Source organism: Toxotes jaculatrix, chromosome 1 (assembly GCF_017976425.1).
Source record: "Toxotes jaculatrix isolate fToxJac2 chromosome 1, fToxJac2.pri, whole genome shotgun sequence".
NCBI lineage: Eukaryota > Metazoa > Chordata > Actinopteri > Toxotidae > Toxotes > Toxotes jaculatrix.
In genome coordinates, this window is record NC_054394.1 from 16688623 (window position 1) to 16936489 (window position 247867).

The 247867-nt window shown below is 38.8% G+C and overlaps 11 protein-coding genes across 17 annotated transcripts; 1 reads left to right on the plus strand and 10 right to left on the minus strand.

The window, feature by feature from the left end:
- Nucleotides 1-45531: 45531 nt before the first annotated feature.
- On the minus strand, nt 45532-51172 carry LOC121195383 (ammonium transporter Rh type C 2). The gene is made up of 11 exons (XM_041058843.1): nt 50877-51172; nt 50100-50292; nt 49359-49509; nt 49091-49238; nt 48777-48943; nt 48542-48679; nt 47599-47735; nt 47246-47370; nt 46962-47035; nt 46731-46804; nt 45532-46641 (listed from the first exon to the last, which is right to left on the minus strand). The coding sequence occupies exons 1-11, from the start codon at nt 51097-51099 to the stop codon at nt 46608-46610; spliced, it is 1464 nt and encodes a 487-aa protein (XP_040914777.1). The 5' UTR covers nt 51100-51172; the 3' UTR covers nt 45532-46607.
- An 8300-nt stretch (nt 51173-59472) lies between these two features.
- fes (FES proto-oncogene, tyrosine kinase) lies at nt 59473-73961 on the minus strand. Its single transcript, XM_041039277.1, has 18 exons — nt 73281-73961; nt 72777-72950; nt 71437-71533; nt 70997-71180; nt 70381-70518; nt 70168-70287; nt 69870-69992; nt 67674-67869; nt 67002-67082; nt 65939-66148; nt 65453-65575; nt 65227-65280; nt 64219-64337; nt 64023-64117; nt 63754-63877; nt 60983-61140; nt 60722-60844; nt 59473-60527 (listed from the first exon to the last, which is right to left on the minus strand). Exons 1-18 carry the CDS (start codon nt 73503-73505, stop codon nt 60385-60387), a joined length of 2487 nt encoding a protein of 828 aa, XP_040895211.1. The 5' UTR covers nt 73506-73961; the 3' UTR covers nt 59473-60384.
- Nucleotides 73962-76583: 2622 nt separating this feature from the next.
- On the minus strand, nt 76584-155713 carry furina (furin (paired basic amino acid cleaving enzyme) a). Of its 3 annotated transcripts, none has more exons than XM_041038317.1 (16): nt 155540-155713; nt 148937-149254; nt 117196-117294; nt 111199-111294; nt 108110-108238; nt 107793-107869; nt 100348-100436; nt 95618-95790; nt 94221-94433; nt 89777-89877; nt 88538-88641; nt 88153-88270; nt 84658-84837; nt 84450-84574; nt 82839-82961; nt 76584-81688 (listed from the first exon to the last, which is right to left on the minus strand). In XM_041038317.1, the coding sequence occupies exons 2-16, from the start codon at nt 149144-149146 to the stop codon at nt 81081-81083; spliced, it is 2445 nt and encodes an 814-aa protein (XP_040894251.1). In that variant the 5' UTR covers nt 149147-149254; nt 155540-155713; the 3' UTR covers nt 76584-81080. The 3 variants fall into 3 exon arrangements, with proteins under 3 accessions (XP_040894251.1, XP_040894241.1, XP_040894260.1); XM_041038307.1 differs by having other exon boundaries at nt 154939-155713; XM_041038326.1 differs by lacking the exon at nt 155540-155713 and adding an exon at nt 152766-152804.
- A 1115-nt stretch (nt 155714-156828) lies between these two features.
- On the minus strand, nt 156829-171096 carry LOC121183185 (stereocilin-like). The gene is made up of 29 exons (XM_041040112.1): nt 170997-171096; nt 169765-170898; nt 169020-169044; nt 168334-168919; nt 167309-168196; nt 167172-167234; nt 166953-167078; nt 166540-166706; nt 166278-166464; nt 165742-165857; nt 165174-165306; nt 164836-165018; nt 164485-164523; nt 164228-164404; nt 163733-163882; nt 162754-162812; nt 162465-162588; nt 162208-162290; nt 161969-162104; nt 161265-161467; nt 160755-160845; nt 160479-160650; nt 160106-160275; nt 159639-159794; nt 159397-159539; nt 158797-158945; nt 158451-158548; nt 157244-157391; nt 156829-157051 (listed from the first exon to the last, which is right to left on the minus strand). Exons 1-29 carry the CDS (start codon nt 171094-171096, stop codon nt 156963-156965), a joined length of 5895 nt encoding a protein of 1964 aa, XP_040896046.1. The 3' UTR covers nt 156829-156962.
- A 2846-nt stretch (nt 171097-173942) lies between these two features.
- On the minus strand, nt 173943-178072 carry LOC121183270 (dynein regulatory complex subunit 4-like). The gene is made up of 10 exons (XM_041040278.1): nt 177982-178072; nt 177428-177625; nt 176107-176307; nt 175917-175971; nt 175625-175827; nt 174957-175115; nt 174740-174820; nt 174372-174581; nt 174185-174250; nt 173943-174089 (listed from the first exon to the last, which is right to left on the minus strand). The coding sequence occupies exons 1-10, from the start codon at nt 177994-177996 to the stop codon at nt 173943-173945; spliced, it is 1335 nt and encodes a 444-aa protein (XP_040896212.1). The 5' UTR covers nt 177997-178072.
- Nucleotides 178073-179351: 1279 nt separating this feature from the next.
- Nucleotides 179352-183590, minus strand: LOC121180207 (transcription factor E2F4-like). Of its 3 annotated transcripts, none has more exons than XM_041035441.1 (10): nt 183395-183590; nt 182785-182944; nt 181838-181947; nt 181583-181738; nt 181414-181457; nt 180667-180731; nt 180255-180570; nt 179828-179875; nt 179670-179714; nt 179352-179577 (listed from the first exon to the last, which is right to left on the minus strand). In XM_041035441.1, the coding sequence occupies exons 2-10, from the start codon at nt 182941-182943 to the stop codon at nt 179462-179464; spliced, it is 1059 nt and encodes a 352-aa protein (XP_040891375.1). In that variant the 5' UTR covers nt 182944; nt 183395-183590; the 3' UTR covers nt 179352-179461. The 3 variants fall into 3 exon arrangements, with proteins under 3 accessions (XP_040891375.1, XP_040891367.1, XP_040891359.1); XM_041035433.1 differs by having other exon boundaries at nt 182785-182947; XM_041035425.1 differs by having other exon boundaries at nt 182785-183076.
- Nucleotides 183591-184787: 1197 nt separating this feature from the next.
- Nucleotides 184788-190299, plus strand: si:ch211-122f10.4 (cathepsin A-like). Its single transcript, XM_041034058.1, has 11 exons — nt 184788-185069; nt 185948-186059; nt 186145-186282; nt 186390-186548; nt 186698-186789; nt 187390-187474; nt 187556-187708; nt 187808-187953; nt 188835-188997; nt 189117-189206; nt 189314-190299. Exons 1-11 carry the CDS (start codon nt 184900-184902, stop codon nt 189395-189397), a joined length of 1392 nt encoding a protein of 463 aa, XP_040889992.1. The 5' UTR covers nt 184788-184899; the 3' UTR covers nt 189398-190299.
- Nucleotides 190300-190997: 698 nt separating this feature from the next.
- On the minus strand, nt 190998-199256 carry slc38a7 (solute carrier family 38 member 7). Of its 2 annotated transcripts, none has more exons than XM_041034079.1 (13): nt 199185-199256; nt 198030-198139; nt 197645-197931; nt 196853-196906; nt 195780-195924; nt 195041-195182; nt 194838-194936; nt 194608-194665; nt 194385-194499; nt 193933-194080; nt 193002-193201; nt 192848-192899; nt 190998-192454 (listed from the first exon to the last, which is right to left on the minus strand). In XM_041034079.1, exons 3-13 carry the CDS (start codon nt 197897-197899, stop codon nt 192352-192354), a joined length of 1371 nt encoding a protein of 456 aa, XP_040890013.1. In that variant the 5' UTR covers nt 197900-197931; nt 198030-198139; nt 199185-199256; the 3' UTR covers nt 190998-192351. The 2 variants fall into 2 exon arrangements, with proteins under 2 accessions (XP_040890013.1, XP_040890004.1); XM_041034070.1 differs by having other exon boundaries at nt 197645-197928; nt 198027-198139.
- Nucleotides 199257-200558: 1302 nt separating this feature from the next.
- On the minus strand, nt 200559-208769 carry got2b (glutamic-oxaloacetic transaminase 2b, mitochondrial). Its single transcript, XM_041037543.1, has 10 exons — nt 208603-208769; nt 205117-205273; nt 204387-204515; nt 204241-204300; nt 203998-204159; nt 203602-203706; nt 203217-203367; nt 202618-202783; nt 202293-202443; nt 200559-201876 (listed from the first exon to the last, which is right to left on the minus strand). Exons 1-10 carry the CDS (start codon nt 208683-208685, stop codon nt 201754-201756), a joined length of 1287 nt encoding a protein of 428 aa, XP_040893477.1. The 5' UTR covers nt 208686-208769; the 3' UTR covers nt 200559-201753.
- A 4373-nt stretch (nt 208770-213142) lies between these two features.
- On the minus strand, nt 213143-225317 carry LOC121180568 (calretinin-like). The gene is made up of 11 exons (XM_041036091.1): nt 225157-225317; nt 219049-219125; nt 218350-218439; nt 218035-218115; nt 217006-217062; nt 216470-216547; nt 215459-215514; nt 215314-215353; nt 214443-214496; nt 213906-213977; nt 213143-213721 (listed from the first exon to the last, which is right to left on the minus strand). The coding sequence occupies exons 1-11, from the start codon at nt 225248-225250 to the stop codon at nt 213605-213607; spliced, it is 816 nt and encodes a 271-aa protein (XP_040892025.1). The 5' UTR covers nt 225251-225317; the 3' UTR covers nt 213143-213604.
- A 13207-nt stretch (nt 225318-238524) lies between these two features.
- cmtr2 (cap methyltransferase 2) lies at nt 238525-245046 on the minus strand. Of its 2 annotated transcripts, none has more exons than XM_041043333.1 (3): nt 244997-245046; nt 241957-243216; nt 238525-241242 (listed from the first exon to the last, which is right to left on the minus strand). In XM_041043333.1, exons 2-3 carry the CDS (start codon nt 243205-243207, stop codon nt 240193-240195), a joined length of 2301 nt encoding a protein of 766 aa, XP_040899267.1. In that variant the 5' UTR covers nt 243208-243216; nt 244997-245046; the 3' UTR covers nt 238525-240192. The 2 variants fall into 2 exon arrangements, with proteins under 2 accessions (XP_040899267.1, XP_040899258.1); XM_041043324.1 differs by lacking the exon at nt 244997-245046 and adding an exon at nt 244767-244901.
- Nucleotides 245047-247867: the final 2821 nt, after the last annotated feature.

Consider the following 247867-nt stretch of genomic DNA (forward strand, 5'->3'; position numbering starts at 1 on the left):
TTTTTTTGACGTCAAAATGTCATAAAATACGTCATAGTATAGTAAGGCGTCAAAATCGGACAAAAAAAGTCAAAAAAATTTTTGACCTCAAAATGTCATAAAAATGGTCATACTATAGTAAGGCGTCAAAATCGGACAAAAAAAGTCATTTTTTGCAAGACCTCAAAATGTCATAAAAATGGTCATAGTATAGTAAGGCGTCAAAATCGGACAAAAAAAATCGAAATTTTTTTTGACCTCAAAATGTCATAAAAATGGTCATAGTATAGTAAGGCGTCAAAATCGGACAAAAAATGTCAAAATGTTTTTTGACCTCAAAATGTCATAAAAATGGTCATAGTATAGTAAGGCGTCAAAATCGGACAAAAAAAGTCAAAATTTTTTTTGACCTCAAAATGTCATAAAAATGGTCATAGTATAGTAAGGCGTCAAAATCGGACAAAAAAAGTCAAAAAATTTTTTGACCTCAAAATGTCATAAAAATGGTCATAGTATAGTAAGGCGTCAAAATCGGACAAAAAAAGTCAAATTTTTTTTTGACCTCAAAATGTCATAAAAATGGTCATAGTATAGTAAGGCGTCAAAATCGGACAAAAAAAGTCAAAAAATTTTTTGACCTCAAAATGTCATAAAAATGGTCATAGTATAGTAAGGCGTCAAAATTTGACAGAAAAAGTCAAAAAAAATTTTGACCTCAAAATGTCATAAAAAACGTCATAGTATAGTAAGGCGTCAAAATCGGACAAAAAAAAGTCAAAATTTTTTTTGACCTCAAAATGTCATAAAAATGGTCATAGTATAGTAAGGCGTAAAAATCGGACAAAAAAAGTCGATATTTTTTTTGACGTCAAAATGTCATAAAAAACGTCATAGTATAGTAAGGCGTCAAAATCGGACAAAAAAGTCAAAAAAATTTTTGACCTCAAAATGTCATAAAAAACATCATAGTATAGTAAGGCGTCAAAATCGGACAAAAAAAGTCGAAATTTTTTTTGACCTCAAAATGTCATAAAAATGGTCATAGTATAGTAAGGCGTCAAAATCGGACAAAAAAAGTCATTTTTTTGTAAGACCTCAAAATGTCATAAAAATGGTCATAGTATAGTAAGGCGTCAAAATCGGACAAAAAAAGTCAAAAAATTTTTTTACCTCAAAATGTCATAAAAAACGTCATAGTATAGTAAGGCGTCAAAATCGGACAAAAAATGTCAATTTTTTTTTTACCTCAAAATGTCATAAAAAACGTCATAGTATAGTAAGGCGTCAAAATTGGACAAAAAAAGTCAAAAAAATTTTTGACCTCAAAATGTCATAAAAAACGTCATAGTATAGTAAGGCGTCAAAATCGGACAAAAAAAGTCATTTTTTTGTAAGACCTCAAAATGTCATAAAAATGGTCATAGTATAGTAAGGCGTCAAAATCTGACAAAAAAAGTCAAAAAAATTTTTGACCTCAAAATGTCATAAAAATGGTCATAGTATAGTAAGGCGTCAAAATCGGACAAAAAAAGTCAAAAAAATTTTTGACCTCAAATTGTCATAAAATACGTCATAGTATAGTAAGGCGTCAAAATCGGACAAAAAAAGTCAAAAAAATTTTTGACCTCAAAATGTCATAAAAATGGTCATAGTATAGTAAGGCGTCAAAATCGGACAAAAAAAGTCAAATTTTTTTTTGACCTCAAAATGTCATAAAAATGGTCATAGTATAGTAAGGCGTCAAAATCCGACAAAAAAAGTCAAATTTTTTTTTGACCTCAAAATGTAATAAAAATGGTCATAGTATAGTAAGGCGTCAAAATCGGACAAAAAAAGTCAAAAAAATTTTTGACCTCAAAATGTCATAAAAATGGTCATAGTATAGTAAGGCGTCAAAATCGGACAAAAAAAGTCAAAAAATTTTTTGACGTCAAAATGTCATAAAAATGGTCATAGTATAGTAAGGCGTCAAAATCGGACAAAAAAAATCGAAATTTTTTTTGACCTCAAAATGTCATAAAAATGGTCATAGTATAGTAAGGCGTCAAAATCTGACAAAAAATGTCAAAATGTTTTTTGACCTCAAAATGTCATAAAAATGGTCATAGTATAGTAAGGCGTCAAAATCGGACAAAAAAAGTCAAAAAGTTTTGACCTCAAAATGTCATAAAAAACGTCATAGTATAGTAAGGCGTCAAAATCGGACAAAAAAAGTCAAAAAACATTTTGACCTCAAAATGTCATAAAAAACGTCATAGTATAGTAAGGCGTCAAAATCGGACAAAAAAAATCAAAAAAATATTTGACCTCAAAATGTCATAAAAGACGTCATAGTATAGTAAGGTGTCAAAATCGGACAAAAAAAGTCAAAAAAATTTTTGACCTCAAAATGTCATAAAAATGGTCATAGTATAGTAAGGCGTCAAAATCGGACAAAAAAAGTCATTTTTTGTAAGACCTCAAAATGTCATAAAAATGGTCATAGTATAGTAAGGCGTCAAAATCAGACAAAAAAGTCAAAAAAATTTTTGACCTCAAAATGTCATAAAAAACGTCATAGTATAGTAAGGCGTCAAAATCGGACAAAAAAAGTTGAAATTTTTTTTGACCTCAAAATGTCATAAAAATGGTCATAGTATAGTAAGGCGTCAAAATCGGACAAAAAAAGTCATTTTTTTGTAAGACCTCAAAATGTCATAAAAATGGTCATAGTATAGTAAGGCGTCAAAATCGGACAAAAAAAGTCAAAAAAAATTTTGACCTCAAAATGTCATAAAAAACGTCATAGTGTAGTAAGGCGTCAAAATCGGACAAAAAAGTCAAAAAAATGTTTGACCTCAAAATGTCATAAAAAACATTATAGTATAGTAAGGCGTCAAAATCGGACAAAAAAAGTCAAATTTTTTTTTGACCTCAAAATGTCATAAAAATGGTCATAGTATAGTAAGGCGTCAAAATCGGACAAAAAAAGTCAAAAAAATTTTTGACCTCAAAATGTCATAAAAATGGTCATAGTATAGTAAGGCGTCAAAATCGGACAAAAAAAGTCAAATTTTTTTTTGACCTCAAAATGTCATAAAAAACGTCATAGTATAGTAAGGCATCAAAATCGGACAAAAAATGTCGAAATTTTTTTTGACCTCAAAATGTCATAAAAAACGTCATAGTATAGTAAGGCGTCAAAATCGGACAAAAAAAGTCAAATTTTTTTTTGACCTCAAAATGTCATAAAAATGGTCATAGTATAGTAAGGCGTCAAAATCGGACAAAAAAAGTCAAAAGAATTTTTGACCTCAAAATGTCATAAAAATGGTCATAGTATAGTAAGGCGTCAAAATTTGACAGAAAAAGTCAAAAAAAATTTTGACCTCAAAATGTCATAAAAAACGTCATAGTATAGTAAGGCGTCAAAATCTGACAAAAAAAAATCAAAATTTTTTTTGACCTCAAAATGTCATAAAAATGGTCATAGTATAGTAAGCCGTAAAAATCGGACAAAAAAAGTCGATATTTTTTTTGACGTCAAAATGTCATAAAATACGTCATAGTATAGTAAGGCGTCAAAATCGGACAAAAAAAGTCAAAAAAATTTTTGACCTCAAAATGTCATAAAAATGGTCATACTATAGTAAGGCGTCAAAATCGGACAAAAAAAGTCATTTTTTGCAAGACCTCAAAATGTCATAAAAATGGTCATAGTATAGTAAGGCGTCAAAATCGGACAAAAAAAATCGAAATTTTTTTTGACCTCAAAATGTCATAAAAATGGTCATAGTATAGTAAGGCGTCAAAATCTGACAAAAAATGTCAAAATGTTTTTTGACCTCAAAATGTCATAAAAATGGTCATAGTATAGTAAGGCGTCAAAATCGGACAAAAAAAGTCAATTTTTTTTTTTTACCTCAAAATGTGATAAAAATGGTCATAGTATAGTAAGGCGTCAAAATCGGACAAAAAAAGTCAAAAAAATTTTTGACCTCAAAATGTCATAAAAATGGTCATAGTATAGTAAGGCGTCAAAATTTGACAGAAAAAGTCAAAAAAAATTTTGACCTCAAAATGTCATAAAAAACGTCATAGTATAGTAAGGCGTCAAAATCGGACAAAAAAAAGTCAAAATATTTTTTTGACCTCAAAATGTCATAAAAATGGTCATAGTATAGTAAGGCGTAAAAATCGGACAAAAAAAGTCGATATTTTTTTTGACGTCAAAATGTCATAAAAAACGTCATAGTATAGTAAGGCGTCAAAATCGGACAAAAAAGTCAAAAAAATTTTTGACCTCAAAATGTCATAAAAAACATCATAGTATAGTAAGGCGTCAAAATCGGACAAAAAATGTCGAAATTTTTTTTGACCTCAAAATGTCATAAAAATGGTCATAGTATAGTAAGGCGTCAAAATCGGACAAAAAAAGTCATTTTTTTGTAAGACCTCAAAATGTCATAAAAATGGTCATAGTATAGTAAGGCGTCAAAATCGGACAAAAAAAGTCAAAAAATTTTTTTACCTCAAAATGTCATAAAAAACGTCATAGTATAGTAAGGCGTCAAAATCGGACAAAAAATGTCAAATTTTTTTTTTACCTCAAAATGTCATAAAAAACGTCATAGTATAGTAAGGCGTCAAAATCGGACAAAAAAAGTCAAAAAAATTTTTGACCTCAAAATGTCATAAAAAACGTCATAGTATAGTAAGGCGTCAAAATCGGACAAAAAATGTCGAAATTTTTTTTGACCTCAAAATGTCATAAAAAACGTCATAGTATAGTAAGGCGTCAAAATCGAACAAAAAATGTCAAATTTTTTTTTTACCTCAAAATGTCATAAAAAACGTCATAGTATAGTAAGGCGTCAAAATCGGACAAAAAAAGTCAAAAAAATTTTTGACCTCAAAATGTCATAAAAATGGTCATAGTATAGTAAGGCGTCAAAATCGGACAAAAAAAGTCAAAAAATTTTTTGACCTCAAAATGTCATAAAAAACGTCATAGTATAGTAAGGCGTCAAAATCTGACAAAAAAAAGTCAAAATTTTTTTTGACCTCAAAATGTCATAAAAATGGTCATAGTATAGTAAGGCGTAAAAATCGGACAAAAAAAGTCGATATTTTTTTTGACCTCAAAATGTCATAAAAAACGTCATAGTATAGTAAGGCGTCAAAATTGGACAAAAAAAGTCAAAAAAATTTTTGACCTCAAAATGTCATAAAAATGGTCATAGTATAGTAAGGCGTCAAAATCGGACAAAAAAAGTCATTTTTTTGTAAGACCTCAAAATGTCATAAAAATGGTCATAGTATAGTAAGGCGTCAAAATCGGACAAAAAAAGTCAAAAAATTTTTTGACGTCAAAATGTCATAAAAATGGTCATAGTATAGTAAGGCGTCAAAATCGGACAAAAAAAATCGAAATTTTTTTTGACCTCAAAATGTCATAAAAATGGTCATAGTATAGTAAGGCGTCAAAATCTGACAAAAAATGTCAAAATGTTTTTTGACCTCAAAATGTCATAAAAATGGTCATAGTATAGTAAGGCGTCAAAATCGGACAAAAAAAGTCAAAAAAATTTTTGACCTCAAAATGTCATAAAAAACGTCATAGTATAGTAAGGCGTCAAAATCGGACAAAAAAAGTCAAAAAAAATTTTGACCTCAAAATGTCATAAAAGACGTCATAGTATAGTAAGGCGTCAAAATCGGACAAAAAAAGTCAAAAAAATTTTTGACCTCAAAATGTCATAAAAGACGTTATAGTATAGTAAGGCGTTAAAATCGGACAAAAAATGTCAAAAAAATTTTTGACCTCAAAATGTCATAAAAAACGTCATAGTATAGTAAGCCGTCAAAATCGGACAAAAAATGTCGAAATTTTTTTTGACCTCAAAATGTCATAAAAAACGTCATAGTATAGTAAGGCGTCAAAATCGGACAAAAAAAGTCAAAAAATTTTTTGACCTCAAAATGTCATAAAAATGTTCATAGTATAGTAAGGCGTCAAAATCGGACAAAAAAAGTCAAAAAAATTTTTTACCTCAAAATGTCATAAAAAACGTCATAGTATAGTAAGGCGTCAAAATCGGACAAAAAAAGTCAAATTTTTTTTTGACCTCAAAATGTCATAAAAATGGTCATAGTATAGTAAGGCGTCAAAATCGGACAAAAAAAGTCAAAAAAATTTTTGACCTCAAAATGTCATAAAAATGGTCATAGTATAGTAAGGCGTCAAAATCGGACAAAAAAAGTCAAATTTTTTTTTGACCTCAAAATGTCATAAAAAACGTCATAGTATAGTAAGGCGTCAAAATCGGACAAAAAATGTCGAAATTTTTTTTGACCTCAAAATGTCATAAAAAACGTCATAGTATAGTAAGACGTCAAAATCGGACAAAAAAAGTCAAAAAATTTTTTGACCTCAAAATGTCATAAAAATGGTCATAGTATAGTAAGGCGTCAAAATCGGACAAAAAAAGTCAAAAAAAATTTTGACCTCAAAATGTCATAAAAAACGTCATAGTATAGTAAGGCGTCAAAATCGGACAAAAAAAATCGAAATTTTTTTTGACCTCAAAATGTCATAAAAATGGTCATAGTATAGTAAGGCGTCAAAATCTGACAAAAAATGTCAAAATGTTTTTTGACCTCAAAATGTCATAAAAATGGTCATAGTATAGTAAGGCGTCAAAATCGGACAAAAAAAGTCAAATTTTTTTTTGACCTCAAAATGTCATAAAAATGGTCATAGTATAGTAAGGCGTCAAAATCGGACAACAAAAGTCAAAACATTTTTTGACCTCAAAATGTCATAAAAAACGTCATAGTATAGTAAGGCGTCAAAATCGGACAAAAAAAGTCAAATTTTTTTTTGACCTCAAAATGTCATAAAAATGGTCATAGTATAGTAAGGCGTCAAAATCGGACAAAAAAAGTCAAAAAAATTTTTGACCTCAAAATGTCATAAAAATGGTCATAGTATAGTAAGGCGTCAAAATCGGACAAAAAAAGTCAAAAAATTTTTTGACCTCAAAATGTCATAAAAATGGTCATAGTATAGTAAGGCGTCAAAATCGGACAAAAAAAATCGAAATTTTTTTTGACCTCAAAATGTCATAAAAATGGTCATAGTATAGTAAGGCGTCAAAATCTGACAAAAAATGTCAAAACGTTTTTTGACCTCAAAATGTCATAAAAATGGTCATAGTATAGTAAGGCGTCAAAATCGGACAAAAAAAGTCAAATTTTTTTTTGACCTCAAAATGTCATAAAAATGGTCATAGTATAGTAAGGCGTCAAAATCGGACAAAAAAAGTCAAAAAATTTTTTGACCTCAAAATGTCATAAAAATGGTCATAGTATAGTAAGGCGTCAAAATCGGACAAAAAAAGTCAAAAAAAATTTTGACCTCAAAATGTCATAAAAAACGTCATAGTATAGTAAGGCGTCAAAATCGGACAAAAAAAGTCAAAAAATTTTTTGACCTCAAAATGTCATAAAAATGGTCATAGTATAGTAAGGCGTCAAAATCGGACAAAAAAAGTCAAAATTTTTTTTGACCTCAAAATGTCATAAAAATGGTCATAGTATAGTAAGGCGTCAAAATCGGACAAAAAAAGTCACATTTTTTTTTGACCTCAAAATGTCATAAAAAAACGTTATAGTATAGTAAGGCGTCAAAATCGGACAAAAAAAGTCAAAACATTTTTTGACCTCAAAATGTCATAAAAAACGTCATAGTATAGTAAGGCGTCAAAATCGGACAAAAAAAGTCAAATTTTTTTTGACCTCAAAATGTCATAAAAATGGTCATAGTATAGTAAGGCGTCAAAATCGGACAAAAAAAGTCAAAAAAATTTTTGACCTCAAAATGTCATAAAAAACGTCATAGTATAGTAAGGCGTCAAAATCGGACAAAAAAATGTCAAAAATTTTTTTGACCTCAAAATGTCATAAAAATGGTCATAGTATAGTAAGGCGTCAAAATCGGACAAAAAAAGTCAAAAAAATTTTTGACCTCAAAATGTCATAAAAGACGTCATAGTATAGTAAGGCGTTAAAATCGGACAAAAAAAGTCAAATTTTTGTTTGACCTCAAAATGTCATAAAAAACGTCATAGTATAGTAAGGCGTCAAAATCGGACAAAAAAAGTCAAATTTTTTTTTGACCTCAAAATGTCATAAAAATGGTCATAGTATAGTAAGGCGTCAAAATCGGACAAAAAAAGTCAAAAAAATTTTTGACCTCAAAATGTCATAAAAATGGTCATAGTATAGTAAGGCGTCAAAATCGGACAAAAAAAGTCAATTTTTTTTTACCTCAAAATGTCATAAAAAACGTCATAGTATAGTAAGGCATCAAAATCGGACAAAAAATGTCGAAATTTTTTTTGACCTCAAAATGTCATAAAAAACGTCATAGTATAGTAAGGCGTCAAAATTGGACAAAAAAAGTCAAAAAATTTTTTGACCTCAAAATGTCATAAAAATGGTCATAGTATAGTAAGGCGTCAAAATCGGACAAAAAAAGTCAAATTTTTGTTTGACCTCAAAATGTCATAAAAAACGTCATAGTATAGTAAGGCGTCAAAATCGGACAAAAAAATGTCAAAAAATTTTTTGACCTCAAAATGTCATAAAAATGGTCATAGTATAGTAAGGCGTCAAAATTTGACAGAAAAAGTCAAAAAAAATTTTGACCTCAAAATGTCATAAAAAACATCATAGTATAGTAAGGCGTCAAAATCTGAAAAAAAAAAGTCAAAATTTTTTTTGACCTCAAAATGTCATAAAAATGGTCAAAGTATAGTAAGGCGTAAAAATCGGACAAAAGAAGTCGAAATTTTTTTTGACCTCAAAATGTCATAAAAAACGTCATAGTATACTAAGGTGTCAAAATCAGACAAAAAATGTCAAAAAAAAATTTGACCTCAAAATGTCATAAAAAACGTCATAGTATAGTAAGGCGTCAAAATCCGACAAAAAAAGTCAAAAAAATTTTTGACCTCAAAATGTCATAAAAATGGTCATAGTATAGTAAGGCGTCAAAATCGGACAAAAAAAGTCAAAAAATTTTTTGACGTCAAAATGTCATAAAAATGGTCATAGTATAGTAAGGCGTAAAAATCGGACAAAAAAAGTCGATATTTTTTTTGACGTCAAAATGTCATAAAAAACGTCATAGTATAGTAAGGCGTCAAAATCGGACAAAAAAGTCAAAAAAATTTTTGACCTCAAAATGTCATAAAAAACATCATAGTATAGTAAGGCGTCAAAATCGGACAAAAAAATGTCGAAATTTTTTTTGACCTCAAAATGTCATAAAAATGGTCATAGTATAGTAAGGCGTCAAAATCGGACAAAAAAAGTCATTTTTTTGTAAGACCTCAAAATGTCATAAAAATGGTCATAGTATAGTAAGGCGTCAAAATCGGACAAAAAAAGTCAAAAAAAATTTTTACCTCAAAATGTCATAAAAAACGTCAGTATAGTAAGGCGTCAAAATCGGACAAAAAAAGTCAAATTTTTTTTTGACCTCAAAATGTCATAAAAATGGTCATAGTATAGTAAGGCGTCAAAATCGGACAAAAAAAGTCAAAAAAATTTTTGACCTCAAAATGTCATAAAAATGGTCATAGTATAGTAAGGCGTCAAAATCGGACAAAAAAAGTCAAATTTTTTTTGACCTCAAAATGTCATAAAAAACGTCATAGTATAGTAAGGCATCAAAATCGGACAAAAAATGTCGAAATTTTTTTTGACCTCAAAATGTCATAAAAAACGTCATAGTATAGTAAGGCGTCAAAATTGGACAAAAAAAGTCAAAAAATTTTTTGACCTCAAAATGTCATAAAAATGGTCATAGTATAGTAAGGCGTCAAAATCGGACAAAAAAAGTCAAATTTTTTTTTGACCTCAAAATGTCATAAAAATGGTCATAGTATAGTAAGGCGTCAAAATCGGACAAAAAAAGTCAAAAAAATTTTTGACCTCAAAATGTCATAAAAAACGTCATAGTATAGTAAGGCGTCAAAATCGGACAAAAAAATGTCAAAAATTTTTTTGACCTCAAAATGTCATAAAAATGGTCATAGTATAGTAAGGCGTCAAAATCGGACAAAAAAAGTCAAAAAAATTTTTGACCTCAAAATGTCATAAAAGACGTCATAGTATAGTAAGGCGTTAAAATCGGACAAAAAAAGTCAAATTTTTGTTTGACCTCAAAATGTCATAAAAAACGTCATAGTATAGTAAGGCGTCAAAATCGGACAAAAAAAGTCAAAAAAAATTTTGACCTCAAAATGTCATAAAAAACGTCATAGTATAGTAAGGCGTCAAAATCCGACAAAAAAAGTCAAAAAAATTTTTGACCTCAAAATGTCATAAAAATGGTCATAGTATAGTAAGGCGTCAAAATCGGACAAAAAAAGTCAAAAAAATTTTTGACGTCAAAATGTCATAAAAATGGTCATAGTATAGTAAGGCGTCAAAATCGGACAAAAAAAATCGAAATTTTTTTTGACCTCAAAATGTCATAAAAATGGTCATAGTATAGTAAGGCGTCAAAATCGGACAAAAAAAGTCAAAAAAATTTTTGACCTCAAAATGTCATAAAAATGGTCATAGTATAGTAAGGCGTCAAAATTTGACAGAAAAAGTCAAAAAAAATTTTGACCTCAAAATGTCATAAAAAACGTCATAGTATAGTAAGGCGTCAAAATCTGACAAAAAAAAATCAAAATTTTTTTTGACCTCAAAATGTCATAAAAATGGTCATAGTATAGTAAGCCGTAAAAATCGGACAAAAAAAGTCGATATTTTTTTTGACCTCAAAATGTCATAAAATACGTCATAGTATAGTAAGGCGTCAAAATCGGACAAAAAAAGTCAAAAAAATTTTTGACCTCAAAATGTCATAAAAATGGTCATACTATAGTAAGGCGTCAAAATCGGACAAAAAAAGTCATTTTTTGCAAGACCTCAAAATGTCATAAAAATGGTCATAGTATAGTAAGGCGTCAAAATCGGACAAAAAAAATCGAAATTTTTTTTGACCTCAAAATGTCATAAAAATGGTCATAGTATAGTAAGGCGTCAAAATCTGACAAAAAATGTCAAAATGTTTTTTGACCTCAAAATGTCATAAAAATGGTCATAGTATAGTAAGGCGTCAAAATCGGACAAAAAAAGTCAAAAAAAATTTTGACCTCAAAATGTCATAAAAAACGTCATAGTATAGTAAGGCGTCAAAATCCGACAAAAAAAGTCAAAAAAATTTTTGACCTCAAAATGTCATAAAAATGGTCATAGTATAGTAAGGCGTCAAAATCGGACAAAAAAAGTCAAAAAATTTTTTGACGTCAAAATGTCATAAAAATGGTCATAGTATAGTAAGGCGTCAAAATCGGACAAAAAAAATCGAAATTTTTTTTGACCTCAAAATGTCATAAAAATGGTCATAGTATAGTAAGGCGTCAAAATCGGACAAAAAAAGTCATTTTTTGTAAGACCTCAAAATGTCATAAAAATGGTCATAGTATAGTAAGGCGTCAACATCGGACAAAAAAAGTCAAATTTTTTTTTGACCTCAAAATGTCATAAAAATGGTCATAGTATAGTAAGGCGTCAAAATCGGACAAAAAAAGTCATTTTTTGTAAGACCTCAAAATGTCATAAAAATGGTCATAGTATAGTAAGGCGTCAACATCGGACAAAAAAAGTCCAAAAAATTTTTGACCTCAAAATGTCATAAAAAACGTCATAGTATAGTAAGGCGTCAAAATCGGACAAAAAATGTCGAAATTTTTTTTGACCTCAAAATGTCATAAAAAACGTCATAGTATAGTAAGGCGTCAAAATCGGACAAAAAATGTCAAATTTTTTTTTTACCTCAAAATGTCATAAAAAACGTCATAGTATAGTAAGGCGTCAAAATCGGACAAAAAAAGTCAAAAAAATTTTTGACCTCAAAATGTCATAAAAATGGTCATAGTATAGTAAGGCGTCAAAATCGGACAAAAAAAGTCATTTTTTGTAAGACCTCAAAATGTCATAAAAATGGTCATAGTATAGTAAGGCGTCAAAATCGGACAAAAAAAGTCAAATTTTTTTTTGACCTCAAAATGTCATAAAAATGGTCATAGTATAGTAAGGCGTCAAAATCGGACAAAAAAAGTCAAAAAATTTTTTGACCTCAAAATGTCATAAAAATGGTCATAGTATAGTAAGGCGTCAAAATTTGACAGAAAAAGTCAAAAAAAATTTTGACCTCAAAATGTCATAAAAAACGTCATAGTATAGTAAGGCGTCAAAATCTGACAAAAAAAAGTCAAAATTTTTTTTGACCTCAAAATGTCATAAAAATGGTCATAGTATAGTAAGGCGTAAAAATCGGACAAAAAAAGTCGATATTTTTTTTGACGTCAAAATGTCATAAAAAACGTCATAGTATAGTAAGGCGTCAAAATCGGACAAAAAAGTCAAAAAAATTTTTGACCTCAAAATGTCATAAAAAACATTATAGTATAGTAAGGCGTCAAAATCGGACAAAAAATGTCGAAATTTTTTTTGACCTCAAAATGTCATAAAAATGGTCATAGTATAGTAAGGCGTCAAAATCGGACAAAAAAAGTCATTTTTTTGTAAGACCTCAAAATGTCATAAAAATGGTCATAGTATAGTAAGGCGTCAAAATCGGACAAAAAAAGTCATTTTTTTGTAAGACCTCAAAATGTCATAAAAATGGTCATAGTATAGTAAGGCGTCAAAATCGGACAAAAAAAGTCAAAAAATTTTTTGACGTCAAAATGTCATAAAAATGGTCATAGTATAGTAAGGCGTCAAAATCGGACAAAAAAAATCGAAATTTTTTTTGACCTCAAAATGTCATAAAAATGGTCATAGTATAGTAAGGCGTCAAAATCTGACAAAAAATGTCAAAATGTTTTTTGACCTCAAAATGTCATAAAAATGGTCATAGTATAGTAAGGCGTCAAAATCGGACAAAAAAAGTCAAAAAAATTTTTGACCTCAAAATGTCATAAAAAACGTCATAGTATAGTAAGGCGTCAAAATCGGACAAAAAAAGTCAAAAAAAATTTTGACCTCAAAATGTCATAAAAGACGTCATAGTATAGTAAGGCGTCAAAATCGGACAAAAAAAGTCAAAAAAATTTTTGACCTCAAAATGTCATAAAAGACGTTATAGTATAGTAAGGCGTTAAAATCGGACAAAAAATGTCAAAAAAATTTTTGACCTCAAAATGTCATAAAAAACGTCATAGTATAGTAAGCCGTCAAAATCGGACAAAAAATGTCGAAATTTTTTTTGACCTCAAAATGTCATAAAAAACGTCATAGTATAGTAAGGCGTCAAAATCGGACAAAAAAAGTCAAAAAATTTTTTGACCTCAAAATGTCATAAAAATGTTCATAGTATAGTAAGGCGTCAAAATCGGACAAAAAAAGTCAAAAAAATTTTTTACCTCAAAATGTCATTAAAAACGTCATAGTATAGTAAGGCGTCAAAATCGGACAAAAAAAGTCAAATTTTTTTTTGACCTCAAAATGTCATAAAAATGGTCATAGTATAGTAAGGCGTCAAAATCGGACAAAAAAAGTCAAAAAAATTTTTGACCTCAAAATGTCATAAAAAACGTCATAGTATAGTAAGGCGTCAAAATCGGACAAAAAAAGTCAAATTTTTTTTTGACCTCAAAATGTCATAAAAAACGTCATAGTATAGTAAGGCCTCAAAATCGGACAAAAAATGTCGAAATTTTTTTTGACCTCAAAATGTCATAAAAAACGTCATAGTATAGTAAGGCGTCAAAATCGGACAAAAAAAGTCAAAAAATTTTTTGACCTCAAAATGTCATAAAAATGGTCATAGTATAGTAAGGCGTCAAAATCGGACAAAAAAAGTCAAAAAAAATTTTGACCTCAAAATGTCATAAAAAACGTCATAGTATAGTAAGGCGTCAAAATCGGACAAAAAAAGTCAAAAAAATTTTTGACCTCAAAATGTCATAAAAATGGTCATAGTATAGTAAGGCGTCAAAATCGGACAAAAAAAGTCAAAAAATTTTTTGACCTCAAAATGTCATAAAAATGGTCATAGTATAGTAAGGCGTCAAAATCGGACAAAAAAAATCGAAATTTTTTTTGACCTCAAAATGTCATAAAAATGGTCATAGTATAGTAAGGCGTCAAAATCGGACAAAAAATGTCAAAATGTTTTTTGACCTCAAAATGTCATAAAAATGGTCATAGTATAGTAAGGCGTCAAAATCGGACAAAAAAAGTCAAATTTTTTTTTGACCTCAAAATGTCATAAAAATGGTCATAGTATAGTAAGGCGTCAAAATCGGACAAAAAAAGTCACTTTTTTTTTGACCTCAAAATGTCATAAAAATGGTCATAGTATAGTAAGGCGTCAAAATTTGACAGAAAAAGTCAAAAAAAATTTTGACCTCAAAATGTCATAAAAAACGTCATAGTATAGTAAGGCGTCAAAATCGGACAAAAAAAAGTCAAAATTTTTTTTGACCTCAAAATGTCATAAAAATGGTCATAGTATAGTAAGGCGTCAAAATCGGACAAAAAAAGTCATTTTTTGTAAGACCTCAAAATGTCATAAAAATGGTCATAGTATAGTAAGGCGTCAAAATCGGACAAAAAAAGTCAAAATTTTTTTTGACCTCAAAATGTCATAAAAATGGTCATAGTATAGTAAGGCGTCAAAATCGGACAAAAAAAGTCAAATTTTTTTTTGACCTCAAAATGTCATAAAAATGGTCATAGTATAGTAAGGCGTCAAAATCGGACAAAAAAAGTCAAAAAATTTTTTTACCTCAAAATGTCATAAAAAACGTCATAGTATAGTAAGGCGTCAAAATCGGACAAAAAAAGTCAAATTTTTTTTTGACCTCAAAATGTCATAAAAATGGTCATAGTATAGTAAGGCGTCAAAATCGGACAAAAAAAGTCAAAAAAATTTTTGACCTCAAAATGTCATAAAAATGGTCATAGTATAGTAAGGCGTCAAAATCGGACAAAAAAAGTCAAATTTTTTTTTGACCTCAAAATGTCATAAAAAACGTCATAGTATAGTAAGGCCTCAAAATCGGACAAAAAATGTCGAAATTTTTTTTGACCTCAAAATGTCATAAAAAACGTCATAGTATAGTAAGGCGTCAAAATCGGACAAAAAAAGTCAAAAAATTTTTTGACCTCAAAATGTCATAAAAATGGTCATAGTATAGTAAGGCGTCAAAATCGGACAAAAAAAGTCAAAAAAAATTTTGACCTCAAAATGTCATAAAAAACGTCATAGTATAGTAAGGCGTCAAAATCGGACAAAAAAAGTCAAAAAAATTTTTGACCTCAAAATGTCATAAAAATGGTCATAGTATAGTAAGGCGTCAAAATCGGACAAAAAAAGTCAAAAAATTTTTTGACCTCAAAATGTCATAAAAATGGTCATAGTATAGTAAGGCGTCAAAATCGGACAAAAAAAGTCAAATTTTTTTTTGACCTCAAAATGTCATAAAAATGGTCATAGTATAGTAAGGCGTCAAAATCGGACAAAAAAAGTCAAAAAATTTTTTTACCTCAAAATGTCATAAAAAACGTCATAGTATAGTAAGGCGTCAAAATCGGACAAAAAAAGTCAAATTTTTTTTTGACCTCAAAATGTCATAAAAATGGTCATAGTATAGTAAGGCGTCAAAATCGGACAAAAAAAGTCAAAAAAATTTTTGACCTCAAAATGTCATAAAAATGGTCATAGTATAGTAAGGCGTCAAAATCGGACAAAAAAAGTCAAATTTTTTTTTGACCTCAAAATGTCATAAAAAACGTCATAGTATAGTAAGGCCTCAAAATCGGACAAAAAATGTCGAAATTTTTTTTGACCTCCAAATGTCATAAAAAACGTCATAGTATAGCAAGGCGTCAAAATCGGACAAAAAAAGTCAAAAAATTTTTTGACCTCAAAATGTCATAAAAATGGTCATAGTATAGTAAGGCGTCAAAATCGGACAAAAAAAGTCAAAAAAAATTTTGACCTCAAAATGTCATAAAAAACGTCATAGTATAGTAAGGCGTCAAAATCGGACAAAAAAAGTCAAAAAAATTTTTGACCTCAAAATGTCATAAAAATGGTCATAGTATAGTAAGGCGTCAAAATCGGACAAAAAAAGTCAAAAAATTTTTTGACCTCAAAATGTCATAAAAATGGTCATAGTATAGTAAGGCGTCAAAATCGGACAAAAAAAATCGAAATTTTTTTTGACCTCAAAATGTCATAAAAATGGTCATAGTATAGTAAGGCGTCAAAATCGGACAAAAAATGTCAAAATGTTTTTTGACCTCAAAATGTCATAAAAATGGTCATAGTATAGTAAGGCGTCAAAATCGGACAAAAAAAGTCAAATTTTTTTTTGACCTCAAAATGTCATAAAAATGGTCATAGTATAGTAAGGCGTCAAAATCGGACAAAAAAAGTCAAAAAAATTTTTGACCTCAAAATGTCATAAAAATGGTCATAGTATAGTAAGGCGTCAAAATTTGACAGAAAAAGTCAAAAAAAATTTTGACCTCAAAATGTCATAAAAAACGTCATAGTATAGTAAGGCGTCAAAATCGGACAAAAAAAAGTCAAAATTTTTTTTGACCTCAAAATGTCATAAAAATGGTCATAGTATAGTAAGGCGTCAAAATCGGACAAAAAAAGTCATTTTTTGTAAGACCTCAAAATGTCATAAAAATGGTCATAGTATAGTAAGGCGTCAAAATCGGACAAAAAAAGTCAAAATTTTTTTTGACCTCAAAATGTCATAAAAATGGTCATAGTATAGTAAGGCGTCAAAATCGGACAAAAAAAGTCACATTTTTTTTTGACCTCAAAATGTCATAAAAAAACGTTATAGTATAGTAAGGCGTCAAAATCGGACAAAAAAAGTCAAAACATTTTTTGACCTCAAAATGTCATAAAAAACGTCATAGTATAGTAAGGCGTCAAAATCGGACAAAAAAAGTCAAAAAATTTTTTGACCTCAAAATGTCATAAAAATGGTCATAGTATAGTAAGGCGTCAAAATTTGACAGAAAAAGTCAAAAAAAATTTTGACCTCAAAATGTCATAAAAAACGTCATAGTATAGTAAGGCGTCAAAATCGGACAAAAAAAAGTCAAAATTTTTTTTGACCTCAAAATGTCATAAAAATGGTCATAGTATAGTAAGGCGTCAAAATCGGACAAAAAAAGTCATTTTTTGTAAGACCTCAAAATGTCATAAAAATGGTCATAGTATAGTAAGGCGTCAAAATCGGACAAAAAAAGTCGAAATTTTTTTTGACCTCAAAATGTCATAAAAATGGTCATAGTATAGTAAGGCGTCAAAATCGGACAAAAAAAGTCAAATTTTTTTTTGACCTCAAAATGTCATAAAAATGGTCATAGTATAGTAAGGCGTCAAAATCGGACAAAAAAAGTCAAAAAATTTTTTTACCTCAAAATGTCATAAAAAACGTCATAGTATGGTAAGGCGTCAAAATCGGACAAAAAAAGTCAAATTTTTTTTTGACCTCAAAATGTCATAAAAATGGTCATAGTATAGTAAGGCGTCAAAATCGGACAAAAAAAGTCAAAAAAATTTTTGACCTCAAAATGTCATAAAAATGGTCATAGTATAGTAAGGCGTCAAAATCGGACAAAAAAAGTCAAATTTTTTTTTGACCTCAAAATGTCATAAAAAACGTCATAGTATAGTAAGGCCTCAAAATCGGACAAAAAATGTCGAAATTTTTTTTGACCTCAAAATGTCATAAAAAACGTCATAGTATAGTAAGGCGTCAAAATCGGACAAAAAAAGTCAAAAAATTTTTTGACCTCAAAATGTCATAAAAATGGTCATAGTATAGTAAGGCGTCAAAATCGGACAAAAAAAGTCAAAAAAAATTTTGACCTCAAAATGTCATAAAAAACGTCATAGTATAGTAAGGCGTCAAAATCGGACAAAAAAAGTCAAAAAAATTTTTGACCTCAAAATGTCATAAAAATGGTCATAGTATAGTAAGGCGTCAAAATCGGACAAAAAAAGTCAAAAAATTTTTTGACCTCAAAATGTCATAAAAATGGTCATAGTATAGTAAGGCGTCAAAATCGGACAAAAAAAGTCAAATTTTTTTTTGACCTCAAAATGTCATAAAAATGGTCATAGTATAGTAAGGCGTCAAAATCGGACAAAAAAAGTCAAAAAATTTTTTTACCTCAAAATGTCATAAAAAACGTCATAGTATAGTAAGGCGTCAAAATCGGACAAAAAAAGTCAAATTTTTTTTTGACCTCAAAATGTCATAAAAATGGTCATAGTATAGTAAGGCGTCAAAATCGGACAAAAAAAGTCAAAAAAATTTTTGACCTCAAAATGTCATAAAAATGGTCATAGTATAGTAAGGCGTCAAAATCGGACAAAAAAAGTCAAATTTTTTTTTGACCTCAAAATGTCATAAAAAACGTCATAGTATAGTAAGGCCTCAAAATCGGACAAAAAATGTCGAAATTTTTTTTGACCTCAAAATGTCATAAAAAACGTCATAGTATAGTAAGGCGTCAAAATCGGACAAAAAAAGTCAAAAAATTTTTTGACCTCAAAATGTCATAAAAATGGTCATAGTATAGTAAGGCGTCAAAATCGGACAAAAAAAGTCAAAAAAAATTTTGACCTCAAAATGTCATAAAAAACGTCATAGTATAGTAAGGCGTCAAAATCGGACAAAAAAAGTCAAAAAAATTTTTGACCTCAAAATGTCATAAAAATGGTCATAGTATAGTAAGGCGTCAAAATCGGACAAAAAAAGTCAAAAAATTTTTTGACCTCAAAATGTCATAAAAATGGTCATAGTATAGTAAGGCGTCAAAATCGGACAAAAAAAATCGAAATTTTTTTTGACCTCAAAATGTCATAAAAATGGTCATAGTATAGTAAGGCGTCAAAATCGGACAAAAAATGTCAAAATGTTTTTTGACCTCAAAATGTCATAAAAATGGTCATAGTATAGTAAGGCGTCAAAATCGGACAAAAAAAGTCAAATTTTTTTTTGACCTCAAAATGTCATAAAAATGGTCATAGTATAGTAAGGCGTCAAAATCGGACAAAAAAAGTCACTTTTTTTTTGACCTCAAAATGTCATAAAAATGGTCATAGTATAGTAAGGCGTCAAAATTTGACAGAAAAAGTCAAAAAAAATTTTGACCTCAAAATGTCATAAAAAACGTCATAGTATAGTAAGGCGTCAAAATCGGACAAAAAAAAGTCAAAATTTTTTTTGACCTCAAAATGTCATAAAAATGGTCATAGTATAGTAAGGCGTCAAAATCGGACAAAAAAAGTCATTTTTTGTAAGACCTCAAAATGTCATAAAAATGGTCATAGTATAGTAAGGCGTCAAAATCGGACAAAAAAAGTCAAAATTTTTTTTGACCTCAAAATGTCATAAAAATGGTCATAGTATAGTAAGGCGTCAAAATCGGACAAAAAAAGTCAAATTTTTTTTTGACCTCAAAATGTCATAAAAATGGTCATAGTATAGTAAGGCGTCAAAATCGGACAAAAAAAGTCAAAAAATTTTTTTACCTCAAAATGTCATAAAAAACGTCATAGTATAGTAAGGCGTCAAAATCGGACAAAAAAAGTCAAATTTTTTTTTGACCTCAAAATGTCATAAAAATGGTCATAGTATAGTAAGGCGTCAAAATCGGACAAAAAAAGTCAAAAAAATTTTTGACCTCAAAATGTCATAAAAATGGTCATAGTATAGTAAGGCGTCAAAATCGGACAAAAAAAGTCAAATCTTTTTTTGACCTCAAAATGTCATAAAAAACGTCATAGTATAGTAAGGCCTCAAAATCGGACAAAAAATGTCGAAATTTTTTTTGACCTCAAAATGTCATAAAAAACGTCATAGTATAGTAAGGCGTCAAAATCGGACAAAAAAAGTCAAAAAATTTTTTGACCTCAAAATGTCATAAAAATGGTCATAGTATAGTAAGGCGTCAAAATCGGACAAAAAAAGTCAAAAAAAATTTTGACCTCAAAATGTCATAAAAAACGTCATAGTATAGTAAGGCGTCAAAATCGGACAAAAAAAGTCAAAAAAATTTTTGACCTCAAAATGTCATAAAAATGGTCATAGTATAGTAAGGCGTCAAAATCGGACAAAAAAAGTCAAAAAATTTTTTGACCTCAAAATGTCATAAAAATGGTCATAGTATAGTAAGGCGTCAAAATCGGACAAAAAAAGTCAAATTTTTTTTTGACCTCAAAATGTCATAAAAATGGTCATAGTATAGTAAGGCGTCAAAATCGGACAAAAAAAGTCAAAAAATTTTTTTACCTCAAAATGTCATAAAAAACGTCATAGTATAGTAAGGCGTCAAAATCGGACAAAAAAAGTCAAATTTTTTTTTGACCTCAAAATGTCATAAAAATGGTCATAGTATAGTAAGGCGTCAAAATCGGACAAAAAAAGTCAAAAAAATTTTTGACCTCAAAATGTCATAAAAATGGTCATAGTATAGTAAGGCGTCAAAATCGGACAAAAAAAGTCAAATTTTTTTTTGACCTCAAAATGTCATAAAAAACGTCATAGTATAGTAAGGCCTCAAAATCGGACAAAAAATGTCGAAATTTTTTTTGACCTCAAAATGTCATAAAAAACGTCATAGTATAGTAAGGCGTCAAAATCGGACAAAAAAAGTCAAAAAATTTTTTGACCTCAAAATGTCATAAAAATGGTCATAGTATAGTAAGGCGTCAAAATCGGACAAAAAAAGTCAAAAAAAATTTTGACCTCAAAATGTCATAAAAAACGTCATAGTATAGTAAGGCGTCAAAATCGGACAAAAAAAGTCAAAAAAATTTTTGACCTCAAAATGTCATAAAAATGGTCATAGTATAGTAAGGCGTCAAAATCGGACAAAAAAAGTCAAAAAATTTTTTGACCTCAAAATGTCATAAAAATGGTCATAGTATAGTAAGGCGTCAAAATCGGACAAAAAAAATCGAAATTTTTTTTGACCTCAAAATGTCATAAAAATGGTCATAGTATAGTAAGGCGTCAAAATCGGACAAAAAATGTCAAAATGTTTTTTGACCTCAAAATGTCATAAAAATGGTCATAGTATAGTAAGGCGTCAAAATCGGACAAAAAAAGTCAAATTTTTTTTTGACCTCAAAATGTCATAAAAATGGTCATAGTATAGTAAGGCGTCAAAATCGGACAAAAAAAGTCAAAAAAATTTTTGACCTCAAAATGTCATAAAAATGGTCATAGTATAGTAAGGCGTCAAAATTTGACAGAAAAAGTCAAAAAAAATTTTGACCTCAAAATGTCATAAAAAACGTCATAGTATAGTAAGGCGTCAAAATCTGACAAAAAATGTCAAAATGTTTTTTGACCTCAAAATGTCATAAAAATGGTCATAGTATAGTAAGGCGTCAAAATCGGACAAAAAAAGTCACATTTTTTTTTGACCTCAAAATGTCATAAAAATGGTCATAGTATAGTAAGGCGTCAAAATCGGACAACAAAAGTCAAAACATTTTTTGACCTCAAAATGTCATAAAAAACGTCATAGTATAGTAAGGCGTCAAAATCGGACAAAAAAAAGTCAAAATTTTTTTTGACCTCAAAATGTCATAAAAATGGTCATAGTATAGTAAGGCGTAAAAATCGGACAAAAAAAGTCGATATTTTTTTTGACGTCAAAATGTCATAAAAAACGTCATAGTATAGTAAGGCGTCAAAATCGGACAAAAAAGTCAAAAAAATTTTTGACCTCAAAATGTCATAAAAAACATCATAGTATAGTAAGGCGTCAAAATCGGACAAAAAAATGTCGAAATTTTTTTTGACCTCAAAATGTCATAAAAATGGTCATAGTATAGTAAGGCGTCAAAATCGGACAAAAAAAGTCATTTTTTTGTAAGACCTCAAAATGTCATAAAAATGGTCATAGTATAGTAAGGCGTCAAAATCGGACAAAAAAAGTCAAAAAATTTTTTTACCTCAAAATGTCATAAAAAACGTCATAGTATAGTAAGGCGTCAAAATCGGACAAAAAAAGTCAAATTTTTTTTTGACCTCAAAATGTCATAAAAATGGTCATAGTATAGTAAGGCGTCAAAATCGGACAAAAAAAGTCAAAAAAATTTTTGACCTCAAAATGTCATAAAAATGGTCATAGTATAGTAAGGCGTCAAAATCGGACAAAAAAAGTCAAATTTTTTTTGACCTCAAAATGTCATAAAAAACGTCATAGTATAGTAAGGCATCAAAATCGGACAAAAAATGTCGAAATTTTTTTTGACCTCAAAATGTCATAAAAAACGTCATAGTATAGTAAGGCGTCAAAATTGGACAAAAAAAGTCAAAAAATTTTTTGACCTCAAAATGTCATAAAAATGGTCATAGTATAGTAAGGCGTCAAAATCGGACAAAAAAAGTCAAATTTTTTTTTGACCTCAAAATGTCATAAAAATGGTCATAGTATAGTAAGGCGTCAAAATCGGACAAAAAAAGTCAAAAAAATTTTTGACCTCAAAATGTCATAAAAAACGTCATAGTATAGTAAGGCGTCAAAATCGGACAAAAAAATGTCAAAAATTTTTTTGACCTCAAAATGTCATAAAAATGGTCATAGTATAGTAAGGCGTCAAAATCGGACAAAAAAAGTCAAAAAAATTTTTGACCTCAAAATGTCATAAAAGACGTCATAGTATAGTAAGGCGTTAAAATCGGACAAAAAAAGTCAAATTTTTGTTTGACCTCAAAATGTCATAAAAAACGTCATAGTATAGTAAGGCGTCAAAATCGGACAAAAAAATGTCAAAAAATTTTTTGACCTCAAAATGTCATAAAAATGGTCATAGTATAGTAAGGCGTCAAAATTTGACAGAAAAAGTCAAAAAAAATTTTGACCTCAAAATTTCATAAAAAACATCATAGTATAGTAAGGCGTCAAAATCGGACAAAAAAATGTCGAAATTTTTTTTGACCTCAAAATGTCATAAAAATGGTCATAGTATAGTAAGGCGTCAAAATCGGACAAAAAAAGTCATTTTTTTGTAAGACCTCAAAATGTCATAAAAATGGTCATAGTATAGTAAGGCGTCAAAATCGGACAAAAAAAGTCAAAAAATTTTTTTACCTCAAAATGTCATAAAAAACGTCAGTATAGTAAGGCGTCAAAATCGGACAAAAAAAGTCAAATTTTTTTTTGACCTCAAAATGTCATAAAAATGGTCATAGTATAGTAAGGCGTCAAAATCGGACAAAAAAAGTCAAAAAAATTTTTGACCTCAAAATGTCATAAAAATGGTCATAGTATAGTAAGGCGTCAAAATCGGACAAAAAAAGTCAAATTTTTTTTGACCTCAAAATGTCATAAAAAACGTCATAGTATAGTAAGGCATCAAAATCGGACAAAAAATGTCGAAATTTTTTTTGACCTCAAAATGTCATAAAAAACGTCATAGTATAGTAAGGCGTCAAAATTGGACAAAAAAAGTCAAAAAATTTTTTGACCTCAAAATGTCATAAAAATGGTCATAGTATAGTAAGGCGTCAAAATCGGACAAAAAAAGTCGAATTTTTTTTTGACCTCAAAATGTCATAAAAATGGTCATAGTATAGTAAGGCGTCAAAATCGGACAAAAAAAGTCAAAAAAATTTTTGACCTCAAAATGTCATAAAAAACGTCATAGTATAGTAAGGCGTCAAAATCGGACAAAAAAATGTCAAAAATTTTTTTGACCTCAAAATGTCATAAAAATGGTCATAGTATAGTAAGGCGTCAAAATCGGACAAAAAAAGTCAAAAAAATTTTTGACCTCAAAATGTCATAAAAGACGTCATAGTATAGTAAGGCGTTAAAATCGGACAAAAAAAGTCAAATTTTTGTTTGACCTCAAAATGTCATAAAAAACGTCATAGTATAGTAAGGCGTCAAAATCGGACAAAAAAATGTCAAAAAATTTTTTGACCTCAAAATGTCATAAAAATGGTCATAGTATAGTAAGGCGTCAAAATTTGACAGAAAAAGTCAAAAAAAATTTTGACCTCAAAATTTCATAAAAAACATCATAGTATAGTAAGGCGTCAAAATCTGAAAAAAAAAAGTCAAAATTTTTTTTGACCTCAAAATGTCATAAAAATGGTCATAGTATAGTAAGGCGTAAAAATCGGACAAAAGAAGTCGAAATTTTTTTTGACCTCAAAATGTCATAAAAAACGTCATAGTATACTAAGGTGTCAAAATCAGACAAAAAATGTCAAAAAAAAATTTGACCTCAAAATGTCATAAAAATGGTCATAGTATATGAAGGCGTCAAAATCGGACAAAAAAAGTCAAAATTTTTTTTGACCTCAAAATGTCATAAAAATGGTCATAGTATAGTAAGGCGTCAAAATCGGACAAAAAAAGTCAAAAAAAATTTTGACCTCAAAATGTCATAAAAATGGACATAGTATAGTAAGGCGTCAAAATCGGACAAAAAAAGTCAAAAAAATTTTTGACCTCAAAATGTCATAAAAATGGTCATAGTATAGTAAGGCGTCAAAATCGGACAAAAAAAGTCGAAATTTTTTTTGACCTCAAAATGTCATAAAAATGGTCATAGTATAGTAAGGCGTCAAAATCGGACAAAAAAAGTCAAAAAAATTTTTGACCTCAAAATGTCATAAAAAACGTCATAGTATAGTAAGGCGTCAAAATCGGACAAAAAAAGTCATTTTTTGTAAGACCTCAAAATGTCATAAAAAACGTCATAGTATAGTAAGGCGTCAAAATCGGACAAAAAAAGTCATTTTTTGTAAGACCTCAAAATGTCATAAAAATGGTCATAGTATAGTAAGGCGTCAAAATCGGACAAAAAAAGTCAAAAAAAATTTTGACCTCAAAATGTCATAAAAAACGTCATAGTATAGTAAGGCGTCAAAATTGGACAAAAAAAGTCAAAAAATTTTTCGACCTCAAAATGTCATAAAAATGGTCATAGTATAGTAAGGCGTCAAAATCGGACAAAAAAAGTCAAAAAAAATTTCGACCTCAAAATGTCATAAAAAACGTCATAGTATAGTAAGGCGTCAAAATCGGACAAAAAAAGTCAAAAAAATTTTTGACCTCAAAATGTCATAAAAGACGTCATAGTATAGTAAGGCGTTAAAATCGGACAAAAAAAGTCAAATTTTTGTTTGACCTCAAAATGTCATAAAAAACGTCATAGTATAGTAAGGCGTCAAAATCGGACAAAAAAATGTCAAAAAATTTTTTGACCTCAAAATGTCATAAAAATGGTCATAGTATAGTAAGGCGTCAAAATTTGACAGAAAAAGTCAAAAAAAAATTTGACCTCAAAATGTCATAAAAAACATCATAGTATAGTAAGGCGTCAAAATCGGACAAAAAAAGTCAAAAAATTTTTTGACCTCAAAATGTCATAAAAATGGTCATAGTATAGTAAGGCGTCAAAATCGGACAAAAAAAGTCGAATTTTTTTTTGACCTCAAAATGTCATAAAAATGGTCATAGTATAGTAAGGCGTCAAAATCGGACAAAAAAAGTCAAAAAAATTTTTGACCTCAAAATGTCATAAAAAACGTCATAGTATAGTAAGGCGTCAAAATCGGACAAAAAAAGTCAAAAATTTTTTTTACCTCAAAATGTCATAAAAAACGTCATAGTATAGTAAGGCGTCAAAATCGGACAAAAAAAGTCAAAAAAATTTTTGACCTCAAAATGTCATAAAAAACGTCATAGTATAGTAAGGCGTCAAAATCGGACAAAAAAAGTCAAAAAAAATTTTGACCTCAAAATGTCATAAAAAACGTCATAGTATAGTAAGGCGTCAAAATCGGACAAAAAAAGTAATTTTTTGTAAGACCTCAAAATGTCATAAAAATGGTCATAGTATACTAAGGCGTCAAAATCGGACAAAAAAAGTCAAATTTTTTTTTGACCTCAAAATGTCATAAAAATGGTCATAGTATAGTAAGGTGTCAAAATCGGACAAAAAAAGTCAAAAAAAATTTTGACCTCAAAATGTCATAAAAATGGTCATAGTATAGTAAGGCGTCAAAATCGGACAAAAAAAGTCATTTTTTGTAAGACCTCAAAATGTCATAAAAATGGTCATAGTATAGTAAGGCATCAAAATCAGACAAAAAAGTCAAAAAAATTTTTGACCTCAAAATGTCATAAAAAACGTCATAGTATAGTAAGGCGTCAAAATCGGACAAAAAAAGTCAAATTTTTTTTTGACCTCAAAATGTCATAAAAAACGTCATAGTATAGTAAGGCGTCAAAATCGGACAAAAAAAGTCAAAAAAATTTTTGACCTCAAAATGTCAGAAAAATGGTCATAGTATAGTAAGGCGTCAAAATCGGACAAAAAATGTCAAAAAAATTTTTGACCTCAAAATGTCATAAAAATGGTCATAGTATAGTAAGGCGTCAAAATCGGACAAAAAATGTCAAAAAAAATTTTGACCTCAAAATGTCATAAAAAACGTCATAGTATAGTAAGGCGTCAAAATCGGACAAATAAAGTCATTTTTTGTAAGACCTCAAAATGTCATAAAAAACGTCATAGTATAGTAAGGCGTCAAAATCGGACAAAAAAAGTCAAAAAATTTTTTTACCTCAAAATGTCATAAAAAACGTCATAGTATAGTAAGGCGTCAAAATCGGACAAAAAAAAGTCAATTTTTTTTTTACCTCAAAATGTCATAAAAATGGTCATAGTATAGTAAGGCGTCAAAATCGGACAAAAAAAGTCAAAAAATTTTTTGACCTCAAAATGTCATAAAAATGGTCATAGTATAGTAAGGCGTCAAAATCGGACAAAAAAAGTCAAAAAAATTTTTGACCTCAAAATGTCATAAAAAACGTCATAGTATAGTAAGGCGTCAAAATCGGACAAAAAAAGTCAAAAAAATTTTTGACCTCAAAATGTCATAAAAGACGTCATAGTATAGTAAGGCGTCAAAATCGGACAAAAAAAGTCATTTTTTTGTAGGACCTCAAAATGTCATAAAAATGGTCATAGTATAGTAAGGCGTCAAAATCGGACAAAAAAAGTCAAAAAAAATTTTGACCTCAAAATGTCATAAAAAACGTCATAGTATAGTAAGGCGTCAAAATCGGACAAAAAAAGTCAAAAAATTTTTTGACCTCAAAATGTCATAAAAAACGTCATAGTATAGTAAGGTGTCAAAATCTGACAAAAAAAGTCAAAAAAAATTTTGACCTCAAAATGTCATAAAAATGGTTATAGTATAGTAAGGCGTCAAAATCTGACATAAAAAGTCTAATTTTTTTTTGACCTCAAAATGTCATAAAAATGGTCATAGTATAGTAAGGCGTCAAAATCGGACAAAAAAAGTCAACATTTTTTTTGACCTCAAAATGTCATAAAAATGGTCATAGTATAGTAAGGCGTGAAAATCGGACAAAAAATGTCGAAATTTTTTTTGACCTCAAAATGTCATAAAAAACGTCATAGTATAGTAGGCCGTCAAAATCGGACAAAAAAAAGTCAAAAATTTTTTTGACCTCAAAATGTCATAAAAAACGTCATAGTATAGTAAGGCGTCAAAATCGGACAAAAAATGTCAAAAAAATTTTTGACCTCAAAATGTCATAAAAATGGTCATAGTATAGTAAGGCGTCAAAATCGGACAAAAAATGTCAAAAAAAATTTTGACCTCAAAATGTCATAAAAAACGTCATAGTATAGTAAGGCGTCAAAATCGGACAAATAAAGTCATTTTTTGTAAGACCTCAAAATGTCATAAAAAACGTCATAGTATAGTAAGGCGTCAAAATCGGACAAAAAAAGTCAAAAAATTTTTTGACCTCAAAATGTCATAAAAAACGTCATAGTATAGTAAGGCGTCAAAATCGGACAAAAAAAAGTCAAATTTTTTTTTTACCTCAAAATGTAATAAAAATGGTCATAGTATAGTAAGGCGTCAAAATCGGACAAAAAAAGTCCAAAAATTTTTTGACCTCAAAATGTCATAAAAATGGTCATAGTATAGTAAGGCGTCAAAATCGGACAAAAAAAGTCAAAAAAATTTTTGACCTCAAAATGTCATAAAAAACGTCATAGTATAGTAAGGCGTCAAAATCGGACAAAAAAAGTCAAAAAAATTTTTGACCTCAAAATGTCATAAAAGACGTCATAGTATAGTAAGGCGTCAAAATCGGACAAAAAAAGTCATTTTTTTGTAGGACCTCAAAATGTCATAAAAATGGTCATAGTATAGTAAGGCGTCAAAATCGGACAAAAAAAGTCAAAAAAAATTTTGACCTCAAAATGTCATAAAAAACGTCATAGTATAGTAAGGCGTCAAAATCGGACAAAAAAAGTCAAAAAATTTTTTGACCTCAAAATGTCATAAAAAACGTCATAGTATAGTAAGGTGTCAAAATCTGACAAAAAAAGTCAAAAAAAATTTTGACCTCAAAATGTCATAAAAATGGTTATAGTATAGTAAGGCGTCAAAATCTGACATAAAAAGTCTAAATTTTTTTTGACCTCAAAATGTCATAAAAATGGTCATAGTATAGTAAGGCGTCAAAATCGGACAAAAAAAGTCAACATTTTTTTTGACCTCAAAATGTCATAAAAATGGTCATAGTATAGTAAGGCGTGAAAATCGGACAAAAAATGTCGAAATTTTTTTTGACCTCAAAATGTCATAAAAAACGTCATAGTATAGTAGGCCGTCAAAATCGGACAAAAAAAAGTCAAAAATTTTTTTGACCTCAAAATGTCATAAAAAACGTCATAGTATAGTAAGGCGTCAAAATCGGACAAAAAAAGTCAAAAAATTTTTTGACCTCAAAATGTCATAAAAATGTTCATAGTATAGTAAGGCGTCAAAAGCTGACAAAAAAAAGTCATTTTTTTTTAAGTCCTCAAAATGTCATAAAAATGGTCATAGTATAGTAAGGCGTCAAAATTGGACAAAAAAAGCCAAAATTTTTTTTGACCTCAAAATGTCATAAAAATGGTCATAGTATAGTAAGGCGTCAAAATCGGACAAAAAAAGTCAAAAAAATTTTTGACCTCAAAATGTCATAAAAAACATACGACCGTAAGGTGTCAAAAAATGCCAAAAAATGTCAAATTTTTTTAAGACCTCAAAATGTCATAAAACACGTCATACTATAGTAAGGCGTCAAAATATGCCCATAAAAAGTCATACTTTGGTAAGACCTCAAAATGTCATAAAAAACGTCATACGGCCGTAAGGCGTCAAAAAATGCCAAAAAAAGTCACATTTTTGTAAGACCTCAAAATGTCATAAAACACGTCATACAGGGATAAGGCGTCAAAATATGCCAAAAAAGTCATGTTTTCGTAAGACCTCAAAAGGTCATGAAAAGCTCCATACGGCCGTAAGGCGTCAAAAAATTCCCAAAAAGTCATATTTTAGTAAGACCTCAAAGCCTACATAACACTAAAATGGTTGTGGTACAAAAAATTTGCTTAAAATTCTTACATAAATTAGGGCATGGTTACCTTAAGCAACAGCTTCATAGACAGGCACTGTCAGTTAGCTCTTTACTAAAGCATCGACTGGGCTAGGCGGCTACATCCAAAGGCCACCGGCTACCTGCTGCTGTGTTTTAAACATGACTTTATCAGACAGAGAGGTTAGGGCGAGCTGCAGGGTTTGGTGGAGTTGTGGGGGGAAATTTATTTATTTAACTGTGAAACAATCATTATTATTTCATATTGATAAAATATATTAAAACATTAAAAACATTATTATTATCACCATTATTAATAACAATAATAAAAAATAATGATAATATATTAAAATGTTTAATATTTAACATTTACCGGCTTTCACCGCTGCCTCCACCCACTATTCACGTACAGTTACAGCAGTACACAAAAAACAGCAGCCGCTTACTGACATAGCTGCTCTGTCCATGCAATGTTGGACTTTTTAAACAGAAAAATGAGAAATAAAATTTTAGCCTAGTATTCCTGCAATAAACGGACTCTGAGAGCACGGAACACACCGCAGCAGCGTTACTAACATTAGCTTCTCCGGACCTCTATCTCTATCAGCAGCAACCAGAAATCGGCAGTCATAAGCCAGCGGCAAAATATGCTTATACGTGCAAATTAGTGCAAACACCCAGGTAACATAGTGAGAAATTTACCTAACGAAAAAACTGCAACACAGACACAGATTCCATGGTTGGTTAGTACAGTCTGCACTACAACAAGGAGGTAGCCGGAGGCCTTTGGATGTAGCCGCCTAGCCCAGCCGATGCTTTAGCAAAGAGCTAACTGCCAGTGCCTGTCTATGGGGCTGTCACTCAATGTAACCACGCCCTAATTTATGTAAGAATTTTAAGCCTAAATAACACTAAAACGGTTGTGGTACAAAAAAAATTCACCCCCCTCACAGTGTTCACGGAGGTGGAAACTATCAATAGAGACCAAAAACAAAAAACACACACATACACTTAATTGCTTTTATTTGAGCAAAACCACATGCAAGCAACACACAAAGCATCTTCTTTTCCATGTTTTCATGCTACCAAATAAAGCAGAAATTGATCAGAATTTTATCTTTTGCCTCTGTACTCCACGCGCACACACAGTAGTTTTAATTTTTAAATAAACATAGTGTTTGAGTATGCATGATATGTGTAAGCATATGTAGCTTACTTTAGTACACTCTACTGACTGTATATCATGTATATCATTAGATTGTTTTTATATTACAAATAAAGTATTCATGTTAAAATCACAGTTCCACTTGCGTCCATCATGCAATCGGGTAAAAGGCCTCTCCAAACCAACCTCCCGGGCTGAATTTCAGCCCCAGCCCGCCCCTGCACCTGACCCAGCCTTATCAAATAAAATCCTGCCACCATGACCCTCTGTCTTATTTCAGTCTCTCATAGAAATAAAGAATCACATTGTGAGACAAGTGATGTATTCAGAATATCCCCAATGCCTTTTTAGAAGAGTCAAAGGTCAGGCTCAGTTTTTCTCGCTCTTTTACCATCACTGATCATAAAACACACTAATGCATGTATTCACGATCAGAATGCCTTAAAACATGAGTTTGAAGGAACATTTCTTGCTGACAGTTGTGTAGAAAGTTTAAATTTTGATCCCGGCCCTGTCTTAATGCAACATGCAACTGTTAATGTATGCTCCTTTATATCCAAACACAAGACATCAGAAACAATTTTCAGTTACTACTGTCTTCTGTCTTCTGTCTGTTTGTTTTGATTAAAATACACTAAACTGCTTCTAACTTTGAGGCAATACAAAAAAAAGTGGTGTGGAAAAACGTGACTCATCTGCATAGAGCCTTGACCTCAACAGCCCTATCAAACATAAACTGGAGAGCCGACTGCAAGCCAGGCCTTCTCATCAGCTCGGCCTAGCTAATGCTCTTGTGGCTGAATGGGTGTAAATCACTGCAGCCAGGTTCCAAAATCTGTTTTGAAAACCTGCTGTTATAGCAGCAGATTGCTGCCCATAGTTTCTAGGTGACCTCATACTTTTGTCCATTTAACACATACTGCCCTTGGTTTTTCTTAATTGTATCACATTTGAGCATCAACATTGCAATGCAACATAAGCATTTTAAGTATGACTGTATCTTACAGCGGCTATAATTTCATGTCAAAGGAGCACCACACCCAGTCAGTGAATTGTTTCTTTTCATTTCATACAAGCGAAATGTTAAAAAATATTCTGTAAGAACACTTGTTGGGAAAATAATGACACTTCTCCGCCCCCCAGCTCAGTAAGTGTGCGTGATGCATGTGACACTGTCAGACAGAGATGACCACAGGAACTCATGAGCTGCTGGCTGCAGGTGCTCTCTCTCACGGCACTCACTGTGCATTCATTCATTAATTCTGTCAGATTTTCTACTTGTCATCAGATAGAGATAGATGTTGTCTATTGTATTAGGAGTCACTGGAGGTCACATTACTCACCAAAGCTGAGAAATTCATTTTCAGGCTGTGCTGCAGAGAACAAAGCACATTTGTATTGTGCTGTTATTATACATAAATAAACTAGTACTTATCACGGCATCTCATTCTTTGCACTGCTGCCCTCCAAAATCTGGAACATGGACATTATTTTACACAAGGCAGGACTGAATTAAACATTTATCAGAGCTGTCATCTGAAAGTGCTAAAATATGGCATCAGTATCAGTGATATCGTCATGTATACTTCTCTTCTGAAATGTGAGACGTTCAGAGTGAACTCGGATGTCGTTGTTCTACCTCATGAATGACTAGTAGGCAGCTGTAGACCAGGGTTCTGCCTGTGGAGGGCTACAGATGATTGTCCAGTCATTTATATCTTCCAACTCAGTGAGCTTTAGGTCTTGTACTCTGCGTTTGCATAAGAATAGAATCAGGTCCTGTGAACTTCCCCAACCTATTGACCCAGCTCCCCAGACATGAATAGCACTGCTTTGAGGCACCCCAGCCTCTCAAACAGGCTTTAACCATGCCTTAAGTCCCAATCATGGTAATTTAATATATCTTAAGCCCCTGGCTGTTTTGCTGGAGCCCCTCTACAGTTTGTTTTTGGCATTCTGTGCTTCTCACCTCATCAGTGCTACTCCTTATTTGGCAAATTTAAGGGGCTGCTGTGGCACTACAAGTTCCTTTTCAGCAGCTAAATAAGCCTCGATTCCATATAATTAGAAAAAGTTTTTTTCCTATTATTGTTCAGTCCTTTGATTTAGTAGAAAGGAAAAAAAAAACTCACCAGCAATTGATCGCTGAAGAACAACATGGTGGAACAGACCGAGGATGTCTTAAATGCATCAGTGGCTCACAAGTGGCATCTTTAGGCCCAGTAATGTCAAGTCTGTCTATTCATCAGGGAAGACAGAAAGTTTATTTCTAGAAACATAACTTCATTTATGTGCCATTTAGAGACAAGCTGAGAAAACCTGTAGAGAGTGCTGATGTGGGGCTTTCATACAATAACTCATTTATGTCTGTAGAACATTTTTGTTTGTTTTGAAAGATTAAAAAAAAAAAGTCTGAATTGTAAATATTTTTTTGTGATTTGCTGTATAGATATATTTTGAATGAGAACCAAAATGAGATGGAATTAAAATCACTTAAGTAAACGTGCTGTATTGTAGTTGTATCTCTTATTTTTTTTATGCTGTATTTGTGTGTATAAATAGTGAAATGTTTTTTACAGTCTTGAACTGTTCAACATTTTGAGTAATTGTCACTAAAAATATATACATTTTCATAGCCACCTGTGCCATTTTTCTCGCATTTTGAATTTCTGGCAGCTTTGTAAATTGTGTTAAATTGATGACATAAAAAGACAGGTATGCATGTGGGGGTAAGGATAGTTTAAAAGGTGCTAAACTAAGATAAAAGTGAATGCTAAGAAAGATGGCAAAAATTAGCCAAAATTAAATTTTGCATTTTGAGGAAGTGCATCATGTCAGACAAACTTCCAGTGAAAGCTTTCCTCCTCTCATAATGGCACGTACAGAAGCACCAGTGCTGCTCAGACAGTGTTATGATTGAATGATTAAAGCAGATGCCCCAGGCATGACAAATGCACAAGAGCTGCAGTGACCTCTTCAGGAGAGAAGACACAATAAAACTGAGACTTTAACAGTGATAGTAAACAGTTACATAGGTCTTAAAATGTCTAAAATGTAAACATTCTGAATTTGACAATTACATATGAAGAATTTAGAAAAAAGGTAATTTAGACAGTTACATTTTTAACTCATACAGTAGCATCAGTATGGTACACAGATTGTTGGAAGGCCTGCACCTTTTTCATTAAAACCATAACACAATACCATTGCAACAAATTTTCTTATGCTCCTCAATCAAGATGTGATTAACAGTTATTATGACACTATGTGCTTGGATCTCTGTGCCAATGACCATGATACAAACAGTTTCCTAACTAGAGCTAGAAGATGTTCAAAGCAGCCACAGAACCAAATGCATGTCTGAGCTTACAACATGTCAGTGTGTGAGCTACATTCACCCTAACTGGTTTGCAAATTAAAATGCAATTTAACTGGCTCATCTTGGTTCATTGTATTATTCATTTTATTTTATTACAATATGAACATTTTATATTTTACTTAAAACATGTACATAGAATCATTCAAATGAAAATACTAGTAAGCATATTAGTCTACTTATTACCAAAATGTGGCCAGTTCATACTTTATAGTAAACTGTGTAGACAGCAAGTAACAAGAAAGACATTAAAGGCAGTAAATTGTATAAGTCTGCTCATCCTGTGTCATTGTCACTGTGGCACCACCTGCTGGAAATAAAGCACATTGTGTTCCCCAACATTAAGTTTTTCTTAATGTGTATTCTTACCTTTTAGTTCTTCACACAGACACAAACATACACACAAAGCATGTGAAGCATGCTGAATATGTGCACACAAATGAAGACCCGACCCATGATTCAGCTTATTTGCTTAAAGTTGTTTGCAGCTGCATGTTTAGCATGTTTTTTTTTTAATTTTTTTTTTTCATTTAGCTGATATTACTGGTTTCATAAGAGTGCACTAATTTATGTATTTATTTTTATCAGAGATGCCTATTAGAAGGTATTCTAATACAAAGTGTTCAACTTAAGTTCATCCCTGACTATCACTCAGCACAGGATTTACCTCTGTGAACCCAGAAACTGGTCCACTACTAATCCACTAACTAATCAAAATGAGTTACTGTGAAAGTAAGTTAGTTTATACTTCTGCTAAAGTAGGCTTACATTTTTACATTTAGCTTCCCGCAGCCCCAGGTTGTGCCTCTCATATACATTCAAGTCACAGATCCAAGCATACAACCCAACCTAAATGGCTGTTTCATCAAAGCCTCTTTTGTATATCTTTGCTGCACAAGAAAAAATACCTTGAACACAAGTTGTGAATCTAGTTCCTAATCCAAATAAGATACATGTATAAATATATGTTGCTAAAAGTACAATCTTCGTTATTTTGCATTTGAGAATGTGAAAAATATGAACATGTTATTATGACTGAATAAATTAGATTTCTGAAAAGTAACATTAATATAGACATAAGTGATAAATCTGATGATAAAATGTAGGTTTTCAACTTTTTTCCTTTTTTATGGAGGAGAACAGTGACTGTTTCTGGGTTTCTGAAACATCACCAGGATTAATCCTTCAGAAAAAACTGATGCTTAGCTCTGTGACTGAAGTGTGATAATAATACATAAAAGGCACAAACCTGGGAAAGGTTTTTGTCATGTTTTTAATGTTTATTCTCGTGTCAAAAACCCTTTCAAAAACAAGACAACACATCTCAAGGAGCTTACCATGTAAACAATGGATAATATGTAAATTAATGCTCAGACTAAAGGACTTTCAACCGTCCATTTCACATCTTCAATGCACTGCATTGTTTCATTTCCCTGGGATAGCTGATGAGCTTGGAGGATGGGGTGCACATGGTGCTGAAACAAGGACCTCATCAAAGTTTAGGACACCAAAAACCTTCCCTCCCTGCAGATACACAAACCCCCTGAGAGGAGAGATTTGTACAAGACAACAAAGCACACGTTTGTTTCTCTTCTCTTCACATCCCAATCAAAGCTCTAATGAACATGGTTTCTTCTCAGATACTGGAGCTCAAATAGTAGCAATTATCTGTGCAAACTTTGATGAGGTGGAATCCCATGCATTCATGGCTGCACATTCAACAATAATCTCAGTCCCCAGACTGGTTCACTGCACAACAGCTTAGTGAGGCCCACTCTGCAAAAAAACCTAATGATCTCTAATGAAGGTCCATACAATGATCCATGCTGTGCCAAAAAATTTCAGGACGCAGAGCAGACGCACACAGCACACACTTTCACTCACACACACACACACAAACATTTACATACACACTGAGACACATACATCTATGGTTTCTTTCTAATAATTGAAAACTCGTTGGATTTAGAAATCTTATCTTTGTGTTCACCCCACTTAAATTTTTGTAAATTCTGTTAGAGAAAATAACAGACGTACACAGAAACCTGGACTCTCTAGCTGTACAGCGGGATGTTTAGAGGCAGGCTGGGAGTTTGGATAGTTGTGTTTTACACCTGAAATGCCTAATTGTCCCTTTCTCTGCTCTCCCGTCTTAATAACCAAGCCACGTCTCGGCTGTGTTTCAGCCAGACTGGAGAAAAAGCCAACCAGGAGGTCAATGCTGTTCTTTAGACTGGAAGTATTCATGTCTTGAACATGAACTATTTGATGGATTGTCATGAAATTTTATACAGACATTCATAGTCTCCAGAAAATGCATCCTACTGACTTTGGTGATTCTCTGACTTTGCCTCTAGTGCCACCAGCAGTTTTGCATTTCTTTTTTAGAGTGAAATGTCAATATAGTCATTGGTTGGACTGAAATTTGGTGCAGACATTTATGTCTCCCTCAGGGTGAATTGTTATCTTTTTGGTGATCCCTTAACTTTTTGTCTAGGTCCATAATCAGGTCAAAATTTCACTTTGTCCAATGCTTGGTTTATAATATCTGCCAAAGTAATGGTAATGCTAAAGTAATTAGCTACACTTCATGCTTCATACTAAATAGAAAATGCTAGCAAGATAAGACGCTAAACTAAGATGTGACTATGGTGAACATTATATCTGCTAATCATCAGTATGTTAGTGTGCTTATATTAGTTTTTAGTTCAAAGCGCTGCCATGCCTTAGCTTCACAAAGTTACTAGCAGAGAACTTATAAAAACATAAATCAAAACAAAACCATCATCTAAAGGCAATAAAAGATTTGAGTAAGTCCAGTGCACGTAGCAGGATAATAATTTGAAGTATACAGTCCAAGTGGTGCTAGCAAGAACAGGTGAATTTGCTCACATTTGCAGCCAAAGCTGTCAAACTTATCAGATATCACAACATAGAAAAAAAGAGCTTACTGACAGTTACCACTACAAGACTCATGCTAGCACCTTTTCCTAACAGGCACTTACAATAAATCCAAAATGATCTAAATGTGACATTACACAGTAAAATTTTATTTTAATCCAATGTTTCTACTGTTACATCAAAGCCTAAATACTACAGTAAGGAAGGCCTGCTGGGAATGAAGACCTGAATTTTAAATTTTAAATTTTTAAATTTTTAAGACCATTTTAAATTTGTTATTGACCAAAAAAAAAATGCATGGACACACAAGATGTCACACATATACATGTACAGACACGTACACAAACACACAGAGTGTTCATTAAAAAAAACAGGATCCCTGTCTGCCTCTGAGGAGGGGAGGGAAAAGGCTTGAATTTCATCAGGAGAGCACACAATCACAGGGCCACAGTGTGTCTCTGTAGCCAGGCAGGCCAATGTGTGCACATCAGGTTTTGTGAGGCTCTGACGAGATGTGACAGCCCAGCTCTCACTCAAAGATCCCAGACTTTGGTCCATTTTTCTGCCTTTTCCATTTACAATGCTTCAGTGGAGATTTCTTTATTTCAGAATGGACAATGGTCTCTTTCTTTCTCATTCCCTGCATCTCCCTCTCTCTCCCTCACACACACACGCACACACACACAAAACCTTGCTGGCATACGCACGCACACTTGCTTGCTGTCATGCTCATTTTGATGGTAATTAATGACATCACCACTGCGTGCGGGTGCATGGTGGTGTGTGGTGCGGTGCGTGTGTGTGGGTGAGGGGGGTGCGTTTGTTTGTTGAGCAAACCGTGGGAACAGGGAGCTCTCCAGGGTGGCGAGTCAGGGCCTCCAACAATACATATGCTGTTGCTTTTCACCCAAACACCCTCCCTTCCCAAGAGAATCATTCCTCTCCCCTCCTTTCCTGTCTCCCTCTTTCCCTCCTTTTTTTCCATGACTTTCCCTCCTTCCTTTGTATTTGTCGCAATGTGGAGTGTGAGATTACTGCCCCCTCTCTGTCAGAGTGTCTCATCAGCATCAACTCAGCTGGAGATGGTGGTTTCTGTGAAGATAAGTCACTTGCGAGAGTTACGATGTGCTCTCATAGTGTGGCATAAAGCTGGCATGCAGGAATCAATAATTTAGGTCTCCCCATCGGAAGCACTGATGATTTTGGTACAGAGATTTTGTACAAATAGTACAGTCTCTGAAACATAGTCACTGTAAAAGTAAGACTTTTCTGTACTTCCACTTTTGTATACCTTCAAAAATCAGTACTACTGCTTTCACAAATGTACATTTTCCTGTTTTAAATGCCTCTTCTTTCCTAAAACTATCTTTGATAGGCTCTCCTTTGCAAAAATGATAGATACTGCAGACCATCACTCAGGAGAAGAGAGCGACGTGTTGGTCGGATGTATTCATATGCAAATAGTTACTGTCAAGATGCCACATTGGCTCTTTTTATACTAACTACTTACAGCAGTCTGGCATACTCAGATTTAAGACAGGTAATATTATTCTGTAAAGAGGAATGAAGAGGCCAAGTGCTCAGGCCACGTCAGCCACATACAGTAATTTAAAAAAAAAAAAAGGCACAGTTTTGACCGCATGGGGTCCTCATCAGGCCAGGAATTGTGAACACACTGATGACATGTGTTACTGACAATGCACAGGAAAGAAATATTATTTCACCACATAATGAGATGAGTACTCCTTTTTGTGACCAATATTATTTTGTCCAAGAGATTCCAGTTAGATAAGAGTGGTCATACTTGTAGAATCTTTTGCTCTGTCTGCTCCTGGTCATGTTACTCCAGATGCTCTCTACATGATGGTGTGAGTAACATCTCTCACTGAACTCATTTCATAGGCCATTTTATTAAACAGTAACTGTCTGTAGTATTTGCCATGTCCCTCAGTACCTCTACAGTTATTGCTGATGACAACGTCACATCAATTTTCATCTTTATTTGTAGTATGAATATTTAATATTTGTAGTATGAAAGTTCATGTCTTCTTAAGGTGGGTTTAGATAAGTAAAGGACTCATGGTATAGGAACTTATTGGAGAACAGGTTTTGGGGAGCAGAGGTTCAGCACAATCTCTCACACTGCCTGCTTTCAGTGTCAGTCTGTGTCATGATGTTCTGTTTGCAGTTCTACCTCATACATTTTAATGATGTGTACATACACTTTATGTGCAATAAAACAAGCATCTTGGGTCCATCTCTTAGGTTCCAGTTACAGAACACAATAATTCTTTTTTCATGCTGCTGTGTAAAAAAAAAACAGACCATTGTCATACTGATTCTGTTGTTTTCATTGCCTTGCTTCAGTATGTGCTCATGCACTTGGCGTTTTGTAGCGCATTTAATTGTGCATGTATTCTGTGTATGTGTGCTTTTTTTCTGCCTATGTTGGCAAAAAAAGCACTAAAGAACACACTGTAAAAGCAATCTCAAACACCCACTGCTGAGAATCCACAGGCAGGGCCCTGTCAATCACAAACTCAGAAGGGATTTAGGTGCAACAGCAGCATAATGGCCCACAGGTCGGTTAAGGTCTTTCTGTGTCCATATGACAATATGCTTCTGAGAAATGAATCCTCAAATGTCTGTCTCTGATCAAATTAAATCTAAAAGAGATCGATACAAAGGGGTGCTCCACATTTCTGAAGCATGTTTTAATGGTTCTGCTGAGCAGCCAATTTCTTTCTGTTGAAAAGTATAGTTTAGGTGCTGATTTGGGGATTGTTATTGTGTGATAGAAGTGAACAGTGAAGGGAACCTTGCTTCATTCAGTGGAATGACAACCGAACAGAATTTTAGACAGAAACTATTAGTGGACAGTATGGAGCTATAGTTAAAGCCTATTTGTTCCAAGAGCACAACACAGATCAAAACAAGTCTGTCAATAAGCAGTTTTGTATAAATAACTCACTTATTGTACTGCCCCCCCTCCAACAACCAAGTCTTAATATTATACTTTCTTTGATTTCCATTACTATGCCACATATTGCTTCATTTTATTATCAGTTATCATAAGGGTTTGATTTTATTAGTCCGTGGGTAATTGAAGTATTCCTGGTTTGTAAGGTGAATGATGATTGAATGGGAATGTAATCAATTATCTGCAATGGGACAATCTTCTGCAGGTACAAAAATAAGTGAATATTCTCCTATTCTATATGTGAGCCATCATGCAAATAAAATGTGAGATGTGATAGTTATACCTTCATATTTAATTGTGTGCCACTGTTGGTAAAAAAAAAAAAAAAAAAAAAAAAAGCAGGAAAAATATTTTGCTTTTTAGCAGTACTTATAGTTAACACTAATTATAGTAAAATACTGTCTATAGCTCAAATTATCTATATCTCTCATAATAGAATAGAATAGAATATACTTTATTGATCCCTTTGGGAGGTCCCTTGGGGAAATTTGGGGAAATATACCTCTTATGCACTAATTAGGACTTAGGGGCAGGTGGAGCACTGAATTAGCTAAACTATTCAGTTTGAATCCGTCGTACATGTTTTAAAGCAGCTCTGATTTCTACTTCTTTCAGTCTAGGCAGGGAACTACTGGCCTTTGTGCCTGAATCAAAGCGCTCCCCTGCTATGAATAGTGATTTCTCTGGTTCTCCTCCACACCAGTGCTGGCTGAGAGGTCTTCTCCCCTGAGATTTTCCCCTTTGACCCCAACAAATGGACTCTTGTCAACTGAATAAAAAAGAAATGATTGGCCTTTAGTGATGCCTGGTGTTCAGCCAATGGATGTTTGATGAGTAATCACAATGACAGAAAGGATCCTACAGAGAGACTGACGGAGCTCAGCACTCAGTGGGATATCTTGTCTTGTGATAAGACATCAGCATTACAAGCCCTGGAGTTTCATTTTACTGGTTAAATTACAGGGTTGTTGCTCAGCACAATTCATAGCATTAATAACAAACTTGAGTTTTTTGCTTATTTGTCTCAAGAACTAGAAGACAAAAAAGAACAATAAACATCTTCAGCCTTGTGTGTTTCATTTTCGGATGGGTTAACACTGAAAGAGTCTGAGAGAAAGGATGGAGACGTGAGTAATGATTGATGATTGTCACTATCATGTGGCACTTAAGTACTGCGGATCTCTAGAAGGATAGGAGCTCTTCAGGAGTGCACTGACAAATGTTATTTAGACCATAAGAGCCCCTGATATCTCTCTCGGTGGCCTAGTGAGACCACTTGGTAAGGACAGTGAGAAAATGTAGGTTGTTGCATCCATCTATATGCCCAGATGGACCCTGCAGCCTGCTCCAATCAGCTCACAGAGGTGATATAATTGCCAGGGCAGGATGGGACAAGGCCACCGCCTTTGGAGTTCTTCAGTCTCCTCCTTTTCCCATTGCACCTATTCTCTCCCACTCTATACTCACTGATTATACTCCCCTCCCTCATTGTCCCATTATCCCCCTTCAACAACAGGCCAATTTGTCCCTCCAGCTTGGCTCCCGCCTCCCCTCCTGCTGCGTTATTTAGCCCCTCTTCTGCACTTCAATGGCAGGTACTGATTAGAGAACTTCCACGACCTCTTCGCTATTCCTCAAAAATCCCTCCTCCCCTTCCCAGCAACCTTTAATCTGATTACAGGCTTTCTGCAGCTTTTCAGAGGAGGCCAGTCCTGGGAGGACAATAGCAGACCAAGTGGTTTCACAAACACTCTCCCCAGGGTCATATGATTCACAAGAGGAGCTGCGTCCACTCTCCTCCGGCATCAGGTCCCAGCAAGGCCTGTCTCCACAGCGATTTAAGAGAAACATCTCTGTTATTTTGATACTGTCTCTCACCTTTAGTATCCTTTCTTCTTCAAAAAAAAAATCTCAGAGGACTTTTACAGTTTCTGAAAAGACCAGATTTGAGTCAAGATCCCTAACATCTGCTCGTCTTTGTCTATTTCATAGAGGAAATGAACAGCTCTGCAGACTATTGAGGGTTGTAGTGGGATTTATAATTTGAGCTGTTTTGCCAGCATTTCGTTGTCTTATTTCAGTTTAGTTGATAAGTATAATGAATTCCATTTGCATTCACACTAACGTTCTCAAAGTCATAAACTCCAAAAACCAAAACATGCCAAAGCATATGCACTTCTATTGTATGTATATTTCTGAGAAAGAAACAGAGTGCTGCGCTATACAGACCTATAATATGAATATGGATCTAACACCTAACAATAGATAGATAGATAGATAGATAGATAGATAGATAGATAGATAGATAGATAGATAGATAGATAGATAGATAGATAGATAGATAGATAGATAGATAGATAGATAGATAGATAGAGATACTTTATTAATCCCCGTGGGGAAATTTGTTACGTAAACAATGCATTACTGTGTGCAAACTAACTTTTTATGACTGAGGCCTTGGAGCTGGTACACACTTGATTTCATTAATAAGAAAGCAGTGCATCATACAAAAGTAGGGAGCACTTAAATAAGTCTGACAGCATTTAAATGATCTTGTTCCATTGAACTAATAACACAAACTCTGAGGTATTTGACCCCAGCAGTGTTTTAACAGATAACCCCACAGTTAACTTGTTTAACATCCCTCTTTAGAGACCTCTTCACTCAATAAAGCTGCTGCCAGCCAACCTGACAAGACAAGCACAAAGCATATGTCCACCCAGTGTATTCAGAGTTCATTAATGTCACAGTGATTGGTCAGGAAATGGCCCTATTGACTGCCCTGTCCAGGCCTCATTACCATCAGAATAAAGGGAGCAGAGAGGCCAGAGCCCTGGAGGCAACAAGCAAGCCCATGAAGGCTTCAAGGAGCCAGATTCCCACTGGATGTCCGCTGGTCCCTGTTTAACTCCTTGACTCTCCAGTCTTTCACCTTGAGTCAAGTCAAATTGAAGCTGTAGAGTGTTTTTGTAGTGATGAAGGCATTTCTCCACTCTTTCAAAGCCCTTAATCCATTTTATGAGTCACAGACATTCAAACCTGATGCCACATGAGAATCCCTCAGTTCACGTACCAGCAAGAATCAGTTAGAGACATGAAACTGCACTGAGAGCTGTCAGAAAAAATAATGTAAATCCAGATTTAATTCCCAATCTAACTTTATCTAAATTCTAACTTTGTTGATCATCAGCGGGACTTTTACCAGAATAAATGTCTTCCTCATTAAAAGCAAATGAGAGGTTTTTTTTTCTCCTTCTGCCCTTCACTTCAAAAATTGTTTGTTGCACTCATGCATGTCAGCTGGTGATTGGAGATTAGAGTGAGTTGTGTGTCACTAATTCACACAAACACTAATGTTGGGATCATCTTTATGAAAATTACTGCAAAATATTTGTCAGTGTGGTTGTAATGTCCAGTAGGTGTCCTCATGAGATCAAAAAACAGAAAATACAAATTTTCCTCTACCGAAGCTGTTCCCAGTTGAAGAGAGAAGTCAGCCTCCATGCAAAGCAAATTTGTATATTACACTTTGAAAAAATATATGTTACTGTCATTACCCTGGAGTAAATACAGTGTGCATACAAATTTACTTCTTGTTTGTTCTACCAATATCAAAATTCATGTTTTAATGGTAAGTGTGTGGAAAAAGGCTAAATTGAGGAATGCGTGTCATTTACATGATTTGATGAGGTTCCATTTCATCGTTGGGTTGAGACATGGTGAGATTAGGATGTTATTGAGCATATATGTTATGTACATTATAACATGAAAATATCTTGTTCTATAACAAAAAACATCTTGTTATAGCTATCCACTTTTCATGTTATAACATTATACTTTAGTATTCACAGACACAATAATTTGTCATTGTCACAGAATTATTATGTCATAAGGACACAACTAACAGTCAGAAATAACCAGCCGCTGACTTCAACAAATATCATCGGTTACTAAATCAAGATTGTGAAGAGTTTAAAAAAGAGTTACCATGTCACGAAAGACTGAACCCAAAAGCACGGCTCTAAGAAGCAGAATCAAAAATAAAGTTTTTATCAACAAAGTAGCAAATAATAATCACCCAAACGGGGGAAAAAATACAAAAGATGAACATAAAATTAAAAAATGAGGAGATAAGATTTCAAAATAAAAGAGAAAATCACAAGACAACAGACACAAGACAAAAATATAACTTGACATTATTTATGGAATATGACATACCAGAAAGATTTGAAAGACTCCATCTTCACCTTCATCGAGAGGATCATCATGGCGCAAAAAGAGAACTTTGTTCTTTTTCGCCTCTTGGAGCAGACACTACAGCTGTCATCATCCAGGAGTTTCCCGAGCTCCATCCCTACAAAAGCAAACTGTTAGCAGCCATGGAGGAACCTGACAAGCAGCAGAGGCCAACAAAATATCACCCAGGAGATCCCTTCAAACAAGAACAGAGGCTGCTTTGTACAAGAGATGGGCTCTACTTTATACAGTTTACATGCTAAAAAGGGTCAGCAATGCTATAGCTCTTTTATTGATAAAAGCAGCTTTTGCCATCACAATAGTACATAGTTTCTCAATGGCAGCAAGAATAGGTACTATGGCAAGAGGAGGCACTTGAAATGTGTTTGCTCTGACAGAAGCAGGGATCTTCAATGTTTTTGTCATTGTGCTGGCAGCAGTTTGGACTGTTTTCCAAATGGCAGAAGCTATAATTTTGATTTTTCTTGCCATGGTGGGAGCAGGAATCTTGAATGTTCTTGCCACAGGGTGAGCAGTGTTTTTCACTGTCTCTGCCCAAGCAGGACATGCCACAGTGGTGAGATACATGCCAATTGTGGCCAGATATATGAGTCGCATACTTTTTATGTTTTTCACCAGGCCCTTGTTTTCCTTCTGAGTCAGATTCTTGCCACCATGATACTTAATTATATCACTAAAATAGTTGTTTGATTTTTTTTGACAAACTGCCAGGAAATGCTACCCTGGTAGGACTGCTCTGACTGCTTACTGTTCCTGCTCTGTTCTATTACTCACCTTGTATTCCTCAGTCAATAAATGTTCACACTCACTTGATTAAAATGTATCACAGTGTCTTCACTAACAAGGCGTATTTTACAATTCACCTCACTCCTCATTAAAAGGTGGTTCCAAAGAGGGACATAACACAAGGTCCTTGTGATGTTCCTGCATCAGAGCTAAATACACACAGGCGGCCCAGTGATTAGCACTTGCCACATAGCATGAATGTTGATGGAGTTTGTTGTGGGGTTGGCTGAAGCCAATTCCAGCTGACTGTGGGCAAGAGGCGGCGGAGTACACCCTCAATAGCTCGCCAGTATAACCTAATGTGTACACAAGCACGGGGAGGACAGAAAAGCCCTGGCCAGTGGATTCAAACCCAGAACCTTCTGGAACCTTCTTGCTGTGAGGTGCCAGTGCTAACCAGTGCACCACCATGTTATACAAAGTTGTCACAATTGCAAATGAACCTAATGCTTTTCTGCACATTTGTTCATTTTTTTGTATACACAGAGGAAAATTCTTGCATCATGATTATGATTCATTCTTGTTATTCAAGGCACATGATCGCACTTATTCACATTTTACCACTCTTTATTGTGATAGTTGTATTATGACATTATTTTGTTCTCATCATAGGTTCCTTCAAATGTCTTCTAAATGTGTGAGCAAAAACTGTTTAAAGACCTTCATTGTTTATTTTTAGCTACATTTGATCTCTGAATTTGTAGACTATTTTAAACTGAAACTATAATGTGTCAATATTACAACAAGCAGACTGTTGCATACAATCACACTTAGTGCACTGGAGGCAACATTCAACACTACAGCAACCAAACTGCTGACAACTGTATCATAGTTACTTTAGTTCCCCAAAACATCCATCTTAAGAACAAGAAACTGGTGCAACAAACAAATAAAAAGTGGAATCATTTGTATATACAACTTAAAAAGACCTGTACATAATTTGAAAGAAATTACTAAGTAATATATAGAATTCAAAAACTGCCTAATTTGGCAGCACAAATACCTTTGATTCCTAAATACCTTCTTTTATGTACAACACAATATGCTGTGTTTCAGTAGACTCTTTAAAAGAAATAAAATGGTAATAATTATGGTAATATTCAACTATTAAAAAGTATCACATCAAAGAATTCAAAGCTTTTTACAGTCCTTTAAAAAGAGGACTTTAGTCCAACTGATGAGAATGAAAATAGCTCTCAGTTCTTCTGTGCATTATAATTTATAACATAAACAGATTGTCTTTGACTTCCCATCACACTGCTTGGACTCACTACCTGACATTTTCAAGTCATTAAGTGTCTGCAAATTATATAAATTTTCTTCCAAAATGAACTATTACGTTTCTATTCAGAATTATTTTTCGACAAATAAGATGTCTGGTCACCATTTTTGTGCAGCAGCATCATAAACTTAAGCTTCCAATCATAGAAAAAAATGCCAGACAAATGTATCAGGTTTAAATGGTGTGAGATAAGAGAGGCGGAAGACATGCATGTCAAAAATATTGTTCTTCTCTTTTAGAGCTGCCCGTTCTTTCAGGGCAGCTCCATCGTTCATTTAGTGTTGTTTCACAGATATATCAAGTTCAAAGTGATATCACTGGGTTGATCTCCCACTGTGCGGCTCTAACTTTGCTCCACAGAGAAGTTTGACTCAGAGCTGTTGAACAAAAACAGGAAAAGTATAGTTAGTGAAAAATGAATGGGAATGAGGAGCAGATGAGGATGTGTAAGTGTGAGTGAGCTCACATGTCTTGGTGCTTGTGTATCATGTGGTTGTTGTACTCCAAAACAGGAGGGATGGTTTCCTCATCCTCAGGAACCTGAAACGGATACATGGGATCAGATCATGAGCCAGAAACTCACTGGCTTCTGGGTGATTTCAGAGTGCACTATTTTTCACTTGTGACACTGAGAACAAAATGTCCTCTCCAGTTATAGGGCCAAGAACACCATCTAGTGGTAGAAAAGCACTCTCACCTCCCAGTAAACTTCATCATCATAGCAGTTGTCATCAGCAGGATCGCCCCAGATGGGGAACCTCAGGATGAACCCTTTGAGAGGAGAATAAACAGGCATTAAGCAATACTTCTCACAGACATCAGGTCAGAAGACTCACAGAAATGCCAGAAAAACTAGGAAGAGACAGTGACAGTGACAGTGATATCTCTGGATAACCTTACAATAATCACTGGAACTGATCACTTGACAGGGAAAGGTTGCTGTTTTGCTGAGTCTCATAATAATACATGGCATAAACTCACCAACAATTGCGCCTCCAACAAGTCCAAATGCAATTGCCACACATGTGCCAGCAGCCTGGAAGCCTCCCTGTGTTCCTGGAGATCTGTCTGCAAACTTGCCTTCAAAGTCAAATGTGTTGATCAACCTAAACAGAAAAAAACAACAAATTTAAGCTACATTCATAAAATGCCTCGCAGGGTCAACATGCTGTATTTGTCAAAAATAAAAATCACAGTGTTTAATCTGAGTAACTAGACAAAGCTCTGATATCAAAGTGGGCGAGTGCTTCAATTTACTATTCTGGAGTCAGTAAACTGGCAAGGGTGGGTTTTCTTAATTTCAAGCTGTATGTATGTTTGTGTCAGTCACGTACCCCTCTTTACTATAGACAGATTCAGTGGCTGCTGCAGCAACAATGGCACCTATGAAGCCACCAAGCATCCCTGGCACAGCATGCAGGTTGTGGATACCACATGTGTCCTGAATCTTGAAATATTTCTCCAAGAAGGGCTGAGAATGAGAGAAACAGTCACGTGTTAATTACTGATCTGTACCCAGAACCATAGCCATGATTTTAAACACACTGAGGTCACAAGTCTAAATTCCATTTGGTTCAAGCCCAGTGTAGTTTTAATTTTCTCTTAACTATTAAAATAAATATCTGATAATCATATTAATAATTTTACTAATAAAATAATTCTGTTCTTGAAATAGGAAATCCCTTTATTTTTGTTCTTTCTTCTTGTTGCCTAAAACACTGACTCAAAAGAGTATCAGAACCAGCCTATAAAAACTCACCAAGTTTAATGTGTGTATAATCATAGAATGACAAAGCCTTCAGAGGTAGTTAAAACCCCAAATTCCCACAACCAGTACTGTTAACCACAGAGTTAAGGGCCTTCAATATCTATCTAGCTACTTATTTAGCCCTTTTTTAAACTTTAAGTGTTGCATTGCAAATCCACCTTTTAAAAACAGAGACATGCCTCCACTAAAAAAATAATGATTGGTATCAAGTTCAGCCACTGCAGCACCTTCATTAACACCTCGCTTCACTTCATTGAACTGTTTCCATTACATTTTATTTTAAAGGAAATGAGCCACCAGTTCTTGTAACCCTTTTACTTTCCTGGAATACAACCTCCAACTTGTTTCAATTTGACTCTTGTCTCCATTCTGCCTCCCTCGTTTATATTTCTGCCTCTTCTTCCTCTTTTACTTTCCATCTGCTGCGGTAGTGCTGCGGTAGTGCTGCAGCACGGACATCGAGAGTACTCTAAGATCACAAGATTGGAGGTGAAAGACCTCAGGCTCACCGTGACAAACAGGTAGCCAAAGGTGGAGATGATGCCACAGCAGAAACCCACAATGAGCGACCCATAAGGAGTGATCATGAACTCTGCTGCTGTTCCCATGGCAACACCACCAGCCAGCGTGGCATTCTGGATATGCACCTGTCAGGTTAAAACAGCATGTTAGTCATAAGAAAATGAGAGATAGATGAATGTTACTTGGCTGGTTCTTGAGTCAGGAGATTGTGTGCAGCATTACCATATCTAGCTTTCCTTTCTTCTGAGACATGCTGGAGATGGCCACAGTGGTGAGCACAGAGGAAGCGAGGGCAATGTAAGTGTTAATGGCTGCTCTGTGCTGTCCGTCACCGTGGTCCGTGATGGCTGAGTTGAAACTGGGCCAGAACATCCACAGGAACAGTGTACCTGAGAGAGGAAGAGGAATTTTTAACATATCACACAGACCTGAATCTGAAATATTAGATGTGCCAAGCAAACTGTGCCCTAAAGAAAATACTGACATGTGAGGTTAAAAGGTGTTGAAGTGTAAAATACAACGTGACAGACACTCACCAATCATGGCAAACACATCAGAGTGGTAGACAGATCCACTGAGACGTTTGCTTTGGTGTAGGTTTGGTCGGTAGAGGACCCAGGAGATGGCCAAACCATAGTACCCTCCAAAAGCGTGAATGACCATGGAGCCACCAGCGTCTCTGCACTGTGGAAACATTAAGATTTCATAGTTGTAGATGGAGACACAGCAGCAGCAGCACAAAATACAGTGCAAATTCACAGTCCTTTGACAAATAAGACTTAAGTTCCCAGCGGACAGACTCACGTGAAGGAGGCTGAGGATGATGTATTCCTCCACAGCAAACAGCGTGATGCCAAATAAGGTGACAACCATCAGCTGGACAGGGCTTACTTTTCCCAGGAGGGCACCATAGGCAATCAGAGAGCCCGCACAACAGAAGTCTGCGTTGATCAGACTGTTGGGGATGAGGACAAGAACAAGGTTCAAATGAGTGGGAACCAATGGCAACAAGCAACACTGAAATCACTGTGAGGAGTAAGGTTGAACCAGGCAAAGCTGGCAACTGCCCCAAGACCCCAGAAAACTCAGAGGTTCACTGCATGTCACTTTGATTTGATTTGCTAATTTGTTTTGCTGTGTTTACTGTGCTTAAAAGACTACTCCACCTATTCAGCACAGACACACAATAGACAGATTATGGAGAAAAAAGGGATCAAAATTAATACAGAAGAACCACAGATATCATCTTATTTATTCCCTACACTCTTCGCCCTTATGAAAACCTGGCACCTACAATACCCACAACAGCTCAGTCACAGGTAACAGATCTGTTATAACCTGTTATAGCCTCAAGCAGAGATGAGGAGCAGGCTACAAAGCGCCTTGACTGGTTCACTTCTTTCTTTTTCCACACCCAGCCCTCGACTGGTTAAAGAATGTGGTTTCATTTCAGAGTTACATAACACACCTACATTCCCGACCTGCACTTCTACCGTTTATGAAATGATTGATGATAATGATTTTGCTTGCAGTGAAGAGACTCACCTCTCAACTCCGATGTAGATTTTTCCAGTGGTGTGGTCGAGGGAGTGGAACCAGCCTTGCATGAGAAGAGCCCACTGCAGACCAAAGGAGGCGATCAAGAAGTTGAAGCCCACACCGCCAAAGCTGTAGCGTTTCAGGAAGGTCATGAGGAAACCAAATCCAACAAAGATCATGACGTGGACATCCTGGAAACCTGGAAAAAGGGCAATAAAGCATAAGAATGACTAGGGTCAAGGTGTAATGGTATGCAGTGAGTTACATCTGTGGAATAATTAAATACAAAAACACAACAGCTGAAAACGTAAGGCTTTGACAAAAAATCTCCTTCATTTTCTACTCTCATTAATTAACTTGAGAAAGAGTAATTTAAATGTTAAAAGGTGGAAAAATCTTATCAATTAGATTTCCCATTTATGCTTTTTTTTAGGTTGCATGTTAAAACTATGAATTTATTGCAAATTACAATCAAATAATTGCTAAATAAGTATTTGCAGGTAACAGCGACCAAAGATCAAGCCCATAATTCACAGTTATGACTACTCACATTTTCAGTGCAATATCATTTTGTGATGTGGCAATGTCTAGCCAAGACTCATAATCCATTTGCCATAAGTGGAAAATATTAAACGTCCACAAAGGATGTACACAGCCAACAGCCCTGACTAGTCATCAACTTTTTTTTGTAGCACACATGATCAGCAAAATAACATCTGCATTTAACTGGACACTTCTTCTGTGAGGTGAATTTCTTCACAGATTGTCCATTGTTGTACTTACTGGGATATCTGAAGTAGAAGTCGTTTTCAATGTCAGTGACATTGTGCTCCCTTTTGTATTCCACCCAGTGTGCGTCTGACTCCTCATCATACCGGATGAAAACTCCAAACAGCACAATCATCGCAATCTGCCAGACAAAGCAGACAGCCGGCAGACTAACACGCACATTGGTGTTCTTTGGCCGGCCGAAAAAATTCACCACGCAGTCACAACAGTTCCCCATGGCGATGACTCTCTGCTGATGATGCTCCGATCACTCTTCAGATGGGCTCCCTCTCTGCTGTCATTTCCAGCAGCATCTCAGCAGGTATTTATGGAGTTTTGGAGAGGTGTGCACCTGTTCACCACTCACACACAAGGGGTGGGGACACCTGACCTGTTATCTGGTAAAACCACTCCTCATCTGCAGGCGTCTGCAACTGCAATTATAACCAAGCCAGATTATATTTGGCAAAATTCCTCCTCCAACAGCAGGAAATTAAAAAAAATCACTGCAAGAGAATGAGATAGAAATGGTTCAGTGAGGACAAACTTGACATGGCAGGCAGTCAGCAAAGTCAGAAAACATGGGAGACATCAGGCCTCGGTGTAACAGTAAAGATATTCAGCTACAGAATCCAGCATCTACACCTGCTCTTTAGATAATCAATTGCCACAACTTGGTCCTGTGTTGGATATGATTAGTGTCAGCTATGTAGTCTGTGAGAGCATTAAACTGGTCTTGGGTGAATGCATCTGTCAGTCAGGCTTAGTGTGTAAATCATCAGGAGAGTTGCATACTGAATTTATGAGTGTGTAACTTTGGTTTAAAGACATGCCAGTATTTTTCCAGTAATCAGAAAATTACAAGTGGAATCTGTCTCTGGTGTTTCAACAGCAACTTATTCTTTATGGTGCTGTGCTTTAACAAAGGCTCTGTTCACTGAGCATGAATGTACATTTCCAGTTGTAAACTGGACCCAAAGTTTTATACCATTAAACCTGCTCCCCTTTGTTGGGGCAGCTGGGGATGAAGTGCCTTGCTTGAAGGCAATTTAACAGTGGGTACCAGGGCATGATAAGTGAGTAAAAACCTCTCCATAATACTACAAAGTCCCTGGTTCAATTCCAGGTAGGGACATTATTTGCTATACCTTTATAACTCTCTCTTTGTTTCCTGTCCATCTTTGCCTGAAGACAAGAGAATGTGTGTCAGTGCCAGAAAATAAATGACAATATGGCCCAAAATGACTGATGGCTCAATATGAACAAATCTGTACGAAGTTGCCTCTAAAGCACCGTTTATTGTTTTTGTCATTTCAATTTATATTAAGCACACCAAACACTGTCTTTCCATAATATTAAATGAGCAAACACATGATTGTCCACTCGGTGCATCACATGCTCGCTCCTCATTTGTGTCTTCCACCCACAAATCATGTGCACTCTGTGTTCTGGTTGTGTTTTTCAATCTTGATGATTATCTAACAGAACAGATTCCTGTTTAAGGATTCATCATATATCGGATTTGGTGTTCTCTTGTGTCTCTTGTGACACAAAGAACATTCCAGATGATATCTGCTTTCCTTCTTCAACGCACTCACCTTCTTCAAGTTACGTAACTCACTGTGTATCACTGATTTTTCTCTTTGATAATATCACAAGGTGTGCTCAAGAGTCAGACAATGATCTATAGTATTTATTCCAGCTCTGCTTACATAATGTGACATTGTAATGTTTATTGTACACATTTCCTAATATCTCATGCAATGTATCACTGGGCTTTGAAGCTTGTACATGTCCACAGGCAGCAATGTGTCTGCAAAGACTTTCACACCAATACAAAACAGAATTAAGATCCCTGTGAGATACAATATGCATGATTTTAGTGAGGACAGTGAATTTTCATTCATTCATTCATCATCTAGAGAATGACACTGCATTTATCTGATTTTTTTTTTTTAATCTAGAAAATCTTTGGCATGTATTTGTGATTTTAGGACAGCCTAAGTTGTTGCCTTCAGGATATTTCCACTGTGTCAGGTTGCACTGACTCTTGTTGGGGGATTTAACTGCACAGTAAGTGCTTGAATAATACGACTACCTAACCTCAAACAAATTGATCAAATTAAATCAAAGCACTGAACCTACAGATTCACTAAGGTTTACTTGTTTGTTTGTTTGTTTGTTTGTTTATTATTTGTTTGCTATTTATTTGTTTTGTTTGTCTTTGTAATCCTTTATTTAAACATATATATGGTTTAACTACGGGCATACACAGAAAATTCACACACAAATGCTACACTAGCTTCACTTCAAGAAAAGCAATTACTGGTCATACTGCAAATACGTACTATTATACTGTACTATTGAAATCCTCATGTGAAATTACAGATGTTAGTTCCAGTTGTTTTGCAGCTTGTTTCATTTGTTGGGAGCATAGAGAACAGTTCTCCCAAGATTAGTTAAAATATGCAGTATATCTAATGTTAATATATCTTGTGACATGAAATTTTGAGTACTGTATTTATGTGACATAAGAGAGCAGAGGTAATGAGGCTTTTTTGCCTTTTCTTTCTTTCTTTCTTTTTTTTTTTTTTGCAGTAGCCTTATAGAAAAATAACATCCATTTGGATTGGTTAAGGAGGACCATCCCACCTGTTTGTGTATGGCGCAACAGTGAGAGAGGACCTGTGTGTGTGTGTGTGTGTGTGTGTGTGGGGGGGGGGGGGGTCAGTCACAAGGTTGTATTTAAAGCATTGTCACAGGAAGGGTACAAGTTCTGCCTTTGGGGGAAACGCTGGAATGAATAGACGAGCATAAAATAGCGCTGCAGAAAACACTGCAGGGAATAATCGTATTCTTTACAGAATATATACATCACATAGAAATTATGTTTATGAAAGAAATAAACTGCACAATAGTTGGCATGAATAGCTGCCAGTGAAAAGCTGATATCTCAACTTAATCGATGCAGAAATGATACAGTGTTGTCTTGACAAATTTATGTGCTGGAGCGGTTGTACATGTGACAGAGGGACAGTATGGAGGTTTCTGATCTTATCTGTTGAAGGCATTTCAGCGATGTTCTCTGTCACATGGTGTGGTATGCTCTTACTTGGCCACACGGAGCCCTGGAGCGATTATGCTGGAGATATTACGAGCTACTGTCAATCTACAGTTAAGTGAGAAACAGATCAGTGCACCCCAGCTATTTAAACAACAAAGCTTTTTGTTTTTCTTCCTTTTCCTCTGCTCAGGCATTGTCTTGAACAAAATTCTGTAACTGTGGCATCCCGCCCGGCCGAAAAGGAGTGAAAAGACAGAGGAATGCACAGTGTTATACATCTTTCGGTTGAACTGCACACACAGCTGTACATACTGTTCACATGTTATGTGCTCAATTCTAGTCATTTTTTCCCAAACATCTACTCAAACAAGCGATTCATCCCTTCTGTCAGTGTAATGTGACACCACCAACTTCTATCGCTTGAAAAATTAAAAGGCATCAAATAATAGTCTCCTGCTTAGATAACTGAAAGACTTTTTTTAAAATCCATTTTCATCATTCATCTCAGTTACAACATAATTTTCTTCTGTGCAATTAATGACAGATGTATGAAAGGCGAGTGCATTGTGTGAAACTGATCTTTACAGCAGAGCTTGTGAAATAATTGCTCTCAAGTTATCTTGTGTTAGTTAAGAGAAATAAAATGTCAGTCAAACGCTGTGCACCTTGATTTGATCTGCTTGGAGCAGCCTGAGGAGTGTGACTAACCAGAGAAGTATTTCCTAGAACTCTGCAGGTACAGTACATAACAGCGCACAGAGTCAGATGTCGCAGAGATACGAGAGCGTCAGGCAGTCGGCTGTTTCTTGGTGACAGAAAAATACTGCGCGCTCCTGAGGATGATCTGACCCTCAGATAACCCTCAGCCACAGTGTTAAAATCTACAGATGGGACAGAAATTTTACTTTGTCACCACTCACCTTTGTCTCTCACATGGTTCATCATGTGAATTCACGCTCATGCAAATTGGTCTTGAGGTACAGAGGTATTACGCAGCCTCATGCACCTCAGTCGGGCACACAGGTGACTCAGAACAGTGAACACGTTTTACTACATTACTGGTGTAAAAGCCATTTTTGTCCTTCTTTTACTTTTTAATTATGTTATATAATTTAGTGGATTGCATTTTTTTGTAAAAATTTCTGTAGTTTTTTTTGGGGGGGGGGGGGGGGGGGGGTTGTTGTAGTGAAGTCAAATAAATGGTCCAATGAATTCATTTGTCTGGTACCATATGTTTTTTGCCAGGTTTTCCTTGATTAAGTTGCAACTTTCATTGCAATGTGGACAAAATACAGCAACTAGGATTATTTAATTCAGTAATACGAAATCATGATTTGTTGGATGCTATGACTTACTGAAATTTTAACGCTTTAATTGGTCTGTGACTTGGTAAGAATATACATATTTGAAAGTCTACATAAAAAAAATCAAGTTATGCTGTACACATTCTTACTATCACATTAAGTCATCAACAACTCAGACATTTAAGAACCTCTAAGATTAAAAAAACAAAAAAAAAAAAACAAACGTGGGTTGAATAAAAAAAAAATAGAGTTGCATTTGTCAAGGAAAGTGATTCTAAACCTGTAAGGAAACCAACCAAAATTAGACCTAAAATTAATATTAAATAGAGTTTTATTACTTGTATAATTAATCAGTGAAATCAGTCAAATTGTCTCAGATTAGAGCAAGAAGCAGACAAATCAAAGTAGCCCAGTTTCTTTGAGACGAAGAGAAGTATGTATTCTTTACACAATGTCCCATATTCATGTTTTGTTACCTTGGAGCCAAATACAGACAAATGGAGTCCTCAACATCATGAGACACTCATGAGACAACTAAAAGCTACAGAACGTGCTCGACCGGTGAGGTGGTTTCAACTACAAAATGCTCAACACTGAGTCTGAAGCACTAAAACAAATTAATCACACAGTCATTCCTTAAGTTGGAAGGGTAATGAGTGACAGGTGCCACACCCTCCTCACTACAGGTGCCATCTCATCTTAGAAAAAAAACTGAAACCCACATTAAAGTCTTACTGGGTGTGTGTTTGACATACCCATGGCATTACCATGCCAATGTGAGCAGCTGATCAGGCTCTCCAAACCCACTCTTCTCAGACTGAGGCCCCAAATTCATTATGGGAAATGTGAGTTCCCTAGTGAATAAAATGGATGAACTTGGTGTGCTGACAAAGACCCAGCGGGAACATGATAATGTATAGGCCTAATAATTCAGTATTGCATGCTTTACTGAGACATGGCTCCATGAACATATTCCACACTCGAACTCCACCCTCACCAGCGTTCAGACTGTGTGAGCCGATAGAGACTGCCGGCAGGAGGCAGAATTGTAGTGCTTGTGAACAACAGATGATGTAATCCTGGACACTGAACTGTTAACTGTGAGTCTGTGTCCAAGCCTCCATGGCAGACTGCATGATGGAATGCATTAACTTCAGTGTGGACAATATCTACACCACCAGGACAGTGTGATGTTTCCCTGATAACAAAGCCTGGATCACCAGCGACCTGAAGGAGCTGCTGAACGCGATGAAGAGAGCCTTCAAGAACAGAGATAGAGACTTGCTGAAGAAGGTGCAGAGGGTGGCTGAGGGAGAGCAAAGATGTTTACAGAAAGAAGCTGGAAGACAAGCCAGCAAAACAACGTGAGGGACGTGGTCAGGTATGAAGAAATTTACAGGTTTCAAGGCGAAGCGGGAAATCATGCTGAGGTAAACCTGAACAGAGTCAACAAGTCGAGCAACATGGAGGCTCCCTCCACCCCCCTCTACTGTCTGTCTGTTTCCAGCAGCCAGATGAAGAAGCATCTGGAGAGACTGCACCAGAACAAGGCTACAGGTCCTGGTTTTATCAGGACCAGAGTCCTGAAGGCCTGTGCCGACCAGTTGTGGGGGATTCTACACCCTCTCTTTAATGTTAGCCTGGGTCAGGAGAAGGTTCCAATGCTGTGTAAAACTTCCAGCCTTGTTCCAGTCCTAAAGAAGTCATCTCCATTCACCATCAACAATTACATACCGGTTGCCATCGCATCACACATAATGAAAGTCCTGGAGAGACTGTTGTTGGCCCCATCTCAGACAGCAGGTGAGCACCTCTCTAGACCCTCTGCAGTTTGCACATTGCCCTCAGGTTGGACGGGACAACGCCATCACCTACTTGCCTCAACAAGCACTTTCTAACCTGGACAAAGCAAACAGCACTGTGAGAATCATGTTCTTTGAATTCTTTGGTGCCTTTAACACAATCTAGCCCAATCCTGCTGAGAGAGAAGCTCCAGAATATGTAGGCCACTCCTGTTCTTTATTTTAATTTCAGTCTATTTAATTATTGTAAAGAATTTAGCCTTTAACTGTGCTGCATGTTATTTACCTACCTCATCCCACTTTGTGGGATTAATCTCAAATTAGGCATGAAATCTTGCAGCAAGTAAAAGGATTGTCCATGCTAATGGAATCCATGCCATATTGCATAAGGATTTAAGCACAGAAAATACACATCATTTCAAGAACAATTACAGTAATCCCCCAGTACGACAGTCAGACAGCAACGTCTGGAGCAATGTTTGCAGAGAGCTGTGTAACAAGTCAGTGTAACCTCTCCATGACATTACACACCCACACTACTGTCATGAGGTGGAATGTCAGTGTCACTCAACAATGTCACTTGCCTTGTCTCGACAAAAGTCTGGTGAAGTGAAGTGCATCCAATTTGATGGTTTTCTTTTCTCTCCTTGCAATCACTGAAAACAAGAAAGTACAATGTCCTATTAATTGCAGTCCCTTGTCAATTTGTTGATATTTCTACAGTAGAAGAGCTGTTGTAATTAGGGTTGTTTGCCCACCATACAGCAGGAAAAAAACATAGAAAAGCACTTTGACTGTTCTGGTAACTATTCTGCCAAGACTACTTGACATTTTCAAGTTTTGGTAAAGATCTTTGTCCACACTAAAATGTCTTAGCATTTCGGCAAACAGTTAAATGTCTTCTTCTTGTTCTTTCAGACAACAAACAACTGAACTGTGTTAACTAAAGCTATATCTGTTGACAAGCTAAAACAGTCATTTGACCACAGATTATAAAAGCTACCTATTAACAAGACAAACAGGAATTCCTGGACTAAAATACATATAAAACCACTACTGTAAAAGCATCCGACAAAATAAACATCAATACAAGTTAAAACGTGCTGTGTGACTGGCAATACTGACATTTAAAGCAGGTCAGGTCCCAGGAAACAATCAATCCAGTACATAACCCCCTGTAAAACAACAACTTGTCACTTAACACGTCTTTTTATGGATTAAAGAAATTAGATATAACCGATATAACCATCAGTGAGCTTTAGAGCTGCTGACAGCTGGATTTTGTTACCATCAGACAGAGCCAGGCAGGCATTCTCTGCCTGTTTCTAGTCTTTAGGCTAAGATAAGTTAACCATCTGATCATGGTAGCTCCATATTTAGCACAGTCATGAGAGTGGTATCAGTCTTCTCAGATATCTGTGATATTTTCTGTCATCCATTTAACTTGTCCGTGGAGCAGCTGAGCCCACGGAATATGGGAAGGGTCAGCTATTGTACCAGTGGTAAACAAAATGTCTCAGTGCCTTCAGTGTCATTAATTTCACTGGTACTGAAGATATTTTCAGAGACTGGTCAGGACCCAGCTGCACAGCCTCCTTGACCTTTTGCAGTTTGCCACCATTTAACTCAACTATCTCCTTAAGCACTTTGATGGAAAACTCATGCAACACTTTTATTATTTTTTTCTTCTGCTTTAAATACAATTAAACCTTACATTTTGGCTGACAAATGTTTTAGATCTTGATTTTAATACTGACAAATGTATTCCTTACTGTGAAACAGGCTTGGTGTGAATGAAGGGCAGATGGAGAAAGCTTAGTGTGAATCTACCCTCAGATTAACTTGTCAGGCTCTTACCTGTCAGATCTGACTCATATTTCATAAATTGAAAATATCCAGCTGTACTTCGAACTGTATGTTAACATCTATTGAATGTTAGCACGCCAGTGCTTAGCATGAAGACTAACCGTAGCATTTCAATTTGATATTCTGTTTAGGTAGCATGTGAAAATGTCAACCGTTAATATTCACTGCATTTAGCTTGTTAGTTTACAGTAAGGATGATGAAACCTGAGGCTGAGTTTGGTCCATTCAGAAATTCATCCAGTAGCTGTTGAGCTATACCACACAGTTGCTGCTTTCCCCAGAGCTACACTGCTCTTAGCTCAAAATACAAAGGACATATGTGTACAGCCAAATGTGTTTTCGACTCAGGCCCCAAATTATTACAAGTGTGGGATTACATAAATACATCCTCACCACCTTTTCAGACATCAGTATAATTTAAACACATAACTGTCAACAGCCTCCGCCAGCCTGTGTGCTGTGAGCTGAGTCAACTGTGCAAGCAATATGTTGTAGAAATCAAAACAAGACCTCTGTTTGTTTAACAGAGGTCTGCTCTCACACTGAGTGCACACACTCCACTGCTGGAGATTACATGTTCATAGGATGTACTTTAATCATGCATCAAAAAATATATTTTTTTATTTAAATTACACAACTGTATTGTTTCCCTGTATAGAAACAATAAGTTCAACCTTAATGCACAAGAACTGAAACAGATACTCCATCATGAAATTACAGTTTTAATTTTGTTATCTACAGTCCTCTGTACAAACTATACTAAAATTCTGAGTATGATCGACATTAATTATAATTATAATTTTAACTTTAATTTGTTACTGTTTATACTGTTTTTAATGAGATTCTGACTTCATGGTCAAAAAAGTAAACATTTACGTCAGTCTAACTTGTTAAATAAAATTGGTTATCTTGCCTTTCCATAGCAAAGGTAGGCAAAGACATATATTATTGCTGGATAGGGTTAACAGGAGGGACGTCATTTGCTTTAATTCTACAAAAGCAGTTTTAAAAAGTGCTTCTGACTCCTGACTCCTTTTCACACAGGATGTTGACTTGAATAGTGCTGTGCCTTGGCCACTAAAATAAACTTGTTTCTGCCATTAAATCTGTATAACAGGCGACCTCAAACATATAACTCCAGTATGTTCACCAGCTACCTGCTCAGTTTGTCTGTCTGGTGTGTGGTGCTGGGCAGGTGGTGTGCAAAAAAAATAAAAGAACGGGTGTTTACCACTTATGCTAACAACATGCCATACAGTAGTTCAAATCTGTGTAGTCTCAAAGAGAATAGAAGCGTTCAGGAGAACCTTCTGTTCCCAGGAGGAGGAATGAAAAATAGACAAACAGTGTAAGAGGTGAAGAAACAAGAATGCTGCCACCAACTGGTCTATATACTGGATTTCAACACCTGTTCTGAAGGGAAAGCATTCAAACTACCAAACAACCAATCTAACTGATAGAAAAAAAACTACATGTCCAGGCTTGTATTATGTAATTTTGTTGTATACAGCACTGAGCTCAGCCCGAAGTTTCTTGAAAGACGGCCTGTTTCTGGGATCGTACTGCCAGCAGCTATTCATAATCCTGGAGATTTCCATGGGGCAGCCATGAGGAGCAGGCATACGGTATCCTGAAACACATCACAGACAATCAAAACAGGTACTGAGATAATCTTAGCACACTGCAGATATTTTCCAAAACACAGAATTCAGAAAAGGCCCCAGTGTCAGAATCAAGCCCAATGAAGGAGGAGGAATTTTCCTCAGTGGCATCTGAACACAAACACTGACAACTTCTCTCTGAGTGCTTGATGTGAGCCTTTACCTTTCTCCACTTCATCTCGTGTCTGCTGGTTGGTCATGCTAGTGTAGGGTGTCATTCCCAGGGAGAAGGTCTCCCACAGTAAGACACCAAAGCTCCAGACATCACTCTCTGTGGTATAACGACCTGAAAACACCAGCAGGGGGCAGCATTGGCAAAGGCACAATCACAGCTCTTTGTCAGTTTTTAATTGACTGTTTGGCAGACGGAAACAGCAGAAGTGTGTCTGGCTGTGACTGCAAGGCAGAGGGAGTTGTGGCATACCGTAGTTCAAGGCTTCAGGAGCCGTCCATTTGACAGGGATCTGTCTGAGGCCGCCCTCTGCAGAGTAGACACCGTCATCTTGTTGACGGGACATCCCAAAGTCACTTATCTTTACCACGTTGTGCTCTGCAACGAGACAGTTTCTTGCTGCCAGGTCCCTAAAGAAAAAAAAAAGAGGGAGCGAGATGTAAGAGGGATTTATACAGAGGCTGATGAAAAATGGAGAAAGAGACACAGAAACACCATGCCCTGTATGAAATAAAATGAGAAACAGTGATGGAACAGACAGCACTACTGAGAGAACAGGCGTTCTTGTCATGTCTCTGGTGTTGCATGTGAGGCAGTTTGGCATGCAGCGTTACAGGCTGAGCAGCTACCAGCAGCCTGCTCTGATCTGTCCCCGCTGGGCAAATCGTACAGCGCTCCTGTAATGAGCCGGATGTCACAACCTCATGTCTTCTCCTCTAGAGCACCGACAGCCTTCTCTGATGCCTCACCCTACGCTTCCCAGTCGCTCCGACTCAACAACACATGCCAAAAAAAAAAAAAATTGCATGCATACAATTCCATTTTAGGTTGCATTTAACAGTATCACACATTTTTACAGTATTTTTGGATTCCAGCCTTTTCTGATTTTTCTTTGGATGCACACTTTGTTTGTGGGCTACTAACACCCCCACGTTTGATCTTTGTAACTATGAGATCCACAGTCTTTTGAGTCTGTGTCTGTGTAGCTACAGCCAGGGTTGGCTTGTGCAACATGATCGAAAAGAACACATTTCAGCATCCTTGCGTTGGCTCTCTGTCTCTTTTACAGCAGATTTTAAAATCTTATTACCAGTGTACAAGAGTGTACAAGGTTTTGAATGGTTTGGCATCTCCATATTAAGCTGACTGTCCCTCCTTGTAAACCGCCTCAAGTCTTCAAGTACTACAGTGTTCTACCATTTTCCAACAGTTAGGACAAAGAAATATAGAGGCTGCCTTGTCTTGTTAAAGACCACGGCTGTGACATAGCCTATTATCTGAGAATCAATTTTTGTAAGGTTCATTTCAATAGTCTGTTTTGTGTTTATCATTTTTACTTTCCACTCTGTTTTACTGTATTTCACTTTCTCTGTATTGATGTTTTTCAACGTGTCTCTTTTTAATTCCTTCTTTTATTTGTCTGAATATTTGAAATGGGTTTTTGGCACAATATTTTTAGTGATGGAACCGACAGCACTACTGATATTTTTGTCAAGCTTTTTTTTTAATGCGTCAGTTGCTGTAGAAATAAAACAGTTTATTATAAAGAGAAATTAGCAATTAATGAACAGATAATCGTGACGTGAACATGTATATTCCTAAGGTTATGGTTGTATCTAAACACTTTAACCTGAGTCATACTACCAGAACAGTCAAAGTGCTTTTCTGTGAAATGAGCTCCAGATGAAGACAGGATAGTGATCGCCACCCATCTTTTACCACAGGCTGCAAACCTACTTTTTTAGACAACACCTCAAAACCACGTGCAAGCGATAATGTGTCACTTGCTCACTTATGTGTCACTTCAACATGAGAAAAAAAGCCGTGAGCACTTGCATCCCAGGTCCCTGAAAATGCTGTTACATGTTTCAGTTTTTGTTGACATTTATGCATTCATGCTCTTGTTGATTTTGAGTTTGAATGCACTTTTTATAAGTTGCTTAGGAACAATATGTTTGTGAAATGAATGTGATGCAATTTTCTCTTAAAGTCATAGTTGTTTTGCCTTTTTCATTTAAGTGAAAAAACACTGTAGGTTTCTAGTTTCAGTTTCAAGGACACCACAGCTATCAGTTGTTTAAGGAAACTCTTTATCCCTCATTTTCGATTGAATGTTTTATTAATACAACAGCATATGTGGAAGTGCTGCTGGGAAAGTTCTGTTTGGTTAACTGTTAGGTGAAGTGAATATTGCAGAAGTGAATGAGGTGTTTTATTATAAAGGCTTTGAGATCAATCTGCCTGCAGCTTGTACCACACTTGTTCTTGTGGAAACTACATTGTACTGTATGTGAAATGAATATGTTCTAATATGCAACCAATTCAGTTTTACTGGAACAATCATTTGTCTAACACACTCCACTGCACTGTTTCATGTGTTTCCTGTGTGATAAATTCATGGTGGTTTTAGCGCCACTACACAATTTTGAGAAATCTAGACTTAAAAAACGCTGTCATCCAATCTAAGGATGCCTTTTTATACATATAAAATATATATATTTTGTAATGTCTTACATAGTGTATTTGTATACTGTATTAAGCATATGGCATATTCTAATGTTGCAGGACAATGAAAATTTTCCTTGTTGTAACACCCTGTGTAAAAATACAGTTATAGAGAAGCTGAAAATGCATCAGCTGAGGGGCATATAAGCTTTTTTATATTTTGAATTAATAATTTGAATCTGAAAAATAACTGGAAACTAAAGCATTCAAGCATAGGATTTGCCTACAAAATGTTTAAAGTCATAAATTATTATAATTGCAAATGAAAATTACTCAATAAAAGTACAAGCACCTCACAACTGCACTCAAGTACAGTATTTGGGTAAATGTTCGTAGTTACCTTCTACCACTGGCCAACTCTAATTTCAAAACCATTTTGTGTAAACTCCTTGACGCAAGTGTCTCTGATATAAATTATATAAAGTCATAGTCTTACCAGATTTTGTGATTACACAGAGCACTGTGAATTGTATTGTCCCCACAAATGGGGCTCCACAAACTCTGGCTGACTGACCAACCTGTGGATACACTTCTTGCTCTCCAGGTACTCCATGCCAGCTGCAACATTTCCTGTCATTTTGACCAACATCTTAGGCTTCAGGCTGTGACCCTCATGCCGCAAGAAGGATAGAAAGTCCCCACCTTATGAAATGTGTAAACACACAAACACACACACACGCACACATATAGAGTGATGATGGAGGAACAAAGTGGGGAAGCAATAGTGGAACAATAAATCTTGAAGCTGTAGAGATATAAAGGTGGTGACTAACAGGATGGCGTTTACCTTGAACAAGCTCCATGATGATGTAGATGGGCTGTTTCTGTGTGCACACACCTATCAGCTTCACAATGTTAGGATGGTCGTACTGCTTCAAGATCCTGGACAGCACAGGAAAGGAGAACAGAGTATGTGTGCATATGTGTGTGTGTGCGCGCACGCGCATGTATGCGTGTGCATGTGTGTGTGTGTGTGTACTAACCTGGCCTCCATCAGGAACTTACTCTTGTGCTCTGGGGCCAGGTTCTCTTTACAGGATTTCACAGCTACAGGAGTGTTATCAGAGCGTAAACGACCACTGTACACTTCTCCAAAGTTGCCCTGTGTAGTACCAACACCAGCATGATCAGTCACAGTTTTTTTAAACTCTCCTCGCTCTTCAGATGTGACAGTTAAACACATGGTTTTCTCAAAAAGTCAACCATTTCCTGTGAAATGTCACCATATGTGTAATTTTATGAAATGAAATGAGAGATAAATGAATTCTAATGGTTTCTGTAGCTGTTCCTCCTGTGCACAGTGGCAACAAAGATATCCCCTCCCAAAGCAATATCAGTGTACACCAGCTGTAGTTAATATGAGATCTCAGTTGTCTGAATTACACAAACCAAGTGGGTACCTTCCACAGTTACAGCCTTTTTCATACAAACTTCCCTCTTTTTATTTCTGAGGGCAGCGTTTTCTTTCTGAGCCACAACAGAATGATAGTAACAAAAAGGGGAAATTTTGCTCTAAAAACACTGTAACTTTCTAAATTACTCACTTTATTTGAATATAATCAAATTGCTGAAGCCTCATAATAGCTTTGGGCCCAATAAATAGAACAGTTTTTCTTAAAACAAGAACTTTGCATTTTGTCCCCCATCACTTAAACTGAAATCATTTTAGGACAAGATCTTTCTGTAGCCAGCATGGAGAGGAGAAAGTATCACAACGAACAGTAACACTTCAATAAGTATTAATTTAAGACAGACAATTAAACTGGCAGCAAGGTCTCCAGAGCACTCGTATTGTAGAGTTGGCCTTTGTTATGTGTACTTACCTTTTATGTTTTGCTTTATTTTTTGTTTTTGCTTATTTTAAGTGAATTAGTGTGGTTTTGAGATTACAAACGCACAGACACATTAATCATAGCTAACTCTAAACAGGTATCATAAAAAGCAATTAATAAAAACAAAACTTTATGTCAACAGATACCAGGCTTACCCACCCGTCCAATGAGCTGTCCCAAAATAATATCATCATGTTCCAGGACCCACTTGTCCTAGTGGGGTTAAAAGAGAATTTGAAAGAAAGATCCTTAGAGAGCAAGTTCAGGCTTACACATGGAAGTACATTAATCAGCTGTTAGTGTGTTTAAGTTGTGCGTTGAGGAGCTCTGGAAAAACGTGTTGAAAATCATCATCCACAGAGTTCACATGCATGCATGTGTGTACCTTCAGTACAGGTTTCTTCAGCACGATTTCAGCCCTCTTGGTGATGTATTGTCTTGAGGTTAGTAAATGGTGAATCAACAGTGGGATACTGTGGAAGCCTTGACCATCCAGACGGTACAGATTCTACTGACACACAGAGAAAAGCACTTACAGAGGTGAACTGATGTGTAAACATACAGGCAAGAGGAAAACTTAACATAATGAAAACAATTGTTAGATTTTTTTAAATTAACTTGTCCCCTATCAGTTTTGTTTACTCAAAACATCTGAAATTCATTCAGCTTCAGATGCAGACATCCTCATCATGTAGAAAATGGTCTCTTCCTTTTTATAAACAAAAAATAGGGAAAGAAACAACATACATTTTTTTTAGCAATGTGATTAGCCTTAATTACTCAAAACTTGCAAACATATTCAAACTATCTGATATGAAGTGCACACAGAAACACAGAGGAACAACATTTATAAAGTAAAAGATTTACTTACATCCGTGTCCTGAATAAGGAAATGTTTGCAGGATCCATCCCATTGCACAGAGAGCACGTAACCTTGTTTCTCTTGACTCTTCCTCACCAAGAAGTCACCATCACTCTTTAGCAGCTGCTGGACCTCCAGTCTGGGAATGGCTCCGTGGTACCAGTCCTGTTGCCCCAGAGGACGATCAACGTCCCGCACAGGGGCGAGGGCAGGAAGCACCTGAAGGCAGGAACAGAAAAAAGCAGATTCTTTAAAGTTGACTTGAATAATGAAACAACAAGAAGTGATAGAGGATGGGTTTTAGAATGATTCTGCAGAGATTATGTGGAGATACTTCAAAGAAGAGTCTGTAATACTTTAAAGTCTAACTGCAAAACCCTTCATGCCTCCAGGGTACCACAGAGTTGGGAGCTGGAGAGGGAGAAGTAGTTCACACTTCAAATAATTTAGACTTGAAGTCCAACACATCGTAGACATTAAAACATTATTTGCTCTTTCACAGCATGCAGCAGTCGTTTTTATCGCTCTGAGAGATTAAAAACTTAGAGAATGACTTGCACAAGGCCTTTTCCGGTTGAGAGTTTTTTGTACAGGATGGCTGGGTCGTGTCTTCCTGTGCGCTATCATCTGTCACCAATGATAAAATGATAAAATACAAACTGGCGGCCTGAGAAGTAAACTTAGTTTTAGGTCAGGCAGAACTTCAAAAGTAGTAACTTGACCGACAAAGCTGACCTCAATGAGTCCCATGATGCCTTCAGGAGCAGGAGACCCCAAAGAAAGATCATGTGCCTGAGTGAGCTCAGAGGATACACTTTGAAATGATGAATTGTTTGTTGTATGGCAAGAGCTCTGAGTGTAGAAAAACAGCCACTGCAGTTAAAGCTAAGAGCAGGAAGGTGTTAGATTGAAGAGGGGAAGTGTCCTTCAACTGGAGCAACTGTCCTTCCTGTTAAAGTGTTCTTCAGCAACTCACAACAGATACTGTGTGTACAGCGTGATGTCATACAGATACATATAACCCCTTATCTATCATTGTTTGGTGTGCAATTATTGTAACTGTTTAACGTACTTCAGATTTGGGTTTAAACAGGCCACTCAGATTGTTTATGATCCCGTCCCTGAGGAATTTGGAAGGAGTTTGGCTGTGGTCCTGAAAAAAAAAAAAAAAAAAATCAAGCACATCATGCAAAACCTGAGTGTCCTCACTTCTCTCATTCTTTTCAGCTACTGTTACTATCAAAATGAAAGCAAAAAAAAAGCCAAAATAGTTGGAAGGTTGTCATAAAATACTACTATTCTATATTTATTTTCATGAAAAAAACAGCCATGGGATAGCCATATGAAATCTCATCTATAAAACAGTTGTTGGTATATTTCAGGACAAAGGTAGGAACAGGCTTTACTCCATGCCTTTCAGTCTAATCTTTTGAAGTGAAGCAATGGCATAAGCTATGGTTAGCTAGAAGCTGGTGTTAGGTACCATACACCCTGTGTGGTAACAAAATCTTTAGCCTAAATATCATCTGTAAAAAGCAATTTAAAAAAGGGTGGTAAGATCTAACATTAGGCTTCTGTTGTTGTTGGTTGTCAGTAAAATTAGATGTGGCAAATTAGTTCTGTCAGTCAGCCAGATCTAAAAAAAAACAGGTTATTATTTTTTCTGGCTGACCAACAGAACTAATTTGATCAGGAGCTTAAAAAAAGAACAAAGAAACTACAGCCTCTGGTAGAGAGAACATACATTGCTTGAGGTGGATGAAAGTGAAACTGTGTCGGGGTCCAGTTTCAAAGCAGAAGGAGGTTCTTTGGAACCCAGCAGGTCCAATTTCTCCTTCAGAATAAATCTCTGAGCCTCCAGCTTGGCTCTCATGCCCTGAGACAGAGCAACCTGCTGCCGGCACCCCTCCAGTGCATGTCTCTTGCTGAACAGGTAGACCCTGGACAAAACAGAGAGCAGCTGAATGTCAGGGAAGGTAAATTATATTTGTGTAGGACCTTGTCAATGTGACGAACACAAAGTCAATAAAACAACAGAAGTGACACAATTAGACAGAACAAGTGCACACAGACATCAGTTTAAAAAAAAGGCCTGTCTGTGCAAATATGTTTGCAGATGCTTCCTATTGACTAAAGCAATCAATAAGAGGGCTTCTTCAACAAGAGCTTAGTCAGTCCTGGTGTGCGTGTAAGTAAACACTGAATCTACAAAGAGTCCTTCTGAAGTCCTAAAACAGAGCTTCACAAAAATAAGCAAGGGCTTGATTGTAGAGGTCCTTTTAACTAATCAGCGCACGGTTCACCAGAACAGGAACAGCCAGGACATGGCTGGGTTAATCTGTTAGAGGGAACCAGGGCTCAAATTTGCTGTTTGACCCCTGATGACTACCCTGACCTCCCTCTATGCACAGAGTAATGTACCCTGTCACCTCTAAGTTCCTGTACCACGCGCACAGCACAGTGCACGCACCACAGTTGCAGCTCCATGATATGCCCACTTAGTCAGTCGCTCCTTGTGGGTTAATTTCATCAGAGCTGAAAAAATGAATCAGTTGTCAGGAAATTAATCCTCAACTATTTTGATAAAAATTACATATTGCAGTCATTTTTTTAAGCAAAAAATGCCAAATATTCTCTGATTTCAGCTTCTCAAATGTTAGAATTTACTGCTCTTCCTTATAAACTGCATTTTTGGGGTTTCTTTGGATGTTTGGTCATAAAACAAGGAATTTAAAGACATACCTTGGGCTCTGTGATTCAGTGGGCTGAACAACAAAAAAACTGCTTGTGATGAGGTTGTTTTGTTAAGTGCTGTTTTCAAGGTCAACTTGAAACTTCGTGTTTTGCGTTGCTCTGTTTGTGATTAAGAAGCGAGAAACACTGTGGAAATTTTGAGCTTAGGGGGAGCTGGTCGGCAGATTTGTTTGCTCTTTGGTCCAGGAGCCAGGCTAGTTGTTTCCCCGTGTTCCTAGTCTTTGTGCCAAGTTAAACTAACTGGTTGCAGCTTCAAATTTAGCATACAGACATGAGAATGATATCACTCATGTAGCTTTCTACCAGAGAGCAAACAAGGATATTTCCCAATATGTCAAACTATTACTTTGACTTTTTCACCAACATGGACGAAAAGTCTTTAAAGGACTCAGAAAAAAAGAAAATGCGATCTACATTTCAGAGACAGTTGGGCCAACAAAGATTAATATTTTAACAGGGGATGCTGTTTAATAGAAAGCTCCAGATAAGCAGAACAGATTGCTGACACGCTACTGCTTGACTAGATTTCTGTGTGCACCAATCAAACTGAAGAAGGCTTCATTAATGCTTTTGAAATGATCTCAGAGTGATGGTGATTAGTAGCCGGTCTGACTTTTCCTCAGGTTTACACATTCTCAGCAACAAGAGGTCACACTAAGTCAAGCTAACGCAGTTTGTCACTGTTGATTTATAAAATGTTTCTTCAAACCCCAGACCAAAGGGCAGCATGACCTCCACTCACCTCACTAACACCACCACCACCACCACATGTGCTCCCCAACTGCCCTCACAAGTTATCAACCTTTTTCAAATAAACACAGTTTCCAGTCGTCCTCAAGGAGCTTGTTAATGACTCGATCACTCCCGCAGGACTGTAAACCTCTAACACCTTCAGACAGCCTCATCAACCAAGACAAATGAGGGGATCAAGCTCCATAGCTCTGACCATATCACTGTATTATAATTCATAAGGCACCTACTACCCCCTGAGACCACACTGGTTATTAGCTGCTGCCCAGCCTAAAGCACAGTGAACTCTCCTGATGGGAAGGACTGCCTACAGACTCTGTAATTTTTCTTCACAGCTACCAAAGGCTGTGAGTTTTTATTTTGAGACCTCCTCTGTAGCCTCTGTATACAACATCAGAGCATCAGTGATTCTGGCTCATGTCTGTGGTCGGCTCACCTCTGGCCTTTTTTGATGCCTTCCCTCTCTGCCTCCAGCTCCAGCTCCAGCTGCTCGACCGAAGTCTGCTGGGAGCCCAGGGTCCGAGCCAGGTCCAGAAGCTCCTCTTCTACCGCAGTCAATCTTGGAGGAAAAGACGGTAAAATTATGTGGGCAGAGGAAGTAATTGATGCAAAACAATCAGAGGAAATAGGAGGCAAACAGAACTGGGGCGGGTAAGGAGGAGGAAGTATTGGAGACTTTAAAAAAGGAAACTGGAATTTAGTCATCTGGTTTAGAATGAATTGTCTGTTCTCACCTATGCTGGATTGTCTCAAGTGTTAGGTCATTCATTTCAATCTCTCTGGGATTTAGCTTCTCAGTGTCCTCCAGAAGGCTAAAATCAAACTCTGCACAAGCAGGAATCTCCCCCACAGACCTACAAACACACACACACACACACACACTCTGCAGGCTGAGTTGTCTTGATTGCATGGTGGACATCTGATCTGAAAAGTTTGTCTCTGTCTACCTGTTCTGGTGAATGAAGCTCTCATATTCTCGGTCAGGATCGATGGCCGTTAAAGCAGATGACATCTCCCTGTGGATCCGCACCACTTCATGATGGAGGAGAGTGGAGATGTCAAAATACTCCTGCAGGATCTCCTTTCTGGCATGTTTTCAGGAAGGGCACATGAAAACATGAGTTACACATGATGCACAGATGTTGGCTGTTTAGCAACGTTTAGCCAAATTCAAACTATATTTACATTACTGCTCTTTTCCAAAGCATATAGATAAGAATTTCCAGATTGGTTGGCTGCAGGTTCCAATTGCAGATAATTAATTTCACTTTTTCACTTTTTGTTTCTCTTCTTTTATCTGGTTTGATTTTCTTACCTTATACTTTTTGAAAGTATTGTTTTTAGTACACAGCTTTCAAAACTTGGATGTTTGTGTTTTCTTGAATGCAAAAAAAAATGAATAGAATAGAAAATGTTTGATTGTTGCAATTTATGTGAAAAATGCTTAAAAATGTGGGTAATGGGCAGATAAGTAATTAATGGGTTAACAGTCATACTGTCATTCAAATACACACACACACACAGCCACTCGCTCAGTCCACTCTGTGGTGTATTTGCTCTTACAGAATGAGCAACATTTCCTGCTGCAGAGACTGCAGCGCGCTGAGCAGGGCGGGCTGGATCTGGCTGTAGTGCTGCTGATGGTAAACTTGAGCAGCTCGCACAGACAGGACATACTCATTATGCAACTCGTGGAGTCTCACTGAAGCTTTTATGTAACGCTCTTTAGCCTTATCCCGATCTTTATCTGCACACAAATACAGGAAAGGGGACAACATATTATATGATGGTGGAATTACACTTAAGTAATTTATATAGCCCAATATCACAAATCACAGTCCACACAATTTGTACACCATAAGACATCATCTGTTCTCAGAAAAACTCCCCACACTGGACAAAAAAAAAAAACAAAACAAAAAAATACCACACTATGTACAAACTGTCTTGTCAATGTGAAACTGATTCTGTTCAGAGAAGTAAGTTATATCAGGAATCCCCACCTTTATTGGCCTCCTGATACTTCCTCTTATTCTGAGCTGCATCTCTGACTGCCTGTCTGTAGCTGCTCTTCAGCTTCTCCAGCTCTGTTTGTGTCACCTGCAGCATGACACAGACACACAACAGCATCTTTCAAAGGACACATACAGATGGAAAAATATTTGGTGCAAGGGTAACTGAGATTCAAAGAGGCTATTTGTGCAGTTATAACCTGACAAAATGAGAGCGCTGCTTGACACAGGAAGTGGACAGATGCCATGCAGAGGAACATGAAACATGAGAGAAGACATGAGGAAACGATCTGACCTTTGCTGTGTGGCTAGAGCCAATACTTCACAACTCAACCAGATAACATCTCTTGAACACTTGTTCAATTGCAATCACAACACAAATTTTATCTGTTGTCTAACCACACAGTGATCTACACGAAAACAAAGCTGTCTGCGCTTCAGCTGCACAGCAAAATAAGAAAATTCAAATAAACAAAGTGAGTGCCAAACGGCCAAACTGCGACCCAGTATGGATCACTGAAAATGAACACATCATTTGCCTGATGTAATTGGGTAATAAAAACAGTGTGGAGCAACCACCAGCTTGAGATCGCATCAAAATGCATTTGCACACAGTCTTTCCAGTCTATTGAACCTCATTTCGTTTGACTGGTGTCTGTTTATAAAGCTGCCCCTGCAGAGCTCATCTGCATGTAAAGATGAAGAGAAAAAAAAAGAGAGTCGTGTCACATACAGAAATGCTCCACCACTATGGTTATCACTGTTTCGTAAACATAACGGTCATTTGCATTGTTTGTTTTCATTTTTAAAATTCTGAAGTCGTTCAGAAAAAGGGACAGGTTGTGATGATTACACTAAACATTGTACAAAAATTATTTTGAGAGCGAATATTTTGAGACATTACTGCTTCTTAACAATTGAGATATGGATTGTAATTTTTTTTTCAAATATATCAATGTTCAGAAAAATGAATATTATGTTAATATTTCTCAACACAGTATCCATCCACAGAACACTGTAAATATGTCACTTGCTCCAACACTATCTACCTATCAAAAATTCATTCATTCATTCATCTTCTATACCATGATCCATCAGGGTTGCGGGGGAGCTGGAGCCTATCCCAGCTGACCATGGGCGAAACTCAAATATTTTTGTTTGGTTTAGCTTTTAGTTTAGTTTTTTGTGTGTTGTCTATCTGAGCCAAACACCTTAAAAAGTGAGTGGTTTCACCACTGTCAGAGGTCTCACCGTAAAAAGGTGGCTTTGGCATGAAAGTATAAGTTTGTACGTGGTGAGTCTGTGTATTTGTGTGTGTGTTAGTCACACACCTTGCCTAGCTCCTGCCTCAGTAGATTCCAGTGCTCTGAGTAGGTTTTGCGGAGCTGCTGTTTGTCTCTGATGAGCAGTGTCAATTTGCTGATGGGACCATCCAGCAGATCCTCAGAGCGCTTCTTCATCACCTGACTGAGAAAGTCCGTCTGGGACACCAGCACTTCCCATGACTGACAGACAGGGGGTAAAGGTCAGGGAGACAGGGGCATTTGAACAAGAGAAAAAATGAATAAACCTCTGCAATGGCCGCACAGTCCTCCACAATCTGGATTTGTGTATTTGTTTCTTGGTTAACAATTCATCTCAGAAAACACTCCTTAGATTTCAGTGAAATTTCATGAAATAACGACAACGTATTAAAACAAACAAGTGGGTTTTGGAGAGGATAGATTCACCAACAGGTCTTTTATAAAACACTGTATCTTTTAGCTCATTATTAGTTCTTTAACCATTTTTAACTTAACCTAAATGCTGAAAAATAATTTTAAATAAGACCTCACCTTGTTAAGCTGGCTGATGTAGTCCAGTCCTGCACTGAGCTGAGGTCGGTCCAGCTTCTCCGCCATGGTAGCCATGTGGTGCAGCTGCACTGAAAACTCCCGTTCACTCTTAGCCCGCTGAGCCATCCACTTCTTCATGACCTCCATCAGGTGAAGTTCTGAGTCCAGCAGCCGCATGACTGCTGCATGAGCCTGTGGACATCTCAGGTCCTCCCCAAAACCCATCTCTGAATATGTAAAGTCTCCTGCCTGTTAAGAATTTAGTGGTAGCACTAAATCTTACGGCACCTTTGTCTGTGACATGAGTGGGACAGAAGCAGCTGCTAATGACCAAGAGTAACTGCTTTGTGACCATAGAGGGGTTTCACTTCCCTGTGAAGAGGGAAAAAAAAGATCAGAGCTTCATGTGAGGCAGCACTTCCTCATGTCTGCTTGAATGTGGTTATACTTGTAATTGAAAATTTTGTTTTCAATTTAGCAACAACTTTAAAAGCCTTAAAAACTATTATTGTAAATGTGTCAACATCCAAATAAAAGACACAACACACACACACACACACACACACACACACACACACACACACACACAAATAAACGGGTGGAGGTTAAATGCAACCACCGACTGAGCCTGAAACCTGCATCTTACCTGCGTCTTATCTTACACAATGACCACTAACGTACATTTGTTGCTCTGTGTGCATATTTTTGTAACCAAGATAATTTACATAGCTAGCGTAAGCGCATTCTTGTATTTTACTTGAGTATTTCCCGCTTATTTATCACAGCTCTACTTCACTACAGTTCACAATTACTTTTTTGTTTTTTTTATAAACGCATTTATCGCCGCCCGGTTTGCTCAGTTGGTAGAGCCCCACTCCAGGCGGCAACACCGCCCATGCCGTAGGACCCAGATGAGCGGCAGATGCTGACACGATGACATAAACATACTTACTGACAGATAAGCATTTAAAGTGGTTGTTTATTAAGACAGTAAGTTGTGAGCTGAAGCCGAGGCGGACTTCTGTGACGAGGACGAAGGAGAACGGACTGAAGAGGCAGGTGAACCTGAAGCACAGGTAGACACAGGGTTAGGACAACACAAATTCTGATGGGGACAAAATTAACTTGTCTGTAACTGAACAACTTGTGGAGGACCGAAGGCATGAACTGGTGTTTAAACACTGCCACAGGTGGCGCACACACACACACACACACACACACACACACACACACACACACACACACACACACACACACACACACACACACACACAGAGGGACGGACTGGGGACAAATATGAAACACAAAGACAGGGGAGAAGCACAGCTGATCCTCTAACATCATTTTATAAAGTAGCAATATTTACTGTAAACTGATTAAAATGACTCATCCTTAACCAACTAAAACAGTACAATCAGTAAAATGCTACTTGCACCTCAGTTCAACAGTAATTAAAATAATTTACACAATTTACGACAATATTCCTAGTGCAGGACAGGGGTCACTGTTCTTCTGTTCTTCGTGTTATTATAAATGTTAAATGAACATCTGGTAAGCAGGTTATTGGAGCAGTGTGGTTTCAAGATTTCCCCACAGCGATCTGAAGGTCTGATGCAGGCCGGTGAAGGTTTACTGCTGAGCCCAATACGCTACTGCACATAAAATACAGAATTAATTTTTAGATAGTGCCCAGTGCTATTTAACTTTGAACAATGGCCAGTGCGCTGAAACCTTCCCTTTTTTTTTAAACTCAACTGTTCACAGGCTGTAAAAACTGCTGATTTTTGCATGAAACAACCCCCCCCCCCCCCCCGCCCCCCCCCCAAAAAAAGCATTTCATTTTCTTTTTACCTCAGTGTGAACCCAGTCTCACTTCATTACTTGTATTTATGACTTGGTTGGTGTTGGGTGCAAACTCTCTGTTGTAAACTCGCTGGCTTAATTACACACTCATTACAAAGGCTGGAGAGAAGAAGGGATTTTAAAAAAAAGGAAAAAGAAAAAGAAAAAGAAAAAATGCAGCACTGCTCAGGTTGAGTTCAGAGACATCAGACATCAACTGTTAAAGTACAGTTGTAGGTCATGTTGCAGCAGAGTGCAGTATGTGGTGAAAGGCAGCACATAATGATGCTGTATTAGGAGTCTGATGTCCAAAAATATTACAGTTGGAAAAGTTAAGTGACTTAAAGTACGAAACACTTGTGCTGTCACTTAAGCGCTGCACTCATGTTCATAAAATATTTCCATCACTACACTTCCAGGGATGGTGGTTCTTCTCCGATACATTTCAAATGGAGCTTCAGCATGCTAACAGGGTCACAGTAAAAAGGATAGCATGCAAACACTCATGAAAAGTCAGAAATAAAGTGTCGAGAAATTTAAGTTTCCTGGGGAAAAATGCCATTGTGAAATATTAACAGTTTTGAAAACGGAAATTTTGAAAATGAAAAATTCAAATAAACAAAAAAAAAACCCTATAACTATAAAACTTAGGTTTTGTACGCAAAATTTTTGCCTTTAAATAATTAGTCATTTCAAATGTCAAATAAATGCAATGGAGTAAAAACTCTCTCTCAAATTGAATCGAAGGCAACTGGACTTGTATTTGTCTGGGAATTCCCAGACAAATACAAGTCCAGTTGCCTTCGATTCAATTTGAGAGAGAGAACAATGACCTGGATGAATGAGAACATTCACAGACAAATGGAGTAAAAAGTACAACAGCTGCCTCCAAATTATAGTGGAGTAGGAAAATGAAACACTCAAGTAAAGTGACTAGTTACTTTCCACCACTGTCAAGTGATCACCAAATCAGCAGGATTTATGGACTCAGATCCATGAATGCCTACATAAAAATTTCATGCCATGCAACAGTTGAAGTCTGAAGCAAAGTGGTGGACTGACAGACTGACACTGCCATCCACAGATTCATGCTGCTGGCATGACTAAGAAATCTGTTTCTACTTGGAGCCTTTTGTCATGTTTCCACCATGAGAGATGTGTTCCCTCTAAACTTGGACCTCAGATGGTTTTTATTTTTAAAAACAGTTTGAGGCCCCAAAAGATCAAATTGTTCCAGTGTTTCAGAAAAATGTTCCAGAAAAAAGCAAAGATTAGAGACAAGTCCCAGATATTTTTTACTTTAGATTCTTCATGCACATTTTGCTGCTGGTGCTCGTGTACTTAAATAGGATTTTCAATGCAGGACTGTGATTTATAACTGAGTTGTTTTGTTTTTTACCTTGTTCTACTGGTTCTTCTAGTTAACTTAAGAAAAAGAGCATTTAAGTGAATAAAAACACATTCAAATTTGCATAGATCTTTATTTTAGTAGAATCTATAATTGACATCAATTAAATAAAAAGGAGAAAAACCAGAGCAAAAAAAAAAAATCTTTAAATTACAAGAAAATTACACTGCACCATTCATATAGTACAAAAATAGGCCTTATTTTAGAGTTATGTCCCACGTAAGATAGTCATTCTTGTACATTAATCATATGTCACAAATCTGTAAGGTACTGTGTGCAGCCACAGGCCCGGAACCTCATGAAAAGGCGGGAGGAGGTCGACAGAGTCGTCTGAGGCTGCTCCACTAACCGCCCCCCCTCCCCATCACAAAGTGTTATATTCATACTTAAGCATGTGCACACAAAATGACGCACGCAGATCTGATTCAGCCCTTAAGTTAATGGAGATGGGATACATTCTACCTCCTCCCTCCACAGCTGCTGAACATACAGGGTGTCACCGCAGATCTTAAAAAGGGCAGAGATGACAGGATGATATCAACAAAACACTTTGAACACAAGTGAAGGGGTCGATGGACTGTGACAACCTGAACGCAGCACGTCTAAAACACTAAACAGACAGCACTGAAAAATGATTGTCTTTGGTTATGCCAAAGATATTGCTCCTATTAACTCCATCCGACTTCATATTGATCAGACTACGTCCTAAGGCAGGACTGAAGCAACATCGAGCTCCACATGACATAAATCAGTGGTATAAAGACAAAAGCCTCCATCGTGCCCACGAGGGAGCCTTCTCTCTATAATCAGAGGAGAAAATTTGCAACGAGCAGATTTTTATGTGACATTCCTGTTACTTTCTACATTAAAAGCCTTCACACTTTAATGCCAGCGAAGTGGTAGCCTTACAATTAGGAACTGCTTTCCGGCACAATTAGGGAACCTCCTCTTTTTTTAGTGTGTTCTTTCCATCACATTCTTGCGGTGAAAGGAATAAGCTGGCTGCTAATGGTTTTCTGCAGCTCCCTGTGCTTTGGAAGCACTAGGTACTTAATGCTGCCTGCACTCGTGATTTCCTTAAAAGTTGGGACACCTGAATGCACAGAGCTCTGAGTTTATCAAGCTCTAGTGAATACAACATCAAGCTAAGATCTGAACATCCCAAAATGTTGCACTTTGGGAGAAACTTTATTCTTTCTGAAAGCAATATAAATCTTTTGCAGAATATACAATGTTTACTAGACTGAGAATCAATTATCCATACTAATTGCAACAAATTGGTCAAAGTCCCACATACAGTCCTTCTAAAAAAGCAAACTCTGAGCCTCTAGAGTTTTAGAAAATAGTTTATGGAAGCAATTTTGGCGCCGCATTAGCCCATTATCTGTTGTTTACACACTTCACACCAAGCTGGGAAGTCAATAACATCTTGTGGCTCAAGTCTGAGGCTGTAGTTATTACATTTTTAAATTAGCACCCTCTTTAAACTGGGGCTAATCGAAGCCTAAGTGGCAGTAGGCACTAATGTACATCACACAAAGCCATGCAGCACACGCTCATTATTCCGTAGCCACATTAGCTTTGTTCCTTTTGAGGGCATTTTCTCTAAATCCACATTCTCGGGTTGGTTTCCAATCCAGTTTAGTGCTTCCTGGCTGAAACTGCAGCGATAAGCCAAATGTGCTACACCTGCACCGGCCATCTGAGATGAATTAAGCTTCCCTGGCACAGTGCTGTGTTTGACAGGATACATACTAGTCTTTCTCCATCCTTTTGAACAGAACTTTTGGCAGGTATGGGTTTGAATTCTCTGCTGTGAGTTTTTAAATATATATTTTTTTCTTTCTCTTTGAAAACACTTTTGCTATTTAAATCACATTCAGCTCTACGTATTTATGAATAATACCTTCTGAGAAGGCTTCCCAACACAAGTGGTTAAATTAAAATTGATTTGTTTTGTGTGCCTGTACACCTTCCCACCCACAAAACAAGAAAATTGTTTGATTGTCAGTGAAAGAAAAAAAAAAGGTCTTAACCCCAGGTGGAGCCATCTGGGTAGAAACTGTGTATAAGAGGTGAGCAAAACAGATGCTCCTAACTATTTTAGGTTGATTTAGCACTTAAAATGCTGGCCGACAAAACCTATGGACAATCCTTCTATTTTCAATAACAGGTTTTAAAGCCCAGGTGTGACTGCCCATGAATGCTGATCATAAAGGCAATAAATTTGAGGAGAGATAGGAGTTTCAGGGGACTAGAATTTACACAGCAGCTTTACAGTTTCTGAATTGCAATTGCTTGTTTCTCTTCTAAAACATAAATTTGACATGCCTATCCTCCTAAACCTTTCCAGAGAGGCATTTTCATATCTGACCTACATATAATTTGACCTCTATAATCATTTAACAGCTCCTCTGATGGCGTATGAAACCTTGCTGAATGGTATGAGAGGTAGATAAAAGGATGAGCAGCTGCAGTTTTGTATGCATGTCATCACCATGACAACCTCTCTCAGCAAGCTCCACTGTTTCTGTACTGGAAATGAAAAAAAAAAAAAAAAATCATAATAATTTCAACATAGTAGAAAAAGAGATCAATGGATTCAAAATGGCTACACTGGATTAAATCATGAGGTGCATATTTTAGATGATAACCAGCCCGGGGGGAAAAATCACTTTAAAACAATCTTCCCTAAAGGTATGATTAAAATCTCTCAGAATAAATAACTTTGCTGCAGTATCATTCAGAGTATAATTAATTGGCAAGTATGCTAAAGAAATAATCTGAAATTCAGACTAGATGAAGATTGGAGGGTAAGTGCAGAGACGCTGATGAGACGTGGAGTATCAATGCAGGATTCCTAAACGATATTCAAGATTTGAAAGAGCGAAAACTGTGAGACGAGGGAGGGAAGGAAACCTTTGCGTCAGAGGGCAGATTAACATTTCTCAACCTCGTATGCAATAAACGAACACACACACACTCACACCCACCCACCCATCCACTCGAACACACATGAACATGAAGTGTGTATATGTGTATTTATGTGTGTAATGTGTGTTTTAAACACTAATATATTCTGACAAAAGGGAACGCCTTGATGTACTGTGAGGGTTTCTGCTGTGTGTCAAGAAATCAGTCACAGGTAACTCAACACCTGCCAGCTGCTTTGAGAAGCTCTTGTGCTCAACAATCACATTTTGTTCTGGGTCCCATCAGCACCTCGACTGCTTCTTGCTCAGTCCCGGGTTGTGAACACATCAGACACAGAAATTAAATATCCCCGGAAGGGACTGTGCCTGAGGGTTGATCAAGTAGCCTATATGTGAGTGTGTGTGTGTGTGTTTTTTCCTTCTTTAATTTATCTTTTGTGATACCCTTCCATGTGATAGCTGGGTGGTTATGAGGCTGGTGAGAATTTATAGTTTCCAAGCCAGAATAAGTTCAGACCATCGTGAATCCCAAAGGGCTGAAGGAAGCTTTGTTAGATGTGTGAACCACAGTTTGTTCTGCCAGAGCTGAGAGAGATCCTTCCAGATTGTCTGCACAATAGGAGATCTAAAGCCCCCATCACACCTAGAACAATAACCATACAGATGAAAAGAGTGACTGCATGAAGGATGGATTCTGTTTAAAGTAAATACAATTATTGTCTCGTCATGAAAAGAAAGATGACAGAGATGATGTATCCAGAAAGCTATCCAGACAGTCTGTTTTGTTCCTCTGACTGGTGACACATAATTTTAAAGCATTAAAGTCTGGACATTTCCTTTTCAATTCTTATGCTTTTGAGTTTTAAAATGTACTTTAAAAACGTGAATCACTACAGATAAGTGGTCCTTTTCTGAACAGATTTTGGATGTTGATGCCACTAAACGACACTGGAGAGAATCAGCGTTTGCAAATCAGATTTCTTGCTGCATAATGCAATTTTTTGTTATCACTTTTTTTTTTGGTTAAAGTACTAAATGTGACAGGGCCACCTTTAGTTTCTCTGTAAAGGGCACTACACTGTTTACATGTTCACAGTCACACATTCATTCGGACATGCGCATGTACACACACAGACACATACGTACACACATCTCTACTCTTCACATTCAGCAATCTCGTCTGGCTACTGCACTGAAACTGATGGAAAGAGAAAAAAGAAAGGAAATAATAATCATTTGTTTACTGTAACAAAAAGGAGCTTGAGCTAGAGGGGAAAATGGACTCTGCACAGACAGACACTGTTAGTGATTGAGGGCAAGAGGAGGGAGAGAACCAGTTTAATAGAAATGCGCTGAAGTGTGAACAAAGCAAAGCTCGGGCCATCCCGAGCTCTGAGAGACAGCAGCTTCCCATCAGGTCTCCCACAGCAGAGTGGAAGACAAGATCCCAAAGCAGGCCTCAGATGAAAACCAGGTAAGACAGAAAAAGAAATAAAGGGATGAGTGATAAAACCAGAAAAGACTGTGAAAGGACAGTTACCACAGCCCTGAATTATCAGACAAATGGGGCTGAAGGGATTTTAAAAGCGAGAGAGAAGGAGGGATGTGGGAGAGGCATTAAAGAGCACTTTGTGTTTTGATAAAGGCAGTCCTCTCATTTTGGACGTCAAACTCCTCGTTTTCGGAGTCTGTATTTACCCCGTCATCCCCCCACACTGTCGGGATGCCGCGGTACGACACCACCCTATTTCCCCCCAGGCTGAAGCTGCCACCGAGACCACTGCCAGCCTCCAGAGAGGGCAGCTTGATGAGGGCGCCTGAGCGCAGCTGCAGCATCAGGAAGATGCCAGCAAAGGTGGCGATGATGGCCATGCAGCTGAGCACAGCAATGGTGATGGGCAGCTGGGAGCTGAGCTGCAGCTGCAATCCTGGATTCCCCTGGCCCACCATGAAGCTACCGGGGGACTCACGCATGTACTGGTTGAGGTGCAGGCAGGTGCCAGAGATGGGGTCCAGGGAGCTGTGAGGGGGGCAGGACAGACAGGCCTGAGGGCTGAGGCTGCTGCAGGTCAGGCAGGGCGGTAGGCAGGGCAGGCAGGCTGGGACGGAAGCTGGAGATATAAAGTTTCCCACTGTGTAGTTGAGGGGCTGGGAGCCCACCGAGAAGCCTGCTGGACATTCTTTGACACAACCCTGCTGAAAGAGGTAGTAGCCGGCGTTGCACTCTGTAATACGGAGAAAGGAAATAAAATAAACACACTCACCTTTTACTTCCTCAAATGAGTCAGACAACCCATATACAGAGAACCAGGATTCCTGCCCACACTGTCAAACCTCAGAGAGCACAGTTAACATGGTAAAGAACAGAGTCTGTATTTGTTCATCAGTGGGTTGTTGCGAGACAAAGTTTCAAGACAATTATGCTTTCAAGTCGCCATTTACACTTTTGTTAGTGCTATTTTTGCTTACTAAAAAAAAAAAAAAACTGATGACGAACGCTTTGCAATTTATGTGCTGAGAGCAGCATGTTTATGTGAACAGACCCATTTCCATATGCAGCAGGTCCAGATGCAGACCATTGCCTATAATGGCAATTAACAGACTCTGAGCACTGGGGGAAGCAGAGCTGAAAACAGGAGTGTGAGCCAACAGAAGGAAGAAAATCTAATTTACTGCAAGATCTTGTCAATTTGCTAAAAAACAGAAAACTATTGTTGTGAGCCTCAAGTCAGAAAGCACTGTGTACTATAGGATGCATGATAATCACAACATATGATAATCAAATATATGATAATCACATTCAGTTCACCCTCGAATGATTCTGTAAACGATCTGGTCTGTCAGTATGTAAGTACCTCTGACAGCCTGTAGGGGTCAGGCTGTCACTATTCCAGACAACATGTAGGTGGACTTCACACTGTGTTAGTGCTCAGTCCGTGGCATCTTCAGACCTTGCCTACAGCAGTATTTGGATTATGCGGGAGACAGGAGTAGTACGGACAGCATTAAATTTAAATTAGATTACTGAAAAAGGGACCTGGAGTAAAATTTAATTTGATCTCATCAGAAGTTAGACCTTCACTTAAAACTGATACTTAATTCGAGACTCGTGATATGAGGCTCGCAGGACGGGTTTTAATAAGACAACCGTGTAACTGTCAAATCAGACTACCCACAGGTGACACAGAGACACAATGCAAACGGATGCAGCTGAGCATATGCAGGATAATATTTCATCCTGCTCAGCTCACACTATCCAGGCTACTTCACGTATCACATCTCAACATGACTCAGTAATTATACAACCACTCCTCATCTGCTGTGTCAGTAACTTCCTGTGAGGACCAAGCTGCAGACAAGAGACACCAGTCTTACCGATGCATATCTGCCTCAGGTCCAGGGTCTTACAGCTGCCGTTGCCAGCCTGAGGCTTGTCAGAAGAGCTGGAGGATGTTGAGCTGGTGCCATACAGCACCAGGGTGAACTGGGTCAGAGTGCCTGAGTGGAGAGATAGAGTTGGGGATAAAGAACTGAAATTAACCAGGAAAAAAAGTAGGCCGGTGAAAAAAAAGCAAGGCTCCGGCACTCCCTAGGGTGAATTTAGTAAATGCATCCTCTCCGCATTGTAGACTCTTAGATTTTCTGCATAAAGTGACAGAAAATGACTCTGAAATGAGCCGCAATTTCAAGAAGGCATAGTTTCACTCTGTGCTTAATAAGAGTGTCATAAAGTGCACATCTCGCAAGAATCATTAATGTGTGGGGCCTTGTGAGAGTTTCCACTTTAGTAAATCACTCCTTCGTGAGGAGGGAGGCGTGAGCCATTTATCTACAAGTTTTCTGGGGTCTTCTTAGATTCTGAATATCATTGTTGCGGGTGGATCTGCTTTGTCCACGGTTGCTGGTGGATGGTGCAAGGGCAAAGTTGGAAGTGGTCGCTTTATCGTGCTCGCTGCTGTAAGAAAACCTGTTGCTGCAGAGATACACAGAGTCAGCTTCACAGCTCCTATAAAGAGGCACAAAGGCACAGGCACTGTGGATACAGGAGCCACTCTAATCTCCTGGCACCGAATTCTTTACCCTTGAGCTCAACTCCAGACTCAACAGATTAAAACATGTTAAATAACACTCAATCATTTATTCGGCTGAGGTCATTTTATGCTGTCCTGGTGGCCGGCTGAATAAGAAGTACACAACATGACTTCAACATCCCAGTTTAAGCCCACCTTTAAATCTACTTTTTTTGCATATCATCCCCCTCTCTTACATTAGTGCTGAAACAATTAGATGACTAATAGGTTGATCAATTTAATATGTTCGCTTCTAATAACTATCCTGAGAGATTTTCAGCACAATATTGTCATTACGTTGAGAATTATTGTCATTAAAATGAGAATTAGCATTAGTTATTCTGTTTTATGTCTTGTTTATTTTATTATATACTTGTTGATGGGCCTGATGTTATAAGAGATTCTTAGAGTTTCTTAATACATGGCTTTTCAGATTGGATTTTGTGTGTTTTGGGGTTGTTACTGTTTGTTTTTGTTCTGCTCTTACTTAAAAAAAATGATAAATCATTTGACTAAAAATCAATTGACAACTTTTTTAAAGCGCCGAAGTTGTTTATTTTGCCAAAATGGCAAACGTTTCATATTTCCAGCTTCTTACATGTGAGGATTCACTGCTTTTCTCTGATGAATATCATTTTAAATGTAATATCTTTATATTTAAGACTAGTCAGACAAATCTAGTAATATGAAGATCTCTCCTCTCTTTAGGCTTCTTGGAATTTAGTTGGGCATTCTTGCTATTTTCTGTCATTTTAGTTAAAAATAATTAATTAATAAAACACATTAATCAATAATGAAAATAATCATTAGTTACAACCCTATTTAAAATAGCAGCAAATTCTAGATGTGAACACACAAACATCCAGGCAAATGTTGATTTCTTGAATGTCTCATATGAACAACAAAGATGATTTACCATAGTCACTGGCACCAGCCACATTCTCAATCTCCAGTGTCCACGCCCCCACCGGGTTCTCATCCCAAGAATGGGTGGTCATGAAAGCCCAGTCATTAAAACCCTCTGATGAGTAGTCGTGGAGCCTGCAGGAAAACGACATACAGGAGTGTAAGCACTTTGTGTTTACCAACAATAACTCTATGTTTGTGGAGTTGTGTGTTTGTACCTGGGGTGGAGCAGCGTGGAGCGCGTGCCGGTAGGACTAATGAGGTGAATAGCCAGGTTTCCCCTCCGGTTGTAGGACAGAGTGAGCCGTGCCTGAACGTGCTCTAATGAGGTCACGTGATTGTCTGTTCCAATGCAGGCGTCCACACTCTTGTTAATCAATAAATGGCTGCCAATATTCCTGTCAAACGTGAGAAACGACATTTAACGAAGACACACTGAGAGAGTGGTGTGTGTTAGCTGTAGGTTGTGGGCTGCTGGAGTCATTACTGGCTTGTTCTGAGCTCTCGATGAGCTTCCTTCCATACAACTGTGTGGCTGACATTGTGGCAGTGTGCGAGTCTGCAAAGGGTGAAGAGTTTGTGGCCTTGAACAGGATTAGTGTCTCACAACCTGTAGCACCAGTGTCCTCTGTGGAAGTAAAGCACTCACCTCTTTTTACTACCCCCCCCCCTCCCCAACCCCCCACCCCCCAATCCGCTTAGGAGATTATACGCATCCACAACAATTCTGAGGAGGAGGAGGAAGGCACAAGGTTTTAGTGACACTGAGGTGCCCAAATTATACACAAGATGTGCCGCTTTCAGACACAGTCCCTCCTGGTCTACCTATCATTTTTCATGATGCATTAAAACACTACATAAATGCCTTTGACTTTTGAAGCAGCTTCACATGGGAACAATATCAAATATTAATTTACAGCACTACGCCAACAAATCCTACAGTGACTGTCCACATTATTATGATGCAAATTGGCAGCAACGCATCACTTCAGTATTTGCATGTTTGCATGCTCTCTTTTGTGGTGTTTCTGGAGTCAGAACACAAAGGAGGAGAAAATGGAAATTTATACAAATGGCTCCTGAAGTTGATTTATCATTGCCAGCTGACCACTGCAGCACGGGCGTCTGGGAGAAGCAAAATTTGTGGCACTGTTGCAGGCACGGCATCTGTTTTTTTTTTTTTTTTCCAGACACACACCCAGAGAGACAGAGGGATGGAGAAGCTACAAACCTATAACCAGCACTTCAGTCACTGTGGGAAATCAGCGAGTACATGAGGGCGACTGATGTCGAAAGAAAGATGAGCAGTTTGAAGGTCAATTTCAGCAGCAGCTACAGATGAAAGTCACCTCAATGACAATGGTAAAAACCAGATCTGAAAATTTAAAGATGCCAGTAAAATAACACAAGATTTCTTTGTTCAGCATCACCAAAACACAACACGACCCAAAAGAACAACACTGCTAAACATTAATAATATTATCTTATTTTTTAGTTACCTTCTGTTTGAAATTATTTTTTACTTGGCATTGAGCAGCTCACAGCAAATCTGGTCCAAAGCAATACTAAAAAAATCAATCACATACTTATTACATATTGGAATTTAACAATTGTAAAATAGTTTTTAAATTAAATATGTTTACAATGTTCCTAGGGAGACAGGAATGTGCATTTTAATCTAGTGGGTATAAAGCTTTTCAGGCCTGCCAAAAAACATTCTGGGAAGCAGCCAAACCTTAAGAACTACCATCCATTTGGTAGAGTACGTTACGAAGAAATGAAAGAGAGTTTCTGAATCATAAATCACTTTTTGAAAAGCTATGTCGGAGCTTCCAGCTCATGGCATACTCCAGTTATTGAATTTTGAGTGATGCAAAATTTTGCAGCCCTGGTGGTAATATGCATTAACACGAGCAAATCCCCTTTTAGAACTATCAAATTTGAAAAATCGTTGGTTTTAAACAAAGCCTGTAAGCTCATTTATTCAGTTAGACACATGCTTAAAAGACCTTTTCTTTTCAGATGTCGTGCTTTGAGACACAGTCCATTTTCCAAAGTAAACACAAGGGTTGTCTCACTGATAAAATATAAATCACAGAATGGCAAACTTTTGTCACTCTGAAATTCACTCAAAACATCATTCAGCATCTCACTGCTACACAAGCCTAAGTAAATGAACAAACATCACTGTAATTGTAATGACAACACTGATGATGTAGTACTGTGTGTATGTAGCGCTGAGAGCCTTTTTGAGAATACCATCATGATTCTGTACGAATCACGATAATGAATGGATGTAATTGACAGAGAGAAAGACACTGAAACCCTACCTGCTCACTTATTTCAAATCACTCCGGATAAGTGAGTCAGCTAAACACCTAAAATGTAAATTGAATAACCTGCCCTGACTGCTGCTTCCAGACGCTCCAACCATCTGCTCTGAGCATCTCATAGCTGCAGTAAAAGAGAGAGAAACCTCAAACCCAGCGAGGGAAGTGACAGGGAGCGCATAATGAAGAGGAGATGTCCGACTTTGTTTATTCTGTGACACCACGAGGAGAAGGAATGAAATGAAAATGAATAAAATAGCTGAGAAGAAATATCGAGTCTTAACAATGAAAGGGTATTATTTCTCTTTTAAATGCTTCCTCTCGAGCCGAGCTGACTGGCTGCACCAATGCATGCACATGCACATGCACACACGCACACACACACGCACACACACACACACACACACACACACACACACACACACACACACACACACACACACACACACACACACACACACACACACACACACACACACACACACAACATGGAGCATTTAAACAGGCGCCCAGAGCCAAGCTGGAGATGAAGACATAAAACGTCACTGCAGCAAAGAATGACAGCTCAGTCATCCACGGGCACCTCCTACACCTATGTTCTGTCATGGACGGGTTTAATGTCAGCTTCTCTTATCACACACTGCATCTAATATATTCAGGATTATCTCATCATGCTGCTTAATCACACGCTTAGAGTTTGCATCGGCAACAATGCAAATCAAATCAATGCAATCAAACAATGTATTTATCGCATATTTTATTATGCAATTTCTTCTGCTCTAAATTATTCCAAATCCAAACTGCTGTTTGAACGTGGGAAAAATTAAATATTTAACCTGTGATGATCTGCTCAAATTCCAAATTTTAAGTGCACATCACAAAAACAGACTGTGACATGTATTCCAGCAGGGGGCGTTCTTGAAATACCCTGTCCATCTGAAACAGTGAATGCCCTCTTGCTCTATGAGTAAACCAGACTAATTGCTAATGCAAAATGGAGAAATCTAGCTAGCTGTGCTAAACATGACACCAAACTACCTGAGAAGTAAAGTTTGGATTTGACACATTGCAGAAAATACTGTGGGTAAAGGTGAGGCTGACTGCTGAGTTTGTAAAATGTAACTATCTTACAGTAACGTTAGCTTGTCACTTAAGTCAGGCAGCGGAGGCACATTTTGATGAAGGGAACAGCATTAATTCTACAATGGATTAGGATATGTGGTCTGCATATAAATTAATACAAACTAATTACTTGTTAACTATAATTACTTTGAACGAGATATTTTTTAAATAGTGACAGTTGTAATATGTATAGACACTTGTAATCAGGATCTTGAGATAAATTCAGTGTGCTCTGTGTGTGTGTGTGTGTACTGTACTAACCTTGGCTCACAGACCATGGTGATCACACATTTCCTCTGTGGTCCCACGCTGGTCCATGTCTTTGCCAGTGCTACAATTGCACTGGCATCAAGTAGACCATAACCATATGAATGGCTAACTGCAGAGACCCAGAGAGAAAAGAGGAAACAGACACATGAATGGTGGCCTGCTGTGAGCAGCATCCTCACTCTCCCAGCTCTAACTTTATGGATGATCTACACAGCATGGATCCCATTTGAAGCTCTCACACAACCCTCTCTGTCCAATTCTGGTGCCTTGCATCTCTTATGGTAATTTGGTTTATTAGATGCATAACATATTAATGAGCCTCAAAGGCATCTGCAACTGCAGAGGGCAAAAGGGATCTGGGAAGGAGCTGCTGTACCTTTGCGCCCAACCCCATTGGTTCTCCAGTCGTTGGTGAGCAGGTGGGCAGGGTGAGAAGTTCGTACAACCAGATGTTGCATATCCCTCCAGGTCAGGTTTTTACTGGAACATGTGTGTATGCAAGCACACACAGAGAGATACACAGCCACATAAAGAGAGAGAAAGGGAAAGAAGCACATGGTAAGACTATGACTTAAAAACCAAGATGAGGCACTCAAACAGATCAAACACATACCACTGACAATACATCCTATAGTCTAAACCTGTAGGTGGACAGCTGATTAAATACAGAAAACAATAAAGCACCAGTCGCATTCTTTCCTGAATTACACTAAATCTTAAGTAAACGCATGTTTGAAGTCAGTTTCTGCCCTTTGGCAAAATGTCTTGTGAAGAGGAAACCTGAAAAAGCGTTAAGTGATTATTCCGCCTGCAGTCAAGCTGGTTTGAATGGAACAGGCAAAAAAAAAAAGGGTTACATTAGGTCACAGTTGGGTTTGCTTCTCTGCTGTGATTAACTACATGACTAAATTCACTGTGGATGTGGTAAAATAAGGCATTTTATTTAGTAGTTGTGCTCAGTGACTTCCTCATTAAATCCATTCCTGACTGTAAATCTTTTTCTATCACTTCACTGTTTTGTTACAAGACATTTTTAAAATTATTTGTGCTCATGTTTGTCTCTCCATTAGTGCTGTGTGACTGCATAAGAATGGTTAGTCGTTAAATCCAATTGTGCTGTTTGTAAAGGTACAGTTGACATCTGTCAGGCACAGGGGTTAAAAAGTAATTCACAAAATGGGATAATTAAGCAGAATTGATGCATAAATATGCAGCACCAGCATTTAAAGTTTGATTTAGTACAAGAATGCTTCTAAAGCTTCTAAAGGTTTGTGTAAAAAAATGTACCTGTTGCCAATAAATGACCAATTTGCAGTTAGTACACTTCTGACCGCGTGCTAGAAACTGATAACCGTGTGGCATTAATTCAAGCAACTTTTCTGAATATTTTAGTGTATATGCAGGTTCTCAAAATGACCAATCATTCTCTTGAATAATTACTCCAGAATCTAATCATGGGCTTGTTCTGTGCAAATTATATTTTGCTTTTCTTTTCCATAGAATTAAATGTTCTTTTTATCAACAACAGTCAGGGAAAAATGCAGATAGGGAAGATTAGAATAAGGCTGTACATCTGAAGAGAACTCAAGACAGAGAAATGGTGATAAGCACTTACTTGGCCTCAAGTGCAAGAGCAATGATCCCAGCAGCCAGTGGGGCAGAGGCAGAGGTGCCCGTGTGGGAGTCTGTGCATTTTGATTTGAGGTCTGTAGTCACCTAAGGAAGATGAACATGGTGGGCTTAAATAGACAGCTCTGACAAAATGGAAAATATTCTCAAAGCACGTCCCTGAAGTTATTCTTTCTTTATCAGTATTCTCAAAGTAAAAATAGATTGTCTTGGGGCTTGTATTTCACTTGAAAACAAACATAAATATACTTAATCTTCCATTAATTCAGTTTTATAACTTTGGTCCATCCTCACAAAGAATCACAAATCCTTTTACCAAAGCCACTCTCAAGCTTTCGCATTGAAAAATAAAGATATTGGGATATAAAGTGAATTGGACCAAAAGCGAAGCAATCCATCTGAATCACATCACTTTTCCAGCTCATTTATCTGCAACTCCAAGTGTAGGAGAAAGCAGGACATAAAGTATCCTGAGCTTAATATAATATCTCCTATTGATAAGATATTTGACTTAGAATGGCCTTAAACTCTTGAAAACTATTAAAGAAGATCTTAACAGATGGGGAACACTGCCTTTATCTTTATGGGAAAGAGGTGATTAAAATGAATATTTCTCATTTTTTGATGTCAGATTCCTTGAGTTCTGCTTTAAGGCAATAAATGAACGGTTTACAGTGTTCCTTTAGAAAGATAAAAAAAAACCCAGATTAAATCTTTAAAAATCTAGCATGTTCAGAAGAAAGGAGGGCTTGGGGACACCAGATATTTATACTTATTATTTGTCTTATAAAGGTAAATATCCCCTGTACTGGGCCTACGGAAGGCTTTGGGAGGTGGGCAGCTGGATGTGACTGGAACAAAAGATTGTGACAGAGGAGAACAGGCATATATCTTTAGCTTCACTGCGGTACCAACCAAAACACAACAGTGATATTCCCTGGTTAGTTTCACATGTGATGTGGTTAAATCAATTCACAAACAATGTAAATTGTTTTGGATTTTGGATTGGTTTTACCCTCATGTCCATTATGGGAGTATCCTTTTACTCACTGTTGGGGGAAAATCACTTTTAAATAATAAGTAGCAACAGCAAAAATATTGTTCACCTGGGCACAGTTGTAAAGAATGTGGGCTTTTTATTTTTTAAGGAGCTGAAAGTAAGTTTTGGTCTCAAGGATTCATGTTTTTTGCAATACATGCAGCCAAAAACCGTGCTGAAGAAATATGTTGTTAAGGGTGTTCTACTTAGTTTAAGTGTTGATATTGATGACAAACTGAAGAACACTGTCCTTAAAAGGCACAGTTTCAAAATTACATAGGCTTCTATCCCCCTCTTTCATTGCTGGCATTGAAAAGATTAAGCACAGAGGGATGTGGGTATTTTTCGTTCCACAGGAAATCAACTCAAATCAATTATTATTTTTTTTTTAAACTCTTGATAACTGGAATCTGCCTCTTTTAAGTGAGCAAAAAAATTTTTATTCCTTTATTCTCCATCACATCTTTTATTATCTCCTATTTGCTGGAGGCAGAGAGGCAGAAATCGCCTAATGGTAAAAAAAAGGGGGGGAACTCAAGTCCACAGCACGACTCCCAGGACCAGCTGGAAAATCAAAGTGGGGAAATCATATAACTTATGCTCTCCCTCTCTCAACATCTACCAGTGAGGTGTCTTCGAGCAAAACTCTTTTTAGATCGAACTACTCCAGCAGAGATCTCCTCAGTGACCCACAGCAGAGGGATGAGGTTGTACTGGGCAACTCCCAGGTGTGAATTTCTGCAGCTGCATGAAAATAAAGCAAGGTGGTGGAGAACCACAGTGTCTGTACTCAGCAAAACCCATCTTGGGAAGGATAAAGGACAGCAAAAAGAACTGTTATGACTATAACGTCTGTTCCCTGAAGGAGAGGAACGAGGTACAACACATGAAGTATGGAATATCATGCCCTGCTCGGCCTGACTGAACACACCTCTATTGAGGCCTTAAGGTAGATGACCTGTGACGGCATATGTAAGCCCCGCCTGCACATCTATACATCCGTTGTCCCGGTCAACCCTCAGTTGGACAGCTGCTCTTTACCAAGTTCAGCTATGCAGCGAGGCAATCAAGTTGTTGTACTTTGCTGCTCTCCTTCACGGAACACAAGTTATAGTCGTAACAGTTTGTTCTCTTTCAGGCGACTCACTGGGTCCAACACATAAAGTATGGGACATGTATTCACGCCCTGCAGAGCAGCCACTGAACCACAGTCAACTCTCCAACACTCTAGTACATCATACACCCAGCAGAAAGGACAGCATGAGCCACCGAAGGGGCTGTCACATCCAATCGTAAAACCAAACAAAAGTTTGCGGGGATGACCAACTGGCTGCAGCACAGATATCACTCACAGATACCCCTTTCAGACAAACTACTGATCACATAAACGCACATTGTGAGTGAGGTCTGTGTAGGTGCCAACCGCACACACAGGACACAGAAAATACCTGCTCCTCATATAGGTCCGTATATAGGTTTCTTGTGGATAATGCCTTTACACTCTGGATCTTCGCCACCCCACTTGGGCAAAGACCCTTAGCTTCTCAACTGGATCTCTCAACAGGGACAGCATACATACATTTGCCACAGTTCTAGGGGCAGATGAAATCACCTCCCCTCCGGAGACAGGGGGGTCCCTGCAGAGAGGAAGCTGCCAGGGTCTCGCTGCCAGCAGACCGATTATCTCGGCATACCACAGCTTCACCAGCCACCAGCTCTCACCAGCCCTGACTTAGCAAATCGGGGTTCCTTCCAAGGGAGGTCAGATCAAATGCAGGAAAGGGTTATTGTCAGCCTCCGTAGACGATGTGACGCACAGCCAGTGACACCAAGTCCAGTGCTGAAAGGCTTGCATCTGTAACAGCCCAAGCAGCACTATGGCAATCATAGAAGCCACCATGCCTACTAGCTCTAATGTCAGACAGACATGCAGTCTCCATCCCAAATGAAACAGAGTGAGGCAGTGGAGAAACGCTATCAGAGCCCAGTCGTCCAGAAGGGCCAAAATGCAAATGCCTCTCTCCTGAAGGGGAACTAACGCCTCTTTTGGTGAAGGTGTGGGAGGCGACCGACAGGCTGACTTGCAGCACCAGGTATTTGTAGGGAAAGAGAACAATGCAGTCCAAAAAGACCCACGTCACGCGCTATATAATCCTAGAGGAAAGGTCAATCGAGTATGACTGAAAAGCAGTTGGAATTTTAAAAAATTGCTCAATGTGCTGACTGATGCAGAGATTCCAGAAACTGATCTTTTAACGGACTAAACAGAATAATAAATGTACTGGCAGAACTGACTTTAATGGTCCAATTATGCATTCAGGAGCTTCCCATATCCCCCTTACTTTACATTGAAGAAGAAGGATAATTTAAGTGTAATTAAAAAAAAAAAAAAAAATGAAATAGACATAAAGATATTCGCTCCTGCATAACCCGGAGGTCCCACCCTCTCTCTGCTGCTCCATCTCTTCATTCCTGAGTTGTTGAGTGACAGCACAATTAAATGAGTACAGCACTGGAGCATTAAGGGACCAGCCACATGTCACTGAGATGTCATAAGCTGTCTGTCTATTTGGTCTGGTTGCTTAACTTTATGCTGGAGAAACAAAGTGTGTGTGTGTGTGTGTGTGTTGTGACAAGAATGTTAAACAGCAACAGATTGCCAGATGGACTTTCAGGCATAGTAACTGTAAGACAAAATGAATGGAGCAGGAGATGAGTGAAGAAAAGGAGGAAGAAGTCATTTAAGTACAGAATAGATCCAAATACTTATCTCCACATAGCTCGATATTGTATGTACACAGCAATTACTCAGTTAGTCACTCAACACAAAACTGATTATCATATTGTGATAACAAATAAATAATTTAAGAATTTTTTAAAGAAACAAAATCACTGGCACCAGATTCTCAAATGCAAATATTTTCTGGGTTTCTTGGTCTATTGTGATAGTAAAATGAAAATCCTTGGGTTTTGGCCTGCTCTGAGAGAACAAGACAATTCAAATGCCAAAATATTTTCTGGCTATTTACAGACCAAAAGATTCAGAAATTGATTAATCAGTTTCTCAAGAAATTAATTATTACTTGCAGCCTGATACGGTGGCATTCCTGAAGGTCTGCATTATATATTACATAAACTCTCTGATCATAATATATAATTCAAAATCTAATGTTTTGCTATAGGAAAAAAAAATGCAGACTGGATTAGTACCAGCTGGTTCAACATTTTCAGCGGCTACAGTTAAACACACACTTTGGGTCAACTAAACTTCACTTAGGAAATAAATCAATTGCAATTTTACCACAAACATTAAAGAAGCCAACAGTTTGTGTGAGGGAAACAAGGAGAAGCAGAGAAAGGAGGAATGACACTGGATACAACCACAACTCACGATCTGTTTCTCGTTCAGGTTCCCCGAACTGTAGGTGGTGGCGAGGGTGGAGGAGCAAGCCTCGCTGTACCAGGGGACATTGCCGTTTTGGGTGGAGCTGCTGATGGACAGGGTGTAGATGCTGTTAGTGTAGCCGTCGCAGTTACAGCTGTCCTTCTCCCTCCCTCCGTTCCCAGAAGCCCACACAAAGATGGAGCCCAAACCGCCACGGCCCTAGAGAACATACAGTACATTCAGACAAACAGGAAAAAAAGACAACCACAAGCCCTTTCATTCATTCATGCCTCAGACCACCACTATCCAGAAAAGAACAAAATCTCATTCAATCTTAATGGGAATCCCAATTATAGGAGGGCAAATTCATTTCAGGGCTCATTTCAAAAAGGCCCCATTAAAACCCAGCGTACATCACAGAGGCCAGGGTGGTCAGTCAGTAAATTAAGAAGAGCTAAATATCGCATGACAGCAATGCAATACAAAAAGGCACTATATGACAACAGCTCATTGTAATAAATCATCCAACCTCTCAGCCTTTGAAGTGCAATAATTTTCATCTAAGAGCCACTTTATTGTATTGAGTGGCACCGTCTCTCTCTGCATTGATCAAACCCAGCTATGCACCACCCACACCACCATCTGACAGCACTGTCACTGTGGCAATTATCTTAGTAGTCAGTATCAGGGGTTCCAATAAGCTTTACGGCACATGCCTTGAATCCTACCGGTCTACAACAAGATTTAGCTTGATGGATGTGTTTATTCATGGAGTGCAGATGCGAGAGCCCGGGGTGTGATCTGTATGCTTATTAATCTGCTGACTTGTTCATTTTACATATCTGAGTCTATAGTCCCAGTGTGCCATATGCATTAAAGCAAGTGCTGCTACCAACAACGGGACTCATTACATGACAGTGTGGTCCTTTTGGGTCAATATTCAGCTTGCCATGTCTTTATATGCATATGGGCATGTGTGTGGATGCCTTTGATTAGAAATGCTTGTCAAGTAATTTATAAAGCCGCAGTAACTTTTTGATTGGATTTTTTAACAAGCTTGATTTTTAAAAAATAAATAGATTAAAAGAACACTTCAGTAACACTTGAGGAGACCACGTGACAACTGACTGAAAGAGCAGAGAGATAAAAGATGAGCTGGCAGTTTAAGAAGCGCCCTTCAACTCACAATGAATATGTAAAAAATAAGAACTTTTCCTCCCTGGTGGCTTTTAGAGGACATTCCCTTCCATTCATAATTGTCAGGGTCAAAAACTGCTTTGTTCTTCCTGCTTGTGTCCTCTCATGCTTGAACAGTTCAATTACTGACTGCTGAAAAGAAGCCACACAGAGGCAGTAAATAATTTCTGTCTCACACAAAAACACACATACACACGCACACACACCTCTGTAACTCCACGCAGAAAAGCTTCTTTGGCAAGTTTGGCAGGTCCATCGACAGTTTTGCCGTCATCCTCTGGGCCCCAGCTTGCGCTGTAGATGTCGATGTGCTGGGGATTCAGACTGAGAGACTGAGCCTCCACCATGTCAGTCACCTCACCATCCAGCATACGCACACCTGCAGCCATGTTCCCAAATTCAAATGCACACAGACACACAGACACACACCAGATGACAAAAAAGAAAGGTTTATGCCAGAACAAACACAGAATCAAAGCTAAACTCTTGCTTGAGAATCAGTCCTGCTAAAGACTGGAAACAAAGTAGGCTTTGGCAGGTGGAACAAATTTTATTTTATTTTTTATTTTATTTTATTTAAATATTTTGAGCAAATCACCAAAATACTGATGAATAATTTTCTATGCTATTGTTAATGTTAATCTAGTACGAGCTACATTGGATGTATAAAACCGTGTTCATATTGATCTTTCCATAATCAGTACCCCATCACCTTTGACTTTTCAATCAAGCTGTTGGGCATCTACATGAACAGTATTAGCGTCATAAGTCGCTACTAGCATAACACAACCGAACCCCCGATCGAACTGTCTGGTCGCACTGTGGAAAGTAGGAAACTGGTCTTGACAAGGAAAAAGAATATGTGGGGGAAAAAAAAACATAATATCTCTGGTTCTGCTACATCAATGTTGATCCTCTCTTTTAAGCTATCCATTATGATTGTAACAATCATACAACACTAAATCTTTTTGTCACAAAAAAAAAAAGACTACACTGAAAGACACACAAAGTACAGCAGGTTAGGGCAATCTTGCAGGATTCTGTTCCTCTAGTCTGCAGTTTAGTGCTATGGTTCATATTGTTGTTGCTCTGTAGTTTCACCTGACTGTGCTCATGTTCAGCGGGGTTTTACATGTGTAGGGACACAGCACTGTTGTGCTGCTTTTTGATTTGCATATTTACACACTCGTTTAAAATGCTGCACATTGTCTGTGTGTATCTGTGCAGCTCATGCAGTGGTGAAGCACATGCTGCTGGTGTTCATTATCTGTGCATCCACCGTGATGTTATTATGGACCCCACCATGTAAATCAAACGTCATCTCTATTGATTTGCTTTGGCGCTTGAGCTGGCTTGGGAAAAAGAAAAAAAGAAAAGAAATGGAATGAGATCAATTGCATTGTGGGTGAACTGCCTCCTCAAGTGTGAAGCAGATTTCTGAGACTGAAAATTCAGATAAAAAGATCAAAGAAAGCATTAGTTGTCTTCCTCTATGTGTCTGGGTGAAATTGGTGTAGATGTCTGAGGGTAAACTGAATCACTTGCTTTTTTTTTTTTAAGAGAAGTCAACCACTGAGGCAATGTTTAATGGCAGGCTTCAACTGAGGCATTTAAAACGTACATTTAAAGTGACTCCAAATAAAGTGCTGTGTTGGAGATAAAACATAAACTAACACGCACATAATGCAGGATAGGTATACAGAGAGTGAGCTATTTGTCTTAACCAATTATTTTCTTGCAACAGAAGTCTTTCTCTCTCAGCAACGTTCTTCCACAGACAGAGGTAAGAAATCAAAGACACCTTAAAAACAAACTCATTTCCCCCTTTGAAGCATTGCAGCTCAGGTTACTCCATGCTGCAATATATGGGTTAAGGTAACCAAGCACTGGGTCTTTGAAGTTCTCCAAAAGCATCAAACAGGCACTGAGCTGCTAGTGTTTCCATGGCAGCCTGCATTTCTGTGAGAGAGCCATCGTGATTCACTGAGGAGACTCCAGAATCTCCAAGTCCCTGTCCAAAATATCCACCTATGTCAAAAACCAGAGACTAAAACGGGTAGTACATCAAACTTCACTGCACTTTTTATGTATATGCATAGTACAGTATTATACCATAATTATCAATGTTAAGAGGTTAGTTAAGAGTTGCTCACTGACTTTCAGATCGCACTCTGAATTAGAACAAGCCACGCAAGCAACTTTAAAAAAAAAAAAAATCAGACAAATGTGAACAACTGCTAGTTGAAGATATACTTGGTGGTATCCTGTCTGGAAAATTCTGCCGCTATGATTGAAAGAACAAGGTTTCTTTGTACCATTTGCTGCATCAGAAATCAGAACTCATTTAATAGGAACAGTCTGACTTTTGAGGAAGTTTGTTTAAATTGGAGATGGTCAACTGACTTACAAGCACTAATTAAAACATTGTATGTAATTTGCTTAATCCATACAAAAACGACAAGATGTAGATTCATTCACTCTTATAAATAATTTTTTTTTTGTCTGAGCTAGCATGAAGCGACTCAGAAAAGAGATTTTTAGAAAACACAGAAAACACACGTCTTTCTCTTTGCTTGCTTCATCTGAGCTTCACAGTTCTCAAAGTGGTAGTCTCTGATTCTACTGATGGGAAAGAGCCTGAAGTGTGGATAAAAGAACACGTGTAGGTTTTTCACAACACCGGCTGCCTCCTGCTCCACCTACATGACCACACAGCCCACTTGTTATGTCAGAAAACTGAAGGCCATGTGGTACATTCCCACTTGCCATCTGGAATGATAATAAAGACTGGAGTTATGGCACTGTTCTGATGGGGTTCAAACTTTATTACAGCTGGAAGTAAGCTGGAGGCCACTGAGATAAGCAGAGAGGTAATAAGACAGAGCATGCACCCTCATCAGACAGAAGTACCACACATCCTCAGCAAGGGAACAAGAAATAAGCAGTCACCAACACATGTGCACATGTACTAGCAATGTGACCAAAACAACAACTAACTTCAATCCTAAAAGCCCGCTTAATGTGGCTTCAGTGTTAGAATCATACAGGGGGAAAAAACTAACATAAAACATCATGAAATAATAAAGTAAGTTGTTTACAATGAAAGATTTATACAAATGAACTTTGTTGTTTTTTTTATATGAGAGAGCCACTGAAGCTGCTTTGAAGAATGGGAACAGAAACTTAAAAATTGTTCCTCCCTGTAGGCAGAAGCACAACAACTCATCAGGGTGAAAATCCTTTTTAGAACAAACAGATTAATATTTCACAATATTTTGCCACTCACATCTTTTGTATCTTTTCAGAAATGGGCTGATTCTGCTGCGTGTTTGTGTATCTCTGGCACAAACAAATAAACTGTTAATTCAACACCAGCACAGTCACAGTGCGGCAGTCAAACTCTGATCCATGATGCCAAATGCCCACTGTCTGGGTGTTTCATCTGAATCCATGCCTCATTTGCTGAGTGTGTTTACACATCGACACAAGAACCATACACTTACAAAAAATGGTCAGGTAACAAGACAGCACATTAGACGTACACAGTGGGAGAGTATGAAAGCACACAGGCTTGCCAAATAAATCATGTTTTAGTTTAGGCAGGATCTCTCTCTCTCTCTCTCTCTCTCTCTCTCTCTCTCTCTCTCTCTCTCTCTCTCTCTCTCTCTCTCTCTCTCTCTCTCTCTCTCTCTCTCTCTCTCTCCCTCTCTCTCTCTCTCTCTCTCTCTCTCCATTACCCATCTAACAAAAAACTAGGGCTGCAAACTAGGACTTAATTTTGTTATCTATTAATAGGCCATTTATTTTCTCAATTAATCAATTTCTCACTAGAAAATCTAGTCTAGAAAATAGTAAAAAAAAATGCCCATTACACTTTCCCAGAGCCTTAGGCAGTTTGAAGTGCTTATTTTGTGCAACCAACAGCTTAAAACCCTAAATTACCAACAATTATTGTGGTCTTTGTTTTATTGGAGTAAATTAAAATAGGGGGAAGATGAAATTCAGCAACACTCTGCATGCACATATCGGTGGTGACAAACACCGGATGATGAAATTTCATTGGCCAGAGTGTTACAATCATGTATCACGCATGGATCGCTCGAGAACAGCGGGGGCTGACATCACAGCAGGGTGGCAACGAGACCTGCCAAGTGTCTATTCTGACGATCTGACTTCAGCCCGTGTATGACGTGACTTCAAAAAAACAGTGGATGTTTTGCCTTTGATAAACTATAAAGACAGTTTTTTTTTTGTTTACTGCAGTCACAATCTGAGACCCCCCTCTATCTTTTTCTCTCACTTCTTTGGAGACTCCACAATGTCTCTACGTACACTGTTTATTAGGTTTATCTGTACAATCTAACACAATCCAGCACAAGAGCTCTACAATAAGCCTTATTCCTTATAAAGCGTGTAATGACACAGAGGTTTTCATTTACCACTTTTACTTTTTGTGGCTGTTGCTAGTGGTTGTTTTGTCCTGAATTTAATTATATTGAAAGGTGTTTATAATGTTTTGTCCACACAGATTTACATCAGTTAAATGAGGGGTCAGAACATAAGAAATATGTTATATCAGCCATTTTTGTTTAACTTGTGTACAAGTTGTGAGAACAGTAAGTCTGACAGTTAACCCATTTCCTGAAAGCTATAGCACTGTATCATTTCAGAAACTGAATATTACTGCGCATTTTCAGTACTGTTCCTCCATGCAAAACCAATACAGTCACAGTGCAATGGCAATCCACATCACAACTGTGAGACTGCTCAAAAGGATTCAGTGGCATGCTGTGCCTGGGAAACGGACTGAAAATAACACTGGCTCTGCAGAACAAGTATTTCACCTATTCTGGCAGTAAAAAAAGAAAACTCAGATGAAACTAAGGTTTGCCCCTGTGAGATTAAATCTATAATCCACTTATTTTTATGGCCATACCTCCAATCTTGGCATCGTAGGCCACACCGACTCCACAGATCCCATTGTTGGCTACCGCTGCCACTTCTCCTGCACATCGTGTACCATGCCTGGTGAGGGGGAAGAATGAGAAAATGAGAGGCATGTTTAAGAAAACAACTTATTCTTCATCTAATGACACTGCATTTTACTGTAGGTACAGTATATTATATATATTTTAATGTTTTATACATATACATATACATATACATATACATATACATATACATATACATATACATATATTTCCCCACAGGTAGAGTACTTGGTCTAACAACATTTGCTTGTGAAAGAATGTGCTCCCTCCAGTGCCGTGGTCGAGCTGTAGACAGAGACAAAACAAACTGATGGAGACAGGTTCTTGGCTTTGATTTCTTTAAACAAATCTGAATTCCCATTTGTCCAGAAGAAAACATTCAGTCAATGAATAGAGACCGCCGTACATTATCTAGTGCCTTCTCGCATTTATAACTTTGGAGTGCCTACAGGGTCTGAATAAAGTCAAGGAGAAAGGGAAATAAGACGACATACTACCATCACACATGGGAGGAAATTGTGAATTAGATTTGCCATTTTCACAATGGGTCTTTCATTAAGCCTGAGCCTCTGTAGTAGGATCAAGCTCCAGGCAGTGCAGTGAAGAGATCCAAGAACCCACTACAGAGGGGCTGATCATCACATTCCAGTCAGGTGCATTCCCCCGGTTCGCCAGATGGATATGCACTCTTAATGCCCTTCAAACCATGGCGCAATCCCCACTGGACTGCAGCCATTCCCAGACAGGAATGCTGGAGCCTGGGCAACACTGTGCCACATCAAGAAACAACTGAAACAATGGTCGTTGACTACAGAAGGAACCATCTATGCCAACAGCCTTCCATTAAGGCGCCCTGGGTATCCAGCCAAAGTAAAAACACAGCAATCAAAACACCACATCACCAGTGAACGCCCTCCCAAAACAATAGACCATGTTTGTTGTCAGGATTTGGATATTTAAGACATGAGGGTAGCCTGCCAAAAGTGCCATTATCAGTTATTAATGAGAATTAAATAACTTTTTAATCCAACAAATCATGTTACCTTAAGTGCATTTCAAACTGTTCACAAAAGACATTTCAGTGATCGCAGAGGCCGTGGCTGATTTTTCTTTGACTAATTCCAATAATTCTTAAGATTATCAGTCCCTCATGCGTCACAGGACATGAATTAAATGGAGTCTGAGGCCCAGCTACAGCACTCCCCACTGATGAGAAGGACTGCTGGTTAATAAAAACATCTTTATAGACACAAAGGTAAGCACACACAGACACACACAGACACACACACACACAGACACAGACACACAGACACACAGACACACACACACACACACTTAACTATTGTCCAACAAACTTTATCTCACCATTCCTGGAAGTGCTAGTCTGTTGACTTTGGAGTCTAATGTCCTACAGCATCCGTGTTTGTGATGCAGCTGATGATAAGGAGCAGCTCAGGTGTCTGCAATGGGATGCCAGGCATGCACGGACCTATTCCTCCAGTGTTAAACTGAGCCTTTTTCCAACTCTTCCTTTGACACATTCATTACAGTCATTTACATGGTTGACTGATTCACGGAATACAAATGCTGTTACAGAGGTAAAGCCCTCTGTTTCTGAACCTGATTATGCAAGAACTACTTGTGTAATCAAGTTTTTGGGAGTGATTTTCTTGGGAATGATGAAATAGATACAAGAAGATATCCTTTTACTGTTCCCACTCACTGTTCTGGTAGAATGTGAGGAAGAGTTTATATATGCGTCAAACACTTGTATGAATTCTGCTTGTGAAAGCAGCTTACCTCTCGCTCCTTGCTGTTTATTCAACATGGATCCTCCAACATAAAGGGATTTTAATTCAACTATCAATTTGCAGTTTGTGAGTAACTGCTCTGTGCTAATCCAATCAGCAGTGTTTATTGCAGCAAATGACATTCAAGGTCAAATCTTATTTTATGGTATATTGGTTTAAAGTGGAAATCTCAAAGACTTCCATTTAAATAAATGTCTATTAAGTCATTATCTATCACCAAATGAGGTAACACAATGGTGATTAAGCCTACTGATGACAGTACTGCAATAGACAGACAGACAGACAGACAGACATGCAGACAGGCAGACAGGCAGACAGGCAGATAGATTCAAATTCACATATCTGCAATATTACAAACTGGGTGTCTGTGCATCTGAAACCACGTGAAGGCAGTACAGCAGCAGCACTAAATATTGTACATGTAAATATGTAACATGTAAAACATGTACAACAGTTACTTGGGTGCTCTATCCAAAATAAAATCTTGAACCTGTTCTTACCTTTGAAAGACATTATTCAACACTGTAACATTACCGGCGCACGTATGCAGGTGCACGTATCCAGTCTAAACGTATGCACGTATAGACTGGTTACTGTTAATTTATAACATTAGGAATTTTATAAATGGCACCCATAGTTAAGATTTTCCTAGTTTATAGCCCAAATCCCTAAATGCAAAATTATTCCATATGTACTTAAAATCCTTGACTCTGTGAGTTCTTCTGCCAACAGGATGATCAGTCACAATAAGATGCCTGAGGGAGCTACTAGTCCTCTGACAATGAGGGCAAGGCATGGCTGAATATCCTCATTTCGTCTGTATGCATACATTTCTGCTAATAAGATTGGTATCACATGAAACCAAACTTGGATTTAACCTCCAGGCCCAGGGTTTAGGTAATGGAACAGCACAGGAGATCATCACATGAAGTGCTCCAGCAAAACCAGTCCAAGACACTGTCTGCAGCAACAAAGATTTGTCTGTCACTATAAGTACATCATTGTTCAATCAGCTGTTAACAAGTCACACAGATTAATCATCACAGCTGTAAAATCTGCCCGATAGACTCCCTGACAAACTGACAGAACTCTCTGTTATTAGATAACAGAGAGGTCTTAACTCTCAACTGCACTCAGAAAATCAGCTCCATTAAAGATAGTCACTATCCCTTCTATTACCTTAAACGATTCAACCACTATTAGACAACTATTGAACTCAAACAGGCTGTAATAACTATGTCGAGAGGTCTGGCAGGTGAGGCAAGGAGAGATGTTTCAGGATTTATGAGATGATTTAGATCCCATGCAATGATCATTTTTTAACAATCCAATTAATTTAGTTTTTTTGTGTTACTGTTTTGGACAGCCCTTTTCAGACATGCCTGTTATGAACACTGATATATTATATACAAATTTAATTTTTTAAGCAAATTTATATTTACTTTTTATAGAAACAAAATATCATAGTAAAAAAAAGCTTTTAATTTATTTTAACAGTTATCCTTCCTTACTCATGTCTAGACATGCCAAACATGGGTACAGTGAAAATCCCACCAGCCAAATTCAGATGCGCTCCCAGCAGGCAACACTCAGTGGAACAACAGTTAATTAGTGTGGGTCCATCCCACTATCCCACACTCCCAGTATTATACAAACAGCCCATGTTAAGACTAATCCTTCTCTACAGAATCTCACTCAATTCCTGGAAAAATAAATGAAATAATGTTTTAAGAAGAAACTTCAAAACACCTTTTGTATCTGATAACACTGTGCAACAATAATACATTACAATACATTGTGCATATGTATGTATGATAACAGAACATTGTGGTGAACAAAAAACAATTCCCGTGAAATCTTGTTGGAGAGAGAGCAACTCAGGTTCCAGCAACTACAGTTGGCTGCAGGCCCGAGACCAACATGATAAGCATTCATACCCACAGCTGGCAGAACCATTATCACTGTGAAAAACCTCTCTGGAGACCAGCTAAAGAGACATGCTACTGTCATACAGATGTATCCAAACTGGTTCTGAGAACATGATGTGCAAAGGTGGGAAAAGTATTCACCCTAACCCAAACAGAGCATGAAGAAAAACAAAAGTAACAAAAGTAGGGTTTTTTTGTGGGTTATTATATAAAGATCCACCACTGAGGCTGCAGGTTTTGTTGTGCTGCATGAACACAAAGCAATCCTCCATGGTGCCACATGAGATAGGTTACACTTGACAAGCTCTAAATGTGGCTCCTGCAGTTTATGAATCATACAAATTTGTGTCTTTTAACGAGATGTAATCAAAAAGAACAATGCGAAAAAAGACTGCACAGTTATTAAAATATTCTTCCTTTCGGTACCAAAATTTGAAGCCCAATCAAAAGTTACATAAACATTTTTATCAGAAGAATTGCAATAAGATATTTAAGCTATACATACAATCAACTGAGAGATCTAGCAAAGAATTTGTGAATTTGAGTTTTGGCAGTGCAATGGCATATTGTGAAATATGTACTTGTTCAACATTGCATTGATCTTTTTATTTTCCCAGTCCCAGTCTTCACCCATATTCGTGGTCTGGCACACAACATCTTTCACTCATTTGGTTTTTCTCTATATTGCATTAGCTTAATTGCTTAAAAAAAATCAGTGAGGCTCTTGAGGCTGTGGAAAGTGGCATTTGCTGTTCATTAGTCTCTGGGCTGCACTGAACCTCAAAGGTAAATCTGAACAACTGTTTTGCTCTGCTCATTCTTAAGTCTGTTAATGGTTCTGCCAGTTTACTAATGAGCTGGCCTGCAGGACCAAAGATCTGGTGATGTTTACAGAGCCCAGTAAAGAGAGGAATATGAAGTAAATGTTTGCAGAGAGATTAATGTAAGGTCTAGTAAAAAAAAATTAATCATCCTGTTGTTTGAAGTACTGTTAAATAGGTCCTTTCATCAATCACTGTACATTGAAGATGTCTGAATTTACATGTATAGTCAGTCTAACCTTTATATAACCAGGAAAATCCCATTGAGATTAAGAAACTCTTTTTCAAGGGAGTCCTGGCCAAAATAGGCAGCAACAAATACAAAACACAGTTACACAAGCAAAGAAAAAATAACAGGAAAGTGACTAAATTTACAAACAGAAAAGCAAGTGCATGTTGTGGAGTTGGCCTCAAGAACTCTCAATTTGGATTTAAAATTAACTCAGTTTCCAGTCTTTCTGCAACATACACCATGCGTAAGGTGCAGAGTTGACAAAAGCCCTTTTACCCAATTCAGTACAGGCATATGGAACAGAAAGCAATGATCTTGTGAACAAAGGGAACGAAGAGTCTGCACTGTGTCCTTGTAATGTTAGGTAAGTCTATCTCATTTTTTCTTTACTGTGCATCATCATCAAGAAAAATTCAGCATGTTTATTGCCCATATTGAATAGTGTCATTCTGACGGCCACAGTTCAAATTGCGTGAGCTACCCCTGCACTAAATCAAGACACGGAGAGTATTTGAAAGTAAAGTATTTCTGCCAAAGACTCTGTGCCAGTTTATCCAGGTTTAATCCAGAAAATTTGGACATTTGGAACCCGTCCTGATACAGGTCAGAGGGAACCCTGGAAAGAGAAACATCTAGATCCCTTGCTGCCTTAGATAAACATGAGGGTGAATGGTCACATTGCTACTGAGCCATCCTCAGTGCTGCCCGTATGCTGGGAAAGAAAGACAGCTTTATAGAGGTGAACAGAGTTGTGCTTTCTGCAGGGAACAGACACTTACAGTCTTACACAGCCTTTCGCAGTTTCATGCCCGCCCACAGGTTGTTTACACATGCATCTGCAACCCACTGTAAAGTAAGGGCAACAGACACACACACACACACAGGCACACGCACACACACACACACACGCACACACACGCGCGCACACACACATACACACACACACAGGCACACGCACACACACACACACACACACACACACACGCGCACACACACATACGCACAAACACGCACACACACACGCACGCATACACACATACATACATACATACACACACACACACACACACACACACACACGCACGCACGCACGCACGCACGCATGCACGCATGCACGCATACACACACACCCACCCTCTCAATTGGTCCTGCCACAAGGAAGGCACGGAAAGCTGGGTGGCAAGAGATAAGGACCGAGGTGAGCAAGGGTTGGAAAGAGGTGCAGCCAAAATGAAGGAAACATCAATAGTAAGTGTCTTAGCTGGGCTCTGGGCCACTGTGAGCCGCCAGAAAAGCTTAAGCGTGCCTTGGCATAGATTTTGGATCTGTGGAGCTGCACCGGAGGGATGTTCTCCCACATTCTTCCACAAGAAATTCCGTTTAGGGTTTTGTTGATGGAGGTGTTGAAAACAGTCTCAGGCACTGGCGCAGAATCTTAAAAACACTCATTGGGCTGAATAAGTGAGCAACGGCACATTGTTTACACTGTTTCCATGATTATCCAAACTTCCACTGACAACTGTGTGTGTGTGTTTGTGGTTCTGCTCCAAACAAGTAAAGTCTATTTTTAGTATGAAAATAGTTACACACCTTCTACAATCAGCTTCCACCTCCTATATATTCAAGAAAGCCTTTAAGGTGTTGATACAGCATTAACATAGTTACAGTATGTTGGGGCCATTCTGTAGCTCTGACTGTATCCCTCTGGTCTCCATGTTGATGGTGCCAGCTCCAGGCCCCTGCCTCAGTTGGGGACATTTGATTTCCATCGATGCTTAACTATAATTTTCTCTGCCTATCACCAGTAATCATGGTGAGCCTCAGGATAAAAAAGCCCCTCAGGCCAGTGGCCCACAAACAGCAGATTACAGCTAATCAGAAATTAAAGTCAGAAGGGAGGCAGTGGGAATGAAGGAAGACGAGCAGTGGCCCTCCAGAGTCAAGAGATTTGCTCTGTTTCGTTAATGCTGATGAACTTGATTCAATCAATTCACTGCAAAACATCACTGTGGTGATAAACAACTCCTAATGCCATCTGCAGAGGCCACTGCAATAAAGCTGCTTTCTTCACACACCACCTTAATCCTAGTGTTAATTTACTCTACTTACCCACGCTATAGAAATGCACTGGTGGTACCTGTGTGATTTAAGAGGCTAAAACAAATCCACAAACTCTTGAGTTGGGGGCAGGATTCACATTAAGAAATAACTGCGCATTTTTTGGGGAAAATAAAAAGCACTAAATGGCAGAAAATTTAAATCTCTTGGACAAAACAAGCCCCATAGGCTATGGCCTTTAATTAGATTTGTTCCCATAAATGGTGCCCTTAGACTCTACAGTGCCTGGGAAACAGCCATTGGCCTGTTTATATGTCAGCTAGCTGCTATCAGACAGCGAGGGACATAAATTAATGAACAAGAGCAATTTTATCCCGACATGTATGCCCCCCGCCCCCCAACCACCACACCTCCTCCTCCTCCTCCTCCTCCCCATACAGCCGGTATTTAGAGAAACATGAGTGGGTGCTTCCAGGGCAGGCCATAAGACAAAGACAAGAGTGGAAATTAAACTGTTATCTGTGCAGGTTTCTACTCTACCTGTTATCATCAAGCTGCGTGTATCGGGGCTGAGGATCTGGGTCGCCATCATTCACATCGTAGCTGGCGTCCGGATCCTTTAAAGAGACATAATAAGTCAGACAAAGAAACAGCTTTTTCTGAGTTTGGGGATTCAGATTGGTTTGATACATTCAAGTATTTTTGAAAAATCTGTCTTTACAGAAATGATTCTGTCTCAGCAGAACAAAGACACTGTGTTAAATTCAAAATCTTATCCTCATTCTGTTTGTGGCTGCAGTAACACAGCTTCTCTGTGGAAATCACAATGTTTCAGTTGATTTAGGAGTTATACTCACGTAGTTCTGCATCAGGTCAGGATGATTCTTCTCAATTCCATCATCCAGGATGGACACCACCACTCCTTTACCTGTGTAGCCCAACTGCCACGCAGCTTTGGCATTCAAGTCACGGTGGTTGCTGTTGTACTGAGGATAGAGGAAGCAAATAACTTAGATGGAATCTAATTATCTGAGAGACACCTAAGTGCTGAGAAGACTGTGCTTTTAACTAAATTTGGAGGAGCTTGCTCTTCAAAAAAAAAAAAAAAAGGCAATAATTTAAGACATTTAGATGAAGACCGAGCTTCTGATTGAAGAATGTAGGAAAAGAGGTGCTGCTTCTTGAATTTTAATCATTCCTCCCTAACAAAAAATTTCAGGTTTCTCAATGAGGAGAGGTAGTGCGGCAAGGTAACAAGGAGTATCTCTATTCCAAAAACAAAATTGTCGTGCTTGTATTTATTGCATTTATTATTAATACCAAGCAAAGCAAAGGACTGCATGATGGCTGGCAATCATTCTGTATGCTTTTTGATTTGCTTTTGACCTTCAACTTGACCTTTGGTCCAAAGCCATGTCTGGCTTTCATCTAGTTCAAAGCTCTTCTTTTTAAAGACTATCATTGGGTAAATCTAATTCGTCAAATATACCATCCACCACAGTTTCCTCTTATGTTTCAGACCCTCCTGAGATAGTCTATCACACAGGTGAGAGGTTTGTTCCTCAACCTTGCAACGTCTTTGACACTGAAATCATCAAGAGGAAAATCTATTAAATCTGAAAGTTGTGATCTGCAGTTCTAATTCACATTGAAAAAGGCGTTTTGTGGCTGACGCGCTGAGTGAATAATAAATGTGAGAGAGGCATGTGTAAGGCTTCATTTTGAATGTTGCTCACAAGTCCTTTTCCTTCTTCCTTGATGTCAGTGCTTCTTCCGGCATACTGACATCCTGAGTATGTGAGGATACGCAAAGCTTGAGATCTCTGCTTTGAGGTTTGCCCATGATTTATCAGTAGAGGAAAAATAAAATCTGTCTCATCATTTAGATATATCAGAAAAATATCAAATATTCATTGTAACAGCAGATGCTGACCATTAGCATCTGTCCATCAAAGACACCCTGCCAACAGACCCACCCAAACTCTCCTCTGGCCAACCAGGTTTAATTTTAATGAGGCACACATTTTTACTGCCAAGAAAGAAAGGAATAATATTACTATCATTAATGAATTTCTAAAATATAATGACTATGATTACCTAATATTTATGCACTGAATGTATTTTCATCATGAGAGCACATTGCTTTTTCTGTATATCAGCAAGGTATAGTGACTTGGACACTAGTATGACATGTCCACAATCAGCAGCTCCATCTTGAGACTAAATGCTGGTAATTCAAAAACAGCTGTCATGCAGAGACAAATTAGAGGCTAGTAAAATCGCTGTCACATGACCACAACCACGAATGAAACCAGCACCACAGCATTCATTTCCTTTGAATAGAGTTGTTCAGCAAACTGTTACCAGCATTCAGATTTCATAGAGCTGCTTTGTTTTCTTCAGTCATGCTAACAGCACGCCACCAGGGAGGTTAGTCAGGAGGTCAGTTCAACTCTTAAGTCCACAGTGAAAAATCTCAAGATATATTGGAACTATTGTCCTTAAATGTGGTGCAGGCATTCATGGTACCCAGACGATGAATCTGGATAACTTTTCACCCACCCAAAATTAATGTTCACTCGATGTGCTAAAATGCTCAAATCCTGGTAACAACAAACAAGTTCACGTTATTTGTGCTCATGCTGACATGAGTAACGTTTACATTCAGTTCAAAGCTCAGGTGATCCCATTAGTGGAGAGGATCTGAGAATCGCAAAGGTGTTGCTCCAGTTTCCAAATCCTCTAGTGTTTAATGAGCTTTACAACCTCATGAGGTGCCAACAGACCTAAGAATAGAAGTCAATTTTTATGCATTCCACTCATACAGGTTCAGCAACTCTTCAAAGGGCCACAAAATGAATCATGTTCACAAACAGCAGCACAGCAGCTTTAGTACTAACTTTTACACTGTTTCTTTATCATAATATATTGATTTGTCATTTCTTTATCTGGTATTTATTGGAATTAACTATTGTAAATTGTGCCTAAAAAGACAGTAGAAGAACATTTAATCAATTAGTTGACTGAAAAAAATATTTTGATAGTTAATCATTTAAATATTTTTTTTTATTTTTAGATTAATCAATAATGAAAATAATAATTACCTGTAGCCCCTTTTGGCACAAGACTATGCCAAATCCACACACAGATATGTTTTACTAGCAGTTAAATTCTCTCTACAGTTGTGACATAAGGCAGAATCTATTACATCTAGTAACACTGACACAACCAGGCAGTGGGCTTTTATCTGCTTATTTGCCTGTCAAGGTGCCACTAACTACTCCACCACACCAGGGAACAAAGTCTGTTAAAGTACAGGCATTTTGAACAGCTGGTGATGCAAGTCAGTTTTGCATCACTATGACTCTTCTTCTTGTGCCTGAAGCACCCTCACAGTAATTCAAGAAAGAGTCGAGCCGAACAGAAAATCGCAGGGGTTGTTACTGCCGCTTTTAACAGGCCAATGTATCAGTGACATTCTTCATGTCAAATGTGAAAATCAATCAAGTGGAAAAACAAGAGAGCTTCAAGATGAATTGCCTCTGTCTCTCTCTCTCTCTTTCTGCTGTCTCTCTTGTTTCCTTTCTGTGTACGGACTAAAGTAAACCATCAACTTCTGAAAGGCATGCAATTCAGGATTTAAAATGCGCCCTGTATGTGTATGCTATTGTTAAAGCAGAATGCTTAAGTCACTCAGACTTGTACTTCTTGTTCTGCAAACAAGACACACAACACCATTTCACACAAAGACAGTATATTGGATTCATACAGGCTTGTCTTTTGACTCCGGGGAAACATCACAGCCCCAAATTTAATTACCTGTATTGACTTTGGGCGGATGAAAAGCTAAACCAGCGTGCAGCGCAGAATTATGTCCCGCAGACACACACAAATCACTCACAACACACAAATACTCATGTTTAATGAAGCTTCTGTTCATACTCACCAGGTACCACTGATCTCTGAACTTGGGATCTAAGGGTTCCACAAAAGTATCCCTCTTTTTCCTCCGTTTCGACACCTGCTGTTCTGCCCAAGTCACCTAAACACAAAGTACACAAACACATGAAGAGATCAGTAACTCAAACAAAAAGGAGAGGTGATGCTCGGCAAAAACAATCCAGTCGCAAAGCATACTGTTCATTGTCACATAAAAAAAAAATTAAAAAAAGAAACAAAAAACAATTATGTGCTCGCCATGAGGGTCACCATGTCAAGTGCATTAATAGAGATCCCAATTCTCAGCGGGATGACAGCAGACAGAGTGAGATTAGAGGTACAGGGGCATGGTGGACTCCTCACTAATGAGACTCGCTGATGAATTCCAGAGCACCCTGAGACTAATTAAAATTTCTGAATTGGTGTAAAAATGGGATGGACCAGAATCTATTATGCTTATGGGTGCACCTAAACATGTGTGAACACTAACAATATACACACAGGAGGTACAAATTCAGTACAAGTCTGACAACAGAATAGCAACCCAGTCTGCAGCAGGCTTTCATAATGTGCGAGCTCCTGCAGAAAGTGTTGACAGAAGCAGATTGCAAACAGTGAAAATAAGCCTGCATCTTACTCCCTGTGCAGAACTGTGCTTGCTGTACAGCAAAATGCCTGGGTAGACGAGAACAGAAAAAAAAAAAAATATATATATATATATGTCAGAGAGAGAAGACAGAGAACTGCCTGCCGCAAGGACAGAGCACCTGATGTGAAGGACAACCAAATCACAGCGCACCTCTCTGTCTCTCTTTCTCCGCCTCTGCAGATCGCTAGAGACACAAGAGTGAAAGGGAAAAGTAATGAAGGTCACATTAGCTGCTACACTGAAGCGATGCCAATCCAACACTACCATAATATAACACCATAATGAAATAATTTCACTTCAAGGAGCAGAGAGGTTCGTGTGCGAGTTCATGTTCGTGTCGCTCCCTTCTCTGGTGAGAAGCTCAATCAGTCTAAGTGGAGGAGACGTTTCCACCAGGGTTCATCCGACTCTTACTGGGAAGATGAGGTCAGCCCTGTGAGGCGCAGCTGTGGCAGTTTACAGTAATACACAGAACTGGGTGACTGCTTTTTGTACTACTGCCAACAAAGACAGACGGATATAACAGAACACTTTTGACGACATAAGTTGAAAACACTACATTCAACATTTGACTGTCCGCCAATATACATGTGCATTCAGTGCTCGGGGTGAGAGGAAATAACGGGTAAACTTTCTGTATTTGCACCCCAAAGATCATCACAGAGAGATGAACAAAACAAAATCACAAACCACTGTCACGCTTTGTGAATCTGACAGTCTCCTTAGTGTATCTGCTCAGAATATAAATTAAGAATATGTCTTAAAAAATGGAAACTGGCATTGTCAACTTTTCCTTTGTGCTGGTGTTGTCAGCCTGTGAACTTTTACTTTTGGAAGAAGAAAAGAAATCTTATCTACCACATTCAAAAAAATAAATGTGCCACACTACCTCTGCATTTTATTCTGGTAAATTCTCCTGCATACAACAATAAGAAGATAGGTCAGGCTGGTCCATCATCTTGCAGTACACTGTACAGGTGGTCACAAACTAGTATAAAAATATACAATATAGTATAAAGAATATCAGCCATTCTAATTATTTTTGCCAACATTTATATTTTTACTTTGACAATGTAACGCGCATTATGAGATAAGACTGAAAAAATAAATTCACTATTGCTTCTTGTAGCACTGAATCAAATAATATCAAATCTAAAATGAATGCCATCATCATCATCACCCACTGCTCAAACTTATCATCTCTGAATTAATAACTGTGTACCTCAATCCATACAAAATATTCAGAGAGAGAGACTCACAAACCTACTTGACATTATAATACAGATACATTGTCTAATTAGTTTGAGACAGCATGGGACAGCATTGCCAGGACAGTTTAGAGACAGATAGTCAGTTGTTGACGCTCTGCTCTCAGTAAGCCTTTAATATTGGCTTTCTGTTTTAAAGAAAATGGCAGTATTGACTGAAAAAGTATCTCTACAGTCAGAGTGACAAACACTCAGTTGTATAGAGACCAAATTCAACTTTATTTCACTAGTTCATGTGATTTTCAGTAAGACAGCGATCTTCCTTCTCTAGCGTCGTAAGGTGTTGTTATGTAATTTCCCCTCTTCCATTTACTCGTCAGCCTTTCAATTACTCTTGAAATCTTGGTTTCACACATACGTAGATTAGGTCGCTGTCACAGAACATTTCCATGCTGATTCTGCACAAACATGACAGGATTCAAACACAGGAAATTATGCATAACGCACAAAAGCAATGGACTGTTTACTGCACTGTGTGGCTTGTGTAGCTTGCACTGCGTCATATCTGCTCCTTAAACCATCTCATTATTGCTGCAGAGAATGGTGTAACTTTTAATTCCCTTGGTATTGTTTTGCACACTACACACAAAACTATCGTATGTAACAACCTTGCAATCTTGTGCATGCCTTTCCTGTAAATGTGACAGCTAACATTCAAACTTGAGCTGCCAAGGAAATGTTACAGAAAAGTTTCTAGGCCAAACTAGACAAGCTGGTATGACGCCTTTTGCAAAAAAAATTATGCAAAATTATCTTGATATTGTTGTGACATGACCATAAAAAAATGCTGTTCCTCAAAAGGGACATTTTGCACACGATTCAGAGTGAAAAGGTAAAAACATGCCTGCCCGATAAAACGTACACTTTTAGCAAACATGCAGAATTACAGTACAGTAGCTACAGTTTCTGCTCCTTTCATCTGCAGACACCTCAGTGACACCAGTTATTTCCCACTAATTTGTTCAGCCAGTCATCTTAATATCACACATACTAAATGTCCATCAAAGCACAGCAAAGACGTAATTTTCCTCCATTTTATGTCCTGGAGAAGACTTCTTTAGTCCTAGTCATGAGTAAATTATGACGCAGATTAGTGGCTTGGGTGTGTTCGTAAACTATTCACACAATGAGGTTGCTAAATCCATCAAACCTGAGAAAAATAACTTCCTGATAGCAGCAGACGGGTAGTCGCCTTTATTCCAGTACTTTTCCTTTTCCATTTGTGGGAAGGAACACATTATTTCAGTGCACAAATACATTGAAATTAATCACAAAGCACATTGATCGATTTGACCATTTTCCCCTCAGTAGTGTCATGTGTTTTCCTACAAATAACAGCTGCGGTCTTTCTTTAAACCATGAACAAAACAGAACAAGAGAGAATATATCTCCTTAATCACTCCTGTCTACTACTTATATATCACTTTCCATATAGCATGTCAGTGACTATCCTGTAAATTGAACTATGGTACTTTGAATATTTAACTGAACTTGAGCTCAAAATCCTCATTTCCAACAAAATGATCTCTTCTGTCTTTATATTCAGCATAAACAGAAATAAAAAAACAATACAAGTCGTATTTTTCACCAACAAACTCATAATTCACACTGAACAGATTTCCTACTCTTGGCAGGAGTGTAACAACAAACATTTCCATTTTCTATTTTGCAATTTTCATGTGAAGAGCCTTTTGAAATTCTTTAAAAGTCTGTGACAGAACACAAAGCCCCAGAAGTTGACAAACAGCATTTTCATTATAAATGGGCTTTGAAAATAGAAAACGTGTGTCTATCTCAAACGTCCAGGCCAATCCAGTGCAGAACTAATGTTCACAAACAGACTACTAGGTTCTTGTTTGGGTGCAGAGTGCTATCTGTCCAAGAAATAGATTCCCCACCCTACTCATTTTGCTCACCCACTGTTTTGTCCTTCTTCATTATACAAACATTGCTTCCTCCCTCTGAGACCGAATGGAAACCTCAAATAAAGCATCATTACCATAAAGGAACATAAAAGCCATTACAGTACAGATCAGCAGATTTGTCACTTATATTTATGTTAAAGCATTTTTTGTGTTACAGCTCCTACAATTCTTGCCATAGTAATCAAACTGGAAATAACTCAACTACAGTCAAACAAATAGTATTTTAATAGTTGAATGGTTAAATTCAGTGTTTCTGGAGCCACTCATTGCTCTGTCCTAGTACTTCTCTGCTTTTTAACTAACCAAACAAAAATAATGGAGCAAAGCAAACTGCCCACAACAACAAACAAAGCAACAACAAGACAGTAGAAGGCATGGAGGTAGCAGATAGACCCAAGCTTTAAATCTTCAATAGACCCTATTAACAGGGCTCTGTTAGCCAGTCTGTGAGATCTGGCAGAGGTCCAGCTGCTTTTGTCAGTAATTAGACACTCTTCAAAGAGAGTTTACTGAGCCTTTTGTTCAGGCTTCGTCTCCACCAGTTTAAAAACTGAGGGGACAGTCTCTCGAGGATTCAAAATTCCTCCTTTTAGAAATATTTTTGCAGAAAAGCTACGTGGCTGATGCAAACGTGAATCACATTTTCAGAGATAAGCTGGTTTATAAAAGCTGTGATCACACTGTTAATTGCTGCAGAATTACAGAAACGCATTGATGTTTAGACAGAAGAAAGTCTGTACATAAAAACGGAGGGGATTTGATAAATATTGCATGTTATTGCAGCATTTGTAAAGCTCCCTTGATTAAACAAACAAATAAATAAAACAAGATAAAATTCCTGTATGTACTGACAAGCTGAGCTGACCCCTCCTGAACAGAGAGCAGGGACCTGGAACTGTGAGGCTCCACTTTCTCTGAGGTGCTGTGGGAAAAAAGGAATTCAACAACAGGAAATGGAGCCGCAGTGTTCAAGGAAATCCCAAAGAGGGAGGTGCACCATTTCTAACATGGATGGAAACAAACCCAGCAGAAGCTGTTTCAATCCCGATGTACACCTGCACTATGTAGCTGCACAGCATGACAGCATGGCCAGGGATCCCTTAAGGAGGGATTCATGAACTGTTTTTTAAAGCTGCAGATTAGTTTTGACATGTGATGCATCTGCAGTTGCGCTTGTATAGATTTATATGGAGACATATCGAAATTACTGTGCTACAAAATGTTACAGAAAACCAAGTTAAGCTATGATATGGAAACAATGTCAACATTATATAGTTTGTCCACTGAGGAGTAGAAATTCAATTAATGCTCATTGCTGTGAGCTGTTCAGCAATTTTAAAAATTAGTTAAAAAGACTCAAAAACAAAAGGCTATGAAAACCTTGCCTTTTATAGAGGTATGTTTTAGGTTCAAGGCTTTTCTGATAAAAGATTCTTTAAAAAAGTACTCATATATCCTCTTTCTCAGCCGCACACATACTGGCTGTGTTCCCAAGAGTCCATGAATGTTAATTTCACACTCTTCCCTTTGTCTTTCCCAATGGAATAGGACACAGACTCATTTTCAAACTAACCTCAAACTCTTGCAAAGCAGAGAGAAAAAGCACAAATGTGAAATTTCAATTTAGATCAGCAAAGGAAGAGGAACCAGTTCCACTGGAGTGCATGTATCTGGGGAGCATCCACATGGAAGCACCAGCTCACCTTCATGCAATAGGCAAAAGGAAAAAGAGCAAGTGTGGCTGTCGTGGCTCGGCTGAGACAGCTATTAAAAAAGAAGGTGACAAATGAGGGCTGAGGGTTTGGTTCTTTGTCCTGTGACTGTTAGATCACTGTACACCCCTTTGTTTCTATTCTGCTTCTTATCTGTGCCACATACAGTAACAGTGGTGAGAGAATGACCAATTAATTTAGAATCACTTTCAAATTAAGGAGCAAAAAAAAAAAAAAAACGGTTTCATCTCAAAAGCAGACGCTTTGAGACAAACCAATGACTCCCATACAGTTCTCCTAATAAAGAGAAAACATGGCTTAATGTTACTGGTTTCATTTGGTTAAGTCCCCACACGTCATGCACCTTCTCCCCATAGCATACTCTCAAACATCAATAACCCCCGATTCACATCCATGAACACACTGTAGCCCCCAGAATAAACTTCTTACCTTGGGATCTCTCAGTAGACGGACTTGTGTCCCCCTGTGATCTGACAGCGATCTCTTCACCACTGTGCGATGCCGGAAGTGATAATAATCGCCAAATACCTAGAAAGACAAAAAACATCAGATCAGTTCGTTTAAATTTCTGTCTCAGTAATCTGATAATATCTCTACATGTGATAAATGATTCTGTGAAGTATGAAAATACCATGGTTACAATAGTTGTACTTTTCACAAATAATACATTAAAAAATGCAATAAAAACAGAGGCCTATCAAATAAGGGCTACCTGACATGACGTGACAGAAATGTATATAAAAGTTGTACGTTCACACTAGTTACACCATGAAATTGGGCAATTCTATGTGGAAAACACAGCCCTGATCAAAACCTTTCATAAATAAATAAATACATACATACAGAGTTAATCCATTATTTATGAATTTATTTTACTGACACTAAAGTAAGTGCTAACTACAGTGCCCTACCTCAGCATCGACTGACCAAAAGCAGCATCAAAGACATTTAGAAGCATCACTTTTGTTTGACAGTAAAGCTCCATGTATAACCTTTTTATTTTTGGACTGACTTTTTCTCTGTAGCAAACATCTACTCAGGTGATGTAAGTTTAATAATCCTCTGTGCTTGGTCCAGTTATTGCCACTGTATAATCAACATCCTGAGAAAGGAAAACCACTTTACATCATAGGAGAGCGATTTAAGAAGTGGTGTGAATCTACACCAGTGCTAAAACAATTAGCCAATTTACTGACTAACAAAGAATCAATTTCAAAAACCCTTCAAGAATTTAAATCAAGCAAATAAGTAAGTATCAAGTAAAAAAGACCAGTTACAGCCTCTGTTTGCTTTTCTCCTACTAAATGTACCACAGTAAACTTAAATTCTTTAGGGTGCTGGCTGTAGAATAATCATTCGTTTGAAAAAAGAACAAAGTGCATGAGTGGTTGTCAGACAGGAGAACATGAGCGCAAAGGAGCATTTTTACATTCAGAGTTAAATACTATGTTGAGCAGCCAACCAATCAAACGTCTATGAAGGCACTTAGGTGGTGTTAACAGCTCCATATGCTATGAATTGTTAATTAATGATTTTGCTAAAGAGAAAATGGGGAAATGTGATTAGACTGAGAATCATAAACAAAATTTCCACTGCACACAGACTTGAGATGAACAGAGTTAAATATAATTATGGGCAGCAAAAGCATATAAAGTCAAAAAAAAGGACTGTAAAAAAGGAGAGAAAATTATATGCATTTTTGCCATCAGACAGGGATGCATTGTGTCCCAGCAAAAGTTGATGTAGAGCTAAGGTACTGCAATGTGTACTGCAACATTCCTCCACTCAAAAAGAGGCACATATCAGTCCCCCAGCCTCCTCTGTCCCCATTTAATCACAGCAAACAGGCCGATTCCAGCCAGGCTGACACAAAAGGCCCCTGCACCCAAAGCCAGTGGACAATAGGGGGGCAATAACCAAGAAGACACACTTTAGACTGATATTCAGCTCAGACCACCACCAGGCTGTGTGTGTGTGTGACCAGACCAAGGAAAAAATGCAGGTTACAAAAGGGAATAAAACGCTGACATCCAAAAGGCATTAGCTAAGCCAACAGCCTCTTCTCTGAAGAAGAGAAGAATAGGAGCAGGTACTGGGTCTATTGTGTTAGCCCAGATAAGAGCCGGGGAGGTGGGACACTGATCAAAGACACAGGTGGAGAGTGGCAGAGTCCATTAAGAAGGTCTAGATAAAACACCAATGAAAAAATATACTTAAAAACAAAGCATTGATGGTCAATTCATCCATTCAGTCTATGTTTTTGAAGATAACTTATCATAGGTTAAAACAAAAACAGCTATTAGTGATGCATTTTGCATATCTGAGCCCATTTTATTATAAGGATAGCCGTCCGATAAGGTGGCAATTCACAAACATCTGGAGTAATAATGTGTAATGCAGGAAATCACTGTGTGATGGGAAGATTTGGGTATAATATTTACTAAGTTAACTAATTTGTGCACATTTACACACCTTTAGAGAAAATAACCAGTCATTAGATTTTAGAATGGACTGAACATTTTGCATGGAGATTTGCAACAGTCACCACCACGGCCCTACAAACACAAGTCAAGACAGAGCAACCTCAGACTGGACAGAGCTTTGTCCTGAGGCAACCAAAAAAAAAAAAACTTGTACACATGCACAAATGGACATACTTACACATATGGGCACAGGTCACCTCACATTAAAAACCGCTCAACTGTTTCAAACATATGCACAGACACACACACAAACACGCACACACTCCCGCCACTAAACAAAATGAAGTCAATTCTAGTGCCGCTAAATGTATACCCTGCAGCTCAGTCATCATCTGGCAATCAGCAACAACACTTAAGAGCGCACGTCTTCAGCTATGTAATCGCAGGACCATATTGCTTCTGTGGGGTTTAACCTTTTTCCATTGGAAAAAAAAAAGGCCATTTAGGACAAAAACATTCAGATGGAAAAATGATGTGGAAACAGACGGATCAAGACTTGTGAGTGACCATTACTGATGCGATAAGCCGGGCACTGATAGAGCAGAACAAGCTTAACTGGTGCTCTCCGAGTAGCCTATTACTGAAGTGAGGCATTAATCCATCAACCTCATTAAAATGCACGGTAACAGACAGTGGAAAATTACTGTCTGCTGGTTTGTTTGCGTGTTTGCTCCCTCCCCGACTGCCAAATTTACCTTGTGGGAAAGCACTTATCAAGAGGTCTGGTTTCTAATCTCCAATGATTGTTGACACAATTATGTTTTACAAAGAGCCGAACAATGTCTGGAGACAAATTGTGAAAGAGGTTTGGGGGCTGCAAAAAATTGATATGAAGCTGTTTTCCACATGGAATTGTGAACGTCAAGAACAAAGCCTGTGGATTTTGGAAATTACACTCGAGGAGAAGGCCATTATTGCAGTTAAACTACAGACACATCAATCACGACACATCTCCTTTCAGTTTTGACATTTAGCTGAGTTTGATTTAGGGGGCATCAGGATGAAATATGTATTATCATATTTCTTTTGTGCATCAGCGAGTTGAGATAAATTGAGAAAAAGAGACTTGCGCAGGCACAAGCGATATATAAGCCTCCTAAAATAGTCCAGCAACTTGTTTATATAATGAGGCTGGAGTCTAATTACTCACTGCCGTGAATGGGTGGAACAGGGGCACAGACCACCACAGTGGCAGCTGGACATAACTAGCAGTTTCTTTTAAAGCAAGGCAGAACAGCCTGAGCTTCCACACACACCTGAAAATGGGTTTGCACAGCTGGTATTCCTTTCTGCCAAACTACGCATCTTCTCTCCTCATTGCGCCCCCCCCCCCCCCGCCACCTTCATTATTTGCCCAACAGCAGTCATTCTGTTTCTCCTTACTCATTAACCTTCAGTTTTATTTGGCATCTATGTTATGTATGCACTTTATGAAGACACATAAGTTCCGACAGTTTCGGTAGCCTCTCCACTGCAGAGAGATACACAGATGTTGTGAAGTGGTTGCTTGTATGCAGGAGATTTGTCCAAATACATGCAGGAATAAACTATTAAGTTTATGAAACCTTATAAGGCAAATTCAAGCTACCATATTTATCAACATGCTGTCAATTCCCAACAAGCTACTGGTCACATTCTTCAACTGTTGTTTATTCAGTAAACCCAGATTGCAATCCTTGGCACAGTCCACCGCTTACCTCAATTGTTCGGAAGAAGTCGGATTAGTCCAGTTAATGTGGTGTTGACAAAAACAAGTGGATTGAATACGATGGTGAAATATGGGACATTTGAACAGGCAGGACAAGCCCGAAGGCTTTAATGTCTACAGTGGCTTCACAACGTGTTCAGCCCCTTTCACCTTTTGCACACTTTATTGTGTTGTAGGTTTAATTTTAAATGGATAAAATTAAGAGACATCTAGACACATCTGAAGGATAATTAAGGAAAATTAAAGCCAACAAGATGAACCTGTTTTTGATCTCTAATAATTTGAAAACATTTAAGATTAAGATTAAGAGATACTTTATTAATCCCTGTGGGGAAATTCGTTTGTAGCAGCAGTCACAAGGAAAAAAAAATTTCTAAAAAAAAAAAGTTTTCTCTTTGTCATTATTGAGTACAGGTTGATAGGCAACCATTCTATTTTTTTTCCACTATACAAGGGGTCAGAAGGCTGACATTTTGATATGAGTGATCATTGTTCAGCCAGCGTTTTGTTCACTCACTGAGGGCTACAGTGCACAAAAGCACATTATCATGTCTCAATCATCAGACACTAAGAAAGACATTCTAAACTTTTATGTGCATCTTTTGTATGCCTTTGCACAGACTGTTTAGTAACCAATCCTTCATTGTGCCCTTCATTTGACAATACCAGATCTCCTTTAGTGTGAACTCTTACATCATCTTGTTGATCTGTACAGCAAATAAATTCTTCCGCTTACATCAGATCACCTTCTGCCCTGCGCTCTGCTGTTTGCAGATGATTAGCTCTCCCACTTTCCCCAGTAAAATAACCTCTCCCCTTAGGTCAAGACAACAGAGTCGCAAAGCCTGAGGACCTTTATCTTAAAGCAAACCCCTCACTTCCTCTTATACCTCTTCTCCTAGTACTTGATCACGCTCTTGTCTCACATTCATTTTTTTTATAAAAGGAAACTAAAGAATCCTTTTTAAACTCAGTTTGCCTTCATTGTACCACTACAGTTTTGAAACTTGCAGGCATCGTTGTCCTGAAAACACTGAGGCCTTTTCCACAACAGTAACTTAACATGTAACTTGTGGTGTAGCTTTTGGCAAAAGTTTGTTTCCACTGTTTGAGACTGCTCAGCAGTCAAAACAACAAGATTAATAACACAGGATGTGCATTTAGATAAGCGAAGTAAGGAAGTCGGTTTCAAAATACAGGCAGAATTCTGATTTACTGCCTGTATACTGAAGGGAAAAAAAACATATACCTTACAGGTTCTTACAAGTTCAGGTTATGAGGAAGCCCCAAATTACAGTAATTAAGGTCCCGAAGAGGAAAAGAATTAACTGAATGGTGGTGTTGAGATGGTGTGTGTGTGAGGTGGGGTGAGGGTTACACATCTTTGCAGTACTGTTACACTATCAGTCGCATCTGATGAAACTCAGAGAGTTTATGCGTCTTTTTAATTGCTGGTGAAAGTGTGCCTGTATAATTTCAGGGAAGCATGATGTTTACTTCTTGGAAATACTGGCACATATTTAATGTTGACAGACAGCACACTGTGATGTGATGCAATGCTGGCAAAACCCCCTGACATTTTTACTACTTATTAACTTGTAGGTACATGGTAAATGTCCATGTTGTACCAAGACTACGATAAATAAACTGATTTAAGTGAATAAAACAGTGACTGTTGCTTCTTCTATGCTTGGCAAACCTCTGAGTTCACAATGTAATAGTAATAAAAAAAAATACAGAAGCTTATTTCTAATTACTAACAAATATAAACACATGAACATTACTTCATTGTATGCTCCATCCTCCTGGGCTCTCTGCATTAGTAAATATGGGGCACAGCAACTCGGCCACTGCAGCACACCTCGACATTATAGAGTGGATGAGTGTGTAAAAAGTTTACAGTGTCACGGCAGAACTGCTACAGGGCTGTTAGCTCACGGGTCGATGAGAGCTGTCCTCAGATGACTAACCCTTCACAGCGAGGTCTTTATGGTGCTGTGAGGATAAAGTCAGATAAGAACAAGACAGCACGCGTACGCAGTTGGGTAGACCTTAACACAAAGTTCATTCAGAAGATCATAATCAATTATAAAATAGTCGATAAATTTGACAAGTAGACACAAAACAACACAACACGCTCACTGACCTGATAAGCTAAGTTGTGGATATGCAGTCATGCTCATGGATGTTTCTCCTATAGCTATTTTCTCCACATCCATGTTTCACAAAAGAAAAAAATGTATAGACATGGTTAAAGGAAAGAACAGCCATGACCCTTCGGGCCTATAAGTGAATACTGACTCCCACACCCCCCAACCCCTGACAGAACTGACAGACTGTGTGAGATGTGAACTTTAGCCTCAAGATGGAGTCAGACATTATTGCAGAGAATTAGTCCATCCCAAGCAGATGCACCACTGAAAGGGTTTCTGACCAAGTCGCTGTGACCTCTGTCCAAGAAGTATTTTTGAAAATAACCTCTCAGAGGAAAGACGTGCTCTTTTAGACAAGAACTCTTCAGCATTTCGAAATAAAATCAGTTTTCTTGCCTCTCCTGTAGTGTCTCCAAGGTAAAACTGTGGTATCTTAAAGTTTGAGTCAGATGTTGCTCTTCAGTAGCTTTGTTACGATACAGCAACAGTTAAATGCCTGCATAGTCTCGTTAATGGTGCGATCCACTGGTAGACTAATGAGCTTGAATCGTTTCTATGAGCCGTGGCTCTAAATCATTTGAAATATCATTTACATGTCTTCAGACAAAGCTGTTTGAAAGAAAGACAGCCATTAATTTAGAGGCACTTGCTTCATTCAGTATAGTTAACGCATCCACTCAAGGGAGAAGAATCAGTTCCGCAGCTATCATATGCAATTTGGCAGAGGTCTAATAAGACAGGTGACTCTGTAAAAAGTTAGACAGGTTTTAACCGTCACTGATGAGGCTTTTAAAGAATTACTCTGCTGGCCTTGATATTCATCAGGTTTCTTGTGAAAAAGAAGAAAATCAAGTCTACAATTTGTGCACACAATCTGTGATGCAGACTTTCCCTTAGGTTTGATGTCCAACAGACAGAAGCCTTCACTAGAAACAGAAAAGATAAAGGCAAGTGCAAGATATGAATCATCCACAGTACCTGACTCAGAGGATTTTCTTCTTCACCCAGTCAAAACTACAGTATATCCATCTTTATACTACAGCCCACCTTTCACTGTTTTATTTTATTTATTTAATTCTGACTGCAGCGGTGGTACTGAAGCATCGTTCATTACTCTTCCAGTAACATTTCACTGTCATTAATATTTTAAAACAGTTTAATTTATTTTTCTGTAATCACCTCCCAGGTCGCTGCAGTACCTCTGCCCACTTTGAAAACCACTGCACTGATCCAATACATTGTCCTTCCATGGCATAGTCTTCAGGCACAACCTGCTCTGAAAATGACAGACTGTCTAACTCATGTGGTCTTCAGGAGGGAGCTAATGCATTAAACCTTTCAACTGTTAATAATGGAGCAAAATTTCTGCTCAAACTGGACAAATGATTAATTTATAAATGTACGGTACAAATGTAAAAAGCAGCTGCCTTTGTGTAGCTGGTTTTCATTAAAAGTACGCCTTTTAAATTCAATTACCTATTAATAAAAAAGCCAACAAATATGCATAGATATACAGATATATACACTGCGAGACATTTTTCAGCATTTTTCATACTTGTTTTAATTTTTTTTTGTTTCTTGGGGGGTTTTCTTTGGAATATCAGCTGAGACTTTCAGATGTCTTTCATTAAATAAAAAAATAGAATTCCTGACATATGCAGTTTCAAAGACAACCCATCATTAATGAGTCTAAAACCGAGAGGAACTGGTCCAGTGGTCTGTAGTGTGATCAGTGTCACAGGACTTCCAACATGATGAATCTCTAATCACACTCGTCTGGTTAATCTGTTAGAGCCGGAAGCAAACAACTTTTCATGATCAGTCTGCTGGAAATCAAAGGTTGCCCCATTAGAGTCATATTAACAGTTGAAAGATAATCTCTCACATACGTCGTCGACTCTCATGCAGATGCCATGATGAGCTCATCCTCATTAGTGGAGGAATTCGGCTGCATCCGTTGCTTGTTACCTTGTTTGTGTGTGTCTGTGTGTGTGTGTGTTAGCGGTGGAGGTTGGGTGGGGGCTGAAAACGGGAGACAGCTAAACTGAGATGGAGGAAATTGGAGAGGGACATGGAGGAAGCAGGTTTTCATCAGGAGGGAGGCAGTTCTATCACTGGGAGTGTGAACTGTATGATTGCTTTTGACACCATGAGGGAATACTAAATCTAATCTGAGATTTGAATGTGCAATAAGCTGTACAGTAAAACTGGCCCAGGTATAGTTTAAAGGGGGGGGGGGGGGGGGGGGGGGGGGGATCAATTATTTCATACTGGGAGGGCATTTTACACTACTGGTTTCAGGTTTTTGGTTTTTTTTTTCAATTTCCTGCATTTTTTCTACATATTCCTGTTGACAACTGGCAGAACACGATTTTACACAGTGTGCTAATTTAAATATTACACAGCATTATTCGACTTTCCAAAGTAGTGTTTAAGAATATTGTAGAAGAATTTTATAATAACACAACTACTAGAGCAATCAGTCATCAGTGTAGGAAACACGATTGGTCACTTTCTTGCCAAAGTCGGATGACGCTATTGATATCACTCTCGTCCATTGGCTTTTAGCAGTGAGCTTAGTTAGATAGCTTAGTTTAGCACAGAGACAGGGCACGGGGAAACACCATGTCTCTGTCTAAGCGAAAGAAATCCACCTAGCAGCACCTCCAAAGTCATTTAACATGCTATATCTTGAATCTTATATCTGAACACCTGAAGTGACACGTTGTGATTTTACAGTGTGCTATGTGCTGGACTATTCTTGGCTGGGTGCAGTTACAGCAAATAACGCATTTCACAAAATGTTACACTACTCCTGGCTTCTGAAGGAAGGGATGCTAGAAAAAGTTTGAGAACCACTGCTTTAAGGTTTCAGAGCGTGTCCATTTGCAATGAAGCTTCAAACTGTTAAAATTAACACTTAACCCACGTAAACATGTTATCAATTTTCTTCCCGTAACCTGCTGACACAAAGCAATCTGTTGTTTTTTAGGTGTACATGTCCATGTTTAAAGAACTACAAAAATTAAAATCCTTTAGTAGATGACAATAATACTTAAATTAAAAAAAAAGTAATCCTAGAAAGCATAGCGCATTAATTATTTATGTATGCTGATAGTGTATCCAAGGATTTGGATTTGGAGTTTGCCTTTAAGTTATTTTGCTCCATGTAGGACAAAGTCAAGAGTGACAGTGATGGAAAAGACAGAGGATTTACCATGAACTCAGTGGCATTTCAACTCAGGTAGTTTACTCCTCAGGCCCAAGGGGCCACGTGCCAGGGGTGCTGGATTTAACGCTGTTAAATAGGTAGACATGAAAGCATGTGGCAAAAAAAATCCTGTGTTTGACACAATTAATGTGCACCGATGAATATGCATGAACGGTGATATCATTACAGCGATGAGTCACCGAATACGAGCAAAGCCACAGATTAGAGCGACAAATTAAATCATTAAGCTGAAATTTTTTGTCTCATCACCTGATTTCTGTTTTTTCATTTTACAAATTGATCGCTTGAGACAATTCAAGCATGGTGAAAGAGATTTTTAAGAGGTATACACATGGGTAAGGTCCTTGAAGATGAGTTTGCTGGTTGAATCTGAAGCATTTACTGTGAAGTTCACAGTATGTTAAAAGTGGCAAAAAAGCACTTGGGCTGTAAATGCTGAGAGTGCAAGGATGCACATAACCGTGAAAGTCTTCATTTCAAATATAACATCTCATTAATAACTTGTTGCTTTTTTCCCATCTGCCCTCTCTCTTACACACACACAGACAAAATGAAGACAGTCCAAAAGGTGATTGCCAATGGGACAGGAGCTAATAAGATTTAAGCCTGGCATCTAATTTTAACTCCCCTCTGTACTCCTAGAGCACTGACAGGGCACTGCTGCTGGACAGAAATACCAAACAGGTTCTTCTGACCCCAATGAAGGACCATGGGGGCCATTTGAGGAAGCTGCACTCTCTTAATTTCCTAGCAACTCTCCATCTAAAACATTTCAATCACTGGCCACTTTGCCTCTGCACCTAGCACAGGTACCCAAACCCTCTGCACTTCAGTTTAATGGACTCAGGACATGAGGATTTCCCTAAGGCGCTCAGCAGCACCGTTTTGAGAGTGACTTTGAGAAAAATGTGAAGAGGACATAATGCTTCCATAATGGCAGGTGAAGGGCTTATTCTTTTAATCAAAAGTGCCTTCAGTAAAGAAAACCAGCTATTCTTGTTGTAGATGGTATTTTATAGTATTTTCATTTGACATATTGTTGGATTAAGAGGAAAAAAAGACCTGTTTGACTGGGTTTATATGCATCTGTCAAGTTTATACTTTCAGCACATACTGAATTTCAAATAACTACTTCGCATTACTGGTTTGGTTATTCCAGTGGGCCCTGCTGCACACCACTCACATGAAATTGAGCCACAACCTCGTTCTACTGCTGCCAACGCCCGAGGCTAGACACATAACAGCGTGTGATCCCCTTCGCTCGACAAAAAGCCTCCAATTCATTGTACTCCTCCTCTCTCCACTGTAGGTGAAGTGGGGTGAAAGAACGACAGATCACAAAACAAGATCCACCGCACAGATGGAAAAGGGGGAGGCCGCCAAGATTGTTTGTTACTGTTGTTTCCATGGAGATTAGTTAAAGCTCAGTTTTGACAATGTGGTATCGTGTAAGGGGGGCTAGGAGGGCAGATGGTGATAGTATGAGAGTGTTTGGTTTTAGTCGCATAGCAAGAGATTATCCAGAGGAATGCAAAACAAATTTTCCCATGCTCATGTAGTCTTTTACAGTGTTACCAGCCTTTGCAAAACACCAACCACAAATAACTGATTAAGATTTGGTATGGCATACATTGAACACCTGAGCTTGGTGATTATGGGAAAATTGTTGAGCATGTCATTCTGGCTGAATGACTGTCTCATCAGTCATTACTTGCCTGTACTGGCATTGTCATCCTTGAGGAAAGATGACAAGCTGAGGTTTTCTGCTTCTAAAACCTTATCGCAAGGGTGTTAATTTGGACAAAATCTCCTTGCTGCTTCCTCTACAGACTTAATGGTGAATTTGATCCAGTAATGGGTACCTGGTGCCTTAAAGGCCACTGCGCACACATACACACACACTTTCTCCTCCTCTTGCCCGAATCAGTTTCAATATCAATTTCACAGATAAACGTGCAGCAATAGGCAAGAAATTGATGTTGGCAAAAACTGATCCTGTGACTGCTAACTCATAAAACTGCTAAAATAAGCTACAACAAAAAAAGGTTTTGAAATGAATATATTTTTCTATAATAGCACTTCTTAATAAGTGGTTTACTCTCATCTTCAGTGCACAAACACACATGACAGGCACACCCATTTCCCAGCTACCTGGTAGAGGTTACATTCTTGAAGCTCTGCACTGACAGTTTCCCACAAACGAACAGCATCATAGCTGTGAACAGTACCAGGAAACAGCTATGGACCATTTCTGAAAGCACTTTCGGTATTTATCTTTTGAAAGAAATCAAAGGGCATCCTGTAAGTAAAGGATCATTTCCTTGAATATCTTTGTCATCTTTAAAGTAAGTATTACAGGCAAAGCCTGTTACACCCAGGCCTTACGTAGCACATAACGACCGGCTGCATCTGATAAGGAAATGTAGAATCTCTTTTTAGACACTGACATTCAAAAGAAGGATAATAAAGACATTTGCGAGATAACTTCTCAGGTTGTTGGCATTGTTCCCACATCTGCTCCATAGCAAAATAGTCTGTTGCTAATGGGTGTCTGCTCATCAGTGAAAGACGAAACCAGACATGAGACAGTAAAAAGGTTTGTGAAGAAGGAGCATTGACGTTTTTGTGCCACTTGTAGCGCTATGGAGCAATGTTACATGTAAAATGATTACATGTGGGTCACTGTCTGGTCTGTTCTGTTCTCGTGCATGCACATACATGCAGGTGGCACCACACACAGAACTGCCAACAGTTTCACACTATTCCTCTGATCGACAGGTGACATTTCTGTGCCCAAAAAATGCAGCAATGCGCCAATCAAAGCAAGAGAGGAAGACTGCAAGCAAGTAAACCTGGATGTAAATGTTGTAAACCAGAGGTCTCAAACCTGTTCCACAAAGGGCCATGTGGCTGCAGGGTTTTGTTCCAACCAAGCAGCAGCACACCAGACTTGACTCATTTAATCAACTGATCTCAGTCTTCAGACAGTTGATTGGTCAAACTGTGCGCTCTTGATTGGTTGGAACAAAAACTAGCAGCCACATGGCCCGTTGTGGAACAGGTTTGAGACCTCTGTTGTAAACAATATAGCACTCAAACTTCTAAGGAAAATCTGCATTGTAAATGTTTTATTAGGACAGAAATGCACCCAGGACATCTATAAGACTTCAAGGACAGACACAATGTATTTCTGTAAGAAATACAGAATGTAAAACCAGAAATTTTGTTTGTTTACAAGAGATAGCCATGGGGTTACGTCTAAGTTACTATCTACAAAATGGACACAGCAGTGAAACAGATGAGTTAATAAAACATAAGGTGCAGTTCGCCCTTGCAGCTCAAATCAAGGCTATGAGGTGCACTACGCCGGTAATGCCCTAAGAATAATGAGGAAACATTAATCAGTATGGTACTCTGATTTACAGTGAACCAGAGTGAAAATACAGTCAACTGCAATTAAGTAGAATCGAAATTCGTTGTAAGCGGTGAGTCTATTTCTGAGGAGCTGGGTTCTCATTTAGTAATCATGGTTTACTTTACGCTATCAGTCTCTAATCTTATGAAAGCAAATCAGCAATGAAGTCACCCGTACACTGGGTCCAGCTGCAGCCGCCACTGCTGCTGTAACACTTTGTTCCTCCTGATCTGAAATTGATGTATTCATTTATGTGGGTGAATGTCCATCAACGCAATTATTCATAATTTCCATTCCCCTGGCAGTATGAACAAACTCAAACGAGCTCTTCCAGCCAAATAATTCAGCAATGGGGGTAAGATATGTTGAATGCAGTTACAGCACAGAATTATTCATAGTAGACAGCAGCACAGAGCACAACAGCTCGGGTCTCATCTACATTATGAGAATGAAAAGCAGTCACTGGCTTGTCAGGGAACATTAAACTTATGTGACATGGCTGCCTTTATTTCAGCTCCCTGTCAAATAAAGCTGCGCTGGGTCCGGCATAAAAATAATATCAATCAGACACTCGTTCCAGAGAGTGGGGAGTGTTTAGACATTAAGAAGTGTATTGCTTTGCATATTGTATGTGATCCTGGCAGAGAAAATACCACTATCAAGTCCTACATCAATACAGTTTAAGTAAGATAACATGAGTGGAGAAAACTGTGCGTGCAAGATGAATTACCAAAAGCAATTATGAGCACAGTATCCATCTCTCTCAACTCACTAACTTCAATGTCAGACCACAAGCCCTCTCAAAATGCGAGCTAAGCATGTACCTCTGAAATGAGCCATTTTCATAGCATTTGTGGTTTGTTGGTGTGTATTTCAGTCCAATAAACTTTGGAGCCAGTTGTTTTGGAAGGATTGAGTTTCTCATGAAAGTGAGTGCAGATAATAAATTTTTATAGTTTGGGAGAGGCCTAACGTGATCAATTAAAATGTACAGATGTTCGCTTTCTCAGCTGTTCTGCCAGACTCTGCACTGCACTGTTTGGACTGTCTTATACAGCCTGTTGTCACAAGCTGTTTTCACATATGAGCTGGATGAAATCAGATCTGGACATTGTTAGGAGTTGCCCTTTCACTCATGCAGCACACAACCGGATAACGTCCCTGTCAGATATGTTCACACCTACCACCTGTTTGGTTTTCAGGGTGGAGATTGGGTAGAGCATGCAGGAGGCATTACAGAAACGTCATCAACACGCTCAATTATCCAGACAGTTATGTACTCTATTCAAACATCCGCCGTATTTAACAGACTTTGTACTAGAGAATGGCAGGGTAAAGTCTGTCCAGTTCTACTGATTTGGACATTCGCATTCACAGATACAGCTCCTCTAGGTAGTGTCTAGAAAAGTTTCGGGTTTCAGCACATATGCAAAAGCAGCTACAAAAAGTTGCCCCCACCAACACCATCCTCCACTGGCGAGGAAAGCTCTGGTAACTTTTTCTGTCCTCTTGCTCATGTTCTTTTCCCTTGTAACCATAGACTGGCTGATAGGTGTTATGCTGAACAAACCTTGAAGGACAAAAGAGCTCACAAAATAAAAAAACATGAGAAAAGTCTGAAGGTGTTTGGCACAGGTCTAAATGGGACACTGGTAAAGACGGCCAGTAAAGAGCATGGCAGACGGTACTGTATAACCGGATGAGTCCTCACAGAAATAGGGATGTACTCCACGTTGTCTGAGTACACAGACACTGAGCCATTCTCTACCCCAACCTCCTCCTCAATCTCACTCACAGCAGGCGGGAATGAAAACAATGGAGCCACACATAACACAATGGATGGGTACTGGCAGTGACCTTATGATGCCATCAGTTCATCCTGTGGATATTTTACTTTTCCCAGAGGGAAGTTGGATTGTCACAGCATCAATAGAAGATCCAGAAGGATGAACACAACTCAAATCAAAATAAAAAATGAAACTGCTGACTAGAAGTTATCGAGATGTAACCACTATCACTCTACACCGCAACATAAATGAACAAATGTAAACTCAATCACTGTGAAGGAATTTAATTAAAGCATAATAGGGTCTTGATCGTGGACAATAAATGAATCTAGCAACATCAACAGGTGAAATCCAACAATGAACTAAACCTACACCACAGGCATCTATGGCAATACTCCCATTAAAGGTCAGTCCACACCCATGGTCCACCCACACAGCTCTTTTCACTTATGTTGCCTGATTAGACTCTCCTGTTAGCTTTACTGGACCTGTTAGGATGCGAAAATTTACACAATCACCATTGTTTTCAGTTCAAGGAGTTCAGTGGCATCTTCATATTTCCCAGCAGAGCTCCAGCCACATTCTATCTGAGCATGTATAATTAGTCAGGCAGGCTTTACAAAATAAGATGTAAATTACCTTAAATAACAGATTCATACTCTGCTGTCTGAGTTTGTGATAACAAAGCTGGAAGACAACAATACAATATAGTATCTCAACCTGATTTGTATTTCAACATAAATATCAGCCCACACATGGGGTGTGAAGCTAATTAGCAGAGGTTTGATTCAGTCCTCAGTTGCCATAGACACAAAACAGATGCAACCAAGTGTAGGTTTGGTAGAACCATGATTGTTATAGTGACACCTACAGGAATGAACTCCCAATAAAACATAAATAAGAAGGGAAAAAAACTGCATCTTTCCTAAAAAATACAAATACTGTGATGTGCACAGTTGATTTTGAATACTAAATCAATCACTCAACTGACTACTCAGAACATGCCACAACAAATCTACTTATGTCCCTGTCTTTGTCTTTTTATGTGCCCTGTTCTTGATAAGCATGTGAATGTGTCCTGTGATGCCATTTCAGGTCACACTAGAGAAGAACATTCCTTTCTCTTAAAGAGTCCGGTCCGGTCTCTGTCCAGCTGACTGCCACAACTGCTGGATTCAGCTTTCTGGTCACCCAAACCACACTGCTGCTGGGACAATGATAGGAAGGCCGACCGCAACCATTTCCTAGATTCTGAAAACACTCTCAACACCATTCTCAATCCTACAGAGATTTCGGCGGTTCTCTGTTCAACGTGTTATTTATATAGTGTTATTTATTGTATAGCTCCTTCTGCTTTTGATCTGCATCTGAATCACTTCCCTTCAGCATAGACAGAAATGTTGATAATATTTATTTCTAGATATTACCTTTTGTGGGAGAAATTTTATGTTATCAGCATAAAATTACATCAGTGGATTGAAGAAAGTACTGTAAGGCACACATTAGTTCATGGTTCCCTTTAATTTCTCTCTCAGTATATAGTGGTTACTGTGCACAAAACAATGCATGTTTCCTGTAAACTAGTCAGACCAGTCTCTGAGATTAGTGTAAGCTGGGACAACAAGGAAGAGAACAGAGAGCATTCCCAAAATAGACGAACAAGCCAACCTGGTGCCAAAATAAGGATAATAAAAGGTTCCACGGTTGTGTTGTGTGTGTGAGGGGGGCAGAAAGAGGGGGAGAGAGATTCTTTCATAAACAGCTAGTATTATAGGTCTGGAGAGCAGTGGGAGGCTGGCTGTTTTCTGTGGACTAAACACTGAACCCACTTGTTGGGAAAGCTCCCTCTGAGCTGAGCTCGGCACGGGAGTCAGCTATTTCCAATGCACCATAATTGCTATTCTCCTGGTTTACTTTGTGTATCAGAAACACAAGGAATGGCTGCACTCGATTCTCAGGGAAACCTGGGAGCTGGCGGATCTCCACTGTGCCACAGCAGTGGGCAACTGAGCAGACTGAGGGAAACGAGGGCTGAAGCTGTCTGGACTGCTGCCCTGGGAATGAGAGCAAGTCACTGAGGCTCACCAACTATAGCCACCACAGTATCCTGTCCAAAACATTGGTAACATTCCCTGAGCTGAAGCAGCCTTCAGAGAAACAGATCCAAACAGATGGACACTTCTCACAAAACAACACTCTTCAGTGCTTCCTGTGCAGTTGGTTTCCTGTATATTGTGGTGAATATGGCAGGAGTCAGGCAGATTTTGGGGTTGTGAGAGCCCATTTCACCGCTGAGCCTATTTCAACAACAGCTCTTATGGCTCATATATACATTTATATAATAATATTTAGACACACAACTTGATATATGGACTGTGTTCGGGTAATAACACAGAGCAATAAACCATGTTTTTCCTAACAATGGGGAGAAACTTCTAAATGAATGTAAATGAATGTAAGGGTAAGGGAGTTCTCTGTTTTAAACACACATGCATGTTCAACAGGAACATGGTCCATAATTCAATGAAATCAAACACTGCTGAAGGAGGTATACAGGCAAAAGAGGCACTTGATTACCCAACTATATCTTGTAAATTAGGACCGGGCAATATTATCATTTATCAACAAAAATTAGCCTTCTAGGATAACAGCTGTTTTTTCCACTTGATCAATGTCCCAGGCAAATAAACAGATAAAAATAAAATAAACTTTCAGTTTTTTTGATGGCATAATCATACAAAATGGTGCTATCCTTATGTTAGTTTCTTTAGCCCAAATTAATTATTTCAACCAAAAACTTACTATTCTTTTACACTGATTTTTGCCTGATAAAATGCACAACAATGGGACCCAGTTCATTGGTTTAAATGTCAGTTTGATTCTATATGATCTTATCTCATGAATGCCTTAAAGGAGGCGTTCCTGGAAAGCGTACCAGGAACATGCACTGTACCTGGGATTTCATGTGAATGGGAAGGACGAATGAACGGACAGACAGCCATGGCTGTCGTCAGTGTGGAAGCATAACAGTTAGGTGCTTAATCAATCTGACAAAATAATATGCCGAGAATAGTGATAACTAAAATTGATGAAGACGTTAAGTTAACTGTTAAGCTAAAATCTCAAATGTAAGGAATTGCTGCTTTTCTCTGTTTTAACATATTGTAAATTGAATGTTTGCGGGTTTGGGGGCGTTTTGTCAGTCAAAACAAGCGAAGACATCAGGGAAATTGTGACTGGCATCTTTCACCATTTTGGACCATTTTATGAATGAAAATAATCACTGGTTGCAGCCTTAGAGAGGTGACATCTCAGAATATTACTATCATAAAAAAAATTATTTTGATATTGAGTTGAACCATATCGCCCAGCCCCAATATAAATGACAAAACAGCATAACCAAACAAGAAACTCTAACTGCACAGTGTTCCTCACAGCAGTCAAAAACAAGTTGTGTATTATTACTGTATTATTCCCAGTCCAACAGCCCAGTGGAAGGAAACCACCGCATTTAAAAAACGACTATATAAGGCATTCAATTCAGTCAGCATGGCTTCAGTCAGCAAAATCATCACACACAATAAAGAAGATGAGCTCCGTCTTCAATACCAGGCATCCAGGGATTCAATTTCACAAACACCTGGTGATGCATAGCTTAGATCAGCAATAAAATATTCATGAACACTCAAGCACACACACTAGCGACTGATACTGTACACAGACGTGATAAATTCCACTTCCTTTGAAACATGGATGGATGACCTAGAAAGAAATCCTGTGTTTTAGAGCTTGTGTCACTCGACTATCAAGTTCAAACTAGCCAACTTTAAGGACTTCCATGAAAACCGAAGAACACAGAGACCTGACGAGGCTGTCACATCAATAAAACAGATGACATAACAACCTGAAAGAACAAACACTCCTTTTTCAAAGGATATCAGGAAAGAAATAAACTCTACCTCTAGCACATTTAGGAACCATTTCTGCCAAGCTGGCAGGTTACCAAAACATTACTGGGAACATTCCAAAACCAATAAGCACCTACTCAAAGTGCAGTGCTGCAAGAAGGGAATAGCTTGGTGCATGATTGGAAGTGCTGAAAAGCTCTGAAAAATTAATTTAAGATGCAACAATACACAAGAGAGGGAGAAAGAGAGAGGTGTTTGTTTGTTGGCATAATATTTTTATCAGCCACTTTGTGCCAGACACTGTTTAGACAAGATTTCTTCCAAGACAGATTCAGCATGTGGATAAAAGCAACTGCATCAACATCTTGAGGTCATTCAGGCTAAGGAAGGAAAGGATACAACTGATGAGAGAAACCAGACGTCCCTTAGATTCTAATTCAGTAACACAGCAACTGGCAGGCACACAAAAGCATGCATGTGCATGTGTTTCTAAACTGTACACTATGTACATCACAACAAGGAAACTGTACAATTATCACACATGATGTTAAATTTGATCCTCATGGTGACAAATAGAAACCTGCTTTCCATCCCTGGATGTCCTGGGTAGCTAAACTAACTCTGTAAATGAAAACGACAACTGATCCGCAACCTAAATCCAGCATCTCTGCTACACTGCAGCACAACCAAACAGCTCAAAACTGCAGATCTGTTACAACTTAGCAAGAGTCTTGTTACAAAGAGGGGGGAAAAAAAATCACTTGCAGCCGTCATAAAAGAGCTCCACCCAAATGCTGCATTCCTCCCACACTGCTGCCTCCATTAGGCCAGTTACAGGCTTTAAAACGTTCACCTCATTGTTTTCATTGTAGAAGGCTTATCAGATCTAAGTTCAGACCCTTTTCAAATTGTCCCACAAACGACTGCTCCGCCTCCCAGGTCAGCGTGTGTGTGTGTGTGTGTGTGTGTGTGTGTGTGTGTGTGTGTGTGTGTGTGTGTGTGTGTGTGTGTGTGTGTGTGTGTGTGTGTGTGTGTGTGTGTGTGGAGGTTGGGTGTGTGTGGAGGTTGGGTCATGCAGTCCTGGTTAGACAGGATCGTTCTGTCCTCGTTACATGCACCATGACATGAGATCCAAGCCAAAACCAACTAAATCCACAGATAGATCAGTTACCTCTAACACAGTGCTGAGAACAATATGGCTCACTGCAGCAACTTAACAATTTAACTTTCTCTGTCCGGTCCCTGTCGAGCATGGATTTCGGTAACAATAAAAGATTCACACCTGGAGGGGGCCCACCGCAACAACCATAGTCTTATCTCATGGCCACTGGAGCACATGGGTAAATGCATTGTTTAACGGCCCTGTGAATTGTCTTCCTTCCTTAAAGTGATGTGTTCATTTCCTCACCCAGATTTATAGTGCAAGTACGGGGATAAAATTTGTGACCTTACATTCAAAAGCCTGTTTCTTTCACCTTATATTTTCTTTTGCATACATTACAACGTCCTAACAAAGGGCATTAAAAATTGACCAGCAGCCTTTATTTTAACCAAATCATTAAACACCTGGAATTGTATTGCATCTAAAACCACTAGGACACAAAGATGCTGCTAGTTCTTAATGCTAAAATACTGCTGCAGCACACCTAAGAAAGATCTTGATATTGACAGTTTTATTACATTCAAGTATTACAATAGACAATAATCTTTAGGTAGTAAACAAGCATAGTAACCTGCAAAGAAAGCAGGAGCTGAAGGATCTGAAGAAGCTCTGAAGAAGGCATGTTGCTGCTGAAACGTTAGCCTGTGGGAAAAAGTCTGCACTGCCAACCGAAAATGCTCCTGCCTTCTTTAAAAGCTGCAGTGCTTTAGGGCTGCAAAAAGTGATTATTTTCATAAATTAATTAATCTGTTTTTTGGGGTTTTTTTTATTTGTACCAAAAGACCAAAACCAAGGATTTCCCCTTTAGTGATATATAACAAAGGAAAACAACACATTCTTTCATTTTTTCATTTTAGGTCTGTACTTGTTTGCTACCTAGAGTTTACCAAGACATCTTGACCAGCAGAGTTAAATATAAAATACATTTAACAAGTAGGTACTCTGTTTACGACGTTGTTTTACGTGTTTAAGTGAAGGCTTGCGATTTCAAACGTTGAGTTTTGTTCGAAAAATCAAGCAAAACTGCACAAACAAAAATAGCAGACTACCACTATTGTTCCTGTTATTATCACATATGAACATAAAAAAAGTAGTTATTTTCTACTTCAGTACTGACATTCTTCAAATACCTCAACCTCCTCTGAGTGTATGTGTGCGCATGTACGCACATGTGAGCAGGCTCATATGTAAAAGCCAGAGAGGTGCCTGTCCATGTATTTCCGTGTCCCCTCAGCACATCTGGCTCTTGTTACAGCCCCTGTGACCTGTGTGTGGTTCTGCTCCATCCCAGCCCCCATCGCTCCTCTGTGGGAGAGCAAAGTAATGATTGAGTGCTGCTGGGCCTTTGCTGCTGCAGTTCCCAGGACCCCTGGCAACATGGGTGTTCATTCCTTTGCTCTAGGCTGGAGACGGCCTCCTGCTGACCAATCTGTTATTTTTTTTTTTTTCATCTTTGCCTTCAGAATGATGTTTTTTTTTTTTTTTTTAAGGAGAGTGAGTGAAGCCAGTGGCGGCTTCGTCCAGACATTGATGTCATCCTCAGACTGTCTCCAGATTCATGTGCTGTTTTTGTCTTCTCAGGATGTTGGCCTCTACTACTATTACTTTGGGTCAAAACACTGGCAGTTTTTTTTGACAACGCAGGAATTATTGGTTTGACCTGACGTAGAGTCTTTCTGATTAATAACTGATTCTAAAAGATAAACACGTACAGGGCTGCAAAATGTTATCAGTGGTTGAGCTATAATGAAAGTACCAACAAACTGAGCTGAGAAAACAAATCTCTTTGAGTGAAAGGTGTTTCAGATTGTTAGAATCAAATTGTCTTTACCTAGCATTTGGGGTAAAAAACAGTTATCGATAGAGAAATGCAGTGTCCACACATGTGGTAGCTTATACCACAGTTGTGATGCTTTGCACACATGTTGTTGTATTAGTATCAATATAATGAAGAATTCAAAAGTATGCTGCCTGAAAATTTGGTTTAATAAACTACCTGGTCAGAAATCCCTTATATGATAACATCTGGAAGGTTCATGGACACAAGCAAATTTGTGAAAAAGCGTCCTACTTGGACATAATTAAAATCAGATTGGTAGCTTTACCCTGCTCACATAACACCTTCTATGCATAAAAATAGCAAGGTTATAGGTGGATCAAAAGAACTAAAGGCAATTCTCTAGTTGCCCAGCTTGTTTTGCAGCTGTAAGAAGTGTGTAGGCGTGAGTCTATTTTGTTCCATGAAGCAGCTACTGAAGAATGATGACTGAAGTTCAGTGCTCAGAACCCGTTTATCTCTCTTATTTTCCTGTTATTAAAAGTATCCCACTACGGAATCATTTTCATACGCTTGTCTTATAAAATGTGGCATACATGATTTTCAAGAACAGTCTCAAGTCGTATTTTGTTACCCTCAAATTGCAATGAAAGTTGTTATGCTTGCATTCATTATGTAACAAACTATTTAAAAACAGATTCATTTGAGGATTTAACAAAAAAATATATCTTGCCCTCTGGAGATTCTAGTGAGATGCGACAATTTTGACTACATTTTTCAGGAAATGTAATATCTGCTAATCTAAATACTGCAGTGTGCTAACATATGGGCAATTCAGGTTCCCCATGTATAGTTATTGGATTTCTGAAATGCAGTGTCATCCTTTTATTTTCTTAAATTATTTACAAAGATTTCCTCTACAAATTACATTACATTACATTACATTACATTACATTACATTAGCGCTACCCTAATTTTTGCTGCCATTTTTATAGTTTCAGAAATAATAGAAAGATCGATTCATGTAGAAAGTTTTATTCCCTATGAAGTTTAGTTTAACAATTCAGATGCTTACATTTTAGATGATTAACACAATTATTCTAATACACTGTATCAGTTACATGGTTTTATGGTGGTAATGGTTTAGGATTTGATTTCAGGTACATTGGCTCCAAAGTCCTCCCTCTCACTGCAGAAGTCTCCAGCAGAGCAAACAGGATTAGTCAATCTCTGCAGTTCATTAACTTTCAAAGAGGAGTACCTGCACTGAGATGAAATGAGGACTGGGTCTAAGTGTGGAATAAAGGGAGGCTCTCTTACTGACAAAACCGCAAGGACCAAAGGCACAATGCAGCGATACCAAAGACACTGCAGAGATATACCACTCTGTCGCTGATAAACCATCCTGAGATGAGAAACGATACATTCCTCTCTGGATGAAAAGCCCGGCCTCTTAATGGGTCCATACCAAACAAGGGCCAAAACCCATCAGTTCTGACGGAACTGTGTTTGCAGCGCTATGATTACAGCACTTCAAAGCAGCACCATCTCTAAGGGACATGCTTCACTGACTGTATAGTGCTGCACACTCTGCTGTTAGAGCCATCAGCCCTCATTGGCTAAAGTAGGGCAGAGCCACAGTACACAGAGTGGTGTGTTAAAGATTAATGAAGATACTGCACAAGTAAACCAGCTTACAAAACATGCTTAAGCATGATAAAATATTTAGAGGTGGCGATCTATACAGCTGGTGTGTTTGAGCAACATATTTGACTCAAGGACCCTGGAAAGGCCCTCGGGGTATTGTAAGTTAGCAACGCATCATGGATGAATAGAATCAGGGATGCTGTCTCAATAGCTGGTTTCCATCCAAGTTTGTGTTAGATGTAGACTTTATATCATAAATGATTAAAAACACTGAAAGGAGAGGGCAGAATCAGAAACAAAGTATTAATACTGCAAACACAATCCTGGGCTCACTCAGTGTGTTCTTTTGTCAATTAAGGAGGCGTATAATGACTGAAAAGGCATTTGTCATATTCATAATAATTTTGTGATGTTTGCACCAAAGGTTAACTTTAAATTATTTGTCCTCCACATATTAAAAAGGCTGTGCTGCCTTAGTTTATGCCTCCATTTTGTGTTTACATTAGAATATCCTTACACATCTTTGTTTTCGCCTTCAGAGTAAGTAATACTGCAAATATTAGCTGACATAAATGAGCAATAACCCTCTCAATATTAATTAAATCCTAAAAGGCTCTTTCCATTTTTCATGTGGGCATGTACACTGACACAGCTGCATTTTCGTTGAGGAAACCCTATTATTCATCTCAATTCTGCTGCTGGAAAAACACATATAACTCAAAGTTTTTGTGACATTTCAAAAGCTCATTTCACACCCTGTTACAAAGTCAGATGAAACACATGACAGCATCGTGGTAGGGAGCTACAGTTTGGTGAAAAAACAACGAGGTGTGGATTTAATCCTGATAGGGCTTTATGACACTGTTGAGACTCGTTTCTGGCAGATGATGTGCGTTTGGTGGCAATGTGGCACAAAAAAGGAGAAGCGCCTGTGTGGGACAGTACAAATCATGCAGAGTAGCTCCTTTCAGTGCTCAGCATGTAGCTTTTTCTCCCATCCTCTCTATCCTGTCAGATGATTTTCCAGCAAATGTCTTCAACCTCCTGATCCCCCCCCAAGTTAATTGCTTCAGTCCAATTATGGACTCTATACCTGCAGTCTCTCATTTCTGGTATTTTCTAATTCACAGTGGTTGTACCTTGCAATGAAGTTTCAACTGAGAGATGGGTCAGACGTAATTTAGCCCTTATCAGGCAACACAGAACCAACAGTTTAGCAGAGCCTCTAAATTGAGGAGTTGCAGTTTACACAATTACATCTCCACAGAGTCCTGACGGAGAGAATGACAGAGTGAGACCGTCAGCAATTACCACTTTCAGCAGGTGAGATAACCAACAACTTCATGGCAAAGTAAAGACAATGAAGAACACTCTTTAGTATACTATACTACTTTTTGATACTGACTTTTATCTTTAGGCATAAACATTGCTCAAAGTGTGACTGAATAATGTTTTTGGATTTGCATGGAAACCTAGGTAATGGCATACGGACTGTGGTGGCCAAAGGAAATGAATGGTGAATCTCTCCGCTTGATTAATGTGCTCTCATCACCTGCTCAAACAATTCTCATGTGTGAATGTGGTATAAACGAACCAAAAGTCACATGCAAATAATGTCGATATTAAAACATTTGAGGAAACAATACTGACACCATACTAGGAGGTCCTTTGAGAAAGGAGGCTTTAAAACATATAGGGGAAACTCAACCAAATGTGGAAGGAAGAGATTAGAATTTCATCCCTCTGCCATATCTTTTGAACTAGTAAGAAAACTGTGGACTAGATTAAAGTGAACTTCTTACAGAGCCTGCCTTTAAGTGCACTGCAGTGTTACGAGTTACTGATAGGAGAATGTCATTTCATGTACTTCATCAGAACTACAGATAATATCCATCTCTTTTGCTTCTCCTTTAATCTTGTGCTGAACAGAATATTAATAATCTTCATAAACGGGTCTAACCTCTTCAGAAAGTTGAAAGAAATCACCACATTAGATAGCAGAAATAGGCCAAGATGGTGCCATGGAGTACAGTGAGGGCACAGTATGCCAAACACAATCCTCCCTTACATGCAAAGCCCTGGGGTGGACCAGGAGAACACGCTCTGAAGGCATCTGGTCTCTAAACAGAGCAGCTGAATGAACACAGGCGTTTTTATCCACCCCCAGAAACAGAAACCACTGTTCACAAGAGGGGAAGTCACACAATTCTGAGAAACGCTATATTTTTCTTTCTTTGACGTGAGCATAGGAATAGATGAGTTGTTTATTTATTTTTCACATTTTTTTCTTCCACCTCTGGTTAAGAAGGAGAATAATAGATTTATTTTGCATCCTCAAAACAGTGTATCTCATAAGTGGGTTTTTTTTTTCCATGAGTGAACACCAGTAACGTCTTTCATATTCTAGGAGGAGGAAGCACAAATACCTTCTTGGAAATGGCGCTATTGACACCTCTTATATAATACTTTCATTTGACCTTTTTTACATTAAAAACTAAAACATAGCACTGAAACACAAGTTAAAAGTTGTCATAACAGCTTCACCTCTCTGTTATGACAGTAATAGGTTGACTTTAAACAAGAGGATCAGTGCAGTTAATCCAAACGCAGTAAATTACACAACACAAGGCAGAGCCAGAATGTAGTCGTGCAACATTGCAAAGAGCAAGTTAAATATTGAGGCTCTAAGCCGCATCATCAGTGAGGGAACTTTCATGAGCTGCATACAAGATGGAATAGATGGTGAAAGCCTCAGGCCACAGACAGAAAGGCACAATGTTTTGAAACACGTGACTGACCTAAAAAAATAGAAAAAGAATTCCATCCACAGTAGTACTTTAACCAGCTGTCAAGTTTAGATGATCAAATAAAAAAACAAACGGTTTTCAATTAAGCCTTTGATCTTGTGGCTATTTGATCCTATTCACAGATTACACCATAATGATTCTTAAGATTTATTTAACTTGTGTCAGTCCTCCTTATCAAATCACATCTTCCTACTAATAGCAATTCCTCTAATCCCATTACACTATTTATTTAAATACCGGTGTAATGGAAGTGCAATGGAACAGGACGAAGCACAAAAATTTAAGTTCCCCTTGAAAAATTACAGTGGAAGTCTGATGACGTGGGCAAGAAAAGGTCTTTAAAATGTAAAATAACCATTCCGGGATGCAAGTTGGCAGTTAATACCCATTTACCACTGAGTGAGTCAGCCGTTTTTTAATTTTATTACTTTAACTTAGTTTTAATTATTCCCCTTGTCCTAAAATGGCCCTGTGATTTAGAAGTGGAGTCAAAGTGAGAGGTATAATCCATTTGCTCATCACATGGTCGTAGCAACCTTTTACTTTGATACAGATAGTTCGCTTCATTTCAGATGCATTAATATTAATATTCCTTACTGGCATCATCTATTGTATCTCTGTTAACAGTGAAGAGGAGAGGGGAGAAAAGGGAAGGACTTTTAAAGCCAGCAGAGACAGTTGGTGCTCTTAGTGCATCTGGGTTTTATATAATTTGCTGCTGTCAGACAATGTTACCGCAAAGTTTCCTCACTGACAAGCGACCAACCCCACTGTCACATTGGCTAGCTTGCCCTGATTGATCAGAACTGACAGAAAAAGGAATGGACTTCAAGTGACTTTTGGCCCCCGACACACCAGACCAGCCTTAAAGAACTGGCACCAACAAAGAAGGACAGATGCATCACGTCAGTCAGCCACATGACTAGCCAGCTGTCTATGTTCCTGATCTTAAAAACATTATGGGAAAACAAACAAACAAAATAAGGTTTGTTCCGTTTCCATTTTCATGCCCCAGCAAATCCTACTGAACAGTCACTTCATGTGGACAGAAAACAAACAGAGAATGTGTCTGAAATAAGAAAGCTGTCACCGATTCAACATGCAGAATTAAACAAAAGCATCCTGAGGGTCGACCGGAGCCACACAGTGAAAACACAGGACAACAGGTGGCCATCGGACAGCCCAACAGCACCCAAGGGACAACTGTTCTACTGATGTGACTGAGCCCCTACATCACAGGGTAACTAATGGGTCAAACTCAACAAGTTATCTTTATGTTTGAAAAGACGAATTCAAGCCATACTTCATTTGACATCAACAGAAACAAACACAAAACAGTCCTACCACGACCATCTTAAAATATTAAAGAATAAATATCCTTAATTCAACAAATGAAGACAATGAGTGAACTCAGAATTTATTTAAAGATATTAATCATTAAATTTGTAATTATTGTGACCAGCTCAAACAGTTAATTGATCAACAAAAATTTAATCTGCAAATGTTCTGACAACTGACAGATCTTTTATACATTTTGAAGTAAACACAACAAAAATGAGTCAGGTCATGGACTGCTGGTCAGTCAAAAAAAAAAAAAAGTTATCTGAAGACGACAGCATGTGCTCTAAGAAACACCAATGGGCATTTTTCAAAATTGACATTTTATAAACTCAAAGATTATTCAACAAAATAACTAATATTGTTAGTTGTGACAAGTTGTGCATACCAGTATAATTAATTCTGAAGGTAAAGACATTTTAGGAGATGTACTGTATCAGTTCTATATCATCAAACAAAATCATTTCAAAAATTATGATCTACTCAACAGGTGCAACGTTTACTGTAACAAGCAGGTTCTTAGATTTGTTGTAAATGGTAAATGGCTGCATTTGCACTGTGCTCTCATCCAAAGCACCAAACTACAATTTTGCCTCTCATTCACCCACTCACACACCAGTGGAAGCGAGCTACCACACAGTCTAACCAGTTTGGCCATCAGGAGCAATTTAGGGTTCAGTGTCTTTCCCAAGGACACTTCAACACATGAGCAGGAGGAGCCAGGGATCAAACCACCAACCCTGTGATTAGTGATTAGATTACCTGCTCTGATTAGATTACCCTGAGTCATAGCTGCCCCATTGAAATCAACCGACTTCAATTACCGGAATACTGTTGTCAAAATTATCTTTGTCAAGATTCAAGTTGCCTGGTGTGGGGACTGAACCCAAAACTTTCTGGCTATAATAAGACAGCAGTGGTATGCTTTGAGCTCATATGCTGTTACTATTAATTACCGTGTTTACAAAAAAAAATGTCTACACACAAGCAGCTTGAGGGAGGAACATAACAATCTGACATGTTTAGGGTAGAGGTAGTATGGATACCATAGTGTGAGCAGAATGACTGAACGCAAAATAAAAACAACCATCATCAGAGCTATAAAACCTGCCCAGCTGCAGTCTTTGATCCTCCCCTCAAGCTCTCATGCCTAATTCTAACACCTGCACGCACCAGCAGAGTCAGACTCAGAGCTACATACACAGCACCACAGCGCAGACACACCATGCCACACATTTCTCACAAACCAACTCTCATTTCCCATCAGCTGTAGGCAAAAAAAAGGCTGAACAGATTTGTTTGTTCCCACCTCTGAAGTAATAGTTTCATTTTAATCAGTGAACAGTGACGTTACACAGTGAGGGCACTGTAGTCCAGGAGAGCATCTTTATTTTAGTCATCACTTGTGGTTATAGCTCACCTTTCAAAGTTAATGAACAGAGAGAATTCATCAATAACATGCTGAAGGCTAAACAGATGCGACTGTTCCATATCATTTACCCTAAGGTTTTTCATGGAGATGTCATGTTGTCGGCTCTCATGCTATATGTCCCCAGCAGAAAGCCTCCTGAAGCCAGGGTCTAAAGCAGCTAATTTAACTGGAGCTGCAACTAACAATTATTTTCATTATCAATTAATCAGTCAATTATTTTACCCATTACTCATTTGGCTTATAAAATGCAGCAAAAAGAGGCAATCATCAGTTTTCAAAAGCCCAAGGTGGCAAGGTGACGTCTTTCTCTGTGCAACCAACAGTCTAAGATGTTACTTTTGTAGAAGAGGAAGGAAACCACAAAAACATTTACAAGAGAACTTAGAACCAGAGAGGTTTTGTGTTTTTTCCAACATGACTCAAAATAGTTGCCAATTCATTTGCTGTCGACTCATTGATTAATCAACTAGTTACTGCAGCTCTAAACTTAGCCTATTATCCTGCGGGGAAAAGGCCAGGGCAGCACAACCAGGTGAATTTTGATGATTATTTATCTAATGATGTATTATTCATTTTTCATTTCAACACTACAGGAGCCTCTTGAAGCAGAGGAATGACTTGCACATGCACATAGTGGTTCTCCTCTTTGGCAGTGAATAGGTATCTGTCTCATGAATTTCTGTTTGATACTTCAAACTGACTTTTTCATCTGGTGTCAGCAGCCTAACGTGTGCACATTAGGACATAGTTAATGGTAAAATGCCCGGCAGTACAACATGGTTGCCATGGTGTTTTCCACAGAACACTTTTTTTTAGCATTGCTGTGGATCATAAAATGTAGCCCAGATCAGAGATCTATCTCATGAAGCTGGATTAATGAGAAAGGTGACTGATTCAAGTAGAAACCTGGGACATCTGTTTTTACTCGAACCCATGTTTCAGATTTGAGAGATCTAAAGGCTTTATTCAGCATCTATCCAGCTAATTTTATTCGGCCTGCTTTGTTAGACGGACCCCTGCTCTAGAGTTTTTCCATCTTAAGGGCTGTGTCAAAACCAACTCATCAATCTAGCTCCGGTCAGACACAATAGTGCATTTTCTCTCCGTCAAAATATCATAAAATGGTTTTAAGCAAGTTGCTGAGATAGGCCAAACCACACAGCTCATCATCCCCTGGGTGAAGTTTTGCGAGTACATGGGTGTAATTGTCTGGATTTCTTGTTGTCCACAGCCCATACATAGTTAAAGGATTTAAGTGTGTAGGATTACTCATGAGTCTGCATGCTGTGATTCAGAGCACAAATAACATTCCTGGTCATGACCAGTAAGACCATTTGGTGAAAAACAGAACACTGTTCCCTGGTAAAGTGGTGAGCCTGGGGACTTAAATATCTGCTTGTTCTCTGTCGATTAGACTTTGTGTTTCATTTTGTAAAAAAATAAAAACAAACAGATGTGCATTTAGAATGACAACTATCCTCAGATTTCTATGATATAGTTTGTACATATACCACAAGTGCTATGCCACACCTACTGTAATTGCCTGAATGTCTAAAGGTATGTTGTGCAATCTGCAAATTACAGCTCTACTGTTAATGATGGGATGATCCCAAAATGATGCTTGAGTATCACTGGTGGAAAACAACATGGTATTTGGAGTAGTTGATCTTATCAGTGAGCATTAATGTCTGCAAGGTTTTCCCAACTATCCGGACAGACTAGGTAAACTGAACAGATATTTAGATACCTTTCAAGTTCATTTGTATAGACTGTGGTTGACAGAAGAGTCAACTGTATGGTTACAGCCTCAATAGTACCCAAGAGTAAGAAAACGCTGTTTGAGTACTGATGACAAAAACTACTTCTGTAGTCCTACTGAGGACAAAATTAATTTAACAAGTCTTACTTTTTCAGGAGAGGACGTGATGATGTTAAAGGATAACTTGACTAATTAGTTTCCACTGAGGTCAAACAGGAAACCATAAAAAAAGAAATACGTCACTGAGGAACACAGGAAATGTTTATCCGTAATTCATCGCCCACACTTACTGTGCCTAGAAAACTATGGGCATATTAAGATCTTTATAATATAAAGCATACCCAATATGGAAGAAGCACTTGCTTAAAAAACTTTTTTTTTTAAATTCCTTAATAAATTGGTTCAGCTCCTACAGATTTACAGTATTTTATTTTCTGTCCAGACTCCAAACAAAGGCTTATTATGGGAGTTTGTAAATATACAGAGTCACACACAACCACAGCTGATTTAGAAGACTAGGATCTTCAATCTGTAATGAAATGTTTTGCTACACATTGTGTGTAGGACTGATTAAACTGAACAGGGTGGATACATTTTATGATTGTCGGCTGAGCATCATGACTAATCAGACCATGATGGACGGAGTCTGTTAAAGTCTGTACAATCAGTTATTGTGAGCCAGGAGATAAAAAAGTGTGAGGTGTTTGGGACTTTTTTTGATCCAGTCACTGTCAGTTTGACTAAGATTATTTTAAATATGATTGAACTGTATAATTTTTAAAGCGGGAAAGTACACAACCACAGCTCAACTAAAGTTCACCTTGCTCTTCCGAAGTTAACTCACCTCAAGTTATGAGGCATTTGTGCTACCTTTGTGGGTTCACCAACAAGCAATCTTAACATACAGAAAATTCACAAGCATGGCAACAAATGATCGGGATCAATAAAACAAATGTTGTGACTTGTGTATTAGTCGGAAGAAAAACACCCAGCTCCTTGCAACACAACTGTCATGACACAATGTGTAAGCAACCACTGATAAAAAGATGTTTAGACTAACTTACTAATCTGAGAGGTAAGATTTGGAAATATTAATACCTATTGTTATTCTAGTGTTTTGATTTTGAATGGATGAAAAGTGGAAAACAAGAGGGAACAAAGAGAAAGACCCTGACAAAGATATTCTACTGCAACAGGAAGGCCCAATAAACTTCATAAAGAAGCATCATAAATAACTCATAATAATTATAAATGAGAAAATCTGGATATTGATAGAAAATAAAAACACAGAAATGAATAATTAATCTGATATTAGAAACACAGCAAATGGAAACACTGCGTACAACAGCAGCAGGCTCATTTCTTTATATGCAACCATTTATAAAGTCGATGAGTCCCATAGTATATTTGCATAGTCAAAATGTAGTTAGTTTTATTTTCAGTTTTGGGTCTTGCATAACTTTAAAAGTGTCAGCACTTTGCCTTCCTTATTATTTCTCAACTTAATATAACTGCCAATGCAGGTGGAAAAAAAAAAGCTCAAACTGTAGCTTTTTACTCACATGTCCATAGTTGACGAACCCATGTTTACTGGCAATTCGATCAGCTTCCTCCTGACCTCCAGGTATGTGGACAGCCCATGTGTTGGTGTAGATCTTCTGACCCAGTGCTGGTCCCAGCCCAGAAACCAACAAGACCAACAGAGGCCCAAGCAGCAACTCCAGCAGCCTAAGCCTGCGGCCTTCAGAGGGAGATGGAGGACCAGAAGCCATGGGTTCTCCTAGTGCAGCACAGTCTCTTAGCACGACGCCTCTCCAACAGGCCGGGCTGCCCACGGTACATGCAGGTGCACGGGGAAACTAAGAAGGGTCACAGCTCACCTGACAGGAAACAAAGGAAAAGAAGAAAATAAAGCACAATTTCCTTATCTGCAAAGTTTAAAAAGCCTAGTGATGATTTCACTGCTGAATCATTCCGTGTGATCCATCATGACCATAAAACTGTAACACAAAAGAAGCCTGTATAACCTCATGTCAAGATTCATGGAGAAACTATTCACAAGAGGCCAAACGAAGAACTCTCTGAGGTTTTGTTCCTCCCTTTGTAGCTGCTTCCATGTTCGGTGCAATAAGAGCAGAAACAGAACAGAGGTGTAAACCTGTTGTGACACATTTAATAATGTATTCATCTATTTTTTTTTTTAATGAGGAAAAACATCCACCCCAACAGCCGTTTTGAGCAGGCATGCTACAGCCCAGTTCAGCACAGGCATTTGATAATCCCACAGGAAGTAGCGAGCACGACATCAGGGCCAGACCTGATGTTGTGGTCAAACACACAGCAGCAAATGTTAGCGTTCACACTCCCGTGGGAGGATACGGTAGATGAAGCTTACGAAAGGAAAATGCTTAGGTATACTGAGTTGGCAGAGGAGGTGGAGAAGTGTGGTTGGAAAGCTAGACTACACCCTGGATGCTGAGGGATCCAAGCAGAGTCAGTCTTGCTACGAGGTGAAATAGCCACTCGAGGGTGGAGTTTAAATGCCTGAAGCAGCAAGGGCAGCCCAGTGAATGGCAGCAGCCAAGGAGAGCTCATACACACTTTAAGTGTCAGAGAGAAAATGTTTACCTACGATATACTGATATGACAGTGGGCAGTCCGTTGTACTATGCTGACTGATATGTTATCACCAAGCCATAAGAAAACACAAACATCTACAACGCAATCTTATGAAGAAGACAAAGCAATTCATCATGTGATATATAGCTACAGTAGCCAGCGTGAGCAGAGAAGCAGATCTCAGCTCATGGTGTAATTGTTTGCTGATACAATTTTGCCTCTAAACTGTTGTTTCGAGCCAGCAGGGTCAGCTCCGCCTGTAGTCTGTTAAGACAATTATCCAAAGTGCTAACTCTATTGTAACCCTGAGTTGACTGGACTGCCCTGAATACAGTGCTCCTATTCTGTGTTTCCTGCTGTATACTGTGTCAGTCTACTGCGGGTATAGGGTTCCTCCAGTCATTTTGCAGGTGTAACAGCCTGCTTATAATGCCCCTGTCTCCAGGGTTAGCCATCCAATGGACAAAATGTAGAGTTTCAAATTGCTTTGTCATCATGCCACATTCCAAATGAACAAACAAGCGCCTCAATATTTCCTGTTGTGCACTCATATAGTCATTTAGTATACTATTACAGAGGCCTTCCTCATTAAAAGATACTAAATGCATTGCATTACTAATTCAAGTCATTGTATAAAGAGGAGAGGTTTTCAATGAAAATTCAATATATTTTTCAATGCTGCATTGCCTTATTACGTAGTTAGCCTAGCAAGTGTTCTGAATTAGCTACTTCAAATTTCTGATTTGGTCTGAAACCACTGACAGTGGAACGTAAAAAAAAAAAAAAACTGTGGAAAACACAAAGGAGGCTTTTGGCTTGACTGCAAAATCTTTCACTTGAAGAAAGACTTAACTTTTTATACCAGTGAAATGTGATGTTGGAAAAGGCTGCTGCCAAATGCACAAGTAAATAATACAAACCTGCTTCCTCCACACAAGCACAAGTCATCCTTACTGTTTAAAATAAATGATCCATGAGTAAGTTGTGTGGCTAAAGGCTACATTATCACCATGAAATACTGTATATGGAAAGTGTACATCGCTGCATCATCACATCAAAGTTCCCCACCAACCCTTAATATCATCGAGTGACGTTCCGGCAAACTCTCACGATGTCTTTTCTTTCCAGAGGTCATGCAGGGCACTAGAGTGCATATTTATACACCATGTTATATAAAGAAATACATTTATAGTGATGCATTCATCACTGGCATAATTTACAGATAGCTGTGGCAGGGATGGTGAGAAGTAATCTATGGATTCCCTGTGCGTTAAAATGGGTATAGAAATAGACTTTATTTCTGAAATCGGCACAACACGCCTGTCTGCTTTTCACTTCATCTATTAACAGGAATCAAAGATATCAATAGGTCCCTAATAGTTCATTTCTTACAGCATAATGATACACTTAGCATAATTATTAGCTGCATTACAACCAGCCTGTAAATCCATGTAAACGCAGTATAGTAAAAACTTTTTTGCAAAGTTTGTTGGGCTAAAAATATTTTAGTATGAAATCATTGAGAATGTGAAGGCTTACTTCAGGACATAGCACTCTAGCACTCAATGAGCATATTTGTTTTGATTTTCTTCCTGCTAATATCTGACAGTGCTGTGAAAAACAATAAACTGTGTTGTGGTTTTTATAAATACTGTAATGATAATGGTCCAAAATAATGTGAAAATACAAGCCACCACAGCGCCTATGCCCTCCAGAGACTGAGAGAAAACCCTGGGTTATACCAGTAAGTAGCCCATTTAGCAACAGATTAGTGATGTAGCTAACATAACTGCATCTACTCTAAAGCTTCTCACTCAGTACCTGTTACAGCCATCGTTCAGTATGGCATGAGGTAGCTGAAATCTTGCTTGGTTTCTGACATTAACAGCGTTGTTAAATTAACTCTCAATGTTCATTAATTCAAGTATATTGAAAAGGCAACATTTCAGACGTAGATCTTCATCAGGCATTCAGTAATTTGGTATACACGGCCTCAATGGAAGAAATACTCTTGCCGCAGTAACAATCCCTTTGCTGACTAATTTTCCCATCTGGGGAAAGACTTGATCACCAGTGTATTTTTAACAGCAATATCCCAAGAAGTTTTCAGAGAAAAGTGACAAGTAAACGTCTGAAAGGTTGAGACAGACTCCTTTCAGACTTGGTTCAGCGTGTTGTAAAGCTGCGATACAGGTAACTGCATCATTAGCGATCAGCAAGCTTACAGTCTGGCTCTGAGCTGGCATGACAAGCTGCTAATCCATGCCAGGCATTTCAACAGTAGATGTTCCACAGATACCTGGGTAATAGCTAACTTCACATCAGAGACAGCTATAAAGACAGATATACAGTATAAAAAATAAGCACCATCTATATTAAACCAAATAAAACAAGTCAGTGCCAAGTCAAGTGTCTCAAAGGAAAGTTGTTTGTAACACCCAAGTCTCTTCACCGCCTTTCACTTCTTCCTTCCTGCTCAGTTAACCTATTTTCTAAACACAAAGAAATCACGCAGCGAGGATCCACATCCAACACTGATTATGTTTACTCTTTTTTTTTATCATCTGTTCAGTTCCAACTGAAACTGACAAACAACAATTGCTTCCCACCTGGATGTAACAGGAAAGGCTTAACTGTGGCTATTTAAACCAATATTTACCAAAGCATTGATCAAGATTAAATTCATCAAAATGTTAAATTACAACACACACTAAAATTAAGTTAACAAGTCAGATAAAGAAAGCTAAAGAAAAATCTGGCAGTATCACTCACTCGACTCTGTCCTCAAGTAAACAGAATGTGAACGTTTCCAAAGCTCTGCTTGATTTTGAGACTCACTCTGATTTTAAGTACAGACGTCCGTGACCTCATCTGGGAGCTCAACCACTCAGTTTTTTTAACGTCAGTGTGAAAACCTCTCATCACGGTGTAACAACTGCCCCAACCACTTTACTGTTCGCAAGAGACAAAGGAGAAGCCAACCGTTGCACTGTGAGTGGTCTTTAGTGTTTCCTCAGTAAATGATACCATATGTCAGACTGTGATAACAGAGGTTATAACAGAAAAAACTATGCCAAATTATAATTAGCCAAGTATCATTAAACCCAAAGGATAATACTAGCCTCATTACCAAACTCATTGGGACATTTTAAAAAGGAAACAGTTTACACCTCATCAGTTTATTATTTACATTTTAATGAGATGAAAACCAATCCACATGCATGCACGCATATGACCCTTTGTTCACATTCAAATATCTTGTAATTACTGTCTGTCCTCACAGTGTGACACACATGAAATCAATATTTCGGTGCAGGCGCATTCAAACTGCCCTCAGAGTCTATCTGAGAAATAACAAGCTATGTGTGCGGCAAAGTAACGAAATGACGATAACAATGCTGATTGTAAGTTAATTCATTAATATGAAGTAAACAACGATCAAATTACACTGGTGCTCCCTAAAAAATAGTACAAGATATCACTAGACTAGTGAACTGCCACCTAACATATTCATTTGTGATGCAGCGAGGTGTTCTCATGACAGACCATCAGTGTAACACGGGGTTTATCACTATTGCACACCATGGCCCTTACACAGTGAGCAGTAGACCACCTAATATCTGCAAAAGCCTTAACTCCTTAATATGCCATCATAAATCCATCGCTATAGGGTGTAGACACAAACACAGCTGTCCACAAAGTATGAGGTAGGTGTGTTTTGCTATTATCTTTGCAAGTAAGCTATAATTTTTTTATAGGAATTTTTATTGCAAAATCCATTTGAAGTTTAACGGGTAGACTCTCCACTAGCCTAATTAGAGTGTCTGCAAACAATAACAAAACTTCTGTTGTCTACCCCCCCTCCCCCATTTTATTTGTGTTTTACCAAGCATTATCAACCACTTCATCAGACTTCCTGTAACAATGTCAGCATTAATGCTTCATACAAACACTTTCATTATACTTTCTGTGACACAGTTAACTATAACGTCTTTGCCTTTCTGAGTTCAATTTTCCAGAGATAAGAGCACAAGAACATATGTGAATTCCATTAAGGAGCTTGTATGGCAAGGAAATCCTTGAACAGCATTAAGACACGACTACATGTTATCGTTCTGTACACGGAAGCCACCTGGAAAACATTTACATTCGTGACAATATGCTTCGTATATTTGAGAAGCATAGTTTTCATGTGGTACATGCAACTGCATGCAAGCAGCTCCATTACCTTGTTCTAATGTTTATCCATAATAACCAGTAGTTCAATATTGCCTCACCAGTGGGGTAAAATTACAGTGTTAGGTTTACTTGAAACGCAAACAACCCAAGCAGGTCAGGTCCCATAATATCTCAATGTAACATCTGCTATGACACTGAATATGCAGTGTTAGGTTCCACTGTAACTGAAATTAAACCTCCCACCAAAGAAAACCTGCTATTCACATAAAGTTAGTATTCATATCAATCCAGGTTATGTTTCACCAGACTAGGAGGGTACAAGAATGAAATGCAGATCAGAGCCAGACAGCCAGAGAGGTTAATAACTTCACCCCAATACAATAACACCCACTAAATAACCTATATTTATATTCTGAATGGCACATTTACAGCTACAGCTGTTTTACAGATCTGCATTGATTACTTCTGATGTCAAAGTTCACTCCTAATGAAAATACGTGCCACAGCCTCCATAATCACTGGCCTATCAAGAGTATAGTATTAAAGGTACAGCGAAAGTGTCCACAACACGAACAGTACTATTTAAAAGAAAAACACAGACATCGTTGAGTGTTTGTAGGCAACAGAAATTAGCAGCACAACAGCATAGGAAGGAGGAAAACTTCTCCCCCTCTGGCCTGTAGCGCCCAACACTTTATGAAGTTGAGGGGTTTAAATACATCAGCTGACAGGAGCAACGCTGTGAGTTTGCGGTCGGTGGACTCACCTCACAAGTTAAGTCCGTGACAACAACGCGTAGTCATAATGTGGCTCGGAGCAGCGGCTGGAGCGGATCCGATGATGACTCCTCCGCTTGACAAATATGTCTGAAACTGAACCGCGCCGTGATTAACGCAAACTTGACACCGCGGTAGGCTGACCTGCTCCGTCTCACAGGTGCCTCCCCCTTTCCTCTCCTCTCATCCACCCCTGACGAACATTTCCGACCCTGGCTTTTCTCACATTTTACTACTCGTTACCACCGGGTAAGTACGGATCACGAACAGAACACCACAATTTTTTTTTCACCACTCCGCAGGAACAACCACAGAAACCGGACGCGGCGCAGTCGACGTCAGCTCGGCATGTATGTGTGTAAGACCCCCCCCCCCCCCCTCACACACATACACAAATACACACACTCCGAGCCGAAACACACAAACTAACTGTTACCTGGGTCAATAAGGCAACATACCGTCCTGTCCTGTACTGTTCTGTCCTGTTCTGTGTTAGGTTCCCGGTGGTACCGAAGCCGGGAGCACGGTAAACTCGCCAGCCACGCAACCCAAACAACTAAAAATACAAGCTGGAGCAAACGGGAAACTTACAAACGGCTCAATTTACCAGCTTCCTTCTACATCCCGCTCGACCCGGCTCGTTGTTGTCTCACACCGCGGCGTTACAACCGACGACGGCACGGTGGAGCGACAGAAGAACTGATAACAGAGAATAGCTGGTTATAAATAGTCATGATAGCCCTCCGGTGTACCGATGAGTGGTCCGTACAAGCCCCAGGAAATACGTCACGGCCGCGGACAAAGTGGAGACGTTAGAGGAACACCTACTCAACGAGCAGCAGCGCTGCTGCACCGCCACCTGCTGGTCAAAGGCTGCGCAGCAGCCCCTCAGTCTGAGACAGGCAGCTGCCAAACAGGCTATTTATACCCAGATGGAAAATTTATTATAGTGAAAAAAGCGCGTGATAGATGGCCGGGATAAAGCCGGCTGCATGCCAAGAAATCTCAGCCTGACTGAGGGAAGCATTGCCGGCACAGACAGTAAATGACCAGTTTTCTTTGGGTCATATTAACCTGTTTCAGGGCCGTTGTTTTTATTTCATAAATGTAAAGAATAGAGAAAAATAAAACAGTAATTATGGCTTGTGCCAAAGTTTGGACAACTTACCAACTTTGGCAGATATCACAGCTTGTAAACACTTTTTGTAGCCAGCTAAGAGTGTTTTCATTCTTGATTTAGGATTTTTTGCCCACTTTTCCCACAGATCACTTAAAGATCTGAGATGTTTTATGCTCTTGCATAGAAAGTTTAAAAGTGTCAGCTTGTATTCAATAAAACGTACAAGAAATATAAACGATACTAACAGTGAGACAGATACTGTACTTTGAAAAGATACACATAAAATCTGAAGCACTTTTGTAATGAAATTTGTAATCTAGGTCCCACTAGAAGGAGGAAGAATCCCATGGAGGTAGATGTTACTGAGCCAACAGAAGTTGTAAATAAAGGGGGAAAAGATTTCAAAGGTCTTTTATAGACCTCAATATCTGTGATTTAAGGGAGAAGATTCAAGATATTTGAATTTTATCTTTCTTTGAGGAAACACAAAATGTTTTCATGAGGTTCATGGTGCGATTATTATTCTTAGACAGACCACATATTATAGATCTCAGTGTCTGCCCAATGGTGTGTAGTTAATGCAATAAAAAATCATTTAAAGTTTGTGTGCTTGATCAGACATTCTCTAAATTTTTTTCCTTTGTCAAATGAATATTAATCATTGCACTGCGTCCTTTGATTGCTCTAACAAAACTATATTATACACAGTACAGCTACATACAGTGATTTACATTCTCCCAGACTAATAACTCGCATAAAAGTGAAATATGTGCAGCAGAGCACAGTCAAAAGACCAACAGAAAGAAAGAACAGACCGGTTCAAAATATTTATTTGAAGTACAAATATGATGATACCAAGAGAGGTCAATGGACAATTAAATTTGTTCAAGCATTTTAAATTAGTTGCCATAACAAGAGGCACAGAGCCAGTGAGTGGAAAGCGAGGAGGTCTGTGGTCAAGGCTGCTGGAGCTAAGTTTCTCCCTGTGGATGCAGAGGAACAGAGTGTTTATCATTACCTTATAACCTCAACATAAAAATCATTGGCTGCTTAGTAATATTAAGTGTATGTGCTCACAAATACTTTCTCATATAGATAAAATAACAGTCACAGATTCACAGTGAAGAAGGTTACTAAACTTAGGTTTTGTCATCACGATTTTTCCGAAGACGCACCTCTCAGTTCCAGCAGGGCGTCTCCTTCATATCGAGCTAGTCCAACTGCATGTCTCTGATCAGTGTCCAGCTCGGTCCACTGCTCCTCAGTGATAGCCCAGGCCTGCTCCGCACTCAGCCACGACAGCTGAAGTGCACTGAACACCACCTGTCAGACGCACAACACAATCCAACACAAACTAACTCCTACAAGAAACTTTGTCACAGCTTTTGGTATAATTTTCTTGACCTCCATATGAAAATTAAACAAATTAAAAGTGACATACCATAACAGGTACATATATAGTAACACAACTATAGCAGATGGGAGGGGTTTACTGTCAATAGTCATGCTCTTTCTATTTATGTTTATGTATGTGTCCACAATTCACTATGTCCAGTATAATTTTGCTGGAGTCCAAAGCAGCTTGCAATCCATGTACTTTTTGAGCCTGTTATCTATACTGTAACAGCCCTTTGTCTGTCTTTTCCAAGTCATTAAGATTCTCCTTTTATACTGCCAGAAATGCAGATGTAATATGGCACTGCGTTTGCTTTTGGTTTACATTCTGAAGTTGTTTTCTGAGTGAGCCAGTTTCATTAAAATCCTTCCCCACTCCAAAATGTGTTTTGCTTACTGTTAATTTGCTTGGATGTTTAAGTTTCACTGTGCAGAATGATGCATGTGCAGAGTTTGACAAGTAATATGTATGCAAATTACACTGAGAATGGGCTTTTCAGTTAAATATGAGGCGTTTTGTGTCCAGTAGTTTTGAAACTTTTGAAATTAAAAACATTTGTGTATTTATAGATCCTGATTTTCTAATGAAGGATAAAAAGCAGATGTGTTTTCAAGAATAATATGTTTAAGTTGCAATTTTTAAGTAGTCTTTTTTTTCCCAAAATGTCTTAAAAGATATTTGGAGGAGGACCAGGACCCTGAAACTGAAGGAGCTAAATGCAATTCATCCATCATTCTTTTTATTATTTACACCTACACTGTTCTTGATGAGACCTGGGAAATAGATGCAGTGTTTGCTCTATTTTACAATTAATGAGACTATTGTTGTTATAGAAGTTAAGTAAAGTATTTCAAAGTCAAATAATTCAGTCAAAATTTCCATTCATGCCACTTATACAGTACATGCACATCAATCTGCACTGAAGTTAAACACTGATCTGTTAATTAGTCTGAATAAATAATCCTAAAATCATGGGTGAAACTCACCGCCATCTTCTTTGGTGACATCAGGGAGATGGCTTCAGGGGTGATTCCCCCGACTTGTTCTTGTACCAGAGCTGACAGCACTATATCCTCCAAGCCAGCTGAACAGAGAGACAGACAGTAGTCAGATAATTAATGTTTCTCATATCAAATCAGGGGAAAAGTTTAAAGAAACAAAAACTTCCCGTTTCACCCTCAAGTCTGTACCCAAAGGGTTATTTTTAATTGTAACTATCCATCCAAGAGCTGTCATTTCCTTCTCCCATCCTCCTCACTATTTGAAAAAGCAATAAAAAAAAGTTGATCACAGGAAAGTTTATACCTCCAGGGATATTGTGTTCTACAGTACCTGCCAATGTCCCAATTTCAGTGAAAACCTCTGGTCCCCAAGCACTGACTGGACCAAAGGCCTCTGGTCTGGACAAACGGCTTGCCAACACTTCCATCTGCTGTTCTGTGCACGGCATGGACATCTCCCGCAGGAACAGGACAGCCACACTGCAGTTTGAGGAAGACGATTCAGGACTTTATACTCCTCCGAGGGTACACATAATGTTTTCCGGAGGTTTGTGTTGCTAAGAAATGTGCACCCTGGATTTGTTCGCAGGCGTATGTGATACCAATTATCGTTTCTCTAAAACTACAAGCAAGTCATTCTCTAATGCTGCAGGAAGGAGTTTAATAACTATAACAAAGGACAAAATTTGTATTTCAACTCCCTTTTACTATGTATGTTCATCTATGTTCATATTCCTTTTAATCTTTGCCATTTACCTGTGTTTGACCTATGTTGTGATTTTTGTGATTGCTCCCTTGGAAATATTGGATGATTTGCCTATGTTTTCAATGTGGCTCGCATATGATTAGGCCTCTTTTAAGCAGTTGTCTAAAACAAAGTTCTGCATTTGTGTAGGCATGTGAACAATCATACAACAAGCATTTGACTGACCTGAGGTTGTATGGATTCAGTCTCTTGATCTCTGAGGGATACAGACCACAGATCAGGTGGCCAAATGTTGCCAGATCAACGACTGTTAACTGCTCCACTTTCAGTTTGAGTTTCCGCATCACACCTAAAATCACTGCTCTCATCTGAAGAGTCGAACAGTAGCATTTACCACAAAGTATTCAAGTTGAGTTTCTGTCATTTTCTCAAACTTTTACATCAGAATGAAAAATTCAGACGTTCACCTTTCTGGGGCTCCAGTCTGTCAGCGTTCCCAGATGTGCCAACACACCTGGGTCGGTGAGGTCTGTGTCCTGCAGCTCTCTCTCTCCCATCTCCGTCACCACTGAGCCCAGAGCCAGCACCTGATCCGCTCTCAGCTCTCTCACGGGGCTGAAGGACTGGATTGAGTGAGGAACCAGAGCATGGTTTAATCATACATTATTATGCTGATATTAAAACACAACTCATGTGACTGCCTGTTTACTGCTCTTCTTACTATTTATCTTCAAACAGCCATTTTACAGCTATAAAAAAAACAGGAATTCTTAGACACCAATTGTCAAATTTTGATTACATTTTTTTGGGATGATGCATTTATCTGTTATTTAAATACACCTGAGAGTGAAAATAAAATTAAACAAATACAAAATTCATGAGCTGAGAAAATCCTAAACTTTGCATGGTCTGATGCAGGCAGAGTTTTACTGACCTGCCTGAGTTTCACCCACAGTGACCGGCGCTGCTCAGCGCTCAGCGAAGCGTCCTGACCAAACACCTCTACACACTTTTTCAGATCCACCTGCGACATGCGGCTAAGCTGAGTGGATGTCCAAGCTGAAGGAAACGTCCCTCTGATGTCTGCGCAGCTTGGTACTGGCACTGCTCAAAGGAATACAGGTGAATTCAGTGTAATACTATCAATGGAAACTTCCACTGACATTTATCTACTGTGTAGGTCACAAGCACTGAAGTGGTGCACTAATGACAGTAGATAGAACAATAGATCCTAGATCCTAGTAGATGAAATGCATTTGACACAGTGTAACAACAGCACTAAAAGTTAAAGGAAATATTCCTTGAACCTTTTGCTCTCCTGCTCCTTGCTTTGACAATCCCGCGGAGGAGACTCTCAGTCTGCTGTCTCTGGCGATGCTGGTCCATACACTGAGCAGAACAGACTCCACCCACCTCACTGTCCTCCCAGCGCCTTTGACCCTCCAGGACCTGCTCCACTGTGTCTTTATTCAACACTGTCTGCACAGGAGCAACACACAATATTGTCAGGATGAATCTCAGAAAACCAGTTGAAGTGCGGTGAAAGTAATTATTTACACTGGATGGTGTCTTTGGGTGCTTACCAGTGGGATGGCGTTAATCTGCTTTGTTGAGAGAGAAAACACCAGCCTGCCCAAATGCTCAACATCCCCAGTTTCCCATTTGGAAGGCTCCCTGGCAGATATGCACACATAGCAGAATATAATGTCTCAGAAACACCCTAGAAACAAGCATTTTTCTTTCATTTGTTTGCTTGTTTTTTATTGTTTTTCTGTAGTATGAGTGTAGCCAATACATTCCATTTTTTTTAAATTACTGGATATTTTGAAGGTATTCTCTTGTTGTTTTTTTTACTTGGTGTAGGTGTCATGTCCATGGCAGATTCCTGTTTCAGTTTAACTGAGTTAAATACTTTGTCAAAATGTTTTTGTAAGATGCGTCATTTAGTTGCCAGTAAAAAGCTGTATTTTATGATTTTAAGATTTTGCTTACACAGTGTCAAGATTTTGATATTAATAACCTCTTCACATATTATTGAACCATGTATCATAAATAGGACCCTGTAGTGTTTTCTCCAGTGGATGTTTCTTTACCCCAGCAGGTCTTTCTGAGTGAGCAGGGCACTAATATCTCTCAGAGCCTTTTTAGGAAGGCAGAAACTTCTCATCTCCTCCAGCCGGAGAAACAGAGCTCCTCTGTCCACCAGAGCCAAACTGTCCCGGTCCAAAAAAGGGAGTAAAGGCCCCAAGACATCCAGAGTGGTGCCATCAATCTCCTCCTCAGCCTGAGAAGAGCCCTGCAGAGCATCACATGGGCCTGGATTACAAGGATTTCATACTGTTATGACTTCACTTGTGTGAAAAGCTGTTGCGAGGATGAGGCAGGTTATGGTCTGAATCTCTCTCTGTGTGTTTCTCTCCTTGCATTTGTTGGTTCAGGATTCTCAAGTGAGCACACACAGACACACATACTGTTTGTTCCTTCTGCCCCATTAATGTGTTAATACTAATCAAATACGTGACTCACCATCACTGACGCAAGCCCTGATTTAATTTAACCAGAAATAGAATCTCTGAGTTCCACTTTGCTCTGGATGCTCATGGTTAGGGATTATTATTTTCATTACCCTGAGGTTAATTTAGGATTTCTATTTAATCTTAATAATTTTTATAAATTACATTCAGCAGCTGGTCTCTGATCACAGTGTTCTACCTAAAACATATTGTGCCAACTCCCGCACATCATGTAAGGACATGCAGTGAATGCAGTATTTGTATAGTTCATTTTGGTGTTTTACCAGCTCGGTTATGGCCTTCTCAGCCAAATTCGTCTGCTTGTAATGTGGGAGTCTGAGGAAATCAGCAAAGTGTGCGTGGATGTGGTCCAAAATGGCTCGGATGGATGCATTAGAGAGGTTCTCTATCATTGACACTCTGGAGAAAAACAGAGCAGAGGTGTAAATGTAGCAACCTGTGGATAAACCGTGAAACACTTTTGAAAAGAGTAAAACACAGCATTTATTAGGGAGATACGTACGGTAATGTTGCAGCAAACCCAGAGCTCAAAACACTGAGGTCAAGCTCAGGTTGTTTCCTCATTTCCTCTACAATACATTTCCGCTGGTAACACAGTCAAAACACATCTGAACTTGTTAGTATGAATCATAACTTTTAATTTGTTATAGCAATATTCATTTTATGAACATGTAGCAAATCTGTCTAATGGTTTATGGCTGCGTATCAGCTATCATGATAGAGGTTTTGAGCTGTGTTGTTGAAGTGTTTGTTCCTCACCAGAGCAGGTCTAATGCCTTCAGGTAGCTCACTAACAAACTGAAGCAGCTCTGCAAAATCTGTATCATTAGTCCAAAGCCTCAAAAAGTCACAGCTCATTCCTCCAGCTATATGACCCAGGGCCCTGCAAGTGAAAGAGAGGTTATTATTCAAATTGTTTACTGAGTGAGAATTTGACCTGAAAATGACTGTGAATGGATCTGTTTGCTTTGAGTTTTTAATGTGGTTTGCAATAAAAAAAAAAACTATTTGTTGATTAAAATCATGGGTATGGATGTTTCAAACTCACCTTACTGACTTGCTGGTAGTGTTTTTAAATTCAAAGGTTTTTTTGAAAAGAAACTGAGCCTATACAGACAGAAAAAAATGTCAGAGTCACCATTTTGTCTGTGGTTTACCTTAAAATCAATAACATTTTAATCAAAGAACCTAAATCAACTTGTAATTACTTTGAGGGTTTTTGGCATCTCAGAAGATGGATCCTGTTGTTCACAAATGTTTTTGATGATCTTATCACCCTTCTTTCTTTGCCAACATTAGGTTAAAAGATTTCTGTCTCACAAAGGTTGAACCCTTTCTATTTTGAACACTCTGTGAGCATTCCTTTTGTGCCGCTCTCAAAACGGGACTATGGCCTTGTTCACAGAACTTAAAGATAGAATTTAACAGGCAGGTTAACATGAGGTTCACCACTTTAGGGATCCCTTGATGACAGCAGGGGCTTTAAACTTTGAGTTTTGTTAAAAAGCAGTTCAGCTGCTGTACCATATTAAATATACCATACTGTGTCAGAACACAGAAATAATGCTGACCACTGAGACGCTCAGTTCTACAGTTATTTAAATAGAATAGTTTAGGCTTAATTTGCAGTGTCACAGTACATTTCAGTGTAGCTCCTAAGTGAAAAGGGTAATCTTTATTGATTTGACTCAGGTCTTGTTAGGCTGAGAACAGGTGGTGAAAGAAGGCTAATACACTCTTGGCTGTGACAAAATCCCTTTAAGGTAGCCATTATTAATTTATGCTACACTCCTCTACACCATTGTACTACATCCAAACTAATTAGCTTGATGGCGGCTGATGTGTATGGAGTATTAATATCCTGAAAGGCTCATGTGAAGCATATCCAATAAGCTGCAGATTAAAGGGAGCGAAGACCGAAGCTGGTAACATTTTCTTCTTTAGACAGAGAACTGGCAACCTACTGTTGTCACATCAATGCAAAGTTAAACAGCACACAGAAGCAGATTAAAGTAAAATGTGTGCACCTGCTGTGGCGACCAGTGTACGTCTCTGTACAGGCTGATATCCCTCGGCATTGTTTCTCCAATCGTGGCCTCTATTAGCTTCCTCAGAGGGACAAATGGTAGAAGACAGTTTGCCTGCTGTGTGATGTTCTGCATGTCTCTGTACAAAGCCTGTTGACATACAACCCAAAAAAAAACACTATAAATTTAAACCTAGAAGCCTTTAAAGGACCTTTCGGAGGCACAAAGCACCCACTGGAAACTGTAGAGTCAGATTAACCAGATCAATGTTCCTGAGGCCACAGTTTCGTTGTTTGTTTGTTTATATCTTAATGTCTTAGTTTTCATTAAGTTTTAGACTGTGAAACAGCTGGAGCTGTTGAATTATATCCGTTGTCTCCACCTCCAGTCTGTCCTTTATTCAACATGTGATAGCAACATAGGAGTCGCAGCAATCTATACAGAGGGATGAAAAGATAGAAGAAATTATGTACTTAAGAAAGAAAGCACCTTTACCTCCTGCACTGCATTGTACAATATGGCTCTGTGACCAGGCTTAAGCTCAGTTAGCAATGATCTCCAGCACTGACAGTGAGCAGTTTCACTAATCTCAGGCCACTGGAGGTCTCTGAGCACAGCAGGGGTGAGACCAGAGTGTAACGGCTTCAGTCTGCACAGTTTTTCCACGGTGAGCTGGCAGGGAGAGAGAAACACGCTGGTGAGTATGCAGTTGGTTGAAAATCACCAGAAGTATTTTGAAAATGTCTACTTACGTTGGTGTCCTTTGAAATCTCAGATAACATTTGAAATGCCTGGAGAAAGTATTAAAAAATTAATGAGTGTGCATACAAAATACACAAGAGTTCACATTTTTAGACAGTTGCAGTATTTCAAGTAAAGGTCACATATTTCATCAGTGTTTTTCTTCTTCTCTCTTCTTTCCCTGGAGATTTGGTGGCTAATTAAGACATCTACATTTACACTTAAAACCTATGGCAGGAAGAAGACAAGTGAAACATATTCATATCTATTACTGCAAAATGGCAGAGAACATTTAAACAGTTTTTCTAAGATAACAATGACAAGAAGCTACAGATGAAAAGAAAAACACATTTCCTGCTGACCTGTGCTGGGGAATATTTGCGTAATCCTGGTTGTGAGAGGACTTCCAGGAGCTGCTGAGAGGGGAGAGACAGCAGGAAGGAAGCTCCTAACTGGGGTAGCAGACCACTGAGAGCAGACAGCTCTGGAGGAGCCATGCTACTGACATTCAGGGTCTGAACTGCTGGTATCAACCAAGAGGACAACTATCCATGAGACACAGTTAAACAGAGTTAGTCAGACATTGTGTGGAACAACGCACAAAACAGAATGGTAGCTGAGGACGACAGTGGTTCAAAGAAGAGTTTTCTGTAGAGCTCTGCACATACAGTAGGTGTCAATGAGAATGTGTGCCTCTCACCCTTCCATTGGCACTGATGAACCCCTTAGACATGCACTGAGCCAGCTGCTGCCAGAGAGCAGTGAACACAGCGGGGTCCTGAACATATGAACCCAGGTCTACTGGATCCAGGTAACATGCAAGGACTCCTAACCTGCAAAAGACATGATCCCTCACTCTCTGTGATCATCAAATCAACTACACACATGCAGTATTTCCTTTGTCAATGCAGCCTGAGAATTTCTAAACATTGAGGTTAAAGCAATTATAATAAAACATAAAACAATGACAAAGACTACATCTATAATGTAAAGGAGAAATAGATGCACAGTTCCATACCTGATAAAGGGACATACATTAATGTCAACACTAACCAATCAATTAAAAAAAAAATGTAAAAAGTTTTCAAAGAGTCATGTTTACAAAACTTGGGTGATCTGCATTTTCAATACTTCAATACCACTCATGGCCAAACACCCAGCGCAGGACTGAAACTCTGTATCTATATGAAATGTGACCACTGTTAATGCCATGGAGCAACATGCTTTTATGCTACGAGATACTTCATGTTTGTAAATGTGGGCCCCACCTCAGTATGTTATCGCTGGTCAGATTCTTCTTCTTGCTGAAGAGGGTCCGGAGCACATGATGCCCCCTTACACCATCCAGATTGCCGGTGCCTAGCAACTCTACCATAGGAGCAAGCTAAAAGAGATAATAGCTTGAATGATGAAACTACAGATTAAATGATGAAACAAGCTGAAAACAAAATTCACCAACTTTATACAGAAGGACTACAAATTAGAAGATATATTAACATAAAATGTCTGTTAAGGTGATGGTTTGATGTTTGATGATGGTGGTGGAGAGCACTTTTCTCCAAAGTGTCCCATAGAAGTTTTATTGAATTGAGATCTGATGACTGTGAAGGCCTTATTATATGATTTAAATATTGTTTTATACTTGTAAAACCACTCTTTTGTGCCCTGTATGGAAGCATTTCTCTACTCATTTATTTAGGTTTTCCCTTTAATTTGTCATCTGTACATATGTAAGAACCTCAGACTAGCAGCAGAGATAGGGCACTTATGTAAAGGGCTTCAAATTTGTGAAATGGTCTCTAACCTGCTGTGATGTTAGTTGCTTAAAATGACTGACTGGGAGGTAAGGCAGAAGAGGGACGATGGAACTGAGGAAGTACGGTGGCCATGTAGGGACATCACCCACCACACTCGACTGTAGGAGTCGTTTCACAAAAGCCTTTTTCTGCAGTGACTTCATCCCTGAGCTGCGGTCGCGAATGGCTGTCAAGCTAAAGAGCAACACAGAAGCGGTGAGCATCGGGACAGGAAGATATGTCAAAATATTTGTTGGGTCAGTAACTCACACACTGTCGTTGACAATCAGGGAGGCAGGGAAGTTCATAATGTCAGAGACAGACATGAAGGGTATGAACTGAGACAGGTCCACAAACAGCTCTGGGGTCACCCGGGGGAACTTATGAATGAAAGCAGCGGTCATTGTTTCCATGGCTTGCAACTCTTTTTGTGAGGCCTGACATAGAGAACAAAACAGCAGGACAGTAACTGGCATGTATTGAATCTGGCTGTCTTTAACTATGCATGGGTCATGATATAGATTCAAATAAAATAGATACAGCACAAGAGCAATAGAATCAAACTGTAATCAGCAGAACTGTACATAGTAATAAGGGATGAGAGCTTTTACCTGCACAATTAGCTTTGTAAAAAGTGTCACAAAGAGTACATTGACTGTTTTGTTAGGAGTTTTAGAACAAACCTGGCTAGTTTCAACTTGTAGCTGGTCCCAACTTTGGTGCATATGGGAGAGAAATCTCTTAACTGCATCTTTTTCAGCAGACATCACTAGAGTGCGAATGCTGTCTCTCGGCATCTGCAGGTACTCCTGGTGAGATACAGTCATTAAATCAAATGTAAAGTTCAGCGAGCTGGGCTGTTGTGAAATAACAAATGTGAATATAGCAGCACATGCCAGTACCTGCAGCAGAACTCTGAGAGCAGATGAGTTGTCGTCCCGCTGGATGAGGTCCCACAAGACGGGCTGAAAGCAGAAAGTTATTCACTCTTTGACATGTGTGTTAGTGTGTTTGCGTGTGTGTCACTAAGCTATCTTACACTGAAGCAGCTCAGCAGGTCCTCTTTCAGAGTGGCGTTCTGCTCCCTGCGCAAGAAGACTCCCACAGTGTGAAGGACGCTCATGGAAGCTTCTGGCTGCAGCGTGGCCCAGGATGTGTTATCAAGGAGACTGGAAAGGAGGATGGCCTGACCCAAACCTTGTCTCGCCTCTCTTTCACCCTCATCCAGACCTGAAGAGAGGCCCACCATGACATCCAGCACTCGCAGAAGATATCCCAGTGCCACTAAAAACCTTTCACGGTCCCCTCCCTCAACCTCACACACACTCAGCTTGTGAAGGAAGTCAACCAGCAGTGGGGCCGGGTCCACACACAGCTGTGATGTGTCAAACTCATACGGCGCTGGGAGCATGTCAAAAAATCTCTGTAGGAAGCATTTCCTGCCCTCGAGTTCTGCCTGCAGATCAGCACAGAAATCAGTAAATTGGGGCATTGATCTTAGCAGCTGATTGTAGAGTGTGGTGTTCAGACAAATGTACTCTCTCAACCCATGCGTCTGCCCACAAAGCTCCAGGAGGGTGGTGTTGGTGAAATGATACACAGCCCACTTCTTGTACTGACAAGTCTCCTCAATGGTGTCACCATGAGAGAAGTTGAGTATTTTGGAGCAGTACGCTGCGGCCCAGCTGCCCTCTGGCAAGGATCGGTGCAGGTCAGGGGATTCGCTGCCGCACAAAGCTGATATCAGGACGGAGTTGTTTGGCAGGAAGCAGTGTCTGAAAACCTGGGCGCTGAGCGATCTGCTGCCCAATTGCGCCAAACAGTTCTCATCGAGTTCTGGACTTCCTATTGCCTCACCCGACAGCTGCACACACAGGTCGTCTATGTTTGTCTGGTTGAAATAATGGTAGTCCCTTGTCACTGCAGCCTGCAAACATTAGAATAACAATAAGCTAACATGAAGTAACAGACACTGTGAGTAAAAAGTACCACAGTCACATACGTTTATGAAAAAGTTCCCAGAAAACAGATAAATGCTCACTCATCAAAAAAGTAATCCATTACCTGGTGTGCTCTCTGCAGCCAGAATGAGGAGTTGGCACACACAGTGTTGTTGAATTCATGGGCGAAGAACTCACTACAGACATGGACCCAAAGGAAGTCCTCCTCAGCAGCAGACAGGTACCAAGCTGCATCAGAGCACGTGGCATGCAGGTCGAGCCCCATCTGAGCCACCACAGGGTCAACGGACCCGTTCTCCCCCTCAAACAGTTTACAGTAGAGGAACACGGTGAAGTTGGAGACACCTGTCAAACCTGGGATGGATTCATTACAAGCTGCCTCCAGGATTTCTGTAGAGCTGGCGTACCGCATCTCTTTCAGCTGGTCATTGCTCTCTCTCGTTCTCCCTGTTTGTGGCTGGTTGAACTGGGAGCGATGAGGTGCACTAGGGAGTTCATGAAGTCGGTTTTGTTTGGAGATTGTTCGCGAAGAAGGGGCTGATTTAGGAGATGAGTGGGCTGGGGTTTGTTGTGATGTTTTTCCATCTCCTTCAGTGGAGGGGCAGGATAGGAATGGGAGTGAGCTCGGGAGACCTTGGGAATTTACGATCAAAGCCTTGGTGTTCCACGTCACATTATGTCTTATCCCCCTACATATGCATGGACAGATGGTAGAAATGTGATTTTTTTTTTTATAATTTAATTTCAAACATGTCAAATGAAATGAGTCATCCTCCTAAAACATCTTACCATAAGATCAGCTGTCTCAGGTCACCTTCAAGAAGACAAATAAAAGCAAATATTAATTGAAAATCAAAGTGAATGAGTGGTGGAAAATCAACTGGAAGCTCCTGCTCTACACAACTAGGCCTGATGTAACAGTGCAGCTCAGCTAACAAAGCCCGAGATATAATGTTACTGACATCAATGAGAGGATAAAGAGATTAGCCAAGCTAACAACAAGTGCTTTCAGTGACGAGGATGATTATAAAGATTTTAAAGCAGTGTCAGTCACAGTCACGTTCCCTCCTGTATCTTTCAGGTGAAACCAGGGCCAAAAGTGTGAGTCTCTTAAAAAGGGACTTTACTTGCTAAACGAAACTAAAGACAGTCTGAACAGCTTATTGTTGCATTTTTGCCTTAAATGTGTTTGAATGAACCTGTTATTTTCTTTATGCACATTTGTTGCATTATAGTATAATCATCCTCTAAATCAAACCATTCAAATGTGGGCCTGCATCCACATAATGTTTGCCATGTAAAATCTTTCTTAATCATATAATAATTCTATCATAAGTCTGTTTGTATGAATGCATGTATCTTAAATGTGACTGACAACACTACAATGTTCTGTGAAAATAGCCAGCAGGTTTATGTCTTGGAAGGCTGCACATTTCATTCAAATTATTTCTGCTCAGCGTTTTGTCTAATGTTGATGAGTTATCGCTTATGATTGTGCAAACAGCCTCTGAGGCCAGCTGCTCTACAAACTCACCAACTGAGCACCAGCCCTGAGCGTTGGGATGTGGCACGTCCACCAGGCTGCTGACATCATCAAGCAGAGCCATGGTAACTCGTGACACTTTCTTCCTCAGGTTACCATAAACAGAACTACCCACCCTGTGCAGGAGGCCCCTCCTCAGCCCATCCAAACTCTGCACAAGAGCTAAATTTTTCTGTGCTAGGTGGCCTCCTCGCTCTCCTCCACCTGAACGTGATAACGCTTGCAGCAGTAAACTGTGCATGGAGTCTGCATCATCCTCTGTGGTCACTGTGTCTTCCAGAGACACATTGCCAAACAACCCATCCTGCCTCATGGCCTCAGGAGGCAAGCTGAAGGGCTTTAAACGTCCAAAAGCACTTGAGCCCTTACTGTGTTCAGCTCCTTCTCCTGCTGGGTGTAAACTGACCACAGGCTTCCAGTTGCGTGTTTCTAAGAAACGCAGCAGCTGCTGAAGCCAACTAACACTGAAGGCACAGTCACTACGACCCTTTAGAGCACAGATGAAGCCCTGCAGGCCTGCACTGGCCTGGCCATAGGTTCCACTGACCAGAGCCTGCAGCGCAGCTTCCAGCACGGCACTCACTGTCCTCCAATTCTGAGATAAGAAAGCCAAGAAAGGCTTGTGGGGCTGACGCTCTGATAGAGTGATGAGACTCTGCAGCAGCCCCAGGAGCCAGTCCCAGTGAGGACTGCCCCTCAGGGACAAAAACCAGTCCTGCACTTTGACGCTGGGCCGTGGTGGCACCCGGCCGTTCCACTGGTTCAGTGCAGCACTACCTTCGGACTGGAGAAAGAAATGCAGCACCTTCTCCCACAGCTGCTCCTCATCTGGCTCTGCCGGCGCCTCCTCCAGCTCAGCACCCATCTCTTGGAGGTACAGAGAGATGTTGTAAAGGAAGCCAGAGAGTCGGTGTCTGTCAATTGGCTTGTTGAGTGAAGGCAGGTTTTTGCTGTGAAGAAGACCAAGTGTTTTTAGGCTCCCCATGATATTCCTCACCCAAGGGTGCACAGGTGGGTCCTTGTCTGTTTCTGGAGGAGCTTTCTGAAGATTCCAACCACCTCCTTTACTCCATTTTGAAATCATTTCCTTAAGAAAGGCATCTCTCTGGTCCTCTTTACCAACTCCTGGAAGAGTCCATTACAGACATCTTGAGTCAAAATCATGTAATAAACACGTTCTAAAAAAACATACAACTGCTGACGTGTCTTGGTGACACACTCACCTGTCTTCTCGGGGGATCCTTGTCCCAGTAAAACAGCACAAACTACAATGCTTGTGAATCTAAGAGCGGCCATCCCTGGCCCTTTCTCTGCCGTCTTCATCTCATGCCAGCGTGCACAGTGACACCGTGGTGTCACATCCTTCTCCTTGGGCTAAAGATTTCACAAAACCCTGTTTAAAAAGCTGTTGTTTTGTTTTTGAGTTGTTTTTTTTTTTCTTTTTCAGTGATGAGATGGACTCAAGGAGTAAAGTATCTCAGCGGAGAGGAGATATTAAACCTTAATGACTGGCTGCTACTTCACCTTACCACTTTCACTGCGTGGTTACAAAAACAGGTATCAGTAATGTAATTAACTTTTAAAACCTATAAGACTGTGAACTACTAAAGGCAGAGCCATATGCGATGCTCAAAGGATTGTCCAAAGAAAAGCAATGAAAAGGATATTTGAATACACAGTTAAATACACAGTTTTGATTCTTAAAAAAATTTAAGACAGATTGACAGAGTAGAAAAGGATACATCTGTTTCTATTGAAACTATTCATTGTAAATTTTAAATATCAGTGATCATTCATAATGAAAAAAACGTTTTCAGAACTCACCAACAGCTACAATCCATTCACGTCTTCAAGTATCCTCTTAAGCATTTGCCAGCATCTCCAACTAAGCGGTGTCAGCAGACTGGGAGCTGACCTCTTTCTGAGTGACACTCTCTGTTTCACTATCACTCGACTTTCTCTACCTTTCATGCTCCTTCTGCACCCCTCCCACCACTGCCCTCTATCTCTCTCTCTGTTCTTTAATTTGTTTGAGAATTTGCTTTTGGCTTTTTTTGTCTCTGAGGTTGAGGTTGTTGCTTAGCTTCATGTTTCATCAGTTTTTTTGTCATCCTGCAGAATGGTTGACTATTTCATCTGACGATGCACAGAAAAAAAGGAAAGTGCAGTGTGCTTACTCTTGGGTATAATTCCCAAAAAACACCAAACACAGGTTTGTTTTAGAGTCGCCACTTATATTTAGATGTACAATATCTTGATATATTGTTTTTGTTTTTCCAGATCATTATTTTTGGACCTTCATGAGGCTACAGGAAGGTCACAGGACTCAGCTAGGTGCTCAAACAAGGTGAAAATCTGGATCATGTTAATCACACCCATGATATCTATCCAGTAGTCTAACTGTCCGATGTCTCCCCCTGACTAATTCTCTATTGAGCTGTCTCTCAGCTGGGACTCATCTTGTGACTCTGGGTTTATTGGGGGTGTAGTCTTACTGACGGGGCCCAGCCAGCAGGACTGTAGAGGCTGTCACTGTTTAGACACATTTATCCCTCGGTCAGGCAGACTTACAATTGAGCCCTGTGCAAGGGCCAAGCAGCAGGCTCCCCAGAGTCAGACCACTGTCTGCAGGCCCTGAAACCCAAGAGGACTGAGTGAAAGGACCACCCCCTCCCTCCACTTGCTTTAGCTGTATGATACTGTGGCCTGCACGGGGACAATAACTTCCTCCTGTATTATTGATACCACGGGGAACAGCGATCACTCAGTGCTGCAGGGCTCGATTCACCACAGGAATATTCAATGAGAAACTGGATCCACCCCATATGTTCCTGTTCTCTCCGCTGGAAACTCAGTCATGGCAGTGGGGAAATCAGCTGGTGAAACTAGCTGTTCAGATTGGAATACTTGGTCTGAGTCCAACTTTTGTCCTGCATCTTCCAGTAGAAGTATAAAAGCATAAATAGGTCAAATGTCCCCTACACTTATTTGGTCTTTGTCTTAATTTACTGGCATGAAGTTGAGAAACCTTTTTTTTTACTTGCTGTTGATGAATTTATTTAAATTTCAGTCAACGTCAAATATTTGTGGGACTTTGTGCCATATTTTGTGTCACATGATCTTCAGCTTGCCTGGCGTCCAGAGCGGGACAGTGAAGGACTGTAAATGTTTAACAAACTGTCCACCACAGGTTTTACACAACTTGGATTATGTCCTTGTAGCTGTAAACCCATAACTTCATTGTACAAATGACCTGAACAGAACAGAATCACTGCATCAGTTAAAGGACAAAACTTATCTTAAAAATATTTTGTCATTTGATCAAAACATGTATGTTAACATGATGCAACTTTAATATTAACAATATAGATGAACCGCTATATTTGACAGTGAAGAGATCATGCATGGCTTTCCCAGCACTAAAAACAGCCAATGCTCCAGCCTAAGTGTAACCAGCCTCGGGTAGGAAAGACAGAAGGAAGTTTTGCAGATGTTGAATCTGCTCCTGTGAGCTTCATTTTAAGAGCAGCATGTAAACCAGCTAGCAAAAAAAAAAAAAAATGGAAAAAAAGACTGCAAAGATTGGTGTTTGTGGCTTATAGTTAATTGAGCAGCAATGACACTTTGTCTTCATTTCTTATTTCTCTTTTCTTTCTTTATTCAAGAACATTAACAAGGCACATATGTGTTCAGAAGAGAATATTTTTGATATCGGATAACTATTTTTACAGGTACGGACAGGGGGTTGAAAAATTTATTGTATGAGACTGAAAACTCACAAAAAACATAATGCTTTCACACCCAGCAGAGTTTGAATCTGTGTGACAGACACACAGGTTATGATGCTTAACCTGACCTGGGGTCAGCTAAGACTGTTCCTTCACATTCTTTGTTAGAAAGTCAAAAGGTGAGCTAGAGGTAGGGATGTCCTGGTCATGTTTTCTTGGCCCTAAACCTGTTTGATGACTTTTTGTTCTAACTCCCTGACTATTGTTTTTAAGATTGTTATGAGATAGAGAAAACAGTATTTCATGTTAATTTCTTTGTGCTATTGAACATCAGCATTTTTATCATAGTAAACTATGAGAAAAATATCAGATCCTAATTAGATAAGGTGTAAAGAAAGTGAGATTTGCTGTAAATGGTTCAGTCCTTCGATTCACCGCTTCTCATTTTTGGGCAAAGCCAAGATCCAAGTCCGGTCCCAGACTTTTCCCAGCAAGACTGCTTTCAAACGGGTTTGCACAAAGCTCCTCTAATGGGACACCGAGATCCCTTTGCTTTGCTTTGTAAGTCAGCAGCAAATCCTTACGCGCCTGCCAGACACAATTATTTCACATAAGTATGAATATCACTATAAATAGTTTAAACATCCTCACTAGTTAAACAAATGCGTAAATGAACAACTAACCTTGGAAATCTGAGCTTTTTTAAATTGTAAGATCTTTATGGCATTCTTACTGGAGTCCAGTTTTTCCTGTAAGTAAAAACATGTTTTTGTCATGCACAAACACAGCACAACAACATGGATAAAATAAATCTATGATCAAGAACACAAATGACAACAGATGAGGAAAACAAGAGACATACAATAGTACCTCAGTTTTGTTAGTGATCCCACAAAGGGCAGTGTGGTCCATGTTGGAGGCCGAAAGCACAGAGTGGAGCTGAGCCTGTGTCTTCTCCAGGTTGTCTGTCAGGGCTTTCTGTTTCCTTTCCAGAGCAATAATTTTCAGACCTGCTTTATGCTGCACCTTCTGAATATTCTGAGAGTATGTCTGGTATAGCTCGTTCCTTTCCAGCTCCAGCTGTGTGACACGCGCGTACATACACACACACACAAAAACAGGTGCAAAAACATTCACCTAAATAACCACAAATACACACAACATCGCACTCATGTCCAAGGTGTTCATGAATCAAGCTAACATTTGAGCAACACGATGCTGTGCAACTTAACTTTTACCTTGTGGAATTTCTGTTCCAGTGCTTCATATTCCAATTTGAGATCCCTCAGCTCCTTTTCTTTGACCTTTTCACTGGAGACCTGTCATAAGCAGTATCATAAATAAATATATAAATGCCAAGCAAAGAACCAACTAAGGAACTGGTAGAAACAAAAATGTGTGCAAGTTGGGATGTTAAGTTCAATTTTATAAAAAAAAAACAAAAAAACAAAACACAACCTTTTCCATTGCTTTGTATTTCATTTTTTTCTCGTTTTCAGCAATTTCCTCCTTGACTTTCAAGAGAAGCTCAGAGAGACGTTTATTATCCTGCACAACAGGGCTCAGGTCTTTCGCCGTCTTCTCCTGTTTCATCCTCAGTTCTTCAATTTGTACCTGAGAAAAGCCAACAAAACATGCAATGTGAAAAAATATAACCAGATCAAACGTTGTGCAGCAACAATTAGTTAAACAACATAAAATAATTATCAACAATCTTGCATCTATCTATATTTATGTATGTATGTATGTATGTATGTATGTATGTATGTGTATGTATGTATGTATATGTATGTATATGTATACATGTATACATGTATACATGTATGTATCCCAGAGCTGAAGAATCACATCAGGTTACAGCTTCTTAAAGACTTTTTAAGTTTCATGTTATTTTGAATCAGATATCAAAACTGATTATCAGTCAAGATAAGCCATTTAAAGACACCACCTTGGGCTCTGGGAAACTATTATGGATTGTTTTTCACCATTTTATAGACAAAGTAATTTATCAGTTGATTGCAAATATAATCACCAGACTCAACAAGGAAATGCAGGCCTAAACAAATCATCTGAAATTGTGTTGTGTTTATTCTGACACGGATGCAGAATGTGAGCACTCATACCCCCAGTACGATGTTCAAATCCTCATCCTGATGCATGTGATTAACAAGGGCATTAACATCACTGAAAGCTTTGTTGTGGTCTTCTATAAGGCCATTGATGTGGCTGTTCCAGTGATCTTCTCTCTCAATGATTCCATTTTTCCTCATGTTGTCCAACTCTTGTGGAAGCACCTTCATCTTCTTCTCATACCTGGTTGCAATTTCTACAAACAGCAACACAGTTATGACTCCAACTTGGTTTTTGGCAGCACACGGTGTTGAATTCAACTTAAAATTAAATCACTTATATTACCTGTGAGTTGTTTCTCCCACATGTCCCTTGTTTTAATCATTTCTTCATTATGTTTCTGGTGAGATAACAGCCAAACTGGTGTTTGAAGCCTTAATGCTTAATTGTCAAAATATATCAAGGTAAAAAGAAACATTAAAAACACAGATCTCTTAAGTTTAGATACAAAATAGACTTGATGTGCACTACAAACCACTTCAAGCTCCTTGATGAGATTTTCATTGTCGAGCTCCTGCATGTCCACCATGATGGCCCTCATTTCCTTATGAAGCTCAGTTTCTAATTGTTCCTGCTCTTTCTGCACCGCCTCAGCGGAGACTAAGCCATGTGCTTTCAACTCAGAGATTGTGTTCTGGTGTTCACACAGGAGGTGCTTCATCTTCTGCTTATACACCTAGTGGGGACAAAATTCAGTCAAATGTGCAACATAAAATTAATTCAGTCATTTAAGTGGTCAATAGATATACTTTGCTGACCTGTTATCAATACACAGCAAAAAGTACTGTAAGTGTAGCTATCACTAGGCCCTGCAGTGGGTATCAGGCTGTGCTGTCACAAATTGACTGGACCCCAGGACAGGCAACAGCATTCTGTAGCTGTGACACAATGTACTTTTAAACTGCCTCTTTTCTGCTCCCACCCAAGCAAACAGCAGATGACACCTTCTCAGAGTGTCGCTGAGATTTTACATTTCACCTGAGAAAAGCTAATGCAAGGATCAGTATATCTTCATAATGCCTACTTCTTACGAAAATAACTCAAAACAGTCTCCTTTTAAGTGGATCACAATATATTTGTGACATTATCTGTAAACCTTTGACAAGGAAAGAGGTAGAGGGAGTGGAAATTTCTCCTCAATTTGCAGAGAAGCCTGTGATCCTGATCTGAGAGAGCAAAAAAATGCCCAAAATGATTTCTCTGATTTTTGGGATATTCACTATTTCACTGTTCCATCATACCTGGGTAATTTTTCAGGAAATTTTTCATCACACCTACATTTACAGTATGTATTGTGAGCTTTAACTTACAACATAAATATTGTGATTCCCATTTTTCTGTAACAACTTGTGATTAAAAACATAAACAAAACAGTGGAATGGATTGCTTCATTCCATTATTTATACTTTAATGGTTTTATGTTAGTCTAGGTATTCAAAAATATGTAAAAGCGATTTATTTTATTATTTATGTGATTTGTGACATATGGAGTGCTAATAAATAATAAATGTTGTTCGATCATATGATTTTTTCCTGATTTTTAAAGAAGACAACCTGCACAAGCCACTAAAGAAATAAAAGTTGTACAAGGGACTTACGCTGGTTGAGTTCTCCAAATTCAGAAAGCAAAGGTTGCATCTATTGACTGTAAATGAAGAGCCCTTCAAATGGAACAGCCTTCTTACCTGTTCCAACATATTCTGGATTCAATTTCACACTTGGTGAAATCCAGCCCCTGAATCTGGGTGCAGTCTGACTGTGTAGCTAGAGCATATCTATCTATGTAGTACCCTTACCTTGACTTCTACTTGATGGCGCCTCTCATCATCTTCTATGTCCCTGTCTAGGTTTTTCTGTTCAGCCTTGACCTCCTCCAGTTGTCTGTCTGTGGTCTCCCAGAAGGTGCGGATTCTGTCCCTCTCCAGCTGAAAGTAGTTTCTCTCCTCCCTCTCTCTATCCAGCTCTTCTCGAAGGCGCACGATGTGCTCCTCAAGCTGAAATATAGAGAAACATATTTTAATGTGGCCATATCTGAGTGTCCAAAAGTTATTTTACTATGACAACCAAATACTGTAGCTTATCGCCTCATTTTTATCCTAAAAGGGCACTCCACCCATTGTACATCTAAAAAGTTAAGTTACTGTTCAGAGGGAATGTTTTTACAGGCTACTCAGCTGGTAAAAAAACATTATAGAAAAGTCAGGATATCTTCTCATCTACACAGATTCTGAGTGAGTCCCTCTTTTAAAGTACTGATCACTTTGAACATGAAATTGTTCTTTCCTCCTTATGTTAAACATCAAAGCATCACTCCAAACATTTAAACGCACATTGACACCCCAGCTCTGACCTGCTCCTTGGACATCTCCTCTTTGGTAAGGCCATCTATCAGCGTGGGCGTCCGTACCTTTGCAGGCTTTTTACTTGCTCCTTTGTTTTTGGGAGGCTGGGCGGGAGTCAAAATAATAGAAGAAGGTTAAAATAGCTTAGCGAAGTAGCTATCCCAACACACCTACTGAGCGTTAGCTGCTGTAGCTAGCCCACTATGAAGCTGTAATTAATTCATGCTAATAACGTTTTGCTCACCATCGTATATAGAGCCAAAAAACGGAGAGACGGGCGATGTTTCGATCGTTTTGATGAGCTGGTGCAGCAGATACAACTTCAACGAGTCCTCTTGAATGTCAAGCGTTTCAACACTTCATTTTTCAAACGCGTGTGAACGGCCAAATGTGTTGCTGCTGGTTGCCACAAGCAACGCATGTCGCCATCGGTTGCATAGCAACGTATGTGTCGGTGGAAAGTAACTAAGTACTTTTAGTATTGTGTTTAAGAACTGGTATTAAGTTCACTTGTATAGTTATATTTTATCTTATACTTCCCCTCCCCTATATTTCGGGCAAACTAGTTACTTTTAATAGTTACTTTTCAGATTGATATGTGAGATTTCACATCTAATGTTACACAACATGAAACACAATGATTTAAAGGCACCGTTAAGGCTGAATAATGTGAACAGAATTCGCCCCAAAATATATACAGAGATTGAAATTTAAAAAAAAAAAAAAAAAAAAAGTTTATTTAATTTCGTTCTCAAAATCTGTAAAACCTATTCAGTTTTTCTATGGGAGCTTTCCTGATTTCATCTCTGATTTTTATCTCCTGGAACAGCAGCAAACCCAACACTACAAAATTTACATGTACGGAATGATGTCTAAATATTATTTTGCACTATTTCTCCTTAGTCGGATCCCTCATGCATTCACACCCACACTGCGCTGTTTAATATGTACATGTATATCTCTGCTACACCTCCAAACAGGCAAACATTTCCTGACATAAAGGTCAACAGTTTCAGACATACTCATCTCATAGATATACTGTATGTACAAGAAGTTTCATAGCTAGTTTTTTATATATACTAGTCAAATTCTTGGCAACTGGTAGTAAAAACATGTTTGGTATTTTTATCATACTCGGGTCATGATAACACAGCAAGGCTGAAGAAAATATTCAAGTAAGGGAACATAACTTAAATTTATGTGTACTGTAATCCAATCCATTGAATCAAGTCCTAAATAGAGTAAAACTTTATTATCCCTGATGAAGGAGCTGTCAAAGAGCTCTTGATTTAACTCTGAGGTTGCAGTTTGTGGTGATGTGTTGGACTGTTGTATTGCAATTGTATACAGTATGAATGGGGTGCACACAATATTTGAAATCACTTGTTTATTATTTGTTTAAATCAAATAACTATTTAAAAACAGGCTGCTATGTACATATCCAGAGAAAAATCTTTACATTTGAAGTCTTAACACAAGAGTTCATGGTCAAACATTGAACGCCGGTGTGTCAAACAGGTCACACAGGCCTTCACTTTCATCCAGATTATAGATGTATTCATTTTCAGATGGTGGTGGCGATAGACGGAGGAGTGGAGAAAAAACTGAGAAGCAGAGGTATGCATGTCATTAATAGAAATATACTACAAATAACAATTTATGATCGATATGAAGTCAGAAACTAACATGGACTTACCTTTAGAGGTCATAAGCTTTGTGATTAGATCTGCATTCATTATTTCTACAGAAACAAGGGAAAAAAAACTTAATCATTTACCAGTATACAGTCAAATTAAATTACTTTAAAGAGTTAATGACCATAATTCAGAGACACATCAACAACAAGGTCACTACCTTTGGATGGGTCTAGCAGATCCTTCAGTTCCTTTGATAAATCTGGAACTAGAAACGAGATTTTAAAAAGTTAATGTAAAAGTCCTTCACACTAAAAAAATATGCATGAGACATGAGGACATTATGAGCAAGTTTTTTAATTTATGGTAGTAAATTCTACGCACACATTTTCTACTGTCCAATTAAATGATTCTGGTCAAAGTCAACAGCAGTTCCTTGCCTTTATCAAAAGAAATTAAGTCAAAAAGTGTGGTGTCGCTTTGTTCGTGCCCCTGAAGTTGAAGGCAAACTCACATTTTCTCTGATCTAAACTTTGGATCATATGACATGGGGTCGCTTTCAAGCTGAAATGGAAAGTTAGGTTTCTCTTTCAGAGGCCTATCAACATAGAACACACCTCAGAAACTGCACAAACTAAAATACTCACATTTAGGTGCATCAGTTCTCTTAGGCTCAGTGTTTATAAACGACGATGCTCGAAGAGGCTGAGTGTCCTCCATGGCCGTCTGTTTTGATTTAGAGCAATGTTTGGTATCAGCTGAAGCCTGACAAGGCACAGTACTGCTCTCCATCTCATCTGAAGTGGACATGGCTAACTTGGCGTTCCGTAAAATTTCTTCAGGCGGTGGGACTGGCAGTACAACAGGAACAGAGCTGGCAGAGTGTTTGTTAAGAAGTAGAACATCTATGGGTCCACTGACGCTTTTCAGATGGATCTGGTACTTTGCTGGGCTGTTCTGGACCTGAAGGAAGATGTATGTGCACACTAAGTCATCCCATCTGAATTAAAAGCAGCAAAAAGAAAACAGTACAGTAGGTTCCAGTGATGCAGGACTTACAGCTTTGGGAATGGGAACATCTAACTGTGTGCCAGATGGTGCTCGTACTGCCAAGAGTGTGTGGCCTGAAAAGACGTGAAACATTGAAAAGTCAAAGGACTTAATTTTCAACAATAATTTTCTTTGGCCTTTATATATTTGTGTCAGCCGTTTTGGTGATGCAAGCACCATCATGATTTTACACACCAGTGTTTGTACACTGGTGTGTGAAAGTGATGACACTCAATTGCCAAAGTATCATCTGATCCTGAGCTGCTATCTATTCTAATAAAGCTTAAAAGTCTCATGTAACACAACTCTCCATACTGCACCTTTTGTGACTGGTACAGAAATTTAGTAAGGGAAATCAATGAGACATAAAAAGTTTAAACTTGAATTTACCTCATATGTAGACTTTATGAGAAGTGACTAATGTCACAGTTGTTTTACAAGCTGTTTTACGCTGTTGGTTTTTAATCTTGAATCTCTCAGATTTCCTACAGAAACATCAATTAGTGCAACTCAACTGCAGCAGATATGAGGGAGGAAGAAATGTGCCACAGAGATTTTTGCTTCTATAGTCCTCAAAAAGCAAGTCCAGGATGTGTATTTCACTCTAAGGAATAAAATGTATCCACAATAAAAAAGCGGATAGAACTGGCTTTGGCTCACTGTCTATCTTTTTCAAAGATATGTTGACAAAGAAATGTACACAAGAGTAATCGATAAGAGTCATTGCTAAATGACAAGAGAGTGAATATACTTTACCGCTGAAGCAATTGCAGATATCTTCATGATCCACATAGGTCAGAGTTGATCTGAGTTAAGGTTCAACTTCTATATTATAGAAATACAAATTGAAGTACACAGAATAGAATACAAATGACAAATGTTGGAAATCAATGTGTTCAAGTTTAAAGAGGCATAAAAAGGATATTTGCTGCAGTCTTCTGTTGTGTTCCTGATGCTTTGTTCCACCCAGAGTCTCTGCTGGTCCAACATTAATTCTTTCTGCTCCAAGTCCTCCACCTCAGACTTTAACTGTGTCAGTCTCTTTGTTAATTCGCAAGCATTTTCTCCTGGCATTGTGCCTCTTATTTAGGAAAAAAACATATGTATTATATTTTGCACTACACTCTTAATACACACACACACTTTCCCAAATGCACATAAAGGAGGGTTAAAAACTTACATCCACTTTACAGTGCTCTTGGATATTTTCACAATCAGACCGATGCCCTCCAGCACATTCGTGATGTCGTAGATTCGCCGCTTCTGTCCGACAGCCAGGACCCTCACGGCCTGAAAGAACGCCAAAAAATCCTTATCCCCCACAGCCTCCTCAGCCTCGTCCTCAGAGAATTTTTGTTTCACAGATGTTCTCACAGTCTACGATCTGAGTGTCTCAGGGGATCACTTACAGTGGCTACTAAAAACCAAAACCCACTTTCAAAAAAAAAAAAAAAAAGAAAAAACATTTAAGCACTTAAACTGTACATAATCTTTGTTGTTTGTTAAGAGGGATGCACTTACCATTTTGACAACCTCAAAACAACACCATTAAGGTTGACTGAACTTATCATAGTCGCTTCACTCAATAGCTTTTGCTAAATGAATCAACTGGAGAGTAATTTTTGAGTTTTTTAATGAAATGTAACATGAATCAAAAACCTGAGCACTTTAGTGTCTAAGAGAGCTTAATCTTTATTAAATTCTCTTTCATTTGATTAAAGGATTAAGACACATAATGGTAACAACTAACAGCCACCCATTTTTGACAGATTTGAAAAAAAAAACTATCGACTGGATTGATCATCAAGCAAGAAAGAATATCTGACATTTTTGATTGAAAAATGATGATGAAAAATGAAATGGTCTTTAAACAATTATCGATTCATTTTCTGTCGGTCAACTAATTGTTGCAGCTTTGATGATTTTTAAGGTAACAGTCATCCATTTGTTATGCTAGTTTAAGTGTGCTATCCAAGTCCAGGTGAAGAGCCCTACTGTCACTTATCTGACATTACAGAGATTTAGATTAATTTGAAAAAGAAAGCTTTGACCAAACATGACAGAAGATCTCCAGTGAAGGGATCAGCGTTTGTTCTGTTGTGTGCTTGACTTTCCCAGTTAACTTACTTCTTTGAGATCCAGCTGTCCTCCTTCAGCTTCTTGTAGTAACTTGACAAACCTGGTGGCCATAACATGAAGACTTCGCAGACTCCTCTGGTTCTTTGGGTTCTGGTCTGGCAAGGCGGTCTCTCCACCTGGACTGTGTGGGCTCCACTCTGGATCCATGCTGCTGCACAGGGAAGGGAAACAACTAAACCCGGGAGCCTCCCTACTCCCTGTTGTTTGAATCAGCTGCGTCGGGCCCGCCTCACACAACCGGAAAAGAAATTCTTTCGAAATAAAATGTCATCAGAGTTTCCTGAAAGAGATGGAGAGATTTTGTAGTTATGTGGATCTGAACACATATTGTGTAATTAAACCGTTTAAGACAACAATACTGTCAAGCAATTTTCTTCTGTACTTAAACCGTTCGTTAGCTCTCACTAGGTCAGCTTTACTATGAAAAGCTTGGACTGGAAACAACATTTCTTCTAACTAGTCACTCGTGAACAGCAAACGTTTATACCAAGTGTTTCATTCCTTTTAAGTTGTTTTAAGACCGCTGATACGCGTACCTAATCAGGTTGTCTAAATAACTTCAGTGACGAACGTGAAAATTCCAAACAACTGTTTTTACCTTGGTCGTTGTCGGTAACAGCGGCACAGAGTTGCTAGGGAGGCTGAGCTAACGCTAGCAGTCCTACCGGCGACAGCACACAGTAGTTTAATTTGTGGTACAAGTTTTAGCGTACAGCTACTGTTTAATTCCAACCCAAAGTAAATGTTTTCCACACTGTGCTAACTCTATAGATACTCCACCCCCCACTGTTGTGGAGTTGGGCGCGTATTTTTTTCCGGTAGCCGTATATACTTGCCTTCACAATAAAAGTCCACACGTTCGACTGATCACAATAAAATCCTCTTACTAAAACAATACTTTTTTTATGGCTTCCTGGAGGATTTATTATATATGTGTATTCCAACAACAATAAGTCTAGGCCAGTAACACACAGAACACTGATATTGTGTTATTTTCGACCAGTTATGTGTCTCCTGTAGCCAGTGGCGGTTTTAGGCACGGGCGAACCGGACAGCCGCCCGGGTCGGCATCATATGGGGGGCGGCACAAGCATGTGAAAAGAAAATCATCTGCGCTGCAAAGCTGTTTTCTATTATCTATCATATTACTGTGTGGGGAAATCTCCCAGCATGCACCACCAGCACATGCATTTAGAAAGGGCACCCTGACTCAGGGTGGTGGTTAGGTTGGAAGAGTGTGGGAGTCGTCCCTAGTGACGGTTCTCTAACACTTGAGGCTTTGACACATTCGCGGTAGCTCATGAGGCAGTTGTATTGAACCACTGTACCAATGTGTGGTTTGAAGCACTTGAGTGATGTTCGAAGCAGGGTTGTACAGTAATGTCCAGGAGGCCACCATGCCCCCTGGGTCATGGTGCTGCTCTGTACAGTAATGTCCAAGAGGCCACCATGCCCCCTGGTGCATGGCCACTGTGTTCTTCTTTTTAAATGAGAAGAAATCACCAAATCACCAGCATACATACATAAAAACCCCTTTTTCTGTATTTTCTGCAAAAAAAAAAGAAAAAAGAAAGAAGAAAGAAGAAAAAAATACCAAGGATATGAGTAATTCAACTCCATCTAGCTACTTCAGTTTCAGGGTCCTGGTATTATTTGTGTTGGCTCACTGTGACACTGTAATGACTTACGGGGATGTTACAACAGCTGTGTTTACTTTAAAAATCAACAATATAAATACATTTCTCCCAATACATTTACATACAACTATATATCTTTCATGTCTCATTAACCTATATGTTAACCTCACTGGCTTTGTCACTAATTTTGCGTTAAAAGCCTCTTATGATTAGTTTTTAGTTTTAGTATTGACGGTGTAATAACTGCAAAACCCCGCTTCAAGCACTCCACACCGGCTTCTGAAATGTTGTTGTTCAGAACTTCCGGGTAGAGTCAGGCGCTGGTCACGTGGCTCTCAGGGGAAGTCATATGATGCACCTTGTCGTTTTTGTTCATGCGGAGCTGCAGTGGAGGAGGTCAGAGGAAGTAAGCGCTAAAAATCAGACTCGTCTTATCTCTTTTGTTAGAAGCGAGTGAGTTTCGGCGATGTTCGCCGGAGGTTTGCTGGTGTGTTTGCTGGCCGTGTTGCAGCTCGGCTCCCGGGCTCAGTACGCTCCAGATGAGGTGACCAACCTCCCAGGTATGACGTTCAAACCCAACTATCGACAGTGGTCTGGGTACCTCCAGGCTCGGCCGGGGAAGTTTCTCCATTACTGGTAAGAAACTGTGATGGAGGAAGCATTCGGTTCTTTTACTTGAGTGAAAGTATCAATACAACAGTACAAAAACCTGCTACAGTAAAAGTACAGAAGTATTGTGATCAAAAGTATTTGTACTTAAAGTATAAAAAGTTCTGCAGTATCGTACTGTATCATAATTTATGTTTATGTTTATTATGTTTATTATTTATTACTTTACATACAGTTAGCTAGTTTAGTCGTATGGTTCTGAGGGGTCGTGAGGTGATAGATGGGTCAGGAAAGAAGAAAAGACAGTTTCTCAAAATTGTACTTAAGTACACCACTTGAGTTAATGTACTTACTTTCTACTACTGGATAAAGAAAAAATTATAACCGCCTTGTTTGTGGGGAAGGGCTGGGCGGGCTTTCTGCAGCTTCTCAACCTGCCTCACCTTGCTCTATCAGTTTGCCATCAGTTTTGCATGTAGTAAGATGTTCATTCCTTGGATGTCAACCATGACAGTGAAACAACATGGAGGCACACAGGCAATGCACACTGGGATTTGATTTTCTGTTTGTCAAAAAGTTAACCAAATCGGGTTCTTGTAGCCTAATGACACTATCCCTGTTTTAGTTTTAAATAAGGCTTATGTTGGTTCCTCTGTTTGGATTTTTGATGTGGTACAGCAGGTGTACAAGTTTGTGTGTCCTTTCAGTGTGCATGTCTGCAGAAGTTTGGACAAGCCCGGGCAAATTCCAAGTTCCACTGCTACTTTTTATGTCATGCACTTAAAAAAAAATAATCATAAAAAAGTAATTGTTGCATGTGCAAAAGTCAGTGCTTAATGAACTCAAAGGTTTGCATTCAACTGTATCATACAGGAGTTTCTAACCCTGGCTCTGATCTGCTACAGGTTTGTGACCTCTCAGAGGGACCCAGCCAAAGACCCTCTGGTGCTGTGGCTGAACGGAGGCCCAGGCTGCAGCTCGCTGGATGGATTCCTGTCGGAGAACGGACCATTTCATGTGAGCATGCTCACTGTGTGCATAACTATACCTGTGTGCTGAATTAAACTGACTCTGAATAGGCACTGTTGGCTTTCCTTTACAGGTGAATGATAACGGGGCCACTCTGTATGAGAACGCATTCAGCTGGAACAAGATTGCCAACATGCTGTATCTAGAATCTCCTGCAGGAGTGGGATATTCCTACTCTGATGACCACAAATATGCAACCGATGATGACCAGGTGAGTTCAGTCTGTTGAATGAGTAATAATAGATTTTACAAAACAAAGCTAAGAAACAGCCAGAGACCATAGTGGAGAAGAAACCATGTCATATGTTCTTCTCTTAGGTAGCTGAGGACAATTATAAGGCCTTACAGAGTTTCTTCACCAAGTTCCCAAATTTCACTAAAAATGAATTCTTCATCTTTGGAGAAAGTTATGGTGGAATTTATGCACCGACCCTCAGCCTGCGCGTGGCTACAGGAACTGCCAAAATCAACTTCCAGGTGAGGTGCTTCATATATTTTGCTCACTAGCACCACCAGCTGCTCACTTTCAGTATCAGAATACAGTTTCATGGTGAAAGTGATGTTATTCTGCCCCTCAGAGGCACTAAGTAACTAAAACACCCTAAAATTTATTCTCTTGTTTTCAGGGCTTTGCAGTGGGAAACGGTCTCAGCAGCTTCGCTCTCAATGACCAAAGTTTGATCTACTTTGGTTACTATCACGGCCTCTTTGGAGAAGAGTAAGTGGTATTTTGTAAAGGAAGCTTGTTTGTTTTTACTATGAGGGAAAAGCCATATAATGCAAGTGTGTTCTCCTCCACATAATATGCATGTAACTTCAAATAAAAAAATTGTGGCCGTGCGTGCTGCATTAAAAATGGCCCTCTGCTTATGTCAGTGGAACTGGGGGACAAGCATGTGGTTTCTGAGGGCAATTGTCAAGTCACAAGTTATATCTTGCATGTGTGACTTTTTACTGTAACATGCAATAGCTACAGTTCTACAGAATACAGCTTGTTCATTCATTCTTCTCTTCATAGGAACAGAAGAGTAGTTTGTATATAAGATAGTATGTAAGATAGAAAATAGTACATAGAGTAGATTTAGTTTGTGGTATGGTATTGGGACACACTGCTTTTCTTCTCTAAATGTCAGAAAGCCAAATTAAAAACATCAAAATGTACCTTAGGGGTTGTTACTCTAAAGCAGATGGAGTGTCTTATTTTAATGTTTTTGGATCAATATAGAGGTATGACAGAATTAATGACATCAAGCCAAGATGTAAGTTACACTCTGGTCCATGCAGAGATTGTCATTTTAATGCTATGTTTTCTGTGCAGCTTGTGGCGTGATCTGAACATAAATTGCTGTGAGGAAAGGATCTGTAACTTTTACAACTCCAGTTCAAAGACCTGCCAGGTGTCGGTATGTGTGCACTATTTATAGAAGTATTCAGCTGTGACTTTTCGGTGCTACAAATTTTACTTTGTCCTTGTCTCCCTTCAGGTGGATATCGCATTTGGTATTGTGTATAATAGCGGACTTAATGAGTATGCCCTCTACTTGGATTGTGAGGGTCGCAGAAGTTTCCACAGAGGCTATGAGAGGACCATGACTCATCTGTTTAAGAACTACAGGAAACATCCACACACCCACAAAGTGAGCGTTTCCCCTGTGTGAACAAATGCCACCTGGCCTGAAGCACCTGTTCTTCAAATACTTCTTGTTTTAATGATAACCATCTTTTTTAATGTTAAGTTTTTAGATAAAGTGAACCACTCCGTGTCTGTGGGTGAAGTGCCTCCCTGCATCAACAGTACGGCTCAGATGAACTGGCTGAACAGGGGTGATGTGAGGAAAGCTTTACACATTCCAGATACACTGCCACCATGGGACATCTGCAGGTATGTTACAGTGAAATAATGAATGTCATAATTTGGTTATGATGTCACTGATCAGTATGCCACATCCCTCCAGTCCTTCAGTGTGTCACTAATAATATTACAGGGAGCTGTGATTCCACTCTCACCCTACCACCCAAAGACAAATCCAGATCACTTTTTTACTCTGGTGCTATCGTCAGTTCATTGTTTTGACTTACAGATTGAATATAGCCCACATAAAACAACAAAAAATACAAAATATGATACAACTTCAACTGCATTTATCAGCCTATATAGAAAATAAACCATGTCACCTCAAAATTTCCCAAGAAAGGGATGTTTACAACTGCTAAAACATGCATCTGAGAATAGAAACATTTTGATGAAATTAACACATATAAGGATAAGCAGCATCTCACCTGGCAGATCGGCTGTCTGTCTCTGATAGTTTGGCTTGCATCAAACACAAACCTGTTACGTTTAACGACAGAGTTATTAAAGAGTGACATTTGAATTTGGCTTGTGAGAAAATCTGAAACAGTGCACACAAAGAGGGCGGTGTTACCTGGGAAGACGAAGATAAAACAGTCACCTCAAAATTTCCCAAGAAAGGGATGTTTACAGCTGCTAAAAACATGCAAAACAACAAAAAAAAAGTGTTACTTCCATTTTTAACAACAATTAAATGAGAAATGTACGTTCATCCACACAAGTCTTCAACAGGTGATGCTTTCAGTGCAAAAAGAAAAATACTAACGATTGTAAACCGTATTTGGATTCTAACACATTAAAGTTTTTAACCTGTTACATTCTTGTCACCTGGAACTGTCGTGTGTGTGTGTACACGCAGTTTGGAGGTCAGCTGCATGCTTATTATATCGATATCGAATTCTTCATTGCAGTGACGATGTGGGAGAGCATTACACCACCCGGTATGAAACAGTAAAGGACGTGTATTTGAAGCTGCTCTCTCTGGGCCTGCGGGCGCTCGTCTACAATGGAGACACCGACATGGCCTGTAACTTCCTGGGAGACCAGTGGTTTGTGGAGGGTCTTGGCCTGGAGGTAGGAACTTTAATTTAAGGAAGGATTATAAAAAAGGTTTATATATTTATGAGGGTTTTTTCTCTACCCAAACTACAACCAGATATACTGCCTAATTCTACCCTAATTAATGTTCTCAGGCAACCACTAACTATCAGAGCTGGATTCATGAAGACCAGGTTGCTGGTTTCTACCAACAGTTTGGAAACATAACTTTCCTGACAGTCAAGGTAACCACCAGCTTGTTTTTTAGTGTCTGTCACAGAAGCACAGCTATCCTGTTTTAGGTTGGCGATGTGGTGCCGTTATTGTGAAATATCACTGTCCTGTGTTTCAGGGTGCCGGTCACATGGTTCCTCAGTGGGCTCCAGGTCCAGCTTTCCACATGTTCCAGTCTTTCATAACAAATGGTTATTACTGAGCCACGATGGGGACTGCTGTATATACATACACCTGCACTCATCACTTGTTAGATGGTACATTTTTCTCAGGGAAGATCCGTTGAGAGGGAAAAGGACTGTTAGGGAATGTATTCTTATCATTTTAATGATCGTTGCTGTACTTGCAGTGCAGTGTGTTCAGTTTTTGGACACTGACACTTTCAGTGTTGACTCTCCTCTGCCTCACAGTTGATTTCAAATGTAACAATTCAAGTGACAACTTTAAGCTTATATCTGACAAACAAACCTGAGTAAAATAATTATGTTTGGTTGTAAATCTTTTTTTTTTTTTTTTACTTCAGTCTTTAGCAGAAGTGAAACACTTGCTAAGTAGGACTGATGTTAACCCAATTCACCCAATAGCAAAGAGAAAACCTTGCTTAAAAAACAGCCCATTTACATAACTGTTTCACTGCAAATCCAGTGTGGTGAATACAGAGCCAAAACAGAACGTGCTTGTCCAGAAACACAACACTGCACTTAACATGATAAAATGAAGCTAGTATCAGTATATTTTAGTATCATTTTTCAAATCAAGGATAGTTTCAAGTAAATGAAGTGATACAAAGTGATTGCTCTGAACTCAACAATGTTCAAACTGTCTTGACAAAAACTGCAACTTCATTCCTCACTTGTCTTTTTATTAAATGTTTTGTTGAACTGCCACTGACACATGGATTGTCAGATTTATTCACATGCCTTGATTGTAGTTAATTGATTGGAGTCTCCTAGGTAGGTTCTTAAAACAATTTCATTAAAACTTCCCAATGAACGTCATTAGAAAAAGGTGCACATCCTTCCAGCCTGCAAACACTACATCATTGATCACAAAGGCAGGTTTCGTCCACTCGTCTGCAGAACCAAAAGAGTAAGAAAACAATTTGTATTCCAAGAATGACTGAAAGAAATTGTTATAAAATAAAAACAGTGTGATGCTCAGTAGTTATTTACTGGTCCCACGCATCATTAATGTTTTGGCTGCAGCTTCTTCTTTCCCTTTCTCTAAATTATATATTGTTGTATCTAGTCCACCAATGTGACTAATACAACATAACTGTGTTTCAGCAAAAGAAATTCCCTTTTATCATTTCTGTCACTCTAATCCAAAAGTAAAACACCTTATTGCTGTGTCTCATAAAACCTGGATAAACTATAAAAACAAAGGGCTGCCAGTCCTTGAATTATGGATCATAACACGCTTAACATTTCCAAAGCTGATACAGTCTAATTAAATAATAAATGTAAAACCAGAGATGAAATCCACTGTTTGGTTTTGATCATTGTACTACATTAAAAAAAAAAAAATCCCACTTTGGTTTTAGCAAAAATAAAAAAGAACAAATTATTTCTAACTCTTTGTTCTTGAGCTCGAATCTCAAAGTCTGCAATGGTGTCAACTGATTTGACTAAATTGAACCTCACACTCTACTACGCTAGTTGACTTCTACAAATAGCACACTGTCAGCAGTCAGAGTCTCAGTTTTCATATCCTGAAAATGGAGGTGCTGCTCTTCTTGCACACCCTACCCTTGACATGTAATTGTTTTGCACATTGAAGTAACTAAACCTCTTTTTAAAGGCCCACAGGCTTACGTGGTTGTAGTTTTGTATGAGGGGTGATTGATAAGTTTGTGGCCTAAGGTAGAAGCAGATGAGTTATTCAGCTCTTATTCAACTCTTGAAGTCATTAAGCAGAAGGTTTGAAGTTAATAATTTTTGTGGTATTTCTGTTTTGGGTGACTAAAAATTACAAGTCAGCACTGTCTGAGAAAATGTGCAGTCATCCACGGCCGTGGTCTCCAGGGTTTATCACCCAAGGAGGTCCTTCACCTGATTTGACTGGATTTGGCCCCTCAGACTACTGACTCTTTCCCAAGATCCATATGCTCCACAATCACTGGACTGAGAGTGTAAATGTAGGACGATACTATGTTGTAAAATAAATGTGCTAGGTTTTCTGAAATTGACTCCTTCTGCCTTAGGCCACAAACTCATCAATCACCCATTTCTAACTTTATGAAATATATAAGAAAATATATAAGAAACCAACAAATAAAACTAAACTAAAAAATAGATACCTCAAATGGCTTCCTAGTTCTGTTTTAAAATGTTACACGATTAGTTTGCTTTGCCCATATAGTTGAAAACCTGAAAACCTCGCATTTTTGACTCATTTAGAGGTACTGACTGGAAGTGAACAAATCAACAAGACTTGAACTGCCCAGCCCTGCAGTTAACACATCATTCATCATTCATTAACAACGCTGCATGCAGACCTATCACGCAGTTCAATCCTTCATTGGAAAAAAGAGACCTAATTCTTACTCAGCAGCACCAACGTAAAGTCTAGACCTGGGAACCACAGCATGTCAATTTTCAATGATAAGAAACATTTACGTTGACATGCAAGTTAAAATACACAAATTGGTACAATTTCATCAATAAAAAAATCAATTTGATTGTAAGACCTTTCTACACAAAGTCCTTCAGCTCTTGTAAACAGGACAGGAATGCGTCGCTCATACAGGGTCCAGAGGCAAGGGAAGCCATTCTGTGCCCCTGTGGAATGACTACACTGTCAAAAAATGTATTCACTGCAAGTTAAAACCATCATAAAAACATAAAACATGCAATTTAAACTTTACAGAAAATAAAAAGGCAAAGTATCTGAAGTCACTTGGCATCGAGTGGTGTCTTCGACTACTCCCTCCAAAGACCTCTGAGGTTTTAACCCATTATACAGGAGGGACGTGATTTGCCGCAGTGGTTTTGATTTTTTTTTTGTTTTGTTTGTTTGTTTTTTTAATGAGTGTCATGAGATGCTCCTCCATCATATCCACCTTGTCTTAGTTCAGAATAGCAGCACAGGACTAAGGACTCCCCTACCCCGTCTTCAATAACAAGGACACCACAGGCTCGGGTAAAAATCTTCCTCTTAGTTGACAATGTCTTGATAGATAGAGTTGGTTGTGGTGAGGCCAAAGATGAAAGCTCCGAGTGTAACCATGACAACACCGAAGACTACCAATCCATGCCAGCTGTAAAAGATGGGACAGAGGAAATGAGTTTTGTTGTTTGTTTCCAACAAACAACAAAAGTTTCAATACAAGTAATGACAAGCAACGTTCAAACAATAATTTTTTTTTCTAAATCTTATCTTTGTTGGGATTAGGGAACAGAGTCACAATGTAGAACATTTTTAAGATCTTCCAGGTTTCTCAAAGATCATCAGGAGTTTACCTTTCAGACAAACAGATGCTTGGCTCTGTGATTCAAATGTATGGTAATACATGAGAGGGACAAACTAGAGCTAAACACATCCTAACCATTTATGGGCAGCACCCAGGGATGAACTCCAGTTATGAAACATGCATCTGAGAATAGAAACATTTTGATGAAATTAACACATATAAGGATAAGCAGCATCTCACCTGGCAGATCGGCTGTCTGTCTCTGATAGTTTGGCTTGCATCAAACACAAACCTGTTACATTTAACAGACATCACATAGAGTTATTAAAGAGTGACATTTGAATTTGGCTTGTGAGAAAATCTGAAACGGTGCACACAAAGAGGGCGGTGTTACCTGGGAAGACGAAGATAAAACAGGCTGCCAGTCCTCCAATCAGCGAGATTACCCGACCGATATCTGGGATGAAGAGGGCGAGAACGAGAGTGACGACAAACCACACCAGGGTCTGCAGGATCCTCCTCCTCTGCTCACGACGTACACACACTTCCACCTGCTCGCCTTGAAAACGCAGCCAAAGTCCTTCTATAACTGCCCTGGAAAAACACATGATCACATAAGAGTGCAGTGAGGAAATGTTCTATGAACTGCATCGTTAAATAAGAGAAGTCCTCGACAACACACACAAAGGATGCACCAAACCTTTGCTTTTTTTTTCCCCAGTACAAATTCTGAAAACTGGTGCTGGATAGGCAGAAACCAAATCCACACGAGTTCTATTTTCCCCCCTTTTAAATTATGAATCTGTATCTCTCATTGAATGGGACTAAAGTGAATGATTATTTTATGTGTGTGGTAACATGAAGATGTAAATACACATAATTTCTGAACTGTAGAGAAGGTCATACACTAGAACTTGTTTTAGGCACATTTAAGATTTCTCTGTTACAACAGTCTGTTACAACATTTAGTAAGTTCAGTATTTGTTCTAATACTGTTTTAGTACCTCTGATCAGTGCATCAGTAAGTCAATACAAAGTAAGAAGTAGCATGATAAATAATTCTGGTTGAAATCTCAAGCCAATAATAGCTCATCTCAGATATATGAGTATCGGTGTGTGTTGCCAATAAGTAACATGAAATTGCTGTGCAGAAATGCCAAAGATATGTCTGAAATAATTTAGACAGTGAAACTAATGACTGTCAATCAGTCAATATATCATTAGTGATTTTTTAAAAACTCTTTCATCATATAAATATCAATATCAGAATGTGCTTCAAACTTCCAGTCCAGCTTCAATAGCATTTTATTTTCAGTGTATCTTACCTGCCACAGAAGTGTAAAATGGGGTATGATGTGACCACGCAGATGACAATAAAAGCTCTTGCGATGGCCACCGCAATATCATCAGGAGGGTACGACATCAGCACATCCTGACTGACATTGGAGCCAAATGTCAGGAATCCACAAACACCTGATCAAACACAAAACGCAAGCATTTTAAGTATTGACGACCAGTCACGAGCCATCTGACCCGCAACAACACTACACAATATTTGTCTTCTGCAATCAGCATAACGTAAACTGACATTTAAACAAGAAAACTTTAAGATCGGTTCCATCTTGATTATTGTGTATCGGTTCCTGAGATAAGGGAACCAGTAAAGTTGGGAAAGCATCTGCTTTCTGTTACAAAGTTTGACTTTTGAAATTGATAATTCAGTGTATCATTAGCACTGGAGTATTCGTTGAGTAACAAGTGCACACACTGACAATACCTGTTCCCGTGTAAACAAAGAGGCAGATTATCATGCTGAGAGTGACTACAAGGCCCCACGGTTTGATCTCTTTCTTGCTCATGCTGTTGAACACCGGCACACAGCTGACATGGCACTGTAGAGAGAGATCAGGGGGAACAAGATGAGGCAAAAACAATTCTGCTATATTATAATCAAATCATAAGGAATGCATATCATTTTATGATACCAATTGAGCAAATACCTGGAAACCAAAGCATATGGTGGGCATTGCATTGAAAACTGCAGTCCAGGAAGCAGAACTGTAACAAACACAATAATTTAGCAACTCAGGCAAAGCAGAATGAAAAGGATGATGGTTTTTCTGCTTGAATGTCGGCGGACAATGAAAAAACAATTAATAAGAAGTTTTTGAAAAGTCATTAGCTGCATAAAGTAAGGGCAGTGTCCTGATGAGTGGGTGTGGTTGCTCACCTGGTGGGAACATAGCCCGGAGTCACCTCTTTATCTGGCCAGATGTACTTTATAATGACCACGATGGTAACATACCAGGTTCCCATCACACTCAGTGCACTGCAATGAAGAACGATAACTCAGACATGATTACCTTGGAAGGTAAAAGTAAAGAAAATGAAAAAATAAGATGAGTGAGTTGGCTGAGAGACAAAGTTTTGTACCTGGCATATTTCTGAAAACCAATCTCTTTGGGGATGGAGAGAGGAAGAATAACCAAGACTGCCGTAACAACAATGGTAAATTTGCGGTCAGTGTACCAGAAGCCACCAGTGCTGTCTGTTTCATGAGCCACTGCTGCTATTACTGCAACAACAATAACAACAACAACAAAAATACAGGAATTACAACAAGCTTTGAGGAAGACAGACAAACGCAGAGGGCGGCAGCGGAGTACGTTGGAGAAATGTTAGAGAGTGCCACCGTGGGAATTAGCTGCAAACTGCTGTACACATGGTAGAGATTTAGCAAAGTGGTTAATTTAAGTCACAGGTACTCCGTTTATTCATTTCAAAAGAGGTGGAAGGTCACAGTCTATTTCCAGAGACAGGCAGGAGCAGGATTTCTACACTGTCAGCGTCTCAGTGCACGGAAATGTAAGAGCGGATCACATGATGGACACATTTACTGAGTGAACAAGCTGAGTGGTGTCATCCTAGATGCTCTTTGCCCTCTTTGGTGATGGCATTGCCTTTTTAAAAAAAAAAAAAAAAAAAAAAACATTATCAACACTACTACTAGATATCTTCCTCTGTTTAAACACATGGATTACAGTTGAATGTAGGGCACAAATGACAAAGTGCATGCATGTAAATGTAGGTGAAAGAACAATAAGTAATGACAACTGTACAAAGCTAAGGGAGGCAGGTGGGTGAGTTCCTGTATCAAAGCAAATATACTTACAGCGATCCAGCTGGTCTCCGATAACAATAAAGAAAGCAATGCAGGTGCCAAAGGTGTAGACAGCAATGGCTACTTCACATATGACTCCTGTGACTTTCCCACAAGTGGCTCGGACAACCTCCTGATAGGTGCTTTCGTTACTGACCTGAAGAAACCAGACAAATGATGATAAGTGTTCATAGATGAGGAAGTAAAGGTACTGGAATAAAGAAACACACCCTAGTCCGTATATATTAACCTCCACCATCACTAAAGGTGCTTCAAGTCTTCGAGCATGAAATCTGAAACTCATAGCCACTGGAATAAATCAAAGTCACCGCCTGGATTCTGAAGTTATCCATTTGAATTAGTAAACTGAAGCCTTGAAGGGATGCACCTGCTCAGTCTACAATGTTTTAAGTAATGTAACTTTTACACAATGCAAAGTATTAACAAGGCTCAAAATGGTACCAGGAAAACTTGTACTGTCTGTATTTGCAGCAGGAGCCTCACTACTGACTGTAATCATCTTCCGTTTGAGGCATGCTCATAGAGAAAGTACTGATTTTAGGCTGTTTTAAAACTGCAGGATGAGCAGAGTCAGCCAATCATACTCACAAAGTCAGCAGTTTTCATGGTACCACATGCCTTAAGACAAAGTTCAACCTACAGCGGAATATCGCTCACTTTGTGTGTAAAAGCAATACTCCACAGATACTGCTGGGTCCCAACAAATATCATGCATAAATAATCAAAATGTAAGATTTATTCAGCTGACTCAAACTTACAATTTCTCCACTATGTTTAAGCATGTAAGCACAAGTCTGAGCCATTCAGGAAGTGAAAGCTTTTGTGCAATGCACTACAACTAATAAGGAATGCAGGAGCAAAATAAAAAATAAAAATAAAAATAAAAAAGCTATTACACGAGAACACTGCTCTGGAAATTTTACCACTAATGAAGGAAAAATACTGACGTGAGAGAAAAAGAAATGTAGTCGATGGTGGAGAAAATGAAAGAGAAACAAGTCAAACAGCAAGAGATAAAAAACTCTCAGGAAGTCAGAATGTGACGGTCCTGAGGCAACACAGACCTGGGAGCAGTAGCCAAGAATCACCAGGCCGCTGATTATGAAGATCAGCATAAACTGAAACACAGAGAAACAGGAAGTATAACATTATAGTTCCCCATTTTAATTTCTATAAGCAGTTTTATGCTGGTCACAAGAAATCACAGAGCTGAAAACTATATCCTAATATTCCGTGCAGAGAACTGTGTAAATACTGTGTCTGCCTACACTGAAGCAAGGTTCAGTATAAGTTATGACTGCTGACAGTCAGACTAGAACTTTAGCAATTTATCATTTATCAAGTAGTACACCGTTTTTTTCAGGTGCTCTTCTCACTGTTCTAAAGTGGGCGGCACACCATAGTAGAAATGATACGTCAGCTTCTCCTGTGCACAAATCAGCATTTAGTAACATATAAATCACAGTCTGATAAATGTTGTGGGGGTTTTTTTCAGCAAAACTTTATCTTTGATTGTTGCTCAATTAGTCATGAATATTTCAGTTTTCAGGGGCTTTAATGCCCCGAGTTGTTTCCTTCTCTCTGTTAAACTGAGCTGTGTTTTGGCTGGTGGGCAGACTTGTGAGCCCACAGTAATTTCTGAAGGTATTTATCATAATTTTTGCTGTTTTACAGAGCAAACAACAAAAAGATTTATTTAGAAAATAATAAAATTAACTGAAACTGTAACTTAATGTGGGTTGCTGCCCCATTCATCATATCACACCAAATGCACTGAATCCAAAAATGAGGTAAGTGGCTTCATTCAGTGGGGAGAGGACCTGTATAAAGCAGCGTTTTCACTGGTATCTCCTCACCATTTGAAGCATCACTCCTGCAGTTACTCCTCCTGCCATATTGAAGGCTGCAGGGAAATTGAGTAGACCCGCTCCCAGTGCTGCATTCACTACGATGAAGACCGCTCCCAAGGATGACACACCTCCTCTCCTCCTCCTGTCCGTCTCAAGGTGTTGCACAGAATCCACACTGGGGCTCTGCAAGAGCCACGCTCTTTCGCCAGAGTCATTACTGCCAACTCCACCCCAGTCCTCCACATCAGTGTTAATCGCCATGAATCAACAGGCTGTGGCTCGGCCTGTGGAGCTTTAATGCAACCCACAAAATTAGTCTCCAACTGTCTGGATCCAAGGGGAAGTAAAGTTGAGCAGAAAGACTGAGGAAAGGGACCAGAAATCACTCAGCAGCAGTTGAAAATGTCCAACGTCTGTAGTTGCACACCAGTCAGGAGAAACTGATGTTTCTCAAAGTTATCACCACTGTCAGTGTGATGGTGGAGCCATTCAGTGATCAATCTGTAATGGAATATTGTTTGCTATTATACTATTATACCCTACTATTATACTTGCACAAGGAAATAACAACTGAACACTGTTATCATATCAACATGCTATGTAACTGATTGTAAATAAGCAATTTGGCTTAGCAATTTGACTACTGGTCCCCATATGATCATCTGTGGATGAAACTGACAACTGAATTAATAATACTGTACAGGGCTTAGTACTCTGAAGCTACTTCACTGTGCTTACCTTTACCCTTGCAAAACCATGACAGCTTTGGAGTCTGACTCTTCACTAAAACCTAACAGCCTGGCCAGTGCACAGCAGGGATGTGTAAAAGAGAAATACAGTTTCACATTTCCTCATCCTGGCTGATATTAAAACTGATATCAATGTGGGGGTTTTCATGTCTTAAACATGAAGCACAAGCACAAAAGAGATTAAGCTTTTTACATAAGTCAAGTCAAGCTAGACAGATAATTAGGTGATGTTTGTCATTCTAAAGTAAATGTCACGATGTTTAGCGACATGTACTTTAGAAATCATGTAAGGCCGCAATGGCCTCAAGAGCAAACATAAAGTCAGCAATAAAGTCCTTTCAGTCCATACAATAAAACATCAAATAAAACACCTGACCTCCCATCAAATCAGTAAAGAGCCTGACCAGTGTCTACACAAAGCGTAGGAGAAGAAATAAAGCTAATGTCACTGGAAACAAGGGAAGGTACTAATGGTACTACTGGTGTCCAGCTCACCTCAATACACGGCTGCCTGTGCCAAATACTAGTTAAAATAAACACCCAAGCTTTGAATGTGATGAAATTATTTCTTGTCTTTTCGTTAATGGAACAATAACATCTGCTGCCCTTTGTTACTCTGCGTCCTACAATGGCTAGTTAGCAAACATTCCACCGTGCTGAACATTAAAAGAAAACATGGCTAAAATTAAATAAATAAATAATAATAAATAATATCACTACGTTGGTTGCATAAACCGTAATGTCGTCGCTGTTAAATTGCGGTAGGAGGGTAAAATGTAGATAATTTGCTACAGTACCTTTCGTCTTCATCAGCCAACAGAGAATGACTGAGCCCTCTGTTTTGGCAGCTCGCAGAAAGCCGAGAAGCATGTGACACTTCATCACGTGACTGGAATGCTACGGCTTCTTCTGGTTTCCTGGAATTGTGGGTATTGTAGTTCTCTGTGTTGACAGCGCTCAAAGGAAAACTATCGATACCACTGTTTCAAAACAGTGTAAAATAAAACAAAGGAAAATAAATAAAATAAACTATTAAACTAAAATAAATAAATATTTAAGTTGAAGTATATAAGTTAGCAGGAAAATTTACTAAAACTATTACAAATAAAAGTACTCAGTCCAGAATTTGATTATTATTACTGATGCATCACCTCATAAGCAGTAGTTTATTGTTGTAGCCGTTTGAGGTAGAGCTGATTTTAAACTGTTTAAATTAGAGCTACAGTTAATGATTATTTTTTCAATTAATCAACTGGTTCCTTGGCTTGTAAAATTTGTGTTTTTTGTATGATTTTTGATTTTGATTTTTTTTTTTTTGTATGATATTTTGTATGCATTTTGTATAAAAATTAATAGTTAGTAGTTCAAATCAATTTCATTCTTTGTAAATAGGCTAATTGTTTCAGCTCCACTTTAAATGTGCTTTATATATTGTTGGATTGTTTAATTTATAATAATGGATCATGTTTTATACGCTGGTGATGTGTTTTGCATGTGAAAATCTTGATTTGTAAAGTAACTAAGAATGAAAGCTGTCAAATAATTGTAGTGGGGTAAAAGGTCAAGTGAAGTACAAACGCTTCCACCACTGTTGAATTTACAGGTGAAGTCTGATGGGATTTCTAGAATTTGATACAATTAGTTAAATGTCTGATAAACACCAAATCAATGCTGCACTGAAACATGAGTGGAACTTTACTAGTCCTGGTCCACTGTGGCTCAGGGCCTGATTACCAACAAGTTTCCATGAGACCCCTTAAGAACCAGTTTCACTGTGTCTCAATCACACTGTGGCAGACTGCAGCATCATTTAGTAATGTGCTGAGAAAAACTGAAATGATTAGGGCCTTGAAACCAGCTGTCTTTTGTAGATGGGCCCTGGTTCATTATCTAAGGCCTCACAGCTCAGTATTGCCTCACTTCCAGTTAGTGAAAAAAAAACTATCACTGCTTCATTCTATGTAAGTTTTTAAGTTGATCATCATGACATTGTCTCATTATCTTCATGTAGACCTACAGTTTTACATATAATTGTAATGCAAAATAAGCCATCAATCAAAGTAAGCAGGATGCAGACACATAAGTATGGAAAGGTTGGTAAACTGGAGGTTAAACACATTAGGAAGGGGAAAAGTTAAAATGTAAAAAAATCGCACACACACACATTAGAATAGATTACTCTATAATAATTTATTGTTTGTTCAATAAGGTACATGACCAATGATCCATTATTTCATGACAGAATGCAAAACATGGAGGCAATGTGCCAGAAGTTTCCGAAGTATGAGCAGACGAGGGTGAAACCCCACATTCCTAAATGCCATCTATGCCATCAGTCTTAATGATGAACAGAGTCATACACTGAAACATGATGTCTGAGTGAATGAGCAACGAGCGCATATTTTTTTTCATTAACTGTCCAGTGTTCACCCCAATCAGGTCCCCCATTTCTCTTTATTGAACACACGGAGAGACATTTGTACTGAGATCAAATACAAAGCATTATGAAAAGAAAAAAAATGGGGCATTTGGTTTTGGGATATGGTGGAATATGAAAAAAAAACCTCTTCATTGTAGAATTTATTCAACTTGTATTGATTGCTTCTCTGTGCTGAGTTTAACTCTTTTGGCTTGTGTGCTTGTTTGTTGGGGGGGGGGGGGGGGCAAATCCTACTGGAAAAGTACTGAAAGCAAGGGAGATGGGTGGGCAAATTCCAAACAGAGATAATAAGGACACTAAATTATCAGATGATTAATTAGTTCAGATGAACAACCACAGATTAGCCTGAGAGTGAATTGATTACCTGATTGACTGTTAATGCTGGAAAGAGAGTGACAGCCTAATCTTGAAACTCAAACAGTGCCTTACAGCTTATAAAGTGCTACAACTTAACCGTCAAGATTAAGAAAGAAAAGAAATCACATTTTCTACAGAGATCTCACCTTGCACGTAAACCAAATGCACAGCCTAACCATCCCCCTGGTGTTAGTTCCTTTATGTTTTATAGTGAGTGGGTCCACAGCATATAAACAGTGCACATTTAGGACACTGATGCACAGCCAGCAGTTGATTCCACATAATGAATAAGCAAAGATAAGACATTAGCTCAGTCAGTAAAGGGAGAAATCTTGCCTTTTACAATTTGGCTGGGGAGCCTGTTCAGTGAAATGTTTAAAAAAAGAAAAAACTGCAGCAACCGCTCGAACTGGGACAAAGTTGAACTCCAATGAAATCCAATTAAGAACATGTCTAAGTATTGAGCTCTTTTCTAAAGGTGGAATGGAGCAGACAGAGAATAAGTGACACATAAAGCTCCTCGTTAACACTCCTGCTTTGATTTTGTAGCTCTCCCAGCAGGGTCCACTCTACTTGGTAACGGCGTGGATCGCCTGTGCCAGGTAGCCCACGTTTCCAGAGGACACGCCTGCCATGGAAATTCTGCCATCCTTAGTCATGTACACGGAAAACTCCTTTGTCAAGCGCTCAACCTGCAAGAAAATACATTAACACACACACAACAAATACAGCAGTGAGTACTTTAATAATAAAGAGGTCCAGAAAGATTCATTTTACTTACTAATTCTAATTAAGAGTGTTTCTCTGCATCATAACCTTTCAAAATAATTGCTTTTCACTACCACTTTCAGGGAAGAGCTGATCAAAGCAAGAACACAAACTATGGTGAACATGACACAGGTTAATGGTGCGGTATAAGAGTATAAAAAGGGGCAAGGGATTAAAAAACACAATTTTATATATTTAATATTTAATTATTAACATGTTATATCTTGTTTGTACGACCACGTATTAGGCCCATTGTTGGCAAAACAAACAAACAAAAAAAAAAAGGTTTCTGTCGTTCTTTATTGTCAGCTGCCAAAACTAAAATTGTGTGTGTGAGTACCTGTTCAGGTTTGAGGCCTGTGAAGCAGAACATCCCGATCTGGTCAATGACGTGCTGCCAGTTGTGGGAGGAGCCCTCCTTTTTCAGTCCTGCCACCAGCTGTTCTCTCATCTTAATGATGCGGTTAGCCATACCATGGACTTCCTCCAGCCTGGGATGGATGACAGCAGGGTGAGACAGATCAAGAAATAGGTTTTGGAAAATATCTTGACCAGTTTGGTGCATATGAAACATAGAGACTTGAGGCTAGGGTTTTAACAAAAATCCAAACTTACACATTTAGTAGATGTACAGTATGTGTATATATAGATCTATAAGAACATACCACAGTGAGCGCAGATCTGGTGTGTTGAGAATGGTTGTTGCAATTCTGGCGCCATTCATTGGTGGGTTGGAATAAATGGGTCTGATGAGGATCTTAAGCTGAGACTCCACTCTCTTTGCCTCGTCTGCGTCGTTGCACACCACAGTGAAGCCTCCCACACGTTCACCTGTGAATATCAACGTGCACACTGACTGTTAAAAAAAAGTGATTTACAGTGAGTCTGACCAACTCATGTATGTGAAACAGGGAAACTGCGTGAATCTACTAACATTCATGACTTAAAAATCAAAGAACCATACAATGTGAATGTATCTTAAGAAGCAATACTCAATAGAAACGTGACTGCTTTAGGGCATATTCTGAGTTGATACCTTATAAGCAGCTGTGCTGACCACCTAAGTGTAAAGTAACTAATTTACCACTGGGTGGTGGTAAAACACAAGCTAAATTTCACTCAGTCACATGGTAGATTTTCCATTCTCTGATGGTCACATCCAGACATGGTCATGTTTCAATAGAAGATCTTATATGCACTGTTAACTGCATGTCATCTTTACTGATACTTATTTAATAATAGCTTGTACAGGATTCTGACTGACCATAAAGTCCCATGTTCTTGGCATAGGACTGGGACAGCAGGATGTTGTGGCCCTGTTCAATGAAGTAGCGCACAGCCCAGGCATCACGGTCGATGTCTCCACTGGCAAAGCCCTGATAGGCCATGTCGAAGAACACGAGCAGATTCCTCTTCTGTGAGGTGAGAAAGAACGGACAAAGGACATAGGACAGAGACGCAGACAGAGACAACGAGTTAATAATGTTGCAAGTGATAACAGCTGGATAAAAGTACAGTGCTTATCAGTTGTGGCTTTTGAACTGTAACAGATTATTAGATTTAGAGATAAAGGGAAATATGTACTGACATTTTATTGAAACGTAGCTGCGTAGATTTCACAGACTTTTCCTGAGAAAATGTGTACCCACCTTCACAATGTCTGCGATCTCCTTCCACTGCTCAGGCCTGGGGTCCACACCGGTGGGGTTGTGGGCACAGGCATGCAACAAGATCACACTCTGCTCTGGGATTTTCTGGGACATAAAAGAAGGTTTTGGTTAGTCACCCTTCAATATCACATATAACACAGACTCTCTTAGGCTACAGTGTTTTCACTGCAGCATTATACAAATACACTGAACACTGGGTGACGATGTTGGAAAAACCTCATGACCCAACCTTAATGGTTAACACCTCAATTCCTAACAAAACTGAAAACTAACCAACTAACTAACCTAAACCTAATCTCTTCAAATGAAAAAAAAAATGTTGTCTTCACACAAGCTCCTTGCCCACTTCGGGTGAGTCTCTCATTAATGTCTTACCGAGATGTCCTCCAGAGCTCCTTTGAAGTCAAAGCCACAGGTGGAGGGGTCGTAGTACCGGTATGCTTTGAGCTGCATGCCAGCATCTCTGAAGATGGGTGTGTGGTTCCCCCAGGAGGGTTTGGGCAGGTACACATCACGTGGACCTCCGTGGAAACGAGACTGTGGCGAGGGAAAGACATGGTGAGATGATCTGACCTAAATATCAGTTTGTGCTGAAAGGCCAATACGAGAGGACCTCACCAAAAAGTTGGCTCCGATGCGCAGAGATCCAGTTCCTGAGATGGTTTGGACAGTGATGTTCTGTTGGGAGAAGAAATCTGGACTTAAAACTGTCAGACCTGGTTTGAACATTTAGTTAGTTTGGAGTAGTTAACACCCAAACTTACCCTGCCGCTCTTCAAGACCTCATTATCGGTACCAAGGGCCAGCTGGGCACAGGCCTTGGTAAACTCCCCCAGACCACCGATGGGAAGGTACTCTTTATCCAGCTGTTTGGCTGCAATCATAGCCTCTGCCTAAAAGGAAAGTTTCAATATCAAAAGGTATAAAACACAGCTACAGTAATTTCCTTGACTGGTATTCACTACTTTGTACATAAAACATCTCTGGTTTAGTTGGCATTTTGTTAGACTCAACGTAGATGCAGACACACTTTCTCATGATGATAAAGCAGAAATACTCCAAAATATTAACATGTGTTTCACCCCAAGATACCCTGAATGCTAACATGTTCAGAAACGCTGATGTTCCACAGAGCTGCAGAAGCTGAGCTCAGGATGACAAAGCAAGAACGAACCAATGAGAACGACCCTGAGCAGCAGCACCCTTTTTAACCCGCCTGACACCCGGTCAAAATGTAAACCATTCAACCCTGAGTGACCCCTCCATTTTCAAAAAAGCTTGCATGAGAGGGCACACAATCTGAGAGTGGAGTATTGTGGCTCTCTCGTTCTAAGATGCAATGATATGACTGCTTTAATCCCTCTGGTAGAACTTGGTGATATCTGAATTGCATGGAGCAAATCACTCTGTGTGTGTGTGTGTGCGTGTTTGTGTGATATGAGACGACACACTGTAGTATTAGAGTATTCCCAGAGAGCTTGGTGACAGTTATACCTTGCGGACACAGCTGAGCACAAAGGGCTTGCCCTGGTCATCCCTGTAGGCTCCCACTCCCAGGTTCATCTTCTTGGGGTTGGTGTCCCTCTTGAAGGCCTCGGTCACCCCCAGGATGGGATCAGGGGGACCCATCTGCACTCCGCCCCACCATGAGCTGCAAAGACACCAAAGCAGGTGAATGATGATGTGAATGGGACTACAGACACTGAGGAGATTCAAGAGTTCACTGACAAGAGTTCATCTGTGAGCACTGTACTGGAAAACTGCACATGAGCATGGACACTCATGCATCCTTACAGCGTAATGAAATGTGCTGCTTCTTAAGCTTCCATGACCTTAAGTGACACTGGCCACACTAATGTTATAGCTGTATTAGCCATGCTCCTGTGACATGCTGTGGGCCTAATGCTCAAGCTTAGCTTCTCATGTGACCCGAGGATACCACACTGTCGTAGGTCTCATGAACAACACATGCTCAGTGGGCACAGGTTTCATGAAACAAACATTATAATCCATTTAGAAGGTCCAGAGTCCAAAAACAAGAACAACAGTTAATCTGGGTCTAAAACACACACTGTTTCAGAAATCACTCCCACATTCACTCAGTCACCACTTCTTACACATATTGGAGTAGGAACCATGATACTGAGAAAATGTGATCATTAAAGAAAATGTAATTATGAACACGCATAAAACAAGCAAATGAGAAAAAAACTAAAGTAAAGGCAGAAGAGTAAGTGAGTAGACCAGCATTAAAGGCAGCAAATGTGAGCTCCATATCATATGTGAAAAGGTCATGCACTCTGACCTCTTGACTTCAGCCTGACAGTCTACAGCTTATCATGCACATGACAGTGTTGCAGCCTGTGTAAACAGATTAGAACTATTTTAGATTTATTATGTACATCATACCACAATAAGATATACGTAAGTCTACACACATCAGGCTTTATAGAAAGTAAAAAATAAGTTTCTAAAGCAAATGAAACTCGGAAAGAGGATGGATCGAGTTACAAAAAAAAAAAAGAATCCAAAATGGCCTGAGGAACATCAGCTCATGATGTTTCAGGTAGTATCATCAGTATGGAGATGACTCAAACACAGTCTGAGCCATCTGCGCATGCTGTGTGCTCTACATTGAGAATTTTATATGTATAGTACAATGTGAAATCTGTGGATATCTAGTTTATGATATCCAATAAAGACTACTTAAAGGTTTTAACAAGCCAACAAAGAAAGATGAATTCACTGTTAAGCTCTGCAAACATTAATTAAGGAGTATATTGTTCTACATTTCAATTTTTTATACTATGCAACTACCACTCAAAATGAAAGTCTATGTTCAGTAACAGGGGACTGCCCAGTTCCAATTTGGAGGCAGATAAGACGAAAGAAATGCATACAGAAATGAATACATATTTGGTAAAAAAAAACAAAACAACAACAACATAAAGCCTACATTACAAGCGAGAAAACAATACAAGAGAGTGCCACAATGGATTGCTGCTAATATAACAATTGTCTTGTAGCTGTAACCTTTTATGCTTTACATTAATTAAATACATTCTGTCACACATCTGCTTGATAAACGTGGATTGTTGCGTGTCGTGGGCTTCACTGCACTGCTGCTCGCACGTCGTCTCAGGTTTCTTCTACTTTGTAAACCCTATAAACTTTGCAGCTAAATTTAGAACTGAACACTTTGTAAAGGGCAAGAGTCTCTAATCTCCTACTGATCATTTTAAAAATCACACTTGTTTATTTAGTAGCGACAGTTCACTGACAAACATGTCAGTTCACACTACTTAACAACTGTAAGGCTGAGTTCGCCCTTGGAACTGTACATTTAAACACAATGGGGCATTTGATCCTGAGGCTCTGATACTACCGACTGAGTCGAAACTGCAATTTACAACACGATGCAATAAAAAAGCAACATGAATGGAAACCACCTTGATAGTACAGACTAGTTGTTTGAGGTTGCAGTTTTTGATGATGTTGTACTGTAAATGTACCTGCTGCTATCGCAACTCCCTGTATGTGATTCTTTCATATATAGGGGCAATAGCAATATATTTCTGCTGCTTAAGATTAGATAAGATTTCCTTATTTTCATTGCACAAGTCCAGTGGAATATAGGAAGCAGCAAGAGGCTGCAGGTATTTCACCACTATTGTACAATTAAGAATCCCAGTATCAAAAATGCTACATGTAAGGGAGCATTTGGGTTCAGGTGGTCTCATTATGCCTGTAGTGTGCATGCACACAGAACCTTTGAACAGCTGAACTTCAGGGTTTATATAAACATCACAGTGACTGACAGTTATCGGTGATCAATGGACCAAAGGCCTTTGTGTTAAGTTAAAGAACTGCAGTGTTTAGAACGGTGCTTCTTCTCAGTTAACTGCTCTTGAGTCTGGTTACAAGCGTTTGGGGGAAAAAACCTATTGTCATTCATCCATTCTTGGGAACCAGGCCAGTGTGCTTGAACATGAGACGACAAGTCAAAAGAAGAAACTGCGAAGCACACCCTCACAGGCAGAAACGTGACGTCAGAAAAAAGGAAACCTAATGTTACACCTACGAAAACAGAAACAAATATCAGGAAGAGGGACACGAGCAAAAAACGTCCGATAAAACTATTCATATTTACGGGAGCTACATATAAACATTTATAAGCGTAGTGGCAGATCCAGACAAGTTTGCCCTCCAAGCGGAGCCAGAAAGGACACCGGTGCCTGTCTCAGCATCGCCGCTAGAAATGAGCCAATCGGCGACCAAAGGCGGAACACAACAGCCAATCAAATCACACGACTCCCCTAACTACGACAAGTCGCTTGGCTCAAACTGTGCGTGGGATCTGGCACACTGAAGCCATCGCGATCGTGTAAATCCTCGTAAGAAGTTGCCAATAAACCCCAAATAAAGAGAAATCACAGCCAGCCCAAATGATCCATTGTTATAAACTATTTATGTACAACGCACCAAACTTAACCGGGCTGTTATATTCTCGTATGCGCCGGAGACTGCTCCTCGGGCACTTGCTACTGACACATCACAGCGTGACTTTCATCACTAGCACATTTCACTGATAGCATCGCCAAATTGCCCTCTCAGGTCAGCTTTAATGCTCACAAGAAGATGATGTCTGAAGTAACAGGTGCTGACCTGAGGGGCTGCAGGGACATAAAACGTTGTAACACAGGAGCTAACCGCACAAAGCACTCGGGCCCTTTTGAAACCGTTTGACCCCTGTCTATGATAGCTAGCCAGCTAGTGTGGCTAAACTGATCACAGAGCAGTGGTGCATAAACATAAACCTTATGACTGACGGAACCGTTGACGTTAAAGTTAAAAAATCCACTTGTCTGCTGGTTAAGCTAGCTGCGAATCTAACGTGACAGCACGCCGCTAAATAACCAATACCGTTGTACATGTGCGTCTCTCTGTCCGATGCGTTTGAGCGTATTACTGCTGTTTTACCTGTGGCGGGTGGACAGAAGTCCCAGGGATGGGGAAATGTTCCCGAGACAGTAGATCACCTTGTTTGACTTGAGAAGGGCCATCGCTGTGCTGCGCTTGGGAGTCGAGCCTAGTAGGATGTGGACGGATGTGAAGGGCAGAGACGTCTACGCCGCTACGCTCAGAGAACGTGCTGACGGACGTGCAGACGCACACTGAGATTGTAATGTGACAGTTAATCCCGAGACCGGTGTGGTGTGGAGAGCACAACTCCAAATACAGTCTCTTTTTTAATCTTTTATTTTACAGATAAACGTTTCTTCAAAGCGTACAGGACAGATGTGTCCATCAGTTGTGGAAGAAGTACTCAGATATTTTTTTTTTACTCAAGAGAAAGTGTCGGACAGTGTAGAAATATACATTAGTATTAGGTGTTTTGAGAGTTAGAAGTGTTGATAGCGTATTTTTGGAGAATCAGTGTAGATAGAGCAATAGATATATATTGTATAAATTAGATAGATACCCAAATCTGTATCAAGTAGCCAAGCATTTTCTGTGTACCCCAGCCTCATCTGTGCCGTGTGAACGAGTTTTTTCCAAGGCTTAGGAAATAGTTTGTAAAAGAAGAAATCGATTGAGTCTTAATCAAAACTCAAAACAGTTACACAAGCACACCCACTGCCCTGTTCTTCAACCACACCCTCTTTACCAACGAAGCCCAAAACATACCATGATATAATTTGTTTGCACCAAGACAATGTGATAATGACATCAGTCTGTATTTGTAGAACACATCTCATGGATGTACCAGCACCATTTCAATGTTTCACAACACAAAATATAAGTGAAGATTATGTAGGGTTACAGCCATGCCAAATAACAAACATGGTCTTCTGTTGTTCGGGGTGCATACATGCATGCTTGCAGTGCATGCTGGGAGATGCGAAACCCCGACAGAGGTCCAGTATTGCTGGACATGAGAGGCACAGACTTACAAGAGTCTACAGCCATGCTAGCAGCTGGGGGGTTCCAGTTAAGCACAACAGTGCTTTGAACTCTATGATAATGTCAGTGACCAGAGGCGGTTCTACATTGAATTACTCCCTGGGCGACACCCCCTCCGAGCGCCCCCCCTCCCCCCACTTCCCCCCCAAAAGAAAGAAAAGACACTTGATACAAACAGCCATGTTTTAACGATATTTATAACATTCTCCAACTCCAACATTGCCAAAACAATTTAGAAATGAAAGTTATCAGAAATTAAATTAATATAGTCTATATACATAAAAGTAGCAAAAATATACACAATCACACTTAACAACAGCAGAGAATAATAATATAAAATAAAATAAAAACAATATAATTTTATTACTTAATGGAATAATATACCAATAAAATATGGAATAAATATTCTGAATAGCACAAATCCATCACACAAATGAAAACACACTAAAGGAAATCCAAGTACAACACTATTTAAAAAAAACTATGTTTTCTGTCCCAGTTGCCGCCCGTCCCTTCTGTCGCGGTCTTACTTTATACACACAGCTCAGGGCTCACAATTACCCACAGTGGCCGCCGCCAACAGAAACAAGGTGTGAACTCAACACTGACATATTATCACTTGTCTTGGTTCTGTCTGCGATCTCGACCTCCTCCCGCATCATATTGATGGTGACGCCCTTTCAATGGCCAGTTATGGCGATGATGTAGTCTCCCAGCAGTCCAAAAAAGAAGTTTAACTTTTGTCTGTTTGATGGGTGCTTCTCAAGGTAACCTGTAAAAACAGAGGAAGAATACTGTATGCATAAACTTGTAATGTGACGTTCTTTGGCTAAGGAACATAGAGAGACCACACCATAAGAGACCACACCCTGACCACAAAATGCCACAAAGGACCACTGTGTTCTTCTATTTGAATTAGAAGAAATCACCAAATCACCAGACCAACATACATGCATACGTACATACATAAAAACCCAGTTTCTACATGTAGGTCCCTGTAATGTAAAAATCTGCAGGGCTCTATCTTAATCAAAAGCTGGTGCATATGAACCTGCTATGTTTCAGCCCTGCAACCAACATTATTTCATCAACCACCACAATACTCCACAGAAACTGGAAGATGTCCTACTCATCAAGGCGACTGACATATTTGGAACAGCACAAGCGGACTGAGCAGTCCAGATTTGTGCGAAAGCTGTAGAAGTAAAAACAGTCAAAAATTAGAAAAATGTAAAGTGTCACCAGAGGAGAAAAAAATACTCAATCCCAACACGGGACTCAAAGTATAGACAGTCCTTGTCGAATATTACTCAACTATGCATAAAAGTTGCTCGGTCAAAATTTTACTTGAGTTAATTACTGTGGAGTACTTGCTTTTAAACATACTTCAGTATTCAAAAGTACAAATTACAAAGTACATTTTCTAATATCGATACATTGTTGTACTGTTTCCACAATGCATTCACATGCATAATATGCATATTATGCTGGTGGTGCATGCTGGGAGAGGGGACGGCTCCCACACTCTCCCAACCCTGCCACCCACCTGAGTCTTTTTTAGCAGAAAAGTTCTAACAGAATAATTGTCAGTATATGGTAATGCTACTTTTTAGTAAAGTTCTGAGTACTTATTGAATGACATTAGTATTAACATGTCCCTTTTTAATCCATAGCAAAACAATAATCCGTATGAACATTTCTGCAAACCAAACTGTAGAAAAGTGAATGAGTTTGTATCATAGACTGTATGGTTTGTAGTGTGTTGCCTTCAGGTGCTCATCGTAAATGTCTGTCCCTGTTGCCGCCCGTCCCTTCTGTCGCGGTCTGGCTTTATATTATACACACAGGGCCCTCAATTACCCACAATGCCCGCCGCCCGTCCCTTCTGTCGCGGTCTGGCTTTATATTATACACACAGGGCCCTCAATTACCCACAATGCCCGCCGCCCGTCCCTTCTGTCGCGGTCTGGCTTTATATTATACACACAGGGCCACCAAACAATCAACAAAACAATGCCACCCAAACAATCCATGAAGCAATAAATGACACATCTTGATTGCACTTCATTTTATTGACCACTAGATGTCCTACTCGAGCACTGTGTCATTGAAGCCTCGGGTAATGAACCATTTGTTTGAATCAGGTGTTGAAGCTACAACAAAGTCTCGATCAGCCATCACTACTTGTGGTGCATGTTGGGAGATGGGCCGGCTGTCTTTATACTTTTAGTGCCCCAGAAATCAGCACAGTATTTGCCTTTAAATTCATAATATTCATATCAAGAAATGAGTAACCTGTGTCTACTATCCTGTGTGTGTGTGTGTGTGTGTGTGTGTGTGTGTGTGTGTGTGTGTGTGTGTGTGTGTGTGTGTGTGTGTGTGCAGCTGTACAGAGGGGTAAATAACAGAGGGAATCTCATCTGTCTTTTTTGCTTTCATGTCTCATTCCTCTCACTGAATGGGACTGATGTGTGTGAAGGAATCAGAGCGGAGATAACGCTCTTTTTCCTTGTTGTCAGCAGTTAACAGCTTGGACTACAGTACAGTGTTTCACTGTGTGCCCTTGTGTATTTCTGTGTATGTGTATTTGTATGCCCACATCTGTATAACACTGAACACTGGGTGTAAGGAGGTGAGCACTGTATTGTTTTTGTGTACAAGTGAGTGTCTGTGTAGTTGCAGTCGTGGTGTGTGTGAAGGGGTGTGCTTTAAAGATAGTGAGTTCAATTAAAGATGAATGAGTTGATGATTAATTTATGGAAGGTAGACTTTTCCATAATGCTGAAATATGGGGGCATGGTGACTCTGTCCAAGAGAAAGAAATGTAAAAGGGCATCATCTAATAAAAAGAGCTGTCATTTCAGTCAATGGTGAATGTGAAATAACCAATATATAATGAATAATAAAGATATATTGTCATCCACATATTATAGAGGCAAATATAATTAGGACTATCCTATAGAATATGTTTTGTATAATGATGTATTGAAGTTCAGATACATTTGGATGAGAGAGACATGTTTCAGTTATTTAACAGTGCAAATCTTTGGTTGCCATGTTGTATTTTCTCATGCTGGCTTATGCCAGATTTGTATACGTGTAGGCAAGCGTGAGACAACCATCCTGCTGTATTTTTGTTGGTCTCTCAGCTGATCCTACTCTGTTCACTTCATCTCCAAGTGCTACAGAGGCTTTGGAGACTCTATGAAAAATGGAGCAGCACAAGCTTTTTCTACTACACATTTTCTGTTACCAGGAGATTAGAAAGTGAAGGTGGAGCGCTCTGGAGGAAACATTCTTGCTCTGGGCATCTGTACAAGAGCAGTAATCTTCACTGGAGCCACACAAGCTCAGAGTGGGGGTGGGGGGGGGGGTGTATTTTCTTTTACACACCACAGAGAGAAAACGCCAAACAAACCTTTCACCGTAGAAACAGTGAAATCATCACCCTGATTGGTGAGTGGTAAAAGAGCATCATTCAGATCAAGATATGACTTTTTCACACAACTGAATAAATGGGACAAAAGTTGTCATGTTATATTTATTCATCTCTCATTAATATCTTTAATAGAGCATTTCAAGCCTCATCAAATAAAACAAGATTATATTAAATCAAATAAAAATAAATGAACAGATGCTACAGAACAGAGGTATCCATTTTAAATTCAGTGGGAGAAGAACATATATAGATATGATATGACTGTAAAAATACAAATGCATATTAAAAATGGGAAGTAAAATAAATGAATACCCAACATATTCCGCTAGTCATTGCTATGGCTATCTCACTATGGGACTGCACCTAAAGTTAAAAAAAGAAAGAAAAAAAAAAAAAAAACTCAGAGAGTTATAAAGCTAAAACAGCAGGGCCAGCAGTAAACTTTGTGCTTTCAGAAGCACTTTTGTTTTCACTCTAAGTGGTGGAGCGAGGTTAAGGGTCACACATGCACCAGGTTACATCAGGAGGTAGGAAGGAGGAGACAGTGAGGGGAGGACAACAGGGTCCCAGGCAGGGAGGTCACAGTGTGGAGTCCCGGCAGAGGACGATCTCCAGCTCAGTGCGGTACAGTTTCCCTCCGTCAGACAGCGCCATGATGCTCTTCTTGTACCCCACCAGTCCTGCTGAGTCCACGTCCTGCCAACAAGCAAAGAGTTTTAGATAGAAAAGTCACAGTCAGAAGGCACAAACTTATCTACAGATGGAACAAAGACACAATGCAGAGCCCCCATACTGTTGGCAGCTATTGCATCTCAGCTCTATATTTGGCAAGACAAAAAGTAACCTGAACTGATCAATCAATACGCTAACTATTCATTACCATTTTGTTCTTGTCACAGAGGTCCTTCAGCAAAGCATCCAGCTCCTGCTCATCAATATACCCATTACCATCCTGGTGAGAGAGACAAAGAGGAAGGTCTGAATTATACAGACAGAACAGATTTTCCTAAAATTGTTTAATGTAAAAACAAGACAAAGAGTCTACAGCCATGTTAGCAGCTCTGTGAGGCTGTATGTCAGCACAGCGGTACTTTGAGCTATAAAGTTCAATGTTTAGCTCAGTAATTGTTACAATTGATCCCCAAGAGAACATGAACATCTGTACCAAATTTCACGACAATCCATCCATTAGTTCTTGAAATATTTCAGTCATAGCCTCAAGTCACGGTGCCACCATACAGAAAGTCAAGCGCTCACTGATTACATTATCAATTTAAAGTCAAGCATTTAGCCTCAGCCTCAAAGAGCCACTAGCCTGACTGTAGACTCTTGTTTCAGTACTGAACCCAGGAACAACACACATACACACAATGCATAACACAGATACAGTACATATAGCACAGACAAACATTTTCACCTTGTCATAGAAGGTGAAGAGGGAGTCAAATTCTTTAACTGTGAGCCTGATGCACTGTGTGAAAGAGAGAGAGAGAGAGAGCGGTGGAAATTGTTAGAAACTGATGGATATTTCTAGAGAGTGGTAAAAGCCCCACCAGATCCAGAACTGATATTAATCCATGGAGATTATGATAACTGGGGCTAGAGTTAAGTTAATCCTGATCAGACAGACTAATCCTCTGTCAGAGAGTAATTGTTGATCTGCTCTCCCAAGCCAACATGTATGTATGGGAACATACATGACAAAATGCATGTGGGAGATCTATGTAGATTAACATTCTCACGCTGCAATAAACAGGGAACTTTAAAGCATAAAAATGGTACATATAGTGGTCGTGTATTACCCTTGTAATGTCTAGGTAAGAATATACATGAGCTGTGTAATAAGATATAAGATATGCAATAAGATATGTTTTTATTTTAAGATGAAAATTAAAGTTGTAGATAAAAAAACAGGACTTGAATAATTTGTCTCTAATTATTAAAATGATTTAATGGAACATAAATGTTGCTCCTAAATATAGCTGGGATTTCATCATGTTTTGAAAGAAACGTCATACTGTAATATTTAATGCCTGAAGAACTTAACAAAAGTAAACCAACATTTGTGTCAATGCCCCATATGTTCATTCAGCACTTTGATGACAAATAATCCTCTTGTCGTGAATCCAATAATGTTGAATTGTACTATTGTATCCTGAATGTCCACTGTTGTCTGGCTTTTCTGCATCAGAGGGACCAGACTTAAATCTTCAGCTTTGCCCACATGAATAAAATTATGCCTGAGCTAAATTTGAAGCAAGCTAGTGTGTTTGTGAATATAATCTTACCTGGAACTTCAGCAGGAAATTTTCCTGCACTGGCAAGAGCCTGCGGTAAAACACAGTGGAGAGTTTTGTGTTGTCAGCGACCTTTGAAAAATGAAACTTAAAAATGAACATTTTAAACAGACAACTAAGCTGAAATAACACTCACCTTGCCATCTCAGAGAGGCCTAGTTTACCATCACCATTAAGATCAAACATCCTTAGCTGCACAAAAAGAAAATTAACAGGGACTTTATCATCATGTGCTGTATATGAACCCGGTCTCATATCAAAATGTGAAATAGCTACGGTTGTCCACAGTACAAAACGTATCAGTCTCACAATTAGGGCCTGATAATTGTGAAATGTTCACGTTTATTGAACGGATATCATCAACAGTTACAGAAATATTTCAATAGCTCACAACGTAACAAATATATACAATAACAAACATGCCACTTGGTTTCATCTGTGGCAGAGTTCATAGCAACCACATAACAACAGTTTGGTTTATAGAAAAGAATAGAAATAGAATGGGGCAAAAAAAAAAACATGAACATTTCACAGTTTTCAGGCTGTGACAAACATGGCTATTTCACATTTTGATATGAGACCGGGTTGTGTATATACACTCACATACCACATATTAAACATATCCTTTCAAGTGAGATTAAAAGGCAGCAGTTAAGTGTGTTCAGCGAACAGATGGCTGACTGATGCTGGTGGCTATAAAAGTGATGTCTCAGCAGCACAGGTGAAGTATTAAAATTCAAGCCTTTAGGGATGTTACTCCAGTTACATGGAGTCGAAGTGCTGCAGCCAAGTGCTACAGTTTGAACATATGGGCACGAAGGCATTGCTGTTGAGCGTAGACAGAAACAGCCAAACCTCATGTCAATTCTTAGAGCTACTGAGAATTTTGAATGATGCCCGAGGCAACATGTTTTATCACTGCAGCTTAAGTTAAATTTTCAATTAAGATACAGCATAGTGTATGTTTAATACAATGTACTTTTAAAACACAATTCAGGGTCTAAGAGGTGCTTATGGGCTGTGAGTAGTAATGATGTCATCGTGTCATGTTAATATAAATGGATTTTACACAGTGACAAAACTCTGAGTTATGAATTTGCAGAAACAGGGTGAAGGAAAAACACATTCTGTGTCAAACGATGCTCACAATTGTCTGCGTGTACTCATTGAGCTTCTTGTCATCGTAGTTCCTGTTAGCTTTCTTCAGCAGGTCAGACAGGAAACCCTGAGAGGAGGGAAACACTACCACAGTCAGCGATAACATGATATAATGCTGGACAGAACTACATACATGTGCAGGTTCAGTGGAGGCTGTAGCTCCAGTTATACCACTAGCATGACACAGAATTCATCATTTCAACCAAGGTTTGTTTACAGTAATTGCTGCATAGGCATTCACACATACTGTACATTAACCACTCAGTCTATTTACTTATCTCTCTTTTGTTTTGAATATATGCTCACAAATTATGAAAAGAGAAACATATATACACGAACAGCATGAACAGTATCTATATAAAGCAATCTGTATTAAATATCAGCTGCTTTATACAAATTACTGGGCTTTTTTTTTTATATCACATAGGGCACAAACTAAGAGTACAACTCCTACCAGAGCAGCAGTGTTTTAAATGATTCTACATGAATCAGCTTTACTCCAGAGTTTGACATATTATGTTTTACCTTGAGCTCATTTGATTCAATATATCCACTACGGTCAGTGTCATACCTCCTCCAGGCCTGCAGGGGAAGAGTAATGGTGTTACAGAAGCTGTTAGAAAAATGCATGTGCTCCTTCAAACACAATGACAAATAAGAAATACACACTTGATTCACAGCAAAAATAATAATTAAAAAAAAGACTACAATAAAGAAAAATGGCAGTGGTGTTTTCTGACATTGTGTAAATATAGAATTTGTCAAAGCCCGCATTAAAGATGGATACCAAAACCCTTCCAGCACTCACTGCCTTTCCCCTGCAGAAAGCTGCGGCCCATTCATAATGTATGTTTGTCTGAGAATAGCTTTAACACATGGAGAAGCCTGAACATCACACCACCGAAAACCCTCCTCAACCAGAGTGCACCAAGTGCGTGTATGTGTGGGTTATTTTCAATCACAGTGGCCCAGATGTTCAATGCCTCACCGTTTTCTCTCATGTTTGATATATAGATGCTTTTCTGGCTTGAAACTGAGGTTTAAATGTAGTATGGCTTTATATGTAATAACGGTACACAAACAGAACCAATCGTTAAAAACATACAAGACTAATTTATAGACTATATGAACTTCAGTTTTAGTTCAGTTAAATTTTTCATTTCAACTGGTCATCAAAACACCTGAAGAGAATTTACATCAGTGATATCTCGGTGCTGTCAGGGAAAACTGTTACCAAAGTCTCATACGTAGTGCAGCTTCTAATATCCAACATTTTGTAAGTGTTTGTGTTCAAGGCACAGCATCCAGGCTTAAAATGAACAATTTACAATCTTACTTGACTGTTTCCACATAAGCCAAGCGCTCTAACTTGTCACAAGGCTGATTCAAACCCCAATTCTTTGCAAACATTAAATCGAATGTTTAGATGAGTGTGAGAGTTTGACAGAGCAGTTCTAATACACAGAGTTATATAATGAGAACTCATTGCAAGTCATGAGGAATAAAGAAGGTGAAAAATTAAATATATAAATAAATGAATTTGCACAAACTTACTGCCATGAACTCAGCACTGGATCCCACAAACTCTCTGAAACACAGCAGGAAGTTTTCCTCTGTGGGCAGAATCTGAGCCAACTACAGAGCGGAAGATAAAGAGACAGAAGGACTATTATTCCAGAGACACATATTTTATGTTTAGGATCTAAATTGCATCTATGAAGACAGGAAACATTTAAAATGTAGGCTTTATTCAAACAGCTGCTATGTTTTCAAGAAGAGTTTTTTTTGTTTGTTTTTTGTTTTGTTTTTACTTTACTGGACACATGATTTACAGTGAAGATACATAATCTTTATTTAATTTGTTCTCACCTCCGACATTTCAATTCTCCCATCAGTGTTTTTGTCAAAGTTGGCCATGAACTCCTTCATCTTTTCTTTGAAAGTAGCATGTGAAGGATCCTGCAAGTACATCAAATCACAGATCAAAGACACTTAATAATTCAGTCTTTAATTTAACTATATATTCAACACAATTACATAATAAAACATGTGAACTAGGCTTGCCATTAAGATTATATTTACAGACTCTCAATTTGCAACAGCAGCTCAGTTTTGTATGAAATGTAATGCCACCTGGACGACGTTTCCACATACATAATGAGGAAACATTATTTACTGTAGGTTGCCTGTCAAACATGTTTATACGGAACCTATTAGCAATATGAACAATACATGACAATTGATTTGATTTGTTTTCTGTCCTTGGGCATTCACGGCACTTGGTTAATGTAAGTGAAAGAAGAACCAGGAAAAAAAGCACAATCCAGTCAGAACTTATTTGTTTCCGTCAAAACTCAATTAGCAAAACAAATTTGTAGCCTATAAACGTAATTTAGATAACTGTGATTAATATGTCTTTGTATTATTTTGTGAAATGATGGATTGAAGGTGGACTGAACAATTTGTGCCAAATAGAATGTGACATTAAATTAAGTCATGTCACCGGCAAGAGTCACTTTGGGTGAATTTGACCGTAAATACTCAGTAATACTGATGTGCTGCACTCACCACGCCTGCGCCATGTCTCGCAGTCTCCAGCTCTCTGAAGAAGTTCTCCAGCTCCTTCCCTTCGATGTAACCATTTCCTGCGGAGCACCAGAGGAACTAAATTAGTTTGGCACAAATTCTGTTATCAAGCTGTTAAGTCGCTTGAAGCTTTGTTGACTGTTCAAAAGTTTGATTAAAAGACTTAGATTTGGATGAAAGATTAAAGGTCATCGGGGGTCTTCCAATTTTGGAACAGTCTCCAAACCTCGAGCGCTGGTCTAGTCTCGAGTCCTCTGCGATTGAGTGCAACTGAGCAGCTCTGAAAACTGCTCACTTGAATTGTATCCAGAAGGTATATGTGATCACAGCTGTACTCAAATCAGCTTGTACATTTCTTAGAGGATTTGGTTAGTTTAGCCCTGAAGTCTGTGTACAAGGCAAAACACAATTCAGAGTCGTCAATATTCAGGTCCCGAGGGAAGTCTGGAGCATTACAACACTAAGATTAACATGTTTTGGCATCAGTACACAGCTGAAAACTTTTAATTGAAAACTCCCTTTGATGAACTGAAGGCACAACAAACCGAAACAACCTCCTGTCTGCAAATTATTTTACACTCACATTCATATGTCTTTGCCAAACTGGCATTTAGCTGTGGATGAGATTCTGAGTGATGTGATGCAACAGAGAAAAAAAAAACAGACCACAAGAGTCCAGCACAGTTGGAGTGTAAGCAGTGTAATGAGTGTTTTCTTGCCTAAAAGGGCGAAAATGGGCAGTCAGACTGATGCTTATTGGGGTATTCTGTCCCTTTGTCCAGATTTGTACTTCTGACAGTCACATGACCACGGATGATTTAATACAATAACTTACTGCACTGGCTTGCCTGCAAGTCACAGAGTAACATATAGGACATTCAGCGATCCCTTTTTAATCATAAGAATGAGTCCCATCTGTCTGCAGTCCGAGCAGGGATTTGGGGTTCGTGCCTTCTATCGTACCAAAAATGTTAATAAAATTGTTATTTCAATTCAGAATAAAACACAGATGTACATAATAAAATGCAGAGATTCGTCCCGCTCACCCCTTCATCTCTTAATCTCTTATCCTCTCATCTACTTTCCTTTCTGATCATTTTCTCCCTCACCCACCCCACCCCCCCTTCCTCCCATCTCCCTGCACAGCTTCATTTACACATTGTATTTGATAGGTGCTCCATGTCACCATCTGTGCTTTGGTTGAGCTGGTGTTTTAGATATACACATATCACTCCAAGAACAAAGTTTATGATGATACAAGAAACTAAAGGCAGTACTGCCTCATTATAACCTGGCATTCATCTTTCCATTAATTACTCGAACTTGAACTGCTAATGATTATGGCTCGATAAGCCCTGGTTAGCCAAACAATGAAATTCTGTTTACACTTACACTACGCACTTATGCACTTTTACAGGCCAATTATCTGTTGATTACAAGCAGCATCACTCACAACCAAACCAAAAATGTCAGCCTCATGGTGGCACTAGATGAAAAGTTTGAAGATGACAAAAGACAGTAGTAGACAGTTCATCTTCTGGGGACCATGAATGCATGAAAGGAAAATTTCACGACAATCCATCCAGCAGTTATTTCAGTCAAAGCATCCCACCGCTAGAGCATCACTGACAGGTGGCTAAAAATTTTATATATTGTAGTAACTTAGATACTTCTAATCTGTGTTTGTTTAGAGCAGATGCCTATTAAACACAAAATTACTTACATTACTTCAAAGCTATTTTTACAAATTTACCCACAAAGTTCCAGAGAAATATGTGTTTTTCTCTACTTTGGTTCAGCAGCACTCACTCAACATTACCAGAAGCAGTAATTATTTTTCTGTGAGTGCTGCTTCCTCCTTGCTTGGTTGGTTCTTTACAGCTGGGTCAGCAGAGTGGGGTTTAGTTAGATCAAGTGTGGCGAGAACGTGTGATCAAGTGTGAGAAAATGCATGCAAGAAAGGGAGTACACACAAGTTACTGTGCATAACAGTAACAGCAAATAGTATGTACAGTGGGTACGGAAAGTATTCAGACCCCCTTAAAATTTTCACTCTGTCATATTGCAGCCATTTGCTAAAATCATTTAAGTTCATTTTTTTCCTCAATAATGTACACACAGCACCCCATATTGACAGAGAAACAAAATTATTGAGATTCTTGCAGATTTATTTAAAAAGAAAAACTGAAATATCACACGGCCATAAGTATTCAGACCCTTTGCTCAGTATTTAGTAGAAGCACCCTTTTGAGCTAATACAGCCATGAGTCTTTTTGGGAATGATACAAGTTTTTATAAATAAATATTAAAGCCCCAATTGGTGGAGGGCTGCAGTCATGCCTGACTTTCTAGAACTTTCTCTTACTGCATCTCTGGAGCTCAGCCACAGTGATCTTTGGGTTCTTCTTTACCTCTCTCACCAAGGCTCTTCTCCCCCGATTGCTCAGTTTGGGACGACCAGAACCCTAGGAAGGGTTCTGGTTGTCCCAAACGTCTTCCATTTAAGGATTATGGAAGCCACTGTGTTCTTAGGAACCTTAAGTGCAGCAGAAATTTTTTTGTAACCTTGGCCAGATCTGTGCCTTGCCACAATTCTGTCTCTCAGCTCTTCAGGCAGTTCCTTTGACCTCATGATTCTCATTTGCTCTGAGATGCACTGTGAGCTGTAAGGTCTTATATAGACAGGTGTGTGGCCTTCCTAATCAAGTCCAATCAGTATAATCAAACACAGCTGGACTCCAATGAAGGTGTAGAACCATCTCAAGGATGATCAAAAGAAATGGACAGCACCTGAGTTAAATATATGAGGGTCACAGCAAAGGGTCTGAATACTTATGGCCATGTGATATTTCAGTTTTTCTTTTTTAATAAATCTGCAAAAATCTCAACAATTTTGTGTTTCCCTGTCAATATGGGGTGCTGTGTGTACATTATTGAGGAAAAAAATGAACTTAAATGATTTTAGCAAATGGCTGCAATATAACAGAGAGTGAAAAATTTAAGGGGGGTCTGAATACTTTCCGTACCCACTGTATTTGTATCTGAACGTTTTTTTTTTTGTTTTGCAAAAGTTTGTCTCAACAGAAACCTAGTCTTAAATGAATGACCTTAAGTAAACTGTAAACCTCTTCACCTGAGTAATGAAATGTTTCTCTGGTGGAGTTTGCTATTTCATAATCTAATGCATAACTGAATCAGGTGATTAAATGCAGCACAGTGTGTATCTCTGAACAAATAGCCTATGATGAAGTGTGACCGTGTGTGTGTTTATATGTGTATATATCTGTGTTCTCAGTTCATTGGGACCCACTACCAGAGTTTAGTTGCAACGCAAATCTCAGCTGCCACATGGAGCGCACCACTGCACACTGCACACTGAGCAGATGCAGCCCTCTCCCTTCCTAAACATTTTCAAACTGCCGACTACTCAATGGCACTTTGAATACAATCCAGCTGCCTCACTCATATCGGCTAAAAAATGCCATAAAGGGTTGTGCCAAATACAGATCACACAAAAAGGTGACTGAGTATATCATAAAAGTCCACATGAGGCATTACATGATGTAATATCACTCTTCAGCTGGAATAGTGATATTACTATATATTCAGCTGGAGTTGTTCAGTAGAATGAAATCCTATAGGATCAAGAGGAAAAAATGCTTCACTCTTTGGATTTCACCCAGTGTGTCGCCAACTTTCCCTGCAAATGTGGACTAGTTCTGCTTGTCCCAGTTTTCACTGTAGCCAGTAGGAGGCACAGTCCATTCAGTCACTGCTGCTCTGCAGCTGTGGTCAAAAAAGCAACTTGTTGCTGCCATGATACAATTATTGCCAACAACAATCACTCACAAACACATCCCCAACAACTGTGGAGAGTGGAGAGGTGAAGTCTATGTTTACTTATGCATTTACTTTGAGTAAATTCCTCTGGGTCAGTCATTTTCCAATTTACTGGTTTACCAGTAAAAACTACTGGTCTTGCCTATCAGTCCATGTGGTCTGTCGTGGAGTTGCAAACGTACTTTGATCTACTTCTAAACTTCAGGTTTTTATCCAGTCAAGTTTGTGAGAACAATGGTTTATAGATTATTAATGTTAGAATTAAATGACACTGGATGAAGGCAATGCTTTAAAACATCTTGTGAGACTTCAGAGGGAGGTTTTAGCTTTTATTCACTACTGGGGGCCCCAAATAAAAGCATTTCAGTGATTCACTACATGATTCTATTCAGTAAGATAGGGAAGTGATTGGCTGCAGTTTCTTCAACCTCATTACCACTGGTGTGGTGCCCTGGAGCATATCACTTCACCCCTATACTTCTCCAGTGGAGCTCCTTGAAGACGACAGTTTAAAAACTCACTGCAGTGCACTGCAGGTGTACAGGTCTGAAAAGTTCTGGATCAATAAGCCATTGGTCTGGTAGCTATTTATTACACTCTCTCTTGATCTATAGTTTTCTCAATATTTGCTCACTGATCTGTTAAAAATCACATGCCATAAAATGCAGAAGTTGTTTTTTTTTTCTCATGAGATTTAGGGAAAGTTTAGAAACAATGGTCAAGAGAGCGTTTTGAAAGCACTGTAGGATACTTAAGTATGTTTTTGAAGTACTTTTACTTTTCTCAAGAATTTCCATTTTTATGTCACATCAGGCTTCTACTTCACTAGATTCAGAGGCAATTCACTGCACTGATTTGACAGCTAGAATTACTTTGCAGATTAAGATTTAATATATGATCAGTTAATAGCTCAGCTTTAATCACACTTAGTAAAATACGATGTGTTATCAGGGCTGCATCTAATGATTATTTTCATGATTAATCTGGTGAATCTGTTCATTATTTTCTCAATTAATGAAATAATTGTTTGGTCCATAAACTCTCTAAAAATAGCAAAATAAATAAATAATAAACAAATAAATAGGTCATCATATTTTCCCAAAGCAAAAGTCAATATATTCAAATTTTGTCCATTTTGTCTTTTTACCCAAAGACATTCTAACCTAGAAGACTAAGAAAAATAGTAAATAGTGTTTTTACTTGATAAAATAACTTAAATAATTAATTAACAAAATAGTTGATCAACTAACCGATTACTAACCGAGTACTTGTACTGGTATCACTGTGATACTGGTCGTTGTAAAGGATCCGCTGCCAGTGGCTGTGTGCCTCTACCAGCACACACACGCGTACACACGCATGTGCATGCGCGTGCACACGCACACGCGTACACACACACACCCCTTCAGTTCAGCCCCAGTAAGCTCTCAGATTCAGAAGCTCCTCCTAACAGACGCCCCTTCTTACCTTTTCACTCTCCCTCCCTGCCTCTCTCTCTCTATCCTTCGTCCTCCCTCCCTTGCATCCTTTTATCCCTCCCTCCCCCATCTCTTTCTCTCCCCTTCCCTCTCTCTCATTCCTTTTTATCTCTCAGTTTCCCTCCCCCCTCTCTGTATATTTTATTTCACTCACTGTTCTTCCTCTTTTCCAGCCTCCCCTCTATAACTTACCTCTGACGGAGTCTTGGTTTAAAAACGCTGCAGACCCTCAGACACATTTAAATCACAGCAAATGTACTAAGTATGCTTCAGTGATTTCAACTTACGAGCAATAAACTCTTATAACGCTTTCATATATATATATATATATATATATATATATATATATATATATATATATATATATATAAACAAAAATTATATATAATTTTAGTTTTATTTATTTATTTATTTTTACCGCAGACACACTTTATAATATCATGAAAAAACTGAATATTGAACACTGAAATTAAAACGATTTCCTTTCAGATTATATAGAGTGAATATAATCATTTTCTTACAGCGGTTAGTGATATAATGTATTATTTCATGTTCTTGATTTTACTGTTAAACAAGCACTTCACTGGATTTATTATTTTTTTAAAAACAGAAGAAATATTAAATTCTAACTGGAAATAAAATTGTTGGAATATAGTAAACAGAAGCGTGACTGTCTAATAATGCACCTTTCTTGCAATTCTATTTTTAGCTTCTAATAAATTCATTTTTTAAATCAATTAATCCCGCTCTTTTCAAAGAGCTGGACACTGACCGTCTGCATCAAAATGTTTCCAGATGTCGATGAACTGCGCCGCGGTGAGCTCAGCCAGGTGCAGGTGGGGCGGCTGCTGTGCTTGAGTTGCCATCTCTGCTGTTTCTTCCCCCGTAAAGTCGACTGTGACAGTTGCAGGTAAACTTTTCCCGGTGTGGCGCTCCTTGGTACTGTGGGCAGCTGCTCCTCAGTCGGGGCTTTTAAACCCCCCGCGGCGTCCGCGATTCTCCTGCCCGCCACACGGGGGCGCTTCCGCCGTGCAGAGAGCCTGCAAGGAGCTACAACAGGGGACCAATTACATTAGGAGGGGGAGGAGGGCTCTCCCGGGTTTTTGCATGTGAGTTATCATTAAGTGCTGTTCGGGCTGCTGGTTTGATAGCAGGATCATTATACATCATCCAATCCTGCTGCTCCCATGAGGAGAAAATTACATCAAACAATTTATCCTATAGCGGGGCCCCCTGCTGGCTCCCCTGGATCTTGTATGATCTGTGTCATCCCTGTCTCTTCCGATCTTCCCTCTCCCTGCACTGTGAATTATCAAATAAATCCATAATAAATTAAATACCATCCCAGGGGCCACAACACCTCAAGAGGTGGAACTCCAAACAATAAAAATGTGCAGTGGAGTGTGTGACATGCTCCAGTCAGGACCACATTTTCTTCCAGATCACTCCTCCACTTTCTGCTGGCTTTTACCTATGAGATGTCACGAGAATACACCCTCCCTTCTTTGGTTTTACTTTCATGTACACCCCCCCCCCCCCCCCCCATCCTTTCACACCCTCCATAATTATTCCTGGCCTGCGGAGGTCAGAGGAGCACTCAGTCTCCTTTGGTCAATCGAAACCATATTTGGCGTAAATCCAAGCAGCAGAGGCGGCTGCAGCAGCAGCAGCAGCAGCGGCAGCAGTACTGCATGGCTACTAAATCACCAACACGCCTTTGCTCATTCTGCAGGATGAGTTATACACTCCTCCTATCTTTTTCTCATCTTCCCCTCCAACATCTCCCTCTCCGGTTTGGTCCCCACAAGCTGTGGACGTGAAGGATGGGTGCTGAGGTGGGGGGAGGGGGTTCAGATGGAGAGGATGCAGAAGAAAAGAAGAAGAAGAAGAAGAAGACACTTTATCTCCTCCCTGCAGAGCTGTGCACTGCTGATCAGATTGAAATGGAAGAAAACAAAAACAGAGAAAAAGAGTTGAAGATAATTTGTGTGTATGTGTGTGTGTGTGTGTGTGTGTGTGTGTGTGTGTGTGTGTGTGTGTGTGTGTGTGTGTGTGTGTGTGTGTGTGTGAAAGACAGACAGAGAGGGAGAGCAAGGGGGAGATATTTATAGGAACTCTGATCACAAAGCCTAAACTGTATGAATAATAATCAGAGAATTTATAGGATTTGTTTGCAGAGCTCTGAGCGCTCTCTATTGGAGGTAAAGTGATGGGATGAGTAATGAGGAGTTGCATGTTATGAGAAGGACAATGATGATTACTGGACCTCTGATCAAGTGCTGCGTGGATATAAGCATGCACGTGCACATTCATGTACTTACTTGAGATGCGATACCCACATACAAACACTCAAATATAAAGGCAGGTGCACACACACAAGCATGCACATGCAGAATGAATTTAAAACAGGCATTTCGTGGATTGCAGATTATGGATAATTATGCAATCCTGTTAATGTTGTATCATACACATTGCGTGAAATTTAGATAAAATGGCTTACGTTGTGTCGGCCAGGTGTTTAAGAGGCTTTTCAGTTCACTTTGATTTAATTTTCTGAAATGCAGCGACAATGTATTGCCTTTAGAGTTATTCATAATCGTGCAGGATCAAGTGCACAAATCCTGTTTGTGTTTATACATAATGAAAAATTATTGGTCACAGTCAAATGTAATAAAATGATAACATGTACAGGTCAGAGTACAGCCATACTATCCGTTCTCATTTAAATGAAGACAGATAAGTTAGTGAATTCAGGACTGTGGGTTAATGGCTTTTGTTATGGATGATTATTACCTCCATTGTCATCTGCTGTTTCACCACATCTGTCCTGCTTGTGTCAGTGAAAGTCACTGCTCCAGCATGTCTTTCTCCCATTTTCACTCTCTCTACTCCTTCCATCAGGTAACATTAAGCACATTATTACATTATGAATTTTCCTGCCATGTGTGATCATTAAGGTCAGACTTATCCATTCTGGCACCCATTTTTATATAAAGCCTAAACATGACAAAACAACAAAAGTTGTTTTGTCATGTTGTAAGAAAACCTCAGAGGAAGAGCTTCCTATTCCTTTTTTCTTACAAACACTAATGTTAATCCAAAGGAAGCAACTTTTTCAAAGAGTCATCACTAATGCCTCAACTCTTCTTTTGAGAACAGCAAGACAAAAATTGTTCATATTTTGTCATTATCACATATTAAACTAAACATTAGTGTCTTCTAAGTGACACAAATGCAGTCGCACAACTGTGTTGTTTGCCTAAATGTAGCGTCCTGCTTATCTCCAGAATGCTAATCAGCTTCATAAAGTGAGATATAATGTGTGTGTGTGTGCATGTGTTTGTAATTTTTTAACCTAAACACAGGACAGCAGCTGCGTGATGACCCCCTTGCTGATGTTTGCGTGCACTGACTAACCTCCAACACACAGTCATGGTTGAATCTCTCTGTGCCTCTCTCTGATATCTGATCAACCAACAGCACGCAAACCAGTGAGAAGACCCACCTGGCACAATAACTACACCTGACATGGTGTGGAGACAACAGACATGCAATCCTGCAATCCAAAATAAGACTTTAGAGAGGGTGGGGTGGGGAGTGGGGGTTTGGGGGTGTGTGCGTGTGTGTGTGGGGGGGGGGGGGTAAATAGAAAATTAAACGCTGAAGACGATACATTATAAATCATGCTGCCTCTTATTATTAATTTATCCTCCTAAAATATTCACTGGCATTGCTCTCTGCTCAGATCAATTGAACTTTGACCCTGAATGCTGACACTGTTTGCAGACCTACAGATGTGGTTTGGTTTATTGGCTTTAGAGGATGTGGACAAAAGACAGTTACGTTGCTATGCTGTACTGCAGTTGACCTTTCTACAAAACAAAGATTCCACACACCCCGACCATTGTCTATTGGCTGCACAACTGGACAGAGTTGGCACATGTAAGGACTTTTTTTTTTTTTTTTTTCAAATAAATGGCTGAAAAGTTTTTTGGAGACTCACTGAGCCTGAAGACATGTTTAACATGTAGCAGAATCAAGTAAGCAGGTGATTGGGAAGAGTTAAATGGAGCAAGCTGTCCAGCTGCTGCAGGAAAAAAACATCTTTGAAGGGCTGGGGATAACTGGTGAATTTGGAGGTGAAGGAGTTGAGGCAAGTCCAGTGCCAGAAAGCAGCACTTTGAGGTTGCGCTTAAACTCCCAGTATGCTTTATCAGAACTGCTCATGGGATGGTTGAATAGCCATTTCTGTAACAACCTGACTCAGACACCCACTGCATACAGTGATTGACCAGCTGTGCAATGATGAGACAGGAGCCAGAGTTTGAATTTCTCTCTCTGGCTCATTTTCATTCATTACATAACAATTTCTGTCTGACTTTTTACATGTACAACCAAGTACAAAACTCTGAAAGTCTTCCAGTGAAATACTCACTGTTTTCCCCGTTTCTAATGATCTCCCTATCTCTCCCCTATCACTGGCTTTTCACTCTGGGTTTGAGTGGATACACATTGCAAACAAAAAGGCAATTTGATGAATTGTGAGGTAGGAACCATCCATATTGGTGTAATCCAGCACTTTCACACTTTGACACTACAGATAACTGCAGGAGTCTGGCATGCAGGGCAACCGCACGCTAAACGCTGCACTCACAACATCGAGACATATAAAGGCACATACAATTCACCAGACAATCACTCTTCTGAATGGCCTCTGTGGACAACAGTGCAGTGGCCCATGTGGCTGTTTATCTTACCCACATGTCCTCATTAGCTACATAGCCTTTCAGGACAGGCATGTTAATGTGCTCTCTGATGAGCAGGACATCTCCACACCTGAACGTTCATTTCTTCAATACCAAACCTCCAACAAACCTTACCCTTACTCCCATCACTTCTCATCATGCAGCCAATCAGACACCAGCTTAAATAAATGGCTAAAATAATAAATTACACCAAAGTCCTCCTCAGTGATGTGATGCCACTGAGACAACAGCATCTAAAACTGCATAATTACATGCTCAAAGCAACAATACATACCAAATGTGCATATTGTTGGTAGGAATGAATATCACGGTGTGGGATTATCTGTGTGGAAGTGTGCATGTATATTAAATTCGGCTTTCTGGATTTGACTGCCAGAGACATTTGCTTCAGCACTAATGTGGCTGAGCAGCAGTCAGAGTGGGAGTGTATGATTTGTGCAAATTAGAGTGACAGGGTGCCTCATTGCAGTAATCAGCCATTTTTATCAGCTGCACAATGTGGACTACAGTGTGATCATCAGAGATAGAAACTGCTGGAGTTGCCAAAGGCCTGAAAACCTATGCTGAAAACAGATAAAGCAGAATGCGATTTTCAGTCTATTTGGCAGATTGTGTTGTGATTATTTTTTTGCAGAACACTGGAACAGATAAACACCTTACAATGAGAACAACTGCGTCATTATTTTCTGCATGCCATTTGTACAGGCAACAGCACAGAGAACAACATTCAGCAACAGCAGCTCACCACATCTCAGCCTCCTGCTGAGATAGGAGCTGAACTCACACAATGAGACCCAAACATCACATCACCACATATGGGGTTTCACAGATGAGGAAACATCACAGCCAAGTCCACCAGATAAAACTGTGTATTTTTGCCTTGAATGAACGTTTAGGAGGAGAAAGGCATCTCCCTGTATGCAGGCAGAATGATGTGTTCTCCCTCCTCCATAGGGAACAATTAAGATACTGGATCTCCCAAGAGCACATTTCTCAATTGCAAAAACAAACACGAGTAACAATGTCACCTGAGACAAGAAATTATTATTTGTATTCATGATGCAATAGTGAGCCCTGTACAAAGCCTGCGAGGCGACAACTTCATGGAGCTACAAAAAGAAAAATGATGGGAATGCATTGCTTAGAAACAGGTGCATATATATATATATGGTATATGGTATATATATAACTATATATATGGTATATAACTATATATATAACTATAACTATATATACATATACATACATACATACATACATATATTTATATATTTATTTATTTGTTTGTTTGTTTGTTTTTCCTCTACACCAGCAGGAACAGATCAAGTGAGGTACTGAAACATCTTGGCATCACACTTGCACATTTGTAAGTACTTACATCTCTTGGTAACTTAGCAGTGGCAACTGAATTAACGGTGCAGTCGTGCTTTGCAGTATAGAGCACATTTTAACTGTGACAGCCATTCAAACTCAGCGCTGATTCGAGTCAGAGTGCACCAAACTATGTGGATGGTGGTTTCCTTAAAGCAAGTGTCTGAGTCACACAGACACATTTGACTCATGTCACACGCTGACCTCCACACACCACTATTCATCAGCAGTGTTTTTTTGGGAGGAGAAATATGAATCTGTGTGGATAAACATGGATCACACACGGAGAGAAAGGATGTGTGTGACCAGGAGCTCAGTGCTGTGATGAATCTTGGTGTACTGACAGACCTCCATAAACAAATGCACTGAAGCGCAACAAGCACTCCCACATGCACATATAAAAGTGCAGTATACATACCTGAGCAAACATATCCTCAGATGGATGTGTAGTGTGCATATGAGTGTGTGTGTGTGTGTGTGTGTGTGTGTGTGTGTGTGTGTGTGTGTGTGTGTGTGTGTGTGTGTGTGTGTGTGTGCGTGTGTGTACATATTGAATGCCAACAACAAGTGTCCCCGTGGCCTGATTTGTGCTCTCCACCCCCACCTCTGTCCAGGCAGTTCCTTTTATTGAGTTAATTCAATCCAGTGGGTGAATAGAGGTCTATTGATGTGCCTTCAAGCAACGAGAAAGAGACAGCGAGACAGACAGGGAGAGAGAGAGAGAGAGAGACCAGCATATAGTAAACGTCAATGTATAGAGAGCAAATTTATCAGCCATTGATTATATTCAAGTATACTGTAGAGGAGGAATAACATTCAGTGAAATCACTCCCTGTGATTACAAGATTTGAAACAAATTAATAAAATTAAACTAACGCCATTGCAGACCATATGGGACCTAATCTAGCTGCCAGACTGTTGGAAAACACGTGTGACCCAGCAAACACAGAGCAGCTTCACACACCGACTCCTCTGACAGCTGCACATTTAAAAGCTTTGGCTCCATTGTGTTTTTATTTCGGACAGAAAATGACACAATGAGCTCAAAGTGCAAACTTTGAAAAGAGGCCAGGTGGGCTGAATTTTTTTTTTTTTTTTTTAACACATGCACGATTACAGTGAAATATGTAAACTCACATGCAATGAAAGTTAATGACATTTTGGTCATAGACCCTCTTTAAGTCATCCTGTCAGGGAGAGAGGGCTCAGACAGGGACTCAAATGCACGACTCGAGTACACAGGAATAAGAGGCAAAAACTGATCTTTAATCCAAACAGGGTCGGTACACAGAATGGCAGTCCAAGTCCAGGTCAAACCACACAGGGAGTAACTCAAGGAACAAATGCTGGAACGCTCGACTATACAGACAAAGACGATCTGGCAGAGAACAAAGGTGAGACCAAGACTTAAATACACTAGGAGGCGGGGAAACAATTAGACACAGGTGCAACACATTAGGGGCGGGACAGGTAATCACTGAGGCGGGAAACAAAGGAGGACAGGAAGTGAATCTACAACAAAGACAAAGGGGTTAGTAATTTCAAAATAAAACAGGAAACTAACTAAACTGGTATCGGGGAACAAAGACAAACAGGACCTGACTCAGGAGCTAGATGTGACACATCCATTATCTTCCTTTTATATAATTTAATCTTACTAAGTAAATGTCAACCAAAGTGTGAATTACAGTGTATATTTTGATGATGAGTAGTAAATAGTAGTGTTAGATATATCAACAACAAAATTGTTGTACAAAAAGACACTGACATCATTCAAATTGTCTTTTTTCTTTAACCTTCAAGTATCCTTCCAATGTCCACTCAAAAATTTCGCAGGATACTGTAAATGAACTCAACATGTGACATTTGTCCCTGAACACGTCCACCTTGTCACACTCAAACACTGCCTCGTGAATTTGCACCACATTACTCTGATTATAACAGTATTTGCATTTGTCTTCATACAGGAGACTATGTTTGACCCAGAGCAGAGCATTAGCCTCCATAGCCAACCTATCACCTGAGGTCCGCTCTTAATAAAATAAAGCACCCACATACCGCCCTCAGCTTTTATCCCTGTCCTACAGAATATACCGAGGCACATGACAATAGCATGTTGGTTCAGCAAATACCTTAAAAAATGCTTGTTTGGCAGCATGAGTGACTTTCATGATGTTATTTTCTCATTTCATTTGGTGGTGTTACACTGTATTCTGTGACCCAACAGATTTTGTGACATTAATAATTTCTACATATCTGTACTGTGAGAGTATTATGAGTAATGTTCATTCATTCATTTTCTACCACTTAATCCGTCAGGGTCGCGGGGGAGCTGGAGCCTATCCCAGCTGACTATGGGCGAGAGGCGGGGTACACCCTGGACTGGTCGCCAGTCAATCGCAGGGCTGACACACAAAGACAGACAACCACTCACGCACACACTCACACGGGCAATTTAGAGTAGCCAATTAACCTAACCCATGCATGTTTTTGGGATTGTAAGAGGAAGCCGGAGTACCCGGAGAGAATCCACGCAGGCACAGGGAGAACATGCAAACTCCACACAGAAGGGCCCAGACCAGGGTTCAAACCTGGAACCCTCTTGCTGTGAGGCGACAGTGCTAACCACTGCACCACCGTGCCGCCCATTATGAGTAATGTTTATTCTATAAATGTTTTATAATACATTACACACACTTTACTCTGATATTGGCAAAGGACTATTAGAAAAAATGGTGCCCACATAAAATGCAGTTTCATAATGTGTTGCAACAGTAAAGTATGATTGCAGTGGTAATATAGCTGAAATGGGTCACACAATATGGTGTAGCAGCACACAAATCTAGATTAGTAGTGTGAAAGGCCAAAACAACAGAACACCAAGCTGGGTTTACCAGGGTTTGTTAATGATAATGTAATATTATTAAGTGTAAATTATAAAAATTAGTACAAAATCTGTGATTTTTAAATCATGTATATAATTTAAAAGTGACCAAAAGCATGAAAAGCCCATAATTTATTACATATTATTTTTATCCAAGTAGAACTGGGCAGGGACTGAGTCACTGATTGGTGAAGGTATTAAACTCGTATTTTTTCAGTGTAAACAGTGTAAGCTCATGCTGTGAGCCACGGTTCATGGCCTGCTGGTGCCTCTCTGCACAGATGTAGAGGAGAGTTAAACTGATTAGCATTTTAAGAAGACTAACCCAAAAACCATTGTGCTTTGGCAATAAATCTGAGACCGTCCAACATGATTTACATACTCAATCCATAAAAGCAGCCATTAGAACAGGAACTAAACTGCAATATTTCCAAGAATCGACAAAGATTGACACTCCAATTCTGGCCGAGTGTCAGAGGTTAATTGGTTGTTGTTGTTTACGAATGGAAAATACCTGCCGCACAGAGAGATTTGTGACCCCAAATCCCTCTTTTCTCCTTCACTGAGTTTTTAATTTTTCCCTACAGATGCCTGAGCTGTATCCACAACCTCATTTAGCACCAAAAACATTGCAGTTGCATGAATTAATTCCTTCCTCTCATGGATTTTCCAGTTGCATATTCTCTTGTAGTGTGGTGTCGAGGATTAATGTATAAATACAGTACAGTATATATTTATCACTTCAAACATTATCTGTAGCTGTCACAGTTTCTAAGCAGGAATGGTTTTATCTCACAGAGTGACTTAATTTAAGTCACCCATCATAGTTTGGTTGGATTACATCTTCACAGTTCTATTTTTTCTTATCTACGTCTTGTTGGTCCTTTCCATTTTCACATTTCCACTAATACTGCAGAAAATAGCTGAGCTTCATCCCTATCAGTAACTGTTCAACAGACCTCAGAAGGCTTTACTTTGGGCAGTAAATTTTAAAAGCCCACAGCCATGACAGTAACTTTGCAAGCTGCTCTCCAGGGCTGTTAACACAAATGAAAATGTGTTTTTTCGTATGTTTACCTTTTTGTTTGTTTTGTAAAAGAATTGTTTGTGTCTACCACGGCAGATGTGACATGGCTCACATCTTTTTTTCTAATTCAGAGACTGATCTGTGTTTGTAGATGATCCATCTTTCGTCTGTGAGCGGGACAAAGAGGGTTTGTTGTCAGACAACAGCTGCCCGAGGAGAGAGCGTTTCTCGTTTGCATCGCTGCAATGTCCCTGTGACAGAGAACAGATGTTCACTGTGATTGCTTAGTGGTGTGTTTATTTCTGCTTTGTTCCTCATCTAGTTGGAGCTGAAACATGACTGTCATCCTTAATATTTTTCCAGCAGAAAGACTCCCACTCACTATTCCAACATCATCCAACCCTTACTTTTTAATTTCATTGTCGTTTTCTGTTGATATTACAATGACTCCAGAAGATCATAATATATTTACTTTTACTTTACATTTACATTTATTCATTTGGCAGATGCTTTTATCCAGAGTGACTTACAAGCGAGGGGCAACATTGAAGCTTCAGTACGGTGTGAGACCTTGAAGTACTAAATACTGAATCTATTCCATCAGACAAAGCGCAAGGAGGTCAGGAAAAGTGCACCCAGAGTGCACATTAACTGCTAGATAGTCATGTTGGAGTGTTAGAGATGTTAGGAGAAGATAAAGAGGGACACCCGTGCTCTGATGGCATTTAGTAGCTTGTTCCACCATTGGAGAGCCACAAATGAGAACAGTCTGGACTGTGATTGCTTTGTGTGCAGGGATGGCAATGCCGTGGCCAAGAAGGAGCATAAGTTTGTATGATTGAGTTCAAGTAGATGTGTGCAGACTGAGAAGTCACTCTGTAGTCAAGCATGAGTGACTTGAATTTGAAATGATTTGGGCAGCCATGCTTCGCCAGTAGAGGTCAATGAGCAGCACAGTGACATGTGGCCTTTTAGGCTGATCGAAATCCAGATGCACCGCTGCATTCTTGTCACCAAGCCCAAGCTTGGTTGAGGTCAGTTCCTCAACCACCCCTCCAAAAAAAGAGAGGCACTGGGTGTGGAAAAGAATCTGTCTCTTCCTAAGGTTAAGGAAGAAGAACAAGAAGAGAGGGGGTGAAGGAGTCTACATCCAACTAAGACCATAAATGCAGAAATGACTGTTGTACGACTCTACAGCATAGATGTATTATAAATGCTCCACACACATCAGTGACAATGCTATGTGATGACAATTCATCACTGTTCAAAATATCAATTTACAGGACCCAGAAGAACTAAAGCTTCAAATTTGAGTCCTAACACATTTTCACTCAATCTGTGCCCCATGGTCACCCCATTTAAAAGTAATTGTGAACCTCACTGTGGTTTCAGAGGAAGAGGATCACCAAACACATTAGGATATAATCTGGGAACCAAAGATGTCTGTAAAAATACTTACAACTACAAATTCATCCTGCGAATGTTGAGATATTTTAGTCTGTACAAAAGAGGTGAACCGACGGACTGCCGGGAAGAGGACTCACTTTGACTTTGTTTTCTTCTCTGTGTTGTACTGCAGAGATGATGCAGCATCTGGCTGAGCACCTGCTTTGGCAGTGACAGTGTCATCAACTGGCCAGCCAACATGGACAGAAACATATTCACTGAAGTGATGAAGTTAGATAAAACAGCTTTGTCAAGCAGACAGGTGTGAGCTGACAAACCAAATTAACACTTCCCAATCACAAATTGTGGAGAGACTCTCTAGTAAAGGCAGTGGTTTTAGTTTTCACCCCAAATTTTGAATTCTAGCAATAGTTTGTCATTTTGGAAATACAACAAGCAGTTAAATGGCCATTTTGTTATGCTGAGGATGTTTTGAGGAATGTCGTGCTTTCTCTTCTGCAACCTCACAGATCAGCAACTGCAGTTGCCAAGCAAGTCTAACAAGTAAGATAGAGTCTGTTAAAATGAGATCAGAGAGAGATGAATGACTGACTGAGCAGGATTCCTCTGATGAACACATCCTTCTCTGCAGGGAACGTCGCTCTCCCCACAAGTTTCTCCCTACTGCCTTGTTTTTGTTGCATAATGAGAGTTTGAGTTCACCTGATGTGTCAACACTTTTCTCTGTAGACAGCAGAGCAAGTGGCGAGTCTCCATTCAACAGTGATGTGAAAACAAAAACTCTGAGAGAATCAGGGGGTCAACATAACACTTCTATCAGCCAAATACACTGCTATTGTTGAGCTTTACTGATTTTTTTCCACATTTATACCGACAGTATTAATGTAATGTGCATCTGACTCATTATTGGCTTTCTTCTCCCCGTACTTACCATCTGAACAACTTTAATAAGACTTAATAAGCTAATATTTTGTTTCCTTCTGTGTCAATGGATAAAGACTGACCTACTAACGTTTTATCGCCACATATTGTTAAATATATAATGTTACAACACATTTTTATTTTATTTATACTTTAAAGGAACAAAGCCAACAGCTAGAATGCATAAAATCAGGCACACATCAGTGATATCTACAATAATTAAAGTTTTGTAGGTCAACCATCTTTCCACGAATCAAATTCATTTTGAAGCTGCATCATTTCAGAAAACTGTTTTGTTTCCTACTTGAATAAATTCAAACTCAGTTCACAAGTTCACCATCTGATCAGTTTATCCACTCAGATTGAACTGTAGTCAGAATCAGCTGCAGAGACATAAATATTGGTTTGCTGGTGTGTGTGTGTGTGTGTGTGTGTGTGTGTGTGTGTGTGTGTGTGTGTGTGTGTGTGTGTGTGTGTGTGTGTGTGTGTGTGTGTGTGTGTGTACATATTTGGAAAGGCCAGAGTGGTGACAGAAGAATATTGCACAGAGGAATGATTATACCCTGGCTACACAATACAACCCAATCACTTGACTCAATCACACCCACACACCTTTTACCAAACCATTTTTTGCAGTAACATGTCTGATTCTACCCAATTTTTATTTTCTTTCACTTCCTGTTTTGCATGTAAAAAGTGTAGAAGTACACCTCTATCTAAATCTTTAATTTGTTTTAATCTGTCTGATTTGAATTGCTTGTGTGGGTAATGGTGTCACTGGAGCCAGACAAACAGGGAGAGAGATTACTGGAATATGACTCGCTGATTTGCTCTCTGATCCAGTTTTCAACTGTAATCCACAATATCACAAGAGCAGAAAATACGGAGGTATTAAACAGACAAAATGAAAACCTTATAAGTGACTTTTGGGTGATAATAGTGTTTTTTTACAGGTTGACCCAAAATTCTAATCTACAGAATTTGAGAAATGGCCAAAAGGGAAAAAAAAACAATGAGCTGAAAACTGGGGACCACAGCCAAACTGGAAATCAGCAGTTTAGAAATTTATCAGGTCATTTGACCTACTAAGATGAGTTTGTATTGTGTTTTACTTAGATTCTGTTTTAGTATTCTGACTGGACATAGAAAAGTCTTGCCATCTTACCCTCATCCAGCATCTGATCCGTTTTTCATTAACAGATGAAAGCATGCTGCAGGAGACTGTGAGTGGACGACGCCTCCACATAAACTCCAGTTCCTGCTCCTTATTAACAGATGCTGAGGGATCCTGGTTATTCAGCCCTGCTGAGATATGATTGTGGCAGAAGTGTGGCTGAGTACAATGAACGACTGAGAGATAGTAAGGACAGACATATCACAATATAATGATGCCATAATCCTTGGCAAGCACTGGAGCAGAGGCTCAGTTCAAACTCAACAAACCAAACCACACATGTACATTAGCAAACATCAGACTGTGCCAGTGTATTGTACATCTGCAGTCCCACCATACAGGCTCCACATTTGTCACTATAGAATCAAGTTAACCCTGAAAAATACCGAAACCCACTTAAACTTAAGTCTTCACACTGAAATGGTCAAATGGGAAAAGTAGTGTGGTTAATCATACCAGTAATCAACTAATACAAATCTTTTTGTATTAGCAACAAATGCAATGTCCTTATTTTCACAAGGTTAGAAGATGCTGTGACACTTCAGCTTTCTCAAAGAACAGGGAACTTTGACTTCATATCATTTGTCAGTGCAAATTTTTATTATGTATGAAAATAATCTCAGTAACATTTTACTGATATTAAATATCAGAAACAAAAAACAAAAAAACAACAAATAAACAAATAGCATGTTTTTACTGAAGCTAATGGGTGCATTTCTTTTTTTTCGACAGCTCCCTAGTTGTATAGACCATGAAGTATAAAAGATTTCAGTGCACTTAAACTATCTTTTCATATGAGGATGGAAACTTTTTCTCACTGGACAGAAAAGAGAGAAATTAATTAGGAAACAGCAAGTTGGCTACAAGCTGCATGGTGGCTAAAAGATTAAAAAAGAAAAAAAAGGGAAAGATCCCCAACATCCTGGGATGAAATCGTGTTGTTAAAGACAACAGGCACTTCAGGGTAAACTCCAGGCTCTGTGTGATGTGGATTTCAACACAAACCATCTGTGACTGACAGGAGGTTTGGTGCTGAGGGTTGGACTGTTGTTTGTTGTTTGTTCCCTCAAATCCTCAGTGAATTTAGTCACGGACGAGTTCTGCTGATCAAGTACTGAAAGTAATAAGCATTTTCATGCCTTGCCAGTTTGTATCATCAGACAGTGTTGTTCTCGCCTGTAGGTCGTAGATTGCTGTATCTGTAGCTAACTAACATGCTTCTGAACTCAAATGAAGTTGAAAGCTAACTGGTAAAGTTAAGGCTGAATTTAGATATATATATATGAGCACATGTGAAGTTTAGAAACTTTAAAATATTTGTGACTAGGATTTGACTGAACTGGACATTTTACAAGCTGAAAAATGAACTTGTCAGAGCTCTTTAGTAGACAAACCATGTCATGGCAATGCCAATATGCCGATATACAGGCTGATCCCAGTGTATCTGTGAAAAGCTACAATCAGCCAATAATATCTGCCATGCTGATGTACTAGTCAAGCTTCAGTTGAATATTGCCACACCCACGTTAGTTTCAATGTTTGCCTTACAGTCTAAACTCATTACGGATTCCAGTGGTATGGTAATCTCAGGTACGGTGTCCTCTCAAAGTTTGCCTGCATGATGCCATTCTACAAAAGTCAAAAGTCAGTGATTTTAGTTTCTACATTACTACAATAAGTCCAAGCAGCAGACCCATCTCTGCTGGGGATCACCATCATAAGACTTACAGGGGAACACATTGTCTGTTCAGAGGTCGTTTGGGGAGGTCTTTCAGAGGTCCTGAAATTATCTCATTTTAGTCTAAAGACTAGTTTTGTAGTTTGTAAATAAAAAATATCTAAAGGTGTGGGGTTTGAAAGAACTAAGTTTATCAGACCTCTGTAGCCCACTCCTCATCTCTGCTTGAGCTAGCTGCTACTAGCATAACACACACAAATCTAAGACCTAACTGTCAGCAGTTGAGCTGCACTGTGGACAGATGCCAGGTTTTGACATGGAAGGAGAATGCATCAAATAAAAATTTCTTTGGTTCTGCTGCATAAATGTTGATCCTTATTTTTTTTAACCGTCCATCCAGAGTACCACATTATTAAAGGAGTGCAATGACACAAAAATGCTTCCTTGACTAACTGCAGATGGAAGCTCAAGCAGCTGTGCCGAGTCCACTGCTTCAGCAAGAATAAAACAGACTGTAACATAATGAGACCAGTCCTGAAACGACAGCACATATCTGAGAGTCACAGCTCAATAACCTGCGCTATAATTGCATGAGCAGATGCAGCTTCTGTTGGATGATTTCAGAGTTCATGGTCCACAGGAACTCAGTCAGTCCTCCAGTGAGCAGTTCCTCCATGGGAACAAACTGCAGCACCTGTCTGTCCTGGCCAGAAGACTGACTTTTTCCCTCCTCTCCTTTCAACAGCTGACTCATGCACTTATGGACGTCAGTGAGAACAGGGAGAATCCGAGCAGCAGCTTCAGGGCAGAAGCCAACACACACAAGCACTGTCCCGACTACACCGGAGGGGGGCGGACACCTGAATGTGACTGAGCGAAAACACACATGCAAGCAGAGAACAACAGCTGCTGTGACACGGGTGAGGGCAGAAAACACAGGCAGCAGCAGGGCATCCCCAGAGTTTAGGGTCTGCAGGGAAAACACAACACAGCCTAGGAGCTGCTGCTGGTACAGTGGTTCCCCATCATGCAACATGAGGCAGTCTCTTTGAGGAAATGAAGGCTCTGCAGAAAATGTTAAGACTAAATCCCCAATTTGGCTCTCACAGGCATCCCACACTGAGCAGCTGCCAAACACCAGACACTGCCTTTTCTTTTTGTTCCCATCACTGTCGCCTTTGAAGACGCAAATACCTGCAACACTGGACAAAATAGAGGTTGTGCAAACCACCTGGCATGAGTTACAGGGTGGTACACGAGTCCAGTCTACTACTGTGTCCATCAGGGCTTCATTCAAGTGGTTTAACAGTCCTCCTTCACAGAACGGAGAGTTTCTGAGTGTAGGCAGTGCAGCTCCAACGATAACATACCACGAGTCCACATGACACTTGGACAGGGGGCCTTCCAGAACACAGCCTGTCCCACTCGCCTCAGTGCAGTGTCTCTGTATCCAGGTGGCATGGTAACCCCTCTCGATGCGCTCCCTCCAGGTCAGGGTCTGCAGCTCCCTCCGCTCATTAAAGGAGCCTGTTTGCTTCTTCTGTCCCAGAGGTCGCCCTGCTGAGACGCTGCAGCAGGCGGGACTCACCATGTTACGGGAGATCCATCGGCTCCGTGGAAGGAAGCTCACCTACACACAGAGAGAAAGCTGATCAAGTTCAAACTTAGACTTTTCAAAAGTGTTTATTGTCAGCTCCAATGAAACCTGAGACTAATGTTGGATATATTTGTATTTGAGCATTAAAAACTGCCTGCCAGAACATAGAAAGCTTTCAAAGGGTATATAATCCTTTGAATTTAAATGAGTTATAGAAAAACAGCGGACTCATCAATTGGTTGGTAAATAAAGGTAAGAACTAACCTGATCACAATCTTGATAATCAATTTACCAATTAAGTCATTTGGCAGGCAAAAAAAAAACACTGACCAGTTACAGCTTTTTACATGCTGGTTTTCTCTCTTTCAGATAATTACAAACAGAGCCCATTTAGGTTTTTTGATTGTTAGTAAAACTAAACAAACAAATACGCCAGTTGCACTAAATTCTGATAGACGTCTAATTGTAGAAATTAAACAAGTCTAATCCAGTGTTTATCCACAGTGAGAACATGATTGTTGACAAAGCCATTTTAATTAAGTGTAGAAAATGATGAAGATAAAGTTTATTTTTTAAAAGGTTGTTGACAAAAAGATGTGAAGAACTAACGTGAACGTGTTTAAAGCAGAGAGGGTTGAACACTTTCTCAAGCTACTTTCTAACATATACTAAATGGACCTTTAGGTGAAATTGTTTGTCAGCTGTTGTTTCAAAAGTCAGAACTCTGAACTTTGACAGACATCCTACCTGGAATCGCTGCAGGTATTCGTAAGCGATTTTGTCCCTGATGTGTTCGAGCCGCTGCCTCTGCTCTGTGCTCATGCCTTCAAACAGTCGCAGGTTTTCTGTGATCGTCTCCACCTGCAGCGTGTGGAAGTAAGAACAGACTTCTTCATGCTGTTTCTGAAATGAACCTGGAATAAGCGCATTTGGGAAAAGCGCCTCTCGGTCAGCCAGATGTGGTCCATAATTACGAATGAGTTTTGAGAGCAGAGGCCTCACAGCTTTTTTGCCCTCATAATTCAGACACACAACATAAACCTCAGAGTTGCCTGCTTTGCTGGTGGCAGGTTTGAAGACGTTGACAGAGCGGAAACAGCAGTTCAACAGGTACAATAAGCAGACAGATGAGTGTTCATACAAGGTGAACATTTTTAGCACAAGGGAGCCACCGGGGCTCAGAAGCAGCAGTGCAGCTGTGACCTCGCAGTAATGCAGTGACGCCACCAGCGCCTCCTGCTCATCCGGGTTCTCCTGGCAGTCAAAACTACCATCAGCCGTCACCATATCAACTCTGCACATGTTAGAAACAAACACCTGCAGCTCCAGCAGGTGTTTCTGGACCATGATGTTGCCTGTGTTATCAGAGCCAAAGAACCACCAGGGCAGCGTGTTAGCGATTAACCGATCGTCTGCTATGGTCGTGCTCCCCCCGTTGGCCTCGTGGTACGGGTTGAGAGTGTTAGCGGCCCAACTCCAGTCGCAGTAGCGCGTGGACTCGTTGGTTTTGATGTAGTGGTTCAGAGCGGTTATAAAGGCCCCTGGAGCTTCACACAGGTGGACCGTGTTCAGCTCTCCACTTTGAAGAGCCTCCCCTGGAAGAAGATTAAAGGTTCCCAGGATCTCGTAGAACTTGCACCAGGCCTGCGTGCAGATCTCCGCGTTGGCAGCAGAACGTACAGCAGCAATCACCTTCCCGGCTCGATTAGTGGAGTTGGTGTGTTGATGCCAGACCTGGACGTTCTTGTCACTGAGCTGGTTCTTTACGGCGTTCAGCGACACCTTCAGGGCCTGCAGCCGGCAGTGCTCCTCCGCTGGGTGTCTGAGAGCAGCATTTGGATCGGGGATACTCCACTCCCCATTGGGCGGTTTCACATAAGTTCTAACTTTACTAAAAAGACCTTGAACCTCAGTCAGTGTTTCAGGGTCAAATGCCACCATGCTGTTGAAATGCTGCAGCTTACTGCCTTTCCTCCTGGTCCCACTGCCTGAGCTCATCCTCCACACCTGTTGTAGACCGACAAGAGGAGTTAGACATGCACTGATTAAAAAATCCACCGTCTGTTTTGATATTATCCACCAGACTGCTCAGCCAGTGTTTAAGCTGTCCTGCGTACAATACATGGTGCAGAATAGACTGAATCTTTAAGGAAAAAAAAATCTGCGGACAGTAAATTTCACTGTGAATTATTCCAAGGCTCAGTTCTGCAACCTTTTATTTTCCTCTACATGCATGAGTGGTGTTGAATTACTAATGTCGACTCATTGTGATGTGGTGCCCTCAGGCAACAGGGCAGACTGTAGATACTGGTTATTACCTCACCAGGCTGGGGCTTCACCCACTCAGAATAACAAGATTTTCCACATCACTACTAAAACTGTCAGTCTCTTCTAATTAGACTTTAAAATAACAAAATTCTCTCAGTACTCTCATATTTTATCAACATTTTTATATGACAGCTTGATGAGAAGAGTTATCTTAAATATTTTGGTGCTGTCATGTGAAAACCACGAATCTCCACAGTGACATTTTATGTGTTTACCACGTGTTTACCACGGTGTGGATGACTAAAGAATGCTCTTCAAAAAACTATATTCAGGTCAATCTGTGACTATAAGACATTTCACTAAGCCATATTAAACTTCATCTTGGTGTGCTAGAAATAATTGTGACCAATTCATGTAATTATTGAGCAATTTCTAATTCATGACATAAAACTAATTTACAGTCAGAATCATATTAACCCCAGAGCTAATTCTCTGCTCATGTGCACATGATTTATCTGACAACACTGGGCAGGAGAACATATTTCTAGGTTATTTCTTGATTAGTCTGGAGTGACTCAGTGATGAATGGCATTATACAGCATATAGCTAATGACAGCACATTCATCAGCTATTCATCATAAATCACTCTGATAAGCTCCGCTGCTGGGTATGAAAGTCATCTGCTCTGTGCCATGTTTGTAATGGTTCTTCTGTTGTTAACATAAGCTACAAAGTGATTGAATACAGAATTGAGATTTTTACAGTACGTAATATATTAATTAGATCTCTGTGTATCATCACGTGCTGTAAGATAATGAAAGATCTGTGAGAGCCGGGCATGTTGTGCATTTAATAAACGTAAAAATGAAAATCAACTCACAACACTAAGAAACATTGTCTTAGCTACATGCTTGTCAGTCATAGGTAAGCTGAATTTATACACACACACACATATATACATACATATTTAACAACAAATTAGAAGATGACACTTTGGGCTCTAGACACCTGCAAAAGGGATTTATCCCTATTTTCTGCCTTTATATGCCTTTTATGTTATAAAAAACAGTCTTTGGTTTGCTGCCTTAACCTGTTGTCTGTAGGAAAACCCCTTTCCTGCTCATAAATACTGAAACTGAATTATTGATGTGAGGTAAATAAAAATGCGTGCACAGTGAGTGTTACAGCTGTGTTAAGGCAAACAGTCTTAATGTTACTGCTAGTGTTGGGCTGTAAAGAACAGTGAAAAGACTCCCGTATGATAAATGTTGTTTGTGGAAAACACGAACTTTTGTAACATGAAAGCTCATCCAACAGCTGGAGCTGAACGGGACACCTCCAACAGCGCGGTGCTCAAGGCCAAGTTGTGTCTCCTAAAACACGGACTACCTGAATTTACTGTCGCGTCTTGTTCATTAAATGATTTCAGAGTCATGACCCTGTCCCTGTGCACAGTCTGTGAAGCTGCCAAAAGATAGTGGAATCACAAACAGCCTGAAAACGGGGGATATAAACTCACCGAGTTATAGCTGCGGACAGGAAACCAAATCAAGTCTCACGTGACTCGGGACAACACCGCGCATGCGTGTGGGACGGTGGGCGGAGCCTCTTTTAAAGGTGTATGTTATATAATTTGGATCCAGTTAAAATCAAAGAAATTACATAAAAATAGCGATGTAGGTTGATGTGTGTTGTTTTCCATTCGTTTTACATTTTCTGTTCATACATTAAAACACATTGACATTGTCAGAGATATAGGTTTAAGTTTTAATATGCTATGGAAAAAATAATTCCCTACATATTTTAAAATTGCTTGGCTAGTTCATTCACTGTTTTAGTTTCACGGTAATCATTAAAAGAGATTATGACTCAACATGCGCATACATGGTTTGATGCTCTATAACGATTCTAAAAATATGGTTGTGATGGCTTTTTCTGACAAATGTATACCAAAGTAAGAGAATGACTACATATATGCAGGTCCATATTGAAGTATTCTAATTTTAAGAATTCTGAGTGAATTCAGTAGAATCTGAGTCTCTAGCTGAACTGTATGATCCTCTATTCTACTGGATTTGTTTGTGTGTGCATCTTTCCAGCCAGATTATCCACAGTGAACTGATCTGTGTCATCATGTTATATAATTATTAGAGCTCTCTAGAGTGTGAGCTGATGAAATGTGACTTTTGAAATATTGTGTTTTAATGCAATGTTTGAGTGGGCTTTACATACTGTTTGTATCTCTGCATTCGCTTTTCTCCAATCTGCTTTTCATAGATCACCACATGCTGCCCATGCATATTTCTTTAACAAGAAATATGCGACTAAGTAAAAACAGGACACTCACAGAAGGAGTCTCATTCATAAATAATGGACCTTTGAGATTTGCAGGTGCAATTAGAATTTCCAAAAATGGTGGGTGTAAACATTTTGTAGTTGCATTTACTGCTATAACTGTGACACCTCTTGTAATATTAATGTGTGCGTTGTGGAGTTATCTTTCCATTTATGTCTTAATGTTCCTACAGCCGGGCCCATATGCAGAATCTCAAACTGTGTGTGTGGAGTAAGTCAGTCAATCCAAGGAGGTGAAGTGAGAGGAGAGAGAACAACGTATTTTGGAAATGCAGGTGTGAGTTATGGAAATTTATAATCTTAAAACACAAATATTATGAAGATTATTCCTGAGGTGTTGTGATGGAAAACTGTTTCTTCATTCTTACCACATAATTTAATCAAATGGTACCTTGTGAGTTTCAACTCAGTAGTCATGATACTGTACATCTTGGCTCTGAAAGTGAGAAGTGTCAACCCTGAATGGATCGCCCCGGCTGCATTTCTCATAGTATGGCTTCTGTATGAATAAAGATGTTCATACTATGCAACTCCAAAACCCCGTTTGTTCTCAAAGTCAGCTCATTGTGTTTTAGCAAAACTGTGACAGTTTTTAGGTTGACTGTTGAGTTTTCTGTGCAACAAACAAGTGGTGCTTTCAAGCATTTGCAACTACATTACTGATATCATACTAAGTCTATCATACAAGAAATACTAATTCCTGCTCAGCTGAATTCTGTCATTTATCTGTATCAAAGGGATCATTTGAGAAGAGTCTGCTGCTTCCATGTAGTATATGTAATTACAATACTAGTGGGAAGAATACTCAGATCTTCTTCTTGAATAAAAAGTAGCAGTAGCGCAGTGGGGAAATATTCTTGTAAGTGAGTAAATAAGTGAGTAAAAAAAAAATAAATAAATAAATAAGAGTAATAAAAACATACTTAAAGTGCCAAAAGTAAAATTACTCATTAAGCAGAATGAGCAGTTTCAGAATACACTACATTATCTTTCTGAATGTAAATGTGAATGTAATTCTTGATGGGGATCTTTTCACAGGGTAAATTTTTACTACTTTATTACTTTTTTTTTTTACTACTTACTACTTGTACTGTACTGGTACCTCAAAATTGTACTTAGGTGCAGTAATTGAGTAAATGTACTTAGTTACTTTCCACCACTGCTTGTGGGAAAGAAAACATTTCCCCCTAAATTCTGAGAACCTGAAGACATTATTGACCATTTTTATTCAAACTTAGTTTAAAACATGTTTGCATTAAATGATAATAGCTCACAAGATTAAAATGAGAGAATTTCTGCTCAAGTATCAATAAGAGCTGAATTTATGAGTATTTAAGTTTTTAGGGGAATTTTGTTTTAAAGGTGTGTAAAGTCATGCAATTTTTTTTTTCAAACAGGCCCTTAGGGAACTAGGAAAGCCATACCGAGTTTACAGTATTCAAATCAAATCCAACAACATATATATTTCAACTGATATTAAAGTGACTGGGATTTAAAGGTCATGTGTGACTATGAAAAAAAATAAATGTGCTCTGCAAATGGTAAGAGAGACAGATATACCCATACTCTCTGTGGTACATTATTCCTAAAGGGCAGCTACTCTCCATTTCCATCCAGCATTCAGCTCACTCTCGTCTTCACTAACAAACCAACTGAGTGACTCAGCCAGTCACAGTGTCCTTTTAAAGTGTCCTGTCCTTCGGACTGATTGTGGAGTAACTCACTTTTATCACACACACACACACACACACACACACACAAGGAAGGGAAGCTTGTACTGAAATCTGCCCTTTTTTTAATCAAAACCCAACAAAGATGGCAGCAGTGTTGCTCTCTGATGGAGGGGGTACCCCTTTAAGAACTAATTCACTCTTTGGTAATGTTTGTCCTTCATGTCCTTCCTTTAGTTTGGTTTGACCATAGGTGTAGTGCTGAGAGCTCTGAGTTTTATGTTGCCTTGGTATTTCTGGGTCAGAACCTTCAACTGTATCAAGTATTTCACTTTTTCCAGTAGTGTGCACCTTTCAGGCCTGAA

Coding starts and splice junctions, on each gene's coding strand:
- LOC121195383 (XM_041058843.1), bottom strand. CDS start 51,099: ATGGGGAACTGTTGTGACTGCGTGGTGAATTTTTTCGGCCGGCCAAAG. Junction 49,510..50,099: donor ATCTACATCGGAGTTGAGAG/GTGAGTCTCTTC, acceptor CATCCCCAACAG/TCTGATCAACGCAGACTTCT. Junction 49,239..49,358: donor TCATCCTCAGCCTCCTTCAC/GTGAGTCTGTCC, acceptor ATGTTTCCACAG/TGCAGAGACGCTGGTGGCTC.
- fes (XM_041039277.1), bottom strand. CDS start 73,505: ATGGGTTTTGGGGAGGACCTGAGATGTCCACAGGCTCATGCAGCAGTC. Junction 71,181..71,436: donor GTATCAGGAGGCCAATAAAG/GTGGGGATTCCT, acceptor ATTTGTGTGCAG/ATAAAGATCGGGATAAGGCT. Junction 60,845..60,982: donor TCCTGAAGCCTTGAACTACG/GTATGCCACAAC, acceptor TGGTGTTTTCAG/GTCGTTATACCACAGAGAGT.
- furina (XM_041038317.1), bottom strand. CDS start 149,146: ATGGCTTCTGGTCCTCCATCTCCCTCTGAAGGCCGCAGGCTTAGGCTG. Junction 89,878..94,220: donor ACCTGAACGAGAAACAGATC/GTGAGTTGTGGT, acceptor CATCTTCCTTAG/GTGACTACAGACCTCAAATC. Junction 84,575..84,657: donor TCCACGCTGCTCCACCCCAG/GTACAAACACAC, acceptor GTTTTCCTGCAG/GCTCCACGACTACTCATCAG.
- LOC121183185 (XM_041040112.1), bottom strand. CDS start 171,096: ATGAAGACGGCAGAGAAAGGGCCAGGGATGGCCGCTCTTAGATTCACA. Junction 165,019..165,173: donor TCATCAGTGCCAATGGAAGG/GTGAGAGGCACA, acceptor TCTCATGGATAG/TTGTCCTCTTGGTTGATACC. Junction 157,392..158,450: donor TGTCACCAAAGAAGATGGCG/GTGAGTTTCACC, acceptor TGCGTCTGACAG/GTGGTGTTCAGTGCACTTCA.
- LOC121183270 (XM_041040278.1), bottom strand. Junction 176,308..177,427: donor GCCATCAAGTAGAAGTCAAG/GTAAGGGTACTA, acceptor TGTCCCCACTAG/GTGTATAAGCAGAAGATGAA. Junction 174,582..174,739: donor TGGAACAGAAATTCCACAAG/GTAAAAGTTAAG, acceptor CGTGTCACACAG/CTGGAGCTGGAAAGGAACGA.
- LOC121180207 (XM_041035441.1), bottom strand. CDS start 182,943: ATGGATCCAGAGTGGAGCCCACACAGTCCAGGTGGAGAGACCGCCTTG. Junction 180,732..181,413: donor TATCTGCAATTGCTTCAGCG/GTAAAGTATATT, acceptor ACGTCTTTTCAG/GCCACACACTCTTGGCAGTA. Junction 179,578..179,669: donor AAAGCTTATGACCTCTAAAG/GTAAGTCCATGT, acceptor TCTGCTTCTCAG/TTTTTTCTCCACTCCTCCGT.
- si:ch211-122f10.4 (XM_041034058.1), top strand. CDS start 184,900: ATGTTCGCCGGAGGTTTGCTGGTGTGTTTGCTGGCCGTGTTGCAGCTC. Junction 186,060..186,144: donor CGGAGAACGGACCATTTCAT/GTGAGCATGCTC, acceptor TTTCCTTTACAG/GTGAATGATAACGGGGCCAC. Junction 189,207..189,313: donor TAACTTTCCTGACAGTCAAG/GTAACCACCAGC, acceptor CCTGTGTTTCAG/GGTGCCGGTCACATGGTTCC.
- slc38a7 (XM_041034079.1), bottom strand. CDS start 197,899: ATGGCGATTAACACTGATGTGGAGGACTGGGGTGGAGTTGGCAGTAAT. Junction 195,183..195,779: donor CGGAGACCAGCTGGATCGCT/GTAAGTATATTT, acceptor TTGTTGTTGCAG/TAATAGCAGCAGTGGCTCAT. Junction 194,937..195,040: donor GGTTTTCAGAAATATGCCAG/GTACAAAACTTT, acceptor TCTTCATTGCAG/TGCACTGAGTGTGATGGGAA.
- got2b (XM_041037543.1), bottom strand. CDS start 208,685: ATGGCCCTTCTCAAGTCAAACAAGGTGATCTACTGTCTCGGGAACATT. Junction 205,274..208,602: donor CTTCTGTCCACCCGCCACAG/GTAAAACAGCAG, acceptor GTGTCTTTGCAG/CTCATGGTGGGGCGGAGTGC. Junction 201,877..202,292: donor CAGGCCTCAAACCTGAACAG/GTACTCACACAC, acceptor ATTTTCTTGCAG/GTTGAGCGCTTGACAAAGGA.
- LOC121180568 (XM_041036091.1), bottom strand. CDS start 225,250: ATGGCAACTCAAGCACAGCAGCCGCCCCACCTGCACCTGGCTGAGCTC. Junction 215,515..216,469: donor ATGAGTACACGCAGACAATT/GTGAGCATCGTT, acceptor CTTTTTGTGCAG/CTAAGGATGTTTGATCTTAA. Junction 215,354..215,458: donor GGCCTCTCTGAGATGGCAAG/GTGAGTGTTATT, acceptor GTTTTACCGCAG/GCTCTTGCCAGTGCAGGAAA.
- cmtr2 (XM_041043324.1), bottom strand. CDS start 244,787: ATGAGCTTTCATGTTACAAAA. Junction 243,217..244,766: donor TGAGCTTTCATGTTACAAAA/GTTCGTGTTTTC, acceptor GGTCTACAACAG/GTGTGGAGGATGAGCTCAGG. Junction 241,243..241,956: donor AATACCTGCAGCGATTCCAG/GTAGGATGTCTG, acceptor CTCTGTGTGTAG/GTGAGCTTCCTTCCACGGAG.